This window comes from Cricetulus griseus, chromosome 2 (genome assembly GCF_003668045.3).
Source record: "Cricetulus griseus strain 17A/GY chromosome 2, alternate assembly CriGri-PICRH-1.0, whole genome shotgun sequence".
NCBI classification, from domain to species: Eukaryota; Metazoa; Chordata; class Mammalia; order Rodentia; family Cricetidae; genus Cricetulus; species Cricetulus griseus.
The window spans coordinates 31,251,285-31,538,110 of NC_048595.1; the positions used below are offsets into that span (position 1 = coordinate 31,251,285).

At 47.1% G+C, this 286,826-nt stretch overlaps 4 protein-coding genes and 3 non-coding genes across 11 annotated transcripts; 4 read left to right on the plus strand and 3 right to left on the minus strand.

The window, feature by feature from the left end:
- Positions 1–5,693: 5,693 nt before the first annotated feature.
- LOC113833903 lies at positions 5,694–5,796 on the minus strand. Its single transcript, XR_003482095.1, has one exon. It is a non-coding gene; the product is annotated as a U6 spliceosomal RNA (small nuclear RNA).
- Positions 5,797–12,891: 7,095 nt separating this feature from the next.
- Positions 12,892–31,149, minus strand: Rims3 (regulating synaptic membrane exocytosis 3). 2 transcript variants are annotated; one of them, XM_035439653.1, is made up of 6 exons: positions 30,909–31,149; positions 25,600–25,741; positions 21,922–22,031; positions 20,025–20,126; positions 19,648–19,787; positions 12,892–17,740 (listed from the first exon to the last, which is right to left on the minus strand). In XM_035439653.1, exons 1-6 carry the CDS (start codon positions 31,123–31,125, stop codon positions 17,522–17,524), a joined length of 930 nt encoding a protein of 309 aa, XP_035295544.1. In that variant the 5' UTR covers positions 31,126–31,149; the 3' UTR covers positions 12,892–17,521. The 2 variants fall into 2 exon arrangements, with proteins under 2 accessions (XP_035295544.1, XP_035295543.1); XM_035439652.1 differs by lacking the exon at positions 30,909–31,149 and adding an exon at positions 27,781–27,913.
- Positions 31,150–80,155: 49,006 nt separating this feature from the next.
- On the plus strand, positions 80,156–146,860 carry Nfyc (nuclear transcription factor Y subunit gamma). Of its 4 annotated transcripts, none has more exons than XM_027399146.2 (10): positions 80,156–80,285; positions 111,938–112,050; positions 122,683–122,754; positions 124,947–125,060; positions 130,443–130,538; positions 135,407–135,580; positions 138,773–138,931; positions 142,717–142,824; positions 144,953–145,012; positions 146,043–146,860. In XM_027399146.2, exons 2-10 carry the CDS (start codon positions 111,946–111,948, stop codon positions 146,160–146,162), a joined length of 1,008 nt encoding a protein of 335 aa, XP_027254947.1. In that variant the 5' UTR covers positions 80,156–80,285; positions 111,938–111,945; the 3' UTR covers positions 146,163–146,860. The 4 variants fall into 4 exon arrangements, with proteins under 4 accessions (XP_027254947.1, XP_027254950.1, XP_027254948.1 ...); XM_027399149.2 differs by lacking the exon at positions 80,156–80,285 and adding an exon at positions 80,705–80,975; XM_027399147.2 differs by lacking the exon at positions 80,156–80,285 and adding an exon at positions 81,569–81,712.
- Positions 131,491–131,573, plus strand: Mir30e (microRNA mir-30e). The gene has a single exon (NR_105203.1). It is a non-coding gene; the product is annotated as a microRNA mir-30e (primary transcript).
- Mir30c-1 (microRNA mir-30c-1) lies at positions 134,621–134,709 on the plus strand. The gene has a single exon (NR_162764.1). It is a non-coding gene; the product is annotated as a microRNA mir-30c-1 (primary transcript).
- A 12,169-nt stretch (positions 146,861–159,029) lies between the features above and the next one.
- Kcnq4 (potassium voltage-gated channel subfamily Q member 4) lies at positions 159,030–208,712 on the plus strand. The gene is made up of 14 exons (XM_027399013.2): positions 159,030–159,601; positions 188,676–188,766; positions 189,314–189,440; positions 189,632–189,807; positions 190,389–190,514; positions 190,960–191,070; positions 191,225–191,320; positions 193,532–193,620; positions 195,215–195,376; positions 202,236–202,456; positions 204,246–204,345; positions 206,607–206,738; positions 208,031–208,160; positions 208,500–208,712. Exons 1-14 carry the CDS (start codon positions 159,030–159,032, stop codon positions 208,710–208,712), a joined length of 2,346 nt encoding a protein of 781 aa, XP_027254814.1.
- A 26,249-nt stretch (positions 208,713–234,961) lies between these two features.
- LOC113833819 (cbp/p300-interacting transactivator 4) lies at positions 234,962–235,501 on the minus strand. Its single transcript, XM_035439232.1, has one exon. The coding sequence runs from the start codon at positions 235,499–235,501 to the stop codon at positions 234,962–234,964; it is 540 nt and encodes a 179-aa protein (XP_035295123.1).
- Positions 235,502–286,826: the final 51,325 nt, after the last annotated feature.

Here is a 286,826-nt window from a genome sequence, read left to right on the forward strand (position 1 = left end):
CAAAACTATGGAAACTGTTAACTAGTGATGGCTAAATGTTCTGGTAAGTTTTTGTTGTTTGTTTGTTTGTTTGTTTTGTTTTGTCAGCTGAAGACAAGCTAGAGTTATCTGGGAAGAGGGAACCTCAATTGAGAAAATGCCTCCATCAGATTAGCCTGTAGTGTATTTTCCTGATTGCTGGCTGATGTAAGAGGACCTAGCCCACTTTGTATAAGGAAGCAGGCTGAGCAAGCCTTGGAGAGCAAGCCAGTAAGCAGTGCTCTTGCCTGGCCTCTGCTTCACTTCCTGTCTCCAGCTTCTTGCTTGACTTCCTGCATGATGGACTACAAATGGCAAGAGGAAACAAACCCTTTCCTCCCCAAGTTGCTTTTGGCCATAGTGTTTATCACAGCTGTGGAAAGCAAACTATTGCACTAGACGAGAAGAACGTAGGCTCCCGTGTTCTGTGCCGGACGATGGCCTAAGTTTCCTGAGCAGGTATACCAACTCTGCTGTTCCCTGGGAATAATCTAGTCTAAGTCACTCTGGCCATGAAGATATTCCTGCCTTTACAGTCCAATGTTCTCACCAAAGCTCCAGTCCCTTCAAATGGCTCCTGGCCAGGAATTCCCTGGGAGCAGGATTTGGACAGGATTACAGTCTCCATCCTACACCATAGACTCCTATTTTCAGATGACATTTTAAAAACAGGCATTATGGAGGTATAATTACAGAAGATACAATGCATTCTTTTTTGTCAATTTGTTTGGGGGGATAGGGTGTGGCTATGTAACCCAGACTATCTCTTGAGTGCTTGATCCTCCTGCCTCAGCTCCCTGAGTGCTGGAATTACAAGCCTGAGCCATTACACTTAATTTACCAATTGATATTTCCCCTCCTGCAGACTAGCCTTGATTGTTCTAGAATTTAATGTGATGGTATTTCCCATTGTGCCTTTTCTTTCCTGCAGTTTTTTTTCATTGTTTTGGCAGGTCATCTTTGTTTTTGCTTGTAAATAGTAGTGTTAAACAGTTGCCCCAATCAGTATGCCACATACAGGTGGCTTTTCCCACCTGTGGGGAGACATGGCAGTTACACATCTTCCAATCTACCCTCCATTACCTGTTCCTCCATGGTGGCACAGTTCCTTTAAGGCAGTGTTTGCTGTGACACCTTAATATAGCTTCTCATTGTTGTGGTGACCCCCCAACCATAAAATTATTTTGTTGCTACTTCGTAACAGTAATGTTGCTAGTGTTACAAATCGTGATGTAAGTATCTGTGTTTTCTGATGGTCTTAGGTGACCCCGTGAAAGGATTGTTCAACCCCCAGAGGGGTGAACCCTCAGGTTGAGAACCTCTGCTTTAAGGGGCTCCTTCAGTGAGAGTATGAGGTTTTGTCAGTAGATGGCGCTGCAGAGCCATCGCAGCAGGCAGGCCCTTGCGTTTCCTTTCCTGGTTCCAGGGAGGTTGTTTTACTCTCCTTCCTCCACTGCATGGGATATAGCTATTAGTGTCTTGCCCTGGCCATGTGTCCCCATTACATTAACACCTGCAAAAATATATCCCTAGCCCAGAGCCACCTTGAACAGCGTTCCCATTGAGGACACTGGCCGCCTCCGGTCTTGCTCAGCCCAGCTGGCCCTGACATTCTTGACTCCTGTACACCAACTCCCAGCTTCTGCTCACCAGCTCCCTGAAGGGTGTTTCCAGCATCCCTCCCCGTGTGGACACCAGGCCTTGCACCATTCCGTCTGCAAGTAGGCTCATGATTTTGGGCACTTCTGCTAGTTGTCACCTACCTATACTTGGGTGCTGCTGCTACCAAGTCCAGCCTGGGTGGCCCAGCATACCACTACTACTGCTTTTTTGTTTGTTTTTCAAGATAGGGTTTCTCTGTGTAGCCCTGGCTGTCCTGGAACTCACTCTGTAGACCAGGTTGACCTTGAACTCACAGAGATCCACCTGCCTCTACCTCCTGAGTGCTGGGATTAAAGGTGTACGCCATCACCACTGTGGTGACAGATTATTTATGATTTATAAAAGCTTGCCTGAGGATTCAGAAAGCAAAGTCAGCCACAAGTCGTAGAAGCCTGGCACACACCTTTAATCCCAGGACTCAGGAATAAGTAGTACACAAGATTGATTCAATCCTAAAGAGAAACAGCTCACACAAAGATGATCTCAGCACCTGGGATCACATGCCTTTAATCCCAGAATTAGGGAAGTATATAAGACAGGAGCAGGGTCTCAGAGCTGACATTCATTCTCCAGGCACTTGGAGTACAGAGAGATATTGAAGTCTCATGATTCTCCAGTCACGTTGAGGAAAGCATAATAGTCTGAGTGAATTCTGAGGAGCAGTGAAGTCGTGAGCAGTCTGAGGTTGCCCCTTTGGTCTGAGTTGAGGTAGAGGTAAGAAATAGTGGTTGGCTGCTTTGCTTCTCTGATCTTCAGCTTGAAGCTTGAAGCCCAATTTCAACTCCCAGGCTTCCAGTATACTTCTTATATTATCATACTTGTTTTCCCACAAGTTTAAATCACAGCTTCCAGGAGAGTCTCTTCTTCCAATTTGTTTCTCAGGTAACTTCCCTCAGCTTTAGGGTAGTCTTTAGATTGCTTTGTATAAAGTACTGGGAATTGGACTCAGGGCCTTGTGTATGCCAGGCAAGCAATCTACCACTGAACTACATCAGGCTTTTCCAGTTCCTTTTGCACCTTCATAACTGTTCTACTGCCAAATTGTTGGGTTATTTTAATCATTTATCTTTCTAGAGACAAGGCCTCACCATGTAGCCCAGGGTAGCCTTGAATTTACCATGATTCTCCTGCCTCCATGTTTTTGGATTACAGACATCAGCCACCACACCTGACTAAAGTGATCATTTTCTGTTTTTTTTTTTTTTTTTTTTTTTTTTTACATTAAAATTTCCTTGTTAAGCTGGACATAATGAGTTATCCCTGGCCTCAGTTTAAGTTACATATTGAGTTCCAAACTAGCCTGGGTCCCATAGTGAAAACATGCCTTCAAAACAAAAACAAACAAACAAGAAACTTGCTGGGTAGTTGAAGATAGAGTTAACAGGTAGTTGTGGCACACGCACTCGGGAGGCAGAGGCAGGCATATCTCTGTGAGTTTGAGGCCAGCCTGGTCTACAGAATACCAGGACAGCCAGAGCTGTTACATAGAGAAACCCTGTCTCAAAAGCACCAAAAACAAACCAGAACAAACAACTTAAATAATTATATAAAGGAATTCCCTTGTGGTAGAATATTATTTTAAGGTGTGTAACTTTTGTTTATGCTGCTTTTTTTTTTTTTAACTCAGTGAAGCTGTGATTCTTTGCCTGTCTAAAACTGAACGGCCAATAGTGAGGCAGGAGCAAGGATAGGCAGGGCTGACAGGCGAAGGGTATAAATAGAAGGAGAAAAGAGGAAAGGGAGCAGCTAGGTGAGAACAAGGAGAGGAGAACATCAGAGGTCAGCCACCCAGCCAGCCACGGAATAAGGAAAGTAAGGTATACTGAAATAAGAAAGGGGGCTGGAGAGATGGCTCAGAGGTTAAGAAGTCCAGCTGCTCTTCCAGAGGTCCTGAGTTCAATTCCCAGCAACTACATGGTGTCTCACAACCATCCGTTATGAGATCTGGTGCCCTCTTCTGGTGTGCAGATATACACGGAAAAAGAATGTTGCATACATAATAAATTAACAAAATCTTAAAAAAAAAAGAAGAAATATAAAAGCCCAGAGGGAAAAGGTAGATGGGTTAATTTAAGTTTAGAAAAGCTGGCAAGAAAAAAGTCAAGCTAAGGCCAGGCATTCTTAAGTAAGAATAAACCTCTGTGTATGATTTGTTTGGGAGCTGGATGGTGGGCCCCTCAAGAGTCAAAAGAGTAAAATACCTACTACTACATTCCCTCTTTCAAGTTACCATGTGGTTTCAATGTTTGGACTGAACCCTAGCAGTTTAGAACTTAGTACTGTGTCCAGTTGGGCTCTAATGAAGCTGTCGTAAATGTCCTCATCTTGGGACGATGTAAGTTGTCATTACTCCTGGCAAACACCAAGGAATGGAGTTGCTGGGTCCTATGATAAGCATGTCCACCTCTGTGAGGGACTGCCAAGCTGTTTCCTCAAAGGGCTGCGCCCTCTTAGACTTCTCTCAGAAATGCTATTCTGTGTCCTACCAAAGTTCCACACTATCAGTCATTTCTTCTAAGCAGAGATGAGGGCCAGTAGTTCCCTGATGACTAATGCTATGAATCTTCTCCTGCGCCCAAGCCCAAGCCCCCTGATTATCTGTGTAGTTTTGTAGCATGTCTGTTTAAATCTCTTAACCTGTTTTGACTCATTTATTTATTTAGATTTTCAAGTCATGGTTTCTATGCCTACCCTTAGCAGCCCTAGAACTCACTATGTAGACCAGGGTGGCCTTGAATTCACAGAGATCCCCTGCCTCTGCCTCCTGAGTGCTGGGACTAAAAGTGTGCACCACCACCTTTAGTGAGTGATTTTCTTTTCTTTTCTTTTTCTTTTTTTTTTTTTTTCTGAGACAGGGTCTTGCCTGATAGCCCAGGTTGGCTTGAACTCACTATGAAGTCCAGACTGGCCTCAAATTTCAAGGCAATCATCCTGCTTCAACCTCCCAAGAGCTAGGATGGCAGGACTTGGAGCCACTATGCCCGATTTCTTAGGAATCTTAATGGTGTCTCAGAAAAGGCGAAGAAATACAGCTTTTGTTAAACCCAAGTTATCTTCTTTCTTTTGTTTTAAAATGTTGTCTATCATAAAGTTATAAAAGCCACCCCTGTTTCTCATTTCAGTGGTTTTCTTGATTGATGTCTGTGGTCTACTTGCAGTTAACTGTAGTTGGTTGGTTTTTACTCTTTTGGCCCTTTGTGCCCCTCCCCAAAAAAATAAATCACACAGATGCTTATTAGCTTGGCTTGTTTCTTGACAGCTTTTCTTAAATTATCCTGTCTATCTTTTGCCTCTGGGCTTTTATTTTTCTCTATTCTTTTTTTTTTCCAAGACAGGGTTTCTCTGTATTGCTCTGGAGGTTGTCCTGGAACTCACTCTGTAGACCAGGCTGGCCTTGAACTCACAGAGATCGGCCTGCCTCTGCCTTCCCAGTGTTGGGATTAAAGGTGTGTGCCACCAATGCCTGGCTTATTTTTCTATATTCTTTATACCTTTCTTTACCTTATTCAATGGCTTGCTGTGTAGCTGAGTGGCCAGCCCCTGGAGTCCTCCTCCTCATCCTGTAACTAGATCCCTCCTCCCAGATTTCTTCTATTTAGTCTTTCTGACTGCTAACCCCCACCTATCCTTTCTCCTGCCTTGCTATTGGCCTCCAGCTCTTTATTAAACCAATCAGGTATTTTAGACAGGCAAAGAACACAGCTTCACAGAGTTAAACAAATGTAACATAACAACATATCTTTGTATCATTAAACAAATGTTCCACAGCATAAACAAATGTAACACATCTGTTTTTTTTTGGGGGGGGTGTTCGAGACAGTGTTTCTCTGTGTCGCTTTGTAGCCTATCCGGGCACTCACTCTGGAGACCAGGTTGGCCTCCAACTCACAGAGATCCGCCTGCCTCTGCCTCCCGAATGCTGGGATTAAAGGCATGCGCCACCAATGCCCGGCTGTAATACATCTTAAAATAAGATTCCCCAACAGTTAGCTTTTCTCTCTTTCTCTCTCCTTCTCCCTCTGGAACGCTTCATGAATTTATGTGTCATCTTTGCACAGGGGCCAGGCTAACCTTCTCTGTCTCGTTCCAATTTTAGTGCATGTACTGCCAAAGTGACCATGATTAACTTTTCTCCACAGTGTTTTTTCTTTGATGTTTTCTGACATACGTTTTTTTAAACATTTATTTACTTATTTTTATTCCATATACAGTGTTCTGTCTGCATGTTTGCCTATGCGCCAGAAGAGGGCACCAGATCTCATGATAGATAGTTGTGAGCCACCATGTGGTTGCTGGGAATTGAACTCAGAACCTCTGGAAGAGCAGTCAGTGCTCTTAACCTCTGAGCCATCTCTCCAGCCCCCATTCCATGGTGTTAAGTAAGGTAAGGCTTATAGTTTTCTACTCAAATGCAATCATTCCCAGGATCTTCTCCGTATATTTGGGTAGTTACTTCCAGGATACCCCACAGACACCCAAATCTGAAGATTCGGAAGTCTTTTATATGAAAACATAGTATTTGCATGTACCCTACACACATCCTCCTGTTATCTTTGTAATATCTAGTACAATGTAGATGCTAGATGAAGAGTAGCTATACTGTATTATTTATAGGGTAATAACTAGGGATAAAAGTCTTTTCATGTAGAGTGGAGATAGAAGTGTTATGGGTTTTTTTGTTTGTTTTGCTTTGCTTTTTTTTTTTTTTTTTTTTGACAGGGTTTCTCTGTGTAGCCCTGGCTGTCCTGGAACTCACTCTCTAGACCAGGCTGGCCTTGAACTCACAGAGATCTGCTTGCCTCTGCCTCCTGAGTGCTGGGATTAAAGGAGTATAACACCACCACCTGGTGGAGATAAAAGTTTTAAAAAATACTTTTCACCCATGATTGACTAACTCTGTAGATGAAGAAACCACAAATCCAGTGGGCCAACTTCTCACATTTGCAGCACCACTTGTTGAAAAACGAACAAACAAAAACTTGAATTACTTGGTAGCTGCTAAAAACAAATCTTGAATATATTTCTTGTATCAATTTCAAAAATTCATCTTGTATATATTTCTTCACTCTTCCACTGACTAGAACACAGACTCTACCTTTCAGCATGAGTACCCTGTTAGTTACTATTCTTCTACTGTGATAAAACCCTGCAGGAGGGCTGGAGGGATAGCTCAGTGGTTAAACACACTGGTTAGAATCTCTGTGAGTTCAAGGCCAGCCTTGTCTACAGAGCAAGTTCCAGGACAGAGAAACCCTGTCTTGAAAAACAAAACAAAACAAAGCACTGGTTAGTCTTCCAGAGGACGAATATGGCTTCATATCACAGCATCCATACAGAGATTCACAACCTTCTGTCACTCCAATCCTGCAGATCTGGTGCCCTATGCTGGCATCCTTGGGTACTGTAAGCACATGATACACAGAAATATACCCAGGTAAAACTCATACATGTTTAAAAAGAAAAACCTGCAAAAAGCAATTTCAATCAGGAAAGATTTACCTTGGTTTCTGGTGGAGGACCTATATAGTCCATAACAGCAATTGGCATGGCACGGCACCGCACGGCAGGGGTGGGCACACAGTGGTGGGAGTGTGGGAAAGGGGGTTGGCAACTGGTTGTTACATAGTTTTGATCAGGAAATAGAGTTCAACAGAAACTGGGTGGGCCTTAACCATAAGTCCACCACCTTCCTCCAGCAAGGTTCCACCTACACAACACCCACATGTAGCCATCAGCTGATGGCCAAGAATCCCATCCAACTTCTCATTCTCAAAGCTAACTTCTCCTGGGCCTGGTAATGCCTCAGATGCCACCCAGGTCTGACGAGCTGGCTCATACATGTATGTGTTTAACTGCATGTATGTCTGTGCACTGTGTGTGAGCATTGGTCAGAGAGGTCAGAAGAGGTCATCGGATCCACTAGGATTGGAGTTCCAGACGGTTGTGAGCTGCCATGTGGGTGCTGGGAATCAAACCCAGGACCTCTGGTAGAGCAGTAAGTGCTCTTAGGCCGAGCCATCTCCCCAGTGGCAAGAATTGACTTCTTGATGGTACTGTGTTTTTCCGTCCATGTTTAATTTCTCTCAGCAACATTTTGTTTCAGAGTATGGTTCTCTTTTTTTTTTGTATTTTTTAAGATTTTATTTATTTATTATGTATATAACATTCTGTTTCCATGTATATCTGCACACCAGAAGAGGGCACCAGATCTCATAACGGATGGTTGTGAGGCACCATGTGGTTGCTGGGAATTGAACTCAGGACCTCTGGAAGCGCAGTCAGTGCTCTTAACCTTTGAGCCATCTCTCCAGCCCCAGGGTATGGTTCTTATAAACATTTTGTGATTATTGTATACATGTGGGCGCACAAATGAGCCATGGTGCATGTGGGGAGCTCAGAGCACAATTCTGTGACTTGCTTCTCTCCTTCCACGTTTTCTAGAGTGTTGATTGGTCTTCGTTAGCTTGACACACACCAGTCACCTTGGAGGAAGGAACCTCAACTGAGGAACTGCCTCCATCAGAATAGCCTGTGGTAGTGTCTTGGGGGGCAGTCCTTAATTGTTAACTATTGTAGGAGGGGCTGGATCACTGCTGTAGGTCCTGGCCTACTGAAGAAAAGTAGCTAAACAGAAGCCAGAGGAAACAAGCCACTAAGTGGCCAGTAAGCAAGTCATCGTTCTCTGTGGCTCCATCCTTACTCCTGCCCTGACTTCCTTCAATGATGGACTGATGGGGAAGTTAAGCCAAACAACCCCTCTCCTCCATAGGTTGTTTCTGGTGTTTATTACGGCAATGGAAAGCAAACCGGGACACACAGGCCTGGGGACCTCACATAGGTCATCAGGCTTGCACAAAAAGTGCTTTACCCATGGAGCCACCCTTTACATTTTCTGAAATTTATTAGATGCTGCTGTAAATAGCATTGTTTCACTTGGGAGGCAAAGGTGGGGGGATCATCATGAGATTGAGGAAAGCCTGATCTATATAGTTAGTTCCAGGCCAGCCTAAGTTACACTGGAAGACCCTGTCTCAAACAGACAAGGATTTTACTCATCATTTTTCTAAAATTATTTTGATGGGGTGTAATAGTAAAATTGATGATGGTATGTTGAACTTGTGCCCTGGATCCTTGACAAATTTATGAGTTTTTTTTTTTTCTGTAGAATTTTCTGTATACTGTCATGTTATCTGTAAAAAAAGGCAACTTTATTTCCTTTTATCTGTAACCTTTTGTTTGTCTATTGTCTTAATTGACTAAGAGTGCTGACAATGTTGATTAGAAATAGTTAAGGACAAGCCTCTTTTTATTTCTTTTCCTGACCTCTGGAAGAGGAGTCCAGTTTTCACCATTCTGTACCATGCTGCCTCTACTGTGGCAGGCTTGTTGTGTTTTGGTATTTGTTTTTGTTACTGTTCTATAGCTATGAGGAGGCACCATGAGCAAAACAACCCACAGAGCAGGCATGACTGGAGCTCACGGCTGATCAACCACAAGTTGTAGAGACAGAGAAAGAGGGGAGGGAGAGAGACTGGGAGAGAGAGTCAACTAGGAGGGAGGGAGAGAGAGAGAGAAAAAAGAGAGAGAGACAACTGAGTGACAGAGAGAAGGGGAGGGAAAGAAGGGAAGGGGGACTGGGAGAGAGAGATACCAGGAGAGAGATATATGCAGAGACAGAGAGGGATGGGCACAGATGCACGCACGCACACTCGCACGCACACACACACACACACACACACACACACACACACGGGGGGGGGGGGGGGCGGCGCTGGTGTAGGTATTTGAAAACTCAGACCCCACCTTCAGCAACACACTTCCTCCAACAAAGCCACACCTCCTAATCCTTCCTAAATAGTTCACTGAATGGGAACTAAGCATTCAAACATATGAGCCTATGGGAGCTGTTCTTATTCAAACCACCACAGTGCTTACTTACTGAGGAGGGGGCATATGTCAAACACATGTGGAAGTCAAGGGACAATTTACTGTCTGTTTTATCCTTGGATCTCAGGGATTGAACTTGAGTCCTCACACTTAGCAGCAAGCACCCTAACCCACTGAGCCATCTTGTTGGCCCTAGTTTGGTGCTTTGAGGCAGAGGACAGAGTCTCACTTAGTAGTATGGGCTGGCCTAGAACCACTTGTGGTGATATATTGTTTATGATTTAATAAAGCTTGCCTGAAGATCAGAGAAGCAAAGCAGCCAGCCGCTAGAGAGTTCTCACCTCTACCAATGCTCAGACTGAAGGGGCAACCTACCAAACCTCAGATTGCATCTCCAGACTGCACTGCTCTCCATCAAACATCAGAATCCCAGACTGCCCTCAGAGTGCACTATGCTCCTCATATTCTCTCTAGTGCTGGGATTAAAGGCTTGAGCTCTGTTTCTCTTTTAGATTGATTCACTCTCGTGGGTGGCCTTGAACTCAGAGAGATCCATCTGCCTCTGCCTCCTGAGTCCTGGGATTAAAGGTGTGTGCCACCATTGCCCAGTTTCTATGGCTAACTAGTGTGGCTGGCTTTGCATTCTGATGTCCAGACAAGCTTTATTAGATCATAAACAATATACTACCACAATTCCTCTTTTTGTCTAATACAAAAAGGCTACAACTAATATAAAAACTATATACAATAATAAGTCCATAGCGCCACAGAGGTTCTCCTCTTTCCTTCCCCAGCCCTGGGGTTACAGGCACACACCACCACACAGGGCTTTGCACATGGGTGTTCAGCCGTTTCTGCAACCCCAAATTCTTTTTATGTATCTACTGAAATGATACGTGATTTTCTCTTTCTTATTTATCCAGCAGGGTTTTTTGTTTCTTTTTTCTTTTTTCCCCTCTTCTTTTGGATTGTGTATTGCTAGTAATTGTCTTAGTTAGGGTTTCTACTGCTGCAATGAAACACCATGATCAAAAAGCAAGTTGGGGAGGAAAGGGCTTATTTTCCTTACACTTCCACATCATATTCCATCATTGAAGGAAGTCAGGACAGGAATTGAAACAGGGCAGGATCCCAAAGGCAGGAGCTGAGGGAGAGGCCATGGAGGGGTGTGGCTTGCTCTCCATGGCTTGCTCAACTTGCTTTCTTATAGAATCCAGGACCAGCAAGCAGTCCAGGAATGGAAACACCCACCATGGATTGAGCCCTCCCCCATTAATCACTAATTGAGAAATGCCTTACAGCTGGATCTTTTTTTTTTAAACATTTTTAAAAAGAGTTTATTTATTTATTATGTATACAACATTCTGCTTCCATGTACATCTGCACACCAGAAGAGGGCACCAGATCTCATAACGGATGGTTGTGAGCCACCATGTGGTTGCTGGGGATTGAACTCAGGACCTCTGGAAGGGCAGTTGGTGCTCTTAACCGCTGAGCCATCTCTCCAGCCCTACAGCTGGATCTTATGGAGGCATTTCCTCACCTGAGGCTCCTGACTCTCAGATGACTCCAGCTTGTGGCAAATGGACACACAAAACCAACCAGTACAGTAATGGACCCTATCTCCACTATTTTATGTTTATTACCTGGTTGTTTAATGTTTCACTGTTTTCTTTTTAAACTAGTGTTTATGCATCTTTAATCATGGTCTACTTTCCAGTGATATCCCACATCAAATCTAATGTGCAAAGTTTACATAGCACCTCCACTTCCTCATCCTATTCTTTGTTTTGTGTCATCTATTTTACTTCTACATAACTTTTCTGCATCATAGTAAATGGTTATTTATCAGTTTCCCTTTTTGCTTTTTTTTTTAAATGCTGAGGCTCAAACCCAGGGACTGGCATGCACAGGACACAACCCTTCCAATCACATCTGTAACCACATATGTACCCCCTTAAAATGGAATTTATTTCCTCCTTGAAATAGAGTCTATGTTTCCCTGGATGACCTAGAATTTCCCATATGAAACAGGCTGGCTCAAACTCAGAGATCTACTTGCTTCTGCCTCTTCAGTGCTGGGATTATAGGTACATGCCACATCACCCAGCAAATGTTTTATATACATTTATATACATTATATGTGTACTGTGTGTGCCCATGAGCTGGTGGGAACCTAAAGAGGGTATCAGAACCCCAGGAACTAGAGTTCCTTAGCCCTATCCCTCCTGTCCCCTCTATTTGGGTGTGTCCTGTAGAGTCTGGGCAGACAGAAAGCTTTGAGAGCCAGTAAGCAAGGGTCCCTGGGAAATCATACTGGGAAGCCAACCGGCCAGTCTGATTCCATGGCTCAGGAGTATCGCTATGTAACTAAATTCCCAGGCGGGGGTCAGAGACCCAAGTTCATGCCTCTTTCTGAGCTGTAGCTCTCTTATGCCTCTCAGCCAAGATACCATCCCCTAAAGTAAAGACCAGCCTCAAGCTTGGTGGTAGTGGTGCATGCCTTTAATCCCAGCACTTGAGAAGCAGAGGCAGGTGGATCTCTGTGAGTTCGAGGCCAGCCTGGTCTAAAGTGCCAGGACAGATTCCAAAGTCACATAGACAAACCCTGTCTCAAAAAAACCAAAAACTAAAACCAAAACAAACCCCACCAGCTTCAGAAAGCCACACATGAAACCAATTTCAAATGAACTTTAATTTTTTTCTTTTTTGCTGCCCAAATACTGTACATGCAGAAGCCATGTGAAGAATTTTCTCCTCAAGGGGATTGGCAAGGACGTCACATGAGACAGCCGGCATTCCCTCCCAGCTGTCCACCTGCCATCCAGGAGCCACAGTTTGGAAAGACGTTGCACACAGAAACTGCAGAGAGCTCAGATATAAAAGGCTAATTACTTCTTATCTAAACAGTGTGCTTGTCAGTCCCTAACAGCTCTCGCTCTCTTTCTTTGCAGGATGCATTTGGAAATTCTAAAAAAGGGGTTCCTGCCTTCTGTGAGTTTCCATGCTACAGGAGTTGCTAGAAGTCTCAGGTCTGCTTTCCCTGAGGAAGAAGCCACTCTGCCTTCTGAGATAACGTTTGGGAGAAGACATTTGGGAAGAAGTGGTTTAAAAAAGCAAAATACAGGCCGGGCAGTGTGGCACACGCCTTTAATCCCAGCACTCGGGAGGCAGAGGCAGGTGGATCTCTGTGAGTTCGAGACCAGCCTGATCTACAAGAGCTAGTTCCAGGACAGCCTCCAAAGCCACAGAGAAACCCTGTCTCAAAAAAACAAAACAAAACAAAAAAAAAAAAAAAAAAAAAAAAAAGCAAAATACTTGGAATTTCCTTCTCTCATCCCCTCAGAGAGAATTCCTTTAAAAGTTTCCGAGTGTCCACTCTTCCTGGGCTGTCATCTAAAAGCAAAATGAGGAATGGCCTTACTCAGGATACAGCAGAGATGGTGACATTACGGCACCTTGGAATCAGTCATTTCTCACCAAGACGAGAAGGTGTGTGTGGGGGATTACGAAGAGGCAAAGCCATGTTTTTGGGCTCTGCGGCTTTCTTGCCAGGAGCAGTATCTGAGCATGGACCAAATGAGGACCTGCTCCAAGCACAAGAACCGAGGGAGATGAACCTGGCCCTTACCGCCCTCACCACCCAACCCATAGACTTCCGAAGCCTGGAGGGAGCCATGGAGCAAATTGCTAATGCTCTGATTTTACAGATGAGGATGCCAAAGCCCGGTGAGGAGTCTTGCACAAGGTCACAGTTGCTGGCAAAAAGTGGGTGTGGGGTGGGGGAAGGGTACAGAACAGCCATCCCTATCCAGGTCATTGGCTAAAGGGGCAGATGCTCAGTTGTCCCTGGGATTCTCAGGTCCAGGGACCCTTCCTGGCATCAGTATGGACTTCCTGGCAGGCCCAAGGCCCTGTCCCTGATGGCGAGTGTCCAGTCAGAGCCAGTTTCTCCAAAGCAACACTCACGCTTTCCAAGGAGCACCTGCTGAGACAGACTAGGCCCCAGGGAGAAAACAGGGTCTGTCACTCATACGGCTTGGTTTTTCGTACAGGCACAGCCATGCTGGGCCCACAGAAGCCCACACTCAGGGTTGGGGGGAGGGGAGTTGCTTTGCTACATGGAAAGATTAAGCCCTTTGTCAGAGAACAAGGACCTTCCCTTGGGCATGCCAACTTCTGATCCATGTTTGTCCAGCTCCACCGACAGAACTGGTACCCAAGGAGGCCAAGTTGCTCTCTTTGGCATCACTGACATTGCTCTGAGATGCTCAGGCACTCTCAAAATGACCCTTTCCCAGCCAGGCCAGGCTGATCCTGCCACCATCAATTCACACCTGATTGGATGGGGCGCCCCTGCTCTCTGATGGTGGCTGATCTCCCCAGCCTCTTTGGACCTGGGCTAGAAGCAGACTGGAGGGAGAAGGCAGGGAAGTAGTCTACTTTTCCAGCTCCTCTCTGATCATCCGGCGGAAGACGATGCAGGAGAGGTGGTGTATTCAAAAGAATGTCTTTATGTGTCAGGACAGTGGAGACAACTGAGGAGCAGGAGAGGAGGAGGTGGTAGGGAAGCAGGCCTCTTCTTGTCCACCTCCTTGTGGCCACTACAGAAATTCTGCTGGGCTAGCTTCAGGCCCTGCAGGAAGTACCACATCTCCCCAGGCGGAGGACAGCAGCCTCGGTCAAAGGCAGCGGCTTCTTAAAGAGTTTGCACAGTGCTGGACGCAATCAGAGAAACACAGAAGAGCAGCCTTGCTGGGGTGCCACTGCTTCCTAGGCCAAGGGTGATGGAGAACATGAGGTATCAGGAGCTCTGGGTCCCCAGGGGAAGCAGAACCTGTGGTGTGAGGCCCCTGGGTATGACAGGGCTCCTGGGAACACAGTTAAGGATTGTGCTACATTTCATTTCCAAAGAAATGCCCCAGGAGGGCTCAATTGTCTTAAAAACAAAACAAAACTGAGGCTGCTGGTTTTCCCCAGGCTGGCAGTAAAGGAAGAGCTGGCATGCTTCCCTGGTTGGGGAGTGGGGGTCAAGCCCCTAGGAGAGTTAGCTTGACCCCAGTGTGGCACCACCCAGACACCACCACCCCTGCCTTTCTAGAGCTTTCCTTGGTTCTGCCTCTACTCCGTGGCACACTGGCATTGCCAGGACCCGCTGAATAGGTGCTCCTCAGCAGAGCTGGGTGGGAGGAGAGACTGGATGAGAGTGCCTTAGGAACTGGTTCTTCCCCAAAGGACCAAATGTCCCCTTGTCAAACCAAGACCTGGCCCATTTCCTGGAGAATGTTTCCTAACACAGAGTCCCATCTCTGACTTCCTTGTAGGGAAGGAATCTGAAAAAGTGGGGCAGGCTGAGCAGGGCAGAAATACAGAGACACATGCTCTGAGTCACTCATCACTGCCCACAGCCCAGCATCGCTGCAGGGCTACTCCTGCCTCAGCCATAGCGCCGATGAATCTGGCCTGCCTAGAGGAGATGGGATGACTGCCACCAGGGCAAGGGTTTATATGTGAAGTGGCCTGTTGGTAAGGGGACTCACAAGGACCCAGTTACTTTTTGACCCATTGTCCTTTCCTCAAAGGGCAGATAGCTCCCAGCCCACGCAAGATTCACACTCCTCTTCTGGGACAGGGCTATCTCTAGAATAGCATCCCGGTGAAGCCCTGCATGCAGGGTGCTGAGAAACAGAGTTTTAAATCCAGCCTCTCTATCACATGCACACACTAGCCTTATACAGCCAGCAAGAATCTAGGTGGGATTATTTATTAAAAAGAGTGAACTCCTCAAGATCAATTGGGGGAGGGGGTTAGCTTCCACGAGAGGAATGGGACAGCTAAGAGCCCATCGCCTAGGCAGTTTACAGCCACTGACTGTAGGCAGGCAGGTTAGCATGAATTCCCAGCACATAACTCCTTCCTCTGGCTCTAGCACATCCCCTGTGCTGACCCTCTGAGGGCAGCTCCCACTCCTGGAGGTGACTCAGTGCCACATCGGCAAAGGTCTCCGATGTCAGTGGGTCACTGACCCTCCTCCACTCCAGATGCTTTTCACAGAATCCAGAGGATAACAGCTTTACAGGCACACACACACCACAAGCAAGATGAAAACAGCCTTTTGCAAGCCAGTTTCCTCCTTGCTCCCAACCCACTAAGGGTCAGAAGCCAGCGCGCTCTGCCCCGTGTCTAGTGATACAGGAGATGCATACACTCCCCTGCCTGCACGGATGTCCTCAGTCCTGTTCATCGTCCTCTCCCTCACCCCCACTTGGTGTGGGAGGTTCTTCACCACCTTTCTTTGAAAGGAGGGTGCAGGACTCTGACTACAGGGAGGCCTTTTGGGCTGGGCTGGCTTTATGCACCCCAGCTTTGGTACTAATGGAATTCACACACAGGCCAAGGACTTTTCACAGTTACCTTGGTAGCTTTCTTTGCCCAGGTATTTGGGCTCGAGGCATGGCCACACTTGGAGATGGGCTAGAAGAGACAGAAAGAGCCTTCCTTTCTCCTACCCCCACCACCTCCTCCTTCCTCTTGGACATGGACCAGGGTTGCTTTGCCATCTCCCAGGCAGCCTCCAATTCCACCCTATCGCTAAACAGGGGGAGGAACAGATATGGCATTCCGGAGCTAGCCTTGAGTATTAATAACAGCCACCTCAGGCTCGAGCCCAGGCACTAGTCCCTCCAACAGGGTTCTCAGTGGTTGGGAGGAGCCCCAACCAGACAGGGGAAGGGGTAGTAAAGCAGAGGCAGCAGGTGCCTAGTGCAGGCCACTGCCCAGAGGAGCAGGGGACCACTCAAAGGCAGGGAGGTGGAGGGGTGAGTATTGCTGGTACAGAGCTGGTGACAGAGGCACCCAAGTGCAGAGCCAGGCTGCTCATGGAGCTAGGAGACTGGAGCCCTGGTGTGTCAGAACCCCAGCTGGGGACTGGTGTCTACAGATGAGCAAAGAAAGCAGAACCCTGGAAGAACAGCTTCATGCAGCTAATCCCCAGGTCAGACAGGATTCCTGACGGGAACTCAAAACAATTCAGCCTTAGCCCTCCTTACTCCAGCAAGCAGCCCAACCCATGACACCTCTTACCAAGCCATGCTCCTTCAGGGATATCCCAAAGGAGTCAGGTCCATCCTTGCTGCCCAAGAAGGCCATCTGCTGACAAGAAACCTGCCTTGGGCCCACTAGGGGAGCTCCTCTGGCATATTGGAGCACGCTCCAGGGGAGGAGAGGCCCTAGCATTTCCTCTAGGTGTCTGGTCAGCACCCCGGAACTCAGCTCTCCTATACGTGGCCTATAAGAAGGTGCCAGCCCCAGGGGGCAGAAACATTCTCAAGGCCCCTCCTCTCCAGACATCCTCTGTCTTCCTGGGGGGCCGGGCCAGGGCACTGGGTGAGCATGCCACATGCTGTGGAGTGCATTCAATGGGATGACCACCAGCATGGCTGGGATAGGGAGAAGAGATTGGATTCCTAGAGGGAACCAGGTATGGTCAGCTGCAATGGATGCTACATTCCTCAAAAAAGAGCAGCAATGCTGGGAGAGGCAAAGAAACAAAAGACAGGACAGAAAACCAAGTGGAGACCATAAGACAACCAGGCCCACCAGTGGCCACATCTTCTATCTACTTCCACCCCTTGAGACTCCAGGGGCAAGACATGTCACGTGATGTTCCTCTGGATTCCTTCCAGCAAGATACAGAGACATGGACTGCATTCCATGTGGTCACCAGGACTGACTGTACCCAGACAAATGGACAGATATAATGTGGTCACACATACACACAGACACACAGACACACACTACAGTCTCCACTGCCAGCTGGGACAAGCCCAGTGGCCAACAAGCATGCAGCAGGGTGAGGGGTCCAGAAAGACATGGAGACTATGTACAGGGGGTGGTGTGGCCAGCAGGCTTCCTTCACCCATCAGCCTCTGGCCTCTTGTCCTCAGTGAGGTCCTTAGGAGCACGAGGGGGAGGGGCTGGTGGCACTTTCCAAAGAGGACTGGGACAGGCGCCTGGTAAGGGATCCGAGTGTGGAGTCAGCCACAGAGGATGTGGGGAAGAGTTTGTACCAGCCGGTGACAGCGGCATTCAGGTCCAGCTCATCCAGCATGATCTGGGCCATACCCATGAAGCATTTGTGGTCCATACGGCCATAGTCTCCCCAGACGATCACCTGGCAGCAGGGAGAGGAAGAGTGAGGCACTGAACCTCCAGGACTGGGCAGTGAGCCCAGGAACCTACCAGCTTCCCCAGGGCACAGATGGGAGAGTCAGAATTTAAAATGCTATGGGACTGTACTTTCTGAGCACCTGGGCCATGCATCATCTCAAATGTTGTAACAAGTATTTTTTTCCCCTGTGGTTCAGAGATTTAATTAACCAACACAAGGCCCCATAGCGATCCGGGATTAGATCCTGGTGGATCTGGTTCCAGGCCTCCCAGCACCCAAGGCAGCAGCTCTCTCCACAAAGAAACAGAGTCCAGGGTTGAAGCTGCAGGCCTGCTGCTAGCTGCTGTGGGCCTGAATAAGCCCCTTGCCCTGTTTCCATCTGGAACTCGAGGAGGAAGAGATTAGGTTCAATGATTTTTCAAACATTTTTAAAAACAGACATCTGATACTGGGCCTCTGCCCCAGAATCCTACAGTTCTGCCATTCTTTGGTTTGTAAGCCCATGGGCCCTTATGACAGAACCACCACAGCTGGGAGGAACAGCCTGCTATGAGTTGGACTAGCTGGAAGATTAAAAACATCAGCGGTGAATTCCTGAAGGAGATTATGGGATTCCAGGCTCTTCCTCGGCTTCCCAAGTGCCCTGAAGTGAGCAGCTGCCTCCACAGCCCCAACTGACAGTGGTCTTGAGTCTCCAAAACTCAGCCAGAATAATCTTTTCTCCTTTAAAATGAATCTCAGGTGTGTGCTACAAAAAGCAAGACAAGCTTCAGGCAAGGCAAGCCACCACCACTTTCAACTTAGCGAGTGGCTGCCTATGTGCAAACTCTTTAATGTTTTTAAAAAGATGTGTAGGTGCTGCAGAGATGGCTCAGTGGCTAAAAGCCCTAGCTGCTCTTCCAGAGGTCTCAGCAACCACATAGTGGCTCGCAACCATCTGTAATGAGATCTGGTGCCCTCTTCTGGCATACATGCAGACAGAACACTGTATACAAAATAAATAAATCTTTTAAAAAACGTGTACATGCATGAAAAAACATGAGTGAAGGTGCCCACAGAGGCCAGAGGCACTGGAACCTCCTGGAGCTGACAGACTGTCTTCTACAAAAGTAGTACATGTTCTTAACCTCTGGGCCATTTCTTCTCCGCACACCCTAACCACAGTGAGTATCAAGCAGGAATGTTAACTTGGGACTGAGCGAAGAAAAACTATGTAGGCCCATGTGAACTCAGTTTCATCTATTGAAGAGGCACAATGAAGCAACTCCTCCTCCCCCACACATCAGGAAGGGCCGCCAATACAGTGTTTTGTTCTCAAGGAGCTGGCTGGCCTGAGAGTCACCCAGACTTGGGCTCAGTTCTGCTCATCATTTGGCTGAGCTGTCCCCTTCATCTTTCTGAGACCCTGCCTCCTCATTTGCAATATGGGGAAACCACACCTCCTCCCCAGGATCAGCTCTGAGAAAGACATAAATCATTCTACATAGTGCCTAGCAACACCCAGCACCCAGTGAGGCACACAGCACAGGTAGGGAAGAGGAGGTAGCCAGCCAGGAGAACAGGGAAGCTGTTTCACTATGCTCTGAACCCTCTGAAATGATGGGGAACAAAAGCATAGGTTGTGAAAACAAAATACAGGAGGGAAGAAAGAGAGGGAGGGAAGGAAGGGGGAGAGAAAGAAGAAAAAAAGGGGGCTGGCAAGATAGCTCAGCAGGTGACATGCTTTCCACAGAAGCCAAAGGACCTCAGTTCAATCCCTGGAAGCCACATCAAGGTGAAAGAGAATTTCCCACTCTACATGTGCCCCCCCATGATGTTTACACCCCCTCCAGTGATAAAGAAGAGGCAAAGTAAATGTACCTGGTTCAACGTCTGACCTGATCTTAAGTGTCTACCCTGTAAACACTGACCTGCAGAACCTTGCCTTGGGGCCCCTCGTCAAAGAGCAGAGCCTGCTGGTACAAGGGATCACAAGTCTTCTTGGCCACCTTTGTTTTTTTCTTGGCTACACATGCCCCGTTCTCCAGCAGGTAAGCCTTGATATAGGTGGCTGGAAATGAAGGAGCATAGTTGGGAGAGATGCCATAGCCTATCTAGTCTCCACCCTCCAGTGGTTCGGGTGGGGTAAGGTGGGATGAGCTGGCCCATTTTGCTTACCAGTCTTCCAGGCAAGGTATGAATTACTGTCAACAGCACCACTGCAGGGCACTGGTGAGCTGAGGACTTTCTAGTACCCCATCCCTGCCAGGACCCTTCCTCAAATCTCCTGCTGGTTAACCTCACTCACCTGGGAGGGATTTGGAACCTGGTTTGGGGGTCAGACCCCGAGCTTCAATCACTTCCACCTCCAGCTGGCCGCTCCGGTCCATGATGGCAATGTGCACGTCTCCTGCAAGTGAAAAGAAGGGAAGTCCAGGTGAAATCAGATGGGACAGGCCGGTAGTGTGCAACAGAGACCACCACCCTGCAGGGGATGCTCAATTTCCCTAGAAAGGGAGTATGACAGAACAAGTTGCCTATGTTGAAACTGATCTCAGGAGATCATTTCAAAGAGACTGAGAAACACTGTGATGGGCTGTGGGGGCATGACCCTCACATACTTAGGCTATAACTAATGGCTTCCAAACTCTCACCTATGTCTGGTGGACTTGGGGCTTCTGCTTCACTACATAGAACAGGCAAGTCTAGGGGGCAGAGCCTACACAGCAGCCCTCAGCCAGTCTCTTTAGTATATGTCAAACAGATACCAAGAGAGTATCCATGCAAAGAGATGCTAAGCTATGAGCCTGCCCAGGACATCTTTGACCCTGGACAAAGGGAGCAGGGCAGGCCCCCTATGTGCTGAAAACTGAGAACTCATAACTCAGTCCAAAAAGGTAAGGGTCTCTGTCATGCTGACTTGCTGGAACTCTAAGCTTTGCTCATCGTGGGTGAGCTAAGTTTAGAATTATACAGTAGTTGTTTGGAACATTCTTCAAATGGGTGTAGAATTATAAACTTGATCTCCCCCCCAAAAAAACGAAATGGGTGAGATGGGGAGTAACAACTGAGTTGAGTCAAACACCACAGCCATCATGTTATTGTTGGTATTTGCGTACTTCAGGGGCAGGGATTCACCACATTCAGAGATACCCTGAAGTTCCTCCTCCTCCCTCCAATGATTTCTGACCTGGGCAAGGAGAATAAAGGGTCTCAGTCTCTACAACATGACTAACCATGAATGCACACTTGTCTTTCCTGGTTTGGGACACAAGGGGGCACCACAGACAAAATATTCTAGGTTCTGATGGGTCATTAAACATTATTGAAGTGGCTGGCACTTCTCAGGGTGTGTAGGGAAACGGGGTTGGGATATTGAACAGTCTCCAGTACCAATCAAAATCTTGGAATTAACAAATCTAATACTCAGGACCAGAAGAGTGGATCTGAGGGTCCTGTGGACACCTTTTGCAAGGAAGGAAGGGCAGTGCCACATACAGAGTCCTAAACTGTCACGGAATCCCACCCAGCTCCACTGTCTTCGAGCACTTCCCTCGTCTGCTGTGGGAGGGGGGTCAAAGGTCAAGAACCTTCAGGATGGGGCTGAGTAGAGACATCGATCGGATTCAGGCAAAGCTCAGGTCAGACTGAGGGGGAGACCTGCTTGGGCATGGGGAGGGGAAGGCTGGAGAGCTGCTAAGAGGACCCAATGTGGGCTTTGAGAAGTGCTTCCTAGAAGCCAGGAAGAGAGATGAGAAAATGGCTAAAGGTCCCTCGGTGCCCGACGCTGTTGGGAGTAACAAGTCCAATTAGCCACAGCTTCTAAGGAGAACATTAAAATGCTTTACAGAAAGTATCTAACAGGAACTAGGAAAGGGCTGTGAGATTGGAGAACTAAAGCAGGGATTACTGATACCATTTTTTCCCAGTGAGGAAACCAAGGCTCAAAGAAGGGAAGTGACTGACTTGTCCAAAGTCAGAGAAGCTAAATCGACTGGAGCCAACACTGTGACTCAGTTTACACAGCAGGGGAGGGTGACTGCAGGGAGGCAGGGCCGTCTGGAAAAGCTGTGGCTGAGCAGTGAGGAGAGGGAGGCTGGGACTCCTGGCTCTCCTGCTGTCCGTCCTACCATGCACAGGGCCCCACTGAGCTCCTTCTGCTGTGCCCCCCACGACCCTGCTTGTCCTTCTTTCTCAAGACTTACCCATGGGAGGTGTTGCCAATGTTTGTCGCCCCACAATCTGGGCTGGTCCCAGGCCATCCAGAAAATCACTGAACTGGCTTTCAGCTCCAAGCCGAGTGGGAAAAATAAAGCTGCAGAAGGAAGCAGAGGACGTGTGAGGGTAGCCAGTGGGCTAGCCATGGGGATGCATGCAGAGTCTTGCACCTGGGGAGCTGTGCCTCTATTTCTCACCTATACAGATCAACTATATTACTCTAACTGGGAGGGAACACCTGTTCATTTCTGCACATTGAGGAAAAATATGTCAGGCTTTGTGTTTCAGACTGTGTACTTCTGGCTGACCTAGAATTCACTGTGTAGCCCAGGCTGGCCTCAGATTCATGACAATCCTTCCGCCTTAGCCTCCCAAGTGGGTAACAAGCAGGTACCACAGTGTCTGGCTTGGAGAAAGATACTTTGATATCATTAAAGAGACTAATGAAGATATGTAAGTCATTGAATCCTTATTTTTATTAATTCTTTGAGACAAGGTCTTGTGCATCCCAAGCTGGCCTCAGACTCATTATGTAGCCAGTTTGACCTTGAATTCCTTCTGGGATTACAGGTATGTACCAGCATGTCCAGTTTATGCAGTGCTAGGGACAGACACCAAAGCTTCATGCATGCTGGATGAACATGCTACCCACTGAGCTGCATCCCAGTCCAAGCCCCAGAGATTTCTGAAGTGTGCATTAGAGGGCAGGGCTTGCCGGACACAGGCATCCTCATGAGAACATGCCAATGTCAAGGATGAGAGACAAGCTGGATGGACTCTTACCGCCTGGAATGAGTTCCAAGAACTGAGGTTTGATTTTTTTTTTAAACCAGAAACTTAAAATTCAAGTCAATAAGGTGAGATGGTTCTCAAAATGGCAGCAAAGACCAAAATAACCTAACGATGGGGTTGAGATGAATGGCAGGTGATTGTGGGTGGTCCGTGAGTGGGGGGGGGAGGGGGCAGGAAATAGTAACAAGAAAAACTGACAGTGATTGAAAGCGGGCCAGCTGCCAGCAGCACAATGAACGTTCCACGTGCCTTCTATCATTAATCCTTACAACCAGGCTGTGAGGTAGGAGCCATTATCCAATTTTACAGATGAAACAGACATCTCCAAGAGGTAAGAGACTGGCCTTGTCTGCAACAGGGATGACACCTGGCTCACTGGGGGATGGTGTGGGGAAAAAGTCCTAGACACATGAGATACAAAAAAATGGCAGTGAATTTTGCTTCAGCCTCTGCTGCTGCCATTGTGTCCTCAGGCCCAGATGTTCTGGGTATGGCCAACAGGGACAGCTTGCTCAGGGGCCAATGAACTAGAATATGCAGACCTCTTAGAGGCAGCCATGAAAGGTGGGTCAGAGAAGAATCACGTTGGACAGTTTGGAGTAGGGACTCTAGTGGTCAGTGACGGGCAGGGAGCAATAGGCTTGTGGGGGCAGAACCAGCATTTCTCTTATAAGGCTCATCTTCCACCCTCAGGAAGAGGCTTCAAGGCAGGCATCTACTTTTATTAACCATGATCAACAACAGCCTAGTGTCATTCTTTTTGTGTATTAGGGTGGGCACATATGTTCTCTCTCTCTCTCTCTCTCTCTCTCTCTCTCTCTCTCTCTCTCTCTCTGTGTGTGTGTGTGTGTGTGTGTGTGTGTGTGTGTGTGTGTGTGTGTTTTCATAGTCAGAGGTTATCATTGGGTGTCTTCTCAATCACTTTCTATCTTAATTGTTTAGACAGTCTTTCATTAAACCTAGAGGTTATAGATTTGAAGAGATGGGCTGCTAGCAAGCCTTAGGAATCCTCCTGTCTCTGTCTCCTCAATCACAGGACTATAGGCATGTACACAGTTGCATCCAGCCTTTTCACACGGATGCTGGAGACCCCCATTCAGGCGCTCATGCTTGTACTGCAAGCACTTTACTGACTGAGCCGTCTCCCCAGCCCTATCATTTTTTGGTTTTCCTCTCCCTCTCTCCATCCACCCCTCTTTTGGCAACATAATGTCTCTTGTAGCCCAGGCCAGTTTGGAACTCACTATGTAGTTAAGTCTCTGGCCTTAAACACTAGGTCCTACACCTCCACCTCTCAAGTGCTGGGTTTATAGGCGTCCACCTAGTGTCACATTCTTATGACAATGAGACCTCAGAAGAAATAAAGAGATGTAGACTCAAAGTCTCAGAACTGGGGCAGGGGTGGGGGTGGTGATTAGTATACAGTGTGGAGATTATGAATAAAGGTTATGGAACCAAGTGATCTTAGTGTAAACAATGACTTGTGTCTTAAGAATTGTGCCTGTGGGTAAAAAGCCTCTGCCATTCAGGAGCCTCAGTTAGTTCCCTCACCTGTACATGGAGATACTGGTCTTTTCCACATTCACTCAGGGTGGGCACAAGTGTTAAATAATCATAGCACATGGATTCCAGAGAGAGTCTCACTAGCCTAAGGTACCCATCAATGCTCTAGACAAGGTAGGAGGTAGCAAATGACAATGTCTACTTATTTCCATGTTAGAAGGTACAGTCAGCCATCTGTATCTATGGGTTTTGCATCTGTGGAATCCATCAACCACAGATTAAATGTATGAAGAAAAAAAGTTGTACTGAGTACAAACAGATTTTTTTTTCTTAGCATTGTTCTTTAAACAGTACAGTCTAGGCTGGAAATTGGAGTGTACACCTATAATACCAGTGCTCAGGAGGCTGAGGCAGGGGGATTTTGAATTCAAGGCCAGCCTGAGCTTTATACTAAGACCTGTATAACAAGCATCTCTATTGCATTTAGCTTAGACTGAGCATTACAAGCGATCGAGAGTGGATCTGATGGGCACAGGAGGATGTGTGTAGGTAGTATACAAACACTATCCAGTGTATTCAAGGGATTCAAGAAGCTCAGGGTTTTAGATCCATGGGAGGTCTTGGAACCAATCCCACAGGGATGCCAGGGGCTCACTGTACAGTAGAGTGAGAAACAATAACTAAATATTAAGTAAGCCACAGGATCCTGAGACTGAAAATAACAGGGCTTTGATGAAACAGAGGCAGAAAATCTACAAACTCTGATTTAGAACAGATCTGTAGAGTATCTAAAGCAGTGATTTTAAAATGCTTACTTAACTCATATGCAAAAAGAAAAGGGCCTGCCAGCACCGAAGCCCACTGATGACCTATGAGCATCCTGGATGAAGAACTCAAGGTCTCCAGGTGGTTCACCCCTGCTACACAGGCTACACCTGCGTTTTCTATTTCTTTCTCTAATGCTGCTTTTGACCCACTACAGCTATTTTACTTCCTGCCGATGAGTCACAAGGTAAAATGTGACAGTTCTAAAAACATAGATCGAGTCCAATTTTCTTCCTTAATCTCCAAGCAAGGTGATTTATAAAGATTTCACACAACTAAGCCATAAAAATGAGTTTAGGCTTAAAAGGAATTTAGGGTCACATTTTCCTTTCTGCTGGAGCAGGGTGATGGGAGGCAGGAAGCCTGAGATCCTTCCTGAAGTAAATGAACCAATGATGGGCCCCAGGTCCTCTGAGGTGTTCTGTTGGGAGCCATAAGGAGACCTGGGGCTCAGGGACCAGATATCTAGGAGGGGAGAGAGGGAGGCTGGGACAGGGAGATAGGCAGACAACTTGGCTGGAAATCAAATCGTCAGGTGCACGTACGCGCCCTCGGAGCTGTTGCTGTTGGTGCTTCCATCCGTAGACTCCCGGCTGCCCTGGCGCGTGACACGGCTCCGCATCTCCACCGCAATGCCAGTCTCTGTGCTCCGTCGGATATTGCTACGGAGCTTCTTAGTGGCCCCTTCTGGGGTCCGCAACCCATTAAGAGAGAGGGAACAAGGTCAAAACATGTCCTAGGCTTCTCCAAGGGTACTGTCAAATCAATCCCCTAGACAGAAGCAGGTGGGGATCTGCCAAGGTTGGGACACCACTGAGCTGACCCTAAACTGACCCAGCCCAGGGTAATGACAGAGAAAGCTGCCCAGAGACAGCTGCGAGCCCAGATACAAATGCAGCCGTAGGCAGAGAGTCCCGCAGCCAGGGACCCTCCCGCTCTACTAGGTTCCCTTTACTCTGCCTTCCCATTCTGTTTCAGCCTGAGCTCCACGACTTAAGACTTGCTCCTTACAAAGAAAAGAGAGGACAGTGCAGTCCATAAGAGACCCATTTGATTTGGCCACCCAAATGTTCTCCTCCATTGTATTTTGACTATGTTATTTTAATAAATATCCTATTTAAATGACAAATAAAAAAAAAAAGACTTGTTCCTTCCTCTCACTTCTGGAAAGTTTGTCTGTTCTAGGATTTCCAGATTTACTTTCCCTCTTTTGCATACCCTACCAGACCCCAAACCCACTTCTACCCTAGAAAAATCCCCATTGGAAGTCTGACCATTTGAAATTTGCCTTCTCAAGGTAAGTCTAAAGAGGAGAGCATCACGAATGGTAAGTTGGACTTTGGAAAGCAAAACTGCAGGAGGGGTGGGGTGGCTAGCTTGTCCTCGACTGATGCTGCATTTGAGTAGGCCCACAGTAAAGCCCCCTTACCCTGCCTCTGCACCTTCTACTCAGGGGCATCCAGCCCCCTCCTCGGCCTGGCAGGAAACACAGGGCACTTTCCCTCTCTGAGTAGCACACCAGCCTGCCTGGGTTTCCATGGCAACCTCCTTAGCATTGCAGTGTGGTCCCTCTAGACAGCTCTCCTCCTGGGCGGGGGTGGGGTAGGGGAGACAGGCTGGGGTTTTGCAGGGACTCCCCTGCTAAAGCTTGATTGCTGAGCAACTTGATGGGGAGGGAAGTGGCACTCAGACAGAGACTGTACCAAAGGAGCCATTTGCTGCCACCAGTCATAAGCCCGAGAAAATTGTTAGTTGAGTGGCCTGCAAGGGTGCCTAGGGCAGGGTAACAGCACCTTTATCCCCAAAGGCAGCCAACAGTGGGCTGGGGAGAGAATGCTCAAGTTCACAGCTTGGGAAAGGAAGGTCCTTATTACTCCTATTTTACCCCACTTGCCTTTCAGAAGTCCCCACTAGATGAGAGAAGGTCAGGAGGACAAATACTAACATACTAACCCATACAAATATAGGGTGGTGGAGGGGAGGTGATGAGAACAGGGGGCAACGTGCAGAAGGAGATGTTCTGTAGACTCAGTGCAAGCTATCAGAATAACCAGCATATCCAGGGATCATTGTCTGTCTGTCTGTCTGTCTGTCTGTCTCTCTCTCTCTCTCTCACACACACACACACACACACAGAGAGAGAGAGAGAGAGAGAGAGAGAGAGACAGAGAGAGAGTCATTTTAGCTCAGGGATATTTCTCTTACACATGCCTGAGACACACAGGAGTGCTAACTATCACATATATGAATACAATAACCTCATGTATGATATCATGTGTCTATTTACTGTTTATACAAAGTCACACAGGCCCTCCAGGTCTTACAGTGTACACTGCCAAACAGGATATATATATATATATATATATATATATATATATATATATGTATCTATGTGTGTGTGTGTGTGTGTGTGATCTTTAATACCTAGAATTGAGCCCATCTATTCACCACACATAATGTCCTCCCACACATGGCATGTGACCTACCATGGGCCTCTCTCTGTCCCTGGCTCCTAACTGCCTCATCCCCTCTAACCCAGTTAGAAGACAGATGGCCGTCTGGGGAGGGGGGAATAAAAGTCACCCTGCCTCCCCCTCACATCCTCACCCCCTCAACACACGCTCTTTTAGAGCCTGGGAAAGCTCTGGCCCATTTGGAAGTGAAATTATCTTCTTAGGTAAGACCTGCCCAACTCAGTGTGAGCGCCCATGAGTGAAGAAACTCACAGAATCTGAAAGGTCAGCGATGCTTCTCCAGGCCCCTCCACCACTTCCCAGATGAGGAGTCTGGGGTTCTGATACCAGAGAGCTGGGGCTAGCCACCAGGCCCTCAGACTCCCTGCCTGCCTGCTGACATGCCACTTCCCCCACCCTACCCCCCAGTGCTTCTTCTCTTGGAGGTGTGACTCAGCAGAGATTATACTCCTGTGTCTTCAGCGCTAGGGGAAAGGTCTTGCAAACTCAAGAGCGAAATCTTCCCACTGGCTTCATTCCTGTCCAGGAATTTGGCCCCTGCTGACCCAGGGAATAACTTTATGGTGTTTCTCTCTAGAGAACTGATCCAAGTGGTTGCAATAATTCAGTGTTCCTTGGAGAAAACTTTCAGGAGCCATTCTCTTGCATCACATACAAAAGAGGGGCAGTCAGGGCCTGCAGCAACACTGGCTCAGGAGAGAAGGGCTCTGTCCTTGGTACTGGACATATAGAAGGCGGTTGCTTCCACCCAGCATGACCCACTGTGGGCTCAGCCTAATTAAGGCCAGGCTAGATTTTACTTAGGTCCTAGAACCCCAAAACTCTGATCTCACCCTTCTTTGCTCCCACAATTTAGAGAACTGATAGATTTCAAAGGAAGTCAGGAAAGAGCATCTTTAGCTTCAATTTACAGAAGAAAAAACTGAGTCCCGACTGGAAAGTGACTTTATAACAGTTCCACAGAGAGCTATGAAGCCAGAACTAGCCCTCTAAAGCATAGGGTGAGATTTTGGAGGTCTGCAATAGGGCAGCATGATGACAAACTGGAAGAGGACAGACAGGCAGGGGACTAAGGGGGGGCTGATGTTACAGACTAGACATTGTACTCTATGAACTGGGGCAAAGGAACGAAGACGATCAGGGTGTCGATGAACTAGGAGGGTGGGGTTCTTGCAAGAAGCTAGGCCTGGGACAGGAATTCTTCCTGAATCCCTATAGCCCAGCCCTACAGGGAATCAAGCCATTCCACTTGGGGCAACAGGGGCGCCCTTCTGGAATCATTTCTCAGAGCAGCAATCCCTGGTGAGATGACTACATACTGGCCTGTAGTCCCAGAGTCTCCCAGCCAGGGTGACGCTCCAAGCCGAGGCATTGGCATACTCAAAGCTTGCGTGTATATATGTGTGCATGCATGCACACACACATATGCACACAAGTAAAAGTAAAAAAAATAAATCTTTAAAAAAAAGGATCAACACTTTGCTGAGTGTCTCCCATATGCCATTCATAAGAGGCTGGGTACCTTTGCACATCTATCTTATTTAATCCCTGGATAGCTCTATAAAGCATATATTTTATCTTCAACAAACAAACAGCAGGCTCAGAGAGGTGAAGCAGCTTGCCTTAACTGTCCAGCTAGTAAATGATGGAGTGTGGCTGCAAAGGCCAGCCTGAGGTCATTCCCCAGGGAAGTGCCTTCTCCTCAGGCTCTGGAAGTCTCATAGATAAATGAGTGCATCAGACTGGATGACCCCGAGGGCCCTTCCTGCTATGACATTCAGTGATTAGATGATTCACAGAGACCTGCACTTGGAAAGGCATCTGGGCAATTCCCCTGGCCCCAGACCCTGGACCTTTAGTCATGCCCTTACATACCACAAAGACAAGGCAACCAGAGGCCCCAACATCATTTGTCTCTCCCCAAGGCAGCAGGTCTTCCTGGAATCTGCTCCCACCCCAGACTGCTGCTGTCTGAAGCCATGGTAGATCCCTGCAATGACTCCCAGTGACTCAGGTCCTGCCTTGGCCTTGGAGACTGTCTCTCCCAATCACTTTGCATACAAGACATCTTTGGGTCTGGAGCTGGATTCCAACAGCTCCAGGACCTTCTAATCTTAATCCCCCAGGTTGGTTTTATCTCAGTCCTCCTTGTCCAAGTCCAGTTCCCTACCTCCCTGCTCCCTACTTTTCAGACTACACTGCCTACCAGACTACACTGCCTACCCAAAGGTACTACTAACTTCAAGACCCTCCCCCATCTAGCATCTCCCTGAACAGAAAGCACATGGAAGCCAGGGCACTGGAAAAGACCATCCCCAGTGTTCCTGTAGACAGCTTTGTAAAAATCTATTTTAAGGTCTGGAAAAGCACCCCCAAATACCAGCCCCAATGGGGCGTCTTGATGAGCATCCTCCCTGGATGCTCCGGCATTCTACCCTTCCCCACCCCCGTCCAGCTGCCTATTTGAAGGTTTTTTGGGGGAAGTTGTTACTCTGAGCAAAATAAGCAGGAAGAGATTAAAACAAAGCCAGCTGGTGTCTGGACCAATGCCACAAACGGAGGTCTGGGTGGGGAGGACCAGCTCCTCTGTGATATGGGGGGCCACATGTGGCTGTGTGAGACAAGGTGGGTCCCCCCAAGTCTGAACGTAACTGGAATTCTGTAGCCAGATGCCTGAAAAGGCACACTCTATATGAGGATGTACCAGCTAAGGCATATGTAAGGCTTCATGAGTCACATGGGCATCTAAGTGATGTGGGTCTTTTTGTCTGTGTTCAGAGAACCGTATTTAGAGTTATTTGTGACCATGGACAGTGTAATGAGAATAACTGGACCATGCTTTCCTGGCAGTAGAAGTGGCTTGCCTGTGCAAAATGAGCACTCTGGGTATGTCACTGCAGGGGCCATGTATTTGTGTCTCTCTCCTGTGACTTTGCAACACCTATGTGTGACTGTGCAGCTATATTTGTGGAGCTATTTGTCCTTAGGGGCTGAGAAATGACAAATGGGACAGGGCCATGAGCATGTATATGTCTATAAACATATGGGGGTCCCTTAGCATGGCTGTTCCAAATAACTTCTAATAAATGCGTAAGTCAGCATGAAGGAGCCGATGCATGGAAAGAGCAGGAACTAGGAGAGACACTGGGGCTCGAGTCTGGACTCCACCATCCTACACTGTGCAGTCTGGAGCACCTGACTTTCCCTCTCTGGGCTGTTACTGCCTGCCAGTGAGGAATACAGAATATCACACACACTGGCCCATATAAAGCACCCACCAAGTATGCATCTACCCTTAGTTGTTGGGGACTCAACAGCAACACACTCCCCCCCACCCCCACCCCCCACCTCTCCCATCTCTTGGTGACCACACCCCTCACCAGGCTGGGGGAGCTGCAGTGTGCTTTTGCTCCACTGGGTCAAGCCGACAATAGCCACCATCTTGGCACCCAAGCTGCTTCGCCGTTTCTTGGCTGTGGTGGTCCCGGCCACACCCCCAGCTTGCTGGGATCCACAGATCTCGCCACTGATGCTGGAGCTCCGTACCACGTTCCTAGAGGCCCCAGCTGAGGCTGGACCAGGCTCCCCGTTAAACATGGTCCCCAGGGCGGCAGGGCTTCAGGCAATTCTAAAGGCAGGTGTGAGAAAAAGGGATGCCATATCACAGTCATGTGACTCTCCTGCACCCCCACCACTTCCTAGTTATGTGATTTCGGGTCATTCATTTGGTCTCTGTGAGGTGGTTAAGGATGAAATGAACAAATGAATCTCCAAGTCTTACTCAATAAATGCAGGTACTGTCAGTTGTCCAGTGTGTCTGAGGCCTAAGGTATGACCCCACCCCACCCCCTACCTCCTAGCATTGCAACAATTAGCACCAAAGCTAGAGACCTGGCTCTGTGGGTGAGGTGTTTGCTACTAAGCCTGATCTCAGTTCCACCCCGAAGAACTCACATAGTCCTAGGGATCCCAACTGCTAAAATTTGACCTCTAACCTTGCCACACAAACTGTGGCACATGCATACCATCCCCCCCACACACACTAAATAAATGTAATTTTAAAAATTTAATATACCAAATAAAACAAGCCCCTAGAGAACAAAAATGGGGTTTTTAGTGCCGGGTTATGGACAAGCAGCAGACAACCTCATTTGGCAGCAGAGACAGGCTTCCATATACACTAGCTGTGTGACTTTGTGGCTGAACATGTTGGAGTTTCCGTAAATGCTTCAGCAAAGCAACAACAAAATCATCAAAAACCCTTTTACTTTACCGGATGGCTGTAAGGGTTAAGTAGGGACTGTGCATAAAATGCAGAGGACACTCCCAAGGCAGGTTATTCTCTACTGAGGGACAAGAGCAGGAACAGAAGTCTGTGCAGAGAGGAACAGAAGGGGCTGGCCCAGAAAAGCCTAAAGTGGAGTCAAAAATCACAGTCCCCTATATGTCAAAGAGGCCTCACCGTCAACACTTAACCCAGCTCTGTTCTGTGCTCTTAAAAAATAATTGGACTCACATTGTAAATATGATCTTAAATCCTGGTGTTTTTCATCTAACATCATATTGTAGCATTTCCCAATGTCATTAACACTGTATAAATGTTTCAATGCCACTGTAATTGTCCCTCATACAGACGGCACATAATTGACTTAAATATTTCAATGCAGTTACCTCCTGAATCCGATCCAAGTTTTTCTCTCCTCTCTTTTAAATAAACACTGAAGCCAGGCGTGGTGGTTCACGCCTGTGATTCCAGCACTTGGGAGGTGGAGGTAGGAGGATCAGGAGTTCAAGGTCACCGCTGTCTCAAACAAAACAAGCAAACACTGAGATGAACATCTTTCTGAACTGGTTCTGATTTCCTGGCGGGTGTCAGGGGGTGTGGAGACTCCAACCCCCTCCCTGTTGGCTGGCAGACAATGGCTTTAGCCAGGTGCTATCCTGTCTTGTTTCTGAGGAAGACACTGATTAGCTTAAGGTTACTGGTGAATGGCTTTCTCCTTGGCAGTCATTTGTTCAGGAGCAGGCAGCTGACCATTGCTCAAACAATCACCTCAGGAGTGGTAGAGGCCCGCCCCCTCCCAACCCATACCCCTCCCACTACAGCCCAAATGCAGGCAGAGGCCAATGCTGCTGAAGACCACGGCGCAGAGAACATCGGGCCACACCTGGAGCCTGCTTTTCTCCAGTACTCAGTTCAGAAAGGGTGTGTTTTCTTTTGCTTAAGCCAGTGTGAACCAGTGTTCTCCTTTATAGCCAAAAGCATCCTGCCTGATATTGGGGCTTTTTAAAAAAAATTCTTGGATTATATTGCCAAATCCCTTTCCAAAGTATAAAAATTTACTGTCCTCATTAACTGCATTCAACAAATGTTTAATTTCCTAAAATTCCAAGGCCAAGGCTGAGTGCCAAGGGTACAGCAGTGAGCCAGATCCACTTGGTCCTGCCCTCCCAGGACCTCCAGTCCAGGAGGGGAGACAGACAGTAAATAACTAATTACAACATTAAATATTTAATGGTGGTTACGATAAGAGCCAGGGAAGAGGAGGACAGAGGGCTCTGAGAACACTCTGGGGGAGGGGACGGCAGGCGTCTGTGGGCCTGTCTTACACAGAGGTGGCGGTCTCTTTGTGTTTGTATGCATGGAGGCCAAAAAACCCTCAATCATCACTCTCTACCTTGTTTTCTAAGACAGGGTCTCTTACTGTAAATGGAGCTCAATAATTTGGTGAGACCAGCTGGGGTGCTGAAACCGGGCCCTCATTTGCACAGCAAATCCTTTACCCACTTAGCCATCTCTCCAGCCTAGAGCTCTGGTCTCCAGCTACAAAGGTCTATGATTTGGCTGTTAGGTCCAAGGCCGCATCAGCTGGCTCTGCTCAGGCATAGTAAGAGAAACACCCCTTCATTCTCTGTGCCACCTTTGTTCTATGCTGGCCTCCAGTCTCCTCATGAGCTAGCTATGCATCCCAGGGGTCAGGACATTTTGCCCAAGGGAGTACATCCTCTTCCAGAAGGATGTAGAAAGAGGGAGGGGGAGGGAGGCTTTTTTCTGGTTGCCAGGGAAGACAGTCCCCACACTGCTGGGAATGGCTACCACCCTGTCAGCACGTCTCAGCTAGACCAGTGAATTAAGACTGAATACAGAGGGTGAGTCAAGGTCTCCTGCTGCCTTCTTTGGGGCTTTGGACTGCTTCTCCCCCGCCCATGGCGGTACACAGTCTGGGGTTGTATTTCTCTATCCTCCATCAACCTTAAAGCTAACGGAAAGTCCCTGTGGCCTGTGATGATCTCCTCTGTTTAGTTTCCAGTTCTTGTGCCAGTCTGTGAGGGTTTGGGGGTATCTGTGCAGTCTTCTGATGGCAGATGGGACAGGGCTTATCTGATGCTGTGATCTGCCACAGTGTGAGTCTAATTTGCCCACTGCAGTAGTTCTGAGAGGCACCTCATTATCTCTTTAGGGCAGATGAGAACGGTGAGTCTCAGAGAAGCAGATCAGCTTGTCCTACTCTGCTGGGAAGCGGCAAGGCTTGGATTCAAACCCAGGTCTCCTGTATCTACAAAGAGGCCTACATGCTCAGTAGCCCCTGCTCCTCAGTCCAGACCTCACCCAAAGGTGAGAGCCCACTCCTCCAGGGCAGATGTCACCCTGAGTCTCTGGGTTCTTTGGGAAAATGGCAAGTATCTATGACAAGGAAAGCTTTGTGGTCCAAGTTCCCCAAGCTGGTGCGAGTATTTAAGGGGCAGAAACCCTAGACCCTAGCTAGAAAAGCACACAGTTCCCTGGGGAGCCTCCAGGACACTTGAGGGGTGAGAAGGGACAGAATTCCAGACCCTGCCAAAAAACCTGGGAGCTTGTGTTTCCTCATGAATAATAAACAGACCGACAAGCAGACTGACATCCAGGACTTTGTACCATACAGAGCCATGTTCTCATCTTCAAGCATCCACCTGAAGAACTGACGAGCTTAGGTGACCCCAGCCTGCAGGCCACTCCCCAACAGGTAGGAGGAGCCAGACCTAAAGCATTAGGTCTGATGTCCTGGGCCCAGAAACCTGGGAGGGTTGGGCATCAGGATGTAGATCAGAACATAAGTAGATACCTCCTGTGTTCTTTTCTGGGTCTTGGTTTCTTCGTCTTTGTGTTAAATAGAAGGGGTCAAATTAGGTGCTCTGGAAAAGTCTGAGATCATAATGCTTTGGTGGAAGGCTCAGAACTGGGATTCTTGGGGCTGAGACTATAACTCAGCCGTAGAGTGCTTGTCTGGCTGACACACCTATAATCTTACCACTTGGGATGTAGAGACAGCAGGACCAAAGTTCAAGGTTTGCCTTAGTTACATAATGAGCTCAGAGCCAGCTTGGGTTCTTTAGGACCCTCTGTCAAAACAAGGAGCGATGGTAGGATGGTAGGTGGAGGACAACAATAGGAACTAACCTCTAAGTCTTCCCTTCAGGGAAGCCAGTCACAGAGGTCAATCACACTGGGTCCCAGATGACAGAAGCTCATTGTAAAGCAACTGTAAGCCATCAGATCACAGGGGTGTGGAAGGGGGGTAGCAGAGACATGATACAGTGGGGCCCTGAAAGAACCCTTGACCACAGCATGCCACATTCTGACGAATAAACTACATAATGTCCTTTCCTTGAGGGTCACACCACATTCCCCTGCTTGAGCAGTTTGTGACAGTGCTCTGCGCTGACTCTGCCCACTACACACAGCACAGGAAATGGTTTTGATGGATCCTTGGGAGACACCCAGGAATGGGCCTGCTGCTCCCTTTTCTGCCCTTGGAGGGGCACCTCTACCTGGGGTCCTGCTACCCTAGGGACACTACAATTCCCAGAGCAGGTCCTAAGGCCCTGCCAAGCCCCCTGCAGCCTTCTGTCCCTTTGGCTATGTGACTGACAAACCAAGTGGTTTTTCTTGGCAGTCAATGAAGCATCCAAAAGGCCAAGGTGAAGCTAGCCACTCGCTCTCACAAAGACCCCACCCCAGAGTGCCTGCGCTATGAGGCTAGAAAGGACAGCAAGTGACTGAGGTTCATCCACCTTTCTCCATCAACCATCATAGCAGACACCACTAATCCACCTTGTTCCCAGAGGCCAGACAGACCTCTCAGGAGAAGCAGCTCCTGAGCTCAAACTGACATGTCCTTCCTACTCCCACCTTTCAAGTAGAGAGGCAGAGACCAAAGCCTGGAATGGGAAGGAGATACATCCAAGGCCACATCGCAACCCAGGTCTTGTAAAATTCCAGATTCCCATCACTGGACAGAGGCGCCCTCCCACCTCCCTCTCACCTGGAAGGAAAGGTAGGCTTACCGAGCTGATGAATCTGAGTGTGGTGTTCTGCATCACAGGGGGCTGTGCCCTCTCCACAGCACACCCCTAGGGCATTTGCACAATGCTTCACTTCTGCAGAGATAGCAATTTTCAGAAAAGGAGGTAAAGGCAATCAGGGCAGGCTTCCAGGGGGAGGAAATGTGATGACAGGGTCTGCAAAGAAAGAGTTGAGCACAAAAGAAAGGGAGTTAAGGCCTCTGTCCCCAGGGAATTCTAGCAGCTGTTGGAGGAAAAACAGACTTTGGGGATGGCTGTGGGACTTTGAGAAAGTCATTCCAATTTTCAGATTTCGTTTTCTCCTTTTATTTTTGTTATGTTTTTGTTTGTCAAGGCCTCAAATGCAGCACTCTGCCTGCTTCTGCCTCCTGAGGACTAGGATCAAAGGTAGGGGTGTGTGTGTGTGTGTGTGTGTGTGTGTGTGTGTGTGTGTGTGTGTGTGTGTGTGTGTGTGTGTGTGTGTGTGTGTGTGTGTGTGTGTGTGTGTGTGTGTGTGTGTGTGTGTGTGTGTGTGTGTGTGTGTGTGTGTGTGTGTGTGTGTGTGTGTGTGTGTGTGTGTGTGTGTGTGTGTGTGTGTGTGTGTGTGTGTGTGTGTGTGTAAGGATTCAGGCATTATGCTGGCCTGCCCCTGGCAGAATGCACTCAGGCAGTACTCTAGTCAGCCCAGGTGCAAAGGACCCTTTAAAAGAAAGACCCAGCCCACTTTCTCTCTTTCCCTTTCTTTCCTGTTGTTCCCCTGGGGCAGACAGGACTTTGCCTGTCTTCCTATTCTCTTCTGCCCTCTCTCTGTCTCTGTGTTTCTGTGTCTCTTTACCCCCCCCCTTTCTGTCTAATAAAATTTTTCACTTAAGCTTTGTCTGCCTGACATGTTTGTCCCTCCGCCTGCTGTGGAATCCACCAAGGTTCCCCATGTGCGTTTATCATAAAGAGGTACTACTGTTTCCTCTTTAAAACTCCTGGTCCCCTAATCTGCCTTGATATATTTCAATGTCAAACTGCTGAAGCCCAGCAGCTTTAAGGGTTTTGTTTTTGTTTTTGTTTTTTAAAGGATGGTAATGTGTACCTTAGGAGTGGAAAATGCTTAATTAGAGACATGGTCTCAAGTAGCCCAGGCTGACCTCCAACTCATTATATAGTTAAGGATAATCTTGAACTCCTGATCCTCCTGCCTCTACACCCAAAGTGTGGGATGACAGGCTTATGCCACTATATCTGCATTAAAGCAAAACAAACAATGTTCTCTAATACATGAAGGACTCACCTAGGCCAGAATGCTCAGGAGCTCTGGGCCCTAAACTCTTTTCCTCTAGCTGCTCTCTGTGTATCCTCCTAGACCAGAGGCTCTCAACCTTCCTAACGCTGCAAACATTTAACAGGGTTCCTCATGTGTGCTGAGCCCCCACCATAAGATTATTTTTGTTGGTACTTCATAACTGTAAATTTGCTACTGTTGCAAATAGTAATGTAAATATCTGTGTTTTCCTATGGTCTTCAGTGACCCCTGTGAAAGGGGTTGCGACCCACAGGTTGAGAACCACTGCCCAGTAGTCAGGGTGGGAGGCACTAACTCTGAGAAAGTCACCCAGAGTCTCTTAACTTCCATTTCTTATTCTCTAAGAAGAGTCTGATGGAGCCGGGTAGTGGGGCGCACACCTTTAATCCCAGCACTTGGGAGGCAGAGGCAGGCAGATCTCTGTGTGTTTGAGGCTAGCCTGTCTATAAAGCTAATTCCAGGATAGCCAAAGATACACAAAGAAATCCTGTCTCAACCTGCATGCCGCCCCCGCCCCCGGCAAAAAAAAAAAGGCTAATAAGCCTACCCACCTTTTCCAGCTGACTATGGATCAGATGGGTCAAATTCATAGAGGGCCAGGGGAGGGAGGGAGGGAGGGAGAGAGGGAGGGAGGGATGCTGGGTCTGGCACCTGAGAACCCTGCCTCAAACCCTGGTAGAGGCCCTTAAGTCCAGCCCCTCCTTCCTCTACTTAGGGATAGTGCCAGGGTTGGTATGTGGTGGGGCAGACAGGCTAGGTCAAGAAAGCACAGGCTGTCAGTGTGAGGAGCATGATGCTTCATCTATTCTCCTAATATGCAGATCTCTTGTCTTTCTAGACAGTATCTCCAGTGTGCGCGCGCACACACACACACACACACACACACACACACACACACACACACACACGCTGTGAAAGTGAGCACATAATTTCAAATTCGATCATATCATACAGACCCACAAAGCTGCTACCCACATTTTAAAGACACAAGCACATGTGTTCACAGATGTGTACATGCTCACCCACACAGAGACACACAGAAGCAACCACACAGACTTTCAGACTCGTGGGTACACAGCTTCATACAGTCACATGTGCTGTCTCTTCCCCTTGGCCCTGTCCAGCCAGAGGCACAACAGCAAAGCCCTTTGCTCCCATTGGCAGGAAAGTGAGATGAGTCTTACCCTAAGCCTGGCTTCCTGGGGCTCACACACCAGTTTGGAGCATACCCTTGTGTGAGCTGGGACACATACACACTCACACACTCCATCCTCCAATCCCATCCTCCCAGCTCCCAGCTCTGCTGGACCGGACAAAGAAGCTCATCGGTGAGGTTTGTGGTGAAGAAATGGGAAGGCTGGCAGGGAGCAGCTGCTGTCACCATGGCTACCAGCTGACCCACTTCTCCTCCACCCAGGCTGGCCCACCCAGCCCAGGCGAGGTGGTTACACGCAGCTTTGGGTAGGATGGGCCTTCTCCCTTCACACACAGAAAAGGAACAACCCTTTGAGGGTGTGGTAAGGGATGAGCTGAGACCTAATTGGGCCGGGTCCTCTAAGGAAGGCACCAGGCCCCAGACAGTCCCTGATGAGAGTAGAGCACTGAAAATATGTTCCTGAGAGGTCAATCTGGGTCTCTGGCTTCAGAGCACCACCCAGGCCCTGGACACAGTCTCTCAGTCACAGCCCTCACAGTAATGCAGGTGTTGTGATCATGTCCCTGTCTCTGTCCTAGGCTCAGCATACACACAGGTCCAGCGGACTCTGGGCCAGAGGAGCCGTCTCCTGAGCAGAGAAGGATTATGGAAGGCAAGGCCCATCTCCTGCTTTCTTCCAGGTACACAGCTAACATGTGGCTTCTCCCAACCAGGGACTCCTGAGGACATGGCTCTGTGCATTCCCTTAGAACCAGCGACTTACAGCAACACATCCTTCAGGATCAGGCACAGGAAGAGATGGTCTTTACCCAGGGCAAAACCCACCCCTCTGCTTGACACCTGCCACCTCCTTTCCTTCACCTGGCCTCCAGCCCCTGACTTCCTCCCCTAGGTCCTACAACATCCTGGCTTCTTGCCCCATCTTGTAACAGGGCCACACTTGTTTCTTTTTATTCCTCCCAAGTGCCTCTGTGTCTCCTCTCTACCTGGAACACTTCTACAGCTTGCCCCTACCGCCATGCCCCTACTGCATGCTGGTCTATCTGTCCACCCTTGCCTACCTCATTCCAACTCTTCTCAGTCCCCCTTTGAAGGTCTTCCTGGGGCTCTTGATCCTCCAGAACTCTGTACTGTCCTTGAGTGTTACGGGTTAAAGTCCTGATACCCTGTACCTCCAATGTGGCCTTTATTGAAAATGTGACCTTTGCAAATGTGACTAAAGTCATGCTGAAAGGGGTTGGGAAGCGGAGGTTGTTCCTACTCCAACTTAGTGTCCTTACAGGGAGACAACAGTGAACAGGGAAAAAGGAAAAATGGTGTGAAAGTCCAGACTGCAGCATCAACAAGCTGAGGATTGCCAAGGATTGCCAGTGGCCACCAGAGGCCAAGGGAGAGGCATGGGACAGATGGCCTCTCCCAGTTTGCACAGGGATCAACCCTTCAGACACCTTGATTTGAAATGTCCAACCTCCAGAGCTGTGGAAAACAGATCCAGACTGCTCTGAGCCACCTCATCTGTGGTGCTTTGTCCCAGCAGCTCTGGGACATGAACATAATGCCATTTGGAACTTGTGCAGTGCCTGTCTCCCACACCCAGACCCAGGCTGGAGCTGCTTAAAAATAGGAACTGTATTCCTCACCCTAAATCCCTAGTACCTGGAATGGGTCTGACAATGTAGCATGCCTTTGTAAATATTTATTGAAAAGAATGAATGGCAACCAAAAGTACTAAATGAACACTGATGGAGAGAGGAACCATGAGTCAGTTTTATTTTCTTCATGTGACATATTGTGTTTTCTAAAGCTACCACTTTAGAAACTGTATTAATGCTATAATAAAGGAGAGAAACAATAAATATTTTCCTTCCTAAAACATATGTTAAAATAACAGACATTGCCACCCATGTGTGTTCTGTGAGCAGGACAAACTCTGCAACATGCTTGATGACTGCTTTCTATTGATTAATTGATCCCTCCTTGGGTTTCCAGAGTACTTCTTACAGTTGGAGTTACAGAGTCTAAACTCTGGGGCCAGGTAGGTGGGGAGGGTACACAGTCTCCTTGGCCATCTCCACTATCCACTCCTCCACCATAAACTGCAGAATCTGGTCAACGTGGCAGCGCCATCACCTGATGTTGCTAAACTTGGCATCTGAGATCATCCCCCATGTCCTGGAGAAAAGCCGTGCACCAATACAACAGGATACACAGTACACACACCGACCAGCACTCCTCAAACTCAGATGTGGACACAAATCACCTAGGGATCGTGCTGGAATGCAATTCTGACCCCAGGGCTCACAGATGGAGCCTGGGATTCTGGTTTTTTGTTTGTTTTTCCACCAGTTCCCAGATGATCCCCTTACTGCTGGCCTGTGAACCACTCATGGGCCTGAGATGCCAAGGCAAATACTCTGGGTGTTCTATAAAGGAACAAGTATGAAGCAGAGCGGAAGATAGGTGGGGATGGAGGGACAGAGGCCACTGTATGGGAGAGCAGTGGGAACCACTAGGAAGGTCTATAGAACAGGCATGTTCAGAAGCTCAAGAACATAGCATGGCAAAGGAGCAGAGGGTAAGTACATCTGTGGAAGAGAGGTCTGGAAAGAGAGGTTACAAACCATCAATTAGGGTCCCTGACTGTGGAGCTAAGAAGTGTGTCTTTAATCCTGCAGGAGAGAAATCTTAACAAGGTTTAGGCAGAATGCTTCCCAGAAATCAATCTGGCACTGCACACAGAATCAGAAGCACTCTGATGGAGGGAATGGCTGCTCCGTACAGGTTGGAAGGGCTTCACGGCTGCCATGCATGTAGGAATAGGGAAGGGACGGAGTTTGGGGGTCCCTAGAGGGGGTGAAGGGGGACATTTGGGAGAAGGGAGTAAACAGAATCCAAGCTGATTTATAGGGAGGATATGAATGAGAGAGACCAGCAACAGAACCTCAGGGTCCCTGAAGACAAAGGGGAAAATGAATACCCGTGTTAGTCACAAGGAATCTAAGCTAACACTGCAGTTTATGGGTGGAGACACTGGGCAGGAAGCAGATCTGCTGAGCTCAGGAGACCTACAGGAGTGAGCAGGAATGGGTGTGTTCCCAGAGAGGAAGAGAGATGTAGAAAGAAGTGGAGTGTTCATAGGAGAGTATAGGAAGAGCACGGGGCAAGAGGCGTTAACACCCACAGTGAGAGGCAGGAGAAAAGGGCCTGCAGATGGGAGAACAGGCAATGCTAAGGAGGAGAAGTTGGGCATGGTGGTTCAGGGCTATTACAACATTTGGGAGCCCAAGGCACAGGGAACTCCATGAGTTCAAGACTCATGGGCTGCAGAGTCCTTGTCTCTTTTTTATTGTTATTCTCTTGTTCTTTGTTCTGTTGAGACAGGGTTTCTCTGTGTAGCTCTGGCTGTTCTGGAATTTGCCCTGTAAATCAGGAGTGGCCTAGAACTTAGATCTGCCTGCCTCTGCCTCAAGAGTGCTGGAATTAAAGATGTGTGCCACCACACCTGGTTGTGAATCCTTGTCTCAACAACAACAAAAAAAAAAGTAGAAGAACTTAGAGAGAAAGCCACGAGAATACAGATGGACAATCCCATACCACCTCACTCACTGTGCACCACAGAGAGGAGAAGCCAACGGACAAAAAGAAACACTAATTGGTAAACTGATTGGAGAGATAGGATCTTCCCATGTAGACCAGGCTGGCCTCAAACTCACAACCCTTCTACCTGACCCTCTAGGATTACAGTTATGTACCACCATTATCAGGTAGGAAAGGTAGAATTTAGATTGGTAGAGAAGGGTTTGGATACTTTGAGGGAAGGGCTGGGTTGTAGTAGGATCACAAAGGCCATGGGGCTCCCAAATGTTTAGTCCAGCTCAGCCCAGTGCAGGAAGAACAATTAATGCACCCCCAAACATATATAAATAAAGCACACCACATGGCTACAGAACCCCCAGGCGGAACAGAGATACGGGGCACTAGATCTTGGATCGGTACTGCAGGAGGTAAGAACACAATTTATTATCCGCCGGGACCCCTGTGAGAGTGAGCAGGAGCACTACTAACAATCCTGTGAGGACTACAGACAAATTCGTAACTAGGGCCAACCCAGGCAAACCCAGAGCTTTTTGGTCACCCCAGCCTTGACATATTAGGTCTCGGTAAGAAACCCACCTGCTTCCCCTTCCTAGATGGAGTGAAAAAACTCTCAGGGTGTCTGCAGTAGGGACAGGTAAACTCATCCTGAGAGTGGGGACCTGCTACTAGTGTTAGGCTCAGAGCCTCTCCCTGGCTCGCTCTCGCTGAGCACCAAGACTCAGCCAGCAGCATTGGCAGCACCAAGGACAGCGCCTGGCCTCTCTCCTCCCGGGCCCCTCCCCTGGTCAGGGCTGCCTTCCAGGCTGATCAATATTTTATGAAGGGAAGGGGCTCCGATTACCAGCCCTACACAAAGCCGGAAGGCGCCGCGGCTTCGCCCACTGCCCACCCTGGGGACCTTCCTGTCATACCCAGCACAGCTTCAGCTGACCTGGACACAAACAGGAATGGCATCTATTCCTCATCCCCAGGCCTCTTCCAGGCCTGTGGTACACCTTTGCCCAGAACTAGAAACACACTACATAAAGAAGGCCACATATGCAGACATCAAGCAAACCACACCCAGAACACAAGCTACCTGAACAGGGCACTCAGACATGAAGTGTGAGGATGCACAGCACACAGACATGCACAAACATGCATAGACACACATTACAGAGATGCAATGACCACAGACTCACATGCACATTGCACACGTGAGATCTGCCCACCACCCACAAAACACAAACTCAAATGCTTCATGAAAACTCCCTCAGAGAACCTGAGACATATCACATGAGTGTCAGTGAGCTGCAGATACACTATATTAACTCATGCACATGCAACACACACACACACACACACACAAAGATATGCCTCAACAGTGACTCTCTCTCACCATGAATACACAGCACACACCCACACTCTGGTGCCCAGGACAATGTTTTCATGCTGTAAATGTGACTATGGAGTCAGACAGACCTCTCTCTTTTCCTCCTTCCTTTCAGCCAGTTCTGCTCTAGAGTTGAGCCCCATGGAGAAACCTAGTCTCTCAGGCTTCCTAGTAGCTGCTGTCAGGCCTCAGGGACAAACAGAGGCACAAAGAGGTAGGTAGAGGAGGGAGTCGGGAAATGGGGACCCTGGAGAGTCCAAAGCCCCTTAGCTCTGTTTTTCTAGGGCTCCAAGCTCTGGGACACAAAGCTCAAAGGACTGCTTCCCTTACCCACAACTCCCAAAGCCTCGCTGCCGCCTGGGGCTCCAGGCTCCTAGAGAGCTCTGAGGTCTATGTTGTGTACAAAGACAGGAGGACCATCAGGTTTGAGCTCCTATCCATCCACACTACATCTCAAGTCCTAGCCTGGAGTAGGAACATCTCTTGCCTCCATCCAGACAGTTCAACACAAACAGCCCCTCTCAAACAGGTTGTGGAGACCGCACACAAATTCCTGCCTGCAAGAGTCTCAAAGCAAAGCAAAACAGAACCAAGAACAGCCCAAGCCAGGGCTGATGGCTGAGTGAGAAAGCATGTGTAAGGACTGTATTTGATCCCCAGCACCCACCAAAAAGAAAGAAAGGGAGGAAGATGAGGTGGGGAGGACAAAGAGGAGAGCCTGAGCATAGAATAAGCAGAGGAGAGCAGGCCAATATAGCAAGGAGAAGCTTTAGATTTTTAGGTAGATGGATGGAAGAGGCAATTTTAAGATTAGGCGGGCAAATGTCGACATCTCTGAAATCCCCCAACCAGGATTTCACATTGTCCACACATTAGTGAACTACACTGATGATTTCTGTCAAATCCCAGCCTCCTGTACATTTTCTTTAAATTGACACTTTCAAAACTTAAGGGAACTATTTTAAATAGAAATTCTGTTGCTACCATCATAAGAAAGTCAACATCACTTTTAATAGATAGAAAAAGACTGTAAAAATAAGTACAGCAATACAACCAAGTTACAAGCTGGTGAGATGGCTCAGTGGGAAAAGGTGCCTGCCTCCTGATGACTGAAGTTCAGCTTCTGGGACCCACAGGGTAGAGGTTCAACTCCCACAGGTTGTCCTCTGATCCCCACTCATACACAATGGTGTGTGCCCACTCACCCACATACTCACTCAAAAGAAATAAATGTAATTTTCCAGACATGACAGTTCACTCTGTAACTCCAGCACGGGAGAGGCTGAGTCCACATAATTGCCAGACGTTTGAGGCCATCTTGAGTTTCATAGTAAGTTCCAGATTGGCTTAAGATAGTGTGAGACCCTGTCTCAAAAAACAAAACAAAACTCAAAAACCTCCGGGCAGTGGTGGCGCATGTCTTTAAACTCAGCACTTGGGAGGCAGAGGCAGGTGGATCTCTGTGAGTTCGAGGCCAGCCTGGTCTACAGAGCCAGTGCCAGGATAGGCTCCAAAACTACAGAGAGAAACTCTGTCTCAAAAAACCAAAAAAAGAAAGAAATTGATCAGGGATTATTTTCTGTTTACAATTTGTCACTCTAGTCCATCTAATATGAAACTCATAGCAAGAATTGTAATCTTCATTTTTAAGATGAGAAAGGCCCCAACGGGTAAGAGATTTGCCCACAGTCACATAGCTCTACAAGGCATATCCACGAGATTTGACTTCCACACAGGTGACATGTATCCTACAGTCAGGAGCCCTACCCTGGGTGATCCTAGGTTGGGTAGTGAGGAAGGCAGAAGAATGGCTACCTATCATATGCCTGCTAGGCCCTCACAACTCCAAAGAGCAAATAGGCAGGTGAGTGAGTATCAATACTGTTGGTATGCAGGCATTTGTACTGGCCTGTCCTTGGGCTTCTGACAGGATACGCCCTCAGCTGCAGCCACTAAGAGCACCACCTGTGCATATTCACTATGCTCTCTTTTAAAAGGGCCCTGCTCACCTCCCATCTGCCTCCCTTTCTCTTTCTCCCTCTGTCTGTTGCCCCCACCCCATGCCCCTCTTTCCTCTCTCTGGCTGCTCCTGTCCCTGGAGGCCGGTCCCCCCTTCCCCTTTTGATGATCCCTTTTCCTAATTAAAAAACAAACAAACAAACAAACCTGTGCTTGAACCCTGTCTCATGGTGTCTTTCTCTCACCTGCTGCTTTTCTTAAATTACAACAAATATGAAGAGTTTTATTCTGGAGTTCCACCAGAGTTGCACGGCTCTTGGTTATCAACACCACCTCTCTGAACCTCAGTTTCCATGTCTTTAAAATGGGCCAAATAAGCACATCTTTAAGACACAAGGATTAAATGGAAGCACGTGCCTGGTACAGAGTGAGTATCAAAAAGGGTTTATTACTAGAGAAGCAAGAACAACAGAATCAACACAGGTCAAGAATGACTGGCTGAGGCGTTGGTGGTGCACGCCTTTAATTCCAGCACTCGGGAGGCAGAGGCAGGCGGATCTCTGTGAGTCAGAGGATAGCCTCATCTACAAAGCGAGTTCCAGGACTGGCTCCATAGCTACTGAGAAACCCTGTCTCAAAAAACAAACAAACAAACAAAAAACAAAAAAAAAAGAGGAGGAGGAGGAGAAAGAGGAGGAAGACTGGTTGGTGAGATAGTCGCAAGTCAGGAATGGCTGACTGGCTGGTGAGATAGGCATGGGATGGCTCTTTGGTGAGGAAAGGAAATGCCTTTTTTTGACAGGGTTTCTCTGTGTAGTCCTGGCTATTCTGGAACTCACTCTGTATGATCTGAGAGGGAAGAGGATTCCGGCTGGTGTGGTGGTTCAGTACCTGTCATCCTAGCATTCAGGAAGCAGAGGCAGGAGGAACCTGAGTGTGAAGCCAACTTGAACTCAATGGTGAGATGGTGTCTCAATGGTGAGGCTGTAGCTTGGCGGGTGGGTGCTTATTTAGCATGTGCAAGGCCCCCCGAATTAATCCCTAGCACTGGAGAGGGAATACGGTGGGATGCAGTTCAGGCTGCTCGGGCCTTCCCTCAACCCATTCCAAAGAAAAGTGGAGAAATTCATCATCCCATCCCGCCCCTCTCTTCTCGGATTGGGCCCTGAATGACATGTGACAGGGTCTTCAGTGCCTTCCCTGACCACTATTACCCTGGGAAGAGTCCCCTTTAAGTCACAATTCCAGGGCCCCTTTCTTGCAGGTTCTGTCTGCATGAACGGCTGGCACTCTGCCCACCTGCCTGCTCCACCTGGCACCTTAAGTACTGAACAGATGTCTTCTGAAGCACTTGGGGGCTAACAAGGACCCCCACACACCCAAGGTAGGTTCCAGTAGCCATGTTCATGTCTGACTTTGTGATCCCTCCCAGCAGGTGATGGGTGCGTGGCCCAGGGTGGCACCTGACTCCTTCAGAACCAATCAGATCTTCTCCTGGGAATTTGGGCTTAGATCTGCCAAGTACTAGGTGCTAGTTCTGAATGTGGCTGGAACCCAGGGTCAAAATACCAGAATCCTGTTAAAGGGGACAGACATGCAAAGGCTGCCAGCATGGTGCAGACCTCCCTACACCAGCCCCCACCCCAAGCCCCATTCCCTCGAACAAACCTTCCTCCTAACACACCTTTATTACTGAAGCTGGTTTGCCTGGACATGCCTAATTAAGATGGGAGCGGGAGGCTGGAGATATAAAGATGAACACCCTGTGGTAGAGATGCAGAGTTGGCACCGACATGGCAAGGGCAGGGTGAGTTAACCATACTGGATGGGCAAAGGGTTCTATACGAGCTTCACAGCCAAGGCAGGTGGCTGAGATGGTTTTAAAAAGTGAGAGACATCCTCTAGAAACAGGCTAGGGGTGGGTGAGGCATCCCAAGCAGAGGGAACAGCAAGTGTAAGTACACAGAGGCACAAAACAGCCTGGCCTGCGGGAGCACTGCCAGGTGTTCAAAGTGTGCTGCGGAAGCAGGAGAGGTGGGGACGGACAGGGAGTTGGGGACAGATCATAAAGAGCTTTGAATACCATGCTAAGAAGCCGAGGCCTTTTCCTGTCAGCTACAGGGAGCTATTGAAGTATTTTAAGTAGCAGGGGGTGACAGGGTCAGTTCCATGTTTTGGAAAGATCGCTCTGGGGATGTGTGGAGAAAAGGTTGAAAAAGGCAAGCCTGGAGGCAGGGATGCTCCGGGATGCTGCAGGATGTGGCTCCTGCTCTTTTATGCACCAGGCAACTCACTGTGTCCCTACCAGGGCTAAGCAACACAGGTTCCAGACCCACTGAGTGCTCAGGTCAGCAAAGAGAGATGATGCCAAGCATCCCGGGGCTGGGGTTTGCGGTCTAAGCAGTCCCTATGCAAGCACAAAGACCTGAGTTTGAATCCCTGCACCTATGTAAAAAGCCAGGTAAGACTGTGAGTGTTTTTTAAGTTCAGGATTAGGAGACAGAAAAGGGAGAATCATGCTGACCAGCCAGCCTAGAGCCAAGACCATGAGCTTCCGGTTCAATGAGAAACCACATCTCAAGGCAATAAGGAAAGGAGCAGATGGAGGGAGACACTGTGCTCATGGATATGTGTACCCACACACTCCTGTGCATGAACCAGACACACACAGAAAGGAGGAGGAAGAAAAGGAGGGGTCCTAAGGAAATGGGGTATGTAGCTCTTGGCTTTTAGACTTCTCTGCTGAAATGACACTGGGGTTGGTGTCTAGGAGCAGGAGTCAGCAGGGCCCCCAGGAGGGGTTGTGCATCAGTGACAACATGTGTAAATGTCCTGCAGTGGAAGGTAAGAAAGAATGGTAGACAACGATGTAAATGGGGAAGTAGGACCAGATCACATAGGGCCTTGGAGACTGCGTCAGTAAATCTGGATTTTATTCTAAGAAGTCCTGGAAGTTTTAAGCAGGGAAATGACACAATCAAACATTTATCTTTAGAAGATCGTGCTGGCTACATCCACAACATGATAGCAAGTGGGGCAAGCATGACAGCATAAGCAGTCCAGGCAAGAGGTTTTTCATGGGTGTCTAGATGACAAATAGTAACGTTCTGTAGGGGGGGGGAGGTGGGCAAGAAGAGGGGCCTTAGACCTGGCCCAAGAGAGGGATGCTAGAGAACAAGGCTTGCTAGGCTTGGCTGTAGGCTGTGGGGGCGAAGACAGGGAGGTGTCCAGGAGAATTTCCAGCTTCCAGCTTGAGCAAGTGGGTGGGTGATGGTGACGGTGATAGGGACCCTGGAAGCAGAGCAGGTGCAGGTGGGTGGAGCTAGGGACCTGGCTTGATCCTAAGGCTATGTCTAGGAAGCATAAAACCTACAGGTACTAAACCCAGAAGAGATAATTGAATTCAGAATAGTCAGTGAGATGAGCTGGTGAGGATGGGAAAGGGGTGGTGCAGGGGGAAGAGGGGTCTGTTTAACTCCGAGGAGCCATGACAACGGCAGGACCTGGGGGCAGAGTGGCCAGAGATTCTGGGCTTGAACAGTCAGAATCACGAATCCAAACGATTACCCTTTCAGACCCTGAAGGCATCTGGCCTTGAATCACCCTCTCCCAGCCAAGAAGCATACCCTGGGCATAGACTGTGCCCAGATAAAAGTGTTTCCTTCCCCTGTATCCCTTCATCCCTCTGGACAAAGCCAGGTTCTCCCTTCCAAGCATGACAGTGCATGTCTATAATTCCAGTACTTAAGGAGCGGAGACAGGAGAATTGCCACGAGTTCTAAGTAACAAACAGGCAAGCCTGGGCTATATAGTAAGAACCTGTGAGTTGAGTGAGTGAGTGAGTGAGTGAATGAATGAATGAATGCCAAGTTCTTCCAGGTTCAGTTCAGGCAGCCCCTCACCTAAGTGAAGACATCCCAGCGAATGCCTGCTGTCTTCCTACCACTCATCCTGTCTTTCTCTTGATAACTGTGGGACTGTGGTCAAATAACCTCAGTTTCCTCATCTATACCATGGAGACAGTGACCATCTTTCCCTCCTTGGTAAAAATGAGTATGTAAAGTGCTTAGCAGAGAAACCATGGGATAAACACCATGTAAGCTTTACTGTGACTAATGTCCCACCCACCTTTGGACAGATAGTCGGGGCCTCCACCTTTGATGGCCTCCCTTCAGGAGCTATTTTCAAGTCTGTCCCCTCTCTGAATTACAGACTAGATACTATGAAAAGACCCGTGCTAAATGAAAGCCCAGGCCCTTGTTCAAAATAATTCTTTCCAGACCATGGTGGCAGAAACTTAAAGTGTGGAGTCCCACTAAGCTGCCCTTCCTCGAGCTAACCTCCCATGCTAGCCCTCCAGTGAGATAGTAAAAATGCCACCTGACACAGGGCCTTACAATTTCCAGCTAGAATTTCACTTTCTTCTTCCCACTTAATAGTTGATGACATTCAAGTTTAGACATGGGCATGCTCTGCTCGTGATCTGCTGAGTTAGGATTTGAACACAGAGCAGACTAGTATCAAAGCTCTACACCTTGCCCTCTGGCTCCCCAGAGGCTGGGAAAACCTGGCCCCAAGGGCTGAGCTCAGTCAACAAGGCTGAGATGTGGCTCGGCCCAGAGAGGGATCTGAAGACACTAGGACTGCCTCCCTCCTGGGAAGAATCACATAAACAAGGGTTCCCTGGGTACCATCTCTGCTGCTACTCAAGGGAAGGGCTAGGAGAGGGCAAAAGGTCACTCACGAGGAGGCTCCCTTGTGGCCCACAGGCTATAGCACACATATCTGGGAGTCTGACCCTGCCTCCACTCCTTAAAACCCATTAGGGTTTGCCACTGCTTCACAATAAGCCTTGGTGTCTCTAGTATACTGCTACCCAGGGTTGTGGAGCTTGGCTGTCCCCTAGCCTGCCACACAGCCCTCCATTCTATCACCAGAATGTTCTCATACCACCAGGAGCCCTAAACACTGTCCCCTCCCTGTTCACCCCTGCTCCTTTACCTCCTTGACCACTTGGCTTCCTCCATGCCTCAACTGAGAGGTCACCCTCTCTAGAAGCCCTTCCTGAAACCCAGAAGGAAGCACCCTGTAGTGAAAGGTCCACTTCATGTCATGTATGTGGTCACCTGCTCTAGACCATGACCCTACTAGAGCTTGTGTTCCATGGCTCCCAGAACTTGCTGTACCAGTGGCACTGAGTAACTGATGTGCCCTCCTGCAGCAGAGGCAAGAGGACCCTCACTCCCTTCTCCCACTCCTCCCCTGCCTCCTCCTGTTTCTTGTGCAATGGCCTTGAATGGTATCTTAGGGTTTTTTGTTTGTTTGTTTTGTTTTTTTGAGACAGGGTCTCATGCAGCCCGGGTAGGCCTCAAACTTGTTATAAGCTCAGGTTAGCCTTGAGCTTCTGGTCTACTTGCCCTCAGCTGAGATTACAGGGTACACTATCATATTCAGCTCTTATTTGGCTATCTGGAGCTCAAAGTGTGAAGAGTCCAAACTTTCAAGGGTCGAGAATCATCAAACAGAGAAGGTTCCACCTGCCCTAGGCTGGTTGTATATTCCAATACCACACTTCATCCAGCAGTACCTTTTAGGTAGGTGGACCAGTATGGATGCAAAGCATACCTGGTTTGGGATTAGGTTTTTGAAATAAGGTCTCACTCTGTAGCTCTGCCTGGCCTGGAACTTGCTATTTAATCTAGGCTTGTAACATTCCTCCTCTGCCTTCCCAAATGCAAGGAATACAGGCAGGTACCACCAAGCCTGGCAATCATTCTTTTTTTTTTGTTTGTTTGTTTTTGTTTTTTCGAGACAGGGTTTCTCTGTAGCTTTGGAGGCTGTCCTAGAACTAGCTCTTGTAGACCAGGCTGGTCTTGAACTCACAGAGATCTGCCTGGCAATCATTCTTGCTTTCCAGAGCCAATGAAGGCAAGGGAGATGAGATCGACACCTGTAGTAATCACAGGTGGAGGACATGAACCTTGCTCTATCTGATGCCCAAGTACCTCTCTGCCACTGACCCTACACCCTTGTGGTTCACCACTCACAACCAATCCATCTCACCCACAAAGCACGTCCCAGCCCACAGAGCTCCTATGTCCAGTCATGGACACCTCTGTGGAACACAGCCCCATCACGCAAAGAGGCCAGAGGCCAAGTCATTTATACCCACTGTGAAAGAAACACCCCCATGTCAGACAAACACAAATGGGGGAGGCGCCCCATTATCAGCAAAACGTTGCTGTAGGAGATGCACTCTGTACCCCAAGTCAGCAGGAAGAGCCACTGCTATGGTCAGCAAAAGGCTGTGTGACAGGCACTTTCCTACCCCTGTGCCTGGGCTCATGACAAGACTGGGGTACACAGAAAAGCCTTCCAAAGTAGGGCTTCTGGGGTGGCTGTTGCCTGGGGTGGGGGTAAGGCTTCAGCTGGGGAGTGGGGCAGACTCAGGTGAGAGTTCTCACATGGCACTAATGAAATCAACCACCAGCCTCCCCTGCCCCTCCCCTGGGACCCTCCAGGCTCCAGCTGATGCAATGCCCAGCCTGGTAATTGTTTTCTTCACTCCTTAAAGGGCCAGCTACTACTGCAACTATGGACAGACATCACCCAGACTCCTGGCAGCCCCCATAGAGATCAGCACTTGCTCAGGGAGAGGAGGGGCCCAGAGAGCCAGCAGCATTAGGCTTGGGCTCCAAGGAGTACAGTCCAATCAATGTGTGGAGACTAGGAGTGGCAAGGAGGGAGAGAGAACAGTTAAGACAGTGACACTGACCACATCCCCTGGAGGAGGGAGCAAGGTCCCTGCTGAATCCACAGCTCCTGGTTTCAGCACGCCTGCCCCAGCAAGTACTTGGCACAGTGTTGATTATAGTTCAGTAGTTATGCCCTGAGCCGATGAGGCTAGACACAGGGATAAGCTCCTCAAACCAACCACCGTACTTACTCCTCCTAAAACATAGGTCTGTTTTGCTGGAAGAGGCTCAGAGAAGGCAAGTGATTTCTTTAATATCACATAGCCAGAAAGTATGAGAGCCAGGATTTGAAGACAAGTTTGATCAGTTCTGGGCTTTACCCTTTGCAAATGGCCAGATGTCTGTTGAACCCTAGAGAGTCCATGAATGCCTGGTTTCAACTCAGTTGCCTGGACCCCTCCAGTAGGCCCCTGTCCAGAAAATGTCCCATTAGGCTACCCTCTTCACTTGCCTGTAGGGACAGTTGCCAGCTGCGTGATTGTGATTATGGACTAATTGATGGCTGGCAGCAGCTGTGGAAATGGTTTGTTAACCCCTTGGTGAGAGACCTTCTTTCTAGCACTCAGGCCCCAAAGCCAAGTGAGAAACCATCACCAGCAGAGAACAGGGCAATGAGAAAAGCAGCAGCCTCCTTCTCACTCGCAGACCTCACCCTTAGAGACAGGGCTGGACACAGCCATTTCCCCAGGCCCAAGCCTTGAAGGCCCGTGGTGGCATTGCCAGCTAGAGCCCCTTATTTCTCTGGCCTTAGGTATAGCATTTCCCACCTCAGCCTGGAACCATGAGCACTATGGACCATTCCTGAGCTTCTGAGGCACTAGGAGGAGACCCACTCCTTGAGGCTGAGTTGTCCAAAGGTGATAGGGCCTGGAATGCAGGCAGTCAGGAGACCAGCCAGGAGGACCTATCCTCCCAAACGAACCAGAAGATGCCAGAGTGGCCCATGAAGGGTCTTGCCAAGCTTCCCTGAAGCCCTGGGCAACCCATCGTGCCCCTGACCACTTTGCCCACAGCTTCCCAGAAGCCCCCTCTTCCCACCCTGAGGCTGCCTGAGCACCACCTCTCTCCTTTCCTGAGGAGGGGGGTGTTTCTCTGGGTACAATGGTGTCACGTTGGGAGGAAAAAGTGGCGGCTTCCCGACCAGGATACAGTCAGGAGAGAGAAAGGCAGGCTGCCTTTCCAGGAGGGATTTTAAGCACTTCCCAAAAATGCCATGCGAAGCAATGCTGTTGTTGAAGACCAGGGCCCCAGGTGAGCCCAGAGCGTCAGCAAAGTACTCCAGATTCTGGGGTTCCTACCCCATTTTCCAGGCTTCCCCAGGCTCAGCCCCCGCCCCACAGTCATCCCAGGCAGTGCGCATCGCGGGCCCCCGCCCCCCAGACCTGGCACACGTCCCTGCGTAGCGCTCGGCGGCTGGCCGGAACCCCCCTCCCCGGCGTGGTCCCCTGACCGCAGCCCCCTCCCCACGCCCACTCGCAGATGCGCAAGGCCTGCTGACTTACCCCGAGGTGGGGCCCGGGGTCCACGCCGGGAGCGGGGCTCCGCTGGCGGAGTGGCTCCGCAAGGCGAGGCAGGTGCTGCCCCGGGACCCCGCCCCGCGGACCCGGCGGTAGGTGCGGCCCGGCCCCTGGCGGGCTCGGACTCCGAAGGGGTAGGGACGCGGGGCGGGGACCGGCAGCGACAGAGACTCACGGGGGCATTGCCCGCCACCGGGCCGGACAGCTCCGCTCCGCTCCGCTCCGCCTGCGCTGCTGGCTCTGCAGCCGCCACAGTTCTCAGTCGCCGCCGGGTGCAAAGCCTGAGCCACGGCTGGCGGGAGGCGAAGAGGGCCCTGCCAGGGGCGGGGCCTCACGCTGGTGGGAGGGATTAGTAGATGGGGCGGGGCCGTGTGGGCGGGGCCATGGTGGGAGGGGCCGTGGGAATCTGGACCTTCTAGGTCTATCTGTGCTGAGTAGGCCTGGAAGGGGTGTGAACCTCTAAGAAGCACTCTAAGAAGCAGGGGCTGGAGCAGCTCAAGTAGTTCCCTGTCCCTAAGATGCTCCTCCTGTCTTCTGCCTGTCCACTCCTCTACACCATCTGTTCCTTCTCATCCTTCCTTGTCTTTGAGGGTACCTCCCAGGGTTAAGCGACTTACAAATATAGAGGCCATTTTAAAGACCAGGATTTAAAAAAATAAAGGAAGCTCAGAGAGGAGAAAGGACTTGCTCAAGTACCTGCTGTGAAAGACTTTCTGGGGCTAGAGAGATAAACAGTTAAGAGAGCCTGCTGTTCTTAAAGGAGATTAGAGTTCAGTTCCCAACATCCACATAAGGCAACCCACAACCACCTGTAACTCCAGCTCCAAGGCATCTGATGCCCCCTTCTGGCCTCTGCAGGCACCAGCACACACACACACACACACACACACACACACACACACACACACACACACAGTGAAAATACATCTTTTCTTTTGTTTTCTTTTCTTTTTTTTGGTTTTTCGAGACAGGGTTTCTCTGTGCAGCTTAGGAGCCTGTCCTGGTACTCGCTCTGGAGACCAGGCTGGCCTCGAACTCACAGAGAACCACCTGCCTCTGCCTCTGGAGTGCTGGGATTAAAGGCTTGCACCCGGTCATTTTTTCTTAAAAGACTTTCCAATGTCCCTTTTGGACTTAGGGGAAAGGACTAGAGTATCAGGCCATGTTAACTCCCTCCTCACCTGTGGTAGTGGTTTTCAATTTGGCTGGTTTTGTCCTGGGTGGATTTTTCACGATATTTTTAGTTTCCATGATCATGAGGGGCTTTCTTAATGGTTTCTGTTAAGAAGATACCCTGAAACTGTACTGGCCAGTCTTGACATCAAGAGTTCTCCAACCCAAAGTATCACCCCCCCAACATAAATGTGTGTATAATATTACAGTCTACATATTTTATTCACATATATATTATACACACATACACATATAGAGAGGGAGGGTTATTAGAATGACTCACAGGCTGAGGTCCAGCTAGTCCATCAGTGGCTGTCTACCAACAGAAAGTCCAAGAATCCAGTAGTTGTTCAGTCCATGAGGCCAGATGTCTCAGCTGGTCTTCAGTATATATCCAAATCCTGAAGAAGCAGGCTCTAATGCCAGTGAAGGAATTGACTTGCTAGTGAGAGTGAAGGCAAGCAGGCAAAGAGAGCAAGCTTCCTTTAGCCATGTCCTCTATATAGACCTCCATCAGTGGTGGATCTTCCCACCCAAAAAGATCACAGTTAAAAGTGGGTCTTCCCACTTCACATGATTTAATTAAGAGAAAATTCCTCCCAGGTGCTCCTGACCACTTGGGTTTCAATTAATTCTAGATGTGGCCAAGCTGACAACCAAGAATAGTCATCACACATGGCTTGGCATCTGCCTGAATGAACTTAAGGTGGATGCCCTGATTTAAGCCTCGGCAGCTTAGGACCTGAGGATAGCTCTCCTAGAGTCCTGCCTGCTCCCAGCTTGCTGTTCTTAAGCGAGTTTAGGACTAGCCATCTCTGCTCTCAGGCTGGAAGGTTTCTTTTGTTGTCCTTGTTTTTCTTTTTCTTTCTTTAATTTTTTGTTTTGTTTTGTTTTGTTTTGTTTTTTTGGACAGGGTTTCTCTGTGTATGCCTGGTTGTCCTGGAACTCACTCTGTAGACCAGGCTGGTCTCAAACACAGAGATCCCCTTGCCTCCTGCCTCTGCCTCCCAAGTGCTAGGATTAAAGGTGTGTGCTACTAGGCCTAGCTACTGCTGGAAGGTTCTTAAATTCAAAAAATATGAATGATGAGTGGGAAGGTGGAGAGAACCAGGAAAATGATTCAGATAAAGGGCCTCCCCCATTCCATTTCATACCTTCTCCACATGGTAAACTGAGGCACAGCAATGTTAAAAAGCCAAAAGCTTTTTGGTTCCTCAGGTTGCCAGCTGCGATTCATGATTTTACTTGTTTATTAATGATAATGTTGAAAAATGATAATGTTGTTACCATCTAATCTAGGCCTAGAACTAGAGCCTGTGTGGTAGGCGGCCTGTTCCGGACAGAGCAAGCAAGAGAATTAGATTAAAGGAGGCAATGTGAGGGCCAGGGAAGTATCTGGAACAATGATGGAGGTGAAAGATAGTGAATGCAAAGCTGTGAGGGTTAAAACACTTGAGGGGAGTCGTGCTTCCTCTCTGTCACAGAGAGGGACCCATAAGTCAGGAGCTGCCATTGACATCACGGTCTCTTTGCCCATTGTTGAAAACTTCCCTTTCTAGGGAAATATGCAAATTACATTTGATGTATAATTTCAGGCCCTTCGATGTGTATGTTTGCAGAAGATTAAGGTGAGTTGACTCTTAAGTGCAAATAGAAGAATAAAGTATGCAGAATTTTAAAAATAAGATTATATTACATCAAGAACATGTTATAAAGTCCATGTTCTAACACAGTATGGCAGCAAAGCAGGACTAGACATCCCTGAAGCAAAATGGACTACAGAAATGGACCCACTGATGACTGTAGTTCACAAAGAAGTTAAAAACTGTATGAATCCCAAGAAGAGAGAAACTTGGTCTCTGAACACAGAGTAATGACAAGGAGATGGGAGTGTTCATTACCCTGACTTGCTCAGTACATATTGTACATGCGTGCTGAACCAGCACACTGTCCTACATAAACAAATACAATTAGCATCTGGTAACAAAATGTTTTTAATGTTTAATGGAGAGGGAAATGCTAACTACCCTAATTTGATCATTGCACACTGTTTACATGTATTAAATTATGACTCTACATAAATCTGTACAATAACTAAATGAAATAGGCCCAGCCACACTGGGGAATTCCATGAAGATAGTGCTTCAAATATACTGGGGGGAGGGACGGTTGGAGGGGCTGGGCATGGTGGGCGACGCCTGTAATCCCAGCACTTGGAAGACAGAGAGAAGGATCAAGAGTTGGGAGGATAGCCTGAGCTACATAACAAGACCTGTCTCAAAAAAAGCCAAGATGGGGAGATAGAGGGAAAAAAACAGGCTTCTCATTAAATGGGTGGAAGGACTGGCTAGTGTTTTGGGGAAACAGAAAAAAGCCACGTCTCAACACGGGCAAATAAACTTTAGGTGGAGCACGTATTTATATAATAGCACCATATGACAAACCTGAAGAAAAACATGGGCGAATGTTTTGGTTATCTGGAGACCAAAGACTTTCTCTAAGCTAAGAAATCGTAACGGAAAACACTGAGACGTTTGGTATTATTCCTTAGCAAAGATTTTCGACACATTACAAACTGGAGGAGATAAATAAATGCTCTCCACTGTTCCTCTGGCCCGCTGTCTCCTCTCCCAAGCCTAGGAGGAATACACAAGAAGGGCGCGTGAGAGTCCAGACCAGGCACAGCACATCACGGAGACTCTTCCTAAGGCATCCCGGACAGCGCCCACCTGTTCTAGGACTGGGAAGCCCAGGAAACCCCAGCTCTGCCATCTGGGTTCTCAGCAGGTGTCAAGGCTAAGCCAGAGTTCCTCCTGCAGGCTGCTCACCACTTCCCTCATGTGGCCATTCTGGGAACTGCAAATTTCAGTTCAGGCTACTTCACGTAGTTTTTTTCTTCATGTTATTTTTTGTTTGTTTGTTTGTTTTTGTTTTTTCAAGACAGGGTTTCTCCGTGTAGCCCTAAGTACCCTGGAACTCGCTCTGTAGACTAGGCTGGCCTCGAACTCACGGAGATCTGCTTGCTTCTGCCTCCCAAGTGCTGGGGTTAGAGGTGTGAGCCACCACTAAGCCGGAGATGTCGTCTGTCTGTGTATATGATCTGTCTGTGTATATGTATGTGGGGTAAGGGTGAGGGGCTAAAAGATGTTGGTTCTCTAGCTGGGTGCACACCTTTAGTCCCAGCACTCAGGAGGCAGAGGCATGGTGGATCTCTGTGAGTTTGAGGCCAGTCTGGTCTACAGAGCAAGTTCCAGAACAGGCTCCAAAGCTACACAGAGAAACCCCGTCTCAAAAACAAAACAAAAACAGAAACAACAACAAAAAGTTGTTGGTTCTCGCCTACCATGGGGATGGAACTCAGGTCAGAATTGGCTGCCACTGCCTTTATTCCCTGAAGCCTTTCACTAGTCCCCACGGTTTTATTTTTAAGTGACCTCCAAACCTCCTTATGGCAATAGCTGGGTCCCAAGCACAGCATTGCTGAGAACTGGGTTAACTCTAATTAGGTAGGAGGTCTGTAGGCCGCTAGGAGGCATGACTGCCAAGGGGCTCACAGGACTCCTCCTTCCCCTTTCTCTCTTCTTCCTGCTGGCTGTGAAATAAACAGTTTTGTTGTACCATGTAGCCTATGATGTGTCTCCATAGGCTGGCCAATTAACCATGAACTGAAACTGTGAGGCAAAATGAGACTTTTCATTTTTTCTCTTTCTTTCTTCCTTCCTTCCTTCCTTCCTTCCTTCCTTTCTTTCTTTCTTTTTCTTTCTTTCTTTCTTTTTATTTTTAGAGACAGTGTTTCTCTGTGTAGCTTTGTAGACCAGGTTGGCCTCAAAGTCACAGAGATCTGCTTGCCTCTGCCTCCCGAGTGCTGGGATTAAAGGCCTGCGCCACCACCTCCTGGCTAAAAATAAATCTTAAAAATTAAAAAGAGCGGGGGGGGGGGGGTGGCGCCCTTTTTAATCGGGGAGGAGAGGGGCGGATCTGTGGTCTTCAAGCTAGTTCCAGGACAGCCTCCAAAGCCACAGAGAAACGCTGTCTCGAAAAACAAAAAATACAAAACAAAACAAAAAAAAATAAAAATAAAAATTTGGGCTGGAGAGATGGCTCAGAGGTTAAGAGCACCAACTGCTCTTCCAGAGGTCCTGAGTTCAATTCCCAGCAACCACATGGTGGCTCACAACCATCCGTTATAAGATCCGGTGCCCTCTTCTGGTGTGCAGATATGCATGGAAGCAGAATGTTGTATGCATAATAAATAAATAAAATCTAAAAAAAAGGAGTTTGTCTTTAAAAAAATTAAAAAGAAATAAAACTATGATACAGAAGGGCTATGTGGCCTAAAGGGCTTGTCTGAAGAAACTCTTGGAGGCTGCTTGATACTCTTTCATCAGTAGCTAGTAAGAGCCATGTACTGTGCCGGGAATGGAAGGGGCAATAAGACCCAGTTAGCCCTCCTGAAATTCACAGCCTGGGTTAGCTGTGGGAAGGAGACTGAAAAGGCAAAGAGAAATGACAAACTCATATCCTAGGCACCCTAAAGCAGGCCTGGAAGTCAGGCATCCATCGGAACATTTCTCCTCTATGCTTCCTCTGGCCCCATCCTCTTACTCTTTCCTAGGGCTAGAAGCAAGACACTGCCCTCCTGTGGGGTGTGGAGCATGAGCCTCCCTCCCCGCCCTCATCCGGGCTCCAGCTTTCTTGGGCGTGCAGCTCCCACAGGTGTCTCCCACTGATTACAGCGCTCCCCTATCCCACCTCATGGCCTGATGAGCACTAGCTCAGCCTCAGGCCAGATGTCACCTCTTCTAGAACCCCCCTTTCTTGCTTGTCATCCCCGGCCACGATGGCCCTCGGTGTGTACTTCTGGACGCAAGCTGCAAAGCGCTGTGTGAACAGCGCAGGCTTTGGCTTCAGAGCCCCGCTGTGCTGTTTATTTTCCGGGAACTGTTCTCTTGAGTCTGTTTCCTTCAGCAAGTGTGAAATGTGCTGCGGGCTTCATAGGGGAGTTGTAAAGATGAGTGAGCAAATGTATATAAGCAGCAGTGATAGGGACCCAGCGCTTGGTGAGTGGTTTCTACCCTGTTTGTACTTCTGCTTTCATCTTCTCCGTATTCGAAGTTCCGAAGGACCCAGAAGAGGACAGGCAAGAAGAGGAAGCTATCCGTGATGGCCCTGAACGTGCATTAAGACCTGACTACTGCATAAATAAGGGAAAGAAACGGAAAGTTCCAGGCAGGAACTCCAATCACGATCCCAGCAATGGTCCAGTTTCTGCCTGACTCACATCCACTGTGAGGAAAGCCACCCACTTCATACATCCTGAGAATCCATTCCAGGACCCAAAGCAGTGCTCCAAGAACTGGAGTTGGGGGTACCAGCAGAAGCATGCTGTGGACTGCCAGCAAGTGCCTCTTCTTTCTCACTTCCACCTCTAGAAGGGAACACGAGAATGAGAGCAGAGGGAGTGTGCAGGATTTCACCTCCTAAGCCTTTCCAGCCTCTAGGCAGGAGCAGGTGGGACCAACACCTGAGGCAAGGGGCACCATTTCCAATATGAACTCCTGACATCTAACCGATGGTCTTTTGCATAGGCCAACTAGAGTATCTCTGAGATCACAAAGAGCAGGAGGAAGTTTCCAGGTAGCAGAGGAAATTGCAGAGACAAGTGGGTCTTGGGATTTGAGCCATCTGCATGCTAAGGTGAGGGGTGGGGAGTACAGTGTGGAGGGAGGAAGATCTCAGGTTCTGGCCCAGTCTGGGCAACATAGCACCAATCTTAAATTTAAAAAACAGGAGGAGGGGCTGGGTGGTGGTGGCGCACGCCTTAATCCCAACACTCAGGAGGCACAGGCAGGTAGATCTTTGTGAATTTGGAGGCCAGCCTGGGTCTACAAAGTGAGTTCCAGAACAGCCACGGCTACACAGAGAAACCCTGTCTCAAAACAAAACAACAACAAAAAAAAAAAAAAAAACAAAAGAACAACAACAACAACAACAAAAAACGAGAGTGGGGGAAGGGGAGGAGGAGGAACAGGATTGAAGGCCAAATGAAAGCAGAAGCCTGAGTGACTTTAGGTAAAGAACGAAGGCGCAATCTTGTCCAGAGATGGACGCAGCAACAAGTATTATTTGAACAGTGTTAGACATGCCTCCTTCCTAATGGCCGTTCAGTCCAGTTCTTACCAGATGCTCCTTGTATGTGAGCTACATTGACTTGTTCCCTGTCTTGGAGCTCAGTACTCTGAATCCACTGTCATCTGGGTGAGGGTCTATCCATCTTTGGACCTAGGTTCACTGAACTATCTTAAAAAGTCCTCTGCAGGTCAATGCTGTATTTGGACATTATGTAGAGGAAACAGGGTCTGCTGTTGGCAAAGGATATAGGGATTGGAGCCCTGGTCTCCCAGCTCTCAAAATAGCTTGGTGACTGGCTGGGAGATCCAGCACACACCTGGCTTTGAACCTGAGCCCCACTGACACAGTCTGCCTCCCCCTTCCATCATAGCCTTTGTTGGGTTACAAAGGAAAGGAAGAACAAGGGCTGGACTCTTGCCAGCATCTTCCAGCTGCTAAACGCCCTATCTGCCCCCTTAGCACCTTCATGGACCTGCTTTAGCCTCTCCAAGGACTTCAGTGCCAGGTTTGTTTCAAAGAAAGTGCCATTCCAGGAAGAACTTAAAACAAAGAAAGATTTCCTCCCCGGTGTCGAGGTATTGACATTTCCTGTCTTCCAGCTGCTTGGCTCCCTGCCTTCCTCGTTGGCTAGGAACCATGGTATTGGTGACACGTCCTTGCTTTTCTGTGGTGCTTTGTTCTTTTCGCATTCACCATCTTATTTGCTTCTCACAGAAACCCAGGGATGGGTAAGAAAGTAGAAAATATCACCATCTCCCACTCCTCCTCCCCACTTAGAACTATATTTATTTATGAGCTTGGAGAGCGTCTTATGTAGACTGGGCTGGCCTTGAATTTGTATGTACCTGAGGATATGACTTTGAGTTCCAGATCCTCCTATTCCATCTCCCATGGGCTGGGATTGTAGGTGTGTGACACTATGCCAGCAAAACAATTTACTTTCCAAGAAATTTTTTTTGGTAGGTTTTGTCATGTGTCCTAGGTTGGCCTCCTACTTATCCTCCTGAATAGTGGGGTTACAGGTATGCAATGCCATGATTGGCTGCTTTAAAAATAAGTTTTAATTATCTCTATGCCATTTTAAAACAGACGTGTGACAGCACATTTCTTTAAATCCTGACACTGGGGGACAGGGTGAGCTTGAAGAAGCAAGCAGATCTCTGCGAGTTCCAGGTCAGCCAGAGCTATATAGTAAGACCCTGCTTCAAAAAACAAACACGGGCTGGAGAGATGGCTCAGAGGTTAAGAGCACTGACTGCTCTTCCAGAGGTCCTGAGTTCAGCTCCCAGCAACCACATGGTGGCTCACAACCATCCGTTATGAGATCTGGTGCCCTCTTCTGATGTGCAGATATACATGGAAGCAGAATGTTGTATACATAATAAATAAATAAAATCTTAAACACACACACACACACACACACACACACACACACACACACATACACACACACACCAATGAAAATATTGAAATTGAGTTTCTTAATGACTTGCACAAGATCACACCGAAAGCTAATGGTTCAATAGAATCTAGATGGTTTCCAATCAAGGGTCACATTAAATCTTGCATGACCCCAGCTTACAAAATGGTACTGATACGGCAAGGGACTGCTAAGAGAAGTCATATTCCTGTGGCCACTGTGTTGGGGTCTTCGGGAGTCATTTACAATGACCCCCTCCAGAGATCTGGCTACCCCATAGTGGCTTGGCTAGCACCAAAAGACCACAGAAGAAAGCTAGATTGGATGCAGGGTTTTGTAACAGTTCCTCTGCTGTTGGCAGGGATAAATGCTGCTGAGACACTTCTTGTTTGGATGGCAGAGAACACAGTGCAAGGTAAAACAGAATCTAGAGAGCCCCTACTCTATCCCTCTGTCAGAACAGCATACAAGAAGAAGCTGACTGGGCGGTGGTGGCACACGCCTTTAATCCCAGCACTTGGGAGAAACTGGCGGATCTCAGTGAGTTCCAGGACAACAAGGTCTGTTACATAAAGAAACCCTGTCTGGAAAAGCAAGAAGAAGAAGAAGAAGAAGAAGAAGAAGAAGAAGAAGAAGAAGAAGAAGAGGAGGAGGAGGAGGAGGAGGAGGAGGAGGAGGAGGAGGAGGAGGAGGAGGAGGAGGAGGAGAAGGGAGAGGAGGAGGAGGAGGGGAGGGGGGAGGAGAAGAAGAAGCAGCTGTAATAACCTTTGACTCTCCTCTCTTCCTAAACACTACTTTGTGAGAAAGAAACACTTTACTGCCTGCCCTCTCTGTTTGGGCTCTCTTGTCAGTTTATTCCAGGTGTTCATCTGGTACTTTTGGAACCCTCTGATGCTGCCAACAGCAGAGTCAAATTATCTCATGAAGCAAGCTGTGAGCTCTTCATAAGACTGCAAGGTAGCCATAGAGTAGGGATGTAGCTCAGTTGACAGAGTGCTTACCTGGTATGTAAGGCCCTAGGTTTGATACCCAGAACAGAAGAAATCTAGTGTGGAGACACAAGCACTTGGGAGCTAGAGGACGGAGGATCAGAAGTTCAAGGTCATCCTTTTTGTTGTTATTTGTTTTTGTTTTTGAGACAGGGTTTCTCTGTTTAACATTCCTGGCTGTCCTGGAACTCTGTAGACCAGACTGGCCTCGAACTCAAGAGATCTGCCTGCTTCTGCTTCCCCAGTGCTGAGATTAAAGGTTTCACCACCACTGCCCAGCTCAGTGTTTAAACTTTCTTTCTTTCTTTCTTTCTTTCTTTCTTTCTTTCTTTCTTTCTTTCTTTCTGTTATGTTTTTCGACACAGGGTTTCTCTGTGTAGCTTTGGAGGTTGTCCTGGAACTCACTCTGTAGACCAGGCTGGCCTGGAAGTCACAGAGATCTGCTTGCCTCTGCCTCTGGAGTGCTGGGATTAAAGGTGTTGCCACCAACGTCCGGCTTAAACTTTCAAACAAGGAATTTAGCTCAGCAAAGTGTTTAGAAGGAGGATGGTAGGGGTAAGTTGGAACAGGTTTAGTATCTGTAGGGAGCTACTACCACCCTAAGGGCTAGGATCAGATGAAAGGGTGTGACACAATTCGGCAGAAACACATTCTCCTAGAACAGTGTTTTGTTTTGTTATTTTGCAGTGAAGCTGAAAGCAGGACTTCCCATGATCTCTGAGGTTTACAGGAATCCAGAGCCATACCTCAATGCCACTGATTGACTGTGACAGTGGTCTACCTCCGTCACTTCCAGAGAACCCCATAGATCTCCACCCCTAAGCACTAGCTGTTGCCAGATGCTCCAGCAGGCGCAGAGAGAAAAACAGCTTTGCTTTTCCAACTGCCAGTCCCTTTCCAGCACACAGGTTCCTACCGGAACTTCCTGTTGGTCAACCTGACAAGAAGCCAGGAGGCAGGAGGGATCTGAGAAATGTGTTTTGTTGGGGTGTGAGGGGTGCATGTGTGTTCAGCATCCTTCAGTGCAAAGCAATGTGGGAAGGTTTGTGTGACGCTGAGAGCAGACAGGTGAATGACTACAAGCACAAATGCTATTGAAACTTTCAACTCATTTTGACGTCATTCTTAGAGTCTATAACATATTAAAAGTGGGCAGGGGAGGGGGAGAGTGCTAGGGATCAAACCCAGGGCTTTTCACATGCTAAATAACTGTTCTACCTTTGAGTTATACCTTCGCTATGTGTTATTAGATAATATCTCCTCTCTCTCTCTCTCTCTTTCTCTCTCTCTCTCTCTCTCTCTCTCTCTCTCTCTCTCTCTCTCTCTCTCTCTCTCTCTCTCCTGTGTGTTTTGTTGTTTGAAATAGGGTCTTGCTGCCGGGTGTTGGTGGCTTACACCTTTAATCCCAGCACTCAGGAGGCAGAGGCAGGAGGGTCTCTGTGAGTTTGAGGCCAGCCTGGTCTTCAGAGTGAGTGCCAGGATAGGCTCCAAAGCTACACAGAGAAACCCTGTCTCAAAAAACCAAATAGGGTCTTGCTATGTAGCCCAGGCTGTAATTCTCTATGGTCCGAAACTACAGGTATGAGCCACCATGCCCCATGCACTTCTCCCTTTTGACCAGCCCATCATGTCCTTTCCAGGATCTGTGTATTATCAGGAGGCTAGTTCCATCTGGTAGAGCAGGTTTGAACCAATCAGGGCATTCAATACTTCTGGCTGCAATGATTGGTCAAAGTGGGCATGTGAACCTGGGGTAGCCCAGTCAGAATGAATCTCTGAAGAAGTTTTGCTAGGGAGTCTGGCAGAAAGAGTCCCTTCCTTGTTAATTATAAGTGGAAATATGCAGCATTTAAAACTGTTAACAGGTACCTGTCTTGGGCCAATATGGGGAGTAGAAACCAAGAAGGGAGAATAGCCTTGAAGACCAGATGATGATGATGATGATGATGATGATGATGATGATGATGGTGGTGGTGGTGGTGATTGATGATGGTGATGATGGTGGTGGTGGTGGTGATGAAGGATTCATATGTAATTCACTGTAGCCACCAGAGGGAATCCCAACATAGTGGACCAGTCTCATGCATGTCACAGTGTTTCATCAGCTGTGAAACATGAGCAAGCAAGACCCATTAATAAACCTTATGGAAAAATGTGAAAGCAAAGTAAAGTTCTAGGAGTCTGTCATTTTCCCCTTAGTGACATCCTAGATGAGAACTTTGAAATGTTTTTTCACGGTATCTTCAACAAGAAATATGTTTTATGCACTTGAGTGGGATGTAGATCAGTGCATTGCTCGACCCTCATCAGAGAAGCTTCTTGCAGTAGATGGTAATAAACATGGTGACCCACAGCTGGACAATGTGCAGAACACTCGGCCCTAAATGGATGCCTTCATCAAACTGTTCCCTTCAAGGCTCAGGGATCTATTAGGAAGAGAAGGCAGAAAGATTGTAAGAGCAAGAGGTGGTGGATGTTTAAAAAAAAAAAAAAAAGAACAAACAAACCAAACAAAACCAAAACAGTTTCTTGGGCTGGGAAGTTGGCTCAGGGATTAAGAGCATGAGGACCTGGGTTCAAGTCCCAGCACCCACATGGCAACTTAAAACTGTCTGCTACTCCAGCTGCAGGGGATCTGACACCCTCACATAGACATACATGCAAGCAAAACATTAATGCACATAAAATAAACATACATGATTTTTTTAAAAAGAGAACAGTTTTCCAGTCACAACAGGGCTGATACACATAGGAATACACAGAGACTGTGACAGCATGTACAAGACCAGCACAAGGTCAAAGTGGACAAAATCCCAGCCAGGGAAAGGGGAAGTGGACACAAGTCCCACCCCTAGTCAAGACATTGCAGTTGACACCTATTGGGAAAGGGAAAATCAGCTTTCTCCAATGGAGAATCACTGGGTGTATCAACCACATTCCAGGACAGGTCCCTGCCCAGTAGTTGACCAACACAAGTGGATCTCTATTGATGATTTCAGAGTGGAGTCAGAGATAGGTTAATAACTGGTAGTTTATTAGGGGAAAATAGTCATTCAAGGGAACCAGTGACCAGGTTTGCATCTGAGCAGGACGGACCCAGAAATGCTTCTCAGTCAGCTCAGCCAAGCCAGAGAGCAGAGAGAGCCGTGTGCTCGCCTCCCTCCTTCTTAAAACTTTGTTATGTAACTGACCACGCCCACTTGGGCATGGTCATTAATACCTATAATCAAGGTTTCTCTCTACAAATCTCCACGTTTTTTGGTGTACTTTTGTTATTTTTTTTTCTTATTGGGTGTTTTGTTTGTTTTGATTTTCTTTTTTGCTGTTTGTTTGAGAAAGAGAAGGAACACGAAGTTGGGTGGGTAGAAAAAATGGGGAGGGTTGGGCGTTGGTGGCAAACACCTTTAATCCCAGCACTGGGGAGACAGAGGCAGGCAGATCTCTGTGAGTTCGAGGCCAGCCTGGTCTCTAGAGCGAGTGCCAGGATAGGCTCTAAAGCTACACAGAGAAAACCTGTCTTGAAAAGCCAAAAAAACAAACAAAAAAAAAAAGAAAGAAAAGAAAAAGAAAAATGGGGAGGAACTGGGAGGGTTTGGGGGAGGGGAAGAAAAATGATCAAATGTATTGTATGAAAATGTTTAATTAAAAATAAATAGCCAGGCAGTGGTGGCCCATGCCTTTAATCCCAGCACTGGAGAGGCAGAGGCAGATGGATCTCTGTGAGTTTGAAGCCAGCCTGGTCTACAGAGCAATTTCCAGGACAGGCCCCAAAGCCATACAGAGAAACCCTGTCTCCAAAATAAATAAATAAATAAACAGGGGCTGGAGAGATGGCTCAGTCATTAAGAGCACTGACTGCTCTTCCAGAGGACCCAGGTTTAATTCTCAGCATCCACATGGTAGCTCACAACTGTCTTTACTCCAGCTCCAAGGGATTCTACATCCTCATACTTGTATACATGCAGGCAAAACACCAATACACATAAAGATAAGTAATCAATCATCAAATAACTAAATCTTATATTGTTATCAGTGTACATGTTGGTATACAGTGGATTAAAACAAGTTTTATAATAGTTTTCACAGTAATTAATCTTGCTATGTGCAGTTAACTCCATTTTCCTATCTTATTCTGTTCTATCTCATTCCATCTTTTAAAATAAAAGCTGGCTCAACCATCTCAATGACCTCATGGTCTATTAATGTCTTGTGACCTGCAATTTGAACCATATCCTATACTTTGCCAACATCAATTGCTGTAAATTTTAACTCTCCTTTTCCCCCTCTCTTTCCTTTTTTTGGGGCAGAGTCATGCCATGCAACCCTGGCTGGTCTAGAACTTGCTATATAGTCCAATTGGCCTCAAGTCTGTGGCAATCTTCCTGTCTCTGTCTCTCAAGAACTGGGATTGCAAGCATGCACCACCATATTCAACCAAAAACTTGGTTTTTAAGGATTCTAAACCTCATCAACTGTGCTGTTTCTCACATTCTCCATCATCATCTCCTCCATTGCTGCATCCCAGCTCCTGTCAGAAGTGGACATCCCTTCTGGCCCATGCACAGGACCTCAAGAACTTACCTTTATTGTGCTCTCTCGTATTCTACCCCTCACCTGTCCCACCCCACCCCCACTTATTTTTCTGGATCTCTTCGAGTTTGAAGCCAGCTATTCTACATAGAGAGTTCCAGGACAGCCAGAGCTACACAGTGAGACCCTGTTTCAAGAAAATAAATAAATAAACAAACATAAGTAAACAAGCAAACTCTTATTTTATTTTTAAGTGTGTGTGTGTGTGTGTGTGTGTGTGTGTGTGTGTGTGTGTGTGTGTGTGTCGGTGTCTGTGTGTGGATATGTACACGAGAGTACAGGTGCCTAAGGAGTCCAGAAGAGATCATCGGGTCAGATTCCCTGGAGCTGGACTTACAGGTGTTTGTGACCTTCCTAACATGGGTGCTGGAAACCGAGCTCAAGTCCTCTGCAAGAAGAGTAAGTGTTCTTAACTACCAAGCCATCTCTCTGCCCTGCAGCTTTCCCCTTACTTGTGACTTACCCCTCATCTGCCAGAGTATTTAGTTTTCTCACCTGCTCTAGACTCTCTCAAAAGCAAAAATAAATCAACAAAAAACCCTTTTAAAATTCAATTTCAACTGCTTTCTTGAGTTGGGTAAGATGGGGTTGAATGAGTCCGGAAGTAGGGAGTGGGCAGATCGGAAGGAAGATACACTCAGGACCAGCGGGGAGGAGCCTGGCCAGGAGAGAGGGAGAAGGTGGCAGCCAGATTTGTGTGAATGGGTAGAAGGTGGGAGTGGATTTTGAGCCCAGAGTAGCATTCTTTATGCTCTCCTTTTGAGACTTCCTGCTCTCTATCTCCCACACCTTAGTGACCCAGGGCTCATGTCTGGAGTCAGGTAAGTTTAGGCTCAACACCAGTCCTGTCATTTCTTAAGGACTTGGGATAAATTCCATGCCTCCTTTATATCTGCCAACTTACCCTAGTGAAACCCATCCTGCTGGACACAGTGGTACAGGCCTGTAACCACAGCACAGGTGCAGAAGGATCAGGAACTCAAGGCCAGCTTCAGCTACGTATCGAGTTCAAGTCTAGCTCAGGCTGCATGAGGCTCTTGTCTCAACCAGAAAAACCAAACAACAAAATCACCTCATTAAGTTCGTTTAAGGATTAAAGACACCAGCACATGCTAATTCTTATTAGTCCCCCACTAACTTAATTACCATGGTGATTACTTGTTGATCAAGTCCTCTGTGCCAGGGAATATTCTAAGGACCTCTTACAGGAAGGGTTTCTAAGAACTCCTTCTGATAACTTAATTATTGTTAACTATTGGAGTATGTACAATGTAACAGAGAGTGGGTTGGCTTACTTATATCTAATGGATGTTAATTATCCACTATGTCACATACTTACATGGTCTTCAGTTCCCAAGCACTCATAGCCCTCACCCTTGAAAGACTCACCATCTGGCAGACACAGTGAGTGCTATGTTGACAATAGTGGGCTATGAGATCTTTTTCCCCTGTTCCAAGTTACCCCCACTTTGGCTCTAGGCCTTTCAATGGACAGTGATTCTGCCTCTTTTTTTCAGGCTTCACCTTTGAGTCCTACCTTCATGACATGCCCTTGAATGTCACCTCCCCCATCACCTGTAACCAACAGGATTATGAGAGAATTTTTGCATTCCCAAACTCTCTCTGCATAGGCTTCCAAACTGAGTTTAGCACAAAATATACAAAATATACAAGAGATACAGAGAGACCTGGTATGGATTTTACATTATCACTTTTTTGTATGTTTGTTTTGGTTTTGGTTTTTGGTTTGCTTTTTGGTTTTCTGAGACAGGGTTTCTCAGTGTAGCCCCGGCTGTCCTGGGACTCAATCAGTAGACCAGGCCTGCCTCTGCCTTCTGAGTGCTGGGTTTAAATGTGTGTGCCACCACTGCCTGGGCACACCATCACTTTTTTTTATTCATTTTTTTGGGGTTCTGAAACTGGATCTCAGAATATAGCCCAGGCTATCCCCTTGTTTGTGATTGTCTTGTCTCAGCCCTACCCCACCCCAAGCGCTGAGGTTACTGGCATGAGTCTCCACACCCAGCTCCCGTCACATTTTTTTCCCCATCACATTTTTATAGATCTTTTCATGCTTTGTTTTGTGGCTGGCCTCTCACTCACAGAGATCTGCCTGCCTCTGCCTCCCAAGTGCTGGCATCAAAGGTATGCCTACCACAGCTGGCAATACTTCTCGTCTTCATTCACTCCCAGCCTCTCCTAATTAATTGCTGTCCTAGTTATTATTGCTCTGAAGAGACACTAGCCACAGCATTTAAAAGAAAGCATTTAATTGGGTTCTTGCTTACAGCTCCAGAGGGTTAGCCTGTGGTCATTATGATAGGGGGTGTGGTGGCAGGCAGGCAGGCATGGCGCTGGAGCAGTAGCTGAGAACTAACGTGATCTGCAAGTTATAGGCAGAGAGAAAGACAGCCTAGTATAGTCTTTTGAAACTTCAAAGCCTACCCCCAGTGATACACCCCACCTTTTTCTGTTTTTACCCCTAAGACAGGGATTCTTTGCGAAGCTTCGGCTGTCCAGGGACTCACTCTGTACACCGGGCTGATCTCGATCTCAGATATCTACCTGCTTCTGCTTCCCTAGTGCTGGGACTAACGGTGTGCACCACCACACCCAGCTAAGGCCACACCTCTTAATCTTTCCCAAACAGGGATTAAGATCCAGGGGTCCCTGCAGGTGACAAACAGAGAAGCAAACTCGGAGAAGAGATAAGAATGAAAACCCAGTGCAGATTGACTTAATCAGCCTGGGTCACTCAGGGAGTCTAATGCCAGGTGATTCACTATCAGCAGATTTAAAACACAGAATAATTTGGGGAAAGATTTCGAGGCATCAATCAGTCCAATTCCTGGTGCACAATGAAGCTTAAGTGTGACTACACCATGAGGGTGGGTTCTATAGCTAAAAGGCCCAGACTATGGGCCATAGCATAGAGGTCAGCAGGCCATAAAGTACATGTGACATCTCCCTAAGGGTGGGGAGCGGTCTAGGGAGGGAAGGGTCTGGGACAATAATTCTGGGGAATTTCCCTTCAGATAACAAAAATGTCACCAAGACATTAACAACCTCCACTCCCAGCTCTCTGGATGGAATGCAAGTGTTTGATTTTTATCTCCTGTCAACTTGACTGCATCTGGAATTAAAGCCCAAGTAGCTGGGCACACCTGGGCGTGAATTGTTCTCGACTGGGTCATTTGAAGTTGGAAGACAAAGCTGAAATCTGGGCCACACTTTGTGGCAGCCTGTATAAAAGGTGTGGAAGAAGAGAGCACTTGCTTGCTGGTTGCCTCTTCGCCCTCACTTTCGCTGACAAGCTAATTCACTCATTGCCAGTAGAGCCTATGGGGTTGGGGTTGGGGGGTGCGGATTCCGATGTATACTGAAGGCTAGCTGAGACATCCAGCCTCATGGACTGAACAACTACTGGATTCTTGGACTTTCCGTTGGGAGACAGCCATTGTTGGACAGGCTGGACCACAGCCTGTGAGCCATTCTAATAAATCCATATATATATATATAATATATATATATATATATATGTATATATTCATACATATGTGTTCATGCTATCAGTTCTATTCCTTTAGAGAACCCTGACTGATACACTCAGGCCTACCACCTTTCTGGAGCTCACTAGTGACCTGTGGCTAACAGCCACTGTGCTGGAGAGCGCAGATATCAAGTGTTTCCACCATTATAGGGAGCTCTCTACTGATAGCATTTTATTTTCATTTACTAGAATTTTATTGCATTTTATTTATTTACTGGGTATGTGTGTGTACATGCCACAGTATTTATGCAGAAGTCAGAGGCCATCTGGTGGGAGTTCATTCTCTCGTTTTTTATCATTTGGGTCCCTGAGATCCAACTCAGGTCATCAGGTTCTGTGCCTGTATTCCCCACTGAGCAGTGCTGACAGCTCGTATTGTTTGTTTTCAGATAGGAGGGTGTCTTAGGGTTTCTACTGCAGTGAAGAGACACCATCGCCATGGCAAGTCCTACAAGGAAAACATTTAATTGGGGCTGACTTACAGTTTCAGAGGTTTAGTTCATTATCATCAGGATGGTGTTCAGGCAGACCTGGTGCTGGAGAAGGAGCTGAGAGCTCTTGATTTGCAGGCAATAGGAAGCAACTGTGACACTGGGTGTATCTTGAGAATTGGAGACCACAAAGCCCCCCCCCCCAGTGACACATTTCCTCCAACCAAGCCACACTTCCTAATAGTACCACTTCCTGTGGAGACCATTTTCTTTCAAACTTCCATATAGGGTCTCACAGTGTAGCCCAGGATGGCCCAGGATTTTCTATGTAGCCCATACTGGCTGTGATGGTTGCTTTTGGTTGTCAACTTGACTGACTCTAGATCAATGGAGAGACAGTCACTGGGTGGGGCTATGAGGGTATTTCCTGGAAGAATTAACTGAAGGAGGAAGACTTTCCCCAACACCTGGCAGCACCCTCCGGTGGCTCAGACATAGAAGTCTGGGAGAAAAGCAGGCCTGCCTTAGCCTGCCCACTATTTCTTCCTGCTGATGTGTGTATCTACTCTGCTGTTGCTGATGCTGTGGCTTCCAACCTTTGCTGACATTGGAACCTAGCTTCTCCAGCCTTCCAGAGTGGGCAAAAAACCAACAGCTCAGGAATCCTCTAGGCTTTCAATGCCAGACTGGGAACTGCTGAGACATCTAACTCTAAGCACTGAGCAGCTACTGGATCCTTAGTCGCTCCCATGTGTGTTAGACTGAAAGCCAATGTAATAAATCCCGTGTGTGTGTGTGTGTGTGTGTGTGTGTGTGTGTGTGTGTGTGTATTCATTCTATTGGGTCTGTCCCTCTAGAGCAGTGGTTCTCAACCTGTGGGTCATAACTCCTTTGTCAAACCTCTAGCTCCAAATATTTACATTATGATTCATAACAGTAGCAAAATTACAATAATGAAGGAGAAATGAAATAATTTTATGGTCGGGGCACCACAACATGAGGAACTAACTGTATTAAAGGGTTGCAATATTAGGAAGGTTGAGAACAGCTGCTCTAGAGAACCCTGACTAATAGAATGGTCTTGAACTCATGGCCATTCTTCTGCCCTAGCCTCTTGAATGCTGAGATTACATGTGTAAACCACCATCCTGATTCTGTCAGCATGTTTTTATTTGCATGCTTTTTTGGGGGTAGTATTGGCAATCAAATCTAGGGCTTCATACATACTGGGCAAAGGTTTTATCACTGATCTACAGACCTGGCCTAAAGTTGAATTTTCTGAACTTGTAACAAGCTTTCTTTGGGCCACCAACCAGCTTCCAAATAAAGACATGGAGACTTAATATTAGGTATGAATGCTTGGTCTTATCTTATGCTTGCCCACTAGTTTGTATTTATTTATTTATTTATTTATTTTTGTTTTTTTTTTTTTTTTTTTTTGAGACAAGGTTTCTCTGTGGCTTTGGAGGCTGTCCTGGAACTAGCTCTTGTAGACCAGGCTGGTCTCGAACTCACAGAAATCCACCTGCCTCTGCCTCCCTTGTGCTGGGATTAAAGGAGTGTGCTACCAACGCCCAGCATAACACTTCTTTACATAGTTAAAGTGATATTCTACAACATGAACTCTTCATGAAAGCTCTCCCTTGTTTACAGTCAACAAGTGGACAGCCAGTGTCTGGTCTGTCTTTGACTCCCACTCTCCTGTACACTTTCATTCAGAGTGGCGGTGCATGCTGCCATCTCTTTTCATAGCAATGCTGACTAATTAGTAGGTGGGCACTTTGCCAAAGCTAGTCCGTGCAGGATTTCTCCCTCCCAGGATTGAAGATTGATCCCAAGAATCTAGACCAGGCTGGCTTCAAGCTCACAAGGATCTGCCTGCCTCTGCCTCCAGAGTGCTGGGATTAAAGGCCTGTGCTACCACTGCCTGGTGACTTACTAGTTTTATCAATGATCTCTGGGTCCAATGAAGGGACCCTACATCAATGAATAATATGGGAAATGAAGAAAAAATCTTGTGTAATGTCAGCCTTGGGCCTCCACATGCATACACACAGCCATATACACACATACGTACACAAACATACATTTCACACATAGAGACATCAGAAAAAATAGGAAAAGCAAACAATCCCCACATCAAAACAAAAACAACCAACCAAATACTATAAGTAGTTAAAAACAAAGAAAAACCATAAATAACATAAAACAGAACAAAACCCAACCAACAAAAAACTACCACTAACTCTTCCTGGCAGGAAATTAAACTTCAAATTGACCATAATATAGCTTTCCTTGTGATTCTTTCCCTCAATCATGTCCTCAGTTCTGACACCTGCTTATAGGCAGCCAGACATGGTGTGCTCTTCACCAATTCGTTTCATTTTCCAAGATCTAGTTCAATGTCATGTCCTTGCTTGTCCCGAGTTCCCCTCCTTATTTCATACCAAGTGGCTGTAATCTCTCTCTCTTTTTAAAACTCCAACAGCCCATCACTTTATCCCTCTGTCTTCCTTTCAGATCAAAGGCAGTGCACCATGAAGGGAAGAGGTTCAGATATCCAACTGGCCTTCTTCCAGACAGGCCTCTCCGGAGTGATTAGAACATTGAGGAATTTACCATAACTCTAGAGTTGATCTTTAACTTTTCAAACTCAGAAGCCTGAATTTTACAGTGATCAGAGTGGAACAGCCTCCCGCATTGGGGAGTTTTGGTAGTCACACACTCACAGAAACTGTTATTTATATATATCAGAATCTAATTGATTTATAAAAAAAAATACAAAGTATTTTGCTTCTTTTGGTTTAGTGGCACATACCTGCAGTTTTAGCTACTCAGGAGGCTGAGGTGGAGGATGGCCTTGAGCCCAGGCATTTGAAGGCTAGCCGAGCAACAGCGAGACACCATCTCAAATAGATGTTTGCTGAACCAGCATGCAATCACATCAGGAAAGCATGTGTGAAGACTATTCTTTGTTGCCAACTTGACTACATCTGGAATTAACTAAAACCCAAGTGGCTCTGTATATCTGTGAGGGATTTTTATTGATTGAATCATTAGAGGAGGGAAGACTCACCCTACATTCAGATCTTTTGAAGTGGAAAGATCCAATACATACATACATACATACATACATACATACATACATACATATGAAGCTTTTGCTTTTTGCCCAGTTGCTCTCTTGTTGGTCCTTTACTGGATTAGAGCCCATTTCTTTGGGATTCAGACATACTGAAAGCCAGCTGAGACATCTAGCCTTATAGACTGAACAACTACTGGATTCTTTTTGCTGGGAGACAGCATTGTTGGATTAGCTGGACCACAGATTGTAAGCTACTCTAATGAATTTTATAATATACATGTCGGATGCTAAAAACCCAAACTGTCTTAGTTTGGGTTTTTATTGGTTTTTATTGGGTTTTTGTTTGGGTTTTTATTGTTGTGAGGAGACACCATGATCATGACAACTCTTATAAAGGGAACACTGAATTGGGGTGGTTCACTTACTGTTTCAGAGATTCAGTCCATTATCATCATGGCAGCATGCAGGCTCGGGGAGTAGCTGAGAGTCCCACATATTGGAGGCACCAGGAACTTGACTGGCTCACTGGATGATATCCTGAGCATAAGAAACCAAAAAGCAACCCCCCCTAACAATGACACACTTCCTCTAACAAGGCCATACCCTCTCCAACAAAGCCAGACCTCCTAATAGTGCTACTCCCTATTGTGGTGATATTTTGCTTGTGCAAATAAAGCTTGACTGAAGATCAGAGGATGGAGCCAATTACATTCAAACCACCACAGTTTCCTTCTACATTATTTTGGGATGCCACTGTTGATCAACCCTTTTTCTCAAAGAATCTCTCCAAACAGTGTGTAATTGAATCACTGGACAAAACCAATTAAGCTTCTCTTTCTTAAATTATATTCACACTTGCCATCTTAGAAATTCTTCCCGGATGACTTGACCAGAGTTTGTTTTGTGATCATATTTGTAGATAAACTCTTGGCTTATTCCCAGAGAGCTGTGGCAACAGCCAAAGGAATCACAGTGGTTTATAAGACCGGAGATTTATTTCTTGCTCAAATGGCATTATATTTCATATGCTTTAGCTGTGACTCTGCTCATTTTAATTCTTGGAGAAGCAGATTTATTTGTGATGTGATGTTCTCATGGCAAGAGAAAAAATAATACGGCAGGAACATGGACAGTTCATAAATTTCCGCTTGGAAGGATTTCATGCCATCACTTGGGAGGCACAAGTTCAAGGCTAATCTGGGTTACATAAAGCCCTGTCTCCTCTCATACTTCTAAGTACTGACTGGCTCAAAGGCCCTGTGCATGCCAGATAAGAACTTGGCAAGCACTCTGCTAGTTACAGCTCCAGCCTTATGTTCGAATTTCCTTGATCAAAACAATACTAAAGTGTTGTAACATGCCTGACACTAGAGAGGTGGAGAGAAGAGAGTTCTGATTTTGCTTCAAACAAAACAAAGCCGAGGTGGGCAACACGTCTCAGGCATGTAATCTAAGCACTCCGGAGGTAGAGATAGGAAGATCAGGAGTTTGAGGTCATCCTCAAGTACATAGCAAGTTAGATACCAGCTTGGGATACTGTCTAAAACCAAGCAAATAAAAACCAAGACAAAAATCCAGGTTGGGGAGACAGTTCATCGGGTCAAGTGTTTGCCTTGGAATCATGAAGACCTGAGTCTGAATTCTCAGCATCCATGTAAAAGCCAGACGTCATGGAGCACGTCTCTAATCCAGCACAGGCGGCAGAGACAGGCTGATCTCTTCAGCTCTCTAGCCGGCCACTCTATCCCAATTGATGAACCTCAGCATCAGTGAGAGAACCTACCTCAAAAAAGCAAGGTGGAGAGCACTGGAGGAAGGCACACTCTGGCTTCCACCTATATGTGAGTATGTTTACACCAACATGTACACACATGTACATGCCACGGATATATAAATTTTAAATGAAAAACAAACTAAAAACAACAACAAAAAATCCAACTATCTAGCCATCCAAACTTCAGAACAAGGCCACACTTATTGAGATGAAGGTTTGAAGCACAATTCCCTAGGTATTTGTCACACAGGAAGGATTTTAGAAAGGGAGGCACAAAGACTATGTGGACTCTGTCCACAGCAAGGACTCATGCTCATCTCGTGTAACTACTATATTGTTATCTATTATAATACTGATCACTACAATACCAAAATACTTTAGTGCTGGCAAATAGCTCCTGTTCCCTGGCCTTCTGCTAACTCCCCTTCTCTGTGGTCCCCTGCAACATAGTATTCAGAGACCTGCAAGTGAAAGGGTTAAGTAGTAGCACAGGATGGACTCTAAATGGACTCTCCCTTTCCCCCCTCCTACCATTTCTGTGCTGGGGATCTAACCCAGGGTGCTATGCACAGTAAATACATGGAACTAACTGCATGCCCACTCGAAGTGGACTTCATTTTATTATTTTTAATTTTATGTGTCTATGTGTGGGCATGTGCAGGTAACCTGTGAAGTCCTGAAGAGGGCATTGGATCCCCTAGAGCTGGAGTTGCAGGTGGTTGTGAGCTTCCCCCATGCGTGCTGGGAACTGAACTCAGGTCCTCTGCAAGAGCAGTACACAGTCTTAATTGTTGAGCCAGCTCATGAGCATTATTTCTTAAGTAGGTAGTTGTTGGCTGATTTCCTCTACTACATAGACTTGCATTTAGTTCAATTCTAATAGCAACCTATTTTCAGGCTCTGAAGGGAAATAATCTGCAGCCCCTATACACCGTCCATACATGATTACAGTATAATATTCTCTAATAATTTGAGCAGTTTCATGCAGTTTTCACAGATACAATTTTCTAATAAATATTGGCAGACTTAAGTTTTTTTTTGTTTAGCTAGGTTTATTTTTCTGTATCAATCCCCCACTCCTTAAGTATAGCAGAGAATTACCTTGAACACCTTGCTCCCTGTATATATTGTGTATTTGTGAGGTGTATGCATGTAACACAGTACACTAGTGGAGTGGTAGAAAAACTATCGGAGTCTGTTCTCTCTTTCCACCACATGGGCCTCAGGCACTGATCTCCCATTATCTGGCTTGGAGGTAAGTGCCTTTATTGGCTGAACTATTCAGTTGATTTTGAACTTCTGATTGAATGAAAAAAAAGAAATAAAAAGGAAAGGTAAGGACATGCCTGCTCCTAGGTATGGTGGAAAAGAAAGTTTATTTTAGATAAAAGTGAGAGTGTAGGTAGAAGCAGGGACATCTGGGAGAGTCCCCGGGTGGACATGAGCAGGCTGAAGTGGTCTCTCTCCCTCTCTCTCTCTCTCTCTCTCTCTCTCTCTGTGTGTGTGTGTGTGTGTTGGTGGTGTGATAAACAGATGCATGCAGCAACCAGGAGGCCAAAGGTACAAAAGGGTCTGGACTATATAGGAAAGATCCTCTGTGGGAAGCGCAGCCCAGCCCAGTCCCTGGGCTGGAGAGTTCAGGGCAGAAGACAGGGGATGCCAGCCTTATCCTGTAAGAGGTAGGGACTGAGGGATGCTGGGAGAACCTGGGGGCCAGGTCTGCCATTTGTCCTGGGTGTATGTGTGTGTGGGGGAGTTGACATTTAACACTGATCTTTCCACTTTCACCTCCAGAGTTTTGGGATTAAAAGCATGTACCACCACACCAGGTTTTATGCTAGGCTGGAGACTAAACCAGAGGCTTCCATACCAGTCAAGCACTCTGAGCCATGTCCTCAGGCCTGCCTCCTTTTCCTTCAAGGTGCTGGAGCATATCCCAGGGCCTTAAGCATTTTTTTAATTACTTCACTCCTCAGCTACATCCACAGCTCAGTCAAAATACAATTTATTAGGAGTTTCCAGTAAAAAAATGTCTTTTTTGAGCCGGGCACTGTAGTTTATGTCTATAATCCTAGGACCACAAAGGCTAAGCAAGAAAGATTTTACTGAGTTTAAGGACACATAATGAATACCAAAATAACCAGTTATAATAGCAAGACCCTGTCCAAAACTAAGAAGTAAAACAGTGAAATACACTACCCACCCATCCCTCAGGCAAACGGTCGGCTTCCATAGAATGCCTCTGTGCTTCAGCATCCTGAGTGCTAGGATTAGAGGCATGTTTCACCATACCTAGACCTACAATTTGTGTGTGTGTGTGTGTTTGCATGGGTACGAATGTGTTACAGTGGCAACTCCACCCCATTTTTGCTTTTCTGTTTTTTTCCAAGTGTGGGTTTTTCTGTAGCTTTGAGGCCTGTCCTGGAACTTGCTCTGTAGACCAGGCTGACCTCGAATTTACAGAGGTCTGCCTGTAGTGCTGGGATCAAAGGCGTGCGCCACCAACTGCCTGGCCACCCCCCCCCCCCCACCGCGCCCTTTTTTTTTGACACAGGGTGTCACTGTGTAGCTCTGGCAGGCCTGGGACTGGATTTGTAGATAAGGCTGTCTTGAATTCAGAGATCCTCTTGCTTCTGCCTCCTAGGTGTTGGTTTAAAGGTATGTACCACCATGCCTGACCCTAACCCAACTTGGAGCTTCTGATTCAGCCACCTGGCTGGGGTTTTCCTTTCCAGCCCTGTAATTATGGGCGGGCCAGTGTAATGCTCGAATGCTAACACCTATGCAAGCTTCTTACATGGGTGTTGGGGATCTAATTCAGGTCTTCATGGTCGTAGCAAGCACTTTACTGAGCCACCTCCCAAACCTACCTTTAATCTTTTATGCCAATTCTCAGGTTTGAAAATGTCATCACCCTTTTTGGCTCTGTTTTTTAAGTTGTATTTATCAGCGTCTGTGTGTGTGTGTGTGTGTGTGTGTGTGTGTGTGTGTGTGAGCACGCGGACAACTTTCAGGTATCTCCTTCCGGTCCATCTCGGGTTCTACAGATCGAATTCAGGTCGTCAGGTTTGCTGAGCCACCTCGCCGACCCCGGCCGACTTTTTAAAACTTGGAAAGCTGGCCAAGTCCTTCGTCCGTTCCCCCCGCCTCCCCCCCCCCACGACCATTCATTTCCTCTCATAAACGAAACACGGAAAACCACTTCCTAAAATCCAGAAGCACGCACTCCAAAGCTGAGATCTTCAGGGGTCGAGCGTCCTCGGAGGTCACCAGGAAACGCGTCCCGAGCCCCGGGAAGGGGGCGGGGTCGGAAACCTCTCCGATCTCACCATTCCGTTTTGCCGGGCAGTCGGCCCTTCTCAATTCTCGCGAGACTTCAGGCGGCTCAGCCGCTGCGCACAGCTGCGAGGTGTTAGGAGTCGAGGCGCGGAGAGAGGGGGAGGGGGGGGGGGGGGGGAGAGAGAGAGAGACGGTACAACGGCGTGGCCGCCATCTTGTTTGCGCCCCCGCTCCGCGCGCGCTCCGTTTCCCGTGACGCACGCTTCCCCCTCCCCTTCGCCGCGCCCGGGCCTCTGCATTGCCCGACGGCGCAGCAGCGCGGGGGCGGCTGCTTTCTTTGCTGGACTCGGGAGCCGAGGCCTGTGAGTATGCGGGAGCTCGGACGGGGAGGGTGGAGAGGGCGGCGGCGGCGGCGGCGTCTGCGGCCGGCAGTGGGGGCGGCGCTTCCCGCCCCTGGCGAAGCCCTCGCCCTGCCCTGCGGCCGCCGCTGCACTTGGGTCGGGCCGCCGCCGCCGCCGCCATGTTGTGCCTCCGCCGGGCCCGCCGCTGTCGCCGCGGCTGCGCTCGCGGGGTCCGTGCGCCTGGGCCCGCGGGCTTTCTCCCATTGGCGGAAGGCGACTGCGGGGGGGCTCGCTCGTGATTGGTCGGCGGCGGGGAGGCCGCGGACCTGGCACCTTATTGGTCACGCCGGCTCCGGCCTGGGGGGTGATGGAGGAATTGGCGGCTGTCGGGATGCTAGCTAGCGGCTGGGACTCAGGCGGCCGGGGCGACCCTCCCTCTAGGGCCCCCCGTGGCGAGGAGACTCCCGAGCGAAGCCGGAGGCCTTTACTAAGGGGAAAGACAGAGCGGTAGCCTGGTTTATTATGGCCTGCCAGAGGGGCGCTCCTAATTCCAGAGGCGCTCGGCCAACTACAAGATGGGGGCGTGCAAGCCCCTGGTTTGTAAACACCGGAACAGGAGTTACAGAACAAGGGTCTTCGAGATCAAGGGGTGCTAGACGTGGAGCGTGAATCAGCTTGGGAGTGACCCCGAATAGAAGTCTTGAGTGCCTGGTATGGGATTAGAGGGCCCGAGAACCCAAAACACACACTTTAGATTAAGGATTCTGCTGTAGAATTGAGGTTTTGAAACCCGGAGGATTTGGGTGGGGCCCCAGAGTACGTTCTGGGTCCTGGCGTGGGCTGTGAGAAACAGGTAAACAGAAAGAGGGATCCCACTGGATAGGCGTGTCACGTTTTAGGCTCTGGATGCCAAATTGAGCCTTGCATTAAGTAGGCTCTAGAAGGTATTTGCATCATTGGGAAGTTAAAGGGTTATAGGGTTTGGGATCATGCTAGTTTTGAGATGTTCCATATGAAATCTTCCTGCTCTTTGAAGAATACAGGATCAGGGCTTTGTGCTTGATAGACAAACACTCTACCAGTTGAGCTACACCCTCATCCCTGAAAGTATTCTCTTTTTGTCTTTAGTTTAGAGGTACTGAATCACATATGGTCTGCCAGTCAAACTCAGGAATAATAGAGCTAGCTACTTCTGTGTGCATTACATGTCACACAGAACAGTGCTATTCTCATTCTTTGAGGAAGTAGCTTAGTAATTTCCTGGAGGGGGGAGGGAGCAGCTCTGTCCCTGGTGCAGTGTTGTTGGAGTTATCGTGGTCAGGCGAAGCCCCAGGAATTTGATGTCACCAGTCTGTAAGACATGATGAGACTGAAAGCAAACCGAAACCACTAGGAGTTTACTTAAGTTCACAGCTAGTAAGTGACCTTGAGTCCAGATCCAGAAACAGGTCTGTAATTCTCAATTCCTACACTATTTATAGAGTTTTTCCTCTCTCCTCCTCTTCCTTTCCTCTTTTCGAGACAGAGTCTTATGTAGTCCAGGCTACCCTTGAACTCACTGTATAGCTGATTCCTTTCACTCCTGATTCTTGCGACTCTACCTCCTAACTGATGAGATTACCTAGAGAGTCCCACCATGCTTCTATCTTGGAGCTCTTATTTTTTTTTAATTTATTGTGTATATTGGCTGTGTGAGCCACAGCACACTATTTTATTTTTTTTTGGTTTTTTGAGACAGGGTTTCTCTGCGGCTTTGGAGGCTGTCCTGGAACTAGCTCTTGTACACTAGGCTGGTCTCGAACTCACAGAGATCCGCCTGCCTCTGCCTCCCGAGTGCTGGGATTAAAGGCCTGAGCCACCACCGCCTGGCTTGTTTTTATTTTTGATAGGGTCTCACTGTATACAACAGACTGGCCTAGAACTCAGAGCTCTACCTCCTCCTTCCTCCTGAATGCTGGGATTAAAGGTGGGTGCCACGCTGATCCGCCAGAGCCCTTATTTGTTTTGTCTTTTGTTTTTTTCAGGCAGGGTTTCTCTGTGTAGCCCTGGCAGTCCTGGAAATCAGATATCAGCCTGCTTCTGCCTCCCAAGTGCTGGGATTAAAGGCATGTGCCTCCCAAGTGCTGGGATTAAAGGCATGTGCCACCACCGCCTGGCTAGACCTTTATTTTTAAAGTCTATATTGCCTTGGTACCATATATACCTTGTTGTGGAAAAGAAAAATACATGCATTTTAGTTCAGAAAGTCAACTGCAGCTATATTTAGGCATGTTCTTTGTGTTGAGGTCCTAAAGAGTGAGAGAACCTTGTCAAGGTCACTTAGCTTTGCAGAGACAAGTTGTGTCTATCCTCAGTCACTGGATAGCTGACTTCATTCCATTGGACAGCATTGCCTCACCTGTGGAAGCAGTGACTTACTGGTAGAGGTGACCCTTTAAAGCAGGTTCTTTGGCTGGGGATGTAGCTCAGTTGTTGAGTATGAGCCTAGCATGTAGTAGCCCTGGACTTGATCGATAGCATCTAATAAACTGGACCTGGTGATACATAGTTGTAATCCCAGCACCCAGGAGGTAGAGAAGGAAGAAGGCTCAGAAGTTTGGGGCCAGACTCTGAGATATATGAGACTCTGCCTCTAAGTAAATAAATAAATAAATAAATAAATAAATAAATAAATAAAAATGAAATAAAAATAAATGCAGGTCTTCCTATGTAGCTCAAGCTAGCCTCTAATTTGGGATCCTCTTGTCCTAGCCTCCTGAATATTTAGTCTACAGGGTATATATTGGCTTTTTTCTTTAACCCCTTTGGTGGAGTGCCCAGAGTCACATGCCAGGAAAACATACAGCTCATTTTATTATTTCCCCTGCAGAGACTCACAGCACCCAGAATATTTTTAGTGGATTAACTGCAGGAGGAAATGGATTCCATCTTTGACCACAAAGTGCCTGTGGGAGGGGCTAGTATAGCAGCTGATTTTGAAGTTGGACCTAGGAAAGAAAGATTTGTGTCCCTGCAGTCTTTCTACTCTGTGCTTGGGTATAGTCTTGCCTGAGTTTTAGTTTTTTTTTTCTTTCTTTGTAAAGTAGTAATTACAAGAAATGAGGATAATGGCATATGAGAAGATAACATTGTGGGCCTTAATAAATGAGAGAACTCATTATTTTCTTTTTAGAGCGGCATAAAATGTGCCATTCTAACTGACATCCAGTTAGAGCTTTCCTGACAAGGAGGTCTTTGATAGTTCTCTCCTCCTTTGTGTGAAGCAGTGTTCCACATGGGGGAGCAACCTCAATCATTGGGCTGTTGTGGCTTAGAGGGTGATTTTCCATGGGCCAGTGTGAGGTCAGTCTTAAACTTCTACATGCTCAAAGTGGTTCCATAATTTGTTTCAGGGAAAAGTTGTCTTATGATAGCTTCTGTTAACTCCCAGTTGCAGCCAGGTAAAGATGGTGGTGGAATGAAAAGCTTTTCATGTTTGCTAGAAGTAATTATTAAAGTTAGAACAACCAGTATTATTCTGCCCAAAGATTTATAGTAATTATTATTATTATTATTATTATTATTATTATTATTATTATTATTATTATTATTATTTTAGTTTCTCTGATGTAGAGAATTTTAGTTGAAGTTGGATTTTGGTTTCTGTGTTTTGTAGTCACTGCCGGAACTTTTTTTTTTTTTTTTTTTTTTTTTGGTTAGTAGATGATAACGTTGTGTAAAAAATATTGTGCCTGCCTACAAAACCTTTTGTCAGGTTGCAAGATTTGTTTGCACCCTTCCACCTTTTGTGTTTCTCAGCAGTGATGTGTGGTCTTTGAGAGACATATGCAGTCATCTCCAGTATGGGCTTATGCTCCCAGTCTGCAAAGAGAACTTTCTAACGATAACCTTCAGATGGAGTTTAGAGAGATGAACTACACTTATACCTTTTCTGCTTTTGAAAGTTTCTAGAATAGCTTTAAATTAAAGGTTTAAAATTTCAATGTCTGAGGTATATAAAGGTGTCCTGGTTAAGCTATACTGTTCACTTAAAGTCAGAAGTATGTAAGATTCAGGGATTGCTCTGAGTGTAAACCATAAATGGTGAACTTGAACAGTGTTTCAATAAGAGGAGAAAAGAAATGCTCAGGAAATGATACTACCATATAGAGTATTTTTGGTTTTTCAAGACAGGATTTCTCAGTGTAACAGCTCTAGCTGTCCTGGAACACACACTGTAGACCAGGCTGGCCTCAAACTCACAGAACTCCACATGCCTCTGCCACTCCAGTGCTGACATTAAAGGTGATGTGTACCACCACTGCCTGGGTGTATATAATGTTTTGTATCATGCCACTGGCGTAAAGCTATGAGTTTCTAAAGATGTTCATGGTACCTAATTGCCCCAGTCCCTAGACTCAGAAGCTACCAGTTGTCTAGGTAGCTGTATGAAGTGAGTTTTTTTGCTCAGTGCTAAGAGTTTATATGATGGCCAGGTGGTGGTGATGCACGCCTTTAATCCCAGCACTCGGGAAGCAGAGGCAGGTGGATCTCAGTGAGTTCGAGACTAGCCTGGTCTACAACAGCTAGTTCCAGGACAGCCTCCCAAACTACAGAGAAACCCTGTCTTGAAAAAAAACAAAAAACAAAACAAAACAAAAAAAAAGTGAGGGCTAATGAGATATATACCATCTTCACAGTTGAATATCTTTGTCACTTCTCTTTTAAAAATTACTACTCTCCAGAGAGGGCTAAATACCGTAGAACTTATTCATTCTGGATTGAAAAGTTTAGGAAGCAGATTGTGCACATTAAACTCTTAACTATTTTAGAAAGCTATCCCAATAGAGTTGCCTGGAGTCTTTCCTTCTACAAAAATGTGTTAGTGAATAGTGACCAAATGAAGTATAGTTCCTTATTTTACAGTTATTAGTCAGTCCTTTGTACATGTGTTTTTGTGAAAACTAATAAAAGTTTTATGTTTTGACCATTGTGTAGTGGAGCTCAGGTGAGAGTTCTAAAGCAGTCTTTGAATTAAAAATGAATATTCTGTGCAGGATAGCTGGGCCTGTGTTAGGAAAGGACTTTTCTGAGAATGAGATATGTCTCAAAAGTGACAGATTCTTAGAGATTATTGTTTTAAATGTTATCCAACCTAATCAATAATAAATTATTATAATTAGTAGCAGCTCTTTTTTTTTTTTTTTCCTTTGAGCATTTAACAGGCACATTATTGTATTCTACTTGTGTCATTAACCACTGAGTTCTGGGCCAGCACAGTAATTCAGTGGGTAAAAGTGTTTGCCATGCAAGCTTAATGATTCTTAGGACCTAAGTTGGGACAGAGAGAACCTACGAAGTTGTCCTCTGACCACCACAGCCTGCAAGTGGAATAAAATAACATCACAACCACTGGGTCTTGCTGATTTAAAGAAAAAAAAAATCTTAATAGTTCCCTTTTCTCCCACCTTCCCCAACTCCCTCTCCTCTCTTTACTTTCTTCCCCTTTCTCATGCCCTCCACTCTCTCCCCACCCTTTTTTTTTTTTTAAACAGGCTTTCTCTCTTTAGTCCTGTCTGCCCTGGAACTCAATAGCACAGAGATCCTCCTGTCTACCAAATGCTGGCATCAAAGGTGTGCATCATCATGCCTGTCCCCTTCTCTCTTTTGAGGCAGGGTCTAGTACACTGTGTAACCCAGGCTGACCTCATCCTTCTGAGTGATGAGGTCACACATATACACCAGTATGCTTGGCTTTTCATTCATATTTTCCATTGATGGCTGCTGCCATACCAAAGTCTTTTATTCTTAAGATCTTAACCCCCCCCCAAGGAGGTCCTCTGATCAGCTTGACATTTAAGTAGGCCCATAGTGAGGTCGTCTGCTTATCCTCCTGTAGCACTGTGCATATGTCCTTGTAACTAACCTAACATCATGGTCCCTGGGTTAAATTTATTATAATAGACTTGAACCCCATTGAGGACAGATAGTGTGTCTAGTTTGGCATTCAGGGTTTAGCACTATACCTGTGCCTGTATTTCTTGAACAAACAAAATTATTCTAATCTTCCAACCTTGTAATACAGTAGACTGGCTGCAGTAGAGCTTTAAGGAACTAACTTGAGGCATCAGCTACATGAAGTCTAAATCTGTCTAGGTGCACAGTCTGGGCTTTTTTGTGTGCTACTCCACATGGCTGCTCTTTTTCTTTTCTTGTCTTTACATATCCTTGTCAAGGGTTGAGACAGCCTGTGACTAACAGCCCCATTCATAGTTTTCCAGGCAGCTTGTTCCCATGTTTGAACAACTGAGAGCTGAAGTAAGTTTCTCCAGAATACTTTTTCATCCATTGGTCTCAATTTGTGCTTTGGTTTATCCCTGCCTGCCCCTCTCCCCTTGTGTGTTTGGATTTCAGGAGAGTCTCACTATGTATCTCTGGCTAGCCTGGAACTTGATGTGTAGTTTAGGCTGGCCTTGAAGACTTTTTTTTTTAACTAAATAATTTAGAATTTATCATCTATCAAAGTTCCTTTTTTCCCCAATTCATTCATTGAGTAACCATTTCCCTCCCTCCCCTCTCTGCCTTCCTTCCTCTCCCTCCCTCCCTCCCTCCCTCCCTCCCTCCCTCCCTCCCTGCCTCCCTCCCTCCCTTCCTTCCTTCCTTCCTTTCTTCCTTCCTTCTTTCCTTCCTGTTCAATACAGGGCTTCTTTGTGTAGCCCAAGTAACCATTTTCTAAGCACCACTGCTGCATTCCTTTATTTTGAGGATTCATTGTTCTAACTGTTCCTGGGCTACCTTTGGGGCATATATTAAAAATTGTTACGGTGGTTGTTACTGTTTTGTAGTTAGGATTAAACCTAGAGCTGTGTGTGTGGGGGGGAGGAGGGGGGCAAGTGTTCTACCACTAATCAGCTCCTCTTACTTTTTTAGATGGTATCATCCTATCATCCTCCTGCCTTAGCCTGTAGCTGGGATTACAGGCTCACACCGTCAGGTGTAGCTATTTCTGTCTGCTTTTGAAAGTATGTTGACACTTAAAAATCAACAAAACAAACAAGCCTTGAGGTGGGTTGATTTGGGAAGTAGCTATTAGTTGTTCAGCACTAAGTCAGGGGGAAGATTTGTGTCAGAAGCTGTAATCCAGTGAAGGGCTTGCTTATAACTTTTTCTCCTTTCTTTCTTTCTTTCTTTCTTTCTTTCTTTCTTTCTTTCTTTCTTTCTTTCTTTCTTTCTTTTTCTTTTTTTTTTTTGAGATTTGAGTCTCTGTAGTCCTGACTGTCCTGGAACTCACTATGTGGCCTTGAACTGACAGGGATTTGCCTGCCTATACCTCTTAAGTGCTGGGATTAAAGGTGTTGCCACCATGCCCCACCAGATTTGAAATATGCATTGAAATACAATGTTTTGACATTAAAATAAGATGACTTTTGTGTCTCTAAAAAAATCTAGAGCTCGGCTGGCCATTGGTGGCACATGCCTTTAATTCCAGCACTCGGGCAGAGGCAGGCAGATCTCTGTGAGTTTGAAGCCAGCCTGGTCTACAGAGTTAGTACCAGGACAGGCTCCAAAGCAATACAGAGAAGAAACCCTGTCTTGAAAAACCAACCAACCAGACAAACAAACAAAAAAACTAGAGCTCACAGGGCAGTAGACCAGTGTTCCTACATGACCATTTTTGTTAGAGCTGATAGTATTTGCCTCTTTAGATTGGACATTCACTCTGCAGTATTCCCCAGTTTTCACTATCCCGTTTACTGACATTGGTTGAAGTCAAGATTGATTTGTATCTTTTCAGGGGGTAGGAGGGACTTGGGTTTTTTTTGAGACAGGAGCTTGTGTAGCTGTGGTTAGCCTGGTAGTTACCCTATGCAGCTAGGGTGTCCTTGAACTCTTGGAAATCCTGCTTCAGGGATTACTGGGATTACAAATATGCACCTGATTTATATATTTATGCTGAGCACCAGGAATATATGTAGAAAGCCATAGTTGCTGCTTTGAAGAATCTCTTCTGTGGTAATAAAGATGGTTTTAAAAATAAACTATAGTATGAATAAAACACTGTAATTAAATGTATGTTTAGATATCTGAGTCCTACCATATTACAGATTTGCTTAGTGCTCTCATTTATCTCAACTCTCCTGTGAGCTAATTCTGTTTTATGATTTTCAACATGAAGAAATAGTCTCAGGAATGCTTAAGTAACTTGGCTAAGATAAAACAGTTAATAAGGAGGCAGCTGCAATTCAGAAATGATTGTTTTGGCTAAGAGCATGAGTTCTCACCCTTCTGTGAGAGCACTGAAGCTTGAACTGTGTAACCCGAGTTACAGGTTTTCTCACTTAAGTGATGAGAGTGTGTTTTGGGATGAGTAGATGCAATTGTGTGGTGTAGAGGGCTGCCAAGATGCAGAGCCAGGGAAGAATGAAAGTTAGAGTCCCAGATATCCCATGAGGCACTTAGTATACAGTAGTGTCAGCTAGGGAAGAGAAAGTGAATGGGTCAGATTGCCAAATGGAAATCCATTCCCACTGTTGTTTGAATTCTACTGTGGTGACCACTGGTGAGAAATAGGAGTTGAAATGTTTTTCTTGTAAACTGCCAAGAACTAATAAACTATGCCCAAGGCCTTCACAGGGGCTTGATTGGTTTAATCTGGTACATCAAAAACAGGGTTGAAAGGCAGACTTTTAGAACAATAACCAGACCTCGGCTGTGACTGGTGGTGAAAGGCCTGGATTTCCGGCCTAAAAACCAGGGATTTTTAGTTCCAGCTGGGAGTCCTCTTACACAGTTCTTTACAGCTGAGGAATTGCTTGCTGCAGGAATACAGGGCACAGAAAAGAAATTACCACAAGTCTTGTTTTCTTTCTGCATGGTGTCCTCGTAAAAACAAGAAGATAGAATTAGATGGCATTCAGCACTTCATATTTTTTCCAATGCTTATTCAAGCACAGCATGATGAACTTTATATATATTAACTCATTTAGTCCCTAGAGTGTATACAAACTGTATTACAGATGAGCAAACTGGCTCAAGCTTAGTCTGTGTCATACAATTTAAAGCTAGGTTGTAGAGCCCACATCTATAGGTTGGTCTGTGCTTACCCCTGGTGACCTTCAGTACCCTAGAATGTTTCTGGAAACAACAATGAGCCTAGTAAAACTATAATCTCTCCTGAGATAACTCCGGTTGCATATTTAACAAGCAAAGCAAAAAATTCAGGGTCTTGTTATGTAGACCACACTGGAATTCTGAGTTCTTTTGCACCACCCTCCCTGCTGATTAGCTGGGATTAAAAGTATATGCTCATGCCTGTTTCAGAGTTTTGATATCTAGCAGGCATTTTCCCCTCCACCATATTTTCAGTAAGCTGAGGTGGAGCATTGTGGTGGACTCCTTTTGAAATGCAGCTACCTCTGCTACCAACTTCATACTTACCCCCAAATCTTATTTGGATTTGTTGGTGTTTTAAAATAAAATGCATAGCCTTGGTACTAATCTGTGCTTTTAAAATTATCATGAATACAAAGACAAGCACCTTTTACAAATCCCAAAGATTGTTCTATGGGCATAGCTTTGCTTTGATTATTGAGAAGGCTGAGTTTTTCTTTGATTAATTCTACCAGGTTTTATTCTTCTGTTACTAATGATCAGTAGAAACCTGGAGGTAGACGGTCACAACTTTCCAACCTTGTGCACATTGCTTCTCTGGTTACTGCCTTAGGTTACTGTAGCAATATCTTACAGACACCATCCGTGGCCAATCAGAAGCAGTGAAATTACCTTCAATTTTTTTTAAATGGAACTCTGTAGCCAATAGGAAATCCGTTGGGTGGGAAATGTAGCGACCCTCTCCTTTGGTTTTTAAGAACATTTCTAAATTTGCCCTCCCTGGTTTTTGAAGCGCATGAGATCATATGTGTCTGCTGTGTACGTTTCCTGGATATTTCTAATCCTTAAGTTCTTGGGTTTGAAGTGAAGAATCTGACCCCTGTTCTGCTTCTCAAGGTAACTTTAAAACAGGAAGTGTACAAAGGAGGTAACTGATGACGTGAACAGCCAATCATGGCTTTGTATTCTTAGCTGATAAACCGGCTCAGCCAATAGGACTGCTTTGGAGGCAAGGTTTGGTGTCAAATAGCAGGCTAGATTGAATGCCTTTGACTGTTAAAGTGGAAGGAGGCTGCAGGCTTCATTGGAGCCTCAGAGTTTTTCACTGAGGCAGGGGTCAGCTGAAAGACAAAGAAAAATGGCGAGTAGTTTGCTGGGGGGCGGGAGGACAGCTGTTCGGGTTTTCACTGGAGTGGACATTCCAGACTCAGGTTTCTGCATCTTCTGCTGCCTTTTGTCCTCCGATCTTTTTTTAGGGGGAGGGATAGGAGTGACTTAAATTCTCCCTGTCCGAGGAGATATAAATAACTCCATGTAAAATTAATGCAGTTCTCGGTAAGTTTAATTCTTTGTTTTGTGTTGAGATGATAGAAACTGTTAGCTTCAGAGAGTATAGACAAGTTGCACTGTTTCAGAAAATGGCCACTTTACATTCCATGCATACCTTCTTGGTGCACCTAGATTACCTTGCTCTGTTTAGATTTTGCATGCCCTTCAACTAGGATTTTCCCACTTTAATATCGACAAGACAGATGCAAAAAGGGCTAATCATTTTTCATGGGCATACAGAAGCAAAGCACTGTGTCTTTGCATTGGGTAAACTTAACTGTTTTCTAAATAATTTTCCTTTGTTCAAGTGCACTGGAGCTTTTCTCCAGAATAAGCTGAGTTGTTTTAAGAGTTTTTCTATCTCCATGCACTTTGTCGACACACATGTTTTTAGAGATAGAAGCCACATTAATGCTCTCTCAATTTGTTTGAAAATATGATTTGCAGCTGATGCAGGTTCTAATAGGGAAGGCCCACATGCCAGTCTGAAATTCTGCTGTAACTTTCTTGATCTACCTGTCTGCCTCCAGATTCTAATAAGAATCAATTAAGTAAGTCTTTGTTGTAAAATGCTCATGCTAGTTTAATGTGTTCATTAGTTTAGAGGCCAGTTAAAATTTGAAGTGACAAGCTTATCACATTTTTGTCAGCTGTTGATTTGGTTCTTTAAAATGACTCAAGCAAAAATGCCTTTCATTTTCAATATGAAATGTTTAAGGGGTTTGCCTGCAGTTTGTGATGAGAAAAGTTAGGAGTGTAGGTAGCCTTTTGCCCTTGATACTTACCCCCTTCTTTAAGGTTGTGAAGCTAATAGAGGTTGCTAATCAGTAACAAGTCAGTTCTTGTGAATAGTGGCATCATGAGTCCTATGTGCTAAGATCTGTGATATGCCTGATTTTTAAAAAGCAGTTCTTTGTTTTTCTCTTTATTTGTCAATACTGAATGAAGGTCATTGGAACATTCCTGCTGCAGATTGAGTGTAGAGCAGTAAGGTGGCAGCAGCTCTGGACAGGACAGGAGCAGATCTGGTTAGAGGAGAAGTTTGGAAGGTGTTGATCTGCCTTCCCTTGCTTCCTCTTGAGGAAAGGATTTACCTGAGAGGATCCATTGGGATTTAGGTTTAGACACTTGCAGCTGGAGTAGGATAACAGCCCAAGCTCCTGGATGCAGGCCTCTGTCGCTGCTCTGAAAAGTGACCTTGAAAAACTGCCGAGGAGTTGAAAGATTGAAGGACAAAGTTTGTTTATGCAGATTTGAACTGAAAAGCTCTTTTAAGATGAAGGACTGGACTTGTGGATGTTCTAGTCCAGTGGTTCCTAGGAATTTAACCGAGTTTAGATTCAGAGTTCCTAAGTAATAGGCCGACATCCATTCTGTCTTTCCCCTGCCATTTGTATCTCACCCTCTACCCCCAGGAAATTATTCTAAATCCTTCTGATAGGATACTTGAGTGAATTATCTAACAGGTTCAGAATTCATTGCATGCTTCTGTCACCCTTGTAATCTAGAGGGTTCTTAGGGAAGAGAATGGTATTCCAGGAGCTCAAGTAGTTGTATTTGTGAAACTCCTTTTGGAGGATTGGAATGCTGATAGTAAGAAAATGTTCAATTGAGGGGAATTTTAAGTCCTAAGAGAAAAGAATATGTGTTAAATATTATATTTTAAGTGATACTTAAGTGTATTTTGTATAGGCTGTTGGTGTATATTAGTTGTGTCAAGTGGTATGTTGGTTTAAAACACACACACACACACACACACACACACACACACACACACACACACACACACAGATAGGAGGTATTAGTGACCTTATTGACTCTGAGAGAAGCCTGGAGCAGAGGAATAAAAATGAAGGTGGAGAAAACAGAAGACCTAGGCAAAACTCTGTACACTTTAGAACTTTGTGGAGCTAGTTGCTTAGAAGATCTAGCCAAGTTTTTCATCTTTTTAGGTTACTCACTGCCTGGGAAAACACACAGGAATGCCTGTGTGAAGCCTGAAGCAGCTGAGGTGTTTCCTGTATGTTGAATGGCATTTATGGACCCTTCATTTGATACTTCATTGAATGGCACTTATACAATTCCCTCATTAAACACATTAGACTTAAACCTTTTCTAGACAAAGGAGGAAAACTTTTTATCCAGAAGGAGCAAAAGCCTTATGGGATTAACCATAGCTCAGACTGGAAGTGGCAGGTGGGAGAGGCCCAGGGAGGATTGGATAGAGTTAGTTTGTTCTCTCTAGTGACAGACAGTATTTTGAGGCAGTAGAATATAAACTATTTAAAGCTAAGAGTCCTGTGTTCAAATCCCTGTTTAGAGTCAGCTTATAAAAACATGGGACCTAAAGGCTATCGATGTCACTCAATGGGTAGGGTGCTTGTGTAGAATACAGGACACCCAGGATTTGATTTCTAGCACTTCATAAACCAGGCGTGGTGGCCCGTACCTGTAATCCCAATACTTGGGAGGGTGGAAGCAAGAGAATCCAGAAGTATAAGGTTATTCAAGACCAGCCAATGTCTCAGAAAAGAGACCTAGAAATAGCAATGTGGGGGGTGGGATTGTAAATGTGTGTGGATAGTGTATACAGGCTTGACCTGGAGTGATTTCCTTTATCATCCACTGTTTTTCTTTTGAGACAAGATTTCTCAGTTAACCTGGAGCTTGCATTGGCTAGACTGGGCAGTGAGTCCCCAGTATTCTTTTGTCTCTACCTCCCAGTTACGAGATTACAAGCAGACCTGTAACACCATGCCTGACATTTTAACATGGATCCCAGGTATCCAAACTCAGGTCTTTAGGCTTGTATGCACTTGCTCACTGAGCCATTTCTCCCATTTTTTTCCCCCTTTCTTAAAATTTTTATTACATTTTATTTATTGAGTGTGTGTGTGGGGTCATGATCATGGCTTGATGTACATTAGAGTTTAGAGGACAGTTTCAGCAGTGTGTTCTGTCCTTTCACCTTGTGGTACCTGTAGACTGAACTTAGGTTGAAAGGCCTGGAGGCAGGGTCTTTTATCTGCTGAACCCCCACCCCCCATTATTTTTACTTTGGGATAGAACCTTATGTAATCCAGGCAGGTCTGGGATTCTCTGTGTAGTCAAGGATGACCTTGAACTCCTGACCTTTCTCCACTTCCTGGATGCTGAGATTACTGGTGTACATCACTTGACCTCAGGGCTGAGGATGGAAACTAGAACCCTGTGTCTGAAAGGCAAATGTTCTACTTACCTAAATCCCCTGCAGAAGCTTATTCAGTGATGAGTCTTGAATGAGGTCCTGTATGTTGAACTTTTTCTGCACGTTATATATTACTGCATGAATATTGTCTGTTACTGATGAAGGCTAATTGAGGAACTTAAATGTTTATGGAGATAGACATCAAAAAATCAAAAAAATGTTGTTGTTGTTGTTGTGATTGATTTATGAAATAATGTTTGATTCCCTCACTTGCATATTCCTATTTGTGTTATCAGGATCGTAATTTTAATTTATTATTTTGAGCATACATGTATAAGTGTAGGCTTGCATATGAAATGGCACGTGGGGGGGTGAGTCAGAGGGTAACTTTCAAACATCAGTTCTCTACAGCTACCATGGGTTTCAGGGATCAAACTCAGGTCTTAATAAGTACCTGTTGACACATCTCATCAGCTGGAGCCTGTCTATATAATATATGCATTGAGATTATTGATTTCCCATGAAGGAATTTTAACCCCTTTGTTAAAAATTAAAGGTCTCAGTCAGAGGATTCAGGAGGCCATCATCGTCTGTTAAATAGGGAGTTCAAGGCTAACCTGAGCCACATGAGGCCAGCCTCAAAAAACAAAGCAAGCAAATTAAGGACCTCAGAATAGGATAAAGTGGTAATACTCCATTTTATTTTGTTTTTGAAATGTGTGTGAGCATATGTGTAAGCACACGTGCATCTGCAAGTTACTGCATACATGTGAAGATCAGAGGATGATCATGATACATGGATTTCAGGATCAAACTCAGGTCCTCAGGCTTGCCTGGCGAAAATTTTTTTACCCACTGAGCCATCTGGCCTTTTAAAAAAAAAATTGGAATGCTGCTTTTAAAAACATAATTAAACTTAGGAGCTTCTCAGAATAAAGACTGGGAGCCTGTTCTGATTGGATAGTGAGATGTGCATTCTATTTTAATGTGGGTAAGTTGTAATTATTGTTGATTGCTTAGCAGGGGCTACATTTTTTTTTAGTTTGTGTGCCAAATATTTATAAAGTACACTAGAGCCTTTTTGTTTGTTTGCTGTAAAGTCATATGATCTTTCTGTCTGCGATTATTATTTAGGAGCTTTAGAAGTAGTTACAGCTTCTAGAAGAGCAAGTAAATGTTGAAATGAGGACTTTAAAAAGAAAATAGGACCTGTTAGAATTTAAGCATGAACATAAATTTGACACAGTTGTCACTGTGTGAGGCTTCTGTAGCATAAGTGATAGAACCCCATGGAGGTGTCTTTCACACCTATTTTACATGTCTAGTGTTAGTTATTTTTAGGATTGTGCCCCCCTTTGATATTTTGTGATTTTTGATTTCCTGTCCTATTAAGTTACCTCCTCATGTGTGGTCAGTCAGCATTGATGTTGGCCTCTTTTTGTGTGTGTGTATTGAAAAACTTAATTCAGACAGTAAGATTTAACGTTAATTCAGCTAAGTATTATCCTAATTCCCTGGCAGTATATGCTTGAAAGCAGCAGCCTTGGTGACTGGGCTTTTTTGTTCCTAAAATACAATTAGGCCACCTTTTCAAGAAGCTGTATACCGGGGCTGGAGAGATGGCTCGGTGGTTAAGAACACTTGCTTCCCTACAGAGGCCTTGGAGCAGTCCCCAGCAACTACCTGGTAGCTCAAAACCATCTGTAACTCCATAATGGGCCTCTTCCGGCCTCTGCAGACACTTGCCATGCATGTGGTGCATATACATAAGTGCAGGCAAAATATTCATTCACATGAAATTAAATAAACCTAAAAAGGGGTAAAAACAAACTCAAGTTGTATACTTTTGTGGGGGCTTCAGGAATCTAAAATGCATTTCTATTCCATTTCTTCTTCTTTTTCTTCTTTTTTTTTCTTCTCTTTTCCTTTTTGCAGTACTAAGTATCAAACCCAGAGCCTTATAAGGCTAGGTTAGTCCTCTATTACTGAGCTACATTCCGTAGCCCCTATAAAGCATTCTTGAAGTGGATCATGGTTGTCTTTGTGAATCAAATTATTTTGCCCATACTTATCCCCAGAGTTTAAATAATGCTAAATTAGGCTGATGGAATAATTTAGGCAAGCGCTGTAGCACATCTGCAGCCCCCTGGAGTCATGGGATCTGTCTAGTTTTTTTCTTGGAACAATTGAGGCCAGAGAGAGTTGGGGCTCTATTAAGATCTCAGCTTTTTAAGGACAGGCCCATGTAAGATCAGAGCTTTTACTCCCACTCAATTCATTGCATTTTTTTATTTTATTCCTCTGGGTGATTTTATCTTTCATGTTTATTTTCCTTTTGGTATACCTGTACAGGACACAGAAAGAACAGAGAAGTAGGCCATGGAGGAGATTCGGTAGTCTACACATGGAGTCTGTTGGTTAGAATGTTTGCTGTGGCAGCAGACTTAGTGTCCCTTTTGGGATTGAAAATCCCTTGCCTCAGCCAGTTGCTTGTTCTGAAAACTGAGATTCAGCTAGGAAGCTAATGTTGCCCACCTGGCTGAGGTGTCTTAGAGAACAGTGTGACTTCTGTACATTACAAAGAAGTAAAACAAGGTGCGCAGCATAACACCTGCAAGCCAGCCCATGCTTTTTATTCTTATTTGTTATTAATATATTTCAAGGGCAAGCTGTTCTCACATATGTTTAGGCCTAGCTCATCAAATGAATCTTTAATATTATTTTAATGAAGTAAAGATTTTAACATTTGACTCCACTAAAGTAGGAACCCTTGTCTGTGTATGCCCAGAGTAATACTTCAACTATGCCAAATTCCTCCACCCCAGCAAAATGGTGTCATTGTGTGCTCATGGGTAGTTGTGAATTTGATTATTCTTTGTTAGGATGTTTCTTGACATTTTAAAAGTTTTTCTAATTATTCTCATATTTGAATAAAAATTAATTTATTGAAAGAGTGAGGGTTTGAATTGTATAACTTACACAATATTAAGTCCTGAAGTGTACTGTGATTGAAATTAGTGGTAGACACAACTGGATAGTATGTACTTCATGTCTTCATTATTCAGACTTTACTTTTGTTTTTAATCTATTCTCAGTATTAGGGCCAGATCTTTAGGGCTTAGTCAGTTTCTACTTGTATATTACTCTCATCTCCTGCTCTCTATTCAGTAATTGACCCAAAGTTTTTCTCTACTCAAAGTATTATAAGTTAATATAATTACAGCTCAGCGCCCTGTAGCATGAAAGGACAGCTGAAGGATAAATAGCAGATAAATTCCAGTATAAAAGAACTAAAGTGTCGTCCCCCCTTCCCCCCCCCCCCCGTAAGTAACTTTAAAGTTGCATATAACATAGTTTGTGACTTTGTGTTTCTTTGTTCAAAGGAAGAAAGATGGCATAAAGAACCACAGGCAGCTGCAGTGCTGATTTACTTGGTGATCTTTCTGTTGTTGAAAGTACTGTCATTTGGCTCCATTTCCATGGTGTTAATTACATAGGAAACTAAATGGAAGACTGCATGACTTGAAATACTCAGATAAAACTAGGTTTTCCTTTCTCTGTCAATGCTCTGTAATTCTTCCCTCTGAGGAGATCCTGAAGTTAGATGCTTTACACATTCTTTCTCACCAGTTCAAGTCTGCTTTTTTTTTTTTTGGTTTGCTTTTGTGAGGCAGGGTTTCTCTGCTATGTTGCCCTAGCTGTCCTGAAACTAGCACTGTAGACCAGGCTGGCCTCGAACTCACAGAGATCCACCTGTGCCACCACTACCCGGCATGTCTGCATATTTTTTTTGAGTATTTTTGTAGAAGTAAGATTTTACTCCTGATCTAACAGTCTGGTAGGGAAACATGATGCAAATCAAATATTACTGATGTGGAAAGTGCAAAGAATGTAGCTCAGTTGATAGAGTATCTACCTAGCATTCATAAAGCTCACTCAAAGTGGTTATCATGATTTTGTAATCCTAGCACGGGGTGGGAGTCGGGGAGGCAGATACTGGAGGGTCAGCAGTTCAAGGTCATTTTCAGCTATATGGAATGTTTGAAGCTAGCCTAGGCTTAAAGAAAATTTAGGAGAGGAGACCTCAGTTTAGGAAGGCAGGCAACTGAACTGGCCCTGTCAGACTTCAGGAGACAGGAACATGACTGAGGCATAGGGAACAGCAGGAACAAGATTATGATCCTCAGAGTTTCAGCCTTTGCACTGAGGAGAGCAATAAATAGGTCACTGTGCTCAGAGCATAAAGAGATGAGTAGATGAGTTAATGACAGGAAAAAGGATGGCTAGGAAAGTAGGGATCAGGGGTTGGAAAGGCCTTGACATTGAGATCAGTTTCTGCCTGACATTAGTGACTGTTGAAGATTCAGGGCAGTAGATTGTTGTGGCTTTATCAGACATATGCTTTCACTAAATTTGCTGTATATCTTATGTAAAATGAAGATGCTACTAGAAAATTTGTGTTTTTTTTTTCTTTTAAATGTAACTTGATCCTTCCTTTCTTGAACATAAGCTTTGTAGATGGCAGTGTCACGTGCCACATGTCACAATGTCAAATGGTTGGACATGTCTGACATCCTGGAGGCTTGTGAAGAAAGAATTGTTGGTGATGTAAATAGCTTACAGTTGCAGTGATAGCTACATGGGTATTAGCTACTGACATTGTAATCATTTTTATTATTGCATGGAGGTGATGGAAGCTCAAATAAAATGATGGCAGCATAAAGAAAGGCCAGGTAAGGACACTGATGTTGAACACTCATTATTTAGCACTTCATGGAACTTGAGGGATAGCCTGAATGACTAGAAGAATAGAAACTGAAGGGGGAATGGAGCAGGTTTGGAGAAAAATAAATTTTGAGTTTGGACATGGAGAGTTCCAGTTCTGTTCAGCTTAGCTTTCCAGTTGGAAATGTCCAGTAGCTCAGTTGATAGAGTATCTACCTAGCATTCATAAAGCTCATTCCAAGTGGTATCATGGTTTTGTAATCTTAGCACAGGGTGGGAGTGGGGGAAGGCAGATACTGGAGGGTCAGCAGTTCAAGGTCATTTTCAGCTATATGGAGTGTTCCCCCAATAGGTAGATTAGGGGAAGTATCAGAATTAGTATTATATTTGAATATCATCATAGTGCTCTTCCTTCCTTTCTGTGATAATACGAGGCCTTATGTCTGGTAGGCAAGTGTACTACCATAAAGCTATATCGCTAGGTAATAATAATTGGAATTTAAACTCATAGTAATTATAGCTGATCTGGGTGACAGATAAGAGAGGGAGAGAATGGTCAGAATTTACCAAGCTTCATATGAGAGATAGAAACAAAGTGTTCGACCCTTGGAGTATGGTGGCACATGCCTTTAATCTTTTGTTCAGGAGCCGAAGACAGTTAGATCTCTGCATTTGAGGCCAGCTTCGTATAGCTACTTAGTAGACCTTGTCTCCAAAAATAAACTAGCAACCTAGAGACCTAGAGAATGTCTGTAACTAGGTATCCATAACAAGGTAAACATGTAACTTGGCTATCATCTTCCTCAGAATGTTTTTAGTACCGTGTGCACTGTTTTTGGTTTTTCGAGACAGGGTTTCTCTGTGTAGCTTTGGAGCCTATCCTGGCACTCGCTCTGGAGACCAGGCTGGCCTCGAACTCACAGAGATCCGCCTGTCTCTGTCTCCCTAGTGCTGGGATTAAAGGCGTGCGCCACCAACGCCCAACCTGAGGGGAGTTTAACTCATAACTCATAGGTGTGTATGCATTAAGCTAGTATTGACATTCCTTTGTGTCTTGACCTACAAGAGATATACAGCTCTAGAACTCGGTAGTTTTCACTTTCTCTATAAAGATGTAGATATTTTCTTGAGGTTTTACTAGGTAGTTCTTGACGTGTGTGTACAGAAATGTCCATCTCTATCTGGGGTAAAGATTAGATTTCCTGAGTTGCACTGGATTTAGTGTTACCGATACTAATTTTGAGAAGTCTGAAGTGGGAAGCCAATGAAAAATACATGCGTAGGAATTTGACAGTGCTTGTTTAGCAAATAATTTACACCCCAAAAGGGTAGAGACCCACTGACTGACTGATAGGCTCTAGCAGAATTGTCATTGTAAACCTATAGTTTCTAGACTAAATGTGTCATAATTATCTTGAATCAAAAAGACAGTAAGAAACTTGTCACTAGAGAAATAATTGTAAATTTCCAGCTGTCTTACTTAGTTATCTTTATCCTGAACTCTTGTGAATTTTTTTTCCTTCCTGATAATTAACTGGACAGATGCCCATAGAGCTACTACTCTAAACAATAGCTAAACTTGTAACAGTGTGAAGTATTTATGGGAATCAGTACAGTTAAGTAGCGTTGTACTTTATTTGATACTTACTAATGTGGGTAGGACAGAAAAAGCTCTCCATGTTGAGGGTGAGGAAGCAGGGGCCAGAGCATTGAAAACAGTCTTATACGTGAGACTCAGGCCTCTGTTTCGCCTTTGCTGTGTTGACTCTCCTACCCAAAGACATGGGGTTGTGGTTTTTTTTGTTTGTGTTTTTGTTTTTGTTTTTTAATTAAAAAAATTTAAAGTGGGTATGGCTTATGTCCATATGCTACTACTTGGGAAGTTGATGCAGGAGGATTACCAGAATGTTAAGACCATTTTGTTTTATAGAGTGAGACCCTGTCTCACAATGGGGTAGGATGGGCACGGGGACTAGACAAAAGTTGGGTGGCTACACACGTCTTTAATTCCAGCACTGGGTGTCTCTGAGTTCAAGGCCAGCCTGCTCTACAGAGCGAGCTCCAGGACAGCCAGAGCTACACAGAGAAACCCTGTCTCGAAAAAAGAAAAGGAAAAAAATGTCAACTACACAAGAGGGACACAAAATTTCTCAAGAGTTCTCAGTCTTATGTAAATGATCACTTAAGTTGGTTTTAAAAGGAACAAATGCATAGATAGTAAAATTTAATTACTTTGAAAGGTTTTATTGAAAAAGGTGGCCTTAGCCACTTTCAGAAGAAATTATAAGTAGATACTTTGAGCAGTAATAAATATTTAGGGAATTGAATATTTAGGGAATTGGGTTCTGTGAATCCTAAGTTCATTATAGTCATATAAATAGATGCTTTCCAAAATAGACACTTGGTTAGATCAGTCAGGATTAGGATTTCAGTGGTATTTTCAGCCATCCAGGCACACAAGTATGTATTGAGTTCTTCACTTGAACTACAGAGATCAGTATTTTTAGATGAGTCATGATTGGACAGCCTGCTTTAGACATCCGAGGTGTGGTTTATAGTTCCTGCTTACCCTCAGTGAAGGAATTAGAACAAAGGGAATCTGTTCAGCTATAGATGTATCTGTAATGGAGGGCTGTCTGAGGCTGTTGTGTACTATACTAAAAGCTCATCAGGCCTCAAAAAGTGAACTGGGTCTATAAGGCCTTTCCATTGTCACTACTGGCTGGCAGCCTGGTAGTCTAGTCCCACTCTTTGAAGGATTCTGCTGCTTACCAAACTTGGAAACTTTAAACTTAAAATCATCAGTTTCCACCTTGAAAAGTGTGTAGCAGTCTGGTGACTTTGCATTTTATTTTATTTTGTTTTGGTTTTGGTTTGGTTTTTCGAGACAGGGTTTCTCTGTGGCTTTGGAGGCTGTCCTGGAACTAGCTCTTGTAGACCAGGCTGGTCTCAAACTCACAGAGATCCGCCTGCTTCTGCCTCCCGAGTGCTGGGATAAAAGGCGTGCGCCACCAACGCCCAGCGGGACTTTGCATTTTAGATCCCAGTTTTTCAGAATGATTAGGAACAGTAAAGGTAGAAACAAATAAAGGTAGATGTGTTCCGGCATGAGGGATCCCACAAGTTCTTATGTTTTATTTAATTACTAATTAAAGAAATGTATCTATTTTTGTCTGTATGTGTGTACATGTTCCTACAGAGGCCAGGAGAGGGCACCAGATCCCCTGGACTAGAGTTACAGGCAGTTGTGAGCTGCCTGATGTGGATGCTAAGACCTAAGTTTTGGTCCTCTGCAAGAGCAGCAGACACTCATAACCACTGATATTAACTCTTTCTTTCGCTGTTTTAAGACAACGTCTCACTGTGTAGCCTTCACTTGCCTGTAATTCTCTACTTAAACCAGTCTGGCCTTGAACTTACAGAAATCCACCTACCTCTGCATCCTGAGTGCTGGAATTAAAGGTCTATGCCACCATGCTAAGATTGAATAACTAGTTATAACAAAATAAGAGCACAAGACAAGCCAGACAAGAGGATGACTGCAGGTTTGAGGCCAGCTTGGGGGTAAATATAAAACAGCTAGGTATGGTAGCATTTGCCTGTAATCCCAGTGCCAGAAAGGGGGAGACAGGAGGATCCAAGCCTGCTAGCCAGCCACTCTAGATAAACCATGGCCTCCAGGTTCAGTGAGAAATGTTATCTCAGAAGATATGGTAGGGCTTGGAAAGATGCTTCAGCAATTATGAGTACTGACTATTCTTCTAGAGGACATGGGTTCAATTAATTTCCAGCACACACATGACAGCTCATTAGTGTCTATAATCCAGTTCCAGGAGATCCAGTACCCCTTTCTGGCTTCTGGGTACCAGCATGCAAGACATATGTGTTGGTAAAACACCAATCACATTTTTAAAAAAGTGGAAATAATGAGGCCTGGGGATACAGCTCAGTTAGGGTGTTTGGCTAGGGTTTGATTCCCAGCAGCTCATAAACTTGGCCTGGTGATGCATCACTGTAATCCCAACACTTGGAAGGTGGTGATAAGAAGGGTCAGAAGTTTAAGTGACATATGGCAAGTTCAAGTCCAGTTCATACTCAAGAGCCTAGGACATGGGTTCAAATTCCCTAGACTTACCTCATGGCCTTGGCCAAGTCTCTCAGTCTTCTTAGATTAATCTTTCAGATGGGAATATTTGTACCTCTGCTCACTTTTTTATGTTTGTATTAAAGACAAAATAAGTAATGTGAAGCTGCTTCGAAAGTATAAAGGATGGGACTAGGGAAATGGCTCAGTCAGTAATGTGTTTTGCACAAGCATGAGGATATAAGTATGGCTTCCCAGCACTCATTTAAAAAGCTAGGTATGGCATTTTGTACCTGTAACCCTAGTTGGGGGGAGACGGAGGCAGGGGGATCTATGAGGCTTGTTGTATAGACAGCCAGTCCAAAAAAAACAGGTCTTAAAAAGTAGAATATGACACACAGTAGAGTAAGGAAGACATGCAGTGGCAACTTGTGACTCATATACATAAGCAACCATGCACACACAAAAGTATAAAAGATGTACAATTGTTGGAGATAAATGTAACCATTTATTGCTTTATACAGCAGTGGGAGATTTTGGTTTTGGTTGTCTTTCAGTAATCAGTATAACCAACCCTGTATTGACTGACACTCTTGTAAAACTTTGCAGGGAGGTCTGGACAGATGGCTTAGTGGCTAAGAGCAGTGGCTGCTCTTCCGGAACACCCAGGTTCAAATCCCAGCACCCACATGTTATCTTAGAGCCATCTGTAATTCTAGTTCCAGAGAAACTGATGCCCTCCTTTGGCCTCTGTAGGCACTGAACCCATGTGGTGCACAAATATACATGGTGGGGGGAGATGGAGATTCATTCTCTTGTATTGGGGGTGGGGTGGGAGGGTCCAGATGATTTCTTTATGTAGCTGTGGCTGTCCTAGAACTAGCTCTATAGACCAGGCTGGCCTCGAACTCACAGAGTTCTGCCTGTCTCTGTCTTCTGAGTGCTGGGGTTAAAGGTGCACGCCACCACTGCAGGCCTTAAAGAAAAAAAAAACAAAAACAAAAACAAAAAACTCCTTAGTCTTTAATTGAGAGTTGCTGTCTCCTTGCTGTCTTTAGACCTATTAATTTACCAGCACAGTCTCTGCTGTCCAAGGAAACCTGTGATTAGCTATTGTGCTGTGTATCTAAAGGAGAACACTTCTCTCCATTCCTACCCTTTACTTCCCTGTCACATTTTTTTTTTCTGCTATTGGATTATTGCACAGAGGTTTCTATGGAACATAAGTACTTAAGGAGGATCTCCCTATATGCAAATTTAAAGGACTCAAGGCCAAGGATTCTTGAGATCTTAGAGTAGTTCTTGAGGAGCCTGTGTTTGGTCATTGGGTTATTGGGTTCATGGCCTCTTCACTATATCGAGGTATGTTTGTTTGAGTTGGTGCCAGAAACAGATGGTTGTATAAGAACCAAGAAGAAAATAGGAGTGTAGACATTTGGGGCTTAAAAACATAATGTGCTGCTGGGTGGTGGTGTCACACGTCTTTAATTCCAGCACTCAGGAGACAGAGACAAGTGGATCTCTGCGTTCGAGGCCAGCCTGGTCTACAGAGTGAGTTCTAGGACAGACTCTAAAGCTACACAGAGAAACCCTGTTTCAAAAGAAAAAAATGCTAAAATAATAATAAGCCATGTTAATATGTCTGAAAATGCTACTTATAGAAGTAGATTTGATTGTGCACTAAGGATGTTTTGAGGAGAAGGAAAAATATTGCTTGAGACTAAATAATTAGTATATGTATTAAATTTCCTTATAGTTATAAAGGAAGCATAGTTTTATACTGATGCTATACCCTAAATCTTTCAACAGTAGTTATAATTCATGAAATGGTCCTCAGAATTCTTGCTTTGTAGAATCTTTCTGTATCTGGGAGCTGGACACAGCTGGAGCTTTCTTTACTATTTTTCTTTACTTTTATGGGTCGTTTGCCTGCCTATGTGTTTGTATACTTGTGCATGCAATACCAGATGAGGCCAGAGGAGGGCATCTGTATCCCCTGGAACGGCAGTTACAGACAGTTGTGAGCTGCCATGTGGGTGCTGGGAACTGAACCTAGGTCCTCTGGAAGAACAGTCACTGTTAACCATTGAGCCATCACTCCAGGGTCTCTCTACCCCCAAGACAAGGTCTCACTATGTGGCTTTGGCTGGCCTGAAACTCACTCTGTAGACCAGGTTTACCTCAAACTCAGAAGTCTGCATGCCTCTACCTCCCAAGTGCTGGGATAAAGGTGTTCCCATGTAGAGTTTGCTTCAGAGCTCAAAACAGATTTATATGTTTCTGGATTAGTAAGCAGGGAAAGTCTGCATCTATCCTGATCACTGGCATTTCCAGTTTTTAAATTTGACGCATTCCTAGTCACTTCCAGCTTTGTTTGCTTTTTATTTTGAATTGGAACTTTTCATTCAGAGTAGTTTAAAAGGGTCTTAACTATTTGATATTTATGAAAGAGATGGGAGGTCTTTTTATTTTTATGTCTTCGTGCATGTGAAACATGGCTTTTTTTTTTTTTTTTTTTTTTTTTTTTTTTTTTTTTTTTGGGAAGCAAGTAAACAGAGAGGAACTCTGATACCTGTCGGGGTTGCTGGTCTTGAGGCATGGTGCTGTCTAGAACTGTTGAGGTCAGGAGGAGGTGTCAGTCCTTGAGCCAACAATAGTGACTCTAAGGAGTTGGTGATTTACCCAATATTATAAATATACAAGAATGGTTAATATGGATCCCTCAGTCCAATATATTTTCTTTTTACTTGTACTTTACTGCCCCCCCCCACTGTTCACAGTTGAATACTCATAGATGCCAATATGTCAAGGAATTTGGGAAGGGAAAGGATAAAAGAAAAAGACAGCATGGAAAGAAGGCCAAGCAGAGCAGGTGTGATATGGCTTGTGTGTGTCCAGCATTCAGGAGACTGAGATGGGAGGATGACTGGAGATGGGAGCTGGGTGCTACCCTGGCCAACATAGCAGGACCCAGTGGAAAAAGAGAGAAATGAAAGCTACAGGGATGTTGGGAGTGAGTAGATGTTTGGTCTAACAATTTAAGTCAATAATTCCCTATATTGGGTTACCATACCATGTGCTAGTTGCTGTGAGGGAACTAGTGGTGGTGACTCAGATCAGATTCAAGGAGAGACTGCATTTTGAGACTACTCATCTTTGAATATTTTGAAAATAACATGCCTGAAAACAGAGAGAAAGACAGACAATGAGTGAATGAATGAATGAATGAATGAATGAACAAGCTATACTGTAACAGAGCCTTGGAGCTTTTACTTTCTAACTTTCCTATTCACTGTGTTGTGAACTTAAATAAAATAAGTGCCCAGTTGTGTAAAATGGGAATGATACTGATAAGATTATCACCAAGCTAAATGAAGACCAATTAAAGGTAACATTTGTGGCAAGCCACTTTTTTGTTTGTTTTGTTTTGTTTTTTGTTTTTGGGTTTTTTTGAGACAGGGTTTCTCTGTATAATGGCTTTGGCTGTCCTGGAACTCACTCTAGACCAGGCTGGCCTTGAACAGAGATCTACCTGCCTCTGCCTCCTGAGTGCTGGGATTGAAGGTGTGTGCCGCATAGTCTGGCCAAAGTTGTCATCTTTGAAATACTATTCAGAATTACACTTCTCATTTCTGGACACAGAAATAATGTCAGAAATTGGACAAAAGTTTATTTGTAAATCTCAGATGGTTCAGGAAGCAAAATGACTGTTCAGACACAACCTTGCTGCACAGGCCTTGTTTCTAGCTCCAGCTGATGTCACCATTTCTTTATACTTAGAGCCTGAAAAACCAGTTGCTCTCCATTCTTTTGCAAGAATGTATTTCTCTCTTTAGGCTGGACAGTCAAAGACAGTATAGTTATTATTTCTGTGGGGCTGAGGAGCAGGCCCAGTCTACCCCCCCCCCAAGACAGGGTTTCCTTGTGTAGCTTTGGAGCCTGTCCTGGAACTAGCTCTTGTAGACCAGGCTGGCCTCAAACTCACAGAAATCCATTTGCCTCTGCTACGATTAAACTGAAGCATGGGTGTTGCGGCAAGCAGTGAACTCTTCATAGTTCCTTGGAGGCCAGCTATAGTAACATAATGATAGCATCAAGCTATAGAGATCAGGCAATGGTGATATACACCTTTAATCCCAGCAGCCAGAAGCTAGGAGGTGGTAGTACACACATTTAATCTTAGGTCTCAGCATTAAGAAGTAGACTGATCTCTGTGAGTCCAAGGCCCCCCAGATCTACACAAGAGTGATCAAGTCCTTTAGGGAAATAGCTCACACAAAGATGATCTCAGCACCTGGGGATCACAAGCACTAGATGGGTATGAAGGATAGGAGCAGGGTCTTCAGAAGTCAGTATCAGGCATTCATTCTCTCCAGCCACATTGAGGATAGGAAGACATTGAAGTCTCAGGGTTCTCCAGCCATGCTGAGGAGAGGTTAAAGTCTGAGGTTTTTTGGAGCCAGGATTGTCTTTCAGTCTAAGGTAGAGTGAGAGCTAGTGTCCAGCTGCTTTGCTTTTCTGATCTTCAGCTTGAAACTTGAACCCCAATATCAGTCTCTGGGTCTTTTATTTATTGATCAACAAAAACCCTTTATTCTCAGATTCCTGTATAACCACTTCTCTTGGTTGTTCAGGGTCAGGCTATTCAGGATCCCCTTTTTCCTCTAGAGGCTGCACTTAGTGACTCTCTTGTCCATCATGGTAGTTACCATACCATGTGCTAGTTGCTGTGAGGGAACTAGTGGTGGTGACTCAGATCAGATTCAAGGAGAGACTGCTAGGTGAGGATATTTAGAGAAGTCTTTGTGGAGATGTTGAGTTGAGCATTGGAGAAATGATATTTTCATGATAGACTTTTGAGTCTTCCCTCTAGCTTTGGAAAGGAAACCATTTATAAATCAGTTATTTTAAAATCATAAATTAATAGATACTAGGGGTTGAAAACCTTCAGCAACAGCATTGAATACTTCAGCTCATTAAATAGGAAGTCTTATTCAAGTACTTATAAAGTGATTAATGAAAATGAATAATCAATTGAATATCAATAATGAATTAAATCTGAGAAATTCTATATTGCATTTTTGATAAGAGTGATGTAAGTTAATGTACTTGATCTAAAGACAGTTTTATCTTTGTCAGCATTATATAAATGGCTTTATCCAGTGGTAGGTAATGACTTAACAGAATGAAAAGAATTACTAAAGCTCCTGGTTTCCCCAACCTCCTACATGTGTGGCCCAGGCTGACTCAAAATTGCTCATTCTCCTGCTTCTGCCTCCTAAGTGCTGCTATTAGGAAGAATTCCTCTAATTTAAATATGTGTTTCATCACCCAGATGGACTGTTTTTCCATGAGTACAAAGATTATAAATGGGCTAATTTTATAGCAAAATCAATTCAGTTATCACTTATGTGTTAATTACTACAATAAGTAACTTGGGTTGCCCCCCCCCCCCCCCCCGAGAATTTAATCATCAAAATTAGTTTGTATTTATAGTTAGGCTGTGTTACTTTAATATTAAAGTATGCTTCATTGAGTAAATACTGAAAACACAAGTTTGGTTTTTATGAACTATATTGCTTGAGATGTAGTATAAATTTTAAAGCCAGTCTAGGTGGCTCATATATATAATCCGGGTAAAGGAAGAATATGCACTTTTTATTTAATTTAAGGCAAACTGCACAAAACTGCACAGATGGTTGTAAAAATGCTTCTTGAATTGTATACCCTTATAATAGTGTACTTAGACAGGAGATCAGAAAACAGTTAAAGCTTACCAAACTTACATCTTAAAGCTTACAGCTTACATCTTAAAACTTAAAGCTTACATCTCATAGATATCTGTGCTCCAACTAAATCAAGTCATCGTTAACGGGTGGAGGAAAGGCATTACTAGGAATGGTGCAGCTTCCTTAACTGGGTAGCAGCCTGCATGGCAGAGTGCTAAGGTCATACCTGTCTATTGTTCCCTGCAACAAAGGTTAGATTACTTCTTTTTTTTTTTTTTTTTTTTTTTTTTAGATATGGTTTCACTCAGTAGGCCAGGCTGCCCTCCAATTCAAGATACTCCTTCCTCAGTGCTGAGATTATATGTATGAGCCACCATACTCTGTATTAAATAGTATTTTTGTCTGTGATGCTAGGGAACTCAGGGCTTTGTGAGTGCTAGGCAAGTGCTCTACCACTGAGCTACAGACCCATTTCCTCATCACTAGGACCCTTTTTGAGACAGAGTTTTACTATGTAGCCTAAGCTGGCTTTGAACTCTCAGTCCTCTACCTCAGCCTCTTGAAGGCTGCATTTACAGGTGTGTACTACCACATCTGGCCAGAAAGATTTTTATAAAACACTTGCCTATTTTAGAAAAGGTTGATTCTCACTCTCTTGTAAAGATTATTTCATAGGAAATTATTAATTAAACTAAATTAAAATTTTCTCCATGGAGCTGAAGATATAGTGCCAAGCCTGAGTTTGGTCCCCAACACCACATAAACTAGATGTGATGACATATGTTTATAATGCTAACACTCTGGAAGAGGAGGCAAGGGGATCAGAACTTCAAGGTCATCCTTGGATATATAGAGAGTTCTAGGCTAGCTTGGACCATGTGTGATGGTTGTTGCAAAACATTTATTTTCCTAATGATTTCTGTGGTCTGGGTACATCTGAAATACAATATAGGCCTTGTGGTAATAAGTGAAATGCCATGGAGCTGTGTTGTGAGGGATCTCTGTGGGTATTTAGGACTTGAGATTTTTTTTTTTTATCTAGTCATTTCCAACTGTGATTCAACACTTCTCTTTAACTCTTTCCAGAAAGTTATGATCACATTGCTTCCCAGATGCTTAGAGTTCCTGTTGATGTATAGAGCTGTTTATTTCCCTCCAGCTGATATCAGAAATTGGCTTCGACCATTTTTCCCATTACATCATCACCCACTAATGTCATTACACCAGAGCAAAATCTGCTTCGAAGTCTTAACTGTTGTGCCCCCCCCCCCCCCCCGCCCTTTTTTTTTTCTTTATAAGGAAAATGGAAAAAAAAAATCAGACTGGTCAGGCAGTCCTTAAATATTTAGCAATGATTTGAACATCGTAGGTTTACCAGCCATCCCACCTTGCTAGTGGAGAAGGCCTCCTCAGCTGTACACACATGAAGACTAGAAAGCTACACATTTGAAGCCAGGTACAGTGTCACATGCCTTTAATCCTAGAAGAAACAGGCAGTTCTGAGGACAACCTAGTCTACATAGTTTCAGGACAGCCAAAGCTACATAGTGAGACCCCTTCTGGAAACAAGACAAAACAAAAAACCAAAAAGCTACATGTTTGATTATGTGATACTTAGCTCTGGTACTTTTCTTTTAGCCTTATAGAATTGGTTTTTAAATAGCTTACATAGAGATCTCAGTGGTTAAGAGCACTGACTGTTCTTCCAGAGGACCCAGGGTTCAATTCCCACATGGCAGTTCACAACTGTCCTCCAGTTCTGGGGGACCTGACACCCATGGCAAACACCAATTCATATAAAAAAAAATAAAGAAAATTTTAAAAATGCTTACATAGTTCTTTACTAGTGACCTGTCACTGGTATATTAGAGTTTCTCAAGTAATTCTCTGCAATAGGAATTTCTTAGGAGATCAAAAGTTTCTTGTCTTTAAGTTGTTGAACTGTTTCTGGTATTAGCACTTGCCAGGTAAGCATTTGAACCTAGAGGGTTTTTTTTTTTTTGTTTTTGTTTTTTGTTTGTTTTTTGGTTTTTCAAGACAGGGTTTCTCTGTGTAGCTTTGGAGCCTGTCCTGGCACTTGCTCTGGAGACCAGGCTGGCCTCGAACTCACAGAGATCTGCCTGCCTCTGCCTCCTGAGTGCTGGGATTAAAGGCGTGAGCCACCAGCGCCTGGTGAACCTAGAGGTTTTTAAAACATTTTGTTTTTAAGGCTTTACAGTATTTACAGTGATGGCTACTGGGAGAAGGTTTCATTTTCCTTTCTATATTATTATAAAGCAGTTGGACAAATGTAGGTTCTAATCTTCCTCTCTTCATCCTGATTTTAATCCTCTACTTCTTTCACCTATCTTTTTTCACCCCCTTCCCCCAACATTTATTTTGTGTGTCTGCATGTGCTGTAGCAGCCATGTGGACATCAAAGGAGAACTTGAGGAAAAAGTCCTTTCCTTTCCTCATGTGGTTAACCCCTGAGCCATCTCCCTCCCCACCCCATCCCTCCCTCCCTCAGAGTTTCATGTAGCTCAGGCTGGCAAATTATTTTAGCCAGAGCTGATGTTGAACTCCTCATCCTCCTGCTTCTACCTCACACATGGCAAAATTAAGACTTCAAATATCTTTAGAGCTTCTAACTGTTGATGTGCTATGTGTGGTAGGGAGTCCTCAGTTTACTTCAGAGACTTCATACTAGCTACTTAATTACTGGTCCTGCTTTAGCATTTTCAATATCCTTATTCAAGACAGTTTATTGGCAATCAGAAGGAATAATCACCATCAGAAACTCAAGAGAAATGGAGTATTGGTGTCTAACAAATAAGTAAATAAAAATAATAAATGTGACTATTAACTGTTATTTTCCAAAACTCTTTAGCTTTCTCTTCTGTGTTTGTCATCAGATCCTTTGTGTGTGTGCTATAGGCTATGGCATGGAGCATGAGAAGCTATCAGTTAGACTAGAGCCGCAAAATACCTTCTTCATTCCTACTTCACATTTACACGACTATTTCAGTTGGCTTTTCTCAAAACTTTTTTTTGAGACAGGATTTTTCTGTGTAGCTCTGGCTGTTCTGGAACTCACTATGTTGACCAGACTGGCCTTGAACTCCGGAGATCTGCCTGCCTCTGTGCATCATCTGTCCACACCCCCCCTCCCCAGTGCTGGGATTAAAGATATGTGCTACCACCCACCACTGCCTCGCTCAAAACTTGATTAGTTTTTGTTTTTGAGCTGAGGACTGAACTCATGACCTTGCACTTGCTAGGCAAGCTCTCTAACACTGAGCAAAATCCCCAACCCCTGAAATTTGATTTTCTAGATTAGAACTTTCTGATAGTCTGTGGTATAATCTAGGACAATTTTTTTCAAATGTCTTTTGTGAAGAAGATATAATAAATCTGTGCCAGAAAGCCTGTCAGCATAATATATACGTTAACACCCTGAAACGGTTAAACCAGTAAAAACAGCTACAGAAAGATAAACTAAGCTGGCTTTATTATTTCTAATCTGTTTCATGTCTGTGTGTGTTTTCAGTTTCAGAAATGTCCACCGAAGGAGGGTTTGGCGGTACCAGCAACAGTGATGCCCAGCAAAGCCTCCAGTCCTTCTGGCCCAGAGTCATGGAAGAAATCCGGAACTTAACAGTGGTGAGGAAGAGCAGTGAGCGTCTAAAGCAGCTCAGCAGAAAAAAGACACAAGCAAGACACAAGACAAAGGCCATAGTGCATTTCTGACCTATATGTTGGGAAATGAAAGTAGAATTTCCCTTGGACAAGGCAATATGTTGTTTATGACTAAGTGACTGTTTGGATACTCTACTTGGAGGAAGGCTGATGTGAAACTGGTGCTTTCGAAGTACAGAGAAGCAGAGATTTCACCTTCCTGTAGTAGTTAGCCTGTTTCCTTAGCCCAGTTCATTAGCTGTACCAGCTTTCTATAATTTGATGAAAACTGTTGGGCGGCTTATTCAGCAGATCTGTTGTGAGCCAGCACACCTTCCAGGTGTTAAAAGATATACTTAGATTGGGTTTTCTCAGTAGCAGCATTATGACATGTCTGTTCTCAGGGGCTGTCCTACTATTTCAGGTTGTTCAGTAGCATCCTGGTCTCTACTCACTAACTCTCAGTAGCAGTTTTCCCCTATTTGTGACAACAACAAAGCTACCTTCATAGACTAGTAAATGTTTCTCCGAGCTAAAATTATCTCCTGTTGATAACTGTGGACTTAGGAAAGTCATGTGCAACCCATTTTTGAGGAACTTGCAATCTTCTAATTACAACTATTTACTATTCACTATTTAGTGAATTAGTCAATAGGTATTTACTCTTTATGGACACAGTCACAGTGGTGAGTCTTGAAGCAGTAAAAGTGAACGTGCTCTGGTTGAGCTAGAGAGGGCTTTAAATGACAGTATATAGGAATGCTGAGATGGCTCAGCAGGTAAAGTACTTGCTACCAACCTGATGACTTGAGCTTTAATAAAACTTAGTAAGAAGCAAAAAAGAAGAAAGAACAGCATGTTTATTTTTATTAAGTCTTGAAAGTGAGCATTAGTCACATGGATGGGATGAGAAAAAGTTCTGTCCTAGGCAGCAAAAAGAGCATGTGCAAAGGCTAGAGGAAAGGACCTTGTGTTAGAGAAATAACAAGAAAGTCAGTTGTTCAATATGGTAAAGGTTGGGGGTAGGAATATAGTATGTGGTTCAGGGATAGTAGCAGGAAAAAACAGACGTGTTTTCAGAATACATTGCTATGTTCTTAATGAAGAGTATTCAGTTTGGTGTCTTAGCAAGTACTGGAAGAAATTCCAGTACTTTTTTTTGTGCTATTACTGCCTTAGAGGTATTAGCACACTGGCAGAGCAGACACTGGATCTTTTTCCTCATGTATATTGTCTTCGGTTTAATGGTATACTAAGTTTAGTATACTCTGGTAAACAAGAGTGATTGATTTGTGTGTTTACTCAACAAATTCTTATTTTTTTCCATCTGCTTTGACCTGTGCTGTCTTCTGTGGCCCTAGTAGTATGACAACAGACTAGATCATTGTCCTCATGGAAAATGTGTTCTCTCAAGGCAGACTATAAATAACACATTAAACTAACTTCTAACTGTGATAAATACCCAGTGACTTCAGGGTAATTAATGTTCTGAATGGACCACTGGGTGGTGTTTGTTTCCACCAAGGGGCTTTTGGTGATTGAACTTGGCTGAGACTTTTCTGGGTAGCCTGTGTGAAGAGTGGATTTCCAGTGAGAAGACATGTTTCTTTTCAGTATTCCCAAGTGTTGGTCATCCATGCTGTTTCAGATAGAGAACAAAGAGGATAACAGTGAAATTACAAAGTCAGAAGTGGGGTGTTTTGCACAGATTTTTGGAAAATAATCTTTATTAGTCAGGGCTTTGGGGTGGGGGGTATTTCTGTGTGTTGTTTTGTGTTGTTTTTCCAGATAGGGTTTCACTGTGTAGTAGCCCTGGCTGGCCTCAAACTCAGATCTGCCTGCCTCTGCCTCCCAAATATTGAGATTAAAGGCATATACCACCATTGCCTGACTAGTCAGGGCTTTCTAAAAGAACACCATGCTCTCTGGTGATTGGCTTACAGGATGCAACCCAGATAGTCCAACAGTGACTGTCTTACACTGGAGAAGCCAAGAATCTGGCACTTGCTCGGCCAGGCCCAGCCTGTTGCTGAAAGGCCTAGAGGATTCTTGGAGGATTCTTGGTCTCCAGTCTTTGTTGGAATCTTGAAGAAGTTGGTTCTAATATTATCAAAAGAATACTGCAGCAAGACATGTGAACTTGCCATTGAGGGCAAGCAGACAAAAAGCAGAGGGTTCTTTTTTTCATGTCCTTTTATGCAGGCAGCTACTTGGTGCCACCCAGATTTAGGGTGGGTCTTCACACTTCAAATAATCTGATCAAGAAAATTTTTCACAGGAGTGCCCCAGCAGTTTTTTTTTTTTTTTTAAAGAATTTATTTATTTATTGTGTATACAACATTCTGCTTCCATATATATCTGCACACCAGAAGAGGGCACCAGATCTCATAACAGATGGTTGTGAGCCACCATGTGGTTGCTGGGAATTGAACTCAGGACCTTTGGAAGAGCAGTCGGCGCTCTTAACCTCTGAGCCATCTCTTCAGCCCAAGCAGTTTGTTCTTTGTTTCTTTCAGATACAATAAAGTTGACAACCAAGATTAGCCATCATATAATCTAATGGTTACATTTATTTGATTTTTATGTGCTTATTTGATTTGGGTCAAGTTGGTGCAATACATAATCTTCTGGTGCAAGTTTTGTAAGTGAAGAGAAAGAACTGTAAGAAGAAAGTGTTGTTCTTCCATTGACTTAACTAAAAATTTCTTCACATGTATCTGAAAGATTCCTTAGACCTCTATTGTAGCATCTGCTTAGGAGAGTGAGTGATATATAAGAGCTGCGTAATGAATGACTGAATGAATCAGACCCCACTTGAGACTTAGTGTAGAGCAAGTGACGCCAGTTCCAAGTGTGCATGAGAGAGTGAGGTTGGGTGTTTGTTCTTTCTAAGAGCTCAGGCCTACAGCACACAAAGGCCTTCACTTCTCTGACTGCCTCTGACTCTGCAGCATTTTAGCACTTAATTTGGGTCTTTCCAGAACTCTGTGGTGCTTAAAGTCAGACTTTTGAGGAAAGGGAGTTGACATGGTTTTGCTATACAGCCTCTGACCAGTCTAGAATCACACTGTGTAGACCTGGCTGGCCTTGGAACTTGTAGCAATCCTCCTGTGTCTGCCTTCTAAGGGCTGGAATTACAGAAGTGTACCACCACACCCAGATTGATAGCAAACTTTCCCAGATGTATCAGATCTTCTCAGGTGATATTTTGAAATATTGAGCAGATTTTTAAAAATCCATTATGCTTAAATTATCCAAGTATAAGTAAAACAAGAATATTTGTAAAAGTCATATTGTCTAAACTGGGAACAGGTTGTTCTGAAGCAAGTAAACTTTGATAGGTAGTATATTTCAAGACATACTGAACATACCTATTCTCAGTTGTTTTATTCTGAATCAAGTAATAGTAATTATCCCTCATCTCAACTTGACCATCCTGCTCCACACTCTTTTAAAAGTTATGTAATTGCCCATGAATCTAAGTGTTCAGATGGGGATGGCATTGATTACAAATCCTAACCAGTAATCGTGTCCCTTGGTGATTACATTATATATTCCTGTTCACCAAGGCTTTAGGAAGAGTCAGTAACATGTTTCCTACACTTAGGTGGCTGGGATCTTACTGAGGATCCAGATTTCCCTCTACCCTCTGTCTCTCACTTTGGGAGAATGGGGGAGGGGTGTCCTTTCAGTGTCCCAAACACTAGAATTAACAAGCATTCTGCATCATGTGAAGTCATAGTAGACATCTTGTCATTCAGTTTTACAATCATTGGAACCTCTTTGAGAGTAGGGAAGAGAAAGCTAATTTAGTCTTTGGGAATAGTGATTTAGGAGGGAATGGATGGGGCAAATGGTGAGGATCCTGAATCTTGAGAAATCTAATTTTCCCCTGACTTACTCTCTTTGTCCAGTTCTGCCTTCAGATAGCTGTAATTTAGTAGTTAGGTCATTTCCCTTTCATTTATAACTTCATCTTTTCATGCTGTAAAACTTCTAGGTTGGACAGTGACATTTCTAACATGACAATCAAACCATATAACCAAGGAAGAACATTGAAGGCTGATGGACTGTTAAAAGACAGGCCCCAGGGGCTGAAGAGATGGCTCAGTGTTTAAGACCACTGATGGCTTCTCTTCCTGAGGACCTCTGGATTCAATTCCCACTATCTGCATGGTAGCTCACAAACCATCTGTAACTTCCGTCTCAGGAAATGCATCACCCTCTTCTGGTCTCTGGGCAACAAGCCCTCATGTAGTCCATAGACATATATGCAGGCGAAGTACTCATACATGTAAAATGAGTAAAAACAAATCTTCAGCAAATCCTACTGGCGTGTGCCACCACAACCAGCATAAAAACAAATCTTTAGAACAAACAGGTCCTGGCCCTGCCATGGTGGTTTCCTTTAACCCCAGCATTTGGGAGGCAGAGGCAGGTGGTTCTCTGAGTTCAAGACCAACCTGGTCTACAAAGCAGTTCTAGATGAGCTAGAGCTACACAATGAGACCCTGTCTCAACAACAGCTCATAAAACAGACTGTGTTATGAGCTCTTCCTGTAGATCTGTACTTTGCAGACCTAATGTCTGTGAGAGCCCCAGGAGGGAAATCAGGTGAAAAATAATTCTGATTTAGTAATCCAAAGTAGATCCTGAGACTGTTTGCTTTGTATTTGTAGGTAATACCCTTACTAGTCTAAGGATAGAGTTTGAGCAACAAGGCCTAGTTAAGAGGGAGGCCCTTGGGGCTGGAGAGATGGCTCAGAGGTTAAGAGTACCAGCTGCTCTTCCAAGGGTCCAGAGTTCAATTCCCAACAACCACATGGTGGCTCACAACCATCCATTATGAGATTCGGTGCCCTCTTCTGGTGTGCAGATATACATGGAAGCAGAATGTTGTATACATAATAAATAAATAAAATCTTTAAAAAAGAGGGGGTCTTAACCCTCATTCTTGATGATAGCTATGAAGGGAGTTTTCAAAAAAAAAACTTGATGTCAAGAGTCTACCCTTGGAGTTCTGTTGTGGTCAGTCTGCAGCAGAGCCCAGTTAACTTGATTTTCAAAAGCTTCCCCCAGGCAATTCCAAAATGAAGCCAATCATTAGAAGTATTGCTTTAAGAAGAATGACAATCTTGACATTTGGGGTGTTTCAGTGGGCTGAGTAGAAGATTTCTGTTACCTGAAACTAGGTTCTATAGCACAGCTTAAAGAACTTACTGACTTTTCTTTAGCTTTCAACTGAGTAATTTCAGGACTCTTGAAATGAAACTCCTTAACATGGCAGTAATTTAAATACAGTTCTCAGACCATAGTCAGGAGTATGAGAATATTCAGTCTGTTCTGCAATTTACTAATCCAGTTCCTGAAGAGTAGAGAAAGAGTTTGAGTGTTAGTCCTTTCTCTTGGCTCAGCTAGGGGTGGGGCTTCAGAACACCTCATCCTCATAACCCACATGTGTCTGAGTTAGAGTTTCTATTGCTGTGAATAGACACCATGATCACCACACTCTTATAGGGAAAATATTTCATTGGGTGGCTCACTCACAGTTTCATAGATTCGGTCCATTATCATCATGATGGGGAGTCTGGCAGTGTACAGGTGGACATGCTGGAGGAGTAGCTGAGAACCCTACATCTTGCAGGCAACAGGCAGTCGACTGTGACACTGGGCAGTGTCCTAAGCATAGGTTACCTCAAAGCCCACCCCACAGTGGCACATTTCCTCCAATAAAGCCATACTTCCTAATAGTGCCACTCCCCATGAGATTATGAGGGCCAATTACTTTCAAACCACCACACCATTTTATGATCCATTTTTCACATACTGCTTCTTTAAAAAAAATTAAGATTTACCTTTATTTTATATATATGAGTGTTTTTATTTTGCCTGTGTGTATTTATTCGCCTGTGTACCTGTGGGTGTTAGAAGAAGGCGTCCGGTCCACTGGAACTGGAGTTATGGATGCTTGTGAGCTGTCGTGTGGTGCTGGGAAACAAACCTGCGTCTTCTGCAAGAGCAGCCAGTGCTCTTACCATTGGGCCATCTTTTCAGCCTCCACATACTTCCTCTTTGGAGAGTTCAAGGCTTGGGGATCATGAGATCTCACAAAAGAAAAGGGTTGGATAGGTTAGCTTCAGGAAATTTGATGCTCTCTTCTGTCCTTTGCAGGCCCTCATACACATGTGTTGTAACACATGCATACACAGATAAATATGAGTGCATACAAAAAAAAATCTTTAAAAAGTTCTTTAACAGGGCTGGAGAGATGGCTCAGAGGTTAAGAACACTGGCTGCCCTTCCAGAGGTCCTGAGTTTAATTTTCAGCAACCACATGGTGGCTCATGATCATCTATGATGAGATCTGGTGCCCTCTTCTGGTGTGCCGGCATACATGCAGGAAGAACACTGGATAAATAATAAATCTTTTTAAAAAATCTTTAACAATTTCATACATGTATATATCAGCCCTACATCTTCCTTCCTAGTACTTCTAGACCTCCCTAAATGTTACCCTTCCACCTTCATGTTCTTTTTAAAAAGAAATAACTCACTTCTTCCAGTTCGTTCTACAGTTCGTTCTACCTTCATGGTCATGGATATGGAGTCATCCATGGGAGCTTGGTGACCTAGTAGTAGCCACACTCCCACGAAATGACTCTTCTTTCTGCAACAGCCCTCAGTTACCAATAGCTCCTCAGTTAGGAGTGGGGTCTCATGAGCCTCTCTCATCCATGGTGAAATACTGACTGGCTTGATCTTTCAGGTCTTTGTACAGTTAAACATAGGTGCTGTGAGTCCATGAGTTTTAGCTGCCATGTTACATCTAGAAGACAGCATTTCACAGTATTCCTCCAGCTCTTACATTCTTCTTACCTTTTTTACCACAATTTCCCTGAACCTTTGAGGGACTGATGAAAATGTCTCATTGAGCGCTATGTACTCAACAGTCAATTGTTCTCAGCACTTTGACCAGTTATGAATTACCCACTGTAAAAAGAAGCTTCTATGACCAAAATTGAAAACAGTACTAAACTGTGGGTATAAACATAACTATTTAGAAGGTAGTTTTACATTCACATTTAGAAAAGGAAACCACAGTAATAGGTCCTCCCAACACCCCCCCCCCCCAGTTACTAGGCATGAATCCTTCCTATGGAGCAGGCCTCACATCCAATCAGAAAGCTGTTGGTTACCACCACTTAGTCGTGCCACTGACGCACCGTCCACCACCCAGTGAGTCAGTTGATAACTTCTCTGTCTTGCATAGCACCCTCAGCATTGAGGTCAGTCTTAGCTTAATTTCTTTCCTGCAACCAGGATGTGCTGTATATTCAGTGGCAGGGTCTTACTATCTAGCTGTGGTGGGCAACAAAGAGCAATGGCAATAGCCTATGTTGTCTGGAGGCCCTCTGGGGCTTTCCTGACCATTTATTCACAGAGAGGTGTTTTACACCTGGCGCTGACATTTTCATTTAGTAACCCATGCTTTCTGGCAGCAGGATGGTCCACTCAGGGTACCTCCATTCATACTCCTTTTGGAAAAAAGTAGCACATTTTCCATAAGGCTTTTGGGGTGGGGAGAGGGTCTCACTGTATACCAGAATGGCCTTAACTCATAGATACGCCTGCCTCTTTTGAGTTTTTGGAATTAAAGGTGTCTGTCACCACACCTTCAGTTTCGGATAGCTCATCTCTCTTTCATCCTCCTCCTTCCCCCTCATCTCCTTCTTTATCTCTTTTGTAACCCTTGTATTCCTTCACTCTGTTTCATAGTGTCCGTGTTCTGCTATTCCCCTTTTTGTTGCTTTTCTTTTCAAATTGGAAAAAGGTTTTTTGTGTGTGTATTTGTGGGAGTTGTTGTTTGTTTTAAGGCAGTCCTTTGTAACCCAATCTGGCCTTGCACTAATCGTTTTACCTCTACCTCTTAAGTCTGGAATGTGTACTACTGGGCTTAGTTTTGCGTGTTTGTCTGGAGATAGTATCTTGCTATGTAGCCCTGGCCAGACTGGACCTGAAGCAGTCCTCCTGCCTTTGCCTCCTGAGTGCTGGGATTACAGGCATGTGCTGCCATACTGGGCCGGAAGTGCCTTTTGATTTGGAATGTGTGTATGTTAGATCAGCTCTTTATTTTGGTTATATAATCCTGGAAAAATCTTGTGGAAATGACATTAAATGACAAATGGCAGTGCATTTTCAAGAGTTCGAACTCTTGTGGTCACATGCTGTGTGTACCCAGGGAGGACTTTGTGAGTTACATCCTCACCTCTCTGGGATTTCATTTCAAGCATTGTCATCTTGTGTGATGTGCCACACTAGTAAGAAGGTGAGGGATAGATTGCTGTGATGAAATTACTTTTAAAAATGCCTTCAAGTATCTGGCCTTAATTCAGCTCCCTTTTTGCTCCTGCTATCCTTTGCTCCTAGGTCATACTTTTGACACTGCAGGTGATATTTAGGGCTTCCGATTCTGTGAGGATACGTTTTAGAATTACGTGGACATAATTCCTGTCACCTTTCCTATGGAACATTTCCCAGCTTTTCTTTCCTTCTAGCCCCAATTTGCCATCTGGTCATTCCCTTCCTTGTATCCCTGTGGGACTTCATTCCCTCTCTGTAGTGTAAGAGACTGTATAATGTTTTTGATGTGACTGTTTGACAAATTACAAGTTCTTCAAAAGTAGGATAGGATTGCACTTTCACACAGTCTTAGGTGTCAGAGGTTTCGCTAGGTTATGGGGATATTAAATGAAAGAGGAGCAGAAAAAGGTTAGGAAGAATATGCTCTACTGTTTTCTGGTAATTTTGTAGTAACTGGACCTCTCAGCCTCTGCCACTCCAAGGTTAGTTACAGTAGAGGTTTCAAGGAGAATGTTACCTAATTTGGAAGAGAAAAAGATGAAAAAGTGTATTTGAATTTGTAGAGATGAGTGTACCTTATTGATTTGTGTAGAGACATTGGGTATCTTTTCTAAGTTTCTGCCTTGAAGGTGTTCCTTTATGCTGCCAATTCTTTTTTGTTTGTTTTTTAGATAGGGTCTAACTATATATCACTGGCTGACCAACTAACTCACTCTGTAGGCCTCAGACTCATAGAGATCTGCCTTCCTCTGCCTCCATAGTGCTAGGGTTAAAGTTGTGTGCTACCGTGCCTACCCCTGTTGGATGCCTTACATATTTTGCCCTAATAGTTTTTCCTCTGTAACCAAGTGGTTACAGAGTGCCTTCTTGACATATGTTGAGTTTTCTATTGGTTTTGGAAAAGTAAATTCCCTGTGCTTATTAATTTTTTATCAAATCTCAAATAATAGTTCTCTTTCCATAATGTGACAACATGGATACCCAGGTGATCATATAGGGTTTAGAGAGTCACACTATAGACTCTTATGGAACAGTCACTTGATGTTTACCTTCATCACATACTTAGTCTCTCATATCTTTCTCTTCATTACTCTAAAATTCTAAGTCTTTTTTTTTTGCTCATTTCTAGAATTATATTCATTCACCCTTGGGCATGTAGTTAAATAGTCGTTTCAAAATAAAGCAAAAGGGGAGAAGCTTAAATTGCACACGAATTGAGTGGTACTACTCAAGCCTGTTTTGTTTTTGGTTTTTAGAGACAGGGTTTCTCTGTGGCTTTGGAGGCTGTCCTTGGAACTAGCTCTTGTAGACCAGGCTAGTCTCAAACTCACAGAGATCCACCTGCCTCTGTCTCCCAAGAGCTTGTTTTGTTTCTGTTTTCTGAAGACAGGGTTTCTCTGTGTAGATCTGGCTGTCCTGGACCTTGTTCTGTAGACCAGGCTGGCCTGGAAATCAGAGATCCATGCCTTCCTCTGTCTCCCGAGAGCTGGGATTAAAAGTATGCACCACTACTGACAGGCAAAAGAGCCCTTTCTTAAATCCCAGCCAGTATAGTGTGTTTTCCCCATCCCATTTTTGTTTGTTAAGGAAAAAGTAGCAGGCCTGTTTCTGTAAGACACCTGCTAAATTTATCCTCACTCTTAGGGTACTCAGAGTGCCCTGTCAGGAGGGCACTCTGGAGGCAAAAGTAGGGAGGTCTCTGTGAGTTTGAGGCCAGCCATTATTGAGATCCTTTCTTAAACAGACACAGAAGAACTGGCAGGATAGGGAAAGCCCTGAAGGCAGAGATTTCACTTGAATCTGCATATTGTAGGTTAGTAAACTTGGTTACAGAAAAGGAAGGAAGCTGGGCAGGGGTATTACCCAGAATTTGTGAGGCCAAGGGAGGTGGATGTCTGTGAATTTGAGACTAGCCTGGTCTACAGCCAGAGCTGTTATATGGAGAAAAACAAAAAACAAAAAAAGGGAAGGAAGAGGGGGTACTTGAAATGAATGAACCTCTGCTGAGCAGAGGCAAAGAACCTGTTACTGGCTGTCTTTCTTCCTTCCTGAGGGCACTGGGAGGGTTTGGAGCTCTACAAGGGCTAAGTGAAGAATTTTGTCTGGAGCTTGTATTTTGTTAATTTATCTGTCCTTCTTCCCCTGTCTCATTTCCTGAGGCGGGGGATCTATACCAGTCTATCTGCTGCTGCTGCCTGTGCTCTGCCTCTTTGCTGGTCATCCCACCTCTCATGTGCTTATTGTTGTTCGTTTCAGAAAGATTTCCGAGTACAGGAACTCCCATTGGCTCGTATTAAGAAGATTATGAAATTGGATGAAGATGTGAAGGTGAATTCATGTTATTTTTTTTAAAATTTTATTTATTTATTATGTATTCAGAACACTGGTTCTATCTGCATGTTTTGCCTGTACACCAGAAGATGTCATTATAGATGGTTGTGAGCCATCATGTGGTTGCTGGGAATTGAACTCATGACCTCTGGAAGAGCTGCCAGTGCTCTTAACCTCTGAACCATCTCTCCAGCCCCAAATTCATGTTATTTTAAGGTTCATATTAGAGCTAAAACTGTGAGTATTGCTCATTCCTCTAGAGCTCAAAGCTTAACAGAAATGACAATATTATGATACTTTGCCTGTGGTTTTATTTGGCTTTTGTCTAAAATGAAGTGATCTTACATTGAATAGTTTAATTGTTGTATTGTCTAAGATCATGCACTGTCCCCAGTTCTTTTCTCTTCATAGTGTAAACATTTGTTTATGTCAGTTCAATAGAACATTGCTATCCTTTCAGTGTCTTGCTACAATCACTTTTTGAGCTGTGAGAAAGTTCTAATAATGATACTTACTGACTTAGTTACTTTTCTGTTGTTAAGATAAGACACCATAACTAAGGCAACTTATAAAAGAGTTGGAGCTTATAGTTTCAGAGGGTTAGAGTCCATGACCAGTATGTCAAGGAGCATGCAGCAGGCAGGTATGGTGCAAGTAGGCTGGGAGCTCACATCTTAAGACGCAATCACAAAGCAGAGAGACTGGAATGGCATGAGCTTTTGAAACCTTAAAACCTGCTCTCAGTGACACATCTCCTCCAGTAAAGGAGGAGACATATCTCCTAATCCTTCCCAAACAGTTCCATCAACTGGGACCAAGTATTCAAATATAGGAGCCTGTGGGAGCCATTCTCATTCAAACTGCCACATGTACCTTACTGGTATTTTGACCTTTTAAAAAACAAACAGCCAGTCCTTTAATAACAGCACTCTTCGAGGCAGAGGCAGGCAGATTTCTGAGTTCAAGGCCAACCTGGTCTATAGAGCAAGTTCCAGGACAACCATGGCTACACAGAGAAGCCCTGTCCCAAAAAACCAGACTAAATAAATAACCAAAACAAAGAAACAAACAAAACCATGAGTGAATTATACTTGTGAGAGGATCAGATCAGTCCTTGGCCTTGTTTTTTTTCCATTCTTAGGAGCTCACCTCTGATTATGATTTCAGGAAAGAAGAGTTCTGTCTCATCTTGTCTGAAAATGTGTGCTGTCTTTGAATTTGCAAAGAAAACTAACAGTTCCTTATAGCATTCATAGTCCCCTCTTACTAACTTCCTTCTTTGAATAACTCTGGGATTTAATGGGATAAGTATTGTTTGTCGAGATAGGTATCACTTCATTATGTAGCCCAACTTTGCCTGGAACTTTTGGTTATCCTATCTCCCCCTCTTAAGTGCTGGGATGTTTTAGGCATGTGCCACCATGCCTGCCCATTTTACAGCTGTGAAAATATGCACAAAGATGAAATGACCACCTGTGTTGGTAGGACCAAGATCCCAGTTCTCATCTTATTACATATCTTTAACTATATAGCTCATCTGTCTGTAGCTCTTTACAGCTTTAGTTGAATTTGAAAGTCAAGCATATTAAAGCAGTTTAGTTTTTTCAGGCACCATGCTGGGTACACAGGCCTCCCCTATTTACTTCCCTAGCAACACTGGAAGTTTATCTTTTTTTTTTCTTTCAGTTTAAGAAAAATAAAGCTCAGAAAGGTGAGAAATTTGACATTTTATCCAGATCCATTGGCACTCAAGCTTTCATCAAATAGTTTCTTGGGATTAGAATCTAAACTCTGCCACTACTGTGTCTGTGGCTATGGCCACATCGCTTCACTTTTCTTGTTTTCTTGACCCTCTTTCCTTTGGAAGGCTGTTAGGAAGTTTTAAAAAAAAAAAAAAAAAAAAAAAAAAAAAGGTACCCATATGCCTATAATCCCAGAACAAGGGTCTAGAGTCTGACTGGTACAAGAAGTGAACACCATTCGATGGGGATGGGTCCTGGCAGTGGCTGGCCCTAGATGAGTGCACACCCTTCCCCTCTTCTCTACTCAGGGATTTGTTTTACTCTGGACTCCCCAGAGGACCATCCCTTTATTTTTTAGCTCTTGTCCCAAGGTAGGCACAATGCATGAAATTGACTGGCTTGAATAGTTTTTCTGGGGTTACAGTGTGGGCCTACACTCTCTTCCAGATGATCAGCGCAGAAGCCCCTGTGCTCTTCGCCAAGGCAGCCCAGATTTTTATCACTGAGCTGACTCTTCGAGCCTGGATCCACACAGAGGACAACAAGCGCCGTACTCTTCAGGTAATGCAGACTCCCCTGGGAAGACGAGGGCAGACACTGCCTTTACCTGCCCTTTCCTCTCGTGCTTTGGACCAATGGCCTCTGCCAAGCTTATATGTAATTGTGATCTTCCTCTTCTAGAACACAGGTATACCTTGTAGACACAAAAAGGATATTTCTTTTCTAGGAATATTAGTTTCCAGTGATGGAGTTTTTTCTTTGCTTGGTGCACCTACACAGAAGCAAGAGCTCAAGTGATCCAGTGTTTGTTATTTCCAGATGTAACTTCTGGTTGGAAGCTTGGAGCCATCAGAAAAAGATAATCCCAGAAAGAATTTAAGGTCTCACTAACTGAGCTATTTTTTTTTTTTTTAATTCCTGCCTGCCTGCCTTGGAATTGTTCCCTCTTGTTCTTTTATTATTTTTTTTGTTTGCTTGTTTGATTTGGGGCCTCAATCATGTAACTGGCTAGCCTCAAACTCATTATGTAGACCAGACTGACCTTAAATTCACAGAGATCCACCTGTCTTTGTGTTCTCTCTATTTTAACTTAGCAAGTCAATATTTTTTTATTATATGTAGAACTCTTGGTGATACTAATTCCCAGAACCCTTTCCATCAGCTAGATACTAGCCCTAAGAGCAACAGTTCTCAACTTGTGGGTCATGGCCCCTTTGGCAGTTGCATATCAGATATTTGTATTATGATTCATAATAGTGGCAAAATTACAGTTTTGAAGTAGCAACAATAATTTTAAGGTTATGGGGTCACCATAACACGAGGAGTTGTATTAAAGGATCACAACATTAAGAAGGTTGAGAACCACTGCCTTTGGAAAAAGGGTTTCCAGATACAAAAGAAAGAATGTGATCAATACAAAACACTGAAAGTATTTTAATAAAGTCAATGAATTCTTGTTTTCCTTTACTTACAAAATTGGGAATGTGTATGTGTGCCCATTTCTAATGGGAAGTGTTTACTAAACACCTACAACATGACAGGCACTGTTATAGACCCTACAGATTAACAATGTACAAAACAGACACAAATCATATCCTTGTGAGTCTGCATTCTAGTGCAGCAGACATTGAGCATTAGTTAAGATTTGTATCTGGGCATGATAGTGCAAGCCTGTAACTCCAGACTCAGTAGACAGGGCAGGATGATGGGGGGGGGGGTTGAGGGGTCTGAGGCCAGTCTGATCTACACTGTAGATTTCAGACAAGTTAAAACTACATAGTAAGACCTCATTTCAGACAATAAGTAAAAAGGACTGGGGAGATGTCTCAGTAGGTAAAGTGCTTGTCATGTAAATGAGAACATATGTTCAGCTCTGTAGAACCCATGTAAAAGACACACATAGTAGTCTGCTTCTGTGGCAGGAAAAGAGACAGGTAGATCCCTGGAGCTCATTTTTCAGCCAGTTTAGCCAAACCAGTGAGTTCCAGGTTCTGTGAAAGACTGTCTCAAAAGATTCAAGTAGAGAGGGAGTGGGGTAGATGCTGATAGATCCCTGACCTATACATGCATGTACACACACACACACACACACACACACACACATACACACACACACACACACACACACACACACACTACATACACACGCATGTTAAGATTTGTATACCTTGCTGTTTAATGTTGGGACAGGGTGTGTAGTCCAGGCTGCCCTAGAGCTATCTTACCTACCCTGCTTAAGAGGGGGTGTGAGTATGTGAGAGGAGAGAGAGAGAGAGAGAGAGAGAGAGAGAGAGAGAGAGAGAGTGTGCATGTGCACGCAGTGCCTGTATAGGCCAGAAGGGGGCATCAGATTCTCTGGGTGCTGGTGGGAACCAAACTTGGATCCTCTGAAAGAACACAGTGTTATTATCCCCCACCCTCTCTTCAAGACACGGTTTCTCTATGTAGCCTTGGCTGTCTTGGCACTCACCCTGTAGATTATGCTGGCCTCAAACTTACAGAGATCCTCCTGCCTCATTTCCTGAGTGCTGGGATCAAAGGCATGTGCCACTATGCCTGACCTGACTATATTCTTAACCACTGAGCCACCTCTCCAACTTCAGGCCTGGAATTCTTGATTCTCCCAAGTGCCAGGACTATAGGCTTGTGCCAACATGCCCAGATACTGTTAAAAAAAAATGTTAAATTAAAAAAAAATCTGTGTGTAGTTTGTGTGTTTGTGTGTATGTGTATATTCTATCGAGATGTGTGTGTGTGTGTGTGTGTGTGTGTGTGTGTGTGTGTGTGTGTGTGTGTATTCTATTCTCTATAGAATAATATACATATGGAAATTGCAGAACTTTATACTGGTTAAAGTAATTCTGTAAGTCTAGGAAGATCTTATAAAATGTACTGTCTAGGTCAGTTCAGATTAAAAAGTTAAATGGAGAAAGTGCTGATAAAAGATGATCTAGATCTGGCAAGGTGGCTTAGTCAGGAGAAGTACTTTACACACACACAGAGACAACTTGACAGCCTGGGTTCAATCCATGGTTGAAGAAGAGAACAAACTCCCACAAGCTGTCTATTGATCTCTATACTCATACCATAACATGCTCAATCTTGCAGTGTCCCCTCTACAAATAATAAAAATGTTTTTAAAGGTGATGGCCAATAAGCCTGTATGTAACATCACTAATCATCTGTGAATAACAGCTTAAAGCCACAGTGAGATACTGATCTTTTCTTTGTTTCTTTGTTTCTTTCTTTCTTTCTTTTTTTCTTTCTTTTCTTCTTCTTTTTGAGCCAGGGTTTTTCTGTGAATCAGTCCTGGCTGGCTGTCCTGGAACTCACTCTGGCCTCAACTCACAGACATCTTCCTTCCTCTGTCTCCCACATGCTTGAATTAAAGGTGTGCATCACCTCCACCCAGTTGATACTGTAGAATAACTTAAAGAGAAACAATTCTAAGTATTGGTATAGAAGTTAGGTATCTAAAAATCACTACTGGTCAGAATGTAGATTAGTGTAATCATTCTGTGTTGTAATTTAAGAAAAGCAGCATTCAAGAGAAGATGCCATCAGACAAGATTCAAGCAGAGGGGTTTTTATTTGGGAAAGGGATCATAAAAAGGGGGAGAGGGGTGGTGGAGACCTGCCTCCAGAGACAGGAGCAGCAGGGGAGAGAGAGTAGAACAGTGAGGGAGAGAAAGAAAGAGAGAAGGATGGGAGGTGAGCAGGCCCTTTTAAAAGGGAGCATAGTGAATATGCACAGGTGGTGCTCTCAGTGGCTGCACCTGAGAGCATATCCTGCCAGAAACCGCCAAAGGCGGGCCAGTACAGATTCCTGAATACTACACTCTGGAAAACTTACTTGGCAATTTGGAATAGAGTTAAACACCTGGCTATTCTAACATGGCCATTTCACTCCTAGGTTTGCACCCAGAAGAAATGTAGATGTTTTTACATAAGAGTGGTCATAACAACTTTATTTGTAATTGCTCCAAACTGGGAACAGCTCAGGAGCCTGTCAGAAATACATAGATGAATTCTGATGTATCATGAAATGGATCACTATTCAGGATAAAACAACTACTGCTCTTTATAAATCGATAAAACTCAAAACTGTATTAAACTAAAGAACATAGAGAAACAATATTGGCAGTACCACCTCCATTGATAACCATTAGCGCTGCCTCAGCTGCAGGGGTTGCTAGGAGTGGAGTATAACTTCCTGGGTGTATACATTCATCAGAATCCAAGCTGCTTACATTTCTGTATTTCACTGAAATGAGTAGTAGGTTAGTAAAATATTAAGAAAGGCACAGCAAACCACAAGCAGTAATGCACACCTTTAATCGCAGTATGTGAGAGGCATAGGCAGGTCGGTCTCTGTGAGCTCGAGGCCATCTTGGTCTACAGAGTGAGTTCCAGGTCAGCCAGGGCAACACAGAGAAACCCTGTTTCAGCAAACCTAACAAGAAGGGTTTATTACAGGTTTGTATTTCAGTGGCTTGGGGCCATGACAGATATTAGGGGGGAAAAAACACCAAAATTTCCATCCTTCTATTTGATTTGATGGGTCCGGTTTGCTTAAGATGTGTGATATAGAGGTTGCTAAGAATTTTTTAGTTTGCTTGCTTTTCCTTGTTATTGTGAAGTATTCCAGACATAAAGTTTGCAGTGAGTATACCAGTATATTTTCTCCTTAAATTCTGTTGTTAAAATTTCATTCTAGTATGCAACCTAACTTAATGTGACCAATCTTGTCTCATCTCAGAAGCTAAGCAGGGTTGGGCCTGGTTAATACTTTGATGGGAGACTGCCTGGGAATACTAAGTGCTGTAGACTAAAAACAAAACAATTTTCTTTTTTTTTTCTCAAGCTGATTTATCAAACCTCTCACATCATCCAGCCTTCAAGTGGTCTGTTTTTCTCTGTGTAGCCCTGGGTGTCCTGGAACTGGTTCTGTAGATTTCAGAGATCCCCCTGTCTCTGCTTTGAAATGGGGATTAAAGGTGTGCCACACTACCACCAGTCAAAGTGATCTATTTTTAAGTAAATTTCAAAGTTTACTTTCCCCTACATACTTGAATATATCACACACTGAATGAGTGGGTTTTTTTTTCTTTTCCCTTTCAAAAAAGTACACACATTAAGAAATATTTTTTCTTGCTTTTTTTGTCTTTTTAATTCATAGGAAGGGGGCTGTCAGACTTGAAGAGAAAGCCCACCTGAATAAGCTGTGACAGTCTTGTCAGCTACCTAGCTATAGTAAATTTAGGCTTGAGCATTCAGGCTCAAATTCAGATTTAAACTATGCATTAAGCAGTATGATTTTGAATTTCAAGCTAAAAACCAAAGCTAGCATACAAAGATCGAGTGACTAGATTATAATTGCCTGTAAAAAAAAAAAAAAAAAAAAGAGGAGGAGGAGTAGGAAGAAGATGAAGATGATAGTGTGTAGGCCTTGAGAAAGGTCATACGAGTAAATGATAGGCTGACCTTGCCAACCATGAAATGCCTGTTGAGATTACTGCCTTTGTCTTGTGAATTAGCCCGAGGATGGTACATTGACAATTTTATGCAGGGTCCTGAAACCAGAACAAGCAGAAACAGTAGAGAGTAGGGCTCAGATGTCCTGCCCTAAAGCACGAGATGTGTGTATCTCTTCTCTGATTTCTGTCCAACAAGTCTGATACAAGTTTGGCTGTTCTTATTTTAGCTCTAGACATACCTAGGGATATTTAGTGCAGCCTTAAAGTCTCCTTGGGCTGGGATATACCTCAGTGATAGAACACCTGCCCAGCATGTGCAAGGCCCTAGGTTTAATCCCAGATACTGGGTGTGTGTGGGTGGAGTGGGGTGGGGGTAGTCATGTCCTCTTACTTGAAAGATAATAAAGCCAAAAGAACTATAGTCTTTGTACACCAGTTTTTTTTAATCTGGTTTTCTTTGTTACAGAGGAATGATATTGCTATGGCAATTACAAAATTTGATCAATTCGACTTTCTCATCGACATTGTTCCAAGAGATGAACTGAAACCTCCAAAGCGTCAGGTAAGCAGGGAGAGCATGCCCAGCTGCCACCTTCAGGGCATGGACACAATGCTGTCTAGGGCTCCTCCCACCCTCCCAAGACATTTGTTGTTCTTGTTTCTGCTCTCTAGTCCAGATCACCCTCAGCATTTCTGTCTACTCATTTGTGGGTACTTTTAACTCAGTGCCTCTGGGGTGGTGTTGCAGTGATACTTTAGTCACAGACAATGGGATGAAACTCATTTCAAGATTCCTTGATCTAAAATGAAAGCTTTCTCAGCCAGTAAGGTTTCAGAGTCTAAGAACCAGCTTCTCTATGAATAATAGGGATTGGAGTGAGAGGCTTTTGTTTTCTTAATCTGTTTTGTCTCTATGTAGTGCCCTGGGTCTACTCTCTAGAGCCACTGATTCAGAGCCTATGATGCCATGACCCTAGGGACCAATAATATTTAAAGCTCCCCAGATACTTTAATTTCTGACTGAGTTTTAGAACCACCATTTACATTTTTCTTTTCAATCACAAGAATTGAGTGTTTGCCCTCTCTTCTGTTTTGTTCAGATTTCAGTTTATCTAACTCTTCATCATGATTGTAATAGACCCCGTCCTATAGAGCTCATTGTTTCAGGCACACAGTTTGCATGACTCACTAGGTTTAGCGGAACATTTGGGAAATAGTGGCAGCGCTTCACAGAAGCAAACCCATACCATGCTCTGTTTGCTTTGTTTTTGTTCATAAGATTGAAGTGTTTTTAACAAATTATTTTGTAGTATACTGTCTAGAGTCACTTAATGACAACCATCCTCCCCATGCTGACCTATACTAATAACCAGTCAGAAAATGTGTCGGAGAAGTGGTCATCCTAATTGATATTAATTCTGACCCTTCATTAGGGTTTGGGTTAGCAAGCCCTGGGTCACCTCCTTTATGGGAGCAGGGTGTGCCTCACCGAAGCTCCTTTTTTTCTGGGCAGTCTTTGCTACTGTAAACATCCTTGACTGGAAGCTGTAAGGTGTTGAGAAGAGCTTTCAGTCGGATGTTTACAGCGGCAGGCTGCCACAGTCATCCCTGGCTGCGCACATCGGCTTTGAGACATTACAGGTTTGTGCCCTGGACTTGACTCCTCCTTTCTCTCTGAGAAGTCTCACGAACTCAAACTGCCTCTCTTCCTTTGGAGCTAATAATACCATGAGCCTGCTTTTCTTGTTGGATTTTTGCTTCCATGTGTCTACCAGGAGCCCCCTTTAAAAACAAGGTGGTAAGATCTGTGATGCAATCAGGCATTGCTCTTGTTGCACTGACTCCTTGTTCACTGTGAGCTGCTTGCTAAATAGACTGACTAAAAAGAAGGTTGTTATTCTAGAGCAGTGGTTCTTAACCTTCCTAATGCTGTGACCCTCATGTTGTGCTGACCCCCAACAATAAAATTATTTCATTGCTACTTCATAACTGTAATTTTGTTACTGTTATGAATCATAATGTAAATGTCTGTGTTTTCCAGTGGTCTTAGGTGACCCCTGTAAAAGGGTTGTTCAACACCACTACCCTCCCCCGCAAGGGGTCACTACCCACAGGTTGTGAGAGCCACTGTCCTGTACCTTCCTCCAGAGTTCCTTGTCCTTCTTAGTCTCAGAGTGTTTTTCCTTTAGGGTGTTAGACTTGAAGTGCTCTGATCCATCTTCCTTTTTTGTTGTTTGGTTTGGTTTGGGTTTTTGATACTGGCTCTCACTGTGTATCCCTGGCTAGACTGAAACTCTCTGTGTAGACCAGGCTGTCCTGGAACTCAAGAGAGATCTGCCTGCCTCTGTCTCCTCAGTGCTGGGATTTAAGGTGTGTCCCACTATACTTGGTCCATCTCTCTTTAAAGAGTATCCAGCAGGAACATTCCTTATGCTTCGGTTTTAGTTCTTTATAGGTGTTTGAGCTATTGATTGGCATCCTATTCAGGACAGCTGCTGCCTGGCGTTTAAAAGGTTGAGACTGCTGAAAGCTGGCCTGAAATTCTAAGATAGCAGTTTTTAATTCTCTGTAGACATGAAGTTTTCCCAAGCTCCAAATTGGCTGGCACCTCCAAAGTCCTTTAAAAGTGCCTACTCTCCAAAACACACCCTCTGAAGGAGGCAGCAGTTCACTCTGCTACTAAAGCAAATGTATTTTCTCTCCAGTCTGGAGCGGGCTGCTCATCAGTGTAGTGATGACCCTGTGGGGTGATATGGCATTGTTTTTCAGTCTCAGCAGTGAAGAGACTACTGCTAGTATTGAGCAAGTACCCCATTCTGTACTGACCCAGTCATTGGGGGATTATTCAAGGGCTCAGGGTGCTGCTCTCCACCTAGGAAAGGAAAATACTGAATTGTGAGTCTAAGGTTCTAGCTTCTCAAAGATAATTTGGAACGTCTCTCTTTTTCAGTGGAAGTGAATAAACCACAAGTAAAAGGTAGTTGAGACTAACTCCCCCACTAAGCTATGAGTTGAAAGTTCCTGCTCATTGAAATGTCATTATCTTTTCACCCATTTCTTTTATCGAGCATAATCATTCCCTTGCTGGCTTGACCTCCATTTGCAGAATGAGTCTTCATAAAACAGAAGAACCTTACTTGTGCCTCCTTCCATCACAGTGATTTGAAAACAGCCATGCCTTGTCCTGACAACAGTGTCCTATAAACTGTTTAGTTCGCTATTACCTGAGGATGCACTAGGAAGCATAGGAGAAGCTACCAGCCTACTTGATAGCTTTTGGTAAAGTGCTATTTTGGGTTCTGGAAGAGGTATTTCAATAATTTGCTTTTTGTCTTGTAAAATTAAAAACAAAAACATGTTCAGTGCTTGATAACTGTAATTATAGACACCTAGAGCCAGTCACAGGTGAAAGGTAGAAAGTGCCATTTCCCCAACTGCCTGACTGCATTTTCAGGTCTTAATACTCTCATGGCTAAGAGCATGGTCTGTCAAGTCTGGTCTTCATATTTATAAAATAGAAAGGGAGACCTCAGGGGAAAATACACATTGAATTTGATTTCTACAGCTTTAGAAAGAGCAGTTGGAACCAGGTGGTGATGGCCCACGCCTTTAGTCCTAACACTTGGGAGGCAGAGGCAGGAGGCAGGCCAGCCTGGTCTACAAAGCTACACAGAGAAACCCTGCCTCAAAAAAAGAATGAATGAATGAAATGAACAGTTGGCCTCAGTTTTGTGGTTTAAAAGGGTATTGGTATATTATCTCTGTCAAGACATGGTTGCTGGCTGACATTTGCTTGAAATGGCTTTATCATTGTTAGGGTGTTTTAGATTTGAGACCTAGATGAAAATAAAAGGGGCTCTCCTGCTTCTTCTGCCTCTGCATAATTATGTTGAGGATTGAAACTGGGTTTGAAGCACAGAGTACATTAACCCAGAAGGTCAACTTATGTTTAAAGACTTGCTTAGATATCAGAAATGTTAGGAGTTGTTTCCTGGTCTGGGTGGATGACATTAGGAAACCTTGTTATATAAGATTCAGGTTTCTCAGAGGCCAACTGTTCATAATCCCAGTTAAAGTACCCACAGGAAATACAGAAGCACTTAGCTCGGTGCTGCAAGGGCAACTTTTCCACACATGTGGTCACAGGATCTTAGGAATACTAAGGAGAGTGGAGGTGCTGTCCTCTAAAGGTGTTGATGTATCTGTTGGGTTCAGAAGAATTTGCTTACCGTCAGGGTGCATTCAGAAAAGTCTCATCATTTAGGCAGCACTTAACCAGTGCCTGTGTGGGAATACCAGGAACAGTAGCAAGCAAGAGAGAGGCAGTATTTGCCTTCATGGGACTTAACATTTGAGCAGAACTGGCAGTTTGCCATGCAGGTATAAAATCTTGAAGTGAAGACAGTGCCATGGGAGCATACTTTGGGGAGCATTGAGCAGTTCAGAAGATCTCAGTACCTTGTGGAAGTATCTCTTCTGAAACTTAACAGACTTAGCTCTGAATAAAGACATGAATAAAATTACTCAGCCCATGTAGTTGAATGTTTTTGTTGTCCTAGACAGGGACACCATATGTCACAGGTCACTCGGAATGAGATGCTGATCTCTGTGGGTGGTCAGGGGCCCACCAACCCCTGGGCTGTAACCATGTTGTAGTGTGTGTAAACATCCTACACTCTCAGCTGTGAGCTCAAGGTGGCTGGGAGAGGGTTGTTTACTCCTTCTGCCATGGAAAACGTCAGCTGAAGAACAATCTCTTCATCCACCAGATCGGACAGAATGCTGCCTCCCTAGTCAGCCAAGGCAGCACCCCAGCGGAGAGTTATCGTCAGGCCCCCTGGGTTGCACTTCTCTGGCTAAGTACAAGTAGACTCAGATGTGATGCTGGTGTAGATGTGTCTGCAGTAAACACCGAGCTTTCAGTGTGCTGTGAAAAGCTGGCTCTGGAATTGTAGCCCAGGAGAAGCTGTTTTCCCCTTTCCCTGATAGGTCCCTTCTGGAATGAGGCATGCTGTCTTTTATGGGACTTGGTGACAGTAAATTTGGGTAGCATCTTCCCATTGCTGGCAGGTAGCAGCACTATTCTCCTATCATAGGCCTTGACAGAATTTACTGACAAACTCTGTTGGTATGTGATTGTTGGTTACAGTAATTATTTGCCTGTTTGCAACTCATCACGCAATGGATGATTACTCAGTGCTTCAGAAAATTGGCTGTATGTTCTGTGAAGCCTATAGAAGCTGTTATTTTTAGTTTGATTTAGCACAACTGGTCTCTTCAAATTCCCCTTTTCCTTTGACTGCAAATGTGGAAAGCTCAGCATTCGGCAGGCAACTGCACATAGCCTGTTTGGGGGAAGAGTGGAAATTCACTGTGGTGGTTGCTGAGTTGGTTTTTTTCCCCTTACCTGAGTCTCTTTCCACCCCACAGGAGGAGGTACGCCAGTCTGTGACTCCTGCAGAGCCTGTCCAGTACTACTTCACGCTGGCTCAGCAACCTACTGCTGTCCAGGTCCAGGGACAGCAGCAAGGCCAGCAGACCACCAGTTCCACGACTACCATCCAGCCTGGGCAGATCATCATTGCACAGCCTCAGCAGGGTCAGGTCTGTGAGCTGCAGAGGGTACCAGCCTTAACACCAGAGTGCCTCTTAGATTGGGTGGGGAAAGTGTGCTGTGCAGAGAGAGAGGCCATCAGATCTTTACAGAGTGCTGCATTTGATGTCTGGAAACCTGAGCTTCCCCCTGATTGAGTCACAGAAGCCAAGTATCACCCTGATCTCTCTGGACCCTGTTTTCCTCATAGGTCAGTGGACAAGATGTTCTCCAGGATCCCTATGAGCTCAGACATTTTAGAGGAAAAAAATTCCCTCATGCACCCGTGAACAGCAGTGGGATGTGTTTAAAGGTCTTTTCAGTGGACTTCATACCTGCTGTCTGTCTATACCAGGACTGGAATTTGTACCTTTAAAGGGGAGAATAATGTTATTGCCAACTTGCAAAGCTCTCCTTTCTGGCAGTTCTCTGTCCTATTGTATTTGTATCAGGTGACCTTCTCTTTTGACAATAGTAATCAGAGGATTTTTTTCTCTCCCCCATAGTACTGTTGAGAGCAGTACCATCCGTTGGGAGTCATGAGAGGCTGCAGAGGACTCAGTTCTGTGAGCTCTGAATCCAAATTCTGTCAGTCATTTCTTTATTTATTCATCAAACAGTGAGCATCCTCTGTGAGTAAAGTCTTATGCTAGGTATTGGGGGCATAAACATGAATAAAACAATCCTGATTTCCAAGGAATTCACAATAGCCTCAGTTGGGGATACAAATATTTTTAAAGGTTGTACTGCCACATGGGATGAGTAAGGCTAAGACAGCCTTAGAATTATATACAGAGTGTTATCAAGAGAGTCCCTACAAAGATGTGAGGAAGAGAAGAGAAGATGATTAGAGGCCCCTGAACTGGAGTAACATAACTCTTAGAGGTATCACTGGAAGTGTCAAAACACTGGGAAAGCATGGTATTGCTGCTTGAAGGCTTTACAAATGAGAAACAGCTAGATATGGTGGTACATACCTATAATCCCAGCACTCTGGAGATAGGGGTAGGAGAATAAGGAGTTTGAGACCAGTCTCAGCTATATGAGACCCTGTCTCAGAACAAGCAAGCAAAGCAAGCAAACAGACAGAAAAGTGAGAAACAGCAAAGAAAGTAGTGGTAGACTATAATTAGCATGGAAGTTATCTAGGCAAGTCCAGGAAAAACATCCTGGAGAGTCTTATATATTCTGGTAAAGAGCTAAGTTTGCCTACAAGAAAAACATTGGGGTGGGATAGATTTAAGTATTAATTTTGACTTTAGGGTTTATTCCTTGCTCATTTATTTATTCATAAAATAAAATATATTGAGTACTGTCTCCACATCAGACACAAGGCAAGGTTCAAAGCTGATTGTAGCCTAGTCCTTGCCTCAGGCATTCATTGCACCCTGAAGCCTCAGGGAGCCTCTTTGGCTCATGCTTGTGCCTCTGCAGTGAGAGAGCTTTACCTGCCAAAGGCCTTGTCCCTTTACTGAGTGAACGTAAAGAAAGGCTGTCAAGGGCTGGCCCTGATTGGCTGATTATCACAAGGAGCCCAGGGCTGCTGTGCTTACAGCAGGGCACACTATAGGTGATTTGACAGCTGCCATGCTAACACAAGCCCTCATTTTTCTGATGAATTAGAAATACCTTGGAAATCCTCTCAAAAATTGGGCTGATGATGATGAGTTGGCAGCATGCTTTTTTTTTTTTTCTTTTTTTTTGGCGGGGGGGAGGGGGTCAGCGAAAATTTCATCTGTCTTCCTTGCCAACCAAGACTTGCTGGGCTTGGAGCTGAGAAAGCTTGTGAGGTTGGTGAAGTTGGTCCCTTCAAGCTGTTTTGCAGTCTTGCTTCTTCAGGGGGACTGGGGGCTGGGTCATACCTCCCTGGACCCATAGTGAATGAGTAGTGAAGGCTATTTCAGTTTGAGTGCAAGTTATCTTCCCTAAGATAGAACATCTATTACAGCACAGCTAGAAGGAATGTGGTGGAGTGAATTCTATGTTTTCTGTTTTTAGTTGGGAACTTCTCTTGGTGTGGGATAGACAGGTGGAGTGTCATGGTCATGCTAGAAATAGGAAATCTGTTTGCTGTTGTCCTAGCTCACCAAGGATACTTTTACTGAGAATGATGTCTCTCTCTCCCTTCCTCTTCCAGTTTTCGGTAATTTTTCCTTACCTAGTAGTCTCTTAAGTCTCTTCTGTATTTCCTAGATACCCCCCCCCCATAGTTTCAGTTACCAAGTTATAATGTCGAGGGCACTTGTGCAGTCAAAAGTTGGCACCAGAACAGCAACATCATATGAAGCCATCATATGATTCTTTGAGACTCTGATTGACAAGGTTCTTATTTCAGAGTGGGGAGATCATGTCTGAAGTGGATGAGAATGCAGGCCCACTATCAGACAAGTCAGGCACACTGGGTTCATTTCTCTCAGTTCTTCTGTCACATTAAGGGCTATGGTCTTTAGATTTGGAGTCTGCTTCATAGTGACAAGCTGCTAAGTGCAGGTCATGAACATAAGGCAGAAGTTTCTTAGCCCTGAGATCAACATTTCTAGACTGTTGAAGCTCTTGCTCTGTTGACTTCTGTTGAATGAGGGTAGGCTTCAATGAGTTGTCACGTCTGGTGTCTTCACTCTCCCCTGTGGGAAGTTGTGCTGTGATCCATAAGAACTGTCTGACTAAGGTGGGCAAGATTCACTCTGCTGCTTAAATGGGTGAAGCCTACATGCTCTAGCCCCAGCCTTAGAGGTGAGCCTGTGTGCTTTGTTTTCTTTTAGTGTCTTTAATGCCTATGACGTAGTCTAGGACCCTAAATATAATGCATTCATGTAGGCTCCACTTTATGTTTCCTTGTGCCCTCCAGGTTCCTCTGTTCTAAATTTTACATGGGTCTGTTTGTGTCGGTTGTTATGATTGCTTTGATTTCCCCTCTTGTATTGTATGCACCTTGCCACCACAGAAGGACTACGGAGTTGCAGCATTTGAAGCCCAGGCATTTAAGCTTAGACTCAGGCAGATATTCTGCACTGTGAGAGTAAAACTTGGTTTGGCTTTCTGGTTTCTCATTAAGACTTAACTCTAGCTGTATTGTAGAGCCATTGGGCTGCATGTTAAGAGGGTGACAAATCTCGGCATTAATGGAGTGTGTGAGCTCCCAGTTCACTTCTACAGGCTCTCAGCCAGAACTCAAACAGCTCTCTCTTGACTCTTCCCTCTAGACCACACCGGTGACAATGCAGGTCGGAGAAGGTCAGCAGGTGCAGATTGTACAGGCCCAGCCTCAGGGTCAAACACAACAGGCCCAGAGTGGCACTGGACAGACCATGCAGGTGATGCAGCAGATCATCACCAACACGGGAGAGATCCAGCAGATCCCGGTAAGCCGGCACTGCCCCCTTGCTCTTGTCAGCTCCTGTCGGCAGTGTTCCCATCACACACCCAGCTTTGCCCATTGTTTCCTACCCACTCTGCTTCAGCCCAGGTTCTGCCTCACATGTGATAGAGCTCTTCTCTTCCCCGCCTACACCTACACAGAGAAATGGTAGCTCTATCTCATGCCTGTCTTTATTATTATTATTATTATTATTATTATTATTATTATTATTATTATGACTACTACTGCATGAATTTATTTGTGCATGGGTGGGTGTGCTTCTTTGTATTCATGTGGAAATCAAGACAGCTTTGTGGGATGAGATTTTCTAAGGCACTTTGATCCATACAAGTGGCTTACTGTTAACAGCTGAAAGCTGCAGTACAGATCTGGCAGGAAATTTGGGCACCACAACTTCTTCTACCATGTGGGTCCAGGGATTGAACTTGGGTTATCAGACCTGGTGGCAGGTGCCATTTCAACACCCCCAGGCCTATCTTTTGATTAGCAGAGAATAAGAGGGAGGTATGTAGGGAAGACCATAAATATAGTTGTTGCATATTCATGAGTTGGTTCCCAGGAGAGCCTGCAACAAAGTATATTTTTGGTGTTCATTTAACTTACCCATTCCTTTACTGTAGACTGTTGCTTCTTGCATGCCTAGAGGGATTTCATTTCTTTTTTAAACAGGTTTTTTTTTAAACCTGTCTTTATTTTTAATTTATGCATGTGGGCATTCTCCTTTGCATGTATGTCTGTGCACCATGTCCAAGCAGTGTGTACCTGGTGCCTGTGGCATAGAATCTCTTAGAACTAGAGTTGGAGATAGTTGTGAGCTGTCATGTTAGTGCTGGGAATAGAACCCATGTCCTCTGGAAGAGCAGCTAAGCCATCTCTCCAACCCCGGTTCTTTTATTTAAAAAACAAAACCCAAAAACTAAACAAACCAAAATGTTCAGCATTTGCAAAGACTACATTGATTGTGTTGCAACGAAAATGGAAAAGAGTGGAGCAGTCCTTCCTGAGACCTAAGCTAATAGGAACCACTTGGACTTGCCTTGCTGCTTCCTCTCTGAAACAAAGCCCAAAGAGCGCCCTTTGTTTAGTTTGGGAACTAACTTTTCTTAAGTTATGAAGTAACAGACCAAGCAAAACTGTAGGAAAAGTGGAGTTTGTAAGTATGTCTCTCCCCACCCCATTTCTGTCTATCATCCACAAACATACCAATAATTCCAGGTACCTGGCTTCTCCCTTGCATCACTATTTCAGCCACCAATTCTCTGCTAAATGTTTCTATCTTTTTGTATGAACCAAAACAAAATCATTTAACTATAGCCCCCATCTTTATGGAGCAAACCATGGGTTCAGAAGACGTGTTACAGAATCCAGTACATTATCTTCACTGTTCTAAACACCCTCTCAGAAGTTGACATTTCCAGACTTTGTTTTTTTAGAGACAGAGTTTCCCCATGTGGCTTTGGAGGCTGTCCTGGGACTAGCTCTTGTAGACCAGTCTGGTCTCAAACTCACAGATCAGCCTGCCTCTGCCTCCTAAGTGCTGGGATTAAAGGCCTACATTTCAGACTCTTGAGGCTGCTCGGCTGCTCAGTAGTGTTTGTAACAGTGGTGATCCTCAAAGCAGAAACTTTATTTCACTCACAAAAGCTAAAGGGAGAGGCTCATTTGCTGAGGAACTTGGGCAGCAAAGCCACAAGGAGCAACAGACCTGCTGTTTCTTGGAGGACTGATGAGCTGGGCAACTCTAGGTTTCTCAAGCCTAACAAGCAAAGCTCTTACTTTTGTCACAGCCACTTGGAACCATTTGGCTGCCCTAGGAATTTCTGCAGGTATCACCTCCCACTAGAAAATCTTAAACACCTGTGACTGTTTGGAGCTTTACCTATACCTAGGACGAGGCTTTAGTTTTTCTTTTTTTTGTTTTTTGTTTGTTTGTTTGGTTGGTTTTTTGAGACAGGGTTTCTCTGTGTAGCTTTGGAGCCTGTCCTGGCACTTGCTCTGGAGACCAGGCTGGCCTGAACTCACAGAGATCCGCCTGCCTGTGCCTCCCAAGTGCTGGGATTAAAGGTGTGCACCACCAACGTCCGGCAAGGCTTTAGTTTTTCAACCTAGGATTCTTGGCTGGCCTTCTGGTGACTCCTGACTAGACCACTGTCAGTCTAAGCAGATGAAATTTCCAGCCCCTTTGAACCACAGAAGTGGCTTGATGTCAGCTGGAAGCTTCAGTGTAGATTTGGTAAGGAATTTGGGCACAACTTCCCAACAGCTCCTGTTGGCTCTGGAACGAAGTCGTGTAGGTCATGGTAGATTCGCCGCATTTCCATTGAGCCAGATACTTAACAGTCTTAAATTCTGTGTCTCCCCTATCTGCCTCAAGCAGATAGCTATGGAACTTTTGCCTCGTTCTTGAGTTATAGGTTAGAGTTATAGTGTCATCAGTAGAGTGCTTGTCTAGCATGCCTGAAGCCCTCAGTTTGATCTCTACCACTGTTTAAACTGCATGCTTGTAATCCCAGAACTTGGGAGGTAGAGGCAGAAGGATTGGAAGTTCAGTGTCAGCCTTGGCTATGTAGTGATTTCAGAGTCAGCCTGAGATACATGAGACCCCTGTGTCTTTAAAAACAAACAACACTTGCATTTTTCTTGATAGTTCAAATCCTTTGAGGCCAGCATGGAAGCATTTGAGGTAGCACTGCATGTAGGGCGCAGCTTTATCCTGTCAGCATTTTCCTCCTGGAAGTAAGGTTCCTGTCATGGAGTTAGCTGTTGAAAGCCAGGAAGAAGCTTGTGCCGATACAGTGGTGTGACTTGCAACAGAAGTTCTTCCTTGCAGGAGAAGCAAGTTGAATAGCCAGGAGGTTGCTTTCTGGGCCCCTAGATAGAGACAGACCAGATTAGCTTGTGCTCCCAGGAACTTTCAGCCCCTAAGTTGTTGGTGTGCACAGCACCATTCTCAGCTACCCTTTATCTTTGCTGAAGCACAGAACTCAGTAATGTCTCATTCCTCCCTTCACCCCCAGCTCCAAGCAACAGTGTGTTTATGGCACAGTGGAATTCTAAGAGCTTGCGTTAAGGCTTTCAGCACACAGCTAAGTGTAGGCTGTGGTGTTACCATGTTGTTTGAGGCTCCATTGTAAGCCTGAAGAGCTCCAGGGGCAGTTTTGTAGCTTTGCTTTCCAGTGGTGGGTTTTCTGTGAGAGTTTTACTGACTTTGCTTCTCCTGAGGAGTATTTGGCCAGAAGCTAGTGCTGAATATCAAGAATCTTCATGGTCCACAGACCGCCCCACCCCCCACCCTCCACCTCCCATCCCCCACCCTCCACACATACATTGGTCCTGAGTCTTGGGGACAGATATAGTAAAGTGGGCCAGGCTTTTCTTCCAAGATGAGCTGAATGACTTGACAGCCATCTGTCTTGGGCTCCTGGGAAAACCTGGAACTGTTCACAGTGTACGGAGATGGTGTGAAAGGCCTGTACTTAAAGCCCAATCATTCTGAAGTGTCAGGTAGTCTCAGGAAAGCCTCAGATAAGCGCTGATCAAATACCCAACTGCCAGTAGATGAGTATGTGGCCATATTAGGGCATGTTCTTTTGTGTGGGGGTGGGGTGCTTTTCTTGTTCTGACCTCTGTTTAAAGGGACCTTTTTTCAGGGTAGGCTTCTTTGAGGGCCTTTCAGGGCATGGGCAATCCCTTGATCTGGTCATGGGAAGCATGCCTACATGAGCTCGTGCTCAGACCACTGTGGTCTCTGTCTCTGCCCTGTCCTAGGTGCAGCTGAATGCCGGCCAGCTGCAGTATATCCGCTTAGCCCAGCCTGTGTCAGGCACCCAAGTCGTGCAGGGACAGATCCAGACACTTGCCACCAATGCCCAACAGGTATGTACACTGGAGAGGGACAAGAATCAGCCAGCCAACTTGTTGTAGCAAAGCTCTGATCACCTCGTCCTTCAGCAAGAACCATTCACCATCTGTGTGGCACGCAGGGGCAGATGGGATTTACTGGACAATTGGATTCACAATGTGTTTCTTATCATCTTGCTCTTGAGAGGCAGAGGCACAGACAGAGTATACCAGAAAGAGACCAGGTTTGGGTCCATATACATCAGGCTGGAGGAAGCCTAGCTGCCATGCAATTGTGTTCTGGTATTTCTTGTGCCCTTGGGAAACCGTACTTAATTTACTCTGCCTCCTAGACAGACTCAGCTAGAGAAACCACCCCTTGTGTCCTCCCTGCCTTACAGTCTTGAAGGTTCTGAGTCATAGATGCCAAGGGGACTACCTACTTCAGGCCTTGGGGGCCTAAGGGCCATGGTCGTCATTTACAGATGATGGGGGACAGTGGTGAAGGGGATGTATTGTTAATGGATCCTTTTGCTTCAGACCCAAAAAAAGCAGCAATCGTTTAAGAGCTCGACCCATCTGGCCGGGTTGCATTTCTGGTGATGTATCTATTGACAGTGGTGACAGAGCTGAGTTAGAGCAGGTCTCCAAAGATCTCATTTGGGAAAATATGAGGAATGAGCCAAAAGTAAGGTGACTGAGCTCCAGTTCATCTCTGGGGTCATTAAAGGACCCTTTCCAGCCCTGCTCCCTGCTTGCCTGTGGACCTGAGCTTTCTGTAACTGTCTTGGGTCTTAAGACTGGCTATGCCCGTGAGCCCATATCCCTTTTTACATTTTCTTTAAAAGCTTGTATGATTTCATGTCATTTTCTTGAGATCCAAGAAGCCTTTTTGTGGCATGGAAGCAAAAGGGAGTGAGAAGGATTTGTGGTTCCTCAGATGGAGAAGGGGAGATTCAAGACGTGGATTCTTTGAGGGCACTTTGAATCCCCATGGTATAAATTTTATAGTTTGGCACCTAGTATATGCACAATAAATGTTTGTTGAGTGATTTAAAATACATGTGATTTAAAGATAAATTAAACTTTGCAGCTGCTGTGAATAGTGGTCCTGCTGGCCACAAGGCACAGTTGACTTTAATCTGTGACAATTGTCCGGATGTCTCAGGCTTATTCGTTTATCCTAAAGGCATTTCTGCAAAACTGACTTTGTACTAGGGGAGTATATAGATATAGATAGTATATAGATAGTATATAGCTACTATCCTCAAGACCTACAGAAGGAGAAAGACCTAGAATAAGGAGTAATAATAAACCCTTCATACCTGCCCTTTCTTGGTCCTTCTAGCCTCCTTGGTAGGCTGGCAGGAGCTGTTGGGCCATTGTGAGGACACATGAGAGGGCAGACTTTACCTGAAAGATTGGCTTTGATGATTCCAAAAGCTGGTACAGAGGCTGCTGCAAGTTGCATATTCCATAGACATAGATACACACACCCCAGTCTTCCCAGCTTTCCCAGCTTTTTCCAGCAGTTGTCATTATATGCTACAGTTCTGCTTGTCATATAAAGTCCTTGTGTAAGCTATGAACTGTGTGGGGTAAATGTTTTTCTTGCTGCACGTCTCTCTCCCTCTTGGCTCAGAGGGCTGCACACTGAGTGTCGGAAAAAAGTGCTTCATGACCTGCCACTGTGAGTGCTTCAAGGGCCAAGTCTGCTCTCACAAGGGTGTTTCATGTTGCAGTCAGATAATCTGGGTGATACAGGTTTGGTTTGGAGCCCACCTTCCAAGGACGAAAGGGACCACTGACTGCTTTGCCCTTCATTTGCAATCTGCCTTTACTGGCTGAAAAATAAACTCTTAAGGCTTCTATTCAAAGCCACTACTATCACATTAAAGCTGCAGAGCTGTGTACTCTTATTGAGCCTCAGATCTCAAGGGGAGAGGGTGGTTGTGATGTGCCTGTGTGAGACCAGATCTTTGCTAGCCCTCAGTGCAAGGAGACTGAGAGAGACTCTTGCTTGCAGGCCTTTGTCAAGCACCTGCTCAGTGACAGGCCTCATTCTGAGCACTTTGTAGACCTTGTGCCATTCAGTCTTCATGTAGTGGGCTGATAGCCAGACCCTGCAGCTAACATGCCTGCTCTGTCCTCTTGCTTCCCACAGATCACACAGACAGAGGTCCAACAAGGACAGCAGCAGTTCAGCCAGTTCACAGATGGACAGGTAGGGACCCAGCCTGGGTTGGGGTCTAAGGATGCAGATGGTATGTGCGTTTGGGTGGGTAGGGCTGTTGTCTCCCCCCTAACAGTGAACAAAACATTGTTAATACAAGTAGTAGTCCTTTAGATTTGTAGGCTGTGCAAGCCAAAAACAAAAAGAACAAAAGACCTTGTTATATAGCCCAAATTGCCATCCTTCAGGTATGGGAACTGAGCCCTGGAGGAAAGTGTGCTTCTCTTCCAGGCTCACTCAGTAGTTGGTACAGAGCCAGCACTAGAATGCAGGTTTTCTGTTTCCTCCTCTAGAACTATTTTTTTCCTAAGCCAGGATACTTAGACATGTGGATTAGTTCAAATAAAGGAACACATGACCTTTTGAACATTCTTGTATCCCTAAGAAAGAGGGGTCTTCTCTGTTCACCTGCTTTTCCCTCACAGCATAGTCCCAGGGTCCACTGAGGATGAGATAAGTGGTGTGTTCTAACTTATCTTCTCTGCTGCTCAAAGAGAGAAAAGTCAGCTTCTGGTCCTCTGGTCTCTGTCAGAACTAGTGCTAGGCTCTTGGGCTAGGGCTCTTGTGGGTGGTTGCTTTCAGTGACCCCGAGAAACCAGGAGGCTGGGCAGCCCTAACTTGTCTTCTCTCTGCTGGGCTTGGTTGTAGTACGTGTTTAATACCAGGCCACCTCCTCGCATAGAGCTCTTGAAGGAAAGGAGGGGGAGGATCCTGGTTTGCATGGCCAAGTGCTTTTACTTGTGAAAGCAGAACAGGATGCAGCAGGCTTGGCTCTGAACTAACTGGAGAGCACAGAGAAGTGAAAGACATAGGAAGTGCAGCTCCCCTGTCCACTAAACTACCTCACTTGGTGCTTGATGCCTCCTGTGTCTTCTTGTTGTACCCCTCCTCCTATAAAGACTACACCCTATCCCCCTTCTCTCTAGTACTTAAGGTGTCTGGGACCCCATCCAGTGTAAGCCTACAGAAAACTGCCTGCCTCAGTTCCAGGAGTGACCACTCTTTTCTCTAACTCTTGCAGCAGCTGTACCAGATCCAGCAAGTCACCATGCCTGCAGGCCAAGACCTCGCCCAGCCCATGTTCATTCAGTCAGCCAACCAGCCCTCCGATGGGCAGACCCCCCAGGTGACTGGAGACTGAGGGCCTGACCTGACAAGGCCAGGACACCAACACAATATTTGCCATAGAGCCCCAGGTGATGGGACACACCCTCCCTCACCAGAGGACCCGGGACTTCAATGCCTCCCGCAGGCTAAGATACTGGTGCACTACTTTCCACACCTGGGGACTGAGATTCTACAACAGAAAGATGCAATATTTTTTATTTTCTTTTTTCCATTTTTGTCTCCAAGGAATCAATATTTCAATATATTGAGCTGTGTGTCCAATGCTATAAAACAAGAATATTAAGTAACATATTTATGGCATTTTCTTGAAACGTGGTTGAGGAAATGATTGTTTCCTGGCTTGGGCATTCACTGCCATTGCTAAGGGGCAGCCCGTGCTCCTCCTTCACAGGGGTGCACAGGGTTTCCACTCTGCCAGTTCTGCCTTCAGAACAGGTCAGACCCTTCCCGCCAGCGTTCCTCTCTGCCCCTTCCCCAGATTCCTCTGCATCCAGAAACCGTGGAAACATTCCTTGCCTGTGGGCCATGAACTCATGCCCCACAGAGAGCTGGTTTCCTCCCCAGCCCTTCTCTCCAAGACCCAAGGAGACTAGGACGTTGTGCTCTTCTCTGCCCACTGTTTTATTTTTTGAATACATTAAAGATTGTGCTCATCTCCGTTGCTGCATGGACTTCAAACTGCATGAAATGCAATAAATCTCCTTTTAGGTACTTGAGAGTCTGTTTCTGTGTCTGGGGACATTCATGGGGCCACACACTTGGGAGAGGCTTGGAAAGATTGATTGGTTTTCAGGTTGGCTGTCAGGGAAGATGGACCACCTGTAAGGAGCAGGTGTTCAAAGCCAAAGACCGTGGTGTGACACATGGTGGGTTCAGACTGGCTTACAAGTGTCGCTCATCAGAGCATGTCTCCTGCTCAGAAAAGCCTCACCTAACTCAAATGAACAGTGCATGACATCGTGAGGACATCTCTTCCAGAGAACTGACTCCTCCAGCAAACGAGGATCCCAGGAAACCTCTGCTGTGTTCTGTGGCTCACGGTGGCTCTTACCATTGCCTGCTGTATGTAGTTCTAATTACCAAAGGCCTGGATTTGCCACAGCCCTTTGTCATCCATCCCATGAGGGCTTCTGTGGCCAAAGCCTGCTTCCTGTCACCTAAATGGGGCAACAAGAAGGGCCAGCAGTGAGCCATCTTTTTGATGTCTTCGTCTTTTTACAAACAGAGTTGGGCCTGCTGTCACAGGGAAGACGGTGAACCGAGTGCCAGCAAAGATCAGTTTGCCATAGACCAGTGGGCCACTCCCTGGGCTTTGGGCTCAAAGGGTAAGGTGCAGGGAAGAGGCTGATTCCAGACCTTTCCAGCAGAGGCCTGGTTATCCTTAGGATTCGCTGGCCACAGACAGCTCACTGCAAACCTGCATGGGGGGTAGGCATTGGCATAGGAAAATCAGGGAAGACTCAGGGTTCACACCTCCTGCGTTCTAAGTTCTGAGGCTTATGCTAGTTACATTCAGGTCTGGACAAACTGCCTTTTACTCTAATGTGTCATTCTGTGTTCATTTATGTAAGTGTACTCACCTGATTCCATAAAGCAATCTAGGATTAGGAAAAAACAAGTGAATAGGAGATTGGGACCATAAAATAGAAATGCAAATGTGCTAGCTGTCAAGGTCTACATAATTTTAAAATGATTTGAGCTTCCTCGACACCAAAGCAAAAAGCTAGGATTCATTTACACTATTAAGCAAGAAAAGTAACCCTTCTGCAAAACTGTTTTCCTAGTTTTAAGGTGTTGGATAAAGTTCCCTTACCAGAGAAGATAGAGTGATACCACCATTCATTGTTAGTAAGTAGGCTTAGAAAAGACCCCATGTGCCTTTAACTCCCAAATACCACCCCTGCCAACAATTGAGCTATCCTCATCCAGCTGTCTCTGTAAAGGGAGTGTCTTGTGACCTTTCCACCTGTCCCACACTCAGGCGCTCCTGAGTGGAACATCCCATCAGTGAACAGGTACAGGGGCCTGGTCACAGTAAAGGAACTGCTTCCTGGTGCCCTCTGTGTCCCTCCTCGTCATCGTCTCCTTCCCTTTCACTCAGACTTCATTCTTGTTTTGAAAGCATTCCATCGGTGTGATTGGCAAGCAGCTAGCTAGTTTCTGTGCACAGCACGTTCCCTTTAAATGGCCCTGCCAGCGGGCTATTCAGATGTAAGCAAAACCCTTTGGTGCAGCCTCAGAGAGCCCCTATCTAGTCCCCTCGCAGATCCCCTTACATCCGTCCAGAGCACTCGGCATTTCCTAGTGTTCACAGCCTCAGTGTACCGACGGTCTTCATGGTGACCCTTCAGAAGCCATGAAGGGGGAGCACAAGCTCTGAGATACAAGCGGCATGAGAGACCTAGTGCAGTGACTTGTCCAAGGTCATCCTGAGTTAGGAGAGGAGTTAGACCAAAACCCTGGTCTCCTGATCCCTGTTCATCCACCTCCAGTTGCTTTGCTGAAGGTGGGATATGTAAGAGAAGAAAGCTTAACACACTGGCTTTTACTCAGCTTCCCAGGATCACTGACCCAGCCCTGAGTGTGTATGGAGTAGTAAATAAAGTTGTAGCCTCTGCTCTCAGGTGGGGATTGGAGACCCCTGTGATTATGGGACCTGGATGATGCCTTGCTGCCCAGATTGACTAAGGCCACGAGGGGGCAGCATACCACCCTTACTGAGTCCATAGTCACCTGCCTAGTCCCATCTTCTCAGTTTGAGATAGTTCTAGAACTAAATGCTGTGTGACTGTCCCTTTTCTGTTAAGACACCAACCAACCCTTGCAGAGAAGGGCCTCTGGGATAACAGTGGGACTGGAAACTACCCTCTTTGGGGTATTGTATGGAAGTAAGTAGTTAGGCTTACATAGACTTTCTGACAAAAGTCCATACAAGGTACTCCATAACTCCTCCTGGTTTCTCTGCACCCTCCTCACCTCTACTCCCCACTGCACTCATTGTGCTTGTACTAACCGTTCTGGTTCCTGAACTTGCAGCCATATTTTCAGAATGTGCTGGCCCCAGTGCCTGGAAAGCCCTTTTCATGTATTGATCTCATACATCCATCAAAGCCCAATTGAAATGGCTCTCACTGAGAAACTTCGAATTCCTTGGGCAGAGTCAGCGAGGACTCTTTCGGTACTCCTTTATCAACGTCTACAAACTATTATTAGAGCTCACATACACAGCTGTTCAGGAGAGATTTCTTTGGCACCCTGTGCCTATGTCAGATATTGTTTGGGACATTCCAAGTCCAGCTGAAAACAAGCCAGGTGAGGTGCCTGCTGTTGTGGACTGTGCACCTGCACACATCACCATCTCTCAGCTGCTTGCCATGGCATCTTGTTTTTTGTTTTGTTTTGTTTTTTACTGAGCACTGATAAGTCTGCTGGGTAAGGCTCTCTGAGATGAAACTTCTAAGACATTATTGTGGAGGAAAATAGAGCTAGTCTAGGGGATACAGTGCTTGCCTAACATATAAAGCCTTGGGTTTGATCCCCAGTTCATCATAAACTGGGCATAAATAGTGCCTACCTGCAATTTCAGCAGCTGGAAAGGTGAAGATGAGTATCTGAAATTCAGAGTTATTCTTGGCCACATAGTAAGTTGAGGCCAGCCTGGTTACATGAGACTCCGAGTTGAAAAAAAAGAGGAAAGTGTGATACTATATTGATTCTTATTTCATCATCATCATGGGGTAAGCGACTCCCCCATTTTCATAAAGAAGAAACTGAGGCACAAAGAGGTTTGGGAATTGCTCAAGGGCATCAGCTGGCTCAGTCTTATTAGCTGGCCTCCCTTGGTCTTGTCCCTTTCCACAGCACCAGCTACCCGTAGTAGGGCTTTCTGTGGTGACATCCAAGCTATCTAGAGAGGACCCTATGGTGGTCAAGTACCCAGTCATATGAGTAGCTTGGACATGGCCTCTTCAAGGCCTCAGAGCCAGGCCTGCGATATCATCGCTATCATGCCATTATCACAGCCTAGAAAGAGGGGACAAGAAGACAGTAGGTCTGGCATTCAAGAGGGGAAAATCTTAGCTGGGCCAGGCTGGCCTGGGTTCCTCTGGCTGGTCAGTGCTGAGGCAAGATCCAAAACAGAGCTCTAGCTGCCCTGCATATCAGGGCATTCTGCCCCTGCTTGGAGACCTGGCCTCCACGGAGAGCCTCTTGGCACCTGTGTGAGCTCCTAGCTCCTCCCACTAGGCCATGCACCTTTTTTTCAGGGGAGGTCTGTGAGACAGAAGCTTTCTAAGATAATGTGCATGTCCAAATGTCTTTATTTTGCCCTTTGATTTAAACGACAGTTTGACAATAGATAGAAATGAAGGTTCCCAATTCTTTGCCCTCAGCACTCTGAAAGATGGCTCTTCTGTCTTTTGGCATCTGTTGTTGCTGATGAGAAGTTTACTGTCAATTCAATTATTGGACCTTTGTAGATAAGTGATCTTTTCTCTCTTGTGGCTTTTAGAATTTCCTCTTTATTCTTGATATTCTACACTTTTGACTAAAAGGTGTCTAGATGTAGTTTTTTTTGTAATGTCTTACTAGGCATTCTGTAGACCTTCTAATTCTTGTTTCAATTCTGGAAAGAGCTTGGTCACCCTGCAGTATCTTCCGAGTAATTCTTATTCATTCTGTGAATTTCTTCTTTCACTTGTTTAATTCCCTTCTTCTGCATGCCATTCTGAAGGATTTCCCCAGTTCCTGCTTCTAATCCAGTGATTCTCTCTTCAGCTCTGTTTACTAATTTGTCCATTGAGTTGGTTATTTTTCAGTGTCAATGACTTTGCTTCATTAAAAATTTTAGATAGTTGTGTTCCTTCCTGCTGCATGTGTCTGCTTGGTTTCCTTCGGGTTTTGTCTTTACAGATGCTGATTCTTCCTTTATCTTCTTGAAGATTTTTAACTCTATCAAGCTTTGTTTCAGACTTTCATTTTCTCTAAGCTTTTAGGTATGAATTCTCCCATGGGGGGAGGGGAATGGTCCCTTAAGTTGTTGTGCTACTTGTTTGTTATGAAGTTTGTCGTTGAGATTGCTTTCAACACCTTTTTCTGACTGTGTCCTGGACCATCCAGAAGATGTGCCTAAGCCATATGGGAGTAGTACCTACCTCAAGTGTCTTGGCTTGGAGTATTTGCATACCATGGATCCGAGTCTCCAATGCACATGGGCCAGCTGAGATGTAACATTCATATGGGACTCTTTCTACCTAAAGCTATGGCTGGCAATAAGAGATGGGTTAGCATTACCCCAGATCCAGCATAGGCAGTAAGTCTATTGTAGCCCCTCATTCCACTCGTGAGGGCCAGCTGTACCACTATCCTCCTTAGAACATGGAATCCCTTAAGGTACAGCTTCCACCTTGTTCATAGGAAAGGATGCCCTCTTACCTCTGTTCCTAAGGAGTTCTCTCTCTTGGTTTAATGCTTGGATAACTATTGTTAAAAAGAAATATCCCATGACTCTCTCTTTGAGAAGTCCATGCCCATGCTGTGGGTTATGTCTTTCTTCCCAAGCATCTTCTTTCTCTTAACCTTTGTGCTGAAAATGTATATTTAAAGTGTCTTTTAATATCTCCCTTAATAGATATCCAGAGCTGGGTGTGTTGCCTCATAACTGTAATCAGGAGGCAGAAGCAGGAGAATTGCATCAAGTTGGAGGCCAGCTCAGTTTATGGTGATTTTCAGACCAGCCATGGATACACAGCAAGACCCTGTCTAAAATATATAAACAAATAAATAAAACCTAGCATTAGTCCCCCATACCTAGTATTTCAAGAAAAAGCTTCTATTGATATTTGATGAGGCTTGAGGTCAGAGACAAGGAAGGCTCCAGAAGCCTGAGATAGCTTAAGACCAAGCTTGACCTGGAAGTACTGTTCTCTGTGCCTCTCAACATTGTCACTGAGTGTCTTGTTTCTTGTAAGACTCCCTCAACTCCCACCTCCCTTATCAAGTTCTAACCACCCCTTTTCTGAATCCCCTTCTTTGCTACTCAAGGTCTTTAGTCCTTCCTACTCTCAAAATCTGCCTCCTGACATAGCTTTATTTTGCCAGGAGAACTAGCTAGCTAGCCTGCTTGCTTGCTTGCTTGTTTTGTTTGTGCTGGGGATTGAACGCAGGTCCTTGCACATTGCTAGGCAAGCACTCTACCACTGAATACATCCTCAATCCTGTTTTTGCATTTTATTTGGAGACAAGGTCTCACAAAGTTGCTCAAGCTTGCTGTGGTGGTATGAAAGAAAATAGCTACCAAAGAGAGTGGCACTATTAGGAGGTGTGACATTGTTGGAGGAAGTGTGTCACTGTGTGGGTGGGCTTTGAAGTCTCATATATGCTCAAGCCATACTCAGTGTCTCAGACTACTTCCTGTTGCCTGCCTATCAAGATGTAAAACTCTCAGCTCCTTCTCCAGCACCATGTCTGCCTGTATGCCACCATGTCCCACCATGACGATAATGAACTGAACCTATAAAACTGTAAGTCACCCCATTAGATGTTTTCCTTTATAAGAGTTGCCATGGTCATGGTGTTTCTTTACATCAATAAAAACCCTAACCAAGACAGAAGTTGGTACCACGGACTAGGGTGTTGCTGTGATAATCCTGACCATGCTTTTGTTTAAAGGAATATGGACCTTGGGACTGTGGGTTAGGAAAGCAGTTGAAGGATTTAAGCACTGCTTAACGGGCTATACTAGTAGGAACATGGAAGACAGTGGTGCTGAGTGTGACTTGAACTGTGAGTGCCTGGCTTGAGAGGTTTCAGAGGAGAAGAATTTTAGAATGTTTCCTAGAGGTCATTCTTGTGGTATTTTGGTGAAGAATGTGGTTGCCTTTTGCCCTTGTCTGAAGAGTCTGCCTAAGGCTAACGTGAAGAGTTTTGGAGTAATTCCGTTGGCAGAGGAAATTTCAAAAACAGCCTAGTATTGACTCTGTCATGTGTGGTATTAGTGGTAACCCTAATGCAGATTTATAATAAAAAGGAGCAAGCTGAGCAGGGTGAATTACAAAATGTAATGTTTGAGGAGAAAAAGAGCACTAGGAAGTGGAATGAAACTAAGACCTGTCTTCAAGGAGATAAACAGTTTAAGAAATAGAATAAAGGGAGTGGTGACCTCAGGACAAGATTGCACCCAGCTAAGTTTCCAACTTGTGAAAAGGAATTAAAGAAAAGCTTAGAGCCAGGTATGGTGGTGCAGCACTCCAGAGGCAGAAGCAGGTGGGTCTCTAAATTTGAGGGCAGTCTGGTTTACAGAGCAAGTTCCAGAACAGCCAAGCTTAGGCAGTGAAGGAAACCAATGAGAACAGAAAGCTGGTGAAGATGTAATTGAATGAAGGGGTTATGTTCCAGTCCCAGAAAGCAGCAGAACTTGGTAGCTTTGGCCACATGGTTCTGGCTTTAGAGTCAATGATAGAAGAAAGGGATTATGGAGCCTTCCTCTGAGACTAAGGAAAGAATCCATTCCATGAAGCTATGAAGAAACCTGGCTTGCCTTGGAGACCCCAGAATGGTAGAGATGCCAGAGTCATGGGATACCTGCTGAGGATCGCTGCTAACAGGGGATGGAAACAGCCCAAGAGAAGGAAGTATGTTGCAATCAGCAGAGCTGAGAGGAGTTGGAGAGCTGAAGAGGGTTTTCACATCAGACATGGAGATGCAGAGTTGTGAGTTTGCCCAGCTGGTTTTTGGTCTTGCTTTGATCCAGAATTCCCTCACTATGCTCCCTTCCCGATGTTTTGAAATTGTAATGTACATTCTGTGCCATTACATGTTGGAAGGATATGATCTGCTTTTTGATTTTGATTTTATAGGGGATTTCAGTTAAGAGATTGCATGAATCTCAGAAGAGACTTTGAACTTTAGACTTTTAAATAAGTTTGAAACTGTTATAGACTATAAGGAGTTTGGAAGTTGGAATGAATACATTTTTGCATTATAATATAAGCCTTTGGGGGCCGGGAAGTGGAATGTAGTGGTTTGAAAGAAAATAGCCCCCAAAGAGAGTGGCACTATTAGGAGGTGTAGCTTTGTTGGAGTAGGTATGGCCTTGTTGGAGGAAACGTGTCACTGTTGAGGCAGGCTTTATAGTTTCATATATGCTCAAGCCACACTCAGTGTCTCAGACCACTTCCTGTTGCCTGCATATCAAGATGTAAAACTCTCAGTTCCTTCTCCAGCACCATGTCTGCCTGTATGCCACCGAGTCCCACCATGATGATAATGGACTGAACCTCTGAAACTATAAGTAAGCTATCCCAATTAAAAGTTTTCCTTTATAAGAGTTGCCAGGGTTGTGCTATCTCTTCACAGCAATAGAAACCCTAAGACCCTGGCCGTGAGCTCCATCCAGTACTTGTAATTTCCCTGCATCAACCTCCTGAGTAGCTGGGATGACAGATCTGAACCCCCAAAAGACACTTGGTGACTCAACGCAGCCCTTCCTGTGTACTCTAACAATTCTACTGTCCTAGTGACTCTTGTTGAGACCAAGGACCTGCCAGGAGACCACAGCACCTTGGTCATCTGCATGGCCAGTCCTCCTGCACCTAGGGAAGGAAGAAGAATCCCGAGGGCAGACGGGTCCTGCAAGTTAGGAATGGATTTGACCTTTGTTTCCACACCCCCTTCTCCTTCTTTGTCTTCTTCAGGTGCCTCACTCCGGGCCTTGAGATCAATGGGGATTTTCTTTTGCTGAGCTCAGAGACACTCCTCCCTCTCCACTTCTATAGTTCTTAACTGTCTGGGCAGACAAGCTTGGTCTAGGGGAGGAGATGGTGAGTGATACACTCTGGTCTAGGGGAATCGGCTCCCTAGCCCTCTCTAGTTCTTCTGGTCCCTTCTGTCCATTCTGGGCTGCATAGGGAAAAGAGAGAAGGTCTCCACATCCCTCAGTGGCTTCCCAAAGGCAGTGATATGATACTGTCATCCTGTGAGTACCCTCTGCCACTTCTCACCTGAACAGTAAGGTAAATACCTTCTATTTGTGCGACCCCAGCTGACCTGGGGCTTCATGCATTCAGCCCTCCTGAATCCTCCTCTGCTCTGTGCCTAGCTTAAGCCCCCTGTCTGCTATCTGGGCTCTGCAGTCTGGTGTTCAAGACCTCTGTCCCGATAGCCACACTCCCTCCCCTGTGTCCTAGAACACCTTCCCCAACCTGAACCCTACCTTTTTTTCATACACACTGTAGCCTAATGCTCTACTGGGCAAATCTTCGCTCAGCCTGAAGCTGCCTGAAAGGTATGAACCTCTTGAGCTCCCAGCATGTTTGGGAGATGCTGAAAGAAGAGCAGCAGGGGCCTCGCTGAGGTGTAAGTGATAAAGGCTATTTTTCTCCAAGCCCTCTCCCTTCCTGCCCCTGCCAGTGTCAGCTTCTCTCTCCTTGGACCTCCAGCAATCCAGAAGCCATAAAAAAAACTCAGGGGAAAGTCAAGTGAGGTAGCACACACTGCACTGGGTGGTGGGCAGGTGGATTGCTATAAATTCAAGACAACCTGGACTCTGCAGCCATCTGTGCAGGGAGACCTCTCAAAGATTGAGGAGAAATAGGCAGGTGGGTGGAGACTGGAGTCCCTCACCCCAACCATTGTTTACCACCTTATGACTGTTAAAAAATGACTCCTGGTGCTGACAGGGGCTGGAAACTGCTGAGAGAAGCCAACCCTCCCATTCCAGCAAGGAATCCGAGCCGTGAAATGACCTGAGGTCATGACAGGAGTCAATACCAGGCTTGAACCTAGCCTCAAGAATCCAGGTGCCAGCTACTTGATCCTTTCAGATCTGGCATCCTAGCCCCTGGCAGGAGCCAGTGCTAGAGACCCAGAATCAACTCTTACAATTCCATTCCCTCCCCCCGGCCCCCGCCCCCCCCGCCCCGGAGCACTCAGGGCCCAGCATACAAGTGCCTGGAGGGCACAGGGCACTGATGGTCTGAGGTCACCACCTGGTTGTATATCCTTGGGTGCATCTCCCTGTCTCTCAGCCCGTTTCCCACAAAGCACAGGACTGTGTTCTTTGTAAAGGATAGGACCTGGCCCACAGCTAGTGCTCAGCAAACGGGAACACTCATGCTCCCCACCCTTCCTCTCAATCAATATCTGCTCCATTGATGGATGATGGAGACAGTGATGGATTACAGCAGATCAGGGAGTTGGCCTGTTCTTATACAGCCCTGGAAACTCAGAGCCAGGGAGAAACATGGGGCAAGGGATGAGCTGAACAGAGCAGAGCAGAGTGGCAGGGTTGCCAAGGAGCTGAGGTGGTGGTGAGAAAGTTGCTGAGGGTGGAGTGAAGGGGATAGATGGAGGAGCTAGAGGATGGGGTGTGGGAAGCCATCACATTCATTACCCCATCTCCCTCCATCAGGGAGGCTGGACCTGGAGCCAGAGACAGCTGCTTGCTCAGAAAAGTGTCTTAGTCACTAAGGGCTGCAGTGGGGAAAGTCCATTCTCTGTCATGTCCTGGGAATCCGGATGGGCACAGGAAGGCCACCAAGTGACTCTCAGAGTGGCCACCTGTCCTCTCTGGACTCTCCTCTGCCTCCTACACACACACACACACACACACACACACACACACCACCACCACCACCACCACCACCACCACCAACACCAACAACAACAACAACAGCTTCAATTTTGCTAGGACCTCCTAGTCCACCCCCAACACACCTCAGGAAGAACTCTGTGTCTCCCCACTTTCACTGTCGGTACATGGGACCCTCCAGGACATGCCTACCTGCAGAGAGGACCTCTGGGACCCTGGAGCTGCTTCTGAAACCTAACTTCCACTCCTCCAGCTGGAACTACAGCCTCTTACCTTCCCCCAGCCTTTAATGGGCTAATCTAGAGCATGAACTGAAAAAGTTGAGGAGCCCTTCTCTCTGAAGAGAGCATTCGTTCCACTCAAGGAGGGAAAGGAGGCTCAGCAGCGCCCCACATGGGAAGCCAGGCACCGGCTCATAGGTGATGCTGAACTGGAGATCAGATTTCCCAGAACAGACCCAATTTTAGATATTCTGAGTCCTGAATTCAAGTCCCATTTCGTCCAAGATCAAAGACTCAAAAGACTTCTAGCAACCACTTTCCATTGTGCAGTTTGAACTCCGGACTCCAGTCCCACCCCTGGGCCCCCGATGGAGCACTGCCAGTTACAGTTGGGAGAGGCAATGCCATATAAGGGGAGGGGATATACTGGCTTCGGTGTATAGGGGGAGGATGGCTCCATCTAGCCCTGGCACTGCATCCATAGTGGGGCCCTGAGGGCTAAAAACCTCCAGTCGTCAGTAGGTCAGCTCATGACCTGCGCTGGAGCACCAGGTTCAACAGTGGGAGAGATCCAGGTCAGACTTCAGAATGCATCCCAGCTGGGCAGGAGGGGAAAAGGTCTGGGGGTACAGCTGGCTGCCAAGACTAGCCTGGGGATCTCGTTCATCCTGCACGCCCTCCTGGTCCACAGCTCTCCCTCCCGCTCTCCCTCACTGACGCTCAGCAGATCAATGCTGCCTTTGCTGACAGCTGAGAATCGAGCTTGCAGCCCGCCCCCTCCCCCGCCCCTCCAGCTAGCTGTGTCCCCCGAGATCCTCCATCGAGGAGTGAGGAGCAGAGAAGAGTTTGCTGCGGAAGCGCTTCACCCTGGGGCAGGGCCTGTGGAGGGAGCGGCTGGTTTGGCCACTGCTTTAGGCTGGGGAAGAGGGAAGGAGGGCCAGCAAACCCCAATCACCACCGAGCACAGGGTGAAGGGAAGGGGCCAGCCAGCCCACACCTGGAGATGTTGGTCAGGCACTGAGAACTTTCTGCTGGGATACGATGGGCCTTTGGGAGGGGTCTGTCCGCCATCCCTAACATTTGCTCAGTGCTTACTTCTATTCCTCCTATCTACCCTAAACAATGTTCCCTGCATAGAATTGGGGTGGGGAGGTCCCACGGAGGCGGGGATGGATGTGGTGGGGAGATGAGGGCAGGTCCGCGATCAGGGGAGTCCCCCTCTGCTTAGGGTGGTCAACTGGAGTCTCCATCACCAAGAAGGGAAGCTTCGAGGAGAGACTCATCTGGGCCCAGCTACACCAGCCACACACATCTCGGTAGCTGTAGGGCACCAGGTCCTTCAGGTAGCAGCGAGAGGAGCAGCAGCTGCCGTCCCAACCTCACTCAGCACTCAATGAACTTTAAACACCCTGCACAAGAAACCAAGGGCACAACCCGATGGGCACACCTCCTCGCTTACACCACCTATCGCGCTGCACTGCCCAGCTCTGCACAACCATCTTCACTCCCATTCACCCACCCACCCACCCACCACCCACCCATCCATCCATCCTTCCATCCATCCATCCATCCATCCATCCATCCATCCATCCATCCATCCATCCACCCACCCATCCACTCACGCTGAACCCACACAGACCCACGGGTAGCCGGCCAGCGCGCACAAGTAGGCACTTCTCTGGATACACACACCTTCACTGTACAGTATGAGTGTCTCGCGCGCGACCGCGGCCACAACTCCACACTCCACGCCCCACTTTCCACAACCACACACGAGGCCTCCCAATCTCCCTCCCCTGAACCGGCCACCAGGGCCACCTCTAGTACACTCCCGGCCGCGAGGCCCCTCGCGCTCCTGGTGCCACGCGCTCGGGGCCAGCTCACACCGACTGGGCGGACCGCGCGTCCTGCCCGCCGCCTCGGGCGCGGGTCCCCTCCCCGCGCTCGCCTCTCTCGCTCCCTCCCGATTTGGGAAGGCGGCCGCGGGGCGGGCGGGGGAGGGGCGGGGCGGCGGGGCGGGGGAGGGTGACATGTGAGCGGCGCGCCGGCGGCAGGTGGAAAGGCGAGCGGCATGGAGCGCGTAATAAGAGAGTTGGAGTCGGAAAGAGCCGCCCCAGTCGCCGGGGAAGCGGGCGGTCAGTACGGGCTCCCGCGGCCCCGAGGCTCCGAGCGACCGCCCCCGGCCCCCGCACGGCCCCGGCCCGGCCCTAGCCCCGCCGCCCGCGTGCGCGCCCAGGGTCGCCTCGCCGGCCGGGGGTTCGAGCCATGCGCCTCTGAGCGCCCAAGTGCCCCCCGCCCCGCAACGCCCCGGCCCCCCGCCCGGCGCGCCCATGGCCGAGGCCCCCCGCGCCGCCTCGGCCTGGGTCCCCCGCCCGGGGACGCCCCCCGCGCCGAGCTGGTGGCGCTCACCGCCGTGCAGAGTGAACAGGGCGAGGCGGGCGGGGGCGGCTCTCCGCGTCGCCTCGGCCTTCTGGGCAGCCCCCTGCCGCCGGGCGCGCCCCTCCCTGGGCCGGGCTCGGGCTCGGGCTCCGCCTGCGGCCAGCGCTCCTCCGCCGCGCATAAGCGCTACCGGCGCCTGCAGAACTGGGTCTACAACGTGCTGGAGCGGCCCCGCGGCTGGGCCTTCGTCTACCACGTCTTCATGTAAGTTGGGGACCCCGAGCCCCTTCGCGTGCCCTGGCGCTGAAGCCGGGCGCCTTGGGGACAGCCGCCCCGCTCTGGCTCCACCTCCTGCCCCCTGCCCCGCGGCGGTCTCTCAACCCTTCCTCTCAGACCTGAGCCCCCTTTTCAGTCTCCCAGCTTGACTCTAACCCTTGATCTTCCAGTACTGACCCCTGCTGCCCTCGCGTCTGACCTCTTCTGCCTCCTCTCCTTACTTCCATCCTGATCGCAGAGCCCCCGGTGTCCCAGCTACTCTTGCCGGTCTCTGCTCTACTAAGTCCGAAGCCACTAAAGTGGGGCTCTTCTTTTCTTCATCTCTCCCTCCATGTGTCCCAGACACACAAGACCCTGGCCCCCACATTTCCCTGCCATCTCCTCTCGGGCCAAGTGGCTATGCTGTGCTCCCACCTGATTCCCTCTTCAGAAACAGGCTGTCCCCTGCTCAGGGTTGGCCTCTGATTGTAGGTGTCTAGGGTCCCTGTGGCCCTGACAGGCCTGTGTGCTGTTTCCAACTTTATCTGTGTGTTCATTAGCCTTGCCCTGAACCCTCTACTTCGAAGCAGCAGAGGCAGCAGACTGCCCTGGCTGTCCTGCTCTATCTTGTCCTGCCTTGCCCTGAAGACTGGGCCCAGCTCTCCTGCCTTGCTGGCCCGCTGTACTAGGCCTGGCTCTGGGCATGGGGAAAAAGAAAGAAGAGAGGAGTATGTTTGGAAACAATGCCGCCGTGGGGCCCCTCCTTCCCGCAGCAGGCTCCTACAACTTTCAAAACACTGACCCCTCTTGGATGTAAAGAGTGAATTTTGGCAGCTCAGAAGGCAGTCTTGGGGGAAAGCCTGGCCCAGCCAGGAACATGAGAGGCCCAGGGTATATCGGCTAATGGGTTAGGCCTGGTGCTGGGATGCTTCGGGGTGTCCCGGAGGGACAGTATGCTGCTCTTAAGCCCTCTTACTATACCAGTCTTAGGGTCTCCTTTGTCCACCTGCTGGTCACTTCACAATCTGTCTGTTCATCTGCTAGACTTGAGTTTCCCCTGTGTGTGTGTTAGTCTGCCTGTTCACCTCTCCACCTGTCTGTCCCACAGCCTTCTGTTGGTCTGTTTCCATGCTACGTGAGCCTATCCAGTTTTTTATTTTGATGCCTGTGTGTCTGTCATCTGTCTAGCTGTCCACCTGCCTGGCCACCCTTCTACCTGGCTTTTCTCACCTGTGTTTTAGCCTGGCTTTCTGTTTGCCCCACTGGTATATGCTCACCTGCCTCTGTCCCATGATAATGGGGACCACAGAACCTCAGGGGGAGGGAAAGATGGTACAAGGAAGAATAGAGGGAGGAAAACATTAAGTATCTAGAGGTGGCAACTGTGACTTTGTGCAGAGACCCCTCAGGGTAAGATTCTGTAGGATGTAAGGTCAGGCTTTGGGTCCAGGTCAATGATAGCCCACATCTCGGTGTACCCCCCAAAAGACCCGGATAAACATCTGTTGGATGTAGAGCATCAGTGGAGTAGTGTAGTTCAGTGCTGGTGGGCTAGGGGTTCCAGTACCCACTGAAAGTGAATGCCCCACAGCTGGAGGTAGAATTTACTGAGAGAGCCCTGGGTGCCGCCATGAAAAACAAACTATTCTCTCTCTCTCTCTCTCTCTCTCTCTCTCTCTCTCTCTCTCTCTCTGTGTGTGTGTGTGTGTGTGTGTGTGTGTGTGTGTATAAGCAATTGCATGGCAGGCCCCTCATGTGCCCATGGAGGCTAAGCCACAGGGCACAGCTATGCTTTCCAAAGTTCCCTCCCTGGAGGTGACTTTTCCAAGGCAGAGTTGGCTCTGAGCTGGGTTCCTCAGCCTGCAGGCCTGGCCACTTGGTCCCCAGGACAGTCACTGGAGATGAGAGCTGCCTAACCCAGACCAGCCACTACCATGGCTCCTTTGAAGGGGCCTCCCCTTCCTCCCAGGAGCTAAATCTGATGACACCTTTGCCCTACATCCGGCCCCTTCCGGATGCCAGGAATGCCCTGGCTGGAGGCACCTATGTCCTGAGCACTTGTCTCCAGGAGCTTAGGAGGCATTCCTTGGAGCTCTAGGGGAAGAAGTATGGTGTGATGGTGTCTGGATGTTTAGGGATCTCTGGGAACTGGCCATGGATCTTTGAGGTCAAGGATACTGAGATGCCAGGAGCCCCTACCTATTGAGTGCTGTGTGGTGTTCTTAGCATTGGAGTCGAGCAAGCAGAAACCCCACAGTTCAGGCTTTCTTCATGGGTGGGCTAATGGGTGGGAAAGAGCTAAGAGAACTGCCAGGGGCTGTCTTAGCGGGAGGCATGGGTGTTCGCGTCGGGAGTGTAGGGGGAGCCTACACAGCAGTGTCTCCTGTTCTCTATGGTTCCAGACTTGGAGTTTCTCAGCCTCTCACGGTAGGGTCTTGCATGTTCTTGTCAAGCATTGCTTGTAGTTGCACTTCTAACTTAACTCCCCTACTCTCCAAGTTGGGGGTGGTTCCCATGCATAGCACCAGTTAGGACCTGTTTTCAGAGACCTGGGCCAGTGTGGGTGGGGTCCCCACAGAAGCGCCTAGGAGAAAGGATTTGGAGAAGTGGGTGCTGAGACACTGCCCTGACATCAGCCAGCTGCTCTCCTTCAGCTTTCTGTCTCTAGGCCCTTCACCCTGTCATTTTCCCTTTTCACCCTGGTGCCCTGGCCACTGGTGTGTATCCTTACCCTCCACAGTCCCTGTTCTCTGAACTTTATAAAGTCCTCAGACTCACTCCTTGTGGTACCCCACCAGACCACACTAGCACCTTCAGAGTCCCAAACCTGCAAGTCCCCCTCCCCAAGTCCCACTGTGCTTCCCTGACTACCGTGACACTCTCACCACTCACCCCTTGCTCCCAGCCCCCAGCAAACTTCTCTAAGGGAAGGTTTAAGGCTCTGTAAACATCCTCCCTCAGCCTTGTCCCTGGGGTCAGAAACTGTGGGAATGGGGGGGGGAGGGGAGGAGGTGGCCACAGCTCCTGGGGCCTGTTCACTCCTAACCCTGGAGTCCCCCATCCAAACCTCCAGTCACCAGCCTGTGAGACACACATGGTCTGGGCTGGATGTCCTCCCCACACAGGACACCCAGACCAGGTCAGTTCTCACATTCTGACTGCCCCATTCCGCCTCTGAGAAAACTAAGGCTCTGGAGACCAAAGTCACGTGGCATCGTAACAGATGCAGAGGGTCAGACCTTAAGTCCACATTCCCTGTCCAGAACCATTCCCTCTGCTCTCTGAGGCCACCCGATGTGGCCCTTCGAACTGAGATTTCTGACTTTGTGCAGACGCACAACGTTCCCAGCCTGGTGAGGTGACACAACCCTCCCAGCCTGGTGAGGCGGGCCCTGTCATCCTCCCCAATTGACTGACAGAGGAGGAAAGTAAAACCCAGAAAAGGCCATGTAATTCACAAGGGAGAACCTCAACCCAGAGCTGTCATCCTCGGACCTCTGCCAGATCAGGCCCCAGAGTCCTCCAGGGCAGTGTTCCTATCGGTATCCCAAGCCCCTCCCCCTCCCCCCCCCCACACCTGCAGCCAGGGAGCAGTGATAAGATTTTATAGACTTGACTGGAGAGTTCTCAGATGCTCCCAGGGCAGTCAAGCTCACCACAGCCCACAGATATCACAGAGGCATTGGCAGCGGCATCCAGAAGGAACCGATGCTCCATCTTCTCACTGGCTTCAGAGTTGGAGATCTGGACTAGGGCAGACCTGCACGCAGTTTCTGCCGTTGCTTTCCCGGGGCTTCAGGCTGGGGGCTATGTGATTCAGTGGGGCTGGCTTGGGCTTCTCCCATAGGGCCCCCCCCAGCCCCTTTGCCCAACCCTGCAGTGTGTGGCTGTGTAGACCCAGGCATAGGACAGGACACACTCCCCTCCAAGGTCACACTTAGCCTCCAGCCAGCACTGCAGAAACCTGATGCTCCAACACCTTCACGCTGTGACTGGGGATGACTTGGAGTGTGTGACCGGTGGCACTTTGCTGCTTCTGTTTTTCCTTCCTATGGAGTGGGGGAGTGAGGACCATCTATTCTTGAATGGCTTCTTCTCCCTTTCCTGTTCCCTGGTACCTGATGCTCCTCCACTACTGGATTTCTTCCTCTGGGTTAGGTCACTGTCTGTCTGTCTGTCTTACTCCAGCTCCTAGCACATTTCTTCTTCCCACTGAGGAAGCCCTTCTGGGTGTCTGACTGTGAGTCCCACCGCTAAAGAAGCCCATAGCCACACAAGGTTGGAGCCAGGCATGCTTGAAGAGGCAGTTTTTCTTTGGCTGGTGGCAGTACTTTGAGTGGGTGACTAAAGTTTTCTGAGCCATCGGAGTCATTGGAGTGGCCTGAGAGCAGGGGGAGGAGGCTTTGGAGCCTGCCCCAAAGCAGCCTGTGGGGAATTTTCCCCACTCCAGTTCTTCCCAGTGCTAGACCACTGCAGTCCTGCTGTGGAGATTGAGGGTTGGAGGGAAAAGGGCTTTTCATTTCCCCAGAGCTAGTCCCACAGAGACATAAGAGTGTGGGCTCGGTCTGACGGGGGGGGGGGGGATTGTTCCTGCTGCTGTCCTTAGCTGTCCTGAAAGACACTTAGTCACTGAGTTCAGCTCTCAGGTCTGAACAGTGGGAATCACAGCTGCCTCCTGGGTGGCCGGGGCCGAGGAGGAAGAGCAGCCAGTGCTGTACCAGGCATGAGTTAGCCGTCGTCATCTGTGTGCATCTGATGTTCTCACTGTCATCATTCTCTGCCTCCAACGGGAGGTCTGATAGGGTCCTGGGCTCAGCGGGGGCATGTGTGTACTGAGGAGACAGTATTGCCTGTGTCATTGGTGTGTCTGCTGTGAGCTTGAGACTATGTCGTTGCGGCTTTCTGTGGAGCATCCTCCAGGTCCATCTGAGTGCTTTTTTTCTTTTCTAGGATGAATCCCTCTATGTAGCCCAGGCTAGCCTCAAACTACTAGGCTCATGTTCTCCTTCCTCAGGTGGAGTCAGCAGCGCCTCTCCCTCCAAGCTTCTTCCTTGCATCATTCAGGCCTCAGAGCCACTGTGTCAGGGGACAGTCATCTTCACTTCACACTGAGTAGAGGACGTCACACAGCTAGTGACTGCAGTCACTAACTTGAGTCTCTGGGCTGCTTATGGATTTGTTTCTTCCTTTGTGTCACAGATGACATCAGCCAGCACAGTGCTTTGCCAGGCTTGGGGAACCAGAGCCTTGCCTGCAGGGAGTGGATAGGGGGTGGGGTAGGCTATGGGGAAGCTGCCTGTCCCTAAGAACATTGGTCTCTAAGCCCCCTGGTGCCTAAAGTTCTGGCTCTGTGTGTGTGTGTGTGTGTGTGTGTGTGTGTGTGTGTCTGTCTGTCTGTCTGTCTGTCTGTCTGTCTCTGCCTCAGAGTGCCATTGTGCAGTCGAGGTTTGGAAACTTATGGTTCATGTCTTTCCCTCCCCACCCACAGCTAGTGGACACAGTCAGAGACAGTGTGGTACCTAGTACCAATGGTCTCTGGAACAAACCCAGTGACCCATCATGGGAAGATGCCCATCCCCATTCCACTCTAATCCTCAGGCTCATGTCCTCTTCTCCCAGATGGGTCTAGTGGGAAAGAGGATCCTTAGTCTGGACCAATTGCGCATGCACAGAGCTATGCCCATGGAGAGATGCTGCTGACTCAAGAGTCGGGATGGGAGAGGAGCATCTTGTAGTGTCTTCTGCTGGGGCCCTTCAGAAGACAGGGAAGCCTTTAGAGGGGTACCCAGGAGGTTGCCAATCCCTTGGAGGCTCTATGAGCCTGGGGAGAAGGTACAGTCTGACCTCTGGAACCCTAATGGAACTCACCCCCCCCAAGACTCCAGGCAGACTGGGCAATTCTGTCCCCAAGGCAGGATCTGTGTGCCCTGGAACTTGGCACCTGGGGTTGAGGGGGGGCAGCCCCAGGCAGCAGACTAATTGGGCTAAGGATCCTTGGGCAGCGCCTGAGGGAGGCAAGCAAAGAGAACAGAGAGCACAGTCATCCTTTCCTCTTCCTCTGAGACTGGGAATGGTTGGTGGTGTGGGGTCTCTGGCCTAAGGGCTGGAAGGAAATCATCTGACCCCTCAGACCCCTAGTCCAGGCTGGTAGTACAGGAGCCAGCTAGCTGGGGATGATAGACCTTGGGTCTCACAAAAACCAGAGGGATGGAAGTCAGATAGCAAGAAGGACTGCCAAATGAGATTCTGTGAGATAACCTTTCCAAAATGTGGGAAACCCTGTGTAGCAGAGCTGACCATGGTTTATTCTAATCATCCTCATCAGGCAAAGGAATGGCACCCCTCCACAGCATGGTGGACGGAAGGTAGATACCTGCTTCCTGTGAACCCAACATTGGAAAGGAAATAAGATCAGGACCTGAAGGCTCTGGAGTAAGGGAGGGGGTTTCTACTGCATCTCTATCACCCTTCCTTCCTTGCAGCCCCTCCCTGGAGTGTCCAGGTCTCTGCCTTTGGGTTTATTTTTTGCTGGGCTTGGCTGTCTCTGGGGTTTGTGGGGGGTAGGGAGAGAAGAAGGGCAAGAAAGAGTGGCTTTGTCAGCATAATCCAGATGCTTCTGTTCTGGCCCATCTGGGCCCAACTGCCACTCTCTGCAGGAGGGACAGCCCCCACCCAGGTGCAGTCTGAAGCCCCAGGGAGCGTTCTCCTTTGGAGGGGCGGGGGAGGGCTGCAGAGCTTCTCTGCCTCGTCTATCCTTGCTACAGAGTGTCAGAGCAGAGACCTCAGAGCGCCAGAGGCCTCAAAGCTTGGGCAGATACATAGTTTCATTTCACAGTTGAGGAAACGGAGTCAGGAGACAGGATCTGATGGCCCAAGACACAGCTCAACAGATATTGTCATGGTGTGTGCCATATATCCCCAGGGAAGGAAGCAGCCCCTGAATACATTCATTCATTTGCCAGCCTGTTTGAAGGCCACTTAGCTGGAGAAGTGCGATGGGGAAGAAAGCGAACCCTTGGTCCAGCAGGAGGAGGGTGGAGGGTGCACAGTCTAAGAATGGAGGCAGTTTGAGTGAACATGTCAGCAACTCCTTCAGGCTCTCTTTTATTTTTGGTATGCACACACACACACACACACACACACGCACGCACGCACGCACGCACGCACGCACGCACGCACGCACGTGCGCGCGTGCATACAGCCTTTGTAACTGGCCTAGACTGATTTGGTATGCACACACACACACACACACACACACACGCACACACACACACACACACACACACGCACGCGCGCACGCGCGCACGCGCGCACGCGTGCATACAGCCTTTGTAACTGGCCTAGACTGATTTGGTATGCACACACACACACACACACACACACACACACGCACGCACGCACGCACGCACGCGTGCATACAGCCTTTGTAACTGGCCTAGACTGATCCTCCACTCCAGCTCCTCCTCCATCCTCATCTCAAGTGCTGGGATCACCACATCTGGCACTGTTTTTTTTGTAGTGGGGCTAGAGATCTAACCCGGGACCTTGTGCACAGCTGTCACAGAACTACAACCCCAGCCCCCACTGCACAGACACAAACACATAGAGATTGAGGCATAAAAAAGTTAAATGACAGCCAGTTCTGGTGGCACACACCTTTGATCCTGGAACTCAGGAGGCAGAGGTAGGCAGGTCTCTCTGAGTTCGAGGCCAGCCTGGTCTAGAGAGTGAGTTCTAGGACAGCCAAAGTGAGACCCTGTCTACAAACAAACAAACAAACAAACCCCAAACACACAAAAGAAGTTAAATGACTTGTCTAACATCAACATGGCTAGCAAGTGGTAGACACAGCACATGAACCCAGAACAAGACTCCTGGGACCATGTGCTTAGCTGTCTGTTGATTGTCCCCTAGGATGCAAGGGGTTGAACTTGGGACCTTCAGCTGCTAGGCAAGCACTTTGTCACTAGCCCCACCTCCTTGCAGGAGGAGGACGGCTCATGCCTCTTCCTTCTGCCCCTTCTTCCTGTCCTTGAATTCTGGGCTTTTGTCTTGGGCCCTTTCCTCCCAGTTTCATAGTAGGTGGGTTCAGAATCCCGTGACAGTATGTCACCTTCTTGAGGACAGTTTTGCCTTCAGGGTTTCATCCCTTAACTCCCAGATAGTGAACACCTCAAAATGGTCCTCTTTCCTGTGTCTGGTGGCTGGCTTTCATACATCCGAACCCCAGGAAACTCTTCCCATAGACGCTATTGATGCCTTGTCTTGGGAATGACCCACAATGTATTGTTAAGTGCTCCATGTACTTTTCCTTAGGATGGTCACCTACTTCTCTCTCACATCCACTGCTGTATCACTAACTCCTATTTATCCTTCAAAGCCCAGTTTAAACATAGTCTCTTCTTGGAAACACTTTTTGCCCATTCTACTTCAGACTCTACTGGAGACCCTGCAGCGTCCCAGAGTTTAACTCCCTGCCCCATGGTATTCTTGGTTCTTCCTCAGTGGGCTGTCAGACCACAGTAGGGAGGGGTGAGCACAGTGCACGGCTCACATTTGGGAATGAGTTACACTCTATGCATGAGAGAATGATGTTTTAAAGAGGAGAAGGGTTTGGCCCACTAGAGAGAAGTGAGGAAAGAACCTCTTGGCCCTCCAAGTGCTGGAAGCTTGATCCTTTGTTTATCCTGAGTGCTGGGCTCTGACAGACAGGAATAACTAGGGTGAAGGTTTTGAGACAGGCTTTCTGGGTCCCTTTGCCACAGGTTCTACAGGGCCCTTGGTCACTGAGCTATGAAGGGGGCCTCTATCCTTTGGCCCGCGGGAGCTGTAGGCAGGGCAGATGGGGGAAGGGACCCTGGATGCTTCCTGAGCTACTGCTCTGCAGACACAAAGTTTCCAGTACCCAGTGGCCAACATGGCGTGTTATTCCCATTCTGCTGACAGGACATGAAGGCACACACACCAAGTCTGTGGCAGAGGCGGAATTGGAACCCATCTATATGATACCCTCAAGCACCAAGCAGTTTTCAGGTGCAGAAGCAGACCGCAGGGTGGTTTTCAGTGGCCAAGAGCAAAAAACTGAGGAGAATAAGGACATTGTGGTGATATTTTCATTATGCTAAATGCAGCCTATTTCAAAGACTGCCATAAAGTCTGAGGCTGTATGCTTTCTTTTGTGAAGTGATAGGGCAGGGATCTTTTAAATTGCCCTAACTTGGTAAAATAAAAAGTTGACAGCCTTACACAGTCCCTAAAGTGTTTTAGGAAATTTGACCAAAACATGAAATCTCTAAGAGTTGGGGTTCTGTCCTGCTCTTGAGCAATGGAGGCCAGAGAAGCTGGAAGAGACTGGCAACTGGAAGGATTAGGGGACAGAGGAGCCCCAGGTCCTGCCCTCAGGCACTGCCCTGGGCTGTTTCCCAGGGGTCTGAGGGGTTGGGCCTTAAACACTGGACCAGTAGTTTCCAGGCTGCCTCTGGTTCTGTGTAGTGGCAACCTCACCGAGTCACCAGCCTCTTTCCTCCCCAGGATTTCACTCTCCATCCTACCTCTCAGGGCTGTCTGCTGAATGAAGTTTTGGTGAATTATGAAGTGTTCTGAAGAACAAGGCAGTATGCTCTCTCTCTCTCTCTCTCTCTCTCTCTCTCTCTCTCTCTCTCTCTCTCTGTCTCTCTGTCTCTCTGTCTCTCTCTGTCTCTCTGTCTCTCTGTCTCTCGGCTTTTTGTTTGTTTGTTTGATTGTTTTTGTTTTGTTTTTTGAGACAGGGTTTCTCTGTGTTGCCCCAGCTGTCCTGGAATTTGCTCTGTAGTCCAGGCTGGCCTTGAACTCAGAGTTCGAGTACTGGGATTAAAGGTGTGAACCACCACCACCTGGCTAGTTTTCTTATTTTTATCTTCCCACCACAGGCTCCCACTTCCCTGGAGCCTTGAAGCCCTCTTTTGTCTCTTGGTGACTCCAGTTTAAGGCCTGAGAAACAGCCATGGAGGAGTGAATTGGCCCTGTGAGATCAGGTTAGCAAGGCTGGCAGTTCCTTTCTTGGGGAGCCCTGGGCCACAGCTTAGAGATGTACCAGGCTGAGGTCCTTAGAGCCTATATTTAGTAACAAGCTCTTCGCCTGATCTGTAACAGGAATTGTGTTAACTGGTTTCCACATAATACTCCATGAATCCCCACTAAGATCCCTATAAGGCAGACATGTCATTGTGACCATTGTTTAGAAAGGGAAGCTGCAGCTTGAGGGTTAAGTATGAGCCCTTGTCGTGACAAGAGGAAGTGGCAGGAGGGGGTGAGTGTCTGGAGGATGAGAATTTTCTAGGTTCAGTCCACAGTGTCTAGATAAGTGTGCAGGGACCCTGCTGTGTCTGCCTAGGAGCTTTGTGCATGGCTGCGGCAGGTCAGGCTTGCAGTTGGAAGGCGAGTGAGCGGCAACCAGCAGCACCTCCCTTCCTAAGGCTCCTCCCCCAGCTCTCAGTAACAGTAAGGATAATAATAGCGAGTGTTTATTGAGTGCTTACCAAAGGCCAGACAGACACTGCTCTGAGAACTTGCCTCTCAACAGCCCTGTGATGTGAGTCCTGCCAGTGAGCCCATTTTTCAGATGAGGGCTGAGGCCCAAAGGCATTAGTTAAGTCATCTGCCTAGGTGTTAGTAGCAGGGCCAGGATCCAAACCCTCAAGTCTAGCTTTGGAGGCTGTGGCCTTGTGTTCCTTCGTCTGCACAGCACCTGTTTTCAGGGATACTGTCCTAAATAGTACTTCGGCCATCAAGTTCAAGGCACTATCCCATCCCCTCTACATGAACTCATTCCTTCCCCTTTGTTCTTCGGCTCTCATTCACAAGGCTTCACTGGGGGTGGGGGTGGGGAATGGACCCTAAGCCAGAAGCTGAGTATGGAGCAGTGAATCGGGACCCACACTCTATTCCGTGGGGGACATGGATGAGCCTCTGCAGTGGGCCCTAGGTACTGCAGATCCTGTAGGCTAGAGTGGTCCAGCTTAGAGAGGTCTAGTGTATCCCAACCAAGCCTTGGCAGGGAAGCCCTCCTGGAGGAGGCAGCTCACACTGAAACACAAAAGGCCAGGGAGAACAGGAGCCAGGCAGAGAGCCTGCCTAGCACAGGCCAGGGTCCAGAGGTGAGGCCAGCACAGTTTTTGCATAAGAGAGCAAAACATCAGAACCAAGGAACTTTAGGCTGGTGCTGGCTGGGCTACAGCAGTTTCCCGGAGAAGACAGTGAAAGGGACTGAGTGTGGGCATGACAGGCAGACAGGCAGACAGGCAGAATTCTGTTATAAATGCCTTTCTGGGACTGACCGGGACCCCAGTAGAGGAAGGGCTTAAAGGGACCCCAGGATGCCATCCCAATTGGCCTGTTCTTCCTCTGCTTACCCCAAGACCCATATCTCAGAGCACCCTTCCACCCTGCCAATAACTCTGCCTTGGGCCTGGCTGTCCCAGTCTGGCCTGCAGCCCTGGGAACTTTGCCTGTAGGGAAAGCTCCAGGCATGTATGCAAACCTGGTCCTGGGAGAGGCATCGAAGCTGGGGGTGTGTTTGGAAGCAGGAAGAGTGAGAGCAGGTCCAAAGACTAGGTTGGAAAGAGCCAAAGGGTTTGGGTGTCTGTGGGTGTCCCCAGAGATGCGGTCCAGAACAGTCCTGTGAGAACATGCAAGTACTGACTGAGACAATGATGACATTGTCTGGAGAAAGCCAGGGCCTATCTCCTCTTCCCCTCCTGTCGTCTCACCAGTCGTCCACCCAGCTCTAACCCTCACTCTGCCATACTATCGAAGAAACAAAGGATCCAATCTGGACAGAGACTAGACTTTAATCAGCAGTTGAGTCCAGACCTGAATCCAGGCTCAATGTAAGAGTCTAAGTTATCCCTGGCAGTGGTAAAGCCAGGATGACAGCCTTCTACAGAGCCTCCCTAGGCTGGAGGCCCCTCTTTTTGTTTCTTGGGTAGATTTCACACCCCCTGAGCCTTCCCACTGTACCGGAAAGGAGGTCTCCTCTCCCTCATGCTGGCCTGCAGACACACCTAGCCTATTGTGGTCTTTAATTATTGCGTCTTCAACTAATCTCCCTGAATCCTTACGACAGAAATTCTCATGGCAGTATCTCCTGGAAGGATTGTTACTACACTGTCCCATACTGAGGCTGGGAAAGGAGTCTGGGAATATTGTCAGTGGTAGAACATTAGCTTAGCGTTCACAGGGTTCCATGTTTGACTCCCTGCACTGCAAAAATGAGTGTGTGTGTATGCACACGTGGTACCTGTCTGTCTGTTTATCTGTCTGTCTGTCTGTCTGTTTCAGGTCAGAAAAATAAGTACCATCCAAGCATGAAGATCCAAATTTGATCCCCAGATCATGTATAAAAAAACCAGTGTAATGGTACAATTTGTAGTTGCAGCAATGGAGAGACAGAACCCGGGGCTGGCCCATAGGCCTTGCCTAGTCAGCAGGTCCTAGACCCCAGTGAGAGAACCCTTGTCTAAAAAAATTAGGTGGATGGCTCCTTAGGTTCTAGTGCCTTTTGACCTGTCCTTACCCTCACCCCAAATACTGCAGATTGCACCTCTGTCCACCCCAAGTACTCCAGCATTCCCCCACCTAGACCAACTTGTACTCAAAGACTGGGAGCGTGGTGAGCATGAGAAGGGCAGGGAGGGCCTTGAGCAGAGAGCAGGGTGTGACTCTGAGGCTGACCTCCACACAAGCACATATTATATGTGTGTGTATCTGCTCACACATGCACACAATTTTTTTTTAACAGAGTGACTTATACAAAGTGGCTCAGCTGAGACTTAGCCCAGGTGTCTAAGTGCTATGATAGACACACTGCCCCAGTTTTGACTATAAATTAGCTGTAGTCCCAGGCAAGACCCACCAGACAGATGAGCAGAGCATTTTGTGTGTGTGTGTGTGTGTGTGTGTGTGTGTGTGTGTGTTAGGCTGGGCTGACCTGCTGGCTGGAACTCAGCTCACCATCCCATGCCCAGCCCAGGCCTGGTGCAGCTGCTGCCCACGGGGAAGGACCCTCCCACTTGTCCTCCTGCATCAATGGTCTTTCCTTTGGTCTGTGTGACTGCCAGTGCATGATCAAGAGGGCACCTGCCAGCCCTCCCCATGATGGGTTTGGCCATCTAATGCTCTCACATGACAGGCATGGGATGAACTGTGGGCTGGGGAAAGGGATTTGCACTCTCCTAATCTGGGGGTTGCAGCCCTCCCCCCCTGTCTTGGCCAGGGCCGTGGGAGAGGTTTGTCTCTGCTCTATACCCAGTGGCCCCAGCTAGATGCTGGCACACGTCCAGCTCTCTGCTCAAGGCCCTCCCTGCCCTTCTCATGCTCGCCACCCTTCCAGGCTTTGAGTAGAAGAAGTAGGTCTTGGTGGGAGAATGCTGGAGTACTTGGGGTGGACAGAGGTGCAATCTGCAGCATTTGGAGCTAAAGGAAGCCAGAAATGGCAGGGAGGTTTAGAGCCTATGTCAGGCAGATGATCCATCAGTTGGGGTGTAAAATTGGAGTGTTTGGGGCTAATCCTGGGCCACCCCTTCCTGGAGAAATTTGGCTACAAGTCAGGGAGGCAAATGTGTGGGTTGCCCCCCCCTTGCTGGGCAGTAAACAGAGCCGTCTCCTGGGAGATAGGCCCAAACATCCCGGCCCCCCACTGTTATTTATACCAGGGCTCCCTTCCTTCTCTGGAGCCTGGTTCTGGCTCTTCAATCTATCCCCGAACTGGGCAATCAGAGTTGAAGTCCATGTTAAGGTCCCAGGTGCAACTCACCCATGCCTCTCAGACACTGTTGATGGCTTGTCATTTTGGAGGGTCTCAGGTTTTATCAATCAGAAAAGTGCTCCCTGGGCAGAGTCTAGCTGGGAGGCAGGAGTGCTAGGATTGTGCCTTGGCTTTGTGCTTGCCTGTTGTTGCATTGCTGTGGTCACTCAGCCCTTGCTTCCTCCTGCCTTCAACAGGCAAGGGACTAGATTATAGCTTTTTAGCCCACTTGAGGCAGTATTAGCCCAGTTCTTTAATAGGACCCTGAATGGTGCATATACATCTGATATATCTATATATATCTGGCTTGGATGGACTCCAGGGTAGAAACCTAGGACCCTGTGCTCTCTATATATGAGCCCTGCATACAGACTTGGAATCTGCATGTGCTTGTCTCCTAGATAATCCAGGGTGAGAGACCAAGGTCTGGTGATTCGTAGTTAGTGCAGGCAGAGCCTGATGAGATAGGTAGGCTTAGTGGGGGAAGAACTGGAGCTACACCATGGGCTGCCTGACCCTGCCAAATTCCAGCACAGGGCTCAAAAGAATCCCAGAATTGAAATTCACACTTGGTCGTCCAGATCATTATGAAGGCAGACATGCCAGGAAGAACAGAACACTTTCTTTTTTTTTTTCCGAGACAGGGTTTCTCTGTGTAGCTTTGGAGCCTATCCTGGCACTCGCTCTGGAGACCAGGCTGGCCTCGAACTGACAGAGATCTGTAGGGAGACACCCTAGCCCCGCCCCAGGCAACCTGGACAGGGCGGGGTGAAGGGAAGTCTGGGGTGACATAAAAGAAGGTTCTTAAGGGCTGCACGTGGAGACCCCTGCCCTTCTCTCTTCCTCTCCCCCAGCTACCCGCGCTGGTTCCAGCTCCCTCCCTCTCGCTTTGGCCTGCACTTGACTGGTGTATCTAAATAAAGAAAACCTTAGCACTATTGGCTGCGGGCTGGTCACTCCTCAGAGATCCGCCTGCCTCTGCCTCCTGAGTGCTGGGATTAAAGACGTCCGCCACCAACGCCCGTCGAACAGAACATATTTTATTTAACAGCTCGTTAACTTGATTTCAACTTTTAAATATTTAGGCTTGCCATATGTGGGTCTCCATTTGAACTCTTTGCCTGCCCCGCCAACATCAGAGGTGTGCTTGCATAGGCTCCCCCTCTACCCAGACCTCTCTGCAACAATTCCAAGACAACGTTCCTCGGGCTTCACAAGGCTGGCAAAGTCCCAAGTCACCAAGGTTCAAGCCCTTGGCATCCCCTTGGACCAGCCTGGTGGACATGAAAGAACAGAACTGGGCTGCTTCAGAAAATCAGTGTCAGTGGGGTGGGATATGGGGAGGAACAGTGGGCAGAGCACTGATCAGACAGGGAAGACAGCAGCAGAGGGTCCTGAGGGTGCCCCGCTGAGGCTTGAAATCCTAAGGGTCTCGAGGGGTACTTCTTCCCAAAGTTGATCAGGAATGCTTGTGGGTGGAGAGGGCTTCCAAGGTTGGCAGAGAGCATAGATGTCACCAACGTGGAAGTGTGGGGAGTAGATCGGCACTCACACTGGGTTCCAAGCAGACTGAATGTGGGGCCTGGCCTGATGAGTCCTAGGCTGGCCAGGATTTCGTAGTGGGGGGCCAGGAGATAGACAATCTTAATTCTGACTCCCAAGAATGCCATCTCTCTTCTCCCTTCCTGTCATGCCACTTGCCCTGGGTGTCTGGTTGGGAGGGAACTCAGCCTAACTTCCTGCTCCCTTTAAATAGGGACCGCAATTGTACAAGAGGCTTTCCCAGGTGACTGGGCCTGCTCATTCATTCATTGATTCATTCACTTAGTCAATAATTATTCACCGGGAACCTCCACCTCACCAAGCTCGTTCTAGGTGTTGGAGAGAGATGGTGAGCAGGATGAAGTTTCTGCATTCACGGAGTTTGCACTATGGGGATAAGAAAACTAAAAATCATTAATAGAGTGTTCATCCCCAATGCCTAGGCGCCAGGGAACAAGGAGTCTGTCTAATATGGCCCATACACTGAGCAACAAGGAGAAGCCTAATGCCCATGAGGCGGGCCCAACACCACTCCTCTCTGTAGGAGGAGCCCAGGTCTTCTCACCCAGCCAGTCTTTGAGTCCCTTTCTAGGACCTTTCTTGTCTTGGGGTCTCCAAGGAGGCCTTGAGAGCGTGGTCAGCACACTTAGCTACTGTGAGGAAGAGGGGTTCCTAGGACTTAATGCTACCTCATCATTGTCAACACAGAGAATAGTTGCTACCTAGACGTTTCTCTGTGAGCCAGCCTCCTTTATCTGTTCCGCGTATGCTGCTTCTTTTCTCTCCATTTTCCAGATGAGGAAATCGAGTCTTGGCAAGGTGAAGTGACTTGCTTGAGGTCACACGTGAAACTCCCTGACACGAGGAGCCTTTAAGGACGGTACTATGAGGTGCTGCCTGGCACCTGCTGCCCGGGCTGGGCACCCAGCCTGTGAGTGGAAACCTAGCCCTAGCGCTCTCTCCCCTTGCCCCGCTTCGTCCTCGCAGGGGCTGGCATTGTCCCGAGCCTGAGTACTAAGTGCTGCGATCCTGGCCAGAGCAGCACCGGGAGGGCCGCATCAGGCCAAGACTCCGCTGGGTCGCCGTGCTGTGGCTTTCATGGGTGAGCGATCGGTGGCAGGTCAGGGTGTCGAATGCTCTCTCTCCGCCCCCGACCTCGGTGGCGCGGCAGCACCTTCACACTTTCCGCTTGGCCCGCTGCTCGCCTTTCAGGCCGCCGAGTTTTCAATTGTTAATTTGGAAACGGAAAATAAGCCGGCCCGGCGGGATGGTAACAGGAGCCGCAGTGCGCCCGGAGCTTGCAGTGGCAAAGCCCCGCCCACAAAACCCCGCCCACCAAGGACCCCGCCCCCTCCATTGTGTCCCTCCCAGGTCGAGATCTGGGGTCCGATGGCTCGCACCCTAGAGCGGGTGGACTTCCCTGTGGCAGAAAGCCCGCCTGGGCAGAAGGCTGAGTCCGGGGAGGGGTCCTCAGGAGCCTCCCTCAAGGACATCTTCCTCTTCTGAGGAGCCCCGCCTAGAGTCAGCCTCCTGTGTCCCCAGGTGAACCTGAACCTGGCTCAGGCTTCATCCCAAGAGACCCCCTACTTCCAGGCTGCAGCATCTGGGATCATTCATTGGTCCTTATAGACGGAGGGAGAAACTGAGTCCTATAGAGAGACAGATCACGTGCTTTATAGGCCCTCCAGCCAACGCAGAGCTGAATTCCAGCTTGTTCTGGCGGTGCTAAGAGCAAGGTCTATCAGCAAAAGACAGGACATCAGAATCAGAGCCAAATAGTTGTCCCCTTCCTCCCTGATCTGCACAACCTTGCGGCTAATGGAGTTCGGTCTACCCCACTCCTTGATGCTATTGTTCAGTAATGGGAGAGCTCTGGAGGTCCCAGCTAGGTTCTGCAAACAAAATGTAAAAGACCCTCTTCTGGGTGACCCCAGAGCACTCCTGACTTCCTAGAGACCAGGAACAGGCAACTTCAGAAGCTCACCAGAGCCCCACTTCTTGTCCCGGAAACCAGGGTAGCCAGCTGGACCAGCCAAAAATAAGGCTCTTGATGCCTTCCCTCCTGCAGAGGAGTACACTGACACTTTGCAGATTGGTTAGCCAAGTTAGGGTAGAGAATCTGCCCACCTAGGTTCCCAGGCTGTTTATGTCCCTGTGCTATGCCCTCTGGTGCTCCCAATCCTGACTCTTCTGAGAGCCACCAAGCAGGCTCTTGCCTTTTAGAGGACTCTGGTCTGTTGGAGTTGTAGGCTGGGTAGCCCTCGGAAACCAACAGTGTCTACAGATGCCCTCCCAGCCCCCACCTTAAGACTCTCCTTTATAGCTATGGAACATTCCAGCTCTCAGCCTGAGTTCACAGGGCAGGTCTTGTCCAGTTCACAGGGCTCATTAGCTTTAGCTAGGCTGGTTCTGGGTTTGGGGCTCCTAGGGAGGCCCTCAGCTCCCCAGGGTGTGGCCTGTGAGTTTGCATGCTGCTTTGCTTATTTATACCCACAAACCTCGGTCTGGGTGGGGTCCCCAATGGCTGAGTCTGCAGAACTACCAGGCTGGGCTCTGTCTTGGCACCTGAGCTCCCCAGAGGGCCCTGCCTTCCCCAAAGCTCCTGTTCCACCCTGTCAGCTCTTGTCAGTGCTCTCGATAGCTCTCTGCTTTGGGAGTACTGAGAACCAAGTGGCTGGGACTTAAATCCCCCCTCCCGCTCAGCACAAACCTGCTGACTGGGAGAACAGAAGGCTCCTTAGAGGTGACCCTGACCCCTGTCAGACTCAAGTAGCTGGGGAACTGGGAAATCCTCGAACGCAGGGCCACCTGGGTCACATGAAGGGTAGGTGGGAGTGTGGTGAGTGCTGAGTCTTACCTCTGTTGACAAACAACAACAACAAAAAAACATTACCCTCAGGACTGGGAAATTGAGGGCCAGGCCCAGTACTGTCTCTCATCTACTGTGTGAGCACATGCCTCCTGGCGCTCAGTTTCCCCAGTCTAGAAATGAGAGGATTGGTAGCTTTCTAAGGTATCTTCAGTGCTAAAATTTAGCCCAGATCCCATCCCATCTTGCCATTCCCACTTCTCCTTAGGCAAGTCACAGGTGGCTCCTGCTAGGATTGTACCGTTAGCCTCGCAGCTCGGGGTGGGGCCCACGTTCCTCTTCTCTCGGTGTGTCCCCACTTCTTGGTCCACGCTGCTCCTGCTCACGTACCTAAGTCTCTTCTGGGAGTGAGGAACCATATCTTCAGCTGCCCAGAGACTGATATGGGCTTCCACCTCCCACACTCCCTTGCCTTTCCCACTCCTTCCCTGATGGCCTTGAGCACACCAGGCATTCTCTGGCTCAGGCCTTCTGCATCGGCTTTACTCTCAGATGCCTGCCTGGCTCCCTACTTCCTCCACTGTGCTCAACTGCCACCTTCCCATGGCTGCTTTCCCTGCCCACTCTCTTACAATAACTTTCCCACTCCCACACGGGGTTCTGTGTCCTTTTCGTCCCTTAAGTTTTCATCATCATCATCTGATGGCTTAAACCTTTACTTGTTTATTATCTCCTACTAAGAATGTAAACTTGCTAAAGGCAGGGAGGGCTGTGTGACTGTGCTTGGCTCATGAAGAGTCTTTAGTAAATGGTCACTGAATGAATGGTAAATGGCTACTGAATGAATGAATGATAGAATGAATGAATGAATGAATGCTTTGTGGTTCTGGGCTGTGTCATTTCCCCACAATTCCTCCAGCTTCAGGGAATGTTGAGGTGGAGTCAGAAGGGACCAGTGGCTGTGGGTTAAGGAAGGGCACACCTTTTCTCAGGGAACTTACCCAGCACCTGTTTGAGTCAGATGCAGGACAAGCCTGGTAAAAAGGACAGACCTCTGGGGCTGTGATGGCAGCTATTTCAACAGAGGTTTTCACTCCACCATGGCAGTTCACAAAGAGATAGGAGTAGGGGACCAAGGGAGTATGAGGTGTCTTCCACCTAAGCAGCCAGGTTAGAGGTACAAACACATGCGCAGATGGAGGCAGAATGAAAATGGTGAGGAGAGCCCTCTGTGTGTGTGCTATGGTCAGGAAACAGAGCATGCTAACAGAATGGCCTTTGTCAGGCTGGGAGCCGGGGTTGGGAATAAGGTAGCTTGGTGGATAGGAGCTTCATTGCACCACACTTGAGCCAAGTCACAAGTTAGTAGATTTGACTTAAAAAAAAAAAAAAGCAGAGATTTTTGTGCAAGTAAAATCTTGTGTCAAACACAGCTTGTGAAACTGGGCCACAGAATACGCATGGAACTATTTAATGGAGCCAAGGGGGAGTTTCTACTGGCCACCTTGCATGTGTTCCTCAAATTTGGGCAGCTTGTATTCCAGCCCTTTGTTCCCCTTCACTTAAAAGGCCTTAGCAGCTAACTGTTAGAGAAGTTGGGGCTGCCTTGCTAGCCCCTCAGCCAGCTACTGTTTCCTCTTTGTTCCATTATTGGTTTGTGTTGACATACTGTGCAGCCCCTTCACTTGCTGCAGAAGGTAGTCTGGCTGGTACAGCAGAAGAAAGCAGAGGGAGCAAGTAGAGGTTTGGTGGCTGGTCCAGCTGGGAAGAGATGAGGCTATTCATTAACTTATTAGCCCATTTTCTGTCACTATAACAATATACTCAAGGCTAGGTGCTTCATAAAGAAAAGAGCTCTGTTTAGCTCATAATTCTGGAAGTTCAAGGGAATGTCAACAGCATTGGCTCAGGTCTGGTGAAGACCTACCTCATGGATGATATTACAGTCTTGGGAGTGAGTGTGAGATTGAGGGATCACAAGGAGAACTATGCAAATGCCTCTGAGGTCACACACACACTCAAGGATCTAACAACCTCTCATCAGGCTCCACCTCTCACTGTTACCACACTGGGAACCAAGCTCCAGCCCCGAAAATGGAGGAAATAACCATATTCAAAGCATGGCACTAAGTGCCTTGTCCAGAAGCCGACATTCTGCACACCCCATACTCCAGAGGAACTAGCTCAAGAAAGAGTGGCCTAGGAGGTGGAGGACAGTAAGAAAAGGGGATGTTACAGAGTCCTTGTAGCCAGAAGTACACCTGGGATTGGTGGACTAGAGAATGGGAGGTGAGCTTCAGGGATGTCGCCTCTGCTGTCTCTGCCTCACTGCCCCTTCCCTCCATAGCTCATGGCTCCTGAGGGGCTGATGAGATGGTTCAGTGAGTAAGAGAGCTTTCTGCACAAACATGAGGACCTGAGTTTGGATCCTCAATATCCATGAAGAAAACAAAAAACTGGGCAAGGCTACATGTGCCTGTGACCCAAGTGCTGGTCATGGGGGCAGAGACAGGAGGGTCTCTAGGGGCCTTCTGGCAGCCAGCCTAGCTGAAAAATGGTGAGTGCTAGGTTCAGTGAGAGACCCCATTTCAAAGGATTGAGTGGAGCATGACAGAGTGGGACATTTGAATCATCCTTTGACCTGTGCATATGTGGACATGTGTGGGCCCACGAACATACCCTTTCCACACCAACACACTAAAAAAATCCTCCTGGCTCAGCCCAACCTGTGTTGTAAGTAGGCACGCGCGCGTGTGCGCATGTACACACACACACACACACACACACACACACACACACACACACACACACACAGAGCACCCTAGTTTTTTTTCAGGGGGACAATGTCTCATATATTTCAAACTGGCTTTGAACCAGCTATGTAGCTGACACTGGCCTTGAGCTCCTGATGTTCCTACGTCAACCTCATAAGTGTTGGGATTACAAGCATGTGTCACCATGCCCAGCTGGTGGACCCTTCTTGGTTCAAATTCCAGCCAGGAGGGGCTGTGGAGTCATCCCTGGGCCTTCTATGAGGTACCCAGCTGGGCTGAGAGGGCTCCAGTGGCTCAGGGGTAGGTCAGCCACAGCAAGCAATTCCAGTTTCTAATGGAGCCAGCTCATGGGGTCAAGTTTTTGCAACTTGCCCAGCTAAAGGGAATGCATTTTCTAATTGGTCTTCCAACAGGAGACATTTTTTTCATAGTTTGCACTATGTGCTGGCAGCTGCTGTCTCTCCAGGGACATCCTTGGAGAAAGTAGAACTGAGCTGAGGGCTGTCTCTACTTTTCACTGCCCTGCTAGACAGTCATAAAGCTGAAGGAACCTTAGCCACTATTGGAGTGCCTCTCTCCTTAGTGTTACAGACAGGGAAACTAAGACTCCTTTAAGACCTCATTCCATCCCTGAGCCCCATTATGGACCTCTGGCCCAGAGATGCAGTCATGCCAGCCGCAGCCTTGTGTGGGGCCCTGGGTCACGTGTTCTTACTCCCTCTGCCGTATTTAGAATCGCTGGATCAGGGGAAACTCTCCTCCCAGCCCTTGAGGATTCTTGGAAAGCCTGCTCTGAGGCGGCTTAACGCCCCTCCCATCATCACCCCAATCCACAAGATAAAGCAAGTGTGCTGTGGGACCCTCCAGTAGACTGTGGGACCCTCCAGGCTTTTCTGCAGCCCCCTTGTCAGGATGCGGTTGTCAAGTCTAACTGAAGTCTCTTCTTCAGCATCAGTTCTGGTTTGGGGCTCAAGAAATGCCTTTCTGTAGGCAGGTGGAACGAGGGTCAGGGCCTCTGCCTTCCAGGAATCTTGGCTGCGTGGTGACAGACTGGTACCAGGTCCCCTGCCTCCCCACCCCCCACCCTGCACTGAGGGGAACAGAGCAGCGCTGCTCAGGGGGCCCTAGTCTGGAGAGCAAAGGAGTCACATACTTCCCAGGCCAGAGGCAAATATCAGGGAGCCAGCTGGCTGCGAGGCAGGTCCCAGGCACTGACTGTCAAGGCTCAGGCTGGGGGCGGGACCTTGGAGGGAGGTCCAGGAGGAAAGAAGTCAAAGGGTGGACGTCTGGATTTGTGAGGGAAGTAGCCCCTAATTTCATTAACATAGGCTGCTTCCTCACCGGATAATCAAAGCCGATTAAAACAAAAACAAAACAGAAAAAACAGACCTGGGTGATGCAGGTTTTGATTCCCATCAGCCCTCTCAGGCTCCGCCCCTTCAGCTCTTACAGAGCCTACCTCCTCTCCTAGTTCCTGGGCACCCACACTCAGTTCCCTCCCTCACCTGACCCAGCCAGGTCTCCCACTGAACTGTCTCTTACCCCTCTACCCCTCACCCTGCTAGCCTGGGAATCTATGCTGCACTTACTCCCAGGTTTCAGCTTCCTGTTCTCCTGGCTCCTCCCACTCTTCTCTTCTGAGAAAGATTGCGGTGTCCATCTTTGTCCAGCTTGCCTTGGCCTTTCTCCTTAGTGGTCCTGTCTCACTCCCACCCTGTGCGTGCTCACTCCATCTGGGCCTGTTCAGGTCCTACTCTGCCTATGAGGCTGCCCAGACCAAGGGACCCAGTGTGTCAACAAATCCACACTGCTGAGTAACAAACAAAGGAGATGCGGGTTTTGGGGACAAGGCACGTTAGGTTAGAAGACAAAACTGGGTAGAAGAACAGATGTGGGGGCTGGAGAGATGGCTCAGGGGTTAAGGGCACTGACTGTTCTTCTAGAGGTTCTGAGTTCAATTCCCAGCAACCACATGGTGGCTCACAACCATCTGTAATGTGATCTGGTGCCCTCTTCTGGCACGCACTGTATACATACATAAAAATAAATAAATAAATAAATAAATAAATAAATAAATAAATAAATCTTAAAAAAAAAAAGATTCCCTTAATGTAGGGAGACACTGTAATCACGCCTCCTAAGGGCCGGCTACAGGTGTACTTAGCCACGCCTGTCAGGGCGTGGTTAAGGGGTGTTCAGGGTGATGCATGGGGGGTTCTTAAAGGACCGGGCACACGTGAATATCCCTTCTCTCTGGCCTGGCTGCCTTGCTGCCCCTGGCACGCTCTGGCTTATGTTTGGGCTGGTGTTTATCTGAATAAAGAAATCTTAGCCTTACAGACTCCGGATCGCAATAATCTACACACACACACATACACACACAAAACAAACAAACAGATGTGGAGATACTGAGGTGGACATAGGGACAGCTGTGACAAACCAGTGAGCATGTGGTGAATTTACAGGAGGACCCAGTGACACCCTAGCAGTGTGAAGGGAGGGGCCCCCTGTCCAGACCAGAAGAGTAGACCCAGGCAGATGGGAAGGAAACCAGAGGAGAGCAAGATGACAGCAAGAGGGAAGCAGTGGACGGCAGTGTCCAAGCCCTGAAAAATGTCTATTGGATTTGTTGACATGTCGGTCACTGAGTCCCTTGGTCTGGGCAGCCTCATAGCAGCATGCGTGTGCTGAATTTTAGCAGATTCTTCAGCTGGTTCAAAATGGCCACATTGGTTTAGTGACTGGGTGTTGATGTTGGCGTAGTGTGAATTCCTGCTGTTTGTCTTCTCAGTGCTGTGAAGTCAGTCAGGGAAAGGGAAGAGGGACAGCTTATGCGGCCACTGTTTTAGAGAGAATGCTGGGAAAAAGGCCTTCATCAAGGAGGTGGCATGTGATCAAGCCCCTGGGTGACTGAGGGAGCAACCAGTGGGACAAACCAGCAAAGCCCAGAGGTGGAAATGTTTAGGTGAGCTACTGGCAGGCTCAGGGAGCTGGGATGTTGCAGTGCGAGGTAACAGAGCAGAGAGGATTAGGTGCAGAGGTGGGTGGGAAGGGTTGGGGTGGGGTAGGCCTAGAGAGCCTTGCTGGTAATGCTGGAGAGTTTGAAACTTTGCTCTCCCAGTGTGACCCGAGAGTTCTAGGAGTGATGCTATCCAGCTTTGAATTGTGCAGAGATCATGGCTGAAGAAATGTGATGTGTGAAGATGAGAGGGGATGCCGGGAGCTCGGTGATTGAGTCAACTGAGCAGGAGGTGGGGAATACAAGACAAAAGAATCACAGCTGACTCAGATAGCTGGCCTTAGGTCCCAGGTACCATCGCTGAGCTGCTAGGAGGAGGAAAGGAGATCTTATGGGATGTTGAGATTCTAGTTTAGGACATGTTTGCTTCCAGGTGCCATTAGATACCCAAGAAGGAACTTTGAATTGGTAGGTGGACATATGAGCTGGGCTCTCAGGAAAGCCTGCCACAGTCTCACACCTGCTAGGCACAGAGGTGAGTATAGTACAGGCTGGGGATAGGATTGAAAGGGATATTCTTTTCTGGTTTGTATTTTTTAGAAACATGCATTTAAAAATATGCTGGACACAGTAGCTCATACCTGTAATCCTTGCTAGTCCAAAGGCAGGAGGATCGCAAGTTTGAGTCTAGGGAGTATAGGGAAACCCTGTAAATAAATAAATAATATTGATAGCTGGTGACAATGGGAGCCAGTGAGATGGCTCACTGGCTAAGAGTAGTTGCCGCCAAGCCTGACAACTTGAGTTTGATCCCCAAATAATGAAAAAAAGAGAACTAACTCCTGCAAGCTGTCTTCTGACCACACACCTACTGTGGGGCACACACACACACACACACACACACACTAAATACATATATATGTAAGTATAAAATTATTTAAAAAAAAAACAAATTGGGCACAGCGTTGCATGCCTCTAGCCCCATCTACTTGAGAGGTGAGATGGAAGGATTTCTTTAGTTTTGGAGTTTGAGACTGGCCCTGTTAATATAGCAAAGGCCCCTGTCTCAAAAGAGAAAGGTGTCTGGGGCTGGAGAGACAGCTCAGTGGTTAAGAGCTCTAACTGCTCCCTGAGAACACCCACATTCCATTCCCAACGCCCACATGGTGACTAAAGACTGCCTGTTACTCCAGTTCCAGGACCCTGCATCTTCTTCTGGATCCTCAGCTACTGTGTACACATGGTGCAGACATACTTGTGGGCAAGGCACACTACTCTAGTAGAGGACCCAAATTCAATTTCCAGCACCCACATCAGGCAACTCACAACCAGGGACCTAGCATCCTTTTATGGTCTTCACAGGCACTGCACTCATGTGCACATACTCCCTCACATCCATATTCATGATTACAGTTAAGATAAATCTTTAAAAATGTTAAGAGACTGCCGGGCGGTGGTGGCTCATGCCTTTAATCCCAGCACTCGGGAGGCATAGGCAAGCGGATCTCTGTGAGTTCGAGGCCAGCCTGGTCTCCAGAGCGAGTTCCAGGACAGCCTCCAAAGGAATACAGAGAAACCCTGTCTCTGAAAAACAAAATAAAACAAAACAAAAAAATGTTAGAGACTTGTCTTAGTCACTGTTCTATTGCTGTGAAGAGACACCATGATCAAGGCAACTCCTATAAAAGAAAAAATGTAATTGGTGGTTGCTTACAGTTTCAGAGGGTTAGTTCATTTTCATCTTGGGGAGGGGCATGGCATCATGCAGACAGACAGGCTTGGTGTTGGAGAACTGGCTGAGAGCTAAATCCTGATCCACAGGCAGCAGGGAAAGAGGGGAGTCAGTGGCTGGGACTGGGAGTGTCCTGGACTTTTGAAACTCAAAGTCCACCTCCAGTGACACCCATACTCCAACAAAGGCCACACCTTCCAGTCCTTCCCAACAGTCCACCAACTGAGAACCAAGAATTCAAATACATGAGGTGTGAGGGCCAGTCTCATTCAAACCACCACATGACCATAGGGTCTGAGAATGGAACTGAGTAACTGAGCCCTTGACTACAAAGCCCTGGGTTTGCTCTCCAGCACTGCAAAAGAAATAAACAAATGGAGGTACATCATTTTGTTATTATCTAAGCAGTCCATGTTCATCGTAAAAAAAAAAAAACAAAACAAAACAAAAAAAATATCTTAGGAAGCACAGATAGGCAAAAAAAGCACTTCATTTTTGCTTGACTAGAAATGAGCCTGCCTCTGTAGGTACATACGTTAAAAAAAGGTATTTCTTTTTAAACATCAGGGTCACATGACCCTGAAGGTTTTGTAATCTGCTTTTTCACTTAGTCTATTGTAGATAGTTGATGCCTGTGTAACTATTGAAGTAGCAAGAAAAAAAAGAGAGGAAAGGAATTCTGGAAATGCTCAACAGAGAACTGTGTATGCCCATGGCTGCCCGAGGTCTTAGGGGAAGCTGAGAAAGGCAATGGAGGAATTGGGGAAGAGCGAAGGCTCATGGTATTCCTACCGCAGCCCTGCCCATACCAACTCTGTGTCAGCTGCAGCTCCCATTCCAGGTAGCCTGGATGCTGCTGGTCCTGTGGTTAGTGACTGAGTCTGAGGAGTGGAGGACATACTTCCCCCTCCACTTGCTGTGTGTCTTTGCTGACTCAACTCTGTGCTCCAACTGGCTGCAGAGGCCTCCGTCTCACTCATTCATCTGAAGCCCTTACCAACAGCTGCTTCTGACCTCCTTGATCCAGGGGCATTTCCTGTGATGCAGCGTCAGATCCTGCCCTTCAAGGAGTTGTAAGTGTGCCAGGGCACAGCCAGACCCTACTCTCAATTGCCCATCAGCACGTATTACAGAGGAGAAGGCAAACTAGAAGAGGTCAGTGGTTTTCCTAGGTGTACTCTCCCCCTCCCCCGCTCTCTTTCTCTCTCTCTCACACACATACACATATACACAAACTTGAACAGAAAGATAAGTGGAAAGAGATTTGGGCTGGGTATGGTGTTGCACACTTGTAAGCCTAGAACTAGGAAGGTTGAAACAGGAGAGGAAGTTAAGAGTTTCAAGACCCTGTCTCAAAATTTAACAAAACGAAAGAACTCCTAGGACACATACAGGAAGGCAGGTCCTATGTGGCATCTGTAGAGGAGGCTATGAGTAGGAGTCAGAGGTTCTGAGGAATAGCTAGTGTGTGTGTAGGGCCGAAGGTGTGCAGAGGTTCTCATGGTGAGGCAGCAATAGAGCTCTGAGGACATGTGCGTAGGCTGGGTGGTCAGGACACTTCGATGCATCCCAGGGACCAAGCTCATTCTTTTGTAGACAAAAGTTTCTGTCCTGCCTAGTCCCTCAGCCCTTTAGTCCCAAATAGACACGCAGAGGCTTATATTAAGTGTAAATTGTTTGGCCTATTGCTCAGGCTTAATACTAATTAGCTCTTACAACTTAAATTCACCCATAATTCTTTTTTTTTTTTTTTTGGTTTTTTTGAGACAGGGTTTCTTTGGAGGCTGTCCTGGAACTAGCTCTTGTAGACCAGGCTGGTCTCGAACTCACAGAGATCTGCCTGCCTCTGCCTCCCGAGTGCTGGGATTAAAGGTATGCGCCACCACCACCCGGCCACCCATAATTCTTATCTATGTTATCCACGTGTGGCTTGGTACCTTTTCTCATTAAGGCATTCTCACATTGCTTCCTCTGCATCTGATTGGCGACTCACTCTCTGTCTTCCTCTTCCCAGAATTCTCCTAGTCTGGTAGCCCTGCTTATACTTCCTGCCTGGCTACTGGCCAATCAGTGTTTTATTAAACCTATCTGAGTGACAAATCTTTTCAGTGTACAAGAGTATTATCTCACATCATTCCTTCCGTTGTTTTCTGGGGGCAGGGGCATGTTTAGCATGCCTTGTTCCAAGAGCCCACACTCCCCTCGCTATGCCTGCCACCCTCCTGTGTATGCATGCCTCAAGACACCTGTTTATGGACTCTTCTCCACTGCCTCTCTGCTGGGGAGACTCCTGGCATCAATCTCAGATCAACCCTGGAAAGACTCAGCAACCTTGGGTGAACCCTTTCCTGCTGTATGCCACTGTTTCTTCATGTGCACCTGAACACAAGGGAAGTGTCGGATGAGTTATGTTCTAGGGTTCCTTTTTAACAGGGCCTCTTGGTAGCTTCACGCTGCCCCCAGGGTAGTTCCAGGCTTTGTCCCCAGCTCCTCACTACCCGATCCCCTTTTCCTTTCCTTCACCCATGTTGCTGCTTCCATGCCTTCTCTGCCCCCTTTCATTTCTCTGTGTAGCTTTGGAGCCTATCCTGGCACTCACTCTGGAGACCAGGCTGGCCTCGAACTCACAGAGATCCACCTGCCTCTGCCTCTCCAGTGCTGGGATTAAAGGCGTGTGCCACCAACGCCTGACTCCCTTTCATTTTATTTATGGTGTGTGTGTGTGTGGTCACGAGTGTGAATGTCTGTACTTGTGGAGGCCAAAGGAGGACAGGAGGACGTTGTGTACCCTATGATATTATTCTCTGCCTAGTCCCTTGAGATGGGGTCCTTCAGTGATCCCGAAGCTCACTGTTTTCAACTGAACTGACTGGCCCGTGAGCTGCTGCAATCTGCCTGTCTCTGATACCAACACTAGGGCTATGGACACATGTGGTCAGGCCGTGCCCAGCCTCTTTACGTGTGTATTCGGGATTCAAACAGGGAGCCTTGAGCTCCCACAGTAGTCACTCTTACTGCCGAGCCACTTCCCCAGCCCCTCTCTTCACTAGCTGACTCATTGTGAATTCCATAAAAACACGGAGGCAGAGCAGCTGTCCTTATTTTTCAGTTGAGGTTACAGCTTCTGAGCTCTGTTGACCTCTGGAACACTTTGCCTGGGCCGTAAAATGGAGCCTGGAGCCAAGGCTAGTGGGTGGCTGAGCCTGGGGAAACGCTGAGCCTCTGTTCTCTTGCTAGCCCAGACAAAACTGGGAGGCCTCCTCCCTGAGTCTCAGTCACTCCAGGGTCCTCCAGAGAGGGCTTGGGGGGGTGTCTGTTCCCAGCAGCCTGCGACTTGCCAATCCATGAGTCTACAGCTTTGATTCTGTTTTCCAAAGAATTCTACCCAAATAGTGAATCTCCTGACTCTGCAGCCCCTGCCAGGGGACCTTCAGTTATCCTCTCCCCCAGCTATCTAACCTTTCCCGGCATGCTCCAATTGCAGATTTTTGCTAGTCTTCAGCTGCCTGGTGCTGTCCGTGCTGTCCACTATCCAGGAGCACCAGGAACTTGCCAACGAGTGTCTCCTCATCTTGGTGAGTGCTGGGAGTCCCCTTAAAGTTCCCTCCGAGGCAGAGCAGCATGTGAAGTCTCACCTCTGGCCTGAGGAGAGAGGCTTCCTAGACTGTGGTCAGAGAGCAGATTACTTCCCCTCTCTGGTCATCATTCCTGTTTTTATAGCTGGTTTAGGGAGATCCCCTGTTCTATGTGAGGCCTGAGGATTAGCCCAGGATAGACTAGGTGTGTAGGCTCCATTCTGTACCAGAACAGGAACAAACCTCACCCTGTTAAACACCAACAGAAGGCCTTCCGACAATAGAGAGCCACTCTTGATGTCACTCAACCAGGGCCAAGAGTCTTGAATGGCTGGAAGGCTGAGGGCAGGGAAACAATCCAGGGATCTTATGAAGCTAGACACTTGTGTATGAGGGCAGATTTAGGCTTCTGTTCTTCCTGGAGGACAAAGAGGTCACCTCCCTTCTGGAATTTTCTCAAATCCTTCGGGGTATAAGAGGAACTTAAGCAGGTGCTGGTGTTCCTAACCCAGGGTTGGGCTCTGATCTGGGTTCTGGTCCCTCATAGGAATTCGTGATGATTGTGGTCTTTGGCTTGGAGTATATAATCCGCGTCTGGTCTGCTGGCTGCTGTTGCCGCTACAGAGGATGGCAGGGCCGCTTCCGCTTCGCCAGGAAACCTTTCTGTGTCATCGGTATAAGCCTTCCCTACTCTGCCACACCCCAAGCCTTAGGGAGGCGTTTTGATCCCATCCTTGACCCCATCCTGGCTTCTCAAGAATTTAGTGGACCCTCCCAATCTGCACTCCACCACCTCCCCCATTACGGTCCTGGGAGTCCAGACCCCAGGTCTTGACCCGAGGACTTTGACACCCCTGTGCTGTAGACTTCATCGTGTTCGTGGCCTCGGTGGCAGTGATCGCCGCGGGCACACAGGGAAACATCTTTGCCACGTCCGCGTTACGCAGTATGCGCTTCCTGCAGATCCTGCGCATGGTGCGTATGGACCGCCGTGGCGGCACCTGGAAGTTGCTAGGCTCAGTGGTCTATGCGCACAGTAAGGTGAGGCTGGGGAAAGGGATGGGGAACGAAGTTCCTGGAGACTACCTGAGGTGCAAGAAGAGGCAGGGCTGGGGGGGGAACAAGTGTGGACTGGAGCCAGGCCCGGGTGGTCTTGTCAAGGACTGATGGGGGTCAGGCCTACACTGGGGCAAGAACAATTATGACTTGGCAGGGCGTGGCCTATCTGAAGTAATGAGGCAAGGGGCTGGAGCTGAGCAGGGGTGGAGCCTAATAGTGAAAGACCTGAGGAGGGGGCAGGGCCCACGCTGGGATGAAGGGTGGGGATCGAGGCCGAAGGAGCCAGAAGGGGCGGGGCTTAGGCAGAGCCTGAGAGGTAGGGCTTAAGGATCACTTCTGCAAGCCTCTTGGTTTGGAGAGGACTGCTCCCAAAGGGATGGGGAACTGCGTAGGTCCTAGGCATGAGGCTGGGAAGGGATCAGGCGGGTTGAAGCCTGGAAATATTAAGGACAGACCAGGGGTCTGGCTCTAGTGTGTTCTGAGAAGTCCGGGCACGGGTTCCTTCTTTGAAGAAAAGTGTGTGTAGCTTTACCCTCTGACAGGCACCCCTCTCCTCCCCTCAGGAGCTGATCACCGCCTGGTACATCGGATTCCTGGTGCTCATCTTCGCCTCTTTCCTCGTCTACCTGGCTGAGAAGGACGCCAACTCTGATTTCTCCTCCTATGCTGACTCACTCTGGTGGGGGACGGTGCGTGAGGGTCTGTGCAGGTCTGCCCTTCACCCTAGGAGCTTCCCTGGACACTTCCCAGGTTCTGTCCCCTTACAGTAGGGGCAGCACCCCAACTCAGGCTTATCCCATCCTGTCTCTTCACACTAAGGTTGCTCCTGAGACCAGTCCCTATGCTAGCTCCTACCTACTCTGCTGGACCTGTTTGTGGCCCCACATCCGGCCCTTAACTCAGCCCTTGTGGCCTGTACCACTTTTCCTTAACCAGCATGAGACCCCATCTGTACCCCTCCAGTCACTGAGAGATCCTTGAGACCAGTCCCGAGGGGCCACTATGGGAGTTTGTTGGGGTGGGGTTGGGGAACCCTTCTCTTGTCATCAGTTTCCTCCTTACACTTGCAGCACCTCGGAGCCCTTATGAGTGGCCCCTACGCCCAGTCCTGTGGTAACCTGTTTATATTTTCAGATTACACTGACGACCATTGGCTATGGTGACAAGACGCCACATACATGGCTGGGCAGGGTTCTGGCTGCCGGCTTCGCCTTACTGGGCATCTCCTTCTTTGCCTTACCTGCTGTGAGTTCTCTGCTGGTTGGTGAGGGAGGCTGGGGCCAAGACCTAACCTGCCTATCCTCAATTTGCCTTGGGCAACCTGTGGTGCTGCAGATGGGACATTTTAGCAGCCTCTTGTCCTTCCTACACAACCTGCAACAATGCCCTCTCCCCATAGGGCATCCTGGGCTCTGGCTTCGCCTTGAAGGTCCAGGAGCAGCATAGGCAGAAGCACTTTGAGAAGCGCAGGATGCCAGCAGCCAACCTCATCCAGGTACACAATGCTTACACAGCCCTGTGTGCTGATCCATGTATCCCAACTTAAAAACTACAGTGCTACTTCAGACCTCAGAGAGGGACGTGTCTTTTGGGGAGTGTCTTAGTCAGGGTTTTTATTGCTGTGAAGAGACAGCACAACCATGACAACTCTCATAAAGGAAAAACCATTTAATTGGGGTGACTCGCTTACAGTTTCAGAGGCTCAGTCCATTGTCATCATGACAGGAGCATGGTGGCATGCAGACAGACAGTACTGAGATTCCTCCATCTTACAGGCAACAGGAAGTTGACTGAGTCACTGGGTGGTATCCTGAGCATAGGAAACCTCAAAGCCCTCCCCCACAGTGACACACTTCCTCTAACAAGGCCATACCCACTACAACAAAGCCACACCTCCTAATAGTGCCACTCCCTAGGAGATTATGGGGGCCAATTACATTCAAACTTCCGTGGCGGGGGTGGGAGAGTCACATGTCACATTATATACTGAGCTGGAGTGCTGACCAGCATTACCAGTAATGTTCCCCTGCAGCAGAAAGCTGGTTTCAAACTCCCTAGAGCCACCCTGTTGCCAACTGTGGTCATGACCTGGGATAGGGAGAGCCTGGATAAGAGGCCCCCATCTCCTGGTGGGGAGACCTAACTCTGCCATCTTGAAACTGGGTAGTTGTCTGTCAGCTTGCTCCACTCCTGGCACTGCATCCTCAGGAAGTCATACAATAAGAAAATGGTCCAAAGTTGGACTTTTCGAATTACTAGCATTTAATGGGCAGGTGAGCAGGGAGCCAGCCAAGGAAATAGAGGGCAAGTGGCTAGAGATGGGTGCAGGTGTAGGAAGCCAGGGGCCCATGATCTCAGCTTCCCTCAGTGTGGTGGACAAGATGTGAGTGAGCTCTGATCTGTGAGCCTCTCACTGCCTTGGCCTCTCTCCAGAGTAGGGGCGTGCAGGAGAACTCCCCGTAGGAAATAGGTGAGGAATCCTGACACAGCACACCTCTGTCTGCTCCCCAGCCCACCACTCTCTGACCCCCAAACCCAAGCCTGACTCGGCCCCTCCTTATCTCTCCTTCCCAGGGTAGAACCCCTTTTCTCTCCCTGCTATCTCCGACTACCAGCCCAGCCTTTTCTTCTTAGCGTCCCTTGGGCACAATGGCCACTGTCCTCTGGGAGCTGGCCTCCCGAGGGGCATTGTAGGGGCAGGCAGCTGGCACTGTCCCTGCTGAGAGACAGCTGGTATTGTGGTACCTATAATTAATGAGAGCTCTGGCAGCTGCTCCCCAGCCCATGCCAGGGACCCAGGCAAGCAGGAAGTAAAAATATTTCTGTCTTAGGAAGGCGCCAGGCTGGTGAGGTCACTCATGGCAACCCCTTAAGGGCAAGAGGCACCCGAAGGAGGGGAGGCATCCGGGGCTGCCCCAATTCTGCTTTGCCCTGTCTAACAATCTCCATATTGCCCTGCCCTGGTGGGTCATTCCATTCAGTCCTTCCCAGATTCTTTCTACCTGGATGGAGAGAGATGGGTTTTCCCCCATCAGATCATAGTTCCTTCTGCTTCACAGTCTGTGATTGTTGAAGAGTTTGTGGTCAATAATCTTCCCTGCTCTCCCTCAGGCTCTAGTGGTCCCATGGTAGCAGCCAACAAAAATACAGTGGAGTCGTTGTTTGTAAAGCCATTCACTTAGTCAACATTCCCTGCCCAAACATTTGCAGAACCACCTGCATGCGCCAGATACTGTACTTGGCACTGACGATACAGTGGTGCCCAAGTTGCAGCTTATGAAGAAAGACACTAACCAGACACTGTGAATGTGTACTTAGCTAAGGGATGGCTTACAGGACCCTGGCCATGAGTGTGCCAGGCACTGAGTTTGGCATCGGATAGACACCTGTCCATTTCATCCTCATGACACTGTTAGGCCAACAACCCCAACTCTGTTATATATGGAAGAATGGATTAGAAGCCTATGCCTGCCTGACCACAGACCCCCAGCTCTTACCCAGTGTTTGTAGGCCCCTGGCTCGGGTGCTGATATACTGGGTCACCTTGAGGAAGTCATTTCTAGGTCTTGGTTCCTTGGCTGGCCTTGCTGGTGGCTATGGAATTAGACTTGGCCTCTGGTCCTGGCACCACTCTCAGCTGGCCTGGGACTAGGTTCCCTCAGGGGCAAAGGGTTTCTGTGACACCCCATTCTCCCCATGCCTCCAGGCTGCATGGCGCCTGTACTCCACAGACACAAGCCGAGCCTACTTGACAGCCACCTGGTACTACTATGACAGTATTCTCCCATCTTTCAGGTAGGTGCTGCTGGGAGGGGAGCGGGTAGGAGCTGGCATTAATGCCCCTTGAGAAGATGCCCTCAGAGTTGAGAGAGGAGATTGCTCCCAACAGAGCATCTGGGACTGGCATTCAGGTCCTGCATAACTTGGAGCCTGGTTGGTCCTCTCCCTAACTCTTCTGTGTCCATTGGGCTCAGGGTATTGGTGCAGCTTTGCCCTGAAGCTGACTGAGCCCCACACATGGAATGCCTGGAGTCTGCATACTCAACAATAGGTGATGCCACCTAGGGAAGTGACAGCCAGCTCATCTCCCCTCATTCCTGAGTGGGGGGCACATTAGCTTGTACCAATCTATGTATCACTGGTTAGAGAGGATGCTATGGCAGAAACATATCTGCCTGCCCCAGAGCCCCTGTGTATGACTGTGTGGCCCCTGTTACTTTCTGGGCAGCAACCTCTTGAGGCCCAGGTTGGGCTCAGGCTCAGTGGGGCGGCTCTGTGCCGGGGTTATTAATAGCATCATCAAGGTGCGTGGAGCCAGGTGCCTGGCCAGGCCCTGGGGCAGGAATGAAGACTGCAGAGCCGGCTTGGTTGGCTCAGTCCCACGGGCAGGATGGCATGGAGTGCGTGCTAGTCCGGACTGCTGTGCTCAGCGCTTCTCTCCACCGTCTTTGCCTCATTAGTTATCCTCGAGCAGCTGTTGCGTGATCCCACTTGCCCGCGCCCGCACCAGCACCTGGCCCCTCTTGCTCCCTCCCTGTCCCATGGGCTTCCCAGGGGAGGAGCAGGAGATAGGGGCTGGAAAGGGGGTTCCCCAAATCACTCTTCCCTCTCCCCATCTCCACATTTGGTGAAGGCAAGCTCCTACCTCAGAGGCAGAGCTGGAGGCTGGATTCGAAGCAGCCCCCTTTGGGAGAAGGGGGAATATTTGAAGGGATCAAGGCCAAGCAAGAGAGGGTGCAGGACTGGATGCATAGAAATTGCCGTGGAAGTGGGGGAAACTCTGGATGGGATAGCCTGGGTTTCCTGGTAAGAGGAACAGAGTCTGGTCTGGAAATTTGGGCTCCGTTGGAAAGGTGGGTGTGGGGTGGCTACATGCCTGGTTATGGCAATAGGAAATTATCAGGAGAATTAGTGGATAGCCCACCCGATCCCATTCCCAGGAACTCCGTGGTAAGAGGAACAGCACCGGGCAGGGAAGCTGGGCTGGCCGCCCTATTAAATCTATCTTCAGCTCCAGTCTCCTCCTAAAATCCAAGTCAGGCTGGGAGACTAAGGATTTCAAAGCTGCTGATGGCTGCTTGGTAGGCACAGTTCTGTGATGAAGAGCAGAGTCAGCTAGATCTGAGCTCCCTCTTCGTGTGGGTGCTTTGGAGTTGTGCCCAACCTGCACAACCATACCTAGATTCCTTCCGATTTCCCAGAAACTTCTGCAGAGGGGGAGGAAGCTAGTCTCTCCACCCTGCCTGTTCTGGCCTGGGATATTTGTGAGTACCCTTAGAGGATGGCTCAAGACTTGGCAGGATCTGAGCTCAGTAGCTCTGGGCCCACTGGGTGAGGTGGGTGGTGTCCCCAAAGCCCTGTCTGTAGCTGATGGCGCCCTCTCCTGCAGAGAGCTGGCCCTCTTGTTTGAACACGTACAACGGGCCCGCAATGGGGGCCTACGGCCCCTGGAGGTGAGGCGGGCGCCAGTACCCGATGGAGCGCCCTCTCGCTACCCGCCCGTTGCCACCTGCCACCGGCCGGGCAGCGCCTCCTTCTGCCCTGGGGAAAGGTAGGGGCCCCCGGAGGCCACCACCTCCTCTTGCTTCTCTTCTTCCTTTTCCATTTTCTGTCTCACCCTCTCTCAGACCTCCTCCAGCCACCACATGGGTGTATGGACCTGTTTGGGGGAAATCTCTGGCATTGTTGTGAGGCCTGGTAGTTGTCGTCAGATGGCCAGACAGGTACAGACTGAGGGTCCTCTCTAGAGAGGCCACACTGGACTTACCTTTCTGTTCTCTGGGTCTCCCAGGGTCTGAGAGGGAGAGCTGTCCACACCATTCTCTCCTGTCACCTCCACCGTTCATACCATTGTCCTCTTTCTTTCTCTGTTTCCACGTGTCCCCCCCACCCCATTCTCCCATCCCTGCACCCCCATCCCTCCTGGGAAGCTGGAGAGAGGAGGAGGCCGCTGGCCCCAGGTGCTTACGGCTCAGGTAATGGAGGGTGCTTTTCTGTTCTGGGGTGTGAGGGCAGGGACCCCCTCCCCCGGCATGCTGCTGTTCAAGGGAAGCAGATGCCTGCTGGAAGAGAACTCTGTGACTAAGACCACTACAGGACCTGCGTAAAACTCCGCCAGCCAGCAACTAACACGCTTATCTCTATCTCTGCAGCTCTTGTCTGCAGCTTTGCTAGAGCGGGGGGGGGGGTTGTCCCCCTGGGGCTCTCTCCTTCTTTACTGAGGCTTTCTTGCTGCCCCCAACCTGCTCTCCAAACTTGATCTGGAGCTTTTGCTCGTTGAAGGAAGAATCAAGACAGAACAACACTTGCTCCCTCTACATGTTCCTAGCCGGAGGAATCCCAGGCATGTTAGGATAATGGAAGCCCCTCCTCATGTCTTAGGAAACAAGTGGTTGCTTCTGTGAGGGTTTAGCTTTGAGGTCAAGGGTCAGTTCAGTTCCTTCATGCTCTCCCCCGCTTTACCCATCTTTTTTCCTTTGCCTCATCCCACCATCATCCTTGAACTAGACAGGTGAACATCTATCTGTTCCTTGAGTCTGGGGTATCATTAAGCCCAGGTCCAACATTAGCAGCCAGGGAAGAGGCAAGTCCCTTCACACTCAGAGAAGCTCACCTTGGCTGTGTACCTGGAGGAAGTCAACAAGTAACTCTGCTCTTGGCAACACTGACACTGGTCAGGGGTCAGAGCTGTGCCCAACCAAGCTGGTTAGTGGTTCTGGGTTCTCCATTTGGGGCTAAAGGAGCTTGGAGAATGGATTGATGGGAATGAGTGAGAGCAGGATCTTTTCCTGCTCTCACTGAGGGTTCTCACTGGTCAAGGGCTAGACAGGCCTGGAGCTTCAAGGAGAGGAATGATTGGCCAGGCTACACTGGGAGGTCCCTCTAAGAGAAGCCCATGGTGTAACCTCTTGCGGGTTCTCCATCACTGCCTGCAGGCACCATGCCTGCCAAACCACAACCTATAGCCAGAAGTTCACAATGTTTGGTGTTCTGGTAACCCTGAGCAGGGGCAAATATGGGCTCTGAGCTTCTAGTTCATTCCTGTCTCTCTTCACCTGAATCAGAAGACACTAGCTGTGGGTGGGAGGTTGGACCCTGTGCCCCTTGATGATTCTGGGTCCCTGTTCCTTAGAGGCCTGGGAACAGAGGAATGCTGAAAGCCTGGCATTATTAACACCATGTCTGTCTGCTCTGTGGTGTCTGTCTGTGTGTCTGATAGTGGAATGACTCAGGAACCTTGGGCGGGGGACATTGAGCTGTGGCTTTTCGATCTGTCAAATGGCCATGTCCTTAATCCTGGCTATTTTGACCCTAGGGAATGGGGTGTAACTCCTGCTAGGATACCCCCAAACACATATGTGTACATACTTATGTGTATCACACTGCTATCTCCCCCCCCACCCCCCCACCCTGGTTTGGACTCATGGAGCTTGGGGATGGCCCACACTGAGCATGTTTTCAGGAAGTGGGGCTCCAAGGAGCAGGACATCCTGGAAATGGCATTCCCAGGGCCAGGGCCTCCCTTTGAGGGTTATGGGATGAGTTCTAAAAGCCTGGCTTCTTGACTACCACATCCCATGGAGCATGTATTCAAAATGCAAAAGACAGGACTTCTCCATCCCACGGACTCAGTCATTGGAGAAGGGACCCTGAGTTCTGCAGGCTCGACATACAGCCAAAGGATCGAATGCAGAGCCTGAGCACCTCTGCATCCTGGGGTTGGGACTGGAGGGTGACTTGAGCGGGGATCCTTCTCTCCCTCCAGCCACAGGAGGCCAGCCCCATCCTGGAAGCACTCCATGCTCTATCCACCTGTCTCTTTTGTCACTAACCTCTGTTCGTGTCTTGTTCTCAACTTTCCAGCCAGATGTTTAGTAATAAGCGGAGTTTCTTTCGGATCCACGCCAGCTGGAGACCGAGGTACCCCCTCATCTGCTGCTCCTGTCCCCTTTCCTCCATGCTCCCCCACTTCAGGGGCTGGAGAAGGGGACAGGATGGGCCAAGGACAAGGTGCATGTGCCTGCCGCCTGCAATCTGCCTTGGGGCCCTAAGCCCCCTTGCCTTCCTGGGGATGACTCTGCAAGGTTTAGGGCATGGGCCCAGTGTCAGAAGGGACACTCTCAGGAGCTTTGAGGATATGCTAGCTATGGTGCTGACCCCTGTGTAATCTTGGCCAAATTACTTCTCTTCTTTGGGCCTCTTTCTCTTCTGTGAAATGGACAGGTTGAACTAGAGGCTCTCTGAAGGCCCTTCCCACTCTGACCTGTGCCAGCCTTGGGGTTGGTTCCCTGGCTCTCCACCACTCACCTGGGAGGCCCACAGGTACCTGAAGGGGCTGTGCCCAGCCACCTCCATCACCAGTTTCGGAGTCCAAGCTCTTTCGGCTGCATCACAACTACATCTGTGGTACCTGCCCCATGCCAGGCGCTCTTCTGTGCGCTGGGGAAATGGTGATGAATAAAACATGGTCCTTGGAGAGTTGCAAAGAGTAATTGTGGTTCAGTGCATTGAGTACAACACAAGAGGGAAGCAGAGGGGCTGCGGAGCTGAGGTCAGACATTTAGCCCAGAAGCAGCCCTGGAAAAGGTGGCTGTAGGGGGAGGGTACTCAGGCCAGGGAGCAGCAGCGATCAAGCTCAGAGGTGAATGAGAAAGCACAGCTGTGCAAGATGAGCCTCCAGCCCAGTATGGCCTGATCTGGAAGTGGCCACTGGAGCCACTCTGGGACAGGACAGGATCGTAAAGAACTCAAAGTCCTGTATGAGCCTCATTCTGTTGGCATTCAGGTGGCCTAAGTTTGTGGAGCCTTGTGGTTGGAGATAGAGCCAGGCCTCCTACTAGGCTGTTGAAAGACAGCCATCCTTTGAATTGCCATTTCAGGCCACTATCTAGCTCTAGTTTGCTAGCTATGTGTCTGCGCACAACACCTAGCTTTCTGTGCTTCAGTTTCCTTCCATGTAAAATATAGGTGCTAATGGGGTTTGCTTCTGCTAAAACCGACTGGCTCCTATAAGTGTAAGTTGGCCTCATTCAATGTAGTGTGTTTGTCAGGAAGGCCTTTGGGGTGTGGCTCAGTTGGTAGAGTGCTTGCCTAGTATGCATGAGTTTGCTTCCTCGTGCTGCATAAATTGGATGTGGTGGGTGCATGCATATAGTCACAGCACACAGGAGGTAGAGGCAGGAGGATCAGAAGTTCAAGGCTATCCTTGGCTACATATCAAGTTTTAGGCCAGACTGAGCTACATGAGATCCCATTTCAAAATTAATTAATTAATTAATTAAAAGCTGTGCTTTTGAAAAGTACTTTGGGCCGGGCGTTGGTGGCGCACGCCTTTAATCCCAGCACTCGGGAGGCAGAGGCAGGCGGATCTCTGTGAGTTCGAGGCCAGCCTGGTCTCCAGAGCGAGTGCCAGGATAGGCTCCAAAGCTACACAGAGAAATAATAAAAAACAAAAAACAAAAAACAAAAAAAAGAAAGAAAGAAGAAAAGTACTTTGGAAGCTGAGAAGGGTGTAGCTTTGTGGCAGACCTCTTGAGTTCTATCCCCAATTTTGAAAAAGAAAAATCAAAAGTTTGGGATATGTCTGTAGGAAATAGGGGCTCCCTGAGGGTGACGCTGAGGAGACTGGGTTAGGTCTGTCCTTCTGCAAGTGTGGGTTGGAGGAATAGGAAGGACCAAAGGTAGAGAGGCCAGTGGTAAGGCTGAGAGGGGCTGTGTGGGGCAGTACAGGAATGGTGTCTGCCTTTCTCAGCCTGGGCTGGTGGCAGAGTTCCCTATGGCTGGGTTTTCAGGGCCATTGGAGAGCAGCCAATGAAGGGTTTACACCCCTCCCCCCTCCCCCCACATCTTTCCACCCCCATGCACTAGTGCCACCACTCCCCATCCTTCCAGACATCAACAGCCCCCCTTTTCTCTGCCTCAAAACTGTTGACATTTTGAATCTAATGCTTCTTTTGCTGGGGCCTAGGGCATGCATCTTGGGATGCTGGACAGAATTTCTGGCTTCCACCCATGATGTACCAGGAGAACCCCTTTACAGAGTGATAACCCACAGTGTCTCCATTGTTAGGTGCCTTCTGGTGGGCAAGATGACCCCCAGCTGAGGACTATTGCCATAGTCCTAAACCCTTGTCCTGGGAAAAGGGCAGTCTCTGAAGTCAGAGAAAATGGAGCCTGATGTTGTTCTTATTTTAGGCAAATCATTTCTCTCTTTCTGCACCTATAAACTAGGGATGGCAAATTCAGGAGCCCTACAAGGGGGGCTTAGAGGCCTAGACGAACCGAAACCTGCAGATGGACCTCGTGTGCTCTAAGGAGCCTAGGAAGAAAGCTGTTTGGTGCCTACCGTGTGCCAGGTTTCTTTCCATTTTCTTTGAGCTTTCAGGCTCCAGAGAGGCTGATGTGAGCCGTTTTCTGGTCCCTGCCCAAGGAGCTGGAATCCAGGGCTGCTCGGGGGGAAAAACAGTGTCTTCTTGCATTCAAGAAGAGCCAAGACCTTTGACTGACTGGAAAGTTACAGAATCCCTAAATCAGGCCAGAAGCTCCCTCCACCCCCACAGAATCAGAGCCAGAAAGGGACTGTGTAAGGCCCCCAGTGCAAGCCTCAGCCCCCTTCCTCTGAGAGTCCTGCCAGCTGCAAGCTTAGCTTTGTTGTACACTTCAGTAACACTGAGGCCATGCTTCCCCAGAATGTCAAGGAGCGATCTGGAGTTCCAGTCCTTGGACCAGAGTGCAAAGACTTCGCCAGTCTCCTCCCCTTCTCTCCCCATTGGAGGAGTAGAGGACAGGGTGGTCTTGCATGGCCTGGGTGGGTGTGGGTGCTTGCCAGCATGAATGGTTCTGCAGAGGCAAGTTTGGGGAAGCCACACTCAAACTTCTCTTGGAATCTTTGGTGTGTGTCAAAGAGATCCCAGGAATGTGAAGAACGTGATGGATTACTTCTAATAGCCCCAGGCTCCTAACTTGTGATCCATAACCTCTCCCCCAAGGCAGGGACTCACCCTCTGGCTGCCCCCACATCTGGGCCACCTTTCCCAAGGTGTCCCTGGTTTGGTGCACTCCCCTACCTCACCACCCTGGCTCTGCTCTCTGTTCCATACCCTAGTCATCCCCTCCACCCCCGCCTCCCACCTAATATGGAAACCAGATTCTGTCATGCTCTCAGCCCTTGATCTGAAGGCCCCCAGGCAGGTGCTAGGACCCCCTTTTCATTTCTGCCCCTTCTCAAACCTCCTCTGAACCTGGCTGGTGTTTTCCTGCACTAAGGCTCTAGTCACTTGGAGTGGGGACCTCCAGACCTGTCAGCAAGGGTTCTCCAGCAGGGGAAATGGTGATAATGCTGCAGGCTGTGGGGTGGAGGATGTCTGCTGAGGTCTTACCAACAGCATAGCATGGGTCTTGAACCTCTTGGACACAGAGTTACTCTACCAGGTACTGGTAAACTGGGGCCTGTCTGAGGGAAATGGAGGCCTCCTTCTCTTTGTCCTCCAAGGTTTCGGGAAGTGATGGGGAGTTGGGCGCAGGAAAGGAAGTGACAGCAAACACCCTTATACACACACGTGTTAGGGATAGCAGTCTTGGAGAGCAGAACTCAGACAGGGGAAACCACTGGAGAACAGGTTATTACACACAAATCCTCACTGAAGGGACCAGCACCTGGGGTATCCTGGACATTGAGACCCTCGGCAGGCCATCCTATCACACAGCCACCCTTCCTACCCCACCTCCTCCCCGCTAACAACATATGGAAACCTGGGATAGAGACCTAAGTTTGCCCTGTTCTATTTATGCAGCTGTGCCAGGTCTTAAAGCCATGACCTGACCAGTGTGGGATAAGACAGCTCCAGCAGTGAGGGAAGGGGCATGTGTAAATGGACACACGTGTAGACACTCTGTATACACATGGGTGGCTGTGTGCCCAGGTACACATGGACACACGCTTTCTCACGTCCACAAAGCCAAGCCCTGTGCACAATGAGCCCAGAGCCTTGCTCTGTGTGCCTGACCAGGTGAGCTCCTCCTACAGTGTGTCTGTGCCCACAGGGGTTGTTACCTCTACCCTTCACCCACCCACCGGGGCTGGTCCTGGATCTTCTGCCCTCCTGTCTCTCACTTCCTTCCGGTTTCTCTCACTGCTTTCACCCTGACATCTGTCTCCTGTGTACCCCTATCTGTCTGGGAGAGGGGAATGGGGAAGAGTGGGGGTGGGGCTGCTGAAGGGATGTGTCCCCATTGACCTATCTAGCTTCCTGTAGGCATCAGGGCCCCTCATCACACTGGAGGAAATAACTGGTGGGAAATCCAGACCCAATAGCCACCCCCTAGATCAGCTAGGTCAGCTTTGTCCCCACCTATCTGCTCCAGCACCAGCTAACTTGACTCTTTTCCCCTGGCCTGCCCCGTCCCGCCAGCAGCCGGATGGGCATCAAAGACCGCATCCGAATGAGCAGCTCCCAGAAGCGGACAGGACCCTCCAAGCAGCACCTGGCACCTCCGCCAATGCCCACCTCGCCAAGCAGTGAGCAAGTGGGTGAGGCATCCAGCCCCAGCAAGGTGCAGAAGAGCTGGAGCTTCAATGACCGCACCCGCTTCCGGGCCTCTCTCAGACTTAAGCCCCGCAGCTCTGCTGAGGGTAAGCCCCAGTGGTCAAGTTCATCTGCTGGAGGTGGCAGGGGCCGGGGAGACTTGCTCAGGTCATCTGCTCTAGAAAATGGGCATCATAGCATCTTTGGTATAACCCAGTCTCCAGACTGTAAGATAATCAAATGAGAATCTAGAGGAGGCATTTGGCAGTGGTAAGAGCACAAGATTGGAACCAGGCTTCCAAGAGTTGCATCCTGGCTCCACTTATTTTTCTTAATTAAGTTATATTTTACTTATTGTGTGCATGTGTCTATGTCTGTGGAAGTGGAAGTCAGAGGACAACCTATGGAAGTTGGCTCCCTCCCACATAGGTCCTGGGGATGATCACATTTGGTCACCAGCCTGCACGATAAGCACTAGTATCCACTGAGCCATCTCACTGGTCCTCGTCATTTATTTTAGATAAGTGACCACATTACTCTGGGTCCTGCTTTCCTCATCTGTAAAATGGAGGCAATAATAGTATGTATTCCAAAGAAAGATCTGAGGAGGAAGTGAGGTGATCCTCGAAAGTCGAACAGGAGAGTGGAATTCATAGTAAGTGCCCAGCAGCAGCCAGCTCTCAAGGCACTTTGGAAGGAGTCATAGGCCTGTGTGTCGCTGCCCACTGGAAAGTCTCCATCACTTCTCCTAGCTACCCTGTTCTGCCTCCACTCTGTAGACATGGAAACTGAGACTCTCGGCGCATGAGTGGGAGAGCTCTTATCCTGAAGCAAGGCTGGCCAGCAGTGCTCTCTGCTGTCATCTGCACCAGCCTGGCCTGCTGCCACTGTGGCTGGGGGTCTGTCACTGGCCATTTCTCCACTGTTAGAGGAAGATGGTCCCTTTGCATTTTAGCTCTTCAGTGGGACTTAGGTTGCTTTGTGTCCTCTTCTGGAAAATGGGAGGGCTGTATGGGGTATCCTGACAAAGCCCTTGCCCCTGCTGAAAGTGCTTGTAGGCTCTTGGTAGAGAAAGAAAGGATACATGTATCCATTGGCAGATGAGGAAAGGATGCTATGGAAGATGAGGGCAGGATGCTATGGAAGATGAGGACAGGGTGCTATGGAAGATGAGGGCAGGATGCTCCTGTTGTTCTTGGAGGGGAACAAAGCCTCTGCCTATGCTGTGCCAAGATGCTGAGGACTGAGGACTCAGCCTTTTCTTAGAAAGTTACTGCACACATAAACCAGTGGTTCTTTGGGAGATTCTGACCCATGAAAGCCTGTGCATGAAGGTGCCTGGAATCTCCTTCCTCCTGTGTGGTGAGGAAAGTATACCCTCTTGAAGCACAGGGTACCAGCCTCTGAGAAGCTGTTTCCCCTTCCTTGCTTTAAGGGCCTTCCTTGTAGCAGATCTGGGCAGGGGCTCGAGCTGGAGTTCCCTCCCTTCCAACCACCCCTCGCTCTCAACTGGAAGAAAAGACCACACAAGACTCTATGAAGAGCATCAAATAAATGCCTTTTCCCTGGGGCTTCCTGCCCTGCAAGGAGTAACACACAGCATGTCCTCCAAAGCTGTGTACATACTTGTTGTCCCAGGCTAGACCATATGTCCTCTAAAGCAGTTGTCGCTCACCTGTCACCAGGCAGATGTCTGTCCTGCCCAGCCCTGGAAGAGGCAAAAGGACACGAATACAGGGCCGTGAGAGGCAGGAGCCTGGTCTGCTTTGAACCTCAGGAAGGTCCTGGGCCCTTTCTACATTTCTGTACTATTATTAGTACTGCTAATGGAGATGGGGACTAGGAACGCTTTCTTCTCCACCCCTTGGCCCTCACATGCCATTCCTGTCTTTCCAGAGGGCCCCTCGGAGGAAGTAGCTGAGGAGAAGAGCTACCAGTGTGAGCTCACGGTGGATGATGTCATGCCTGCTGTGAAGACAGTCATTCGTTCTGTCAGGTGAGGCTGAAGCCCAAGGTGAGCAGCTCTCCCACCTGCCACCCATCACTGCTCCCCATCTGGGCCTGTCCTCATGGCCAGTCCTGGCGTAGCTCCCAGGGTGCCAGCTGCTACCTGCTTGGAGTGCAGGAGGTGTGGGCAGGGAGCATATGGCTTCCAGCACCGTTTGCTCCTATACAACTCATAACACGTCCAGAGGGCCTGGCTCCGGTGACCAGTGGCACAGCTGCCCATCAGAGTCTCTGCCCTTACACATACCATGTCCTCCCTATCATCCCATCTCAGCCACTCTGCTTCTCTTTCCCCTTCCCCCTTCTCACACTGTGTGGCTGCCTCTTTCTTTTTCTCTCCAGAGCAGTACCAGAGACGCCTGATAGCCTCTGCCAACGCTACACGTGTTTTTCTTCCCATGTCTCAGTCCCAAGTTTCTTTTGTCTCTATTTCACAAACTCTTTCTCCCTGGGTGTCTTGGCCTCTCAATTTCTCCTAGGTCATCCTCAAGACCACAGGTTGAGAACTCAGTGAAACTAGCCGTGTGTCATGGTCAGCATTTAAAAAAAAAAAAAAAAATTGAAGCTGGGCATAGTGGGAGTTCTATGTTCCTAACACTTGGGAGGTAGAAGCAGGAGGATTAGGAATTCAAGGTCATCCTTGGCTACATCGACAGTTTGAGGCTATCTTCAGCTACAGGAGCTCCTGCTTTAAAAACCAAATAAAAAGAAAAAATATGAGACTGACTGTCTCATACTCAGGGTGATTATACTTATGAAATTTGTTATTTCAATCTGTGTGTGCATGCGCACTAGTTTGCACAGGGTTGGTATGCTTTTTATGTAGGTCTTGGTCAAACAGTTAGAAAGCGGTGATATGTTGGCTGCTGTGATAATTAAGCAGACCGGTCTCCTGTAACCTGTAGCCATGCCCAGTGTGGATCTGGCCTTAGTGTCCTGGCCAAGAGTCCTGGCTGGGTCTCTGTTTCTAGCCTGCAGCTGGGCTCTGGAGGCCACTGAAGCTCAGCTCCCTTACTCTGTTCCCTGGCTTGTGCACCTGCCCACAACCTCCTCTTGTATTCCTTTTGTGATCGGCCAGCTGGGTCCTCTGTTCCTCCCTGCCCGCCCACAGGCCCCCAGAGTCGGGCCTTTCCTCACCTCTTTCCATACATCCTGTCTCTCCCTTTCTGTGACCACCATCTTGGATATAGTATCTCAGTGTCTGAGCTGTGAGGTTCAAGCTAGCTCTCCTTGGCACCCTCACAGCCTCCCCCAACACACACACACACACACACACACAGAGAGAGAGAAAGAGAGAGAGAGAGAGAGAGAGAGAGAGAGAGAGAGAGAGAATGCCTCCAAACTGCTCTTCTGCCCACTTTCCCAAATCAGGCAGTTGATACCACTGCCTACCCTGCCTGTCTCCAGTCACAGGAGTCAACTTGGATTTGGACTTGGAAATCTCTTGTCTGGCCTCTGTTGCTCAAATCTGTCTCCTTTCTCCACCCCACTGTCTGTTCCCAGCTCAGACCCATCCTGAGAACTGGTATCTGTGCCTAGACCACAGAGCATCCCAACACACTCTCTCCAGAAGCTGGCAGAGTAAACATGTTGAAGCCCAGTGGTGGCCCCTCCCCAGCCCTGTGCCTTCTCAATGTAGTCCCCAGCCCAGCCCTTAGTCACAGCTAGTCCTGTCTTCTCACACTGCCCACCACCCCAGAGGTTGGCCCCTTTCAGCCATGCTCCTACTCCTGCCTCTCAGAGCCTGTTTCTGGGAAGCTCCTTTCTTCTTGCCCCTGGCTGGAAAATACCACTTAAGGCTCTGCCCTTCTCATGGCTCCGAGCTCTCCTTTTCTATCCTTTGAACCTAGCTCTTGTCTCCCCTCCACTGCACACATCCTCCCAGCCTCCCATGCTAGACATGGGCTCTCTGTAGCCAGGGATTGGGTCTAACTCTCTTTGGGTGTCCAAGATCCTGCACACAATTGCCAAGTATGTGTAGAGTGAATATAACATTTTTTCCCCTAAGTCAGCAGAAGCAGTTGATATTCTAGAAGCTCCATGCCCCACTGGGCTTGAGAGTCAATGAACGGGTCCATTCCCTGCCTCCTTGGTAATGCAGCTGTAAAGGCAGGCATAGGAGAAAACACCAAGCCAGACTATGGGCCTGCAGGGCAAAGGGGAGCCTGGAGGGTAAGGAGGCTAGGGAACATATCAGAGAGTGTTTGGAATGGAACAAGAGCATTTGCCAAAGATCCCTTCCTTTAACAGGATTCTGAAGTTCTTGGTAGCCAAAAGGAAATTCAAGGAGACACTGCGGCCGTATGATGTGAAGGACGTTATCGAGCAATACTCCGCAGGGCATCTGGACATGCTGGGGCGGATCAAGAGCCTCCAAGCTCGGTGGGTATGCAGGCTGTGAGAAGCGAGGGGTAGGGAGTCGAGGGTGGGTCCTGGCCCAGGTGAGAAGGCTAAGGACCTTATCAAGCCATTCATGCTCTGTTGGGGCACTGCCCAGGTGGGCAAGGTCCTCTAGGAGGCTTACTGTCCTACATCTGTAATCTCAGCACCAGGGAGACACAGGCCGGAAGACCATGAGTTCTAGGCTAGCCTGGGCTATGAGATTCTGCTTCAAAAGATCCCAGTTTACAGGCTGCTTGGAAACTGAAAAACAAAACAACCTCAGTTATAGTTCTCTGGATGAGTCCAGTCCATATTCGGGCCTTGACAGTTTCCTTAGGATGATGCCTGTCTCCAGGTGCTGAGGTAACTGACCTACAATAACCACTGACTTTCCCCAAGTAGCAATGTGAAGTTACCTTTTTGATTCTTGCCTCTAGAATCCTACATGTCCCCTAGGTCCAGGATTAAGGAAGAACTTTTATATCAAGTCCCAAATTGCCTAGAGCTTTCCTTTCTCATGTGCCCTACTTTCCCACTGTATGTTCATTCAGTAAGTAAAAAAAATAAGTCAAGGTGAGGTGTGGTGGTGCATGCCTTTAATCCCAGCACTGGAGAGGCAGAAGCAAATGTATCTCTGTAAGTCTGAGGCCAGCCTGGTCTACATGGAGAGTTCCAAGTCAGCCAGGCAACATAGGGAGGCCCAGTCTCAACAACAACCACAGTACTAGGGGTGTGGGAGGGATGCTAGAGGCAGGGGGATCAGTGGTTCAGCGTAGGCTATTTAGAGAGGTCAAAGCCCCCTGGGTTACAAGAGACCCTGTCTACAAGGGGGGAAAAAAAGAACAAGTATTGTGGGAAGAAAGTCATCAGATGTGACCTCTTCTGCTGTTAGGTTATGTAAATGAGAACTGAGCTGATCACTGCATTTAGCAACATGGAGTTCACTCGGAGGAGGGCTTCAGAAGGAAAGGAAGCAGGGCTGCCAGCAGAGGGTGAACATGACACTAGCAAGGCCTTCCCTGTGAAAGAGTCCTGCATAGGGTGGGGTCGGCTCTGGCCTTGTCCACCTTCCAACATTCCCTTTCCCAGCCCGTCCTTTCTCACCTTGGAGGCCCTGCTTGTTATTTGGAGAACTCTCCAGGCTGCTGTCTCCCAGGCTCAGCCTCCCTTGGGCAGGGAAGTGGCTTCTTCCCACCAAAGTCTGTCTTTCCTGTCAACTGTCAACCAAGGGTTCTTGTGGAAGGGCTGCGCCGTGTGACTCAGTTTCTTTGATAGTTTCTTTTTCTCCACAGGGTGGACCAAATTGTGGGTCGAGGGCCTGGGGACCGCAAATCTAGGGAGAAGGGCGAAAAGGGGCCTTCGGACACGGAGCCAGTGGATGAAATCAGCATGCTGGGGCGCGTCGTCAAGGTGGAGAAGCAGGTGAGTGTAGGAAGGACTCCCACCCGCTGGCTGAAGTGCTGTCAAGAGTACAGCTCTGTTGTAGCACAGAGTCTTGGTCCCTGGAGGCCCTGAGTTCTGCTCGGCCAAGCTCCATCCCACAAACAAGTCCGACTCCAAGAAAGCCCACTCACTCTCATTCCTTAAAGGATCCCACGGGGTAAGCCGGTCCTAACTATGCCTCCTACCTAGTATGCTTACGGTTTCCAAGCCCCGCCCCCAGAGCTCCGTCCCTGCTGGGTCCAGGCCAATTCCTACCCCAGCGGTGCTCCGCCCTTGGGTCAAACACCACCTTCAGCCTCGCCTCTCCCCGCCCCACAGGTGCAGTCCATTGAGCACAAGCTGGATCTGCTGCTGGGCTTCTACTCGCGCTGCCTACGCTCTGGCACCTCGGCCAGCCTGGGTACCGTGCAAGTACCGCTCTTTGACCCTGACATCACCTCGGACTACCATAGCCCTGTAGACCACGAGGACATCTCCGTCTCGGCACAGACGCTCAGCATCTCTCGCTCAGTCAGCACCAACATGGACTGAAGGGCTTCTCAGGGGCTGGGCAGCCTTCGGTCTGCCCCTCGGACTCACCCCGAGGCCTCTGAACTCCTCTCTTACTTGAACTCGCTCCCTGGCAGGGAGAGAGGCCATACACAGTATTGAGCTGTCTGGGTGGGCGAGATACCCGATGCCAGCCAGGTACCAGCGCCCCAGGAGCACGAAATGCCAGGCCACGTGGTGGACCGCTGTAGTGGCTGACCAGAGGCCTCTGGACACTCCATGACCCTGCCAGCTCCATCAAGGCTCAATATGGCCCTCCTGGCAGGGGCTCTGTCCCGGGAATGGGAACAGAGAGCTGGGGCCCTGGTCCCTGAACCAGCTTCTAGCTATGCAAGGTGAGGTCTCCAGGCCCACCCTTCTAGGCAGAGCAGGGAAGCCCTCCTGCCAAGCCCTGCCCCACTCGGGGATGGGCCCACGGTGCCCCCACAGGTGCCCACAAAGCACAGGACTCTGCCATAAGGTAGATGGGCACCATATATGCAAACTATGTTAAATATGCAACTTTGGGGACCCCCATGGGGTTCCTCTGCCCGTCTCCCACTGGGAGATGGGCACCAGCAGTAGCTGGTCTCAGGCTGCTTGGCCATACCCAACCTCCATTCTTTAGCTTATCATCTATCCCCACCCAGCATGGGACCTAAATCTCTCTGTCCTCTCACAAGGACAGTACCTGGGCCTTTCTGCCTCTTTGCAGGTGTCACCCCAGGGGCTCCCTCTTACTGCTGGATGTCCATTCCTACTGGTCCTCCAGATAGCTTTGACAGTCAGCACAAGTTCTTGTATTTTTTCCAAACCAACCAGACAGTGGCCCACCACCAGGGACACAGCATGGCCCTTTTATTTCTCCAGCAAAATACCCAACACAGTGACACACATGACCATACACATTTGGAGGCGTGAGCACAAAGCCACTCAGTCTCCTGGGCAGGAGAGGGAGCATCGGAGCATCCATAGGTGTCCCCAGGCCCAGCCTCAGTGTTTTACTTGTTCCCCTCAGGAATTCAGGAGTCCTCCAGCTGCCCTGAGGACTATGTTGGTGTCCCCTCAGCATAACTCAGGCCTAGGCCTCCAGATCTTTCACACTTCTGGAAAGAACCCCGGCATACCCTCCTCCTAGTCCCAGAGAGAACACACTATCCAGTACTATCCCAACTGCAACTGGCTCTCACCTGCACTGGCCTCTGCCCCACTTTCTCACTCCAATTGGCAGCACTGCGTATTGGCACAAACGCCCAAACACTGCAGACCCCAGCACCAGCTTTGGATCCCCACCTTTTGTTCCTCTTCTGCAAAGCCAGTGCCGGTGGCAAGAGAGTGAGAGGTGGTGGACCAATGATAACACTCTGGGGGAGGTGCTTGGGAGCAAGGAAGGGGCTGAGGCCGAACTGTCTGCATCTCATACTGGGACTTGCATGTACCAGTGCCAGGGCTTGGGTTGAACCTTGTGCAACCCTATGGTGCCCAATCTCTGCCCTACCATCTGCATGTACCATCGTGCTCTGGATGGAGCCCATCCTGGCTCGCCTCACTTGCATTGCACTGTCCCCAGAGAGCCACTCCACCCCCTCAGAGGCAGAGCTGTGGAGAAGGGCTGGAGAAAAAGATTACCCTGCGACCAAAGGAGACATGGGAAGAAGCCCTCCCTCCTTCCACGATCGAGGTTCCCCCACCAACCCGGTTCTCAGATATGCAAGTACCTCACTTTGTTAACTTATTAACTTATTGGTTTCATTAAAGTTTTCAGTAGGAAGTGATTGGTCCTGGTTGTGCTTGGTGGCTGAGGGCTGAGGCTCCTGATTTGATGGTGAAGACAAGATTTGGAATCATTGTAAACCATTAAAAGCCCAACTCCATGTGGCTCAAGCAAAAAGAAAACACATTGTCCCAGATGACTAAAGCGTCTAGGGGAATAGATTTGACTTCATAGACAGGTAAATCTAGGTGCTTGAACACATGCTAACCCCTCTGCTCAGTCTTCCTCACAGGCAAGTGGTCTCCACATCTACTTTCTGATCTTTCCCTGCTATTCCTTTTTGTTAAAGATATTCCAGAAGCTCTTGGGATCCAATGATGACTGCAGACTCCCTGAATAGTCAATAACTATACACAGCAACCCACACATATCAGACAGCCGTATGACTGTGTCCCACCAAATAAGTCAAAGCTATGCTTCATACAAACAAGATCCTTCTCTATCCCTGCAAAGGGGGAAAACACAGTCTTTTAAAAACTACTTTATTTGTATTATTTTTAGTTATGTGTATGTGTGTGTGTCTGTGTGGGTATGTGCTTGAAAGTGCCCCTTGGAGGGTAGAAACTCCAGACCCCCCATCCCCCGGAGCTGGTGCTGAACTCTGTCTGATCCTTCGGAAGAGCAGTGCAAACTCTTTAACGACTGAGCCATCTCTCCAGATCCCAAGCCTCAGTCTAACAAAGCATCCATCTCCAGGAACTAGCCAGCCAATCCTTATTGGGATGGTGTTAGCTATTCTGATTCAGTGGCAACCCTGTATACAACCAAACACTGACCTCACGCTACTGTCTTTCAGGAGACTGTCCACAAAAGGACCACTCTTGCTCCAAAGGGAAAAAGGGCTTCTTCTGAGCCAAGTATGAGTGACCATGGCTCAGGGATACAAATTCAGGTTGCCCTGAGTGACATCTTTATTGTGGAAGCGGTTACATGAACTTTTATAGTCATAGACCAAAAGACAGACATAAATCAATGCGTTTACCAGAAACACCGAGAGGGACAGCAGGTGGATGGGAACCAGCAGATCAGGGACATCTTTGCAGAGGTTTCAGATTTGATCTGATGGCATTCCTAACTTTTGAACTGGTGGAAACTAAGAGCTTGGAGATGACAGTTTCCAAAATTTTTAACTAACAACCACAACTTTTTTTTTTCTTTCTCCTTCTTCCTCTCTCAATCTCCCTCTCCATTCTCCCTTGCCTCTCTTTCTCCCTCTCTGTTCCCCTCCTTTCCCCCACCCCACTTCTGTTCCCAAGGTTTCATGAATCCCAGGCTTGTTTCAAACTCATAGCTAAGGATGACCTTGATTTTTCTGATCCTTGTACCACCACCTCCCAGGATGCACCACTACAGTCAGTTTGTAAGGTACTAGTGACCAAACCTAAGGCTCCATGTATGCTTGATGGAACTACTCCCCAGCCCAGAGGGCGGCAACTCTATCAGTTATTTTTCTCATCCTTTTAACTGCAGTTGTCAGAACAATTTAAAAGAAGGGGAAAAAGAGAGGAATGGCTCATGGTTTCACACAGTGTAGTCTATTCTGTTGGGGCTTGGCTGAGTTCATGGCTTTGCAAGCACATGGCTTTTTATATCTTGTCAGAGCAGTAACCAAAGGCCCCAGGCTGGAAGCTGAGTATAACTCTCAAGCTCTGGCTCTGTGGCCATGTGTATCTGCCAGCTAGGTTTCATGTCCAAAGGGCTCCACAACTCCCCCAAACAGCGCCACCCTCTGGACCAAGTATTGAAAGGTACAAGCCAGTGCAGGGCATTTACATTCCAAATGCAACAGTGATAAATGGCGATTAGATTAAGGGGACTAAAGATAGTACGAGATAATTGTGGCTCTTGATCGGCAGGATTCCAAACTCCACAATCAGGGTTCCAGTCAGTTTGCAATCTTCAACACAGATGTGGCTTTTAAAGGGAATTTTAGTTCACGAAATTGGTGGGGGGGGCATGCAGGAAAAAATTAATACTATTGAAAAACAAAAGCCAAAAAATATTAATGCCACAATATCCCAAGCAAAGAAGAAAACATCCATAGCTACTATAGACTTTTTTTCCCCCTGAGTGGTAACTGGTCTTTCATAAAGACATGTTTCTTTATGCAAAATGTGCCATGGCTGGTGTATAATTTATTAATCTTTACCCACCCCCCCTTTTTTGTCCTCTGCCAATCCCTCCATTGGTTAGGGTCTAATGGATTTTTTAAGATTTATTTTTATTTCCTGTGTATGGTTATTTTGCCTCTGTGTGCACCTATGTACCACATGCATTCCTGGAGCCCACAGAGGCAAGAGGAGGGTGTTGGCTCCTCTGGAACTGGAGTTACAGATGGTTCTGAGCCATTCTGTGGTTGCTGAAGGACTAGGCCCTCTGCAAGGGTAGTCAGCACTCTTAAACACTGAGCCTTCCTCTCCAACCCCTGGTTAGGGTTCTCTACATGGTAAAGTGACCTAAATTATCTCTGAAGGGTCTGAATCCTTAGTGATCCCGTATGGTTTGGGTGTCATAGCTTTCCACTAACTTTTATTGTTGGCCGTGAAAGTAACATAACTATGGTGGGTTGACTGCAGGGCCCACTATAGAGACGAAAACTGTGGAAATTCAGCTTTCAGTATAAAAGAGGGTAGTACAACTCACACACATCCTCCTGCATGCTTTAAATCACCTCTACCTTATAACCCCCAAATACAATGTAAATTCTATATGAAATAGCTGTTATACCATATTGTTTGTGGAGTGATAATGAGAGAAAAGCCTGTCCATGGCTAGTATAAATGCAATTATCTAGCTACTTGTCATCTATCTATCTATCTATCTATCTATCTATCTATCGATCTATCTATCTCTGATACCCATCTACTCTATGTATCTACAGACTACCATCTATATACCTATCATCTGTTAATTAATCAGTCATCTATCATCTGTTCATTCACCTATCTTTCTACTTATCATCTGTCTCCTCAGTTAGTTGGAATTATTGATGCAGAACTCACAGACACAGAGGACAGAATGTTGACTGTTGGAGGGTCCTTAGAGTGTCTCCTGGATCCCAAACTAGCCTGCCTTGCCCTGATGTGTAGCCCCTCAGCTCCCCATGCATCCAGGATGATAACTCTTCCTTTGATTGCCGGTTATGTGGCATGAGGAGGTCAAATGAGATGAAAACTCATCCCTTCCCTTAAAGATGAAGGAAGACCTCAAGTGTAGCAGGGGCCAAGGTTATAGGAGCCAAATGGAAAAGTTTGGTAAGTGGGTGTAGTAGGTTGAGTAATGATCACCAAACAGAGGAATTTCTAATCTCTGTAGACTGTCACCTCATAAGGAAAAGGGTCGGGTGGAGGTATTAAATTAAGGTTTTGTTTGTTCAGTGTTTTCCCCCTGGGGTAGTCTCACTATGTAGCCCAGGGTGGTCTCAGAACTCCTTAAGGCTTTTAAAAAAGTCAGGCTGAGCGTTGGTGGGGAATGCCTTTAATCCCAGCACTCGGGAGGCAGAGGCAGTGGATCTCTGTGAGTTCGAGGCCAGCCTGGTCTACAGAGCGAGTTCCAGGACAACCTCCAAAGCAATACAGAGAAACCCTGTCTCAAAAAACCAAATAAATAAATAAAATAAAAAACAAGTCATTCATTTATTGACATGTATGCACACGGGAATGCACACCATCCATACACAGCATGCGTGTGGAAGTCAGAGGATAAGATACAGTAGTCATTTCTCTCCATCCACCGCGGGGCCTGGGGAGTGAACCTATGCCATCAGGCTTGGTGGCAAGCGCCTTTACCCACTGAGCCATCTCTCTGACCTAAAGCCTCAAACTCTTGATTTTCTTGTCTCAGCCTCCCTAGTGCTGGGATTGCAGCCTGAAATTAAGGATCCTGACAGGAGAAATTGTCCTTTGTTGAGGACCTCAAATGTAGTTACAAATACTTTTTTTTCCTTTGATGAGGTGGCGGTGGTGCTGCTGAGAATCAAATCCAGGGCCTCTCACATGCCAAGCAAATGCTCAACCACTAAGCCAGACCTCCAGTTCCATGAATATCTTTTTAAGAGCCAGGCAGAGGTAGACTGCACACACAGAAGAGCAAGTGACCTGAGAACAAACCCAGAGGCAGGATGATGCCACCATAGCAAAGGGACTCTCGAAGCCACCAGGTGGAAGTCAAGGAATGGATTCTCCCCTAGTGTGGAAGGGAGTGTTCACACCTTGGTTTAGACCTAGTGAACCTGGCCTTGGATGTCTGCTCCTCCTCCTGGACTGTGAGAGAATCTGTTGGTGTTGTTTCAAGGCACCAAGTTTAAAGTGTCTCATTGCAGTAGCCACAAGAATCAATACTAGGGGTGATATGAACCAGGCCTGGTGAGAAGGCCATTCTCATTACCCCCTTGTCTTCCTGGAATCTGACATTCTATGCTTGTGGGTGAGGCTAAGCCATGCCCCTCCATATGAGAAGTGTCCAGTGGAAGCCACCTGATACCAGGTGTTGGGGGCCCACGTGGAGGGGGTGACATATTAGGTCTTTAATGCTTGCCTCTGCTGGTAACAAGTGAGATGTGTTGGAGTTGGTCTCATCAGTCTTGGTGAGGTAAGACCATGTGTTGGATCCACAGCCTGAGTTCCAGCCACTGTGTCTCAATTGTACATGGATGATAATCTGAGCTAGCACAGGGAAGGCCTGAAGAAAGGCAGGCTGTTAGCCATGGAATGTGCTGTCCTCTTCTGTCATGAGTCCTTTTCAGTAAGATTTTCTTTGAAGCACAAATATTTTTATTTCGGTGCCAAAAGCTGATCCGAATACATCTTCCGGTCTCCCTTATTGCCAGTCCTTCAGTTCTGAGTCTCCCCAACCCTGGACCATTCAATCCAACTGATACCCACCGCCCATAAGTCAGTGTCCACCCATACTTCTCACCTCTCAATCCAGACAAAATGGACAGTCAAGCACAAAGAAGGCAAACCTATAATCCCAGAATTTGAGAGGGGGATCAGAAATTCAAAGTTATCCTTAGCTATGGAGTGACTTCAGGGCCAGTCTTGGCTACATAGATCCTATCTCAAACAAACAAGAAAAAACAAAACAAACAAACAAACAAACAAACAAACCAGGGCCAGCAAGATGGCTCAGTAGGACCAGATGTGGTAGCATTGATCATTCAGGTGGCAGAGGCCAGTGGATCTCTATGAGTTTGAGGCCAGCCTGGTCTACAAGGTGAGTTCTAATCCAGCCTGAGCTGCATAGCTAAACTCCCCCATCTCAAGAGAGAGACAGACAGACAGACACACACACACACACACACACACACACACACACACACACACACACACAGAGGGGGGGGGGGAGAAAAGGAAATGCCCAGCAGGTAAAGGCACTTGTCACCACATAGTACATAGTAGAGGGAGAGAACTAACTCACATTGTCCCCAGAGGTCCACACCTGTGCCAAGTTTCACATACACCCCTCCAAACATACAACACACAAACATTGCCAAACAAACAAGAACCCTGAAGGGTGAATGAGATCTAGCCAAGCATGGGAACCAGGTTGTTGGTGGTGTTGGAGGCTGATCTAACTAGTGGGTTTAGCTTGTGTAAAAGCCCCGAGGCACTAGAAAGTGTGGCAAATGGAAGACACAGAAACAAAACCCGTGATAAGGCTCAGATGGTGGGGAAGGGGGCTGCTCAGGGAGGGAGGTACACGATGGGACATTAGAATTGGGGACCGGGGGCTGGAGAGATGGCTCAGAGGTTAAGAGCACCGGCTGTTCTTCCAGAGGTCCTGAGTTCAATTCCCAGCAACCACATGGTGGCTCACAACCATCTGTTATGAGATCTGGTGCCCTCTTCTGGTGTGCAGATATACATGGAAGCAGAATGCTGTATACATAAGAAAGAAAGAAAGAAAGAAAGAAAGAAAGAAAGAAAGAAAGAAAGAAAGAATTGGGGACTGGGAACTTGTGAGTTTGATATGACCCTACACACCTGTGAGCCAAGCACCGGGGAAGCAAGTCATGTGGGAATTAGAGGCTAGCCTGTGCTACACAGCAAGGCCCTGCCTCAAGAACCCTAGTCTGGGACTGTAGGTTGGTCATAGAGCACTTGCTTAGCATAAGGCCTTGGGTCCAGTCCCTGCCTCAGGCACATGTGAATCACATTCACAGATTTGCAGTTCATAAATAATTCCAAGGAAACAGGAAGGTTTTCGATTAGGAGTCGCACTGGGGTAGATCTGTACTTTTAAAAAGTTTTCTTTCTAGGGTGTCAGGTGGGTTTCCAGGAACAAGACTGGGCGTGGGAGGCGGCAGTCAGGAGACTGCTACAAGCATCTGAGCAGGGATGTTAGCAGCCTGAACAAGTCCCATGGTATTTCACTAATTGAGTAAATGCCTATTGGGCACCTGCTGTATGCCAGACCCTGGCTCAGCATAATATGCAGGATGAATAGGCACAGGGGGATGAGTTACAGCCCCAGGGTCATCCAGGCCCTGGGGGAGACAGATGCTCCATTAGCCAAAGCACAGGTCGCTGTTTGCTGTTTCTCTTCTAGGTTTGTCTGGCTCAGCAAGGAGAGTTTGCAGGTGGCCATGGGAGTCCCTGAACTACCATCGCCTTGAGAGCACATATGATTTTTAGCTTGGTGCGTCATTTATCTATTGCTATGTAACAACGCACCGGGACTCTTAATGACTTAAAACAACAATCGCTTTATTTATTCTTGATTTTGTAGTTCAGCAGTTCCGTCTTGGAATCAGCTGAGCAGTCTTCCTGGCCTCACCTGGGATCACTAATGTTCTTGTAATCATCTGGCATCTAGCCTGAGGCTGGTTGCTTGCGATGGGTTGAATACCTCCCCCAAAGGTTCAGATACTGGAAGCTCCTCCAACTCTATGGCGATGTAGAAGTGGTGTAAAACCTTTTGTTCAGAGGGCCTTTGTGGAAAGTAGCTAGGTTCTAGGGAACTACCCTCAGAAGGGATTAATGAAGGTTTTTCTGGGATTAGATTAGTTCCTTCCAGATCTAATTATAATTAGTTGGGAGCCTGCCATCTCTCCCAAATCCTTCTCCCACATAAGCAGCTAACACTGTCACGTGCATTCCCACTATCTTGATGCCATTCACAGTGAGGCCCTCGCCAGCATAGATGCCAATACTACTTTAATATCCAAAATCCTGAGTCATTCTTTTGCATAAGCCCCCTTCCTTTATAAGGTACCTAGCACTAAGTATTTTGCTACCACGACAGAATGGACCAGGATGATAAGCTAAGATGGTTTTACACGTCCAGTGTTTCATGTACCCTAGTTGGCCCACAGGTTGGATTGTTTATCTGGCTCCACAAGGCTTCTCATCCTCTTGTAGGCTAGAGTGGGTGTTTTTGTTTTGTTTTGTTTTGTTTTGTTTTGTTTCACAGCCAGAGCACAAAAGAAGACACTTCTCCAGGCCCAGGCTCAGTAGCTGTACCAAGTAGCCTGGGATTGCAACACGTTAGGGCTCAGCTCATGTGGATGGCACTCTGAAATGTTGCAGCTTTCATATTCTTGCAGAGAGATGAGAACCATACTGCATAGTTCTTAAGTCAGATGATATCATGCTCTTTTGACAGGCCCTGTGTTAAAATAGCATCTTTGTCTCCCCTGAGAAGCTGGAGAGCGCACCTTTTTGCCACCCACCTCTTGTGGGCAATGGGATTGTGAAGGCTGCCACGTGGGTGTGTTAGTCTACATAGCAGATACCACAGACCTGGCAGCTGGCAACAGGCCTGTATTTCCCCACGGTTCAGGAAGCTGGGAGTCTAAGATCGTTAGCTTCATTCTCAAACTTTCTTCTTGGGCTTGCAGTATTTTCAGTTTTTTCCACAAAAGCCCTGCATTCTGGAGTGTCTGGTGCCTCTGGTCTCCCCTTCTTTTAAGGACACTATCCATGTGGCTCTTGAGCCCATAACAACCCTACAGGGACTGTCACCTCCTTCAAACCCTGTCTCCAAATACAGCTCATTTTCAGGTTCTAGGGATTAGAGCTTCAATATGTGAGATACCTGGAGTAGTATTTAATTTACCTTTCTGCAGATGTTCAGGGGTTGAGGATTGCTTTGGGGCTTGTTCTTCTGGCCAGAGGTGGACACATGAAGATATCATAAAGCCAACCATTTAAAAAGCTCATTCTGGGGCTGGAGAGATGGCTCAGTGGTTAAGAGCACTTCCAGAGAATCTGAGTTTGGTTCCCAGATCAGGTGGGAACTGTCTGTAACTCTAGCTTCTGGCCTTCCCCCGCACCTGTTATTTTTAAATAATAAAAATATTTGGATGTGGTGGCACTTTAGTCCCAGCACAGAGCAGAGGCAGGTGGATCTCTTTGAGTTTCAGGCCAGCCTGGTCTAGATAGCAAGCTCCAAGCCAGCCAAGGCTGCATAGGGAGACCCTAACCCAACAAACAAAATAAGCATAATAAAAGTGAATCTTTTAAAACCTTATTTGTTTAGATTTAGAACCTGTGTTATAACACATGTTTGGAACCCCCATATATTAAATGGTGTCAATGCAGAGGTGGCCTCAGTCCTAACCATGCCACAGGCATGGAACATGTGCTCAGCATCTTATAGCCACCAGATAAAACAGGTCTGTCTCTATGATGCACTGTTTACCTAGCGATTAGAGTAGTAGTCTACAAAATCTGAAAGTCTGTTTGTGTGAAATCTTCCACGGTTCCCCTTGTGGGGCAGGCACATTCAGATCTGTCTCGTGGGAGATCTCTTGGAAGGTTCTGTGTGTAGAAGGTGAATGGAGGAATATGCTGGGAAGATCCATCCAGATGGAAGGAAGGGAGAGCGCAGGGCTGGTGGGGGAAGTCGACCTGCTCTGACATTGGAGATACGGAGTTGGCTTGTTTTGCAGCGTTATCAGAGACCTCACTGACAGTAAGGCAATTTTACTAGAAGCAGCGACAGGGGAAAAGTGATATTGCACCTAACAAAAGATTTTCTCAAAGCTCTCTACTCATCTTCGATTTTGTCCCTAATGGCTCCTCTTTGCATTGGATACTCCCTTCTCCCCACCCAACCCCCTTCCCAATAGCCTAAAAAAAGGTGGAAGACATGGAGAAACTCCTGGAAGAGTGAAGTTGCTGGGAGGAGGCACCCGAGGCCTGAGCCTACTCAGAACTGAGTAAAATCAGCCACACAGCCCTCTCATGCCTCTCGTGGCCCGAGACTCCCTCAGCTCCTCTCCTGGTACCAGGACCTCTCTGCTTTCTCAGGTGTGATGCCAGCCAGATGGAGGACAAGACACATTGATTATTTTTCAAGTCTTTATATTATTTGTGTGTTGTGTGTGTTGAGGGGCAGACATGTGGAAGTGGGCAGACAATTTGCAGGACTAGGTTCTCTGTCCATCAAGTGGGGTCTAGAGATCCAGTTCATGTTGTCAGGCTTGGTGGCAAGTGCCCTGACCTGATGAGTTGTCTCCTGGGCCAAAGTGTGTGTGTGTGTGTGTGTGTGTGTGTGTGTGTGTGTGTGTGTGCAGAGGCCAGAGGAAGTATTGTGTGTCCTGCTTGGTCACTCTCTACCGTGCTTCTTTGAGACAGTTTGTCTTACTGATCCTGGAGCTTGACCTTGGCAGGTGGCCAGCAAACCCCAGCAGTCCACCTTCCACAGTCCTGGGGTTCACCTAGTTTTCTAGGCGGATGGTGGGATCTGAACTCAGATTTATATACTTGCACAGAAGTACACTTACCCACCGAGTCATCTTTCCAAGTACCTGAAAAATACATTTCTTTTTTTGGTAGGGGTGGGGGAGGGGGTCTAGACAAGGTTTCTCTGTGGCTTTAGAGTTCTGTCCTGGAATTAACTCATGTTGACCAGGCTGGTCTCAAACTCGCAGAGATCCGCCTCCCGAGTGCTGGGATTAAAAGCGTGTGCCACCACTGCCCGGCTGAAAAAAATACATTTCTTGTTTGCAATCATCGCCATCCCCCACAGGAGACCAGACAGTAGATGCAGGTTGGAAGGCAGAGGAGTGAAGTCACGTGGGAGTGATTGTCTCCTACCCAAGAAAACTTCCCCTAGTCCCTGCTATGTGTTCCCAGGGCCACAAGGGGTCAGTAAAGACCTTGGATGTCGCAGTACCTGTCTGGAATCAGGAAACAGCTGGGCTTTGGGATCTTAGATACCCTACCTGGAAGGGTTAGAGGGTAAGGGGCTGTGTTCTAGGCCCTTCGTTTCTATCCCCGTTGTTTGCTTTCCTCTGATACACATCAAGCACTGTTATGGCCTCCATGGTTGTGGTCACAGCCACTCTCATAAACCCGCAAGTCCCTGCTTCCCCGGAGTAGTCACTAGACCACTGTCCAGATAAAAATCAACAGCAGCAACAAAGCTTACATAACTCAGAAGGGGATAAGAAAATAAACTGAAGTGAAGTGGTGATGGTATCCGGAGAGTCCTGGGGGTAAGGCCACCACCAGGAACCCTGGATCCATTCACCCCATTCTGCAGATGAGGAAACCGAGGCTCCAAAAGCCAGTGCAGAGCCCAGAGGGGAGCCCAAGTCTCTTAACTTCCAAAAGGGTCCCTGAACGGCTTTCCTTCCCTTTGTTCCTTAGTCTGTTTTGTGCCATCTTGGAACGGGGTGGAGGAACAGGTGTGGGGGGGAATGTGGATGGTAACAGGACAGTGTGTGTATGTGTGTGTAAAACTTTCAGAAGTCCTCAGAGCAAAAACTACACAAAACCAATACAGTAATGATCAAGCAGTCCCAGGGAGTCAATTTCAGTTGTTTTGATTCAACTCCAAGACCTCCCTACATTACACATTAAATTCCTCCCCAAATTTCAGGTTTGGTGCTTTGCCTATCTGAGGGTGTGGGCCTGGGAAAGTTATGTCCTAGGCTCCCTCATCTTTAAATCTGAACCCCAAAGCCACCTCCCTCTCCACACCTCGGGTCATTTGCCCAACCAAGTGCTGGGCTGAACCCTGCCTCCTGCTCCTAAACCCAGCCTGCTTGCACACACCAGCCTTAAGCCCATCCTCACAAATGTCAAACCCAGTCACGCTTGTTTAGACACTCACTGAGACGCTATGATGCAGGTTCGGGTGTGATCATCCTGTTTGACAACCAGGAAGCAAGCTACAGCAAGAGAGGACTTGCTCAAGGTCACACTGTATAAGCAACAGAGTAAAGATTCAGACACATAGTTCCTTTCACTTTCCCCTACTCCAGACTCCATCTAGGATAATGGAAAACTTCAAAGCTTTGGTATTAAAGGGAATTAAGCTTCATTCCCCCAAAAATCCATGTAAGCGTCACTTGGTGTCGTACTGCCACCTGCAGAGCAAAGGGGGCTATTGCACCCTACATCAAGCAGGTATCTTTAGGCCAAACTCAGGTGAATCCATCTAAATCCCCCCGCCCCGAGTGTGTGTAGGTGGGGCAAGCTTCTACAAAGTAGCTTTTTCCTTCTTAGTTTTCCTTTTTGATGGCTGGAATGTTGATATAGTAGCTAAAGCTGTCTTTGGGATCCATTGTGATGGTTAGTTTTAATGTAAACTCAAACACAACCTAGGAAGGGAGTCTCAATGAGTGCTTGTCGAGATCAGTCTAGCCTGTGAGCTTGTCTAGAGCGGAGACTAGGGGTGGAGGAGATTGTCTTGATTATGTTAACAAGAGAAGACACTTCCCACTGTGGACAGCACCAGTCCCTAGGCGGGGTGACCTGGACTTTATGTATAAGTGCAGAAAGAAAAATGTGCACTAATAAACATTCATTCATTTCTCTTTGCTTTTGATTATGGATGTGATGTGACTGTTTTAATTTTCTGCAACCTTGACTACTGCAATACAATATAAACAATGAAACAATAAGCTAAAATAAACAAACCCCTTCTGTAAGGTAGGTGTGGTGGTTTAAAAGAAAATGTCCCCCAAAGGGAATGGTGCTATTAGGTGGTATGGCCTTGTTGGAGGAAGTGTGTCAATGTGGAGGAAGACTTTGAGGGCTCATATATGCTCAAGTCACACCCAGTGTCTCAGACCACTTCCTGTGACTTGCCAATCAAGAGGTAGGACTCTCAGTTCCAGCACCATGTCTGCCTATACACTGCCATGTCCCACCATGACGATAACAGATTAAACCTCTGAAACTGTAAGGTATTCCCAATTAAATGTTTTCCTTTATAAGAGTTGCTGTGGTCATGGTGTCTCTTCATAGCAATAGAAACCCTAACTAAGACACTGGGTTTTTATTGGTTATTTTATCATCAAAATAGAAAATGAAACTAGAACACCCATGAATGACAATCTTAAGTGGAGGGGCCTAGAGACTGACACTATGGATAACACCACCAGTCCTGGACCCTACCTTCTTCATTACGTCCAAGCCACTGTATTTTGTCACTGAAAGCCACACACCTGTCTAAATAATCTAGATATAGATTCATGTTCTGCAAAAGAGCACCTGCTTAAGTCAGACCCTGCATTCTGCCTCTGTCTCTGCTGACCAAAATTCATTCCAAAATCTTTCTCATTTGTGCTACTTTGCACACACTACCACTTCCTTTGGGATTTCCTTCCTTCACGCACTTGTGTCTAGGTTCTACTCTATCAATTCTACGATGTGAGCATCTACTACGTGTCCTGACTTATGGAGCATGCTTCCACAGTCTTAATTTATGGGCAAGCCTCCTTATGACTTCCATTTTACAGACAAGAAAACTGAGACTGGAAAAAAAGAAGATGGGTGTACACGGCAAAGAATATTAAATTCTGACAGCGAGAATACTAAATTTGACAGGAGTGGTAGCACATGCCTTTAATCCCAGATCTTGGGAGGCAGAGGCAGGTGCATCTTGGTGAGTTCAAGGTCATCTTGGCTTACATAGAGTTCCAGGACAGCCAGAGCTACAGAGGGAGACTCTGGCTAATAAATAAATAAAGAAAGAAAGAATACTAAGCGTCAACAGTTCTGACTGAACAAGACTCAGGCCTCTGACATCTTCCCAACCTCATCAAACATCCTGAGGCTTGAGTTTAGTCTCAAGAGAGCCACTTATTACCTCTGTCTGTCCATCAAAACCATCCTCTTCCACAATGCCTGAGCCGCTGATAGACATGTGACCGCTAGCTAGAAGTCACATTTCCCAGCTTCCTTTGCAGCTAAATGGAACTTAATATGGTCATGTGATATGATTGCTAGGCTCAAAGCCTGGGTATGCTCACCACCTTACCCTCTTCCTGCTGAGAGCTGGACATGGTGGTGTTCTGTAGCTTCCATGCTATAGAGATAAAAAAGACATGTAAAAGGCTGATTTGAGCTTTGAACATCCCCTTGTCTCAGTTCCAGGGGTTGCTCTGAACGACAGAGCAACCAGAAGCAAGTGATCTGATTCTGAATGACAGGTGGGTGCTCAGAAGAGCCATTTTCTGCTCAGTTCACTTAAAACTCTTTCTGCCCCCTTTTGCCATAGTACTTCAGTTAACACTTGAAAATCTTATTGCAGGATTCTACCCATTTCCCAATTGTTTTGTTTTTGTTTATGAGACAGGGTCTCATGTAGTCCAGACTAGCCTCCAACTTAGTATATATGTAGTTGAGGATGGGACCTTGAACAACTTCTTCTTCTTCTTCTTCTTCTTCTTCTTCTTCTTCTTCTTCTTCTTCTTCTTCTTCTTCTTTTGGTTTTTCGAAGACAAGGTTTCTCTGTGGCTTTGGAGGCTGTCCTGGAACTAGCTCTTGTAGACCAGGCTGGTCTCAAACTCACAGAGATCTACCTGCCTCTGCCTCCCGAGTGCTGGGATTAAAGGCGTGCACTTGGACCTTGAACTTCTAATTCTCCTCTTCCACTTGTTGAGTTCTGGGATTAGAGACCTGCATCACCCTGCCTACTTTATGTGGTGATGGGCACTGAAGCTACAGCTCTGTTCTGTGAGGCAAGCACTCTACCAACAGAACAACATACCCAGTCCACTGCCCTTTCTTTCCCGAGACAGGGTCTTGATATATAGCCCAGAATGGTTCACCATGTAGTCCAGGCTGGCCTTAAACTTGTGGCAATCCCCCAAGTGCTGAGGTTACAGGTGTGTGCCACCATGCCTAACATAAGGTTCTATCTTAAGTAAATTAAGTGTTTGAACTCTGTAAGTTAAATTACTAGGTGTGCTTGTAGGCAAGTCAGCACACCTTTGGGAAGCTCAGCTCCTTTATCTGGAGTGATGATGCGCTCACTGGTTTAGGTTCCTGGGAGGCAGCTGAGATGCTCTGAGTCAATCCTGGCTGACCTAACAAGCGGAGGGTGCATGACTATGGAGTGCTGGCTGAATCTGTTGGTGTTTAGGAGGGTTTTTGTTGGTTGTTGGTGGTGGGTTTTTTGGTTTGGGTTTTTTTTTGTTTTTGTTTGTTTTGTATAGAGGCAAAGTCTCTCTATACAACCTAGGTAAGCCTCAAACTGGTAATTCTCCTGCCTTAGCCTGACAATTGCTAGATTACATATGTGTGTTAGCAAGCCCAACATTATCTGTGAATTTGGAAAACTCTTATTTTTTTTAAATTGTTTTTAAATTTTATTTATCTTTGTGTGTGTGTGTGTATGTGTACTTCTGCCTCCCACCCCCAACCCTGGCCTCCTGTGGTGTGTGTGTGTGTGTGTGTGTGTGTGTGTGTGTGTGTGTTATGGAGGGCAGAGGACAACTTGCCATAAACAATTCCCTTCTTTCACTATGTGGGTTCTGAGGGTTGATCTCAGGTGTTTGGGTTTGCAGGCAAGCGCCTTTACCCACTGAGCCAGCCATCTTGCTGGCCCTCAATAGACTTTTATACAAAGAAGAAACCATCCATGGAAAAGATCAAGAGTTTGGGAGTGGGTCTCTCCTCTCCTAACTTTAGAACTCAACATAATTTTATTTCAAACAACACATAGAGGACATGACACGCTTATTCCAAGCACATAGGATATAAATGATGGAGAAGGGGGGACACCTTCTTGTAGGGGAAAGGACCGGACCTGAGGGTATGAAGGCAGGTATCCCATCTCAAGAATTGAAGGGCCATCTGCATGGGGTATGGTTTGAAGTCATCTCTCCCCTTCCCAGAATGCCTTCTCTGGGTGTGGAAGCAAAAAGCCCCTGCTCACTCACTACAGGCTATTAAGCTGGAAGCCGCTATCACACACAAGGGGCTTATCACATGCCAGGCACTGTACTGAGCACATAGCAGCCGATAGCACATGTGAGCCATCGGTTGAGTTTATCTGCATCAAACATACTTCAGATTAAAAAGAAAAGAAAAACCCAGAAGCTCAGAGAATAGCAAATGCCGCACACAGCGTTAGGAACCAGAATTTAACCTGGGTCTGTATGACACCAAGACCCAGGTTTGTCTTTCAACCCTAGCTGTATGTGTTGTTCCCTGAAATGAAATCTGGGCAGAAACAAAGCCCTGCAGGTGACCATGGTGATCCAGAGGCTGAAAGGCTGTCATCCCTATCTTTAATGCAAAGAAGCTCGTAAGGGGAAAAAGAGAGATTTGATTCCATAAGAAAGGAGTAACTGCCAGGTCTGGGATGGTGACTCAGTGGGTAAAGTGTTTGCCACAGAAACATGAGGACCTCAGTTCAGATTGTTAAAACACATATAAAAAGCCAAGCATGGTCACAAGCATCTGTAACCCTAACATAGGAAACAGAGATGAGGGATCCCCAGAGCTTGCTGGCCAGTAGATCTAACCTAAACAGTGAGCTCCAGGTTTCATAAAGAAAAAAACTAAGGTGGGGAGAGACTGAGGAAGAAATCCTACAGACTTCCTCTTCCATTCCCAGATGAACACATGGGTTTGGCCTCCTTCACACATTTGAGCACACACATAAATGCATATCACACACACAAATGAAGAAAATTAATGACTTCCAAAAGGCAAGAGATATCAGATGTAAAGTTAAATAACCAGCAATAGATGTGAAAAGAATATCAAACACTCTCCAAAGGGTTTTACTGTCTGGTCCAGCCAACTTATCGGATCAGTGCTTGAAAAGAGGAGTGTGGATTGAGGAAAGAAATAGACAAGAGACAGAAGATAGAGTCAGGAGGACATCCAGTAAATTTTGTGATCAACCCAAGTTTATTGCCCCAAGTTCTTATATACCCCAATCAAAAGTGGCGAAGGCAAAAGACTTCCTTACTATGCTACAAGGAACAAACAAACGTAATCACCTCGTTAATACCCAAAACATCAAGTAATCACACCCTAAACCAAATATCCTGTTGTTTAGGTAAGACATCCATGGGCTACACCTTAGGCCAAACATCCTGTGGCTTAACCTTGAAGAGCAATAATAGGCTCAAATTCTCTGACCTTAAGCCAAGATGGATCAGAGTCATTTCTATGGGCCTCCACATTTTACTTGTCAGGTTTTTTTTTTTTTTTTTTTTTTTTTTTTTTTTTTTTTTTTTAGTGGTTGTTTTATTTTATGTGCATGAATTTATATGTACCATGTGTGTGCCTGGAGCCATCAGCCGTCAGAAAAAGGAGTCAGATTTCCTGAAACTGGAATTACTGTTGGTTTTGAACAACGGGGTGGGTGCTTGGAATCAAGCCTGGGTCACCTGCCAGAACTACAGGTGCTCTTAATCACCAAGCCCTCTCTCTCCAGGCCCAATGGCTTAGTTTTTATAATATATAAAGATTTCTGATGTAAGCTGGGTCTGGCGCCACAAACCTGCTATCCAACTACTCAATAGTTAGGCAGGAAGAAGGACCACAAGTTCAAGGCCTGCCTGGGCTACAGAGAGAAGTCATGGTCAACCTGAACAACTTAGTGAGCCCTTATCTCAAAGTTAGAGCTACAGCTCTGTAGACAGAGTTTTTGCTGAACTGCCAGCTCACACACAAAAAAGACACAGAGACTTATCATTAATTATGAATGCTTGGCCTTAGCTTAAGCTTATTCCACTAGCTCTTATAACTTAAATTAACCCATTTATGTTATTCTATATTTTGTCTTCTGGCTTTTACCTCGCTTCCATATTGCACCTCCTATTTCTTCTCTGTGTCCTCTGGTGTCTCCCCTGTGCCTCGATTCATTTCCCATCTCCTCTCTCTGCCTGGAAGTCCCACCTAACCTCTTCCTGCCTTGGCCATTCAGCTCTTTATTAAACCAATTAAAAAACACCTTGACGAAGGCACATCTTTACAGTGTACAAAAAATTTATTCCACAACCCAGCTCAGGGTCAGAACCTATCATGTGGGAGATAGTAGGTTCGATCTCCAGCACTGAGTATAAAGTTCTTTTAAACTATTAAGAAAAAGCCACACAACTCCAGCAGACAATGGTACGAACACTAATCCATAGAGAAAGAAATACAAATAGACAATATCTTTATTAATGATCAAATTAATGGAAACTGGTTTTGAAATGTTCCTAATGCCTGCAGGGTTTCTTACACAGAGCTGGCAGGAGTTGAGATAGAATTAGTCACTTTACTCCAGGGAATATTTTATTTGCACATATTATCAGATCAAGTAATCCCCCTTCTAGGAATTCAACCCCCCCCCAGAGCTCTTCTCACATGCGTGCAAGGTAAATAGTCTCCTGGCAGCATTGTTTCTTACCTCAGATTTAGGAAACATCACCGGGGGTTGGGGAGGCTGATTGCACACAATGCAGCCATGAAAAACAATGAAGTTGCCTGGCATGGTGATGCATTCCTGTAACCCCAGCATTCAGGGGCTGAGGCAGGAGGATCTCTGTAAATCCAGCTAACCCTGGCTACAAAATGAATTCCAGGTCAGCTGTATTTTACAGTATGAGACCCGTTTCAGAACAACAAGAATAGCCAGGCATTGGTGGCGAATGCCTTTAATCCCAGCACTTGGGAGGCAGAGGCAGAGGCAGGAGGATCTCTGTGAGTTCAAGGCCAGCCTGGTCTCAAGAGCGAGTGCCAGGATACGCTCCAAAGCTACACAGAGAAACCCTGTCTCAAAAAACAAAACAAAACAAAAAAACCCAAAACAACAAGAATAGAATAAGCAAATGACAAGATAGAGCCATATTACTGATTTAGAAAGAGTATGAAAAAAATAGGCTAAGGTGGTGGGGGGGCAGTTAAAGGAAATATTAGGGTCTTAAAATAGTTCAGTTGGTAAAGTGTTTGCCTAACAGGCACAAAAGCCTGGGTTTGATCTGCAGCACACCACATACTGGGTGGGGTACATGCCTGTCATTATGTCATTCCCAAGCTGATTCCATCTCACCTTTTATTTAAGGCAGAGTCTCATGTAGCCCAGGCTGGCTTTGAACTCAGTATGTAGTCTAGGCTAGTCTTGAACTCCTGATCTTGCTTACAGTTCCCAAGTACTGGGATTACAGTCACATGCTATAGCACCCTTACCATAAACTCTTAACTTTCCAGACTCCAAACTGCTCAGCAAGGCCTGCCAGGAGTCCCCGCGGTGTGACTCTTGTTTTGTGTGGCAGCAGACCTTAAAGTCCAAAGTGTGCAGTCCCCCTTGGCCCAAACACAACATGCAGGGTAACTGTGTTATGGTCCATCCTCAACCCTACCCCTGCCAGACAGTGTTGTAATTTAAGAAAAGCAGCACATAAGAAAAAGACGCCATGTGACAGGGTTCAAGCAGAGGTTTTTGTTGTTGTTGTTGTTTTGTTTTTAATTAGGGAAGGGGATCATAAAAAGGGGAAAGGAGAGGGGAGGGAATGCCAGTTTCCAGGGACAGGAGCAGCAGGAGAGAGGAGAGAGGGGCAAAGGGGCACAGGGCACAGGGGCACAGGGGGAGAAAGTTAGAGGGAGAGAGACAGACAGATGGACAGAGGGACAGACAGACAGAGAGAGAGAAAGAAAGAGAGGAGAATGAGGGGGGGTAGGCAGGGCCCTTTTAAAAGGGAGTGTAGTGAATGTGCACAGGTGGTGCTCTTAGTGACTGCAGCTGAGGGCATATCCTGTCAGAATCCCAAGGACAGGCCAGTACAGATGCCTGAATACTAACAGGCAGCACTGCACCAAACACACACACACACACACACACACACACACACACACACACACACACTCACACGAGAGCTTGGTTTGTATGAATGTCTATGTACCACATGTGTGCAGCATCTGTGAGTCCAGAAGAAGGCATCAGGAATGGAGTTACAGACCATTGTGAGCCTCCATCTGGGTGCTGGGAATTGAACTCAAGTCCTCTGGAGGAGCAGCCCGTGTCTTTACCTGCTGTGCCGTGTTTCCAGCCCCTCACCACATCAAATGCAATGTGTTCTCAGGACCCAGCTCATTTGAGTCCTTGTAACTTGTAGCCATGTTGGTGTTGCTATTCCCTTGCACAGGAGAAAGAAACCGAGGCTTTGTGAGGCTCAGCCACCTCTGCATCTCACAGGCACAGAGTGGCTCAGGCTGGGACTCAGATTCAATTCCTTTTCGGGTCTCAGTCTGGGCCTGGGACAGGCCCTGCAGAGCTAGGGTGTGCCTAGAACTAATTCACTGTACCCCAGTTTCTTGACCTCTTGAGTGGAGACAAACTTCCCATTCCCAGAAGAACGGGAAGACAATGAGCGTCTCCTGGCCTTCCCTCTTAGCCCCCACCATTCTTGCTCACAGCAGGCACTTGCTAGGTGCTGACTGTGTCTTTTAGTTGGCACTAATCCCGACCCAGCACTTCTAGCATCCAAGTGGCGTGATGAGTTAGGCGAGGGTGGATTAAGGAACTCATGAGGATCACTCAATAATCAGCTAAACCGCTTAAGCTGCCTGGGAAACAGCTGAGATCAAGCTGCTCATTAATTTATTCCGCAGTGACTGTTGAGCCCTTAGCTGAGCTGGAAGGGTGACAACCCTGATGGCAGCACTGCTGATGAGAATCTAGTGTGCCACAGGCCCTGTAAGGTACTTTCTAATGAGAATCCGGTGTGCCACAGGCCCTGTGAGGTAGGCTCCAATGAGAATCTAGTGCGCCACAGGCCCTGTGAGGTACGCTCCAATGAGAATCTAGTGCGCCACAGGCCCTGTGAGGTACGCTCCAATGAGAATCTAGTGCGCCACAGGCCCTGTGAGGTACGTTCTAATGAGAATCTAGTGCACCACAGGCCCTGTGTGGTACGGTCTAATGAGAATCTAGTGCGCCACAGGCCCTGTGAGGTACGCTCCAATGAGAATCTAGTGCGCCACAGGCCCTGTGAGGTACGCTCCAATGAGAATCTAGTGCGCCACAGGCCCTGTGTGGTACGGTCTAATGAGAATCTAGTGCACCACAGGCCCTGTGAGGTACGTTCTAATGAGAATCTAGTGCACCACAGGCCCTGTGAGGTACGTTCTAATGAGAATCTAGTGTACCACAGGCCCTGTAAGATACGTTCCACAGGTTTTCTGTTGTTCTCTAATAAGGAAGGCAACACTCAGGGACCAAGGGGCAGTAGATGAGATGTGTGGAGCATAACTGTGAGGAGACATTTGTCATGACCCTGGCGTTTGTGGGGGACACTGTGATATGTCACTCAAAGTCCCCTTCCATGGAACTGTTGCCCCAACAGGGAAGTCACAGCCTTTTCCCAAACTCCTTCAGGCCTGGGACTTACCTATAGAGGGGTGTCCTTCCAAGGACCATGCCAATTCCAGGCACCCCACATCCCACGATTGATGACAGAAGCATAAAGGAGTGTATTGGTCTACCTGGGTCAACTTTGAAGGGCCTTCTGACTTCAGAGCTCTGCCTGGGGCTGGTTGGGGCTGCTGGGTAACTTCTGCTCCATGGGCTTCTTCCCCTTCTTTGTGTAGTACAGATCTCTTGCAAACAGAAAACCTTCTCAGAGTCTGCTTCCTGGGGGGCCCAACTTACAACAGTCTCTCTGTTGGACTGATGCTTTGCTAGGTGGCTAAAACAGCCTCCTTCGAGGCTCTAGGATAAAGGCATTGCCTAAAGTCAGGATTCAAGGATAAGAGCATTAAGCACAAACTCCATTATCCTAAACAGTTCCTGTACTTCAACTTTGTGTGTGTGTGTGTGTGTGTGTGTGTGTGTGTGTGCCATTTGTGAGGGCACCTGTAGAGGGCAGAAGAGAGTGTTGGAGCCTCCGCAGCTGGAGTTGTGAGCCTCCTGATGTGTGTGCTGGAAACTCTGGTCCTCAGAAAAGAAGCAAGCATTCTTAACCACTGAGCCATCTTTCCAGTACTGTTTTGTTTTTTTGAGAAAGGGTCTCATGTATTCTAGGCTGACCTTAACCTCAATATGTAGCCAAGGATGACCTTTAACTCCCGATCTCCCTACATCCACCTCCCAAGTGCTGGGGTTACAGAAGTACACCACCTTTGAAGCTTGCACCAACCTCCACAGTAGCTCTATGGTGGTCGTGCTATTAATTAGGACCCCATTTACATAGAGGTTCTATTTGTAGAAAAACACAAGGCACTGATGATTAAAAAAATAAATAAAAATAAAGAGCCAGGCACTGGTGGTTCATGCTTTTATTCCCAGCACTCCCAGAGGCAGAGGCAGGCAAATTTTTGTGAGTTTGAGTCCAGCCTGGTCAACAGAATGAGTTCCAGGACAGGCTTCAAAGCTACAGAGAAACCCTGCCTCAAACAAACAAACAAACAAAAAGAATGTTGGTATGGGGAAATGGTAGAAGAAGATGATGATGATTATGAAGAAGAAGAGGAAGAGGAGGAGGAGGAGAAGGAGGAGGAGGAAGAGGAGGAAGAGGAGGAGGAGGAGGAGGAGGAGGAGGAGGAAGAAGAAGAAGAAGAAGAAGAAGAAGAAGAAGAAGAAGAAGAAGAAGAGATAGAAAGATGGAAGCAACCTGGGCCATGCCTGAGCTCCCAGACTTTAGGGAGACTGAATTTAAAGACTGGACCCAAGCAGGAAAGTGAGATACTCAGGACCAAGGAGCAGCAGTCTGCTTTAGGAGGCTGGCTCCCAGGAAGAGGTGACAGACATCACAGAAAGCTGTGTACTTACACAAAAATTAATACTCAAAGGGTGAGGGGACTCTGTTTGAGGTCAGGCAGCCCCTGAGACTCTTCTTGAACTGATTATATGGTGATGAGACCTCAAGTCCGTTGCTCCTTCTCCTTCAGCTCCCGAGGCTAGGACAAGGACCTGGTAAGCTGTCCTAGTCTTACCATCTTTTGTCCATCTGTCTGCTAACCAGCTTGTCAGTGGTCTCTCTTGGGAAGAGAGCTGACTTTGTTTGTTTGTTTGTTTGTTTGTTTTGGTTTTGGTCCTGGGAATTAAACCCAGGACTTCATACATGCTAGACAAGTACTCTACCATAAAACTATATCTAGTACTCCCCCACCCCCTGAGTTTGCCCTTTTGAGACAGGGATCTTACTAGGTAGCCCAAGCTAGCCTAGCACTCACTCTAGCTCAGGCTGACTTCAGACACAGTATTCTCAGTGCTGGATTACAGATGTGAACCACCACATACGGCTTGATATGGTTCGTTGTATTCTCTTCTACTTGGGAGGCACCAAGAGTTTACCAACTGCTTATTAACTCATTCCTGAACTGTTCCTCACTTACAGAGAGGGTTATTGCCTTGTGAAGTAGCAGGGTAAGATTTTTTAGCTTCTTTTTACTGGTGGAAAAACCGAGGCCTAGAGAAAAGGCAATCAAGGAAGTGTCCAGCCCAGGGTCAGACCTTCCTGTCCCAACTGGATTCCTTGATGTCTGTCTTAGTCCAGGGCTCCAGGCAATGCTAGAACAAACACAAACCACCCTGAGCACAAAGGTCAGGCCAGTCCCTGGCCAGAAGAATCTCTTCTTTTTTCTTTCCACCTGTCCCAGAAGGCCCTGGGATCTAAGAGTAGACCTTTATTCATCTGCCAAACACTTCCTGTTACCCACTCTTTGCTCATGTTGCTGGCTTCAGAGCTGGTGCCCACACAGAATACCCTGAGATAACTCACAGCTGCTGAAGTCACGTGCACAAGCACTTGGCACTAGATTAAAGGCCAACCACTTGGAGGCAGAAGGGCTCAGTAGCTGCTGTCTTTACTGTCTCCTAGAGGATGCCCTAACTGTCTGGCCCAAGCACTATGGGCTGCATGCCTGACCAGGCCTCTTCCTCCTGGCCTTCAGCCTCATTCTCCTCCTTTACAGAGTCAACAGCAGAGGGTGCACTGGAGATCTGGATGGGAAGGCCAAATCTTGCCAGGCTTGGGCTGGCACCACACCCCTCCCCTGTGGAATGAGGCGTGAGCTGGTCACATAAAGTTGTCAGGAAATCATTAGCTCTTCCCTGTCTGTTCTAGATGCTCCTTGCTTTTCCCATAGATTCCACGAATGAGTATGTGGCCCTCCCTTTAATCAAGGTCTTGTCCTGTTCCTTAAACCATTTGTCATTCCACAGTGTTCATCACATCAAATGCCACAGCCTCCCGGAAACTGAAACAACCTCCACCCCAACCAGCTGAACCTCTTCCATCTGTTTTCGGGACAGCTCTCTTCCATGTCCCAAGAATGATCTGTTTTCAGGTCTGCCCCCCACCTTGTGTGCCGATTTTCAGAAAAACCATCTCTACGGTTACTGAGCTGACTAATAGTGTGACTGCTATACTTGTCACGTGGAAGAAGTATGTGTGAGTCTCTGGTTCAATCCCTGTCGCCCCCCTCCCGCCCACCATGGTATCACAACCAAGAAAAACAAGACAACCCAACCCCTCTAAGGAAACTGGAAGGGACAGTGTTGTGGACAAGTGAGAGGGTCTCTGTCCAGAGCTAGGGCTGTCTGGATCTTCAGGTGCCCTCCCCTCCAGTTCCTGGAGGAGTAGCTGCAGAGAAGTCCAATGGGTTAAGCTGTCAACTGGCCTGGCAGCAGCCTGGGCCTCTCAGGTTATGATATGACAATCTCACAACTCTAGAGACATTTTCTAAAGAAACTATCAGCTTTCCTGTCCTTTGGGCTGCTGGGGTTCATGGCCTCCATCCCATTTTGGGCCTCTAACAGCCTTGGACTTTTTTGCAAGTTACGCTTACTTGAGAGTAGGGATGAAAAGGAAATGGAAACTCAAAACTGTAAAGCAACCCAGTTTTATTTTGGTTTTGGAGACTACTGGTCCACTGTGCAGGGGGTCAGGTATAAAAAACCTTCTCTCCCCGAGGCCAAAGGCCCAGGGAAGGTGGGGGTTCAGGGAGATAGCTCCGGAGATCCAATCCGGTTAGTGGGCAGCATGAGAAGGTCAGGCAGAGGCCTGCAATGGCTCAGATTGGGGGTGAAGGGCAGGGAAAGAGGGCACGGCCTTCAAGAACGTGGAATCAAAAGGCTGGTTCAGTCCCCCTCCTTTTGACTTCTGAGACTTGGGTGAGAGAGAAGCAAGACCCAACTGTCATCTGGCAGGACGTAGGGCCTGGAGGCAAGGCGGGCGCCCTCGGTCGGAGCCGTCTGGGCGAGTAAACACGGCGCCTCCACCCTCACGGAGGGTGCGTGTGGGCCGGGCCACAGCTCGCAGAGTCAGTCCCACGTCTCTCGGCGGTCGTGATCAGCAGCTCACTGAGCCGGCGGGTGGCGCCGACCCCAGGTCCGAGAAGCAGTCAAACTCGCTCTGGCCCAGGAAGAGCTCGGGCAGCTCGCGCACGCGGTGCAGCCCGAGTTCGAGCTCCAGCGACTTCAGCGCCTCCTCGTCTATGAGCTCTGCGTCCATGCAGCCCAGGGAGGGCGGCGGCGGCAGCGGGGACGCGGCTCCGGGCGCGGCCTGCAGAGGTGAGGGGCCTCCGGCGGTTCCCGGGGGCGCGGGAATGCGGCCCGGGGATGGCGTGGAGGCGGGCTGCAGGTGCGCGCTACCGGCACCCGGTGGCTGCGCGACGGGGAAGGGCTGGAATGAGGCCGACGATCCGAAGGAGCCGTATGCCAGGGTCCCGGGTGGCGGCGGTGGTCCCAGCGGAGCCCCCCGCGATCGCAGACCGCTGTCCAGGCCGGGGCTTGCGTATGGCTGGAGAGTCCGAGGCGCGTGCGGGCCGTGGGCGTGCGGCGGCACCTGCAGCAGGCAGTAGCCCTCGGCGAGCATCAGGTGGTCGGCCATGGCAGCCCGCGGACGGTCAGCGCACGCCCTGGGTCCCGACCAGCGGCTCCTCTTGGGCAGGAGACCGGGACACCGTGTCGTCCCAGCAACTCAGCCAGGCGAAGGAAGACCGAATCGGATTCGTCCACTGTCTCACCTGGGTCTTCCGGATCTCCTCTCCCCTCCACTGTCCCACGGCCGCGGCTGCAGGCCGCAAGAGAACCAGACACCCTAGAGTCGAGCTCAGCAGAGGTGCGCTCGGTGCCACCGAACCCGGAGACTTCTTATACCTAGAGGTGGGATAACCACGCCCCCTGTATGTCATTGGCTGAATTAATCCCTTCTGGGCGGGGCACGCGTCCCTCCAACAAGGCCTCGGCCCCGCCCCTACCAGAGCCCCTCCCTTTGGGCTCCCAGCGGCGTCCCAGGTTGCCCGTGTTTTGATGGGAGGGACAGAGTGGTTAACTTTTCTCTGGTGCTGGTCAGGCCTTCCAAGTTCTGGCTAGTGGGGGTTGTGGAGGATAGCTTGAATTTGCCAGAAGATGAAGTAGGAAGACCAGTTCCAAGAGCTGCAGGATCTGGGGGCCATTCAAGTTAATTTTCCAGACCAAGGCTCAGACACTGAAGATTTCCTGGAAACACACAGGGTTCAAACCCAGGCCTTTGTATTGCACTTCAGCAAAGCAGGGTCGTTTGGAGAGGTCAGCTCTCTGTCCCCACAATCCCCAGGGAGCCAGCTGCTCCTTCCCTGGCTCTCATTGTGCACTGTCTGTTGAAGCATGTCCTGAGTTGTTATTAAAGTAATTTATGGGCACGTCTCCTGAAGGACTTGTTCATCTTCTTACTCTCAGCACTTGGCCCACAGCCTGGTCCAGGCTGGCTTTCTGTAAAAGTGGAATGAATGAGCGAATGATGGCGTGAATTGCAGCCCATTCACCACTCTGCGGCTTCTTCCTCTCTAGGATGCTGGCAAGAGCAGCAGAGACCACACGCGCTTACGGTGAGGGTTAGCCGAGGATGTGTGTGTATGCGCGTACGAGTGGTACAGAACCTTCCATAAGTGCCTGCAACATACATATGCAAATATTCCTCAACTGAGTGAAAGGCTTGATATGGGGTTGGTTCTAATGATCTTTTTTTTTTTTCTTCCGGTTTTTCGAGACAGGGTTTCTCTGTGGCTTTGGAGGCTGTTTTGGAACTAGCTCTTGCAGACCAGGCTAGTCTCGAACTCACAGAGATTCTCTTGCCTCTGCCTCCAAGTGCTGGGATTAAAGGCCTGCGCCACCACTGTCCCAGCTCTAATGATCTTCCAGTGGGAGATTTTCACACCTTCTTTGGATAACAGTAATCCTAACTTGGACTTTTAGAGGGCTTTACATTCTACAAGCTTCTTCCTGGAAGTAGGGTATGAATTTTTAGCCCTATTTTGCAGATAAGGAGACTAAGGCAACCAAAGCCAAAGTGGCTGTGCAGGGGTCCTATGCCAAAAAAAAAAAAAAAAGAGTGTATATACACTTCAAACTCCACAGGCAGGCCAGGAGACCGGTTCCTTGAACCTTGAATTCCACATGCTGGTTTTCCCTCTCCTGGCTCCCCTCCCCCTGCAGCAGCCTCTGGACTTCCTGGAACTTTGGCTTATCTAGCTGGTTAGATAGTGTAGAGGGGAGAAGCTTAGCTAGGGAGTTCAGAGGGGCCCAAGTTCTAATCATAGCTCTGCCACCTTCAGGCGTGTGACCCTTGGCTGATGGGTGGGGGTGGGGGATGACACTGGATTTCATAGGGCCTCAGCTTTCTGCTGTGAAAGAAAGTTGGTGGTTCCTGCTTGGGTGCCCAAGAGCATGTGGGAGGGTCACAAATCTTCTCCCTCCCCCAGCCTGGTGTAGTGAAAGCCCTGGGCTATCTTTTCCCTCTGAATAAAGCTCCACAGAGATTCCTAATGTTGGCTGGATCTCTGGCTCATCTGGAGGTGTGCATGGTTAGAGTGGGCCCTAGCCTTATGACTCAGACACTGAGCATTTATTTGTTTGTTATTTATGTATTTTAGACAGGACCTTGCTATGGAACCCAGGGCAGCATATTTGCCAGCAGCAAGCAGGATTGTTAGGACCCAACAACAGCCCAGGGCCTTGACGCTGCTCTTGTGCTTCTGTCTGCCTCGTGCTTGGACTGTGGGTGTTTTTGAATCATGAGACGATGTTTTAAAAAAAATCATCCTGACATAGTTGGTCTAAGGAGACTAGTGTTTGCATCACAAGACAGATTCCCCTCTTAAAAAAAAAAATAAGTGTGTGTGAATAGTGCTTTAAAGAGTTCTTTAATCTGGGGCTCCAGAAATGGCTCAGCACTTAGGAGAGCTTGCAGTTCTTCCAAACAACCTGAGTTCGAGTCCCACTGTCCACATTGGGTAGCTCACAACTAATTCTAGCTCCAGATGATCCAACACCCTCTTTTCTCTTTTGTGGGTACCCATGTACATAACACACACACACACACACACACACACACACACACACACACTTCAAGTAAATCTTTAAAGTTCTCAATTTGGTAAATAAATATCAACTGTTTACCCTACATCGGACATTAATCAATTTGTGACTCTCAAACTTTCAAGGTCATGAAAATTTCTGAGAATCTAATGGAAACTGCAGACATTGTGGACACAATATAACTGCACAAATATTTGGTGCACTAAGTGATGGGGGGTTGGGGGATAACAACTCATCAGGGTAACTGGGGAGGTTCTAGCCGTAAAGTGTTTGCTATGCAAACTTGGAGGCTTGAGTTTGGACTCCCAGGACCCACATAAAAAGCAGAGAGTAGTGTCATGTGCTTGTAAGTGTGGTGCATTGGAAGTGGGGAGAGGAGGACCTTAGAGCTTGCCGGTCAGCCAGGCTAGGCTAATCTGCAAACTCCAGGTTCAGGGGGAAACCCTGTCTCAGAAAGTAAGGTGGGCCAGTGAGATGGCTCAGCAGATAAAGGTATCTGTCCAAGCCTGACAAACTAAATTCAATCCATATGATAGAAGGAAAGAATCAACTTCCAAAAGCTAAACACCATAGCACATATGCACATGCATACACACATAGAAGTAAATAAATCCATGTAAAAATAAACCGGAGAATGTCGGAAGGAGACACCAGACTTCACCCTCTGGTTTCTACATGCCGTGTACACACATGAGCACACACTTAAATGCAGATGCTCGTATATAACATATCTATGCACACAAGCATATTAGATACTTGGAGACATACAGTAAACAACAAAACAAGTTAAATGAGGCCTTCCATGTCAAAAGGTGATAGGTAGCATGGGAATAGAGAGAATGTAAGGGAAAACGGGAGTCCAAGAGAGGAGCATGCAGGTTGCAGATGCTACATGCAAATCAACAGGAGTGATATAAGCCTCACTGAGACTATGAGGTTGGGGCAGAGGTTGGAAGAAGAGTCAGGAATGGCTCATGGCTGTTATCCTATCACATGGAAGCTGAGGCAGGATGATTACTGAGTGTTCAAGGTTACCATAGGCTAACCCTGTCTCAACAAAACTAAAGAAGAGGAAATGAAAAAAAAGAAAAGGAAAGAGGAAAGACTGTTAGCCATGTGGCATCTGGGGGAGGAGCTACCAAACAGCTGTGGTGATGTCATTTCCAGCAAGTTACAGATTTTAGAGTATTTTGAAAATGTGTGTGTGTGTGTGTGTGTGTGTGTGTGTGTGTGTGTGTGTATGTAGGCCAGAGGAAGATATTTAGTGACTTTTTCAATTCCTTTTCTCCTTATTTTGTCTTTTGAGACAGGTTTTCTCGCTGAACCTGGAGCTCTCTGATTGTGTTAGCCCCAGGGAGCCCCTCCATGCCCAGTCTCTGTCTTCCCAGCACTGGGATTATAGGCTTGTACCATTACCCTCAGCATTTTTTCTGGTGTTGAGGATCTTGTTGAGGATCTGAAGTCTTGGGTTATCATGCCTACTTGTATGTATGCATGCCTGGTGCTCTTGGAAGTCAGAAAAGAGCTTCCGATACCCTGGAGTTAAATATGGTTATGAAACACCACATGGGTGCTAGGGATTGGACCTAGGTCCTCTACAAGAACAACAACTTCCTTAACCATTGGACCATTTCTCTAGACCCAACTTCTAAATTTTTAAATTAAATATGCTCAAATATTTCAAAATCGAATAAACTCCCAACTCTGGAATATTTCTGATCCCAAACGTGTTAGACAGTCAACCTGTGCTGCCATTTCCATTCCACAGAGGAGGAGAAAGAGAATTGACCATCTGACATCACTCAGCTACAGATGGAGGAGGAAGTGTGGTGCCCCTATCGCCAGCCTGTTGCCTCCCAGGGGCCACTTTCTTTCCTTTTGTTGCCAGCATGTCTAAAGGTCTGGGTCCACTGTTCTGGTGGCTTGATATCTTAGGGTTTCTATTGCTGTGAAGAGACATTATGACCATGACAACTCTTATAAGGAAACATTTAATTGGGTCTGCCTTATAGTTCAGAGGTTTAGTCAATTATTGTTGCAGCAATTTGAATGTAATTGGCCCCAGAAAGCTTGTAGGGAACAGCACTATTGAGAGGTGTGACTTTGCTGGAGTAGATGTGGCCTTGTTGTAGGAAACATGTTTCTGTGTGTGGGAAGGAGCTTTGAGGTCTCATATGCTCAAGATACACCCAGTGTCTCAGTTCACTTCCTGTTGCCTATGCAAGATGTAGAACTCTCAGCTACCATTCCAGCGCCATGTCTGCCTGCATGCCACCATGCCCCATCATGATGATAGCAGATTGAACCTGTGTACTATAAGCCATCAATTAAATGTTTTCCTTTATAAGAGTTTTCATGGTCATAGTCTATTGCTCTTCACAGCAATAGAAACCCTAAATAAGACAATAGTCAAGGTGGGAAGTATGGCTGCACACAGGCAGACATGGTGCTGGAGAGGTAGCTGAGAATTATACATCCAGACGCACACAGGCAGCATGAAGGGAGAGTGAGCCTCCCTTGTGCATCAGAGACCTCAAAGCCTGCCCCCAGTGACACCCTTCCTCCAACAAGGCCACACCTCCTAGTAGTGCCACTCCCTATGGGCCTAATGGGGGCCACTGTCATTCAAACCACCACACTTGCTTCACCTGGAGTGTTGTCTCCTCCCCTAGGTCAGCTTGGCCAATGTCCTCACCCACTTAGTCTTCACTCAGATATCGCCTTTCTCTTATTCTTGCAACCCTAGTTTTCTTTCTTTCTTTCTTCTTCTTCTTCTTCTTCTTCTTCTTCTTCTTCTTCTTCTTCTTCTTCTTCTTCTTCTTCTTCTTCTTCTTCTTCTTTTTTTTTTGAGACAGGGTTTCTCTGTGTAGCTTTAGAGCCTCTCCTGGCACTTGCTCTGTAGACCAAGCTGGTCTGAAACGCACAGAAATCCACCTGCCTCTGCCTCCCGAGTGCTGCATTAAAGGTGTGCACCACCAACACCCAGCTATTGTAGTGGTTTTCTAACGTGTCCACAAATTCTTGGACATTTCTGTTTTCAATTCCCCTCTCCATGAATGTGGAAGGGATGGCATGACTCACTTCTCACAAGTGGAACAGGGATGATGGAAATTCTCTAAGACCAAGACACGAAGGATGCTGTGGTGTGCTCTCTTCTTCTTATCCTTTTCCTTCTTCCTTCTCTTCCTCCTTCTCCTTCTGCTCCTCCTCCTTCTTCTTGAAATGGAGTCTCATGTAGCCCAGGCTGGTCTCAAACTTGCTATGTAGCTGAGGATGGCCTTCAACTCCTAAGCCTTGTGCCACTGCCTCCCAAGTAGAAGGGTTATAGGTATGTGCTGCCACAACTGACCATAGTATTTTCTTGAAACAGTCACATGTTCTGGGGGAAATGAGCTGATGTGGTGTGGAAACACTCAAGCCCAAAGGATGACGGACCATGGCACTACAACCTTTCATCAGTCTTTACATTTGTCAGCCATTTTGGATGGGAGCCCCCAGCTGCAATCAAGCTTTTCAATGTCTTCATTTCTGTGTACTGTCTGCAGCCTCTTGAGAGACCCAGATTCAAGTGACTTCTGGATTTCTGACCCTAGTAATAGATGTATCAAATGTATATGTTTTAAATTGCTAAGTGTTGAGGTAATGTGGTAAATAGCAAGAGAAAATTATATTAATGAGGCAACTTGTCTTTGTTCCGTTTCTGGAGTGGAACTCACCTTTCTCTGATTTATTATTATTTTTATTATTATTTTGGTTTTTTGAGACAGGGTTTCTCTGTGTAGCCCCTGACTGTCCTGGAACTCACTTTGTAGACCAGGCTGGCCTTGAACTCACAGAGATCCACCTGCCTCTGCCTCCTGAGTGCTGGGATTAAAGATGTGCATTACCACTGCCTGACTGATATTTTATTTTTTAAAGCATTATATCTGAACACAATCCCCTTATTTATTGCTTAATTGCTTATACCCCCACCATAGACGTGCCAGCCACATAAAAACAGGGGATTAGCTATTTCATTTAGGCATCTAAAAGAGTGCTAGACATTTCATTAAATATGAACTATTGCCAATATACAATCTTACCCCCCAAAATATCTGCAAAAATAGAATCTGAGTGTCTTCAAATGAATAAAATGTGGTTCTGAGTACTCTAAGTTTACCAATGCAGAACAAGAAAAATTAACCTAGTGTAGTGACTCACATCTGTGAGCCTTAACTCTCAGGAGGCTGAGGCAGGAGGACCAAGAGTTCAAGAGTGAGGCCAGGCTGGGCTGCATAGTGAGACTCTACATTATTTTTTTTAAAAAAGTTGATTTTGTTCAGGGCCGCAATGTGCTCAGCTAAGCATGAGAAACACGACTGGACAATGAGGTGTGAGCAGAGGAGCCTGTGTAAGCATCCTGGAAGGCCCTTTAAAAGTAGATGGAATTATCCAGAAGAAATAAATCCATAGAGACCCAACACAGATTTACAGCTGGCAGGGTCTGGGAGGTGGAAGAATTGGGAGTAACTGGTGGAAATGGGGGCGTCTTTTAGCATGGTAACATGCTTTGCTACTTAGATATGGATGCTGGTTGCAAAACAGGATGAATGTGTTAAATACCATGGAATTGTTCTCTCTAAAATGTTTCATTTCAATGTTATGCAACTTTCATCTTAACTGGGAAACAGAACATACCCAACAAACCCTGCATGGATTCAGCCAGCACTCACTACCTTCTTTTGCATTTCCTCTTTTCTTATCTGGGGAGGAAGGTGTATGGGGACTAGCCCCTAATAGTCCTGGGGACTTGGTATGAACCTGGCTCTGGGGAAGGGAGTGCTCTAGAGTTCCCTGAGAGTCAGGCTGGGACCACAACCTTGGTTTTCATTTCTCTTTCTCTTCCTGCCTCCTCTCCTAAGACCTCTGCTTCCAGAAAGCTGACCCAAGACACTCATGTGATGGGGCTGACTGGGGACAGGAGACTGATGCACACTGTCTCACTCCATCCATATGAGAACCATGCGGGGGACCCCTCTTGATCACGGTGATGCTGTCTGAGATGTTCCCTTTCTTATTTCATTCCCGGGACTCCTAGTTGCACGAGTGACCCACTTTTTCTGGCCCTAGCCCTCTATGCCTTAGCCCATCAGATTAGAGTGGAGCACAGGTTCAAATTGGGCTAAATTCTTTCCCTCTGGAAATTTCGAATAATGCCTGAGAGACAGCAGCTAGTGTGAATGTGACTAAGACAACTCCTCCCCAACTCCCCAAAGGACACCCAGCTTTTGCCATAAGTAGCAGATAAATGGAAGATGTTTGTCTATGAAGGCAGAAGGATGAAGTAATCAGTAGAGAGAAAAGGAGCGGGTGGGGCTAAGAGGGAGTCCAGCTGGATTCCTGATGGCTTACCAGCCACTGCCCAGTACCTCCTGTGGCCTATTGCCCTGGGGTCAGTGATGATCCTAGAGTCCTCCTGATGCAGCCCTGGCATGCTTCAGCTGGCCCAAGATGCACAAGAAGGAGCCCTACGATGCAGACGTCTATCCTTATTCTACAGATAAGGATCCTGCTCTTCAGCCACCAGGAACCACAGAAAAGGATGGAGTGAGAATTTTCAGAGGGACCAGTCAGTTCCAAGGTCAGCCTCCTTCCATTACTACTCCTATGTCCCCAGTGCCCAGGCCTTCCTCAGGGTATAGGTCTGTCTGTGGGCACATGCTGCTGCACCTTTTGGCATCTCTGCTCTGGACTAGAAGAAACTGCTTCCACAGGCCAGGAGTTTCAGATCTGCTTTTGAATGGGACAAGCATGTCACCTGCCCTTGGAAGCTGTTACTTCTAGCCTGGTATGCAAGTTGTACTGTGAACAGATTCTGTGCCCAGCTTGGTAGCCAAGCTCGAAGAATAGCTTAAGAACCCTTGACTCTCCTAATGATGGCCTTGACATCTGCTGCTGTGGGACTCAGACTCAGAGACCAGATATGCTATGGGAAGGGGAGTCTGCTCCAAAAGAATCAGGCTGGTAAGTATGTCAGTGGAGAGCCCAAACCAGACAGTCTCATTACCTCCTCCATGCCACAGCTACTACCTCCCCAATCTGAGTCATATCTATGTCCCTAGTACCTGCTTTGATACCAAGCACAGACTAGATAAAGGGGGCATTGACTGAATGGCTGTCATTGAATCTCATAATACAAATGCTGTGTCCATTCAGTTGCCATGGCAACACTTTGAGCAGGACAAGATTAATGGAGTCACATTTGCTATTTTATGTGGGAAGGGTTGGGACTGTACAGTGCAAGACTATGGGTTCTAGGAACATTCTGGAATCATAGGTTTAAATCTTACCTCAGGGTCTTGGAAGATGAGAGACGTTGGGCTGGAGTGGTGGCTCAGTGGTTAGGATCAAGCACAGCTTCACTAAAGGACACAAGCTTAATTCCCAGATCCCAAGCAAGTTTGATACCCGGATCCCATATCAGGTGGTTCACAACTGTAACTCCAGTGCTAGGGGATCTAATACCTCTGCACATACATGCACATATGTATCAAAGGCACATACACATGATTAAAAACAATAAAAACAAATATTTTGCTGTTTATTTGAGACAGGGTCAAGCACCTTGCTGGAAAATTAACCAGTGGTGAGATGAGACAGGAGCCAGGTGACAGAGGCCAGGCTCTGCGCTGAGCTTAATGTACGTTAACCAAATTTAGCCTAATAACACAGAAGGCCAATCAGAGCCGCTATTTCCACTTCTTAAGAAAATCGAGGCACAGGAAGCTGAAGCATCTTCCCCCAGATCCCACAGCTAGAAGACAGTGCGGCTAGGACCCTTCCCAAGGCTACCTGAGAAGAGCCCATACTCCTCATATTATTCTACTTCTGTCTTATACAGAGTCTCCTGGAAGATCCAAAGGACTGAGGGCTGGGCAGGATGGAAGCACTCCACAGAAGGAACTGGATACTAGCCCAGGGATTGACGGAGTCTAGGAGCTCTTAATCAAACTACATTCAGACCTCTGAATGTCTGTCACTTGGTGATGACTTTGGGAGGTGTAGAAGGATCTAGGTGGACATTAGCAGGAAATGGTCTTCAATTCAATGGAAGGAATTTTATCAGTCAGAGAGGTTAATGTTCAAGGTTACCCAACAAGTCACTAGCTGATCAAGATTTTAACCCTCCATTGAAAGACTTTTCCTCAGGTTACTATAGGACCCAAGCTTTATTTCTTTCTCAAAGTGTGGCAAGAGGTGCTGGTGAGTGTGGGGTGGGGAGAAATGGCACCCCATCTCTCTGCCCCATCTCCCTAAGGACCCGCTCTCACTCAGCAGAAATGGGCTGTGTAATCACCTCTTGTTGTTTTGTGGGTAGGACCACAACTGTTTCTTCCACAAATGTGCCAATTCCCAGAGGGAGAATCCTGTGCTCTCTCAATGTCCAGCCCAGAACAGTCCTGGCTGGGCCTCTAAGAGGTGGAACAGGGGTCTGACTCCATGTGGTTTGAGTCCTGCTCCCTCACCTGGCTTAGACTGCTAAAGGGAACAGAATTGGACAGTAATGTAGTTTTTGTTGTTGTTGCTGTTGTTTGTTTGTTTGTTTTTCCTGTTTGGGACCTGCCGCCCAGCTCCCAAATAGATACACAGAGACCTATTCTTACTTATGAAAGCTTAGCCTTAGCTTGGCTTGTTTCTAACCAGCTTTTCTAACTTAAATTATCCCATTTCTCTTTAACTACGTTTTGCCTCTGGGCTTTTTACCTTTCTTTATTTTATATATCTTTCTTTCCTTCTCACTCCGTGGCTGGCTGTGTGGCTAGGCAGCTGGCCCCTGACATCCTCCTTTCCTTTTCCTTTTCTTTCTCCTAGCTCCTCTTTTTAGACTTCTCCTACTATTTATTCTCTCGCCTGGAAACCTCCATCTGTTTCCCTCTCTTGCCTAGCTATGGACTGTTCAGCTCTTTATTGGACCAATCAGATGTTTTAAGCAGTCAAAGTAACACAGTTTCACAGAGTTAAACAAATGCAACATAAAAGGATGCAACATATATTTGCATCATTAAATAAATATTCTACAGCATAAACAAATGCAACAAGCTGGGTGTTGGTGGCGCACGCCTTTAATCCCAGCACTTGGGAGGCAGAGGCAGTCGGATCTCTGTGAGTTCGAGACCAGAGGCGGCTACCCTTAGAAGGGATGCCCCAGGCACATCTTGGTCAGTTTCCTGAGGAAAGAGTGGCAACAGAAGATGGCCTCATTTGTCATGCTCCAAACAAGTAGTGCCTCCAGAGGAATAAGTGAAACTGGGGTGGGATCATTTGGGGGAGGAAATGGCACTTTCGTACAAGGTGCCAAGGTCTGGTGCACCCCCATTAGGAAGTGTTCATGATGACCAGGGAAGAAGTCTTGGCTCAGCAGGATGACTCCCAGCTCTCTAATCAGAGCTGTGTAATAGAAATCTAAATGTGAGTCATACCTGCAATTGGAAATGTTCACATGGCCACATCTTACTAGGCATGTGCTTTAACCAGCTGAGCAATGAGGTCCTACTGGTAGCTACATTTTAAAAGGAAAAGAGAAATGACTGGAACGGATTTCATTGGCATGTTTAGTTTGACCCCTTCAATCAAAAATAGCTTCATTATAATATGCAATTCATATAAAAGTAATAGTAGTGTGGTGCTGGTCCAGGACCTGTGCATGCTAGGCAAGCACTCTACCACTCAGCCACATTTTGGCCCCAGTATATAAAGCTATCATGGTTTTTTTGTAATAAGTCTTGAGAGCAGTGGTATTTTTAGTACTTAGACCACAATTTTTAAGAGCATTTATTTAGCCGGGCGATGGGGGTGCACGCCTTTAATCCCAGCACTCAGGAGGCAGAGACAGGCAGATCTCTGTGAGTTCTAGGCCAGCCTGGTCTCCAGAGTGAGTACCAGGATAGGCTCCAAAGCTACACAGAGAAACCTGTCTCGAAAAACCAAAAAGAAAAAAGAAATAAAAGGAGCTTGGGATAAAGATATCCTTTATTAGAAAAATACCAGCCAAACACAAGCCAGAGTATGCCAGGGCAGCAAGGCAGGGAGGCCAGAGAGAAGGGGCTCCCATGTGCCTTGCAGCCCCTAAAAACCCTATCATGCGTCATTCTGACCTTATCTTGATCACTCCCTGACAGGCATGGTCAGGCACATTTGTAGCCAGCTTCTAGCAGGCATGGCTTACATTGTCCCCTACAGATCTCTGTGAGTTCAAGGCCAGCCTGGTCTACAAGAGCTAGTTCCAGGACAGCCTCCAAAGCCACAGAGAAACCCTGTCTCAAAAAAACAAAAACAAAAACAAAAAAAGAACATTGATTTGTGTGTGTGCACACTCGTGTGTGTGTGTGTGTGTGTGTGTGTGTGTGTGTGTGTGTGCACATTCAAAGATATGTGGAGGTCAGAGGACAACTCTCAAGACTTGGCTTTTCCCTTCCACAATGCAGGTCCCAGAGACTGAACTCAGGTTGTCAGGCTTGGTGGCAATCGTCTTTTCTATCAGTGAGCCATCCCCCCACCGCTGGACCCATTACACTACAGTTTTGACTCCCCACCTGTCAAATGCTCACTCACCACATGGGGTGGATGGCTGCCATACTGAACAGAGAGATTTTTAAAGCCTGAATTCTGGGTATGAAGACCCAGAAGCCTCAGAGTTTCTTCCTTTAGGGGTCTACTCTTGGGAGGACTTCAAGGCCATGTGGTCAAGCTTCTTAAGCACAAGGAATTAATGAATTTCCTCATGGAGTCCCTGAAAAACTGGTATCTACAACCCTGTATCCTGTCTCTCCAAAACTCCATGGCCAGTTACCTGTACCCTAGCACTGAATTCATTAGTTGATGGTTAAGAAATAATGGCTCAGCAGTTAAGATCACTAGCTGCTCTTGCAAAGGACTTGGGTTGGATTCCCAGCACCCACATAGCAGCTCACATCCATCTATAACTCTAGTTCCAGAGGACTGGATGCCCTCTTCTGTCCTCCTTGGGCACCAGGCATACACATAGTGCACATATGTACACACAGGCAAAACAGCATATAACATAAAATGATAAAATTAATAAATCTTTAACATGTAAAGAAATAATAAATGAATGAAATCAATGGACCAAATAACCACAAATGAGCAAGAATGTGACAAGGGAGGCAGACGGGGATGGTCTTAGAGTTAACATTGCTGTGATCAAACACCATGACCAAAGCAGCTTGGGAAGGAAAGGGGTTATTTGACTTCCACTTCCACATCGCTGTTCATCACCGAAGGAAGTCAGGACAGGAACTCAAACAGGGCAGGAACCTGGAGGCAGGAGCTGATGATGCAGAAGCCATGGAGGGAGCTGAGTACTGGCTTGCTCTTTATGGTTTGCTCAGCCTGCTTTCTTATAGAACCCAGGACCACCAGCCCCGGGACGGCACCACCCACAATGGGCTGGGTCCTTCCCCATCAATCACTAATGAAGAAAATGCTCTACAGGGTTGCCTAAAGTCTGATCTTATGGAGACATTTTCTTAATTGAGGTCCCCTCCTCTCAGATGACTGTATCTTATGTCAAACTGACATAAAAAAAACAAACAAAAACAAACAAACAAAAAAACTATCCAGCTTGGGGACCACTGTATTCTTTTTATAGAGGAGAAGCTGATGCCCAGAGAGGTTTTGCATCCAGGTTGAACTTCTTGCCGTTCTGTAGTACCAAATCTTTGGAAACGGCCCACTGGATTCCCCCACACCCAGCTGTTTGTTTTGCAATACTGGAGATCAGGCCCAGGGCCTTGCGCATGCGGACCAATACCATCGAGCTTTTTCATTCTCAATCTTCAACGTTTTCTCACTAAGTTGTCCAGGCTGGCCTTGAACTCACTTCCTTTAACTCTCCCAAGCAGCTAGGATTCCAGGCCTGTGGCTCTAAGCGCTGTTTGTTTCCTGTGTGTTTTGAGGTTGTGGAAGATGTGGAGGGTCCCTGGAGTGGGAGGCTGCTGAGTGAATCAATGTTCTTGAGACTGGCAAGGACACCAAAGAGGGAGGCTACTCCATGTCTGTCACACAGCAGCAAGCCTCCGTGGCCCTGTCTGATTGTACTCAAACCTTATTCCAGTCACTCTGGTTGTGCGGCCCTGAGAAATGGATTTTCTTAGCTTCGGATTCCTGCCGTAAGGATTAAAGGGGACAATGTGCAGACAGCCCTTTGCCTAGTGCCTGATGCCAAGTGTCCCAGAAACGCCAGCTGCTGTCTTTTTTTTTTTCATCTGGGGTCCTGGGGTCAACTGCACTCTCACTGTGAGGCGCAGTAGTGCGATGGACACACCCGCCATTTTTGTGACCTTGACTAATTCCATCACTTCTCTTGCCTCTATAAACTGGATTCTACCTCATCCAGGATTGGTGTGCCAAGTGAGCCAGGGTGCAGTTGGAATGGGTCGATTTCAAAACAGGTATTCAGTGGCTTCCCTCATCCCTCCCGTACCACCTAAGCTCTTACGATGATGTTATTATTCCCATTTACAGAAGAGAGAGCAATAGTTAGAAAGGACGCAGAAAACGTTTGTTTAGTGAATAAATGAATTGAGTGGGCGTGTGAATGGAGGAGCGGGTGAGAGAGGTGTTGAGCAGACGTGCGATGCAGCCCGGCAGCAGGGCGCCGCATCTCTCCTGGGAACCTTCTGGCCTGCGTAGTAGCCACTTGGCTTTGCCTGGCAACTGGGGCTGCGGGCCCGCCGCTGCTCTCCACCCAGTGTGGGGGCTGGGGAGTTAATGGGCACGGGGCGCTTGGGGGGACCTGCTGATGAAAGGGGCCGCGCTCCCAGAGAGGCCCAGTCATTAGCAGGCGGGAGCGGCGGGGCGGGCTTATCGCGCTTCTTGGCCTCCCCAGCGGGCGGGTCCCCGACGCTGCCGCCGCCGCCGCCCCAGGCGGAGGGCACAGAGGTTCCCACGCTCCGGCCGGGGACCGGGGGCGTTCTCAGGCCGGCGTGGCCGCGCTCTCCACCGCCGCCGAGGCCGGGCTGTAATTAGGGTAATTGCGCCGGCTCCGCGCCTGGGGCAGTGCAGGACCCTAGCTGCGCTGCGCTGGCCAGGGATGGGCAGGGACAGGGGGTGCAGGGAGGGGGTTGAAACTGTCGCAGCCCGGTCCTCCAGACAGGTGAGTCAGAACACCTGGGTGGTCCCAATCGGGAAGGGGCTCCTGCAGCAGGCTTTGTAGGGAAATGAGGGCAAAGAGAGAGCCAGCCTGAATGGAGCACCTACTGTGTGCTCAGAGGTGGTGCTGAGGGGCAGCGTAGCTTGGGGAAGTCTATGAGCAGAGAAGGACATCTAAACTGACCTGTGGGGTCCTGCCAGAGAGGTGCCCACAACACAGAGAAGCATCCCAAACTGGCAGTTTAACTGTTGGGCATCAGGACGCCCAGAAGGGTCAGGCAGCCAATCTGTCTTAACAGGTGTTGGCTTTGCTTCTTGGAACATCCCAGAGTCACTGCACTAGGCAGTCCTCCTCTGATCCTTAGGTTCTGGACTGGCCTGTTAAAAACCAGGCGCTAACCTGAGTTGTTGAGCACATGCCTGGCACTTAGGATGTGGAGGAAGGAATCCAGCATGGGGGATATGAACTGTCATAAAAGACTGCCATCACCCACAAGAAGAAAGAGGTGGTGGTGGTGGGGAGAATGTATGAATCTGGACCCTTCATAGTGGCACACATTTGTAATCTGGGCACTTGGGAGACTGAGACAGGAGGGTTATCTAGAGTTTGAAGCTAGCCTCATGTACACAGCAAGAATCGATCTCAACAAACAAGACACAAAGCAAATAAATACACAAACAAAACACTTTCAAGGGGGAAAAAAGAGAATTCTATTTCAAGATCTAAACCTATAGTCGACCCAAATAACCTTGCACCATACCTAACTCCCAAATTAATCTTGCCCTTGATTTATGCAGTCCCCAGACTGCTCTAGTATGGTCCTCACTCTCACTCCTTCCCAGACAGCCTCCTATCTGCAGCTGTTTCAAGCTGTTCTTTGTGAATGTGCACACTCGGTTCAGAATATCCCATTTCCGAAGTCACCAGCAAACCCCTTTCACCTTCCAAGGTCAACCACAAACCTTTTGTGCTCTCCCTGAGCCATCTCATCCCCATGCCAGGTTCAGGCACTCTACTTGTATAGAAGATAGGGATAGATTCTAGGAGCAAAATTCTAAGCGCAGTTACTCAGTGTGAATGAGTGGGTGAATGAATGAATAGAAGAACGAGGAAGTAAATGAATGAGAGAATAAACGAGTGAATGAATTATTAAACAAGCCAATGAATAGCTGTGTTCTGAGGGTAAATTTTAATGCCCGGTCTGGATCCCTTCCCAAACAGGGAACAATTAGAAAGATCAGGATTTTTCTACCCCCCCAAATGCCTTGAGATTGGTGTGTATGAGTGAGTGTGTGTGTGTGTGTATGTGTGTGTGTGTGTGTGTGTGTGTGTGTGTGTGTGTGTGTGTACCTCAACCTAGAATCAGACAGGTCTGGAGTCTGATTGTCAGTTTTTTTTTCTGCTACAATCAGAGCAAGATCCTTAACCCATGCTGGCTCTTGTGAACCGATACATGCTAAAAATAATGAAGTCTGTTGTGTTACATCTGCCTTGCCTGTGACAGGCTTAGTGTTAGGTGCTGCGGGAACAAGGGTGGGAAGACCCCTCCAGACCTTGGTGAGGCAGGAACCAGATCTGTAGGGGAGGGGACAGCCTGGTTAGGCAGGGAGGCTTCACAGAGCTTGTGAGAATCACAGGGGATTGCTGTTGGACAAGTCAAGGCAGAGGCTGCCACATGTTCAAAGACAACAAGCTAGGAACAAAGGGTTTCCTATGACTGCTGGGGGGGGGGGTAAAAAGTGGGAGGTAGGGGTGGCAGAAGTAGGGCTGGCAAGATGGCAGTGACTGCATCAAGAGGGCCTTCAGGGCAGTCTGTGAAGTTTGAATTTCATCCTGCCAGCAACAGAGTCACTGCAGCTGTGAGCAGTAGGGACAGCTAAACCTGCAGCTTCAGGAATTCACTCCTATAGGCAGTGTGGAGAATGGCATGGGGTATTGACCATGGCAGGAATCTGGGGGTAAGTGCAAGAAACATAAAGTGACACTGATGACAGCCACTTGCCTACTGGGCAAGGCACTATTTAAACACTTGAATATTTCAATTTGAATCTTTTTAATCTCCATAGAAAGTAGGTGTTCTCACGATTTCCTCCTAGAAACTCATCTATGCACTCAAGTCTGCGTGTCTGTCTCCAGCATGGACCTTCCTGCTGAACCACATGCCCAGCAGCCCTTTGTCTTCTCCACCAGGTGGTTAGCAGCATCTTTACCTTAAAATGGTCTCCCACACCAGCTTCTCCCTTCAGCATCCTCATCTCAGCCCATCGAAATTGTTCTCTTCCACTTGCTCATACTGACATCTCTCCGGCCCTCCCTGCCCACCCCTGCCCTGGCCCCTTCCTGTTCTGTGGCTCACTCTCCTCCTCAGGTCTCTCTGGAAGCTTGTGGCTTCCAGCTACAGCAGGAATCCTCCTCTCACCATCTCTACCTCCTCTGCTGTAGCTCTTTCTTGCCTAAATTATTATAGTGGTCCTTACACTCTCTCCAGCCTCCGCTCAGGCTCAGACTTGCTCTCATGTCTCTGGAGTCGCTCAGCATCTCGGCTGTAGCACACAAATCACTGCTGCTTTTGTCCCTCTTTCCCCCAGTTCCTTATCAGATTTTTTCTTCCTCACTCTGCCCCAGCCACACAAACTTGTTGTTGTTGCCAGTTCTCAAACTCTCCAAATATCCATTAGCTTCAAAATTATTTTCCTAAAAACATTTGTTTGTTTATTTTATGGGTGTGGGTGTTTTGTGTGCATCTATGTCTGTGCACCATGTGCGTGTGTGGTGCTCTTGGAGGCCAGAAGAGGGCATCATATCTTCCAGAATTAGAGTTACAGATGATCATGATATACCATGTGGGTGATGAGAATTGAACTCCGGTCTACTGGAAGCATAGCAGTGCTTTTAACCATTGAGCTATCTCCCCAGCCCCAGCCTCAGAATTCTAATGCCTGCTGTTTCCCATTTGGGATGCTATCATCCCAGAAAGTCATATAACTTTCTCCTTCAAATTTCAACTCCAGCATCACCCACTAGCCCCTTTCCCTATTTATACATCAAGGCACTTAAAACAGTTCTGCATGTTATAGTTAGCACTGCTTTTACTGTCCTGCTCCCTTCTTCAAACACAAAGTATGCCAGCTCCCTGAGGATGGGGGGGTGGCTTCTTTCTTTGCTTCATATCCCAGTATACGGGCTGGAGGAATGGCTCAGCAGTTAAGAGTACTTGTTACTCTTATGGAGGACCAGGGTTCAGTTTCTAGCACCTACATGGTGACTCACAACCATTGGCAACTCCAATCTCAGGGGACCTACCTTAAGACTAGGCATGGGGAAGGTTTCTCAGGATGTCGTTTCTCTTGGCTCCAGCCACACTGTCATCCAGAGTTCTCAGATGTCCCCTCCTGAGTCTTTGGAGGCCGAAAAGCAGAATCCCTAGGCTAGGAAGAGGGGAAGAGGGGAAGAGGACTCCCCACAACAATGTGCAGCATTGACTTTGGAATTTGGTGTCAGGGCCTGTGAAAGGTACTGCTTTCTGGACATCTGGAACCCACCAGTTAAGATAAGGGACCTTGGTGTCTCCCAGGACACGAAGACTTTGATGGCACCATATAGATAAGATCAAAACCTGGTGAGCAGGAAGTAGCAGGGTCCTAAGTCCCTGTTAAGAAACACAGAGTAAAGATAGAGGATAATAAGCCCATGGAGACGTAGGGATAGGTACCCAAGCAATGTTTCTGGGGGCTCAAAGGTCAGTAGCATGTTATACCATTTTCTCCAACATTGAATGAGGCCAATGTACTGTAAGCCCCTCCCACTGAGAGAGAAGTATGGCTGGAGAGGATGGTAGGACTTGGGGTATTATACACACTTGAGTGTATAGTCCAGCACATTTTCTAAGGTGTTCAAGAGGCCTCTGCTCAGAGTTGGGTCCAGGTGGTATAGTACGCAGAGCAGGCAGCTCAACCCCGCTGGACCTTCTGACCCTGAAGAGCAAGGTTTCAACCTGATAGGTGTACAGAATGTTGTATGGAGCCTATGTCAGGCCCCAAACAGTAAAATTATAGGGAAGACCCTGTGCTGGCTTGTTAAAAATCAACAACAACTTGATAGAAATATAAACTAATATAGTCGCCTAGGAGTACAGTATGGAGGTTCTTCAAGACACTAAAAAGAAAACCACCATTTGGACCAGTAGTTTTTTTTCCAGGAATGTGTCCAAAGGAAAGAAAGCCATCATACGAAGGGGACATGTAGGTGCCCCTGTTTACCACAACTATTCACAATGGGTCGGCATGGATCCAGCACTGCATGAATGGATGGAGGAGGTGTGGCTACACACGCCTGCAGAGTAGTATTCAGCCATAAAAAGCCCAACGGGAACAGAACCAGAGGACATTATGTTATGTGAAATAGCTCAGACACAGAAAGACACACACCACATGTTCTCCTTGATATGTGTAAGTGAAAAAAAAAAAAAGCAATCTGGGCCTGGGGAGATGACTCAGTGGTTAAGAGTGCTTTCCATACAGGCATGAGGACCTGGGTTCAAATCCACAAAACTCATGTAAGAAACAGCGTGGCATGCACCGGTAACCCAGAGTTGTATAAGTATGTGTAGGGGGTAGAGACAGGAGAATCCCTGGGGCTTACTGGTTGATGGCCTCATTTCAGGTTCAGTGAGAGACCCTGTCTCAAGGGAATAATTCAGAGAGAGATCAAAACACCATGCGATGTCTTCCTTTGGTCTCTTGATGTGTGCCCACATGTGTGCTTTCTTGCATACACATTCACACACACACACACACACACACACACACACACACACACACACACACACACCAAGCATTCTCTCTACCTTGATTAGATCATTTAACAGCTCACCTGGGTGTCAGATCTTTACACTCTACCACAGGCATACATACAGGCAAGACAATGATAAAAACTGAACATCCAGGGTGTCAGGTTTTTTCCCATCTTCTTTCTCCTTCTTCTCCATGTCTTTGGAAATGTGTCACCAGAGGGATCTTAGTTACTTAACAATTTGACTCCTTTTTGTATGCTGTGAAGCAGAGGCTTTTAAAACAGTGACTTTAGCTTGACTTTGGTGTTTGAGTTTTTAAAAAATATTTTCTAATTAATATTTTGTCATTTTTCCCTTGCAGTCAAGTGGATCACAGTAATTTCTATTTCAAAGCAAGGCATGTGGGAAGAAAATGTTCAATTCTTTGACGAAAATTATTTTCTATTTAACAAGTTTGAGTGTTTCACAGGAAAAAAAGTTCTATGTTAAGGGGAAAAATCAAATAGGTTTCTTGTGGCGTTATATTCTCTATATGAAAACTTTATTCATTCAAATGATAGATTTTCTAGGCTTTGATGAATGTATTGCCTATAGAACCAGTGCAACACTCAGGAATATGGACACACCCGTGTCGGCTAGTTTTATGTCAACTTGACACAAGCTAGAGTCACTTGGGAAGAGGGAACCTTCGCTGAGAAATGCCCCCACCAGACTGACCTGAAGGCAAGGTTGGGGTACATTTTCTTGACTGATGATTGATTTGGGAGTGCCCTGCTCACTGTGGGCGATGCCATACCTGGGCTGGTAGTCCTGTCCTGGATTCGATGAGAAACAGGCTGATCTGCACAGCAAGATCCAGACTAGCCAAGGCTACAGAGTGAGAAACCACCTTAAAAAAGAAAAAAGGGGAAAAAAAAGAAAGTCACTAGCTGAATGGTAGGTGGTACTCAAGTGTCACCAGACTGCTACCCTTTTTCAGCTATGCAATAAGCTTTTTAAAAAGTACATACTTAAAAAATTGAAACAGAGTCTCATCTATCCCAGGCTGGCCTCAAACTTGCTAATGTAGCAGAGGATGACCTTGAACCTTTGTGCCTGTCACTTCCTCTTCCAGAAGGTTAGTATTACAGACCGAACTCAGGGATTTGTGCACACTAGGCAAGCACTCTACCAACTGAACTATTTCCCAGACAAAAAAAGAAACGTGTATTTTATGAAAAATCACCTACTTAGTAGCATCAGGTTCTGCCTTACTGTCCTGTTTATTAATCTTTCCATCAGTTTGTCTCTGTCCAAATCTCGAGAAGAGAAAGGTTTGTCTATATCTCATTCTTTTGTTCACATAAGCACACTTGCCAAGAACAAAATTTTATTTTCATTGAAAAATTAAGGTTTTGAACCAGGGATAGTGATCCATGCCTTTCATCCCAGCTCTTAGGAGGCAGAGGCAAAAAGCAGACAGATTTCTGTGAATCTGAGGCTAGCCTGGTCTACATATTGTGCTCCAGGACAACCAGGGCTACATAGGTACATAGAGAGACCCTGTCTCAAAAAACAAAACAACAATGAAGAATGAGAGAATGAGAAAGTCCTCATTTGAGGCCCTGTGCCTTCCTTATCTAGATATTGCATGACTAGGGGAGATGAGGGAAGACCGGGCTCTCCTTGTGTCTTCTAGAGACAATCCTTTTCTTACTATGGCCTGAGATCGCATCAGCTTTGTGCAGGTTCTTGTTGAGTCATTCAAATCTTGCAGTGGCTAAGACTCCTTTGTTTCACACACAATCCTGCTGAGCATGTCCAGCCAAACCCTCCACTCTAACCCTTGCGCACCAATTTATAATACATGCTTTTTTATTAGTAATTATGTGTCTGGCCTCACGCTAGGTATTTTACATGGCAAATTATTATTCTGGCTGCCACCCACTGAGCACTTTTACTGTGGGCTGGCCTTGTGCTAAGATCTCTGCTTACTTCATTCACTTAAAGCAGGCTTTATTGGCCCCACTTCACTTGTGAGACATTGAGGTTTTCAGGAGTGATGTCATTTCCCAAGTCTATCAGTCAAGGTGGTAGAGCCAGAAGCTGACCTCAGGGCCCACTCTATCCTGCCTTTCAGTTGGCAGAAATGAGGAAGTAAAGCCAGGCATGATGTTGCACATCCATAAAGTCAATATTCAGGAAGCAAAAGCAGGAGGATCAGGGGTTCAAGACTAGCCTGGGATATTTGAGACTTACTGTCTCAAAAAAAAAAAAAAAAGTGAGGATATGGCTTAGGTGGTAGAGGGCTTGCCTCGCATGCACAAAAACCTACGTTTAACACTCAGCACTGAATGTAACCAGGCATGGTAGATAGCATGCCTATAGCACTGGCACTCAGGAGCTGGAGGCAGGAGGATCAGGAATTTGAGGCCAGTCTGGGCTACATGAGACTCTGCCAGAAGGAAATTAATCAATCAACTAGGGGTCTGGAGGAAAGGACAAATAGATGAGAGGAAGCAAGTGTCAGAGAGGTCAGATATCTTGCTTAAGGTCATCCTGACAGGAAGGGATAGATATGTGAAGACTCAGGTTTGCCTGACAGGAAGCTGGGCCAGTCCCTCTGAAGACTTGGGAGAGGATGCCCCTAGGTGGGTCTTGGGCTTTTACAGGTCTCGGGCAAGTCATGCCAGGATGGGCCGATGACTCCTATGTTAGGGATATGTTATATTTGTTTGAGGCAGGCTCTCACTATGGAATCCAGGCTAGCTTTGAAGTCTTAGAACTCCTGCCTAACTTTCCTAAATTCTGAGATTGCCAGGGCCACTGTGTTGGGCTCTGTTAGAGCAGTGGTTCCTAACCTTCCTAATGCTGCGACTCTTTGATACAGTCCCTCATGCTGTGGTGACCCTCAGCCATAGAATTATTTTCATTGCTACTTTATAACTATAATGTTGCTACTGTTATGAATCTATCTGTGTTTTCCAATGGTCTTAGGTAACCCCAGTGAAAGGGTGTTCAACCCTTAGGTTGAGAACAGCTGTGTTAGAGGCTTTTGAATCATAAAGCACTAGTCAATGTAAGAAGGTGGCATTGCTGTCATTGGGCCACTCTAGCTTGCCAAGTCTAATTTGGGAGGCTGAAGGATGGACTTCACTGCATCTGCCATTGATTTGCTTACACACAGCAGACATCCACTCCAGCCAGTCTCAGCAAAGTGTCATTCAATACATGGAGTCAAGGCCATCTTACAGATCTCAAGGGCAGGCAGCTTACACAGAATCTTCCTGGATGGGGCCAGGAGAGTACACCGGCAGTCCTCAGAACAGCCGCTTCCTACAAATGCCCACCTTCCCCTGCACTTCTCTGGCATACTGGATCCTTCCTCTCTTTAAATGGGGGGTCCTAAGCGGATCTTCTCCCAAGCAAGTCCACATGCCCCTTCCCTGCTTGGACCCACAGGTGACTGAGCTCTGTTTGTCCTAGTTTAAAGTTCAGGAGTTGAATGGCAAGCATGGCTGTTGCTGTGGCCCTTTATGGTCAGAAGGGCACGTCTAGCTCTGACATCTGAGCAAGAGGGCCCCGGGCTGCAGAGAACACACGGGGTCCCAGAAGGCCTACTCCTGGGGCAAAAAAAGAAGCTTGTGGGCTGAGCAGGGACCCAAAAAGGAAGTACTTGAGTATCAAAAACCTGGGTGCTTGGAGGCCATTAGCGCCTTTATCTGGCCTAATCCCATCTCAATGCAGTTTCTTTGGGAGTAAAATGCTTTTAGCTGGAATTTTAGTGCCTCCAGATGATGGTGCACACCTGTAATCCTAGTACTGGGGAGGCAGGAGCATTGCTGGAAGTTCAACAGCAGCCTAACATACAAAGCAAGTTTCAGGCCAGCCAGGTCTACATGAAACAAAACTAGAACTCCATTGTCAGTCTCTTCCTTCCAAGTCAAAGCCATCAACTCTCTGGACCTCAGCCCTCCTCCACAGGTTTACTATATACAAAACAAACTCGTCTTATCATGTGCTGGCCTCTTTTCCCAGGTCAGTTAACTCTAGCCTTAGGGCTGGAATCTATCTTTCAAAGTGAGCAAGTAGGGATCTGGTTGCCCTGCCTCTCCTTTGGGTTGCTCTAACCTTACCCTCTGTCCTACAGAAAAGAGGGACTTAGGGGACTACTTGAGGTCTATTGCTTCCCTATGGAGAACCTGGGATGTAGCCCTTCTTCCCAACAAAGCTGTGGGTGTTGACAAGGCAGAGAGGGAATTCCTTGGGTGGAAGTGGAGAAGGCTAAATCACCTTGGGCAGGTCCCTTCCTTCCTCAGGAGCACTCAGAGGTGCCTTATATAAGAGAGCTGGACTCGTCAGGACAGTCATTGTGTAGAGGCCTCTGAGCTCCTACCGCTTTTTTTGGTCTTTGTTTGGTATGTGAGCAGATAAGCAGAGGAATCCAGAGCCTGGAATAACATGCCAGGTGACAGACAATTCCTGTCAGATCTGAAGCCCCAGAACTCACACAGGTGGTTTGGCAAGGCCAAAGGCTGCACCTCAAAATATTTTGATCTTGAAGTCAGAGCATTCCTGGTTCTGTTCCAGATTCTTCCTCTGTCCCATGGTAGAGGGAACATGGGCTTGGAAAACCAGGGGGTTGACCTCTGAGGAGTCACTAACTCCAGCCAGAAGTTTTCCCCACTGAGCCTCTGTTCCTTATGGAGAAGGATCAGACCTTAGGCTCCCAGTACAGTACTTAGGAGAGTTCCCTAAAACTTGCAGTGTTCAGAGGTTGGCCTAGGGCTTTGTGCACTGTGTAGGCGTACTTGTCTCCCTTGCTTGACCAATTCTTTTTGGGGGGCAGGGGAGTGTTTTGAGACAGGATTTCTTTGTGGCTTTGGAGGCTGTCCTGGAACTTGCTCCTGTAGACCAGGCTGGTCTCAAACTCACAGAGATCTGCCTGCCTCTGCCTCCCGAGTGCTGGGACTAAAGGCGTGCGCCACTACTGCCCGGCTTGCTTGACCGATTCTTGCTAAAGGACATTGCGCCTAAGCCCTCTTACGTGGGCTTGCATTCTCCCAGGCCAAAGCCCTCCTCAGAGTGTATCTCTGACTTTTAACTTGTTACACAGAGAGACAGAGAAAGGACTAGTGGACTGGAGCCACACGTGGGACTCTGGAGAAGCCTGCTAGGGTTGAGAGGCAGGACTGGAGCTTCCCTCTCTTGCCTAATAACTTGCCCAGGACTAGGTGACGTCCTTCCTCCCTTCTTGGAGACAGAACTGAATGGCTTCCAAGAAGGTTGTCATTGTTCAACATTAGATGCACCAAATGACAGAGGCAAGATAGCATCGGCAAGGGTGACAGGATAGGAAGTCAAGGGCTGACGCCTGAAGCTGCAACAAAGGGAACAGGTTTGCTCACATTCTTGCCAGGTCAGGATTCCAAAACACTTTTCTGTTTCTATCACCATCCTGTCAGTCACAAGCTCTATCAATACGGCTCTGCTGTGGGCTCTTCTCAGCACCATGTTCCTCTCCTGAACTCCTCCCTCCTCACCTTCCAGGGGTGGCTGTCACTGGCTGTCTTTTGCAGATGAAGAAGCAAGCTTAGAGAGGAAGCCTTGAGTGCCTAGAAGGGCTGAGAGGAGGGAGTGAACCCTGTAATGAGAACCTGCCATGTGTGCCCACCCTGTTCCTACAAACATGCCTCTGCTCCACAGCACAGCAAGCTCCATTTCACATCTAGGGGTAGCAGGACCCCTGGAAGCTCCTGCCCAGAGTGACAGAGTCCAGGCATGAGTGAGCAGGCCTGTTCGGTTCAGGACCTGCTGTGCTGAGCTGTCAGTCGTGGGAAAGAGACTCAGAGATGCTCAGACTCCTAAGAGCCAGCACCACAAGCTCACTGCAAAGCTGGCTTTTCGTCCAGCTTGAAAACATCTGCCTTTTCCACTGGACTTCATTTTCTCCTTGTTTTCTGGTATGGCTAGCTGATAGGGAATGACTAAACAGAATTTGCAAAGAGATAAAGGGGCCTGAACTATTATTGACTCTTTTTCTGGTCTTGTTTGTTTTTAAGATAGATAGGGTCTTTGACAGTCAAGTTGACCCTCCAGCTTTTTGTGTAGCCAAGCATAGCCTTGAATGTCCCATCCTCTTCCCTCTTCCTTCCCTAGTCTAGTATTGTAGTTACCGGCGAGAGTCTAGTTTATGTGGTAATGAGGATGGAACCCAGGTCAGGGCATGACCAGTGAGCACCCTACAGACCGAGCTACATCCCAGTCCTGGTACTGTTACTATGGTTCACGCTTGTACAGTCACTTGCACAGTGGGCCAGCCCCCACACAGCAGGATTTGTGTTTACAGAGATAAAATGAAGTCAAAACTCCTCCTCCTGGTCTATTTGTGAATCGAAATTTATTGTTCGTGACAATTAAATGCAATAGATAATCTTGCATTTGTTTCTTGCATGTTTTGTTTTAAAGGACATCTGAGGATGATTGGTAAAATTTGCAATAAATTTATAGATTTATTATATTACATAATTCTAAATTAACTAATTCTTTTTGAGATGGGGTCTCTCTATGTAGTCCTGGTTGTCCTAGAACTCACTGTGTAAACCAGGCTGGTCTGGTCCACAGTTCAGGAGTTGAATGGCAAGCATAGCTGTTGCCTCGCCTCCTGAGTGCTGGAATTAAAGGCATGCGCCACTACACTTGGCTAATTCTTCCTTCTTCAAATGTATTTATTATCATTGCACGTGTGACGCGTGAGTGCAGGTGAGCACAAGCTACAGCATGTAAGTGGAGGTCAGGGAACAATTTTGTGGAATTGATTCTCCTTCTACCTTTACTTGGGTGAACTCAGGTCAGGCTGGGCAGCACGTGCTTGGCCTGCAGAGCCGTCCAGCTGGCCCAGATTCTCCAGTTCTGATGGTTGTATTGTGGTTACGTTTGGGGGGGGCAATAATATGGAATGCCATTTTTAATTAAAAATATTGTTTTAGATTTATTCATTGTATGTGTATGAATGTTTTCCTAAATGTATACGTCTGCACCATCTCTGTTCCTGGTGCCCTGGGAAGTCAGAAGAGGACATTGGGTGCCCTGGAACTGTGAACCTCCATGTAGGTGTTGGGATCTGAACCTGGGTCCTCTGCAGGAGCAACAAGTGCTCTTAACTGCTAACCCACCTCCCCAGTCTCCCATACTGAGTTATTTAATGATAAAGAGATACTATGTTAACAACTTTTAAAAATTTCAGGAAGGGCTGGCAGGATGGCTCAGCAAGGCAAAGGAGCTTGCTGTCAAACCTGATGACTTGCGTTTGATCCTCAGGATGGGCTCACATGGAGGAGGAAGAGAACCAATTCCTACAAGTTGTCTTCTGACCTCCGCATGTGTGTGGTAGCACTGTGATCCGCATCACAACAAACACAATAAAACACATATTTCTGGAAAACCTGCCTTCACACATAAGAATGATGCAAAGGCAACATAACAGAACTATGGAGGGTCTGGGAGGAAGGGTAGCTTGGAATTCTTTACAGCTCTGCTGTCAATCTGAAATTACATCAAAACAACAAAAATTAGATGACAGTATTATTGGCTCTTATTTGGAACAATGGTCGACTCAGGACTGGCGGTTGTCATTAGGCTGTTCATCTGTCGGTGGTGGCTACCCCTACTCCAACGTGATCCCATTAGTATCTGAGGGGTATTACACATTGTGGGTGGTCTGGGGACCAACCAGACTTCTGGGCTTCAAGGCCCTGCTGGCTGCCTCACCTTATTCTGTCTTTTGCATCAGCTTTTCCCAATGTCACTTTTCTGATGGTGTTGTAACTGGTCCAGACCAGCTTTGGTCCCTAGTGTGTGTCATAGCTGAAGATTACAATGCAGTCACATTGTCAAGGCTGTAGCTAAGCCTCCATCATGACCCCAGGTCTCTCACAGTCATGTCTTACCTGATAATGATGCCTCTGCTAGAAACTTTCCATATTTAATCATGACCCACCAAGGTCTCAGGGGAACCAGGCAGTTGAGCAGGTTACAGTTACACTAAGAAAACAAATCACACTGGTTGTTTTTGTTTATTGAGGCAGGTTCTCCCCATGTAACCCAGGCTGGACTCCAACTTGGGATCCTTCTGCATCAGGCTTCCATGTGATGGGTTATAAGAGTTTGCCACTATGGCCAGCTAAGACAGAGGATTTAAGACATAAGGAACTGGCCAAATAGCACTGGGCAATTGGAAAAGACAGTGAAATCACCAGAGGTAATGCTGCAGGAGACATGTCACTCCAAATGGTGGAGAGCCAAAGAAGTGCTGAGAGCCTAGAAGCAGTGACTCGGGGGCCTGAAGGCATCTACCAGGTTGGTTAGGGATATGGCAGGTAAACCTGGCACAGAAACCAATGATCATGGAATCAGCTGTCAAGGTCAGGACAAAGGGCTGCTGCTGACAGAGCAGACAAGCAGGCTAACAGTATAGAGGCATCCCTTCCTCCTCCAGCCTGACCAGCTCTAGCGCCCACTGTGGTCAGAGGCTACTATGTATTTGGCTGACAAATGGAGACAGGCTTGATGGAATGCCTGCTACGGTGTTATCTGAGAGTAGGGAGAAGGGGTTTGGGGCTGAGAGCTAGTAGTTAATGGGGAATAGAGAAGGTTGGGACCAGAGATGTAAACTCTTCACTCCCTAGTTTAGCCTCACTGCCATTCTGCCTCTGTGGCTCCTCCTCCCGGGCCAGGGTCTCTTTGAGGTGTTAGCTTTTCATGGGCCAGCCCAAACCTCTTTGCTCTGGGGTCCTCTTTCTGTTTCCCCTAGGTATTCAGAACCAGTGGAGGAGGGGAGAGACAGCCTCAAAGCTGTAGCCTCCTGCCCAGGCTTTCTCCCATGCCTCAGTTCTCAAGAACTCCTTGTCTGACAAGAACTGCCTCTTGCTTGTCTTCAGTTGAACTTTGTCTCCATGAGTGACCACATTTCATTTCTTGATGTACAAAGAGAAGATCAAAATACCTGACAATGTACTTCCTAATTCTTATATTTGAATAACTCTTCAGAGACAATTCTGGCATCCCTTAAGAGTCTAGTTTAAGGGACTGCAGAGATGGCTTAGTGGTTAATAGCTCAGAGGTCCTGTGTTCAATTCCCAGCAACCACATGGTGGCTCACAACCATCTGTAATGAGATCTGGTGCCCTCTTCTGGCCTGCAGGAATACATGCAGACAGAATACTGTATGTATAATAAATAAATAAATAAATAAATAAATAAATAAATAAATCTTTAAAAAAAAAGAGTCTAGTTTAAGCTGGGTGGTGGTTGTGCCCACCTTTAGTTCCAGCACTTGGGAGGCAGAGGTAGACGAATCTCTGTGAGTTCAAGACCAGCCTGGTCTACAAGTGCTAATTCCAGGACAGCCTCCAAAGTCATGAAGAAACTCTGTCTCAGAACCATCCCCCCCAAAAAAAGAGTCTAGTTTAGGGGCTGGAGAGAATGCGTAGTGGTTAAGAACACTAACTGTTCTTTCAGAGGCCCTGAGTCCAGTTCCCAGCAACCACATGGTGGCTCATAACAATCTGTAATGAGGTCTGGTGTCCTCTTCTGGCCTGCAGGCATACATGCAGACAGAACACTGTACACATAATAAATAAATAAATAAATAAATAAATCTTTTTAAAAAGAGTCTAGACTAATAACCACAAATAATTAAAAGGCAAGCTAGTAAACAGAGGAAGGTAGATCTCCAAGTTCAAGGCCAGCCTTGGTCTACCTAATGAATTGCCAGGGATTCATAGCAAGACTCTGACACAAACAAACAAAAACAAAACAAAACAAGCATATGAGAGAACAGATTTTATTTTGTTAGCCTGAGTTAATCATTCCACATCATAAGTGTTTAATCAAACAGCATTGTGACCCATAAGTGTATAATGTTATTTGTCCATTAAAATAAAACTTTACTGGGCAGTGGTGGGACACACCTTTAGCCCCAGCACTCAGGAGGCAAAGGCAGGTGGATATCTGTGAGCTCGAGACCCGCCTGATCTATAAAGTGAGTTCCAGGACATCCAGGGCTACACAGAGAAACCTTGCCTTGAAAAAACAAACAAACAAACAAACAAATAAATACATAACAAAAATAAAATTTAAAGGCTTTGTGGTGCAAGCCCTTAACCTCAGCATTTGGGAAGCAGAGGCCAGCAGACCTTTGTGAGTTTGAAGACAGCATAGTTTACATAGTGAATTCCAGGACAGCCAGGACAACCTAGAGAGACCTTGTCTCAAAAAATAAGCAAAATTGAACAAGGGGGCTGGAGAGATGGTTCAGGGGATATAGCACTTGCTACCTAGCATGAGGACTTGAGTTCTGATCCTTACACCCACACAAAAGATCTTGCATGTAACCTCAGGGATGAGGGTGGAGACAGCAGATTTCAGGGCCTTTACAGTTATCTAGTCTAACCAAAAGTGGGGAGCTGCAGATAGAGTGAGAAGCACTGTCTCAGAAAAGAAGACAAAGATCAACAGAAGGACTCCTGATGCCAACCTCTGGTCTCTACACATGGCACTCATAGGCCCATACACTGGCACACACACACACATACCAAAATGAGATTTAACGAAAAGGAAAGAAAAAATAAAATGAGAATTGATAGTGAGTGGGGGAGTAATCCACTGAGCCCAATGAAGGCTCATTAAACAGCAGAAACATTTTGGTCAAATCTGTCATGGTGGCTCACGCAGGTAAACCCAAGTGGAAGGTAGAGACTAGTGGATCAGGAGGCCAAGGCTTAAGAAGTTCAAGGTCAGCCTTGGCTGCAGGAGACCATGTCTTTCAATTTCCTTCCTTCCTTCCTTTCTTAGTGTTATTTGTAAATTTTATTTATTTATGTGTATGTTTGTTTGTATATGTGTGTCACCAAATGTGTGTTGATGCCTACCAAAGGAGGGTGCTGGATTCCCCCCCTAGAGCTGGAGTTAATGATGACTGAGAGTCAGGAGGCATAGGTGTCGGGAACTGAACTCAGGCCCCGTGGAAGGAGAGCAAGCACCCTTAACTACTGAGTTACCTCTATGCCTCCTCCTTCCTTCCTTCCTTCCTTCCTTCCTTCCTTCCTTCCTTCCTTCCTCCCTCCCTCCCTCCCTCCTTTCCTTTCTCTCTCTTTTCTTTCCTCCCTTCCTTTCTTTCTTGTGAATGGGGGGAAAAAAGTAAAACCAAGGGGTAGGAAGTCATGGAGACATGTGATAGGGCACTAAATTATAGTTAGATAAGAGAAGCTAGTGCCGGTGTTAACTGCAGTAGGGCTATTGTAGATAATAACGTGCTTATGTTTCAAAAAACAAGAAGACGCAATGTCTGAGACCCTGGGCTTTGTCCTATCTATGATAATTTCTCAGTCTTATTTTTTCATGATCCTGGCATTTCTTTTGTTTGTTTTTTTGAGAAAAGGCCTCACTCTGCAGATCAGGTTAACTTTGAACTCATGGCTATCTGTCTGGTTTAGCTTCCCAAGGTTGGGATTACAAGTTACTAACCCCCAGTCCCAGCAACCTTGGCCCTATGAAGAGCACTGTTTAGGTATTTTTGTAGAATGTTCCATGAGGCCTTATCTCATGTTTCTCTAAATCAGACTGTGGTTATTGGTTTGAAGAAAGAAGGTCACAGGATGACGTACCCCTCTCCTTGAGTCATGTTGTTGATACATGATAGCAGTGTCCCTTGTGGCCAGGATGTTAACCTTAGTCACGTGGTCCCAAGGTCATGTCTGCTGCCAGGTTTCTTTACTGTAAAGTTACTCTTCTTTTCCTTCCTTGAGAATTGAGCCTCTGAGTCCAGTCTTCATTCAAGGGTAAGAGAATTGAGTTCTGCTTCCCAGGAGAGGGGCATCAAAGTGGGGACAGCTATTAAATCCACTGCAGCAATTAGGGGCTCCAAGAAGACACTTTGAGGCTGTATTCTGTGTCTCTGTAACCATTTCATTCTCTTTTTGAGTATTGGTCAGTGGATCTTGCCTACAGCAAATCTTCAAGAAAAAGAGAACACTTTTCAACTTGAAACACCACATTACCCATTGTTTGAGGAAGCATGCAATGTCAATAAGCTATTATGAAACCAGCCTTTGTATTGTATTAACCACAATCAAATCTACACGCTCTAGATGAACTTAAAATGTATTCAGAACTGGGACCCACCGCTGTGACCATGTTCAGTCTGAATGAGTGAAATCTTGCCTCTTTGCTAAATAGTTCTCACTCCTGCCCTGCTCAGAGAAGCCCATGCCACCCTCAGGCTTTGCAACCCTCTTCTTATCTCCACACAACAGAAACAAAACAGTTAAAAAAAAAAAGAAGAAAGAAAAAGAAAATGCTTCAGACCTTTCATTTGTGACTACATTACCATCTAACTGTAAGTGACAAGGTCTCCAGCAGGCCAAGCCAATTCAGATTCTCTCCCAGAAGGGACATTTTATGAGAAAATAGAAGGGCTTGAAAAATTAATTAGTGTGTGTGTGTGTGTGTGTGTGTGTGTGTGTGTGTGTGTGTGTGTAGGTCAGAAGACATTGCAGAAATTGGTTCTTTACCAAGTAGGTTCTGGGGACTAAACTCAGGTTGTCAGGCTTGGCAGCAGGGCCTTTACCCACTGTGACGTCTCTTCAGCACAAAAACTTAATTTTAGATTGATAGAAAAAAAAGAGAATTTTGCTGTGTTTATCAGAGAGGTAAGGTCATAGGCTTTGGGATATTGAGCTTCTAGTCACTAAAAAAACCACCTTCCTCATCTCTCCCAGCTTGGGGAAAGGGTATTGTCTACCCTGACGACAGTCATGTGTCCGGAGGGTGGTAAATTACTTTGGATAGTATCCAAGCTTTGTGTGGACACACAAGACATATCACTTGGCAGGTGGATTCAGGTATAGATGGATCAGCTCTAAGAAAGCAGGTGTTAGAGTCAGAAAGAGATGTCTTTTGAAATTGTATTAAATACAAGTTTTGGTTGGGTGTTGGTGGCACATGCCTTTAATCCCAGCACTCGGGAGGCAGAGGCAGGCGGATCTCTGTGAGTTCGAGGCCATCCTGGTCTACAGAGTGAGTGCCAGGATAGGCTCCAAAGCTACACAGAGAAACCCTGTCTCGAAAAACAAACAAACAAACAAACAAAAAGCCGGGCATAATGGAATGCCTTTAATCCCAGCACTCAGGAGGTAGAGGAGGATCTTTGTGAGTTTCAGGCCAGACAGACAGGGCTACATAATCAGACCATCTCCAAACAAACAAACAAGCATCTGAGACTGGAGAGATGGCTCAACAGTTAAAAGCACTGGCTGCTCTTCCAGAGGGCCCTGGTTTGATTCCCAGCACCTACAACTGCAGGGACTCCAGTTTAAGAGGATCCAACATCCTCTTTCAGCCTCCATAGGTATTGTACATTCAATGTGGTACATTGACATATATGCAGGCAAAATGTCTATACACACAAAAACAAATACATAAATCATTAAAAAATAGGAACCTCTATTTGCTGGTTACTGTATTGGGCACAAAGTAAGAATTTTATGTATTTATTTATCTCTTTGTTTTAGATAAGGCCCCATGTTGCTCAGGTTTGTCTTCAGTTCGTTTGCAGCTAAGGATGACCTTCAACTCCTGGAGATCCTCCAAACATCACAGGCCTTCACCACCACACTTGGTTACCTATGGTAATTATTTTAATCTTCACCTAAGTGCTGTGAGTTAGGTGCCCTTTGTATTGCCCTCACTCTGCAATAATGAAATTGAAGCACAGAATTCAAAAACACACAGGCAGCTCATGGGTGAGGTTGAGATCTGGATCCAGGTAGCCTGATAACAACACCTTGTTAATAAACACACTGTACACATGATCCACCCCCTACCCCCCAACACCCCACCCCATCCCCACACTGTTTGAAACCAGCATTGTGGTGCACACCTGTGATTCCAGTGTTTGGGAGATGGAGGCGGAGGGTCAGAAGTTCAAAGTCAAGGCCAGCCTTAAAATGCCTGCCAAAAACAGGGCTACAGCCTTCCAGGATACTATGGCCCATGCAGGCCCATGCAAGGCCTGCAGATTAGCTCAGAGACCCAGTCCAGGTCTGCTTTACTGTTGAATGGAATGTTTGCCGTGTCAATGCCATGGAGAGTTATTTTTATTTGTTTTAAATTTTAAGATCATGGGCTGGAGAGATGGCTCAACACTTAAGAACATTGCTAGCACCCATAATGGGAGGCTCACAACCACCTGTTACCCCAGTTCCAGGAGAACCTGACACCTTCTTGGTACCTGCTCACATGTGCACATCCATGAAGACATACAGATACACAGACATACTCATAAATTTTTTTACTCATAAATTCAAAAATCTAAAAATTTAAAATTGCATTTATTTATTTGCTTACTTAGTGTGTGTGCATGCGTGCGTGCGTGCGTGCGTGCGTGCGTGCGTGCGTGTGTGTGTGTGTGTGTGTGTGTGTGTGTGTGTGTGTGTGTGTGAAACTTGCAGAAATTTGTTCCTTTCTTCAACTACATGGGTGCCAGGGATTGAATTCATGTTGTCCAGGTTGGCAGCAAACACTTTAGTCCCTGAGCCATATAGCTGGCTCAAAAGTTGTTTCTTTTTTTGTGTTTGTTTAGTTGGTTTTTCAAGACAGAGTTTCTATGTGTAACAGAGCCCTGGTTGGACTGGAACTCACTTTGTAGACCAGGCTGGCCTCAAACTCATAGAGATCTGCCTGCCTCTGCTTCCTGAGTGTTGGGATTAAAGGCATGGGCCACCACTCCCTGCAAGATTTGTTTTTATAATTCTGAAAAGTAAGACAGGTCAACAGAAATAAACCCTGAGCATCTGAAGATTCAGGGCAGACAGGGTATAACTTCATAGAAGCAGTTAGTAAGTAACACTGAATCCTTCCACAGTGTCTCTTGGTCCCCATTTGAGAGAAATGTCCAAGATGTTACAACATGTTCTAAAGTCTATATTTACTTTTTACTTATTTATAGACAGTGCTTCACTGTGTAGCCCAGGCTGACCTGGCATTGAGACATCCCTGCCTCCATCTTAGTGCAGGACCGCAGCCTGTTTAACATGTCCTAAAGGTCTGAAGGTAGGAAGCTTCATGCAAAAATAAATCAGGCTTACTTGTTAACAAATAATGTGAGTGAGTTAAGACTGGGATATAGCTCAGCTGATAGAGCACTTGCCTCGGATCCACGAAGCCCTGGGTTCGATCCCTACCATGGTGTAAAATAGATGTGGTGCTGCAAAATTTATGATGTCAGCACTGGGGGTGTAAAGGCTGTAGGATTAGAAGCTCAAGGTCATTCTTGGCTGCAAAGAAAGTTCAAGACTAGCCTGGGATACATGAGGAAATAAACAGGCAAATAAAAGTTGCTGTGGAATACCCCCATGTACACTGATTGGCTGATAGCCAGTCAAAAAGTATAGGCAGGGCGATCAAACTGAGGATGCTGGGAGGAAGGAGGGCGGAGTCAGAGGAGTCTCCAGCTAGCCACTGAGAAAGCAGGACATTTAGAAAATGAGCTAATTGGGAGCATGAGGGTAGGGAAGAGGGAGCTGGCAGAATTAGAGGAGGAGAAGAGGAGGGGAGAGGAGGAAATGGAGGAGCAGAAATGTTGAGTTGGGGGGAAGAATAGAGGGGAGCAGGATGAGAGATACCATAGCAGAGGGAGCCATTATAGGTCCGAGGAGAGATCTGGCACTAGGGAGATTTCCAGAGATCTACAAGGATGACACGAACTGACAATCTAAGCAATGGTAGAGATGATAACCTAAATGCTCTTCCCCTATAATGAGACTGATGACTACTTTTTATGCCATCCTAGAGCCCTCATCCAGTGGCTGACAGAAGCAGAGGCAGACATCCACGGATATACACTGAACTGAACTCTGGGACCTAGTTGCAGAGAGGGAGGAATGAAAATCAAAGGGGTTGGTACCAGGCTGGTGAAACCCACAGAAACAGCTGGCCTGAACAAGGGGGAGCACATGGATCCCAGACTACTGTCTGGGAGGCCAGCACGGGACTGATCTGACCCCTGAACATGGATGTCAATGAGGAGGCCTCTGCACTCCTCATTGCACTCTAGGGGGCCCCTGGTAGTAGATTAGTATTTTTCCCTGGTATAAGAAGGGACTTTGAGAGCCCATCTACGTGAAGGGATGCAATCTTGGCCTGGACACACGGAGGAGGGCCTAGGCCTGGCCCAGGATGATGTGGTGGACTTTGGGGAGCCCCCTGTTGAGGGCACTACCCTGCCTAGGGAGTGGAGGGTGGATGGGGTAGGGGGCAGATGGGGAATTGGGGGGAGAGGGTTGGGGGGGCTGGGGGAGGAGGGAAGGGAGAGGGAGAAGGGATTGACATGTGAAGCAAGCTTGTTCCTAATTTGAACCAATAAAAAAAAATTAAAAAACTGTATCTCAAAAAAAAAAAGAAAAAGAAAATGAGATAACAAATCATGAACCACCTGACATAGACAAGAAAAATGGGTAAATTTAAGTGTAAGAGCTAGTTAGTAACAAGCCTGAGCTATTGACCAAGCATGTATAACTTACTATTAAGTCTCTGAGTCAGTTATTAGGGAAGTGGCTGCTAGTTATTTGTGAGCAGGCAGTCAGGACAGAAAAACTCAGCCTACAAAAAGCAATCGAGTGAAATGGTTTCCTGAAAACACACATCTGTGAAGTTTTACAATCAATGGTTTCTCCAGAGGGTGAGATGGCATTGAAGGCACATCCTCCATTGCTTACCCTTCCCCATTCCTCACCATGCCCTCATCATCGAAGTTCTGGGTTCTGATTAGGCACAACTCAGGGTTTACTGTTTAAAAGGAGTCTCCTGAATCTGTAGGGCTTGGGATTGAGAATAAAAGTGGTTTACTCCTAGTGTGGATGACCCAAGCACTAGGAGGCACAGTTGAGAAGTGACCAGGGCTTGGCCAGGGGAGTGACAACCATAGAGTCTTTCTATTTGGAGCAGGAACGAGAGAGTCTTCGGGATTGAGGAGAGACACTGAAGAGCCATCGCATATGGCAGCAACAGCAAAGACAGCATGTTGTGAGATACTTGATTACACTGTGTAAAGATATGTCACTCTGACTGATCTAATAAAAAGCTAAACAGCCAATAGCTAGGCGGGATTTCCAGACACAGAGGATGCTGGGAGGAAGAAGGGCAGAGACTCCAGGAGACATGGAGGAAGCAGGAAAGCAGGATGGATACAGTACATAGATGAAGTAAACAAGCCTTGGGGCAGCACATAGATTAACAGAAATGAGTTAATTTAAGCTATAAGAGCTAGCTAAAGTTAAGCCTAAGCTATCCGCAAAGCTTTTATTAATTAGTGATAAGTTTCCATGTTGTGATTCGGGAGCTGGCTTGTGGGACAGAGAAAGACTCACTACAGTAGCATCAGATGGCTTAGTGGCATTTAACTCTTTTGCCCACTTTGGACACAAAAGTCAAGTAGGTTCCCATCTCTTGGAGTTTAGAAGGCCCGGCTATACTTGACTGACCCATGACTAAAACAGGAGGAGACTGGGCACTGCCCATAAAAGTGGGCTGCCCAAACACCTCACAAGTTCTTTTCTAGGGCCTGGAGAAATGGCTCCATGGTTCAGAGTATTTTCAGAGGATTGCTCTTTTGAAGGACCTGAGTTAGTATCCCAGCACCCACATCAGGCAGCTCCAAGTCCAATGAGAATTCAACACCCCTGGCCTCTGTGGGCATCTACAATCATGTGCGCTTGTACATACTGATGCGACCCCCCCCCACATACACACAGAAATAAAAAAAATAAAATTTAACATTTTTTCCATCATTGAAGTTAATAGTGGTTTCCTGCCACATCATGTCCTGCAGGGGACAGTGATTGCTGCAATGGGAACTCATACATAGTCTCCTCTCCATCATGGGGAACCCACAAAGCCCCTTTGTATGTGTGCCAGGCTGGAGCTGCTTGAAGGTTGGAAGGACCTAGGAAGGGCCGGTGTTGTCCTTGGAGGGCCCAGTGAGAGCTACTTCCATCTCTGAGGCAAGAGCCAGGACAAACAGAGCCAGGAGGAAAAGTAACCTTGCCACCACAAAGCTCCAGTCTTTTGGAAAAGCAGTGTCACACCTGACCGTTGCTCATGCCATACAACGGGGTGTCCATTATTCATTGTGTTTCCAAACAAAAGGGCTTTCTGTTCCCATCTTAAGTCAGGCTATTATATACCACCTGAGGATGGAAACCAATGTTGAGAGCCCCAAGCTCTGTCAGTCACCTGCACCCACCCAACAGATGACCTAGTACTTCATCCCAGACCCCAGGAGCCAACGGAGACCAGAAAGAATCTGAGAGCAAAGCCCCTTTTCACAGAAACTCTGGGGTAGGTGGAAGTCAGCCATTGTACCCCACAGAACAAAGCTAAACAAGAGCTCAGTTTTCTCCTCCTGTCCTCCAGCCTTCCATTCTCAGTATCAGTGGAGACCTTCCCACATCTGTGCCCCCTCCCACTTCACATACTCTCAAGCCCCTTCCACAACCCCAAGCTCCTCTCAAGGAGACAAACCTCTCCTTGGTTTGTCTATGGTAAATGGAATGGAATATTGCCCTCACAGAGGCTTTTATTTTTATTTTTTTGTGACAGGATCTCATATAGCCCAGGCTGGCCTTGAACTCATTGCATAGCTGAGAATGATGCTGAACCAATCCTACCTCTCTACTCCTCAAACACTTGGATTACAGGTGTGCCCCACCATACCTGGCTCTGGGGCGGGGTTAGTGGCTCTCGAACTTTTGTTCTCAAAGTCATCCAACACAAACTCGTCTCTAGTATTTGAAAGCAGAAGAAGATGAACAAAAAGACAAGCCTGAGCCGGGTGGTGGTGGCTCATGCCTTTAATCCCAGCACTCGGGAGGCAGAGGCAGGCGGATCTCTGTGAGTTCGAGACCAGCCTGGTCTACAAGAGCTAGTTCCAGGACAGCCTCCAAAGCCACAGAGAAACCCTGTCTTGAAAAACAAACAAACAAACAAACAAAGACAAGCCTGACATCTAGAGGGATAAGGCAGGGACAGACAGGACTCTGAACAGTATGTGGAGGGCATTTCTGAAGAATTAATTAGCTCTTGGGTCTGGTGTAAGCCTTGGGTCAGGCCTCTGATAGACAAATGTCCCTGGGCAGGCCATCTAGTTGCCTCTCAGCCTCACTTTCTTCACTTATAGAATGGGGACAGTACTCTCATTTCTCTTTGTTCTTGAGTCTCAAGTGAAACCAGTTTGGCAGGCAGTGTGGAGAAGGGCAACTCTCTTAGAGGCAAGGCGAAAAAGAAAGTTAGTCAGCTTGGATGTAACTGCCTTCCCCCTTTCTTTGCTTCAGAGTTTGCATGCATTCATGCACGCATGTGTGTGTGTATGTACACATATTTGTGTATATTTTGAGGCAGGATTTTCTTTTTGGGGGGATGGGATGGGGTTTCTGAGGCAGGGTTTCTCTATGGTTTTGGAGGTTATTCTGGAACGTGTGTGCACGCACATGCACACACACATACAGGTCAGAAAAGGATGTTGGATCTCTTGGAGCTGGAGTTACACGAAGTTGAGTCATCCAGTCTGGGTGCTGGGAACTGAGCTCTGGTCCCCTGGAAGAGCTGCACCAGCTCTTAACCACTGAGCCCCCTCTCCTGAGCACACGTCTTTTAAAAATAACATGTTGGAGTGACAGTGACGCATTCTATGCCTCAGCTAGGGCAGAATTTGGAAACGATGTTCTCCAGTCACACACAGGGCTCTCAGGAAGGCCCAGAAGCAGAGAGGAGGAGGAACATTCTTCCCCAGCAGCCTCGGGCCACCAGCTTACGTGCTCAGGGCCACAGGTGTGGCTCCCCTGGAGCCAAAACAATGCTTCAGGCTTGCTTAGCCCAGGACTCTGTGTTCCCACCTGCTGCCCAGTCCCCACCCCAGCATGCCTGGCTGCTCCCCAGGAAACAGGGCAAACAAGCTTCCATTGATTCCCTTCACGGCTAGGAGAATACGCCTTTGTTGAGTTCCACACTTCTTCCCCCAGTGTCCATGCCCACAGGACAGGTGTTCAGGTAAGAGACAGCCAGGCCACGAGCCTCTCCGAGGTATCCAAGAGGGACGCAAAGGACTAGAATGCCCACTCCTAAGGTGGCATCTGTGTCCTCTGTTCTTTTCTGTCTGTCATTTCTCAAGCCTGGCACCCTTCTGTACCCTGCTCTTGGGTAGTGGAGCCCCAGGCTGTTCGGTGTTAAACCCTTCCCCATACTTTGAGAGCCTGGTGCTCCATCAAGCAGTATCAGGACATGAGCTACTGCAGTGAGGAAGCACTGTATATCTTTTTTATTTTTCCCCCATAATAGCCAGATCTTGGAAACAGCCTAGATGCCCCTCAACTGAAGAATGGATAAAAAAAAAATAATGTGGTATATTTACACAATGGAGAGTAAGCGGTAAGAAACAATGACATCCTAAAATTCATAGGCAAATGGACAGAACTAGAAAAAACCATCCCCAAATCAGAGGTAACCCAAAATAAGAAAGACAAATATAGTATGTACTCACTCATAAGTGGATACCAGACATAAAACAAAAGATAGCCAGCTTACAATCCATAACCACAGAGAAGCTAGAACCCTCTTCCAGAAACAGATGGAAGCAGATGCAGAAATCCACAACTAACCATTGGGCTGAGCTCCTGGAGTACAATCAAAATGAGGGAGGAGCGATAATGAGAACAAAGGAGTCAAGACCATGATGGGGAAACCCACAGAATCAGCTGACCGGAGCTAGTGAGAGATCACTGACTCAGGTCTGACAAATGGGGAACCTGCATAAGACCAAACTAGACTCCCTTAATATAGGTGACAGTGAGCCAGGCGTTGATGGCACACGCCTTTATTCCCAGCACTCAGGAGGCAGAGGCAAGCAGACCTTTGTGAGTTCGAGGCCAGCCTGGTCTCTAGAGCGAGTGCCAGGATAGGCTCCAAAGCTACACAGAGAAACCCTGTCTCAAAAAAACAGTGTGTGTGTGTGTGTGTGTGTGTGTGTGTGTGTGTGTGTGTGTGACAGTGGCGTGACTGGGACAATATATGAAGCCACTGCCAGTGGGTCCAAGATCTAACACTAATGCACAAACTGACTTGATGGAGCTCATTCTACTGGAGAGATACCGTGCCCGGTCTAGACGCGGGGGTATGGGGGGTAGAGAGGTGCCTTGGTCCTACCTCAACTAGATGATGGGACAGACTTAGTAGACTTCCTAAGGGAGGCCTTACCCTCTCTGAGGAGCAGATAAGAGGTGAGATGGGGAGTGGGGGGAATGGGAGGAAAGGCGGGAGTGGGAACTGGGATAAGAATGTAAAAAGTATTTTTTTAAAAAAAAGAACCCAATAAAAAAAAAAAGCACTGTATATTCTTGTCTACAGCTTTGTGCTCAACCTAGAACTAGAACTAGATTCTGAGAGACAGGGCAGTCTCAGAGAACTAAGTCCTACTTAGGTCTTGAAAGCTTCCCTGGTCTGTTACCCACCTCTCAACCACCACTTACTCCGTCTCTCTCACCGTATAGCCCAGGCTGGCCTGAACTCCTGGGGTCCAGCCATCCTTCCCTCCCCAGCCTTCTGAAAATTTAGGATAACAGGCACAACCATGCCTCGGTTCTCAGGGGGGTTAGGGTTTTTGTTTCTTTGTTTTTAATTTCAGGGGTGTGCATGTGTGCCTGCCTGTGGAGGTCAGAGACAACTTTATGCAGTCAGTTCTTTCCTTCTACCTTTATGTCAGTTCTGGGGACCAAATACGGGTCATCAGGCTCAGAAAGCACTTTATTCTCTGAGCCACCTCACTGGCCCTCACGAGATCTTTCGGTTCTTAGAAATTACTTGATCTCCTCAGCTTGGACTTTGAAGTACTCCCTTATTTGGACACAAACCATCTCTTCTCTTATGTGCCTCCTCCTGCCGCGATACTCCATAGTCTAGCCATACATGCTTCATCTCCATTTACCTAATATGCTCTGTGGACCACCATTGCTCAAGGAGCTAGAGCTTCTTCAGGGAACACAGTTCTGTCCCTCAAGGGGCTCACAGACAGTAAACTCCAACATAGAGTGCTATGAGGAAAACCCCAAGGTCAGGGGTCAGGGAGTGAGCAGGAGTGTGCATGCAGGGAACAGGAAGGGAACACAGAAGGGGTGGTTAAGCAGTTATCTGTGACTTAATGTCTGAGGAAAGTGTGTGGCCCTGGAGTCTACCTCCATTAAAATTAAGATTAAAAAAGAATTACATCATTTTCCTCCTTTCCTTCCCATGTACTGTCTTTTTTTTTTTTTTTTGTCTTTTGTTTTGTTTTGTTTTGTTTTCAAGACAGGGTTTTCCTGTGAAGCTCTGGCTGTTCTGGAACTCACTCTATAGACCAGACTGGCCTTGAACACAAAGATTTGCCTGCCTCTGCATCCCAGGGTGCTGGGGATTAAAGGTGTGCGCTCCCACTGCCCAGCCCAATGTACTCTCTTGTTTTATTGGAAATTAATAGCCTCTTTTTCTTTAGTTGTTGATACACATATGTACATATATATAAACATATATACACACAAAGAGATTATATATGTGTATATATATATATATACATATATATGTGTATACATATATGTATAAATACAACCTGCTTAGTCTGTGGAATGTTACTTGTATGTATATAATTTCAGGGCTGACCATCTGGTACTGGACAACCCGCTGCGGGGGGGTTCCCTAGGGAGGATTATATCTCCCACTCCTTTGGTGTCTATAGTTCCTTGTCTAGGTTTGGGGCCACATATGATTTCCCTTTCCAAGTTAACATGTCTGGTGCGTCCCCTTCACTCGTCTTGTTTAGGCAGCCATGTTGCTGAGACTTCATGGGTATAGCTTCTCTGATGTGTCTAGGAGACACTACATCACAGCCAATTTCCTGTTCATTTTTTGACCTTTCCATCTTTTTTACCTTTCTTCCACCATGAGACTTAGGTGAGGGAGTTGTGTTGTAGACCTGCCAATTGGGGCCAGGAACCACACGGTCACTTGTTCTCCACAGTTTGGTCTGTTGTGGTTTTCTGTAATGATCTCTGTCTGTTGCAAAGAGATGTTTCTTTGATGAGGGGTGAGACCTACACTTTTCTGTGGGTATAAGAATAAATATTTAGATCGAAGTTAGGAATTACGCTGACTTGGTAAAGTGGAAGTTGTAGGTTCTCCTCCAAGATCAGTGTCTTTGCTAGCCCTGGGTAGTTAGCTTTGTTACCAACACTAGGCATGACTTCCCTGTTACTGAGGAAGTCTTAAGTCCAGTTAGAGACCTGGGCTTCTTGACCTCAGGTGGGTAGGGAGGCTTTTTGTTTGTTTGTTTGCTTTTCAAGACAGGGTTTCTCTGTGGCTTTGGAGGCTGTCCTGGAACTAGCTCTTGTAGACCAGGCTGGTCTCGAACTCACAGAGATCCACCTGCCTCTGCCTCCCGAGTGCTGGGATTAAAGCCACCAACACCCGGCTAGGGAGGCTTAAGAACTTCGGCCTCTCAGAAAAGGGTCTTGCACATGGGGAAGGGCCTAGGTCTGGCCTAGGATGATGTGGTGGACTTTGGGGAGCCCCCTTTGAGGGCCTTACCCTGCCTGGGGAGAGGAGGGGGGATGGCTAGGGGCAGGCGGGATGTTGGGGGGAGGGGAGGGAGAGGGAGAAGGGATTGACATGTGAAGCAAGCTTGTTCCTAATTTTAACTAATAAAAGAATAAAATAAAAAAATTGAAAGTTAAAAAAAAAAGAAAAAAGAAAAGAAAAGGGTCTTGCCCTCAGGAAACTCAGTAGAGCAAAGTCACTAATCTCTGTATTAGGAGCTTGGCCCCAGTGCTGGGTCTGCCTTCTTATCGGCTATGCATCTCTCCTCACATTGCCTGCCCTCTCTGTGTCATCGTGGTGTCAACCGTGTAATGGAGTAATAGTCCCTTCTCTTGGGCCTGCTCTGACAAGGATGCACAGTGATGTTTGTGGACATGCTTTGAAGCCACGATGCATTATTATCTATTCCTGGAACAGTGTGGGAATCAGAAACCATGTGGTGGGGGAATGCTGGGCTGGGCTTGCTCTAGGTAGAGAGAGGCAAGTGAACCTACTGCCCAGCCAAGCTCACATGACAAGACAGACCCTCTAAGTAGGTCAGCTTTTGGCAGGAAGAGCTATTCCTGGACCTGCCTGTCAGTGCAGTGCAGGGGCTGGGAGCAGAGCCCAGCTATTTCAGGGCTGCCAGAGAACACTGCTCAACAGCTTTCTCTTGGATCCTGGCCCTGCCTTTGTGGCTTGGGCCTGAGAGGCCAGGAGGCCCTTGTGAGCTCAGGGCCAGTGTTCTGTGGGCACTCTAGGGCAGAGGTGATGACCTAGGAGTATCCCAGCATAGCTTTCCATGCCCTAGGCAACACTGCCCAGTAGCTGTGGATGAGGCTGAATGACCACCCTACAACCAACGACTGCTTTCATAGGCCTGAACTCCTCATATAAAGTGTGTGTGTGTGTGTGTGTGTGTGTGTGTGTGTGTGTGTGTGTGTGGTGTATGTATGGTGTGTTATGTATATGGTACTTACTATGTGTGGATGTCTATGGTGCATGTGGATAGGGCATGTATATGGTGTGTATGTGTGGTATGGTGTGTATATATGTATATGCTATGTGTGGAATGTGTGTATGAAATATGGCATGTATACATAGTGTGTTTATGTATGGTACTATGTGTGTGACATGTAGTATGCATATATGATGTGATGTGCATCTGGTGTGTGGTATATGGTGTGTATATATGCCAATATAGTGTGTATGTGTTGTGTGTGTGATGTTGTATATTTTGGGAGTGTGTGTGTGTGTGTGTGTGTGTGTGTGTATGTGTGTGTGTGTGTGTGCTGGGATTAAAGGTGTGCATCACCATTCCCTAGCAGTGTTTTAGGATTCACAAAATACTGACAGCACCATGTGCAGTGGTGCCCATTCACACTTGAGCTTCTAGGACCTTCCAGGCCATAATGGTGACTGTGGGGAAGACAGAGCACTAGCACAGGAGTGGCAGAAGAGGCTCATTGGGGAAGCTGGGCTTTAGCCTGGTGAAGAGTACTCTGAAGAGTGTCCCATCTGGGCAGGGTGGTACCCATCTGTAATCTCAGCACTGAGAGTGGAGGCAGGAAATGCTGAGAGTTCAAGGCCAGCCTGGGCTCTCCAAACAATAACAAAACTGAAGTATCCCTCAGGCACACAGTGACCTTGAGGTCAGCCTGACCATGTGAGACTTGCTCAGCTCTTCCAGCGTTGGAGTTGGCAGGTGGCCTCAGGTGTTGTGTCTACACAATGCCCCAGTGAGAAATGAGACAATTAATACCACACCTGACAAAGCTGTTATTGTTACCTTATTTAACCCTAACAAATAGCAACCCAGTAAGGAAAACGAAAGGACCCATTTTATAGACAAGAAAATGGAGGCTCAGGGGGGCTGGGAAATGTATGCATGGTCTTATAGATGAGATGCAATTTTACTGAGTTGTAAATCCAATTTGACTCCAAGATTTGCTGCTTTAACTTCCACTCACTATGCCTGGTGTGTGTGTGTGTGTGTGTATGTGTGTGTGTGTGCGCAAGTGTTCATGTATAGGTGTGCATGCAGATATGTGAAAAGTGCCCAGCACAGTCTGTTAAAAGTCGATGGTGAATAGCTTCTTTGTTTACTGTACTCATTTTTATAACACATATTTCTTCAGAATTTAGCGGGAAATGATAAAACTTCAGCATGGCTGGTAAAAGTGGAGGGTTTTCTAAAAAAAATGTAACAGTCTCATTCCCAACTGAACTGTCAAAAAGAGGAGGCTACCACCCATAAGTAATTCCTGGTAGAATTCCCCATAATTATGAAACCTGGAGAAATGCATATAACAAACCGTAAGGGAATGGTTATATAAATTATGGTTGATTTCTTTCCTGGAAAATTACACACCCACTTAGAACAATGATAATATGACTTAACACGGAAAGTGTTTATTATATAATTACTGTTATAGAAAAGATGCTGGATATAAAAATTCTATTTTTGTTCTAATTAGGCCTCTATTAAAAGCATCATCTGCATGTCAAGGATAGCAGAAAGGGAATATGTAGACAGTTGATGTGTTAAATGCTGGATTGAGGGTTTCTCTTTTTGTAATTAATTCAATAATTCAACCATAACTTATTGAGAACTTACCAAGTGTCAGTCATTAAGTTAGGAATAATTATTAGTGTGGGTTATATTAGGCTGCAAGAGACAAGGTGGCTTTATTGCCTCCAGAAAGCAGCTCAAAATTGATATGGCATCCTTAATGTACCAAGCTCCTCAGCTCTCTACCAGGTGATGCTGGAGGGCCACGCCCACATTCCTGATGGGCAGGCCATGCCCTTTCCCCAGGGAAGGTCTGACCGAAGGTTGCATGTACCTCAACCACCTGTAGGCCAATACACCAGTCCGTTCTTAGTTATGTAGTCACCCCAGTTGCAAGTTAGAGAAGGACATTTCATTTCTTCAGCCAGGTTAAAGAGCAGGGCTTTGTTGATGTGGGTGAGAGGGGTGGACAGCAATGCGGTAGATCTCTGACTTTACCTGGGAGAGACATGAACAAAGGCCTCTTCACCCCAGAAGGGACACTATAACAAAGAAGCATTTCTACTCATCTTCAGATTGGTGATCCAATGAGTTCACTGGTGTTTCTTTGCTGGAGTAGGAGTGAGTAGCATGGCCAACTGAAACCTACCCCAGCACGGTGACAGCTCACCAATACTGATGTTTCTCTAAAGTGTATACAACTCCACCAAAGACAGTCTCCTCCTGACACTCAGCAGCTGTCTAATGCTTTTATAGCCATGTGCACCTGGTGGTGTATTGAGTTTCTAGACCTGTTAAGCTTCATGAGTTTTTTTTTAAATCATCATAAGGTGTGTGTGTGTGTGTGTGTGTGTGTGTGTGTGTCTGTGTGTGTGTTCGTGTGTGCATGTGTGCATGTGCTTGCATGATACAGGCAGGTGAGTAGCACAGCATATGTATGGAAGTCAGAGGATAATTTGGGGGAGTTGGTTTGGGGAGTCAGTTCTCTCTTTTTACTAAGCCATCTCTCTGGCCTGAGTGTCCTCAGTTATGATGCTCCCTATCCCTCCAAGGGAGAGTGTATCCGTTTGGAGGAAATAGATATACAACACAACACTCTGGGGACCAAATGTAAATTGAGGTCATGTCTTTGAAGAGAAACTGTGTGTCAAGGAGTAACTGTGGACCACCTTTGGAGTGCTATGCTGGGGTTGTGGGACTCCAGGGTGTGGGGTGGGGAACTCTACCTGGTTCCCATGATTGAGCCCCTTCTTCCCTACTCATACCCAGTGGCACCATGCTCTTTAGGACCTGACTGAGTTCATGTGGGCAGGGGTGAGAGGTCCTCTTGGCCCAGCCTGGGACTGGCCAGTGTTTCTGGTAGCTGAGGGGAGAAGCAGCATCTAGAGCCATGTTCTGACTGGCCTGTCATACTAACAGTTCATCCAACTCCCCCACCTTCTATCTACCTGTTGTATCCCAAGAAATCCGTAGCTAGCACTCCACTCCCCACCATCTATTTTTGGCTTAAGGTAGCTAGTGAGACCAAAATAAACTGAGCTAATTCAAGGGCTGAGGTAAGTTAACAAGGCTTCGATTTTCCCAGTGTGATGAGAAGCCAGGAAGGTTTGAAGGAGGGCAGGACAGGACAGGGTTTCCAGGCAGGGAGTCAGCAGTGTATAAATCTGGAAATCTTTTATTCCTGTGAGTGGTTTATTGATTGTACAGCAAAATGACCACCAAGAGGAGAAAATACTTAACAAGGCATTAGAGGGCAGGGAGCAGGAGGCTGATGATGGCTCCTGGGGAAAGGGCCTGGAGGCCTGCCATCCAAGAAGTTTGGCTGTGTGATCCTGGGCATGCCAGCAACCTCTCTGGAACTGTGGCTTCAATTCAATGAGGAAATCGAGAGTATTTAAGTGAATTAAAAACCACAGCTGAATGTGGTGGTGCACATCTGTGATCTCAGCACTCTAAAGGTAGAGGCTGAAGGATCAGGTACTGAAAGTTAACTATGGCTTTTGAGTTCCAAAGATAGCTTGGGTTATATGAGATCCTGTCTCACACAAACAAGAAAACACAACACACACACATACATGTGCACACACATGACACCACCACTACAACTGAGCTGGACATGATGCATACCTTTAGTTCCAGCACTTGGGAGGCAAAAACAGGTAGATCTCTATGAGTTCAAAGCTAACCTGATCTACATAGTGAATTCCAGGCCAGCCAGGGCTACACAGTGATTCTCTGTTTCAAAATAAACAAACACAAACCAAAAACAAAGTAAACCTTGCAGAAATATCTAGGACGACTTTAATATGCTATTCTATCCAGGCCTGGCTTAACCCCATGTCACACTGACCCCTACTCTATCATGATCTCTCTGCAATCTGTCTGCCAGCAGCTCCCAGAAGCTCAGCCTGTGTTCCCAATTTCTCCCACTAGACTGGCCAAGCGCATTGAGCCCCTGGAGGCTGCGCCACTCCTCACCAGCCCTGCCGTTATCTCTGCCTCCTTCTCTTGCTATCCCCAGAACAGATACTATAACCTTAAAAACAAATTCAGAACAGGGGACAGGAGAAAATCTGAAAAGATGACCTGTATCTGTCACTTTCTGTTGCTGGGATCAAACACCATGACCAGAGAAACTGAAGAAAGAGAGCATTTATATTGCCTTATGGTCCCAGATGGGTAAGAATCCACCATGGTAGGGAAGCATGGTAACAAAGGAACAAAGGACTGGCATGGTGGCAGGAGGAGCTAGCAGGTCACATTTTTCACTTCATATATATATATATATATATATATATATATATATATATATATATGAGAGAGAGAGAGAGAGAGAGAGAGAGAGAGAGAGAGAGAGAGGGAGAGAGCCAACACAAACCAGAAGAGCAAGGCATCAGCTCTAAACTCTCGGTGCTGTGCTTCCTCCAGCCAGGCTGCACCTCCAACCACGGACCAAGTGTTCAAATGCCTGACTCTGTGTGGGATGTTTTTCACTCAAACCACCATAATGCCTCTGTGATTCCATTCATTGGTTGTTCTGGAAAAAGCAAAAAAATGATGAAGCCAGCTGAAGAGTCAGCAGTTGCCAGGATCTAAAGGGGAAGTTATAGAGAGAGAGCAGAGGAGGGGTGGAGGGCAGTGAAACTTCTTGTCTTACACTGTGGCTGGGAACCTATGTCCTACACCATTAGAACCCATGTACAGCATAAAGAGTAGACCAAGGTGCAAACTGTGGAGTTCAGTCAATAATGGTATGTTAGATCATGTTGGGAGTGATGGGGAATGTCAATGCGAGATATTGAAATGTGTGTGTGTGTGTGTGTGTGTGTGTGTGTGTGTGTGTGTGTGTAAGAGACAGAAATAGTGAGAGACAGACAGCTAGATAGTGAACAAATGTGAGTATGTGTGGGAGTGGGTGATTAGGTCTGAGCAAGAACTCTGTACTTCACATTAAATTTTTCTACAAATATAAAACTACCCTGGAAATTGAGTCCTAATGAATGCCAGATCACATTGTTTCTCTGGAAACCCTCCCAGTTGCACCCATTGCTCAGGAAGTCTCTGTGACGTGGCCCCTGCCTGCTGTCTTCACACAGGGATTCCTTCTATTCCTACTTTGCTGTCATCTCCAGACCTTTGAATAACCGTTGCTTCTGCCAGGACATTTCCTTTAAGTAGCTGGCAGAGATGTCCCTGACTGTTGACCAAGAGCTGCCCACTGACCATGAGTCATTCCTTGACATACAATCCTGTTTGAACTATATGCATGAGTCACTGCTGCTACTTTTCTTGTTTGAAGAATACCTAGATACTGTGATGTTGTCATGGAAACAGGGGGGGTCTTCACTACCATCTTCATTGCTTGTTGCCAGAACCAGCTCCTAGAACAATGCCTGATAATTTTGAGTTACTTAAATAGACACTGTGTGTGTTCATATGTATGCAGGTGCATGCATGTGTGAGTCAGTATAGAGGCCCGAGGTTGACCTTTGATCTTTGGTGTCAAACTCCCCCACTCCCCTGCTCCATATTATTTATTTATTTTTCTTCTTCTTCTTCTTCTTCTTCTTCTTCTTCTTCTTCTTCTTCTTCTTCTTCTTCTTCTTCTTCTTCTTCTTCTTCTTCTTCTTCTTTTTTTAAAGCAGGGTCTCTCACTGGCCTGGAGCTTGCCATGCATGCTAGGCTGGCCAGCCTGCAAGCCCCAGGGATCTGTCTGTCTCTATCTCTCTAGTGCTGGGATTATAAGGGGGAGCACTGGCTGGACAGTCGTACTCACATCCCCAGTCATTCCCGAACCATGAGCATCCTGCTTCCCCAATCCCTCTTCTCACCCACTTCAGCTCCTTCTGTTCCTGGTCTACATCAAAGAGCACTTTCCCTAAGGATCTTTTCTTTACCCTTGGGTGGAAAATATAGTTTTTTTTTCCTCAAGTCTTTTGAGAGAAATTTTGGTAATGGAGGGTGGGACCCAAGTGTTTTCCCACTCTACAGAATCAGGTTCTTTTATTTTTGTGGACATTGATGTTCTTGCCATGGTGTCAGGTCCCCTGAAACTGGAGATACAGACAGATGTGAGCTGCCATGTGGGTTCTGGAAAATGAACCCAGGTCCTCTGGAAGAGCAGTCAGTGCTCCTAACCTCTGAGCTGTGTCTTCAGTCAGCATCAGGTTCTTAGAATGCACTGACTACAAAACACAAGGAGAGAGCCCATCCTGAGCCCCTGTTATGGTCCAGTGCTGAGAGACAAGGACATTAACAGGAAGCAGAGAACAAGAGGAAAGCAGCAAGGGCAGTGAGAAAAAGCAAGGACCAGATAGAGGACTCTGTCACTTAGTACATCCCTTGGCAGGCTACTCTCCCTGTCTCCTTGTCCATACAGCAGTGAACGGTGAAGTATGTCTGAGGAGCAGCACCTCACCGGTACTAAGTTAGATGCTATGGCTGTAGTAGACGGCTTTGCCTGACAATGGGGAAGATGGCCATAGAGTTGACAAGTTTAAAAATAATTAGTTCACTGTGTTTCCGACAAGTGTCAAAGGGAGAAAGCCAGGGTTGGATGTGGTGACACAAGCCTGTCTGAGCCCTCCAAAAGTCAAGGCAGGAGGAGTGGGAACTCAAGGCTAGCCTGGGGTACATTGGGAGACCTTGTCTCAGTGCATTGTACCATGGGAGCATAAAGCAGTGAGCTAGGTTTGGCCAGGGGTTCAAAGAATGGTTCTCAGAGGATACAGTGGTCAAGATGGGAATGAGTGACTGTGGCCTGGTCAAGGGGTATACAAAGGCATTCCCTACAGCAGGAACAGCACCAGCAGAGATTGTGGGCTCCATGATGAGAATGTGGAGAAGTGGGGAGAGAGAGCAGGACAGGAGGTGATTTTGCAGGAAGGCAGACGGGGAGGGGCATGGTGAGGACTGGGGTCTGTACTCCACTATGGGAAAGGAGAAGCAACTGGGAAGTCAAAGAAGTAACAGGGGGAAGTGACGACTGGAGTGTGCAGGAATGAGAACGGAGTAGTGATGGGGGTGCACCCCGTGTCCGCACACCATAGTCAGAGCTACCTAGGATGTCTGGTAGCAGCTGCTTCACACAGGGGGTGTAGTCTTCCATCTGGGACATGCTGAGCCTGAGGTTACAGATGGGGTTAATCGTTGAAGAGAGGTAAAAATAACACACAGAGCCAGATCATACTATATAAAGGATGTCAAAGTAGGCAAGGTAATTATAGGTTGAACTGAGACTTTGGGTTGTGTGTGGTGGGAAGACATCACCT

Bases quoted from the DNA above. Each gene is read 5' to 3' on its own strand.
- Rims3 (XM_035439653.1), bottom strand. From the start codon at position 31,125: ATGTTTAACGGGGAGCCTGGTCCAGCCTCAGCTGGGGCCTCTAGGAAC. The intron at 25,742-30,908 runs GTGAGGGGTGTG...TGCGGACCCCAG, and splicing joins ACTGCAGCTCCCCCAGCCTG to AAGGGGCCACTAAGAAGCTC. The intron at 22,032-25,599 runs GTACGTGCACCT...TTCCTTCTGCAG, and splicing joins AGCAACAGCTCCGAGGGCGC to CTTTATTTTTCCCACTCGGC.
- Nfyc (XM_027399146.2), top strand. From the start codon at position 111,946: ATGTCCACCGAAGGAGGGTTTGGCGGTACCAGCAACAGTGATGCCCAG. The intron at 112,051-122,682 runs GTGAGGAAGAGC...TGTTCGTTTCAG, and splicing joins AAATCCGGAACTTAACAGTG to AAAGATTTCCGAGTACAGGA. The intron at 130,539-135,406 runs GTAAGCAGGGAG...TCCACCCCACAG, and splicing joins TGAAACCTCCAAAGCGTCAG to GAGGAGGTACGCCAGTCTGT.
- Kcnq4 (XM_027399013.2), top strand. From the start codon at position 159,030: ATGGAGCGCGTAATAAGAGAGTTGGAGTCGGAAAGAGCCGCCCCAGTC. The intron at 191,321-193,531 runs GTACACAATGCT...CCATGCCTCCAG, and splicing joins CAGCAGCCAACCTCATCCAG to GCTGCATGGCGCCTGTACTC. The intron at 206,739-208,030 runs GTGGGTATGCAG...TTTTCTCCACAG, and splicing joins ATCAAGAGCCTCCAAGCTCG to GGTGGACCAAATTGTGGGTC.
- LOC113833819 (XM_035439232.1), bottom strand. From the start codon at position 235,501: ATGGCCGACCACCTGATGCTCGCCGAGGGCTACTGCCTGCTGCAGGTG.